Source organism: Dromaius novaehollandiae, chromosome 1 (assembly GCF_036370855.1).
Source record: "Dromaius novaehollandiae isolate bDroNov1 chromosome 1, bDroNov1.hap1, whole genome shotgun sequence".
Classification (NCBI taxonomy): Eukaryota; Metazoa; Chordata; class Aves; order Casuariiformes; family Dromaiidae; genus Dromaius; species Dromaius novaehollandiae.
In genome coordinates, this window is record NC_088098.1 from 182,649,981 (window position 1) to 182,938,338 (window position 288,358).

Here is a 288,358-nt window from a genome sequence, read left to right on the forward strand (position 1 = left end):
AAACAGTGCTAGGATACAGGCCTGCTTCTGCTCTGTTGAATTTGCCATTTTGCCGCTGGCTTCTGCAGTAAAAGGATTTGAGGCCTAGCTGCAGATAAAAGAGATCATTCCTTAGCTAGTATATCTCAACCAGTCCATAATAACCTGTTGGGGTTGGAAAAGTTCAAGCCAAAAGCTGTTGATTTCCCTAGAGCCAATCAAAATGATAGATACAGTGGTGAAAAATCACAGCTGACTGGGTTTAGTCCTCTCATCACTAGCTGCAGATGGCATGTAATTTAGGGATGCCCATTTGGTGAAATTTACCAGTTTCTCCTGAGATTGCATGTATGGGTTTGCATTTAAAAAACAATTGTACCAGGAATAGCATTTTAAGCAACAGATGCAAGTATTGACAGTAAAAGGATGGCCAAAAAGCAGAATATATCCACATAAGAGGATGGAAAAAGCTCGTGTTGTGCTTTGCAGCACTGCATGTGACATTTTAACTTTACAAAAAAGGACAGAAAATAACTATAAAATCAATGTGTACAACACTTGCCACATTTCCTAAATTAGATATGAAATTCTCTCTCTACAGTTTATGGCTTTCAAGCATTTAACATCTTTTTTTCAACTTCATATATCAAAGCCACAATCTCAAATCCCTACAGAGAAAAGAAACGTCTTTAAAAGAATTATGGGTTGCGCTGATCTCTTTGCTTGCTTTAGAATCTATATTTAGCTAAAAGGAAACACACAACCAGATTATTTGCTGTAATCTGTCCTTGATTCGAGAAGATTTTTTTTGTAGGGTTTAAAAATGGGCCAAAACCATTGACCGCTGACCATGTAGATTTTCAGGTTGCTGTGTGGTTAAAATAAAATAAAATAAATAATTAGTTCTCCAAAATTATTATGTCTGTAAAACACCTGTCAGGGTAAGTAGTAATACTGAACTAAGACACATATAGCAACAATTATTCCACATTAAATGTCCACACACACACAGAGATTTGTATAACACTTAGCACCAACATCACTTCAGCAAGGCAGGTACCTGACTTCCATTTCTCTATTTAAGTGCAACTATGTACATTTCCTGGTGTGAGGAATCCATTGCTTGTTTTTTAGTCAACAACATAGGTTGACAAATCTCTCAACTTTAACATTACTTATGAGAAGTAAACATAATTAAGAGATTAGGTTTGAACATGAAGCTTTCACATTGATTAATTCTTCATTGAACACAATTGTATGTTAACTTTTTCCCGGTCTACTGATGTAAATAACCTGAAATACAGCTAGACATATAAATTTTGACATTAGTAAGAAAGTTCTGCTTTTTTGGTTGTTTCTAAATGTTATCAGATGAAAATCGTTAGGATTTGGACTGTTGTTATTTGCTAGGTGCAAAGATGGGCATTGAGTGCTCTGCTACAGATCCACTGAATATGAAATTGGTTCTACAAAAGAAAAGACAGACTGATCTGTGAAATATTGCTGAAAAACACCATTATGTGAAGAGGGACCAGAAATAGGGTGTTCCATATTCTACAATATCTGTGCAAATGAGTTGGTGTCATACATTTCCCATGTAAATACACAAACACACTCACACACATATATATATAACCTAGAGCATTCTACCTTAAGCTAGTACACTGGCAAACTTCTGACAAGTTTAGAGTACTATACAAGCACTATACAAGTTCTGAAGAGTCCTATATGTAGTCACCACGAGCCCACAATGAATATGCAGCTTTTATGTTGTAAAAAAGAAGTGTGTATGAACCTAGAGGCATGAAGAAATGATTTTTATGACTTATTTTTATCTGGAACTAAGCAAAAGCAAATGTTAGAAGATATTATGGTTCAAGTCTCAAAATAGAGCATCTTAGTCTCATACAAAACTGATACTGAGAACACTAACCATTACAGATACTGCAGTATAATCTATATGGTCTGTAAGATCAAGGTAGAAGAGCAAATGTGCTAAGAGAATTTAATATAATTAATTTCATCTTTGGTTTCAGTTAGCTTCCTCTGTTCTCATTACTTCAATAAATAAATAAATAAGAATATATCATGCTATGCTGCTAAACCTTGCTTGCTTGCTTTCTCTTTCTCTCTCTTCTTTTCTCTTTATTTCTCTGCTTTCCTAGATACATTTGGCCAGATCTGCAGCTGGCGAAAGCTGGAGGGCACAACCCAACCAATTTGCAGAGCCTGAGGCTGGGTCACTCAACACAGGTGACTGAAATAAACTCAAGCGTTTAAGGCTGTGCAGGAGTCACAGCTAAGAAAAACTGACAGTGACACACAGGGTAGTCAATCAAAGCGGTCCATAAATACAGGCTTCAGGTTTCAATTTAGATATATTAATAACAGATAATGAGTTCTGTAACTTTACATAGTGTAGGTATCATTATAATTGTTTACCTATACTGTTAGGGTTTTTTTAATAAGCTTTTCAGGAGCTTTTGCAAAAGACCAAATGAACTGAAATACTAATGAACTTCTGAACCCTTGCTAATGGAGAATGTGCTAGGACTGTTGTAAGAGAGAGAAAACAAATTTATAGTCTTGAAGGCACCAATCAGTCTGGGAATTCCTTGCATGTCACATCAAAAGGGGCATACCACAGATAAGGGAGATGAATTCCAAGGCAGCAGAATCTTGAATAAAAATACCTGCTAAAATCCACTACAAACTTAGTTATGTCATGAAATCTGTAATTTCCATGTCCAAAAGGACATGGAATAGTTCATAGTTTACAGAGTAATGTCAGAGGGAGACCTAGCAAGGTAATTGAAGAAATGGAAGGGAAGGAAAGCAGAACACTGAGAACCTCTGTAAACTTTCTTCACAACATCAGGACTAATCCTTGTTGCAACATGAGAAACAGACTTTTGTGCACTACTACTTGTGAAGGGAATAGACTAATGAATCGATAGGCTATGGACTGATCCTTGAGTCAGTAGAAGAACTGGCTTTAGCTCCATTACCTCCTGTACAGTTGCATCAGCTTACTTCAGCTTAGGTTTTGTCCTGTATTCTCTGTTGACCAAATCCAAGCCAGGACCAAGTGCCTAAGGTGGGATATAGATGAAAATTGCATATATATGTCTAAAACTGCGGTCATAGCTCAGCTGCCATCTGACTTCAGAGGTTACCACAATCCATAGCTGCTCCACTGTTAGATGCTAAACTTTCCCAATTATCTAGGCATAGGTTCATCCTGCCTGGCTCCAGATACCTAAATTAGACATCTACTCACCTGAGGTACCCTCTGTATAAATTGTAGACATACAGACAACCATAAAAAACAAGTCAGACACCTAAGCTTTAGATTCTCTACGTACACAGAGTGGAGCGGTTTTGACCTGGCTGAAAAAATAATCTTTACAGATTTTAAACTTTACTGGGGAGCCAGATGTTAGATGTCTTTCCTACCATGTTCCAAAAAAAAGCATCAATTTAGAAGCTTTCTACAGAGCACTTTAGATACATCACACCACAACCAGTTTCCTCCCACAACACACTGACAGAGCCTCAACCTTGCTTTATAATGGCCTAGCTACTAGTACACCTCATTCCCCATAAGACATATGGGTTCACATTTTTTCAAGGTCTTGTAGGATTCTAAAACGATTCTGTCATTTTTCCCCAAAAAAGCCTTTTACTAATGAGATATAGTGTATCTGAAATATTGGGACAGACATTCTCACTGCTGACATTGTTCTGAAAGAAATGCAAGATTCATTGGCACAGAGAGTATTTATTACATGTCACTTGCACTTATGTTATTTCTTTTCATATAATTTTCTTCAACACCAGGCATCAGTAATATGAGGCTCCTTAGCATCTTTTCATTGATTAGATCAATATCAGCATCTAGACTATTGTACCTGTCTGCTAAACGAGGTGAAAGGTATTTTAAAGTTAAAAAAAAAAAAAAAAAAAAAAGTGGAAAATTCTGGATAGTAGATCTAGATAACATGGTTTCTAATATTAAAATTAGAATGAAGGAGAGAACTGAATTGGCTAAAAAATAGAAAACATAAGGGAGAATTTAAAAAAAAAAAGTCATTAAGTTAACAGAGAGGTGCTCCAAGGCTTCACACTAAATTATATGCTTTTTTAATACATTTATCAATGATCTGGAAGAGGGGATTGTGCAGTGGTGTGGAAAGATGACAAAAATTGACAATCAAGACTGGAAGGGACTGTGAGGAACTAGGAAAGGAACACTACCTATTATCCAATTTTCTGATTATTTCCTTCACAGATTGGTTCAAAATTATCTAAAGCATTTGTCATATTATTGCAAAGTTGAATGTGCACCCCTGGAGAGCTCAGATAGCCTCATGGAAAAGGGTAGGAAAACAGAAACTATATCGGTGGTCACAAGAAAATAGGAAGAATGTGCTGCAGCACATTTTCTGTGCCTTGGGGTTAGGTCCCAGACACTACCCAGGGGAACCTCCACTCCTGAGATATTGGAACCTCTGGAAACTAGTCAATGAAAACCTTGTCTTGAAAAGGGTACCAACGTGTTTGGAGGAATAAGGTATGGAATGATTAATAATATGATAAATGCTATAAAGCTTTAGGAACTGTGGTCTTATCTGTTGAGTGCTGTGCAAATTACCACACCTCAGAAAGATTATTCCAGAGTGAAAGGGTATAAAAATGAGCAAATAACATAAAAATTTGAAGAGAACCACGGGCCTGAGCTGGCTTAAACACACATATTCCTTCCCAGCGACTGGGGATGCCCAGCATTATGATGGTGAGCATATAATAGAGAGTAGTGATGGGAATCACATTTGTATTGTGATTGAACTGTATATTGCATTTGCTGTATTTTGCTAAGTGTAACTTACACTTGTATTGTGTTTTCAGTTCATTTCTGTATCACTCTGCTAAATCAAAAATCCCATGCAACATCAAATATCTTCAAATGAGTAAATTTTATATTAAACATTATACCCGCCACACATGGAATATCTGAAAGAACCTGGTCAGAGAGTACTGGACTCCAACACCCTGTGGTACCCATTCCAGTGGAGCATCTCTAGATATCTAACTTTAATATAACCGAACTAGCCTGGAGTTCCTAATTTCTTCCACAAAGTGACCTTAGTCACCTGAAGACCCACTATGGAAAGCAACTAGAACTGCCACTATCTTGGCTGACCTGAGCATCTAGGATATTTCACTCTTTCTCACATAATCCCATTTGGGATGCAGGTATGAAAAATAAGTATAGATAAGTCTTTAAGTTATGTTCTGAGAATACCTGAGATACATTCATAACAATGAGGTCTGTACAAAATGTGGACACTTCCACTTAAAAATTGTCTTCTTTGTAGTAGACTGCTGCTTAACACACTTGTCCAGGAAACAGACAATTTTGGTCCCTATCTCAAGCTGAGGAGAAGGGTTTAAACAGTTCCTACTGTCTGGGAAAGTCTTAATTATTGGACTATTGGCTAGCTTGAGGAGAGCTGCTTTTGTACTCCTGTGAAAGGTAGACCTTTGGCTGCAAATGAATGGAAAGTAAAATTTCTAACTTCTCTGCATTAGAGCAATGTTGAGTAAGAGATGTAGATTGTGACATTGACCTACTTCTGCATTTTACATTACAGCCACTGAATAAAACCCTGGAATTATCTTGGGAAAGCTCAGTCATCCTAGACTATAACATTTCTTGCCTCTCTTCTGAGTACCTGTTTCAAGATCTGTGTGTCTAATCTGCAAAAGTTCTGAACATTCACAGCTTTCATCTGAAGCTAATGGCAGCTGTGCTCTGAACACATAAAACAGAAATATAACACTAAGCACTTTGAATAATCAAATCCTAGCTGTCTCAATTGGTGTTTGACTATACAATTGTGCTGCTGGTGTCCACCTGTAAAATACTATCCCACTTATCTAGCCTGGCAAGGATGAAGATAGGTTGGTTCCATAATATTTGAGACTCTAGTGATGAAACAGTCTGTGATGAAATGAATAATTTTGTTTCCAGAGCAGGGTCTGAAAAGTGTGCAGTAAATAAGACTTTACACCACACATTTTGAATATTGAGGATACTAAATGAGCAGCATCCCCAGCTGGGAATTAAGTGAGTGACAAAGTTCTTTATGTCAATAAAGACATCATCACATGATGAGCTCCAGTTGCAGTAGATGATAGATACAGCTTGCACCTCAGCTTTGGATGTTTAACGATTCAGTTCTTCTTCGATGGGTGTTTTATCAATGAAGAAAAGTGAGTGTCCTTGAAAACATCCAGGGAAAGATTTTTTCCACTTACGTTTAGACACCTACACAAAAAACTGAATTAAAGAAACCTCAGTACTGGCATTTTGTAACTTTGTATTGTTTTATTTTTCATCCTTAATCATGATCCTTCAAAGACAATTTTTTTTCCTGTGACATATTCTGTAGGCAGTTGAACCAGTCTCTAGTAACATCCTGAACTGTGTTCTCTAAATGAAAAGGATTTCACTTACTGCTGTTGAATAGCAAGCATGAATCATAGTCATTGCTAATATCCATCACATAATGCATTAGAATACTTTTTTTTTCTCTAGCTTCATATGCTTATCTCTTGAAGAAATGCAACACATCTTGTAAATATGACCCTCTATGGTTGCTTTTTCTGAATTGTTTACATTTATAGCAAAACATTAAGGTCATATGAAGAATTACAGTGCAGAAAACAACTCGTACCTTGTTTGCTCCTGGCTTTTTCTGTTACTTTCAGGCTAGTTTATGGGTCTGACACTCCACAACTTGTTTATTTTGCAACTCCATTGCATCTTTCATGGCTGTCTCCTTGGATACCACAGTCTTAATTGCAGATTTTAAGGTTAAGCTGCTTCTGTTAAAAGTTGCATCTGTGAGTGCTCATTACTGTTCAGGGTGGGCCATGAATCTCTTTGGATATCACTGTAGTCATCACGAGACTGGCAGTATTCAACTAGTTGCTTTAGCTTTACTCTACTTACTGCAGGACATTCACTTTTTAATCAAAATTAGTTGGGAAAAACAGCAACAGGCTATGATATTGCAGCTATGGGAAAAAGAGGAATCTTCCTCACAGAAAAAAACTAAGTGATGTGTTAAATTTATGCTTTAATTTATAGATAAAGACTGAATATTTTCTTTTGCATTACTGCAAAGAGCTCCAGTTTAGTTATAAGTCTTTCTGATGGGGCCAACTAGTTTACCTTAGACAAAACTTAAATGTGGTTGGGCAGGGACCATTCCCAAAAATCATTGTAGGTGGTACTGAACATTCTGGGTTCCTTTCCTACTCCTCCAAAATCCCAACAATCTCAACATCCCCAAATCCCCTACCCACCAGAGGCATATCCTCAGATTCAGGCAATGAGAACACCAATCTAGTAGGCTGAAAAATACAGCCCTGACATTATTTCAGACACTTCTAACTGGAAAAAAACAAAACAAACAGAAAAACCCTATATACACGTTTTTGTGTATTAGGGCTGAAACACACAGCTTAGAGGAGACACTGAGCCAAGTGTTAAGCTGTAAGGATATGGTAAGTCTGACGAAGAAGGGACTAGCTCTGAACAGCATGAGCACAAGTCACTGTACTTGACCTAGGGACCAGGGAGCATTTCCTTGTGATGTGTGGCTACTACTGCCTTTTAAAACCAGCTGCATTATGCTAAAAAAACTTAACCAAAGTCTAATTTAGTACCATATACTAAGTAAAAAAAAGATGTATGCATTACTACTATTTTGCTTAGGGCAGAAGATCCCTGAGTTTCCTATAGATAGATAGATACATCAAAAAAGAAAAAGAAAAAGAAATACATATATATATATTTAAATAAAACCAGTATCTCACATGAAACATCACAAAAGTCAAGGCCATTTCATTCAAGCAACTTACATGGACATCCTGTGAGAGGAAGAGGCATATTCTGTTATATTCTGCTTAAAGAAATTCAGTAGTCCAAAATAACTTTAGCTCAGGCGAGAGATGATTAAGTTCAGTACTGAAGTCAGGTATACAATATATGTGAAATTCCTACAACTCTCATACATTGTCTCACATGGACACTGGAGTGTCCATAGCAGAAAACTAGAAAGGGCTCATTGAGCTCAACATTCTGAATGCTGCTGTCAGGGCCCTGAGGGCACAGACTGGCCTTACTGGCTCTGACCGACATCACCTGGGGCATCCACCTGCCCGTGCGCAGAAGATCTGTTTCAGCTTGGCCCTGGGCCTTCAGTTCCTGCCTGAGCTATGCCAGAGGAGTTCTGTTCTCTAGAGACTACAGTCATGCTCATTTCTGGCCATGGACTCCACTGATCCAGATCCCAACCCATGGATTCATTTCCCAGCTTGACCTCAGCCCTGCTTCATCACTATGGATGTGCCCTGCAATTGTGAGACCTGATCCTAACGGTGACCTGTGGATTGACTTCCTGACTTGACCTCAGACGTGTTTCATCACCATGATAGTGCCTTATGATCTGGACTCTTGGTTGGACCTGATTATCACCACCTCTGAGCCTGCCCTGCTTGGGTGCTGTGGGATTGGGTGCTGTCTGGGGAGGCCCTGTTGCTGTTATCCCCTGTGGGTCCAGCTCCCCGTACCTTAAAGAGCAGCTGGCACCTTGCTGCTCCCTGACAACTGCAATGAATGATTAGGTGAAGAACACAAGAACTGGGGCAAAGATGAAGTAACATTTTCTTCAACCTATCTTCCCTGTTCTAGGCATTCAGTTGCCTAGGGCTTCCTCAGCTGGATGTTTCATCCAGGCCACTGTCTTTAACAGATGCAGGACCTATCCTTCCTGAATTTTTTCAGTACTTTTCAAGATTTTCCAATCTCTTATGAAAATAAGATTCAATCTCAATTATGGTGTGAAAAAAGCATTTTTGATCATTATAACGCTACTGCCTGATCATCTTTCAGGTGCTCTTTAGATCTTGGGTTATGAAAAAAAGCGAATAAATGTTCCTTATTCACTTACTCTATATTATTTATGATTTTAGAGACTTCTTCCATTTTTTTGCCTGGTTGTCTTTCTTTACCAAATCAGCCTTTCTGGACATTCATCAGTTTACAATGATTGTCGACCACATTTTTCCTGTGTTCTTTTAGAGATGCATTGATACAATTTAACTTTCAAAATCTGTTCATAAAGGGGTTTTCTTCTTGACTCTCATCACTTTGAAGTTGTAGCATTTTCTGAGGTACGAGGATTTCATATATTCATAGGTGTTAAGGCCAGAAAGCATTACTGTAAATCACATAGTTCGACCTTCTGCATAATGCAGAGATTTTCTCTTTCTAGTTTCTCTATAATGTCAATAAATAGCATAAACAAAATACCAGGTCTGTGTATTTTTGATCCTATTTAATAGAAAGGGAATATTTTCATTATCTAAATATGCAAGTTAAAATGTTTTTATTGCAGTTGACCATAAGTTTTTATTTTTAAAGAATAGTGACTGATAACAGTGAATAATCCTAGGACCATTACTACTGTAAATTATAATTTTAATATTGTCTGCTTAATGTTCACTGAATGGTCAGAGTCAAGATGATATAAAACATCATGGACCAAAAGACTTGTTTTGCAAGTCTCCATTCTGAATTTCTAGAAGGTATCTATTTAGGAAAATCTATGCCATTTACATTGTTGCACACTGAATTTCCAGAAGCTAATCCATCTCCCCGAAATTATTTTTAAAATGCCATATTCCTGTCCCCAAAATATTTGCAGTTTGCAGTACCATCTGTCAGAATGGAAGCCTCCATCCTGAAAGAAGACGAAAAGATTCCTTATGGATCTAAGAGTTGAGTAAGAAGTCTAAAGTGAAGGCTCCAGAAGGCAGAATCTATACCTGTTAGAGGCTATGATGAAAAATCACAGTTCAATTGCTGAGAGATACACTCTGAAAACATTAGACAAAATGGTACTGTAACTTATATTTATGGCTACCTGGAGTCTTAGTTTAAAAAAAAAAAAAAAAAAAAAAAAGGTAAATTGTATTGTTGGATATGTTTTTTATTTTATTCATAGTTCACTTCTATCTATAATAAAATACTAGAGGAAATGGGGGTCAAGTTCATCCCATGTGTTATTTTAAGCCACATATGGTGACATACAAAGTAGTTCATATGATTTTTTTGCTGGATTTTTTCCATCAGGAACAAAATTTATCCTACAAGAACCTATTAACTGCATATTTAGTCACATTTCAAACCTAGTCCTAGTCTGGAAGTCATTTAATGAACAAGAAAGGGCCACGGAAGGGGAAAAGTCAGTGAGTGAATAACACCTTATTTCATTGTGCTTCCCTCTATAGCCAAACAGCAAAACACAAAAGAGGGAGGGAAGGAAAGAAATCAAAAATTAGCTAAAACATTTGAAACGCTGAGGAAGATGTGCTTTGTAGATTTTGCGTACAGAAAAAAGAAATTTGATGCTAATGAGGAAGATACACAGCAGTTGTCATCTTCTTAAGCGATTGGACCCGTTGCTTGGGTGCTACATGGGAGCCTAATTGCACAACTAAAGAGGACCTTCTACATAATTAAAACAAATAACACATTTGCAAAATATGCTGCTTTCCCCATCTCTTATTTTGAAAGAAATAACTTATTCCCTAGAAAAAGTCTGTCATTCTGCAGCATTTTTTTCACCATAATGTTAGCACATCTTTTTGACAGTTTATTAAAATTTCAAGCGGAAGTCATGCAGATTAGTTTAAATATATTATTTTGCCTTAACACCAGATTTCTGTTAGAACAGAAGAAATCATTACATTCATTCATCATCATTTGTCTGTGAGGTTCCAGTATGACAAAAATAGTAAACACTTGTGGAATCTACAATAATAGAGAGCAACAGTAAATTACATTTTAAGTGCTCATCAAGGTGAGAACAAGGCACTTCATGCCTCTTTGTACATCCTTGTTAGGAATTTTGCCAAGCTAGAAGAATATGCAGGTTCATAGAAGTTGCTAGCTCTAACCTTCCTATGAGTGTGTTTGTGCTGTACAATTCAGTGATTTTTAGAGATACCTAACCTTGCTCTAAATAAATAAATAAATAAATAAATAAATAAATAAATAAATGTAAATTGCCCTGGATGGAAAATTGTGCTAACATATCTAATCTATACCGTTCTTGTACTCCAACTAGCTCATGTAGAATTCATGTGGATACTGGCTTTCCTTCCTTTAGTGTTCAGGCAGGATGAGATGCTTTATTTAACTGTGGTTTGCTACAAGAAGAGTTCCCGCTCTAAGATGCAGCCTCAGTGTCTTAGCATTGAATATTGCCAATAAAGCAGCTGTTGCTTAGTTTGTCAACAAACGCGTATGCTACATCGCTAGCAGAAACACCCTCATTGAACAACTGGTGCTTTGGAAGTTTCGCTTTCTACCTAGTTCTGCCCCTATGCAATGCAATTCAAGGAGCCGAAAAAGTTTACCTTTGGCACTAACAAGATGCATTAACAAGACACAAGTTTTGGATTATACTCTAGCTGGAACATCATTTTTTGGTCCTGCAAAATTGCAATTATTATTAACCATTTTAGCTACAAAACCTAGTTGATCTTCCTTTGCCAAAATAAAGATTTTCATGTATCCATATGGTAAATGGAATTGCATGTTGTCCCTTTGGGAATGCTGAATACACATTCAAGCTTTGCGAGTGCTCCATTATGCCTGGAACCAGACAATTTTTTTTTTCCCTCTAGTAAAGTCCCGATGGCTCAGATCTTACCTGTCCTTTTGCATGGTATCCAAGATAAGAAAGACATGATCCCACATGCTTGGTCTCCAGTTCCTTCTTTAATGTACGTGGAGTATAAAGAATCAAAGGAAGACATCCTGTTCTGAAGAACTCCAGTTCGTATAGAAATAAGTATCTTTTTTTATCTTCTCTGACTGCTCATCTCTCTATGTATGCTACTGCAGGTGGCTCCAAAGCAATACAGCTGAGTGGGGGCTAAGAGGCAGATGGTAATAATTACTAGAAGACTATCCTTATAAATGAGGCATCCACAGAAGGCATGTACATTAGAATACAATGATTTGTAAAAAATGTGTGCAGAACCCTGTGTTACAGCGAATGCAAATTGCATTTTTGTGCCTCACAGGTCCTGTTTGAGTGTGGCCATATATTATCAGGTGACTTAGATAAATCTTAGGAAAGCATAATAGACAGAGAGATCCACTTTGAGATACTCTGGGTGGAAATTGCTTCTCCTTTCATTCTCTCAGCAAAGGAGACAAACGGCTTTAGAAAAATTTTTGAAAGGTTTTGTCCTATACAGATAAAAGTCCAAGGCCTCCCACATATCTTACTTCTTCTCTTTGGCTTGGTTTGGTAAATTATTAAGTTGGCTGAGTTCTGAAGCTATTGAAGCTAGGAACATCAGGCAGAAATGTTACCACAATATACTGTTGGGGAGGAAAATCTGATATCTTCTCTTCTACTTCTCCCATCATTCTTGATACTGTCTAGAAAACTGACAGACATCAAGCTGGGAGACTAAAGAAAAAAAAAAATAACCATGAGGCAATGCTTTAAGACATCTCAGATAGTACAAGGTAGTCATATAATATATATAATAATATATATTACTATGTTAATATTAACATACATATAAATATAATTAAATCCACAGGTTTCTAAATGTGAGACTTAAAGTCTGGAGGGCATCCTCAGAGCTCCAACATAGCAAGGACACCTTCGGGGTCCAGGATACTGCAGCTGTGTGAGAACAAATTTAAGTTGCTAGCCATCTACTTGATCTAATGAATAGATTGTGGAGAATGATGACTGAATATAAAACAGAGATAGGTATGTTTTATTGTTTCAGGTTTAGAACAAATCTTTATGTCTAATTTTTATTTGTTTTTGTTTCAAGGGAGGAATTGGCAGGATCAGAAAGTTTCTGTTATGAGTTCATTGCTCTCTTTGCTGGTGACGAAACTCTAATGCTGTTGTTCTCAGTCTATAAAGACTGCTTAATGAAAAAGTAATCTGTGACAAAGAGGAAAGGTTGTTATAAGTATGCAGAACAGCAGAAATGAACTCAGCAACTGTTTGTTTGTTGTGAAGGGAGACAAACTGTTAGGAATTGGTACAAGTCTTTTCCACAGAGGTAAAAGAGAGGGAAGACAGATCCAAAGGCTGTTAACAGCCCTGTCAAACAGGACGTTTATTAGATAGTGATTTTGGTGAGAAATGGGTAGAAAATATATTACTTTTTTCAGCCTTCAGATGCATCTGAGATGGTTCAAAAGAGCATGTTGTCAGGACACCGTGGGGGCCGTGGCCGGGCAGGGGCCTGACTGCGGCGGGGCTGGAGGCAGCACCACTGCAGCGTTGCGGGGCAGCGACTGACAGCCCTGGGCTGGGCTGAGATGGGGCCGGGGCTGGGCAGTGAGGTGGACAGGGACTGGCAGGGCTGGCAGGGCTCTCGAGGGCCTGACACTTTAATGATAAAATATCAGGAAAGTTAACTTTTACCTCTGTAAAAGCTTAAGCGTCATCAAAAGCTTAAGAGTTTTAAGCTTCATCTTTGCTGCCTATTCCCTTAAGAAATGTAGAATGAGGAACTTTTAGGTAGTGCTTATAATGATAGTAAAGGCCATGCTTAGGGTCACCCTTAGGACAGAGCTCTTAACTACATATATGATACATCCCCTATTGCAAACCCCAGCTCTACCTGGGAAGTTTTGCTGGGCTTACTTTGCCAACACTCATATTTTGGTCAGGTCCCTTTCATAGCACCCTGGGAATTTCACAGGACCATAGAAATGGTGGCTGGAAGGGATGTCAGAAAGCCATCTAGTCCAACCCCCTCCTTGATGCAGGACTGTCACCAACATTAGGCCAATCAGCCTTGATTTTTTTCTGGCTGAGTCTTGGACACCTCCACAGACAGAGTCCACAACCTCACTGGGCAACCTAACCCAGTGCTGCACTACCCTCCTACAGGATTTTTTTTTTTTTCCTTAATGTGCAATTTGAATTTCCCAAGCTACAGCTTGTGGCCATTGCCACTTATGATATCATCTGGCACTACCATGAAGACTTTGGCTGCATCACCATCATAACTGCTCTTCCGATAGATATAAGTAGAAGCCCTTAGTGTCTTCTTTCTCAGACTAAATCACCGCAGCTCCGCCAGCTCCTCTTCACAAGGCTTATTCTGTGGCCCTGACCATCTTCATAATCCTTCTTGGGATTCTCTCCAGTTTCTTCTCCTCTCTTGAATTGTGGAGCCCAACACTGGATGCAATACTCCTGGTGTAACCTCACTGGTGCCAAGTAGAAGGGAATAATAATGTCCCCTGATCTTCTGGCCACAGTCCTCCCAATATAGCTCATTACATGATTTGCCTTACTCAGGAACAGAGGTCACTGTTATCTTATCTCCAACCTGGTATACACTCTTACCCTCCAGTTCTTTTCCAGTAGTTCCTTCCTAGCCTGTGCTGATGCATGGGATTATTTGTCCCAAGCTGCAGAGCTTTTCACTTCTTCTAACTGAACCTCCTGAGGTTTCTTTTTGCCAAATGTCCAAGTTTATTGCAGTTTCTTTGGACAGAGTTCTGACATTTGTCATGGCAGCGGCTATTCCTCACAGTTTAGTGTCACCTGCAAATTTCCTGAGAGTGCAGGCTGTGCCAAGAGAAGTAGGGTACAGCTTAAGTCCTAGAATAATTTTAGTAGGTGTGATGTGGTCATGGAAAGGACTGCTCTTGCCATTCAAATTCTTAAAGACAGTTTCAAGGTTCTGAATAGTATAGATATATATCGGATTAGATTTTTTAGGCCTTTTTTCTTTGTTTTAATTATAAGAAATTAAAAAGAGGAGGGATCTAGTTCCTTCAGTTAGGAAGAAGTTTGCTGGACTAGACTTCTCTTTATTGATTGGCAATAATTTGAAGCATTGAATTGTGAGTTTGTTTCTTTTTCCTTTTAAAAGTTGTTACTTTACTCATTTATTGCAAAAATATAAAAAAATAAAGATTCTGACTACTACTCTTATTTGAGATGAGTGATCTATACTCATGCTGAGGGTGAAAGCATTCAAAACCAAAAGCGTTTTTGCCTTAATATTACCAGTAGAATTGTTTTAGTGCTGTACAGTGTGTTTGGCAGCCAAAAGCTAAAACTTGTGGAAATTCCCCAAGACTATATATGAGGTGAAAATTGTCTGATCTCAAGTGTTTGACTACATGTATGACCATAATATGAATGAATGGTCAAAGGGAAACTAAAATTTTACAAGATTATAAACTACTGTTTTTCTCCGTTACCAGACTTCCAAGAAATATAGTCCATCCTCAAATACAGAGAAAATGTTCTTCCTCCTGAATACTTCTAGCGCAAGACAGTATGCACCATATAGCAATTCTAGGAAAAGCTGTGATTGCCTTGGAATATCCTGTGAAACTTTTTCATTCGTGTAGCAACTGCACAAATACTAGTTATGATACCTGCATGGTGCTTTCAATCAATAATTTTTACCATTATTAAGTAATGCTGTAGACAAACTGTTTGACTTTTTGTTTTATTTTGTTTTTTTGTGAGGGTTTTTTTGTTTGTTTGTTTTGTTTCCAAATGGGACTAGTACAATTGCACCATTCCTGGAAAGATCTTCAGCTTTTTCCTGAGGATATGAAATCTTTCTTTGGCTAATCCAAACTAAAGTCTGGTCCAAAAAAACTGTGAGTAAATGTAATTTATCTGGAAGAACTGCCATGGGGCCATTAATAATCAATGACATGTTTTTACCTCCAATCCAAAAACAAGAAGCTCACGGCAAGACAAGCTCTCCATGCCTCTCAAATCAGGGTGGCAGTAGAAATGTGACTTTGGACAAGGCCATTTGGAACATCACCTTCAGTTTCTGCTACCTCTCATAGCCACATAGTAGATGTTCAGGATGCCACAGATGACAGAACATTCAGTAACTGTCTACATAAAATCCATGCAAAAAATTTTTCAACTTATCATAGAAAAAGGAGAACAAGAGCAGAGCTCATGCCATGAGCTCTGAAATAGCAAGAAACTTGTCAGGTGAAATAATTTAGATTAATATTGATTAGTTTAATATTGACTTAGAAGAAAAGGACAGTATCACCTGATAAACAATGCAGTTTACTTAGTAGAGCTCTTTATGTTTTCCTTGGAGATGTCCCAAGAATTGACTAGGGTAAGCTCCACTTAGTTGATTGGATCTGGCACAACTACATGCTATAGTAAACTAGCTTTTGTGTACACTGAAAATCCAGGCTATATCTAAGCTGTGTAGCTCTTATGGCCAGTTTACAAATTTTCAATGTTTATCATCAAAGTATACAGTGTCTTAAAATTGAATAATCCTGTATTTTACCTGTCTGGGGAGTGGCAGGGAAGTTATAAATATATCACGTGTAAGAATAATTTACAAATGAAATGAAATAAATAATGTGGAAAAAGACAGAAAAAGTGATCTGCTATGGGGAAGCGTTGATTTAAATCCAGTATTTATATTTGTTTAAAATAAAGATATTCTAAATGCTTATCCAGATCTTACAAGAATTCTTGAATCTGAAAATGTAAGCAGAAAATAATCACAGGGAAAAATAATTTCTAAATGCTTTTTCAATATTTGTAATTTAATGGACTGTCCAAAACCATATTACAGATACACATAAAAAGGGAAAACTTTTAATTAACTAACTCTGTAGTAAAATAGAATTACCCCTTTGTTATAAGGAATACATTTAGGGAAGGTTTGGATCAGAATGCAGTTTATCTGAACTATGTGGCTCAGTTTTAATCCTTTTACTTTCCTGTAAAATCCTTTTTTTAATTTTAATTTCAGCATTCCATTAAAAGATATCCACCTTTTTCATGATGTCATTCTTCTTATTTGCTTAGAAACACAGAAGGGAGTCTATTTCCCATTATTATTTAAAAGAATTTCAAAACCTTGGCTTCCATAGTCACTTTACTGTCACACTCATTCATGTACTACTGTGACTGTCAGGTGCTAGTTTTGATATACAGTTCAAAACAGAAATCAGGCATAATCAAATGGTTTATGCAGCTTTTTCTGTACAACACAATTATAAATGATTTTGAATATTATACAAGAAGAGGTCAATTCACTATGTTAAACCAGGACTAGTAGTTAAAGTGATACAGTACCTATTTATCTAAAATTCTATTAAAACAATATTCCTCCTGCCAGAAAATTTGACTTTGAAAAATCCATAGTTTAAACAACTATCTGAATCATATAACAAGACTCAATTACACCAGGTGGTATTGACTGATATATTTGATAATGCAATAAAGATGCCAACCCTGACAAAATTTGTTAGTTTGATAATAGGGCAAAATGCCATTTTACTGCAAAGTTGGCTAATGAAAAATATTGCTTACAGAACGATGAGACCTGTCAAGTAGATTTATAGTATATGATGTTTGTAAGATCTTAAATATTTCAAAATGATTCAAAGGCTTATGCAATAGGCAATATGACTATTGTCTTTGCAGTATAATGAACACCATAGAAAGAAGAGGAGCAAGCTCTGACATTCAGACTTGCACAGTAGTGAGATATAAGCCTTCTGTGTAGCTAAAACTCTTAAACTTAGTTTGCTGCTCCTTGAGCTTATGTAGGCACTGTTATGACTGGACCACCACCTGGATGTTTTGCAGGCTCCACAGTTCAAAGAGGTTGGGGGGATTAAAGGCTGAGAGTCGGATTCAGTGAATTCAAATCCCAGCAGAAGTTTGGCAGAGGATTGAGTCAGTTCCTGGGATGCCAACATTAATGGCTGATGGCCAGACTCTAATCTGAGATGCATGGCACGTGTCGCCTCCTATCTTGATTAAGCCACATCAGTGGCTTGCACACACAACGTGTAGCAGCAGATTTTCTAAGGCATGTGCTGATTCCAGTGCCATACATCTGAGTTTAAAATCTGGTCTGCAAGGTATGACTATTTCTTTTCTTTTTTTTTTTCAGTTGTTTGATGAAGAAATAAAAAAAAAAAGGTAAAGATTTATTCGCTGAGCTCACCCTGTTTTATCCTTCCGACTTCTTCCTCATCTCCTATTCACCTCCCCTCCTTCCAAAGGATTCAATCTGTACCATGCCAAAGACACAAAGAAATTAAAGTAATAATAGAAGTAGCACAGGAAGATTATTTTTCTTTGTTCTTTCTCCAGTATATGTGGGACATGACAGGATTCTATAAAGTCACAAGTATTTACTCTTTAAGGTAATTCTGCAGTGTTGTAAAACAACATACAAACTGCAGGCTAGAGAGAAATAAGAGAGTCAGCATAGCAAAACTCGATTAGAAAGTTTGATTTGATTATCTGTTCCTTATTTGCATCATACTGCTGTTTCACTCAGAGGTACCTGACTGGAATATTTTCACTGCACTGAACACAGAAGCTAAAGCTATCGGCAGAATACTAGGCTGTGGAAAGAGCAACATTTTATGCTGGAACATTCGAGCACACTAATTGCTGCTCTGAAAATTATACTCCAAGCATTGTCTTGCTTCGTTTTGTCTCTTAGTTTCAATGGAAAATGTCCAGAAAATATGTGGTTGAGCTTGAAGATGAAAAATGGGGAGCTGAGGGACTGAAAGGTACCATACAACTGGATTGATGCAGTGTCTTAATGTACTGGCCTTGAACTATACGAACTTTATGGTGAATGCAGCCAGATTAAGAAGAGTGAGAATCAATCAGTTTCTGATGGCTGTAAAAGTCACAATAAAAGAGAAGATGGTTGTATATTTATTGGCTAAGAGATACACAGAAGACACTCTTCTGCAATAATAATTAAAAAAGCTCAGCTAGAGAGGTTAGCTTGAAAAACAAGGAACAAAAACACCTGACCTTTCTGTTCTTAGAAGAAAGTCCATTAGTTGGATGATTGATTTTGTGCTTAACTTCTTTTATCTTTTTTTTCCCCTTTTTTCACGGCATGTATTTTTCCTTTTGTTCTCTACGTAACATGCAACACCCCAAAGTATTTTTAGTGACTGGAAACTTAGCATAAATTGGGGGTAATGGGGGGAGTAGAAGGCTAATTAAAACTTCTGTAGTATTGAATTTCACTTTCAGTAAGCTACTTTTAATGTTCACCTTCTAGCAGGACAGGTACTGCAAATTATACTGCCTTTAGGTATCTTTTGAATAAAAGGAAGAATCTGTTTATATTATATGTCAAATTTTAAAGTCTTATTCCCATTTCACTGATACATGCCCACCAAAAACAATTCACAAATTGCAAGAAAATGACACTCCCCTACTTCTCGACTGTTGTGACAAAGAACACTCTTTACAGTCACTTGTCCTCCCTTTGCATAAGCCCACGTCTTGCACACTAAGATCATATATAATGTAGATGAGATTGCTAGGGCCAGGAATCTTAATTTATTTATTGTATAAGTGTAATGCCAGCCACCTCCTGTTTTCATTATACCAATCTAATGCCAGCCATTTCCTGTTTTCATTAGACCATTGTAATGCTAGACTCCTACTGTTCTCATTAGTGCAGGACTGTGTAATGGCAACCACCTCATGTTTTCATTATAACAAAACTGTATGGTGCCAGCTGCCACTTATTTTACTTTACAGAATAGCATTTGAATGTAGTCCATACTCTTTCCGAGAGACTATAGGCAGAGATGTCAAGGACCTTAGATCTCTAAGGTTCTGAAGAAAATGTTGGGAAACACCCTTCCTGACTAATTTGTCTCTACAAGAACAACAAGGAAAGTGCGTAAAATATACAGAGAAGACATTAAAGGCTGGAGAAAGTGTTAAACTGTTGTGGAAGACAGCTAAATTCTAGCTACTGTACAGAACCCAGTTTCTGATCCATAATCTGCCTAGGCTTCAAAAAGAAGATAAAGAGATGGCTGTAGTTGTTCAAGGTCTGGATTGGGCTTCTAGAGAACTCTAAGCCAAATTCCCAGCTCCATCACGTATCACATGTGTAGACTGTGACCTATAAATTCTCTGAGTCTTATTGCTCTGGCTGTGACTGATCTGAGGATAATAAGATTTTCTCTCTCCAAAACATTGGAGTGTCTTTTTTTGTTTTGTTTTTGCAAATCCTTTGAAAAAGGAATTATTTCACTACCTAGCTGTCCAATGCTTTAAAAGTAGCTGTGACTCCTTCTCTCAAGGTCTTCACATCCCATTGTAATAACATTAACTAATACTGATTACTTCCTATGACACAAACACCTGGTATTGAGAGAAGATCCTAAAAGTGTAGCTTCACTGAAAGCTGGAAGGTTTCTAAGAGGTGCAGCTAATTTGTGGTTACATTGCACATATAATCTAATCTATGTGGCTATTTTACTATTAGATTTTGTAGGAGGTACCGGAATGAATGAGTATAACTGTAAGAGGAATAAGACTATGAGATGTTGTGAAAATATTTTTGATTTATTAAACATTTTAATCTAAACATTTAGGTTTTTGTTGATATTAAACACTATAGATCTCAAAAAGAAACCTAGTGGCATTGCTCTGTAAACTCTGCGTAACTGCAATGTAGATGACTTGTAATATCATTACAAATAAATATTTAGCTGGGGGGGGGGGGTGGCCCTAGGTCTATAATGTATGAATGAGCTGGATTTTAGTCATGAGGCAGAACCAGCGCATACATCTGCTGTCTCAGTTCTGAAGCCTTGGGACCCTGAAGTGCTTACCATCAGTACCGGAGAAAATGCCAAAGTGAAGGCCTTTATTCTGTACCTGACCAAAATTATCAGTTCTGCACAGTGACTTTAGTTTTAATTATTCATGTGATTCCAGCTTGTCATGTTTTATCTGTTGTATGTTTTAATGATTTATAGCTTCACTGTAGCTTGTGAGGAAAGGAAGAAAGCTCTGTGGACAGGTACCATGAAAATAAAATTTCACTGTTATTATAAATACTGGTACTCATATTCATTTCTGTGGAAGAAAGCAGCTCTTCAAAAATATTTTTGTTCTACTCTTCCTGGCTTGATGGAAAAGTTATGGTTTCATGAAAAGAAAAGTGTTCTTTGTCATTCTCAGGTTGCTGTATTAGTAACATCACTGAATACAGTAATTGACAGATGTGTATAAGTTTTGTTAAAATGATTAAAAGCTCTGCAAATCATAACCTGTCAGTGTTCCCTGGGAAACAAAGACCTTTCCATCTGTTAAGGGACTCTGTAAATGAGTGTAATGAGTCACCTTTAAAATGACAGCTGTTACCCCTAGGATTTGAGCCTTGAAGCAAGTGTAAAAATATGATGAAATACATATAAATCATCGATCAAAAATATCCTTTATTTGTTATTGTTTTGATCACCTTACTGTGGATAGGGAGTAATAGCTTGTGATTTGTCTGTGATCTCTAGCGCTTGGAAGAGGTCCAAGTCAATAGGAAGATAGTTATGTTTAGTGATGTTACAGTTTGATAAGACACTATATCTCTGCATATATCTTTGCACATTCTCTGTCACAGTCTTCACAATGAATAAAATTTTACAAGGATGGTGGCATGTGATAGCAGCACATTTGAAAATTACCTCTTCTGAACTGTGGAAGCCCAATAAAACTGGAAATGAGGGACATGAAAACGAGGTGTGTTTAGGTATAAAAATGGTTCACCTTTTACGCTCTTCTGCTTCAATATTTAAGACGTTTTAGTAAAGGTAAGTGATTTGTTACTCTTTTGCTTGTACCATTGATTCCCCTTTCTGATACATTATGTGAAGTAGGGCAGGTGGAGTCATAACATTTTCTGTGAAATAAAGTGCAAATTCTGCTATGCAAATGGACCATTAAGAACTAAATTAGATCGAACAGCAGTGGTAAATCAACAATTATATTGTGTTTGTGTGCTTTTTAATATAGCAGGATTCCAGCACAAATAAAATCCAACAAGTCGGCAACACATGTTGTGGATGGTAACGCTAGTCACCACTAGAGGAGAAATCCTAGGGCTAATGATGTGCTTTAGTAAATCTGGTATACGCTTTACTGCCACTTTGATGCAGTCTTTAAAGCTGAGGATGCTGAGCAAAGTGCTTTGAGTCGGCTGGTAACACAGTATATTAATTACCACTCATAATAACTTCCGTTTTTACATAATTGTTGCATATTTGTGCGTGTTATGCCAAATAAAATCCTCAGTCTGGACTGGTGATTGTGATTAATATTTATGCTGCAGTTAAAATGTGCATGCTTTTAGCTCCACTGATGAGAAGGCTGTCTGGATTATTTATAAAATGAAACAAAAATAATAATTAAAAATATCCCCACACTGAGCAAACAGGTGGTTCTTTGAATACAGTTCTAACTGAATTTTATCTATCTGCAAAAATGCATTCTGTGCTAACCAACACATGGATTGAACAAAGATTGGTCTTTCTCCAGGCCACCCTTCATGGCTTGGAAATGTGGACTAGCATTTTCTTGCATTTGCTTTACAAATACTTGGGTTGAAGGAAATAAAGCAAATAAGGAGAGCTGGCATCCTCTTACAAGAAGCTATGGGATTCAAGATTTGGCAGCAGCACCTTGTGGCTCCTCACTGTTGAATGTTGTCATTGCCTATGGAAGCTTGGATTGCATCCAGGCAGGAGGTGAGGTGGACAGCACCTTAGAATAGAGGAATTACTAGTTATCAGCAGAGCTGTCTCAGTTTTACGTTCTTGATCCCACATTAAGCTTGGCAAATCTCCAGGAAAGCTTTTTAAACAAGAGCATACGATTCAGATGACCTCCAGTTTTTTTGTAGCTCTCCCACTGTTGCAATACCAAGTTGGGAGCCTGGTATTTCACCGGAACTAAAGAAGTATTAAGGACTGTGAGTCTGCTGAAAACACCATATTCTCTGTCCTCCACTATGTTGATTTTTGCCTCCAACCACAAAGACTTTTGCAGTTGCAGTGCTTTTAAGTTTTAGCAGTTCTGTGAAGATTATTTATAAGTGTTGGAGAATCAACCTTTTAAAAAAGGGAATTTCTTTGGAAATTAAAGCACTGAATGTACTTATTAGCATGCTTTTGTTTTTAGCTGTCTTTCTTGATCTTCCTTTCCTCTATTCTATTTTAGTCTGCTAGAGCTCTTGTATTTAGAAGAGAAGGATTGTATATTCACAGTCATTAAGTGTTACTCAGCTGAGGTATGCATGAAAAGGTGCTCATGAGCAAAGCTCTATTTACCCTTTTTCCTATACATTTCTTCTTTTTTTTTTCCTTTGAGTTCTTTACTTAGAGATTATTTTTAAAAGACTTTCAAAAAAATAAAGCATTCTTTTTCCTTTTAAAGGATTGCTGGGTCTTATGTTTGAGATGCACAAAAATATAAAGTCAACTGAACAAATCCACTTTCTACCCATATTTCATTCCCAAACAAGTCAACTAAACAGCTTCTGCTAAGGTGGCATTGGAACTCTGGGTAGCATACCCGGGAACTTGGTTCACTCACACTGGTTCATGGAGCTACAGAAGTTATTACGGAAGTGTATTACCAATCTCTCCATTTTTTTCCAAAATAAAAAAGCACAATAGAGGACCAGGGACTGGATTGTCCCTTTTTTCTGGAGTTTTCTATTACCAGAGACCTTGAACTTCAATGGTTTTAAGAAGTTTATATTGCAGTCAAAGATACAGGCTTACTAACAGCTGCTAATCTCTCTTCTGAATCTCTTCTAAAATAATGGTACCATAACACTATTAAAATAATTTCACATGCATCTTTTTTCTATTGCATTTACTGTATTCACTTCATGTTTTACCATTCCATATTAAAATATATAGGACAGTGGCTTATATTCTTTTTTTTTTTTCATTTAGGATGAGACACAAGGCAATAGAAAATCAGTCCTATAGCTAATATTTCTTTAAGCGTAGGAACTCAAAGGGTATTCAAAATCAATACAACTTGTCATCTTATCTAGGATAGCCTTTAAACATATACTGATAATGAAATATTTATGATCTATGCTATATTTAGAAGATGCAAAATATACCAGTTACACAGAATATACATATTAACTATTGTGACTCTCTCACATTTTCAGTAAAAAAATTCATTAAGGAAAAAAAATTTTTCAGAAGGATGTTTATTTATTAGGGAAACACCTTGATTTAGAGCTGATATCTATTGAATGTGATATTCCTGTTAACTGGATTGTGTATTGAACTTACAGTAGTAAATGAAGACTTGGTTCATTGAAGGTAAAAAGGGTTTTAAATGGAAAATAAAAATTTTGGGTTTTCTTATATTATATCAACTTAAATATGGCAAAATTTTAAAATAAGTAGAATTTTAAGAAAGAAATGGAGATCTTACCTAAAAATGTTATTATTAATATGTATTAATTATATGGTGTAAAGTGTGAAAAAACTTTGAAGTCATGAAGACTCTCCTCTAGTATCTCTACAGTGTAAGTAAATTTGCAATGTAAAGTATTTTAAATGGAGTTTACTTTACATAGTTGGGGGTAAACTTGTAAGAAAAGGAAGGAGTGGTGATTGTCCTGAAAGGGGTACTTGCAAAAATCATTATAGCATGTAGCAGCACAGAGGATATCTTCTGTGAACTGTGCTGTAAAAGGGTTAAATAAATAGATGCATGGAAAATTTTGCTTTAGACAGTAATAACAGAAATAGATAAATGCTATTTTCTGATGGTCAGACAGATATGGTGTTTCCATTTTAATGTTGATCCCAGCCTAGTAATCCATTTTTATCACTTTCAAATTAAACCACTGAAAGGAGTTCTGCATGTGATTGCCCCTAAAATGCTGGAAAAATTGCAGCTATTACAAAATGTAATTGCAAATTTTTTGAGGAATATTTCTTCTTGCAAACGTATTACAAATATGTTTTCTGAACGGCACTAGCAATCAACTGATTTCCAGATACAACTTAAATGTTGTTTTTTAACTTCAAAAAAGTTGAATGTCAAGGACTGAGGATAACTGACTGATCCCCTAGTTCTCTGATAGCAGGTCAGTAGGTGCACTCTAAGAAGATTTCTATAGATTTAACTTTCAAGGCACTAAAAGTAAAATGTTTTCAGAGATGGAATTTTAATTATTCTATTTCAGTAGGTTAAAATCTAAATATATTGTCCAACAATCTATGTTTCAAGGCCTGTCTACAGCCTCGCTCTTTGCCAAGATAAATCACAGAATGTTTACGGACATTTTAGAGTCTTGTCCAAATAAAAAATAAAACTTTCAGCCTAAACAACCTACAGGAAACGTGCACATGTGAGAACATTGTTTTCATTTTTAAAACTAATAAAGGGTCCCCGAGTTGACTGGCATATATTTATTAAAAAACAAACAAACAAACAAAATAGAAAGATAAATTAAAAACGGATCAGTATCCCAACCACAGAAAAATGCTTTCCCAAAACTTGAACTGAAGATATTTGTGAGCCAGGCACTATTGGGGATCATCAGTACTAAATAAACTGAGATACTGTGCTCTCTTTTCTGAGTCATAACATATGCATTATGAAATATACATCTCAGAAAATTCTAAGATGGGTCATTAATTCCCTGATCCATTTCTACATGCACTACTGATACTAAGGTGACCTTCCACAATTCAAGCTACATATGCAGCAGAGAGCCATCCTTTATTTCTCCTGGAGAAATTTTATTTTTAGGGAAACATAAATAAGCTTCCAGCTGCTTTCATGTCTTAGCCTCAATAAAGGATGAGGATAGGATCTTTATCCCATGAGTGAACACCCTGAAGCAGTTATATGTGATTGGCTTAAAGGAGATCTAAGAATCTGTTTGATAGACTGGCCACTTTCCAAATGAGAAATCAATGTCTCTGTATTCTGGGTAAAGAAAAGCCAGGATGGTTTATGACTAGTTCTACATATACTGTGAAGCCAGCCAAGCTCTGAATTACACACAGTTGAAGACAGCAAGACAGCAACATCCCATGTCCAATGAGGCCTTCAGCAGCATAAGGTACATTCTGGCAGGACTCTGCACAGACAGTGGCTTGCTAAATTTTGGAATTCAGCCTGTAGAAAGACAAATACATGTAGCAGGAAGAAGGGAAGAAAACAATAGGGGTTTTCTGTGTCTAGGATGGTCAGCTAATTAGATGGAGGCTGGTTTTCTTTCTGGCAAAGAGACTTGCAGAAAACACGCAATGGGTAAATGGTAATTCTGCCTGCAGGACTGGCACATATCTTCATAATACCCGCCGTATTCTGAACAATCAAAAACTCAATTTAGTTGTCAAAAGCAATGCCTTTTTTTTTTTTTACTTATAGTTAAAAAAAAGTCCAATGTGGGGACTTTACACTATTTGGTATGCCACTGTTACATCACACAGGAGCAAACAGAAAGGGCCGTGTACTCTGGTATCATGATGCTCAGACAGAACACTTCTTTAAAAAAAAAGAAAGAAGATAAAAAAGGGCTAACAGAAATAGTAAATTATAGCAACATCCTCAAACAACCAGACATAAGAAAGCCATATTTTTCCGCAACATTTTGTCATGTTGTTTACAGCAACATGAATGAAATTATTTACCTCTAATACTCAGGACCCTGAGAAAGATGCATTTTTTAAAACTTTACATCCTTTAGAATATTTTTTCCACTTGTATGCTCAGGCATTGTTTTGATCTTTCATGTTGGGCTGACAGCCTTTGAGAACTTACACCCTCATTTATAATGCTTTTGGTGAACTCACACCAGTGTATTAAACAAAACTATCCCTTATTCAGCTCCATATTTCTGTGAGCAAATAACTGCCTGTAGGGATTCAGCACATCAGCTGCTTAAAAGATAAACCTACCCAGCTTGATGAAAACTCTTCACCACCTTCCTGTTGAGAGAAAACTGTTACACATTTCTAATAAATGAAGCAGGAACTGTCATTTTTTTGGCAAACTGATAAACTAGCTGTAACAGCCGCATTGCCACAAGTTGCTTTTCCAAAGTAATTACCATCAGGCTCCCTGTGGTATGCAGTGTTTAACACATTTCTTCTGTGTTAATGAATGCAAAAGCAGGCAACACCACTATTAGTAATTGCTTTTTATTCGTAGTCCTCATTTTCCAGATAGGTCACATTAAACACAGCCATTAAACAATAGCGGTTGAGATAATCCATACAATGTATGCTGCTTTTGTTTGTTTTTTGTGTCATTCACCAGTCACTTGGTGCAACTTTGAGCCATATGGGGAGACAGGGGCTGATAAATGTGAATTGCCAACCTGTAGCACAATTGGGCCAGAGAAGTCAAAACCTTAATCAGGTTTCATTCAATTACACTTCAAATCAACAAATCTTGATAGCCAAAACTCCCATTTGAATTAATGCACTAATAATCACTGCCTGATGTTAAAAGAATGTAATTAAACAATAATGAGTGGGCGTATATTATGCTAGGCTTCAGACTACTTCTTGACTTCAGCAATTTCCCTTCCATTAGGCAACAAACAGCTTGAAAGTTTGTTTGAATGATGCATCTTGTTCCACTGTGAGCAAATGCTTGACTTCTAGGGGTAACTTTGACTGGGAGACCTGTATGCTCAAATGGCAAATCACAATTCAGGATAATTTCTTTCCTGAGGAGTATGCCAAGAAAGAAAGAAAGAAAAAAGTCTGATTTGACTCCTGATTTGATTGGACAACCGTTTAAGGAACTCCCAGTTATTTGCTGACATTAATAAAAGGTATATAGAATACCTTCCTCCCTACTCACAGTGTACAGTACAATTTTATTAGTTACCTAACATGCTTTCCTGTACCTCAGCCATTCTCTTTATAGTCATGTGATGGATTTTTTTTTTCAGTTTTATAAAATATGTACATAAGGAATGAAAGAAATACCTCATAAACTTCATTGTTCATTGCTGTCTCTGTCTCCAGTGGTGATAGCAGAGATACTGAGAAGTAAAAAAGCTATATTTTACTTCTTTTGTGCATGGTACTTCCTTCCTCCATGATCATATTAATTTTGACTGAACCAGAAAAAGTCACATCTGTTGGTTTATTGGTTCTTTATGTATCAATCCTGAATCGTGAAACATATTTTATAAGCTGGGATATCCTTGCTGGAAGCAGTATGCCAGAGATCTACAACACAGGGCAGTTGTCAACCAAATTAAATAAAAGCAAGATTTCTTAAACTCATCCATAAAGCTGTGAGTCATGAATTCTGAATTACCTTAGAGTGGTAAATAAATAATCACTACTAAATACAGATAATGTGTTAAACAGCTAAAGCTAGTAAATCACTAGTGACAAGAGAGCCTTAAGGTAAATTCCTCTTACACTGGCACAGCCCTTTCTCGGAATGTTGTGTTTTATGTCTTCAGACACATACAATGAATTGTACAATTGGTTACTCAGTGTTAAAATCATTTATAAAATACACAAATCTCCGTCACTTGACTGCATTTAAATACTGGCTTAGATTTTGCTGAATAATGGATCTCACTGGCAGAGCTAAAGACTTGGTGCACAGACACTGAAGTGATGGGCACCACAGAAATATACGTATAAGAGACTGATCAAACAATAAGAAATCCTCTCCACTATGGAATTTCAAGCTACCAAGCTATCAAGCAAAATCAATCCTGGGTCTCCTGGCCGAAAAGAAAAAAAAAAATTGTAGAACACAGACAACACCACATTTTAGATACATAAATTGTCCAAAACATGGAGAGTAGCTTGATAAACATGTACAAGATCCTTTGTTCACACGTAATTGTAGACTTGCTTAACAGCGGGAGCTAAGAGCAAACTTTCAGGATGGAAGTTTCCAACAACCAAAGACAATTCATTGTAGGACTGACTAGTTAAGATCACCCTTTAACAGAAATCCCAACATCAAAACCAACTGTTGGTCAACTTACTTTCTTGAATTGATGAAAAGTATGGCTTTCTGGGATTTGAGATTGCCAACCTGAACTAAATAACCTCTTATATATGTTTGTATAATACAGCTTAAATTTAACATAACCCAGACTCTGTTTTTATACAATGTGTCACAGTGGTATGTCCAACAGAGTAACTGAAATATATAAGGCGCAAATGCTGGGCTAAACATTTTTATTTCTGCTGCTTTTTTGTTCTTTTGTTTCATTTTGAATGTGCGTTGTTGCTATTTCTTAACTTTCATCTGAAAGTAATTTTGAGTTTTTCAAATGCAATAGAAACATCCTTAGAATAAATAATAAAAAAGTAGAAATTATCTCCCAAGTTGTTCTGCAAATAGTTTTCAGAACAACTGAAGATAAAACTATAAACAAGGTCCCAGAAAAAGCACCTCATACCTAGAACTTCAGTAAGCAATTGCACTTCCTAAAGGATCTGATAAAATACTGCTCATGCCACATTGGCAATGACAGGTTTTTCAGCTCTCTGAACTTAGTAGCAAAACTTTGAAAATGGTGGTATCAGTTAAGAAGTCAACCAGATATCCTACATTAAACAGGCTGGCTGCATGTGTTTGGAAAATAACAAGGAGGTTCCAGGTGCTGGTTCAAGTGTAATTGGTGTTATTAAACTTGTGTTTGCAATAAAAGCTTCTACAAGGACTTGCACATAACCATGACTGATGGATGTATTTGTAGGCTGTTCAGTTAGCTCCATCAGCTCACTCAAACACATTTTGAACAGATTATGTACTGCAGTACTTCGTAGACCATACATTAAACAAGAGACTTTGCTCTGAGCCGCTGCTTCCCACAATCCATGGGGAAAAGGAAGCAGGAAAAAACAAAACTCATAGAGTTCGACAGCTACCGAGGCAACACTTGCCATTTACAATATAAGCCCAAATATTTTTGCAACACAACTATATATTAATTTAATAAAATACACAATATAGCTCTTATACACTCAACATTTTGGCTCATATGCACTGAATCTGCAATAAATCAATAAAAATATGTCATTTGATGTAAACACACTGAATCTTCTTACATTTGCACATTTAAATGATCATGTAGTTTGTGTGGATGTCTAAGACATTTTAACTTTCCTGAGCTATTTTAGTGTCCACAAATGAATAAAAAAGTGTTAATAATGTTAATTTATTTTGTGTATTACCCTTCAAGGTAACTTTTTTTTAAAACTTTTATTTTACTTCAGGTTTCTTTAAAACTTATCGCTAACTATTTAAAGTTTGTTGGACACTAAAATGCTAAATAGATATTAAAATCTTTTTTTTTTCTTTTTATCAAGTGAATTAGCTTATGTGTGTGCAGGACAAAATGGACTATATCATTTTACATTTAACCTTAATATGATATGAGGTGCTTTACTAATGATCAGGATATGTTTTGCTGAATAATGATCTGGAATGGGTTTTTTATTTTCTTGTTCTTTTTTCTTTTCATTTCTGTGGCAGATAACTTTATACATAAATGTTTACCACAAATGAATGTTAACGTTTGGTGTCACTTGGACTACTACAAGAACTCTTTTTTTAGGACTTTCAGTAGAAGCCTGTGGTGAGTGCTGGAAATCCACCACAGATCAGAATTATTCAACCCTGTTTTTCTTGGGGTTTATACGTAAACAGTAAAGTCAGCATCAGCTATTGAGGACAGTCTTAAAGTATCAGATGTATTTCAGTTCCACCTTTCTCACACCTTCCTATCAGATTGTCAAAATGGCACTGTCTTTCCTTCTTTCTTTCAGTTCTTAATGTACTTCACTCTGTCCTAATGAAAGTTTGGTCAAAATGAAACCAGTGTTATCTGTCAAAAAGAAAGAGCAGTGAAAAGAACATACTTGTGGGCACTTCAGATGTTCACTAAAAGCCTTAAAGCAGCATTGGTCTTCCTTCATTCCTGTAAATCTGTTACCAGGGGATTTTTATTTTATTTTATTTTTTAATCAGCAGAAGAGGAGCGTAACTGCCAGCCTGTCCTTATTCTCCCCCTCACTTTCTCACAGCCACAGGGTCACTTCCCCGACAGTCCTGTAAGAGCTTGTCGATCTCTCTCACGACTTCCTCAGCATCCACTGACTCCCTGCCTAGATCCCGGGCTGAGCGGTCTAACTGCTCCAGAACAGAGTCCATCTCGCTCGAGTCTCGGCTCACTCGGGAATGTACGTCGGCAAAGGCCCTGGCCATCTGATCTGACGCAATGAAGGGAGGAGCGTCTTTTGACTGTTTACTAGGCGATAGATACTGACTGTCAGTTGACAAGTACTGGCTGCTTGGTTCAGCCAAGGCTCCTGATTTCACTTCACAACCATCCAGTGGTCCTTTTGTTGAGGTGCAAGGCTCGATGCATGTCTTGGTTGGGCTGCTCGATGCTGAGGGAACCTCCTGAAGTAGAGGACTCAGGGCACGTTTGGCTTTTAAGTAAGGTTTAACATTGGCAATGAGAATAGTGTGCTCTCTCTTGTCTTTCCCAAATGTACAAAAAGTCTTTTTCCCGGTGGGATTCACAGTTTCGTAAGTCTCAGTCTCAACATTAGCTTCAACTGTGGGTACAAAGAGATTTGTGCGATAATCTGCACTCTCAGCCTGGCTGGCTGTGGGGAACTGTGGCATCCAACACCTGTCAGAATGACCAAGCACTCTGCATTCGTCTGTGCAGTTAACACATTCTTCTTGTTCTGTAAAACAAAGCAGAAGAAGAAAACCTCTGATTGTAAGTGGATTTCTTTAAACTAAGGAGAGTCTCTGATCAACCTGTGGTGGGCTTACTTGATATCTGGTTTCTTAATTATGGAGAAAAAAGGAGGCTATAATTAAGATGTTTCAGGAGGATTGCATAAACCAGCTAGTTGAGACAATAGATTTATTTAACTCTATTCTCTAGGTATGAAAGCATTCACACAGCCCAAAGGAAGTAAAAAGGGGTCATTAGAGAATCATTCTCAGCGGAATTGAGCTTCATCTGTAAACTAATCTGCTGTAGAAATCTGTTAGACTTTGTTCTGTACAACTCATCCTAGAAAATAGTGAGCAGTACTTAAGGAACTCAAAAGGCATTACCAGGATTAATTTTTCAAGTCAAATAACTCAGCAATGACTGCCTTTCCGGAAATACAAACACTTCATAAAAATCAGCAAGCTGGGTTTTCATTTTTGTCACCGCCATTTCGTCTGTAATTGTTACGTTGTGTGACAGCCACAAAATAAAAAGGTTTTCTTAAAAAGCCTACTTTTCCTGCTGAGAACAGAGAACTAGAATTTTCCATCAGTATGCATTAAATATAAGCTTGTCAAGAAGTGCATATTGCAGTTTTATTAGACATGAGTATGGATCATATGATCAGTTTTTCCCTTTTTTGTTTTGGTGCAAGTAAGTGAAAATGAATTTGCTCAATACATACAATTTGGAAGAATGACAAACCGTGACACACTCTTTGAACTGATAATGCTTTCAGACAGGATTTCTTATTCTTATTTCTTTCAAAGAATATAGTCAAATAAGTTTTTTTTTATTCACTACATTTTTAGAACATAAATTTCAATACTTCCTGTCCTATAGTTCAATTCAAAGACATAAAGAAAACTCTGCTTTAAAAACTTTAGTTTTTAAACTAATGACTCTGTCATTTTACACTAATATAATATGTTTGGACCGCCATTCCTCATTTTATAATTGTATACATGATTCCAACTCAATATCAAGAAGCTGGAAAATTCCAGAAATATCCCTTAAATCTGTGTTTTAGAAATGCTCAAATCTGATGCAACTTATCTTCTCTTCTTCATCTTCTCAATACTTTCTAGTCAATATAGATAGAATAAACCCTTTTATCAACTCTAGGTTGGGTCAACTATAAGCTGATCTTTAACCACTAAGCATTTCAACCCACAAAATGGAAAGATGGGATTTAAATCTTCATTCTACTTGAGGAATTTAGTCTGTAAAAAATGCTTGGAATCTCAATTGGACAAAAAAGTATGAGTATGTATCTATATGTAAGGATGAATGATGCACACACATGTGCACACACACACACACACCCATACACACACATGCACGCGCGTGATGGATCTTAAAAAAAAAACAAATTTGTTGACCTGAAGATAGGACAAATTTTAGGTGATCATAATCTTTCTTAATTAGAAAATAAATTCATAGAAATCTTAAACACAAGATTCATGAGCAGTTACACTGCAGAAATCTGACACAGGAGAAACACTTCTGTTCATCTATCAGAATTAAATAGTGTAAATAGTTTTGACTCTTCACATTTCTATAAAGACATATGAATTAAATGTGAGTTAAATTTAACCAAAATTGTGTTATGTCATGATGACAAGCTAAACTGGGGTGAGATAATTTACTCAGATCTGATATTTGCTAATGATAATGCACACACTCCTGTGAAAAAGTGTTATTTCCTATAAATATTCCCTGCCTTGAAAAGTTCTTAGACTATTAGGAAAAAAAAAAGAAAGAAAACAAGACAGAATCAGGTACTCTGCTACAGGAAAAGGAGAACATAGAATGATTTTTCAGAATGTAAAAGAAAGATAAGTTAAGTAAAGGTAAAATCTGTAGAAGACCTCCAACGAAAAATAAGCTGCATGCTGTTTTTATTGTACAGCACAAAATGCAATAATCATAGTGAAAAGCAAGGAGTAAAAAGATAACCCAAACCCTGAGACTGTAACACAGGGACAGAACTGGGAAGAGTTTAAGGAACAGATTTTGTGGTTTTAAAAAGGAAACAGGACAAGAACATTGGAGAGGAAGGTTCACAGTTTTAGCATGGCATGGGCAACAGTGAATATTAGTCAAGCTTTGATTAAGTTTTGTTATACAGAAAAAAACAAAAAATAAACAAATAAACAAAAAATTCAAAACCCAACCCACAACAAAGCCCGTTCAATGGTAACGCTAGAACTTTAGATATTACCAATGCTCATTATTAATTTATTTCATTCTTTTTCTCTTCCTCCTAATCCTACAGAGTGAATTTGTGGTAACCTCAGCATCTAGCTTTAAAAGAAGACCTATATAGCAATAAGAAATAATAGTTGTCTTGTTTAGAATTTTCTCTAACACATTTCTAAAATTGTTTTCCTGTTACATTACACAGAGAATGCAGGACATTGCAGAGCAAAAGCTTTCTGGCATTTATAAGGGAGTCCCTAAACAATTAATCCATTTCCCAACTAACCGTTTAATCCTTTGCAATCCTTTCGTATCAATTTATGCATATAATTTTGGGCCCTTCCTTTTTAACAAAAGGCAAAAATAATAACTCTGCAAAATGCTGCATTTGTTAGCTTCCATAAAATATTCTGAACCGCAGAATCAGTGGACCAAGACTTCTCTCTGCTGCTTTCTCCACTTCTAATTATTCCACCAAAGCAGGACTCCTTTTTTCTCCTATACTTCTCACGGAAAAAAAAGTAGCACTTCCTGTAACCTTTCTAGCCATATTTAATGTGTCAAGAGCTCATAGTGTACTGGGAGAGCATCAGTAGAGCACCTTTTAGAGGATTTCAGTACATGACAGCCTATTTCCTTAAACCACTAAAAGAACATCTGAGGAAAGGAAATTCTTCCTACCTTTCAAGTACTGCTTCTGTGTCAGATTATCTAAAAATGCATTAAATAAATATTCCTAAATGCATATATAATTTCCAAACTACATAAACATATACTTATAAATATAAAATATACAGCTGTATAATGTAGATAATAGGATTTTTTTCCACTGTCTCTTATTCTAAAAATTGTCAGAACCATATTTGTTTAAAAAAATAATAAATACAAATTATTCCCAGAACTGAGATCAAAATGGCCACACTACAGATGAAAAGAAAAGACCAAAAAAGTTCTCAGCTACTGAAAATACTAGGTAGAATGTTGACTAGAGATTTCACAAGGTACTCAGTACTGTTCCAACAACTGTGCTTTGAGATTTTCAAAACCAATTAGGTTAATTTTGTAACCAAATTATGTTTTAAGATTTGAAATTCTCAGCTTTTACGCATGTGCATACACATACACTGGATGGGAGGATCTCTTATGCAGTGTTTGCATTATTCATTACTGCCAATAAAAATACAAAGTTTGCTGGCAACTCGTTACGTAAAAGAGATATATATCATATATTATATATATATTGCATATCTCCCTTCCCCTTCTCATTTCCTGCATTTGCTAAAGCAGTTTTTATACTTGCATTCATACTCACAGTATTGACTAACTTTCCATTTCTGCTCCGTGGGCATCCTAGCAGTGACTGAATTAAATATGAAGCCAAAAAAGGAGAAGACAGTTTTGTGAGGAAACAAATACAAGATGACCTTGAAGTGAAAACCACCTGCATTGCACGAGCTTTGGCACTCTAGTTTTGAAAATCTGAATCTCTTTACTTCACTCTTTTATGTCACATTATAGGAAAAAGATTTCAAGTATTGATTATCATACATTATAAACTGCTCGCCTCACCATTAGCCTGTAATTTTGACTGCTACAGCTAGCAGACAGTGAAGAAAATTGAACAGGAGCTTTTGTAGTAGCAGCAGAAACTATAAACACAAAGTGAACTATCACCACCAAGGGCCAAATTAGTATTTATGAGAAAATAGAATCAACTTAAAGGTAAATACAAGTGTGTGTGTGTGTGTGTGTGTGTGTGTGTGTATAGGTACATATAGGGGTGTGTGTGTGCGTGTGTATGTGTGCATGTGTGTATATGTCATACACAGCTCTGTACAGCAAGATGTGCCGGTAGAGTGATATGTACCATTGTTCTTTACCTCTACACTTCTCTCCCTCCTGTTGAAAATAAACCCTTGACAGTCCAAAAGTGTGCAATAAACAGAAGCAGCCTGGAGGTTTTCCTAACTCTCTGGAGCTTTAAGGGTAAACAGTCAGAAGTGCTTTATGCACTTTAGGGAGAACATACACTAAAATAGAACTGCTAAATTATCAGCCATAGAAAGAAAAGGAAACAAGCTCTCTGGAAACAACAGTCACCTAGATAGGAAACTTATACTGGAGAGAAATTTAAGATGGTGTAGGAAGAAACTTATGTTGGCAACATATAAATTGCCAAGCAAGGTTTGTATTTTGGTGCAACATATGACATACCTTGTACATTTTATTCTACTTTACCAGAGAAGCTATATTTAACATCTGCCTTCTGTAGCAGGCTTAAAGCAAAAAAATCTTTTATTTTTATTTCCTACCCTTTCCTCATAAATATTTTGAACAAAATTAAATAAAGATACTGATTTCACCCTAACTATAGTGCAGTATAAAGTTAATTAATTAATATTTTAAATAGCTGGCTCCTTTCAGTGGCTAAAGCTGGGATATCATAGTTTGACTCATTAATTATAAGAAATTTGCATAATGATAACAAAGAAGAAATGCAAGATTTTTTTCCTTTTTTCTTTTTAAAAGTGACTCAGTATAACCTAACTGGCTTCACAAGTACAATACTTTTTCACTTTAATTGGATCCTAATTCTTTAAATTACACACACACAAAAAGCTGAAAAGCAGATTAAAAGAGTGAGTAAACAATCCATGTACATGAAACCTCAGCATACAAACACTTTCAAGAAGTATTTCGTGTCCTAAGTTTATAACATGAAAATCACCGTAGTCTGTACTGAAGTACTGTATATAATTTAATAAGGTATGTTCAGGCTTGTGTATAGGTGCAATCAGATTTTGAACATTAAAAAAAAAAAATCATATTCCTTCCTAAACCTGTTTGCACTTAAGCAAAATAGACAAAGTTTGGTCCATTATAATTTATAAGATTTGACCTGGTAAGTGATTGTTCAAGTGTATTCTTTTCTGAGAACTTTCTACTCAGAATATACAAAAAATGTAGTTTTGTACTACTATATGTTCATGGATGAAGGTTAAAAACCACTATGATTAACTAAGTACATAAATAACACTGAATATTTTAAAATGTCAAAAGCCTTTGTTATGTTTTATTGTCCCAGGAGATCTATCTTACTCATTTACTTCTTTTTTCTCTTTAAACAGGTGACACCTAGTTTTTATTACTGCATCAACACCTCAATCTAATAGAGTTTTTTTTTCTTTCTCTCTTCTTTTCTATAAACATGGAAGCTAAAAAATAATCAGTGATTGGCACAGATAGCTCACTGGAATGGCTCAGTGACCAGCAGCTCCAAATGAAAATTACACTGCAGGGCCAAGCCCCAAATGTGTATGTTCCTCTTTTCGAAGCATAGTGATACTCTCCACCCTCACTCTTGAAGTGCTCCAATCCTCACTGCATTACACAGTGAACAGTAATTCACATTTTTTTCTGACCTTTGTCTCACATTACAAAGGAAAAGATCTGCCTTTGAATGCATGCATGGACTTCACACTGACTTCCCTAGGAGAAAGACTCATTTGACCCTTGATTTTGTGAATTCATGTTCATTATTGAAAATATTTCCATTTAAAATTCATTCAATAAAGAAACAAGTTATAAAGTTCTTTGTAGCATATATATCCCTAGTCTAACCACAAACACACTATGTGAAAAACACAGTATTTGTTTTAAACCAATAAAATAAGAAAAGTTTTGTACATTTTAGTGTGTAGAAATACATATGAAAGGCCTGTATTTTGTGTATAAACATGTATAAACAGATGCACAATAAGCTATATCTAATGTCCAAAAGAGATTATAAATAACTCCCTCTTTCAGAACTAGAGTGAGTAATTCTTGTAATATGATCAGAAAACCTCCCAGAACTGATATGAAATGGTGTCTTATTTATGATTCAAGGCAGGCAATTGCCTTTAAAAAATGAAAAGACTGTAAGTAGGTGTTTATTACAGAAGGAAAATAACGGGCTTCTTTGACATGTCCTAAATACTAGGGCTATATGACACTTCTGATGAGAACAATCAGCTAAAGTACTACTTCTGAGGTTGGATTCCTGTTTAATTACAATTGATTTTGAAATAAATAAGCAGAGGTAAACAAATACTTCTATACACGTTTGCTGTTATTAAACAGAGCTGTCTCCAATCTGAGTATTTATATGGGCTTGTCTGTTTAAAGGCTCTTTTCAGTTAGACAAAGCAATTATGTAGCTCAGATTGGCAAAATGACTGGCAGTAAAATAAGAATAGACTGCAACTTTTTTAAACCTCTTGGATCACAAGGTCTTCTTGATATTATAACTATAAGCTATAACTAATCCTTATACAGTTTCCGTCCTGTTTCTGTTTGTTTGCTTGTTTTCTGGATACAATATTAACAGAATATATTTCTAATATTGACATTCTATAAAACACTTCAAAAGCAATAAACAGCTGGTGGGCCCATGGGAATAATTCTAGCTCACAGTTGTCCTGGACCATAAATATTGGAGGGATATTGCAGGATAGCATTAAGCACTACAGAACATTTAACATTTTTCTTATGGAAGTATATTTTAAATTCATGTTTATGATTTACTGGCAATCATATATTTGTATTTAAAGACAGCATAAGAGCAAGAAAACATTTCCCTTACCTGAAAATTTTCCCTCCTCACAGCGGGCTGGTCCACAAATCCCAACGATGGGTCTTTGGCCTCTGCCTTGCTGTTCTGGAGGAAAATCAGACCTGTGAGTCACAGACGGGGATAGGCTCTGCTTCTGAAATTCCCAGCAATGTCAAAACTTCCCCAGCAGGACAAAAAAAAAAAAAAAAAACTTTTCTATCTGTGGTCTAGACACAGTCGTGGCCCTTGAAATTTTTCCCTATGAAATTTTCACTCCCAAAGGTGACTGTATAAACACACAAGTTTATATTTGGCTGTGAACTGAAAAATGTGTTCTTTGACCCATGCATGGAGATGCAGGAGGGAAAGGACACTGCTTCTCAGACAGCCCCAGGCAGAGCCATGGCGCAAGGTGAGCTGCCTCAGAAGATGCTGGTCCTTTTCCACTGCAGCCGCCTAGCAAAATCGCACAGAAGAATGGAGAGGAGAGCAAAACTCTGGGTTCGTTACCCAATTCTGGCTTCATTACCTGCTTTCCTATCAGGCTGTGGCCACTGTGAGCAGTGAGGGACAAGAGTGTTGGTCCAAGTACCAGAAAGCATGTCCCGCTTCCTTCCCAGTAGAGGAGAAAGAGAAGGTGTTGGGAACGAACACCCAGATTTGGCTTCCAAAGTCTGCCTGCGAGTCAGACTACGGAAAGGCTGGGACCTGCTATCATTTGGGCCAGTTGTGTTACGGCTGCCAAAGGACTATAGGACAGCTGTGAAAAGACATTATGGCCTCTGCCTTGTCCATCCTAAAAACTTCCTAGCCCAGGGCTGCGGGGAGCAAGGTGTAGGATCTAGCTGTGCCGGCTCTGCACTCAGTTGAGAAACTTTCACAGAAAAACTTTAGTGGCTTATCTGACAAATTCTTAGTTTTAAACAGTAAATCCTTGTTGTAGAGCCCAAGAACTGTTTCCTGGAAAAGAAGAGAAACAAAACTGCAAAAGTTAATGGAAGAAAACACATTTGCAGATCTGTTAAAAAGGACATTTTTAATGCAGCGTATTCTCCTATTCTTGGTCAAGGCAGTTCCACAGATTTTACAGAGGGATTGTTTCAGGACTGGCCTGTAAAAATGGAATAACTGTTAATCTGAAACTTAACCAAATTTGTGTAATCATTTGCAGATATTGCATGGTATTCATGCTCTTTTCTGCTAACTTACTTCATTGTGAGCTCATCATAATTGTAATAGCAGTAATTTCCATATCTAATGTGCAATATTTAGTAAATACAAGCGCTGTATTTTGCACTGTGGCAAAGTTTAGGAATTCAGTCAGGAACCAGGCCCATTGTGCTGCGTCCTATACAACCGATAATAGATTGCACAGTTACAGGCAAGAGGTAACAAGTGATTATGACAAACAAAAGCAATGAATGAGAAGGAAAGACAACATTAATGAGAATATAATCAGGCTATTGGCATTTCCTGAAAATACCAACGTTAAAAAGGTCCATAATTTAAAGCTATCCCCATCTGTCACACCATCAAACCACCGATGATTAGCTATATGTTATACCACTGAGTCCTCTTCACTGGCTATCAATTATCTCAGTATACAAGTCTTTAATTAGAAGGCACTAAGCTTTTTGCTTTGTAAGCTTCTCTCAAATTTGGAGATGACAACCTGTTTACAGATGTTGACTGATGAGGGTGCCACCGAGAGAAACACAATAGGTTTCTGAAGAAATTTGTTTCTATATCCTTTCGATGGCTCTGCTTATATCCTAACTATCTTGAATGGAAATATATGGAGTTCTGTGTCAGAGCATGATTTTGTCTGATACAGAATCAATGCATTAAAGCTTTTTAAACTCTATGAGTTTTCCTTTATAAAGTCTCACATAAAAGAGCAAAGGCAGTACGGAAACTGAACCATCCTAAATTTGGCTACTTTGGTGAGAGTATTGCTTCCCTCACACTCCTGCCAGCATGCCTGGATTTACATTTAAAATCTCTTTTACCAGACATAATGAGACCATGTCTGTTTTACACTGATAGATGGAAAAGCCCACTGAGTATCATTCTCTGCTTCAAAAGGCTGATGTTGCACAAGGGTCATACACTTTGGACTTCATGGGAGGTAGAAAGCATCTGACAGAATAAATGGAAAAGTGCTTTTCATGATTCTGCTCTCAGAAAAATGCTGGCTATACAGTGGTCCAGGCATCTTAAGGAATCCTCAATTGGACAAATAGATATAAAAATATATTTATGGGAAAAGGGAAAAAAATGATTTAACAATTTCTTTTGGAATCTCACCTATGCCATGATAAGTAGCATATTCATATTATTGCATATTATCGTTTGACTAGATGGTCTCCTAGACTATTTAGCAGATTGCTGGTATTATGTTTTATTACTACCTTCAAAATAGATTTCTAGGGTGGAATTCCCCATAAGTCAATTTATGAAGCACCTACATTCTTTCAGTAATTTGAGTTTCATAATGCTACTTCACTTTCTGCCTGGATGCTGCTCCAATTAGATCAATCAGAAAGAAAAATTAAGGATGCCACTTGGAATCTAATGCTGCAAGTATAAGTAGTTTGGTAAAGAGAACTGTACTTGTAAACTGAGTTGATAAATTTTCAGGTTCTGTATGAACTGTAAATGAATCTCTGAAAGATACCTACTGAAGATGATCTCAGAGTATTCATGTCTTCATTTTCCCAGATACTTCATTGAGAACCTTGAGTTCCACATTGCTTTCTTATATTTTCAGGATCATAATTATGAGACTATAGGTCTTAACAACACTACTACAGAAAATCTCATTTGCTAGTTACTCTTTTTTGCAGCAGCAGCTGAGCTGTTCAACTGAGAGTCACCTTTTTGTCAGTCATCCTTCCATTTGTTACAGCTTAATCTGTTGTACTGATGTCTGAGCACTGTGACAAGACAAAACATACCTTTCAGGAAACTAAGTATTTCAGGGTGTATTTCAGATGGCACTATTATGTAGCCTTTGCTTTCACTAATGGTTTCACTTTTTAAGCCTATTTCCTGTTAGAAGCTACTTTTCTGGTGTCTAGCAACCCATCACCTGAATCATGTTCCTTTAAGAACTCCTATAGTCCTGGACATGGACTTAAGCACAAGCTAGAAATATCACCAAAAAATGAGATGCAGTCAGTGCAATTTCTCTTCACTGTGCCCTCAGTTTATTTACCTGAATGCTATACAAGGCACTAGGTAAGTTAAACAGTGCTCTGACAAAGCAAGTAGAAGTTACAGCTGCTAATTTTTATCTACGGAAGGAACTTCAGAATATGTTGGTTAGTGTCTGTCCTTTAAGAAAATGAAATGAAGAAATGATGGTGAAGATACTACAATACTAGAAATGGGGCAGACATGCTATGAAATGTTGCAAAAGATATTATAGAGTCAGACATGATAGACTTTCTTGGGGTACTCAGAGACCTTTTGATTTATTGGAACTCATCACTGATGATATTTACTTAATTTATAGTTCCATGTATATTTTCCACTGTGATTTCCTTGATTTTGATATTAATGGGTGTCCCCTCCTCCTAGCCCTTTTGTTCTAAAGGAAAGAAAGGGACGAGATGTCTACAGATATTTTTGGCTTGATCCTTAGTATAACAGGTAATGGGAAGCAGAGAAAACTGGGCCCCGATAGCTATTTCATCTTTTCTTTCAGAAACAGCCCCTGAGTTTTCTAATAAAAGGTAGCTTTGCTTTGTTTTTTTGTTTTTTTGTTTTTTTTTTTTTTGGGGGGGGGGGGTATTTGTTTGGGAATTTTTTGAGAAACAGAGTTTCTTTAATTCTCAAGGAGACAAAACCTGTGTGCAGAGCACCATACATGAAAGCAAGGCTCAGTCTGACCTTGCACAAATTCTGTAAGGAATTAAGGTAGGAAAAATTTGTTCTTGTGGGGGAAAAAAATAAAAAAAAACAAACATTTTTTTCCTTTAATCTACCTGTTACTGCACGCATACGGTATGTATCATACTTCTCAGGTATCTAACAAGCAGTTTAGCAGAGCGCTCAACTTATTTGTAAGCTCTCAAGTGACTCTGCAGTTCCAGCTGAAGATGGATACAAGGCAGCTAATTTGCTACCACCAAGGGAAAATGTTATAACATAAAAACATTCCCTCCCTTAGCTTCAAAACTGTTGAGTGCCTAGGGAGCCCAAGTATTTGCAGAGTTGATACTATGCATATGCTTCCACTGTAACTGCTACATGCATACATCTGGCATCTATCTCTGTGTTAAACAGACTTAATTGTCCCTAGTTTTACTATATAAAGAACTCTAACCTGGGTTGTTAATACAAAAGAAATAAATTAAAAGGATGTATGTGATTTTGTAGAATTATTTTTGCATTATTGGCAAGATTTGCAAAGAGCTCTGCACTATGGCTATCAGCAAAATATTTTACTTCTGTCTTCTGAATATCTTTAAATAGAAATTGTGCTCTTTTCTTAGCATGACATTTGGCATTTCGTACAGTCTCTTAATCAGACAGAGCTGTTTTCTCTAGAAATGTTTTATATAGAACTATGTTTCCCATTTCTTCTCTCTTTCTTTTCTTTCCCCCCTCAATTGTTGCTCCTCCCTCTTTTACCCACATCAGACTTCAGAGGACCTAATTATTTGCCAGGCAAAGCAGGATCAATTCTGAAGAGATGTCATAAATGTTTTTAGGTGATATGAGGGGGAACTTTACATGTTAGTGTACTATTCAGCTCACTGTTGTCCGTGAAATCAAGACTCAGGCAAAGTGCTTGATCTGAGATTTCAAATATTTTGAAAATATCAAAGATCATGGCAAATCCTGCTATTTGGTTATATACAGAAGAATGATTCATTAAAAGATAGAGGTAGTTGCATAGAACTAATGCTATGAGAAAAAAAATTGAAGGTCGTTTGAAATTATTTTAACATTTGTGTCAATGCTCTCATTAAAAAAAAAAAACCAGCAAAGTAAAAAATGCCTCTAATTGGGAAAATGTACACAAGTGGGTTCTTCAGGGGGTGGGGAGTGATGATGACACACCTAAAAAAGCTGCTGTGAATTTGACATCTGACATCTCTCACAACAGAAAAAAATGAAATATGCTCAAGGTGTTTCTTTCACTAAGATTTCTTTTTATGAACAAGGCTATAAAGCATCGTCCTACCCAGGCAACTGTACCTGCTTCAGTTTTTTTGAGATTCAGGAAAAAAAGAAAAAAGCATCTCTGAAGAGCCTGATTTCTAAACCTGAGCAGGCACATCTAACTTGCTCAGTTTACCTTAAGTTCAGTTTAAATTATTATTGTGAATAGCGTTGGTGTGCACATTACAGAAAGATACCCTTGAAGTTGAAGAATTGAACTATAGATTCTTTAGGAGACTTGGTCAAACCTGCAGCTCCTACTGCGTACACTGACTCCTGGTGAGCAGGGAAGACAAGCTTGCTGAGAGCCTCTGCTATAGTTTTTCACCCCTTTTGTTTGAGCTTTACTATCGTGCAACAGGGAAACAAGCAAGAGGGAGCTTTAACCTAATCTAGCAGTTAGGGAATTCTGGGAGAGTTCTTGTCAATCAAGAGATTAAAAAGAAACACACAGGAAGTGGACTCAGACTCTGAATATTAGTTTCGTCAGATGCTTAACAGCAGCTATAAGAGAGAGACTAATCTCATTCAAGAAACAGAGATAGCCACATCATCTAATTTCTAGTGATTAAAATTAGTCTTGAATTCTTATTCTATCTTCATAGACGACAGTGAAAGATGGCTTCAAAGAGCCATTCAGAATGCCTATGGTAGGCTCCAGATCTAAAACATCTCCCAGATGGGCCTACCTATCTTCACTTAATATGCAGGGATTTAACGTTGTGAAGTTATCTATTTAGTGTTAGAGACATACCCATCATTCTGGCTTTTCCTATTAGCTGGTTGAAGCTTTTCGGCACACAGCAGATTATCTTTCCTGATTCTAAGGGCCCAGTTTTCCCCAGTTCAAGGGATAGAATTTAGATGTCTAACTCAGCATTGTGAATCCCCTTTTCCACACTGTGCTCCTAATATTCCTACCTATTTGGTAGGAAAAAATTCCCTTTGCAAAGTAGTATCTCAGTGATAACACATATGTACTATCTATCTCTGGGATTTCCACATAATATTCATTCATCATCTAGTCAAATCAAGATTCATGATGCTTTTCCACTGAATTATTTCCCTGCAAAAGTGAAGTAACTTTCTTTCTCCTCTAATACTGTGCTACTGTGCTGATACCAAGCTACTACTATTTTTTTCTCTCTCTCTTTTTTATGATTAAATTTTTTGTCAAAGTGCTGCATTTTGAATGCCTGAAGGAACACACTGGGATCTGCTGCTCTTCACTGAGGCAAATTATAGCTGATCAGCTGCCTCCTTGAGGCTGCAGGTCTGGTTCCAACCGAGTTCTTGTCAGAACCCTAGAAGAGAGTGGCTTTGCTGATGTAGAGGTGCTGCCATCTTTACACAGGCAAGATATCTGGCACAGTATGAAGAAGCTTTGATTTTTATTTTATTTCCAAGAATCTAGCAAGATATATGAAGACCATCTGATCAGCTATACTTTGTGTACAGAACAAGCTGTCCCATGAGGTATGTTCAAGATATCATCCTAACTCCTCCTGGAATTTAGATACAGAGGCAGACGGGAGCCAAAGCCTTTCTCTCCAAGAGACACTCTTCTAACCTTGAACAGTACCTTGCTTTTGCAGCACAGGTTCTGTTGGTTTGCAGGTCCAGCTGAATGCTAAACTCAGTAGAAGAAGCAGCGGGCACTTACAAAGATGCTGAAGTCCAGTCTTCCCTTTTAACACCAGTTCAAACTTACAGATTTTCTGAAAATGGTACCAAAGTATAGATTTAATTTTTGCTTAACTACGAAATTGACAGAAAGGAATCTTTGTGAATCATAGCCCATACTTATTTAACAGATTTTGCATACCTGCCTGCCTGCCTGCCTGCCTGTCCTGAGATTACAGAACTGCTAGCCTTGGCTTTTGGAGTCAGATGTTACGTTATTTGAAATTCCCAAAAGCAAATCATAGTATTATACTTCTATCTTTTCCAAGAACAAAATATTTTATTTTTTATTGGAATAGAGCAGCCTATTTGGGATTCCTACTAATCAACAATTCCATTATTGGAAACAATTTTGAGCTCAAAATTCTTATTTTAAAAGTTCAGTAGGACTGAGATCTTCCATTCATTAAGTCTACGGCTTTCACACATCAACCCAAATATTCCTTCTGTAAATAAATTTTCAGTTTGTTTTAGCAAGTGCTATTTGTTTCAATGATGGTATTTCTAAGAGAGCTAGGCAGGGGTGATAAACAAGGATCTGCATATTGTCAACAACTGTCTTCATAAAATATCAGCCAGAATTCTGCAAAAAGCTGACACACATATTTAGCAATTAATTTCTTTAAAACATAATCAGGTGAAAAACTAGTGATGGCAATCCTGCAGAGTGCATCTGCATTATAAAATGTTCCTGTGATATATCACCAGAGCTACATTCAGACACAGGGCCCTACCGGCCTACACCATATTCAAGTAAATTCAGTTGCGGCTGGATGTTCTAATCTGCCTCCAACATTTTCGGACGCAGTTCATTGCATCTGTGTAACTTCAAAGGAATATTTTGGAGCAGAACAGTAATGCTAATCTCCACAAAATATCCCTGGATATATATTATCAGCTTTAGAGTGTCTTTTGGGTAGAGAAAATCTAAGGATATACTAAAGGGAAAATAATAATAACAAAAATTACATTAAAAAAATAAAATTAGTAAGTAGAAATAAGGGACGATTCCTTACTAGGATAACCAGCCTGTATAGAAAAACAGTGATTATGTAAGTCTCTAATCTTCAGAGTTAGAAAACAGAAGTAAGGTAGAAAACAGAAGAGATGACATATTAAATCTATGTCTACATAAAACATCTTCCTTAAAGTTTCAAAGAACTAGTTCATCAGAAATTAATTTGTTTGCATTTATTTGCAGTCAGTCTCTTTCTTTGAAAAAAAAATCAAATCTAAAATAATGTATTTTAAAATTTTTCTCTGTTTATAAAACAATCACCAAATGCCATCCATGAATATTATAACCTATTTAATTTAAAACGGGAAATCCAAGTGGAGTAAAAATAGAGTATAAAGCATTTCACACAGAGAGGGATACATATATTTCTGTTGATTTTTTATTTTCTACCTTTGGAGAGGAAAATACAGCATTTCTACATGCTTTCAGTGTCACAGTTAACTTGCTGTAACTATGATGACAACATGCATCTTTGATGACATGGATGACTACATCTAAAATTCAAGTCTTCCTTCTAGCAAAAATGTAATCCTGTACAGAAGGTCAATGAAAATCTGCCTATTAAGGCCAACTGGTTGTAAATAGTTACATTTTCAATACAGTTTCAATAGTTACATTACAATAGTTACAAAAGCAACATTTTCTTATTTGGATTTTTTTTTCCTCTCTATGCTTTGCTGTCTGATTTCTACAGGGACATGCATCTATTTACCACACTAAATCCTTTTGTTCATCTTTTGCTTCTAACATGTATTCTTTGTTCTTTTCCTAGAGGTAGACAAACAGAGCTGGCGTTATTGTTAGCAGCCTCTGAAGACACGGTCAATGCAGATGTAGCTAATCCCCTCCTGCTTATTATTGAGCAATCAGTGTCTGCCAATAGGATTTGGGAATCCCAAAAGACAAAGTTTAAAGTGAAGGGTTAAATTCAGCTTGTTTAATGGCATTCTCTGTTCCTGAGATCATTCATCATATTCATGGAAACTGTTCCATGGAGGGCGCTAAGGTTGCCAATTAAATTAAATTAGACTAGATGGACAACCATCTGAGTGAATGAGATCACTGCCATGATCTGAAGTAACTTTATTAATGGTGAGAAGGTATGTTGGTAAAGAGAGTTCTTTTAATCTGTTTTAAAGTCCCACATATTCCTTGTAAAAAGTTCCATTTGGGAGATATCACTTCTGGAGCTACACTCCCTAAGAAGTGATCATATTAAGAGAAACCTGCTGGGGTACTTGACTTAACATTAAAGTGAATTTATCAGCTACTCCCAACTTTTTGAGAGACTAATTGAATTATCAAAGGCTGCAATGGGGATTGCAAAGTCTTCTGAGAATGGATCTGTAATATAGATAAAATTCTTAACTTGTGCCATGTGATTATCTTAAAATACAGTAATAGTCTGGGAGAATAAAACACACCTAAATTCAAGATTTTTTTTGCCTGTCTAAAGCCTCTCTCCATCCACCAAAATCACAGGAAGTTTCAAGAGATTGGAACAGGAAAAGACAAAATTCTTTTAAAAAATCTTGTTTATTTTATGTCCTCTTTCAATTTCTTCAGGTATGCTGGGTGCTCACTGCATAAGACTCATCAAATTTGTTGTTCAACTGTTCACATTATATGTCTTCATCTTTCATCTTTTATGAGATTTTAAAAAGAGTAAATATTTTTCCTCATTTTCAGTGGGATCACACATGACTAAAATCAAGCATGAATGCATTCCTGAATTGGGTCATATAATAGTGGCATTTGTATATATAGAAAAGCTACAGATGTGAACTTCACCTGGTAAATTTTGGGGCAAGGGTGAATTTTCAGTTATAAATATCTAGCAGTTTATCATTTTTAGTTGTTTTCACTTGTGTGAAGTATTTGTAAGTTTGGAATGGTAAAATAAATTGTGGCAAAAGAGAACAGTGGGCTGGAGGCAGGTGAGTTGGGCAAAGGTACAAGGCAAAGGCAATTTATTCCATCCCACTGACAATTTATAACACAGATCACCTTCACATACGTGCATACATGCAGTCATTCACAACGATATTGTTGGATATATTATAGAGAAAACTACCATCCTACAAATGGAAGAAAAATATTTAATTATGCTATTGATATACTGTAATTATAAAAGTACAAAAAAGTCATGTTTATGAGAGTAAAGCTGACACGACTTGCATGACAGAACAAAAGATACAAGACTAGCTTTGACCCTGTAAACCTCTTATGCTGCAATCAAGTGCATCGACAAGAAGCTGGAGGTGTTCACTGCACAAACAAGTGAAAAGAGGTGACTGTAGGTGTGAAGACAGTTCTATATCCATAATACATTCATCCCAAAGCTTAAGGACAGCTGTTAAAATGCTTTCTCTTAACAAGAAGCTTTAGAGACACTTGAGTGAAAGCAGGTAAAGAATCACAAATAGAGGAGAACTTAATAAGATGTTATGAAGCATTACAAAGGAAATGCTTAACATACATTGTAATCTTATTATATCGTGAATATTCATCCTATCCCATGAGTACAACTGGTGACAGTTGTAAGGGGTTAATAATTACATCAAGAATGTCCTGCTTATCTCCTATACACAGAGCAAAATCTGTCGAGTTCTCAAAACTTGCTGGTGTTGTTTGCATTTTCTCTAACTCTTATGGAGACCTCCCAAGTGGCATGCAGAATCTGTGACTCAGTGAAGTCAACCTGGGAGCAGATCAGGAAAAGCTAAGAAGATATTAGTTCTCTCTAATTATTCTTCTGAATACAAATTGTCTGCATAAAGCATTTGAGAAGGGAAAGAAAAAGATAACCCCCCCCCCCGCATTAAATGAATATATATCCTTTCAGAATTTGCAAATCAAATGTCTCATCAGCCACTCAACAGCCTCAGAAGTCAAGTTGTTTTTCCATGATTTTTGGAGTGTCATTTCACCAACAACTTGAAATCCTTTTCCTGACTTTTCATCTACTAGCAAAGGAAATTTGATGATTCTTCAAATCTCTAAATAGTTCTTTGCTCATTCACTGGCCTTCTATCATCTTCATTGCACTAATATTCCTGGTCATGACAGTTTTGCACTTCTTGAGCTTCTTCACAAGACCTTTACTATTCCCATACTGATTTTTGTTAAGTAGACCTATTTCTACTGTACTGTCTGCAAAGGTAATGGGCTTACAATAAAACATAGTTCCATAAGGAATGGAACTAATGAAGGATTATTTCCTGCAAATTTTTGTGTTATTATTGACTAACATGCCTTGGAAGGTACAAAATCTGCTTGAAGCCTTCCCCGTAATTGAGGCATTTATAAAGGCTTTCTTCAGTCAGGAGTCTCAAGTGTCTAATAATCTGTGACCTCAATTTTTCACTTATAATGGACATTTGTATGGTCTGTTACAGCTGTCTATTTCCACCAAATTTATGAAAATTTATTTCTGGGGCCCATGTCCCTCTAAAATTTGGGTAGATAATGGTTCAAAAGTTACTGGTTGATAATCAAGGAAACAGGCAGACACACACATTGCAACTTCATTAAGGTGTTCCTAAACAACTTGAAAATGCATCTACAATATCAGATTAATTTGGTCTTTTTTCCATAACTGTTGTTGACAGATTTTGAGCTGTCTTCATAGGACTTCTTCTTGAATATCTGGAAAGCACTTAGGAGATCATTAATGCTATCATAAATTTCTTTCCTATTTTTTTTCAAATATGAGTTCCTGAGGCTAACCATTGTAAAATATGCTTAGATAAAACCTTGTTGAGAAGCAGCTTATCTTAGCCTAAGCAAAAAGCTTCACTAATGTGTCCAGACTGCTTCTGGTATGAAACTATCTCAGACATTTCCACTCAGCATGCAATACTACTTTGTGTTGTTCCGACAGACAGGTACACACATTTTTACTTAACTAAGGAAATGAAGTGGGACACAGCTCCATATTCTGACACTTAGTGTCTACAAGGAAGGTGTCCGTAAGGTAGATAGGAGTCTAAGTTCCCATTACAGTAAATAGAGATATACTCTACAGAGTCAACAGAATGTTCACCTTCATAGGTGTACGTGTGCAGTTGAGCTGAATCCCACTGCTACAGTTAACTGTATGAATTTGGACCAAAATTCCACTCCCAATGTCTAATTGCAGACGTAGGTTACATCTTTAGACAAAAATATTTGAAAATGCTTAGTTCTCTATGCTACATACAACATTATTAGCCTTCCATACCTAGGGTGGAAATATATTTTGCACAGAATCTTGGCAGCGATTACGAGAAGAGCTGCAGAACTGACATCTAATTGGATTCTTTTTGTTTCTGTACTAGGAAAGACTTATTTTCATTAATCAGTCTCACTACAAAAATCTGCTATTTCTTTCACAGCAGTTCTCAAGATAACTGTTTTGAAATTTCTTGGAAGACATGCTCCAGCTTGTTGTGCCCAGCTGTGTTACATCACACAGCAACACATTTACACATGCTTAATGAAACTCATGTCCTCCAACAGCAGTCAAGAAAGAACTGATTTAAGTTAACCTGATTATATTCCCACCTCTTCCATAAGAGTAATTCATGTATAGATCTCCTTGTGATACTTTCAAAACCAGGCAGATTAGCTTATGTACTCTTACTCTGTGAGCAAAGGTCAAGAAAGGAGAAGTTTCAAGAGATAACAGAACAAAACTAGCCATAAGATGCCAACATATTTCTATCAAATTAAAATATAAAGATCATAGAAGCAAAAATTCAGGCAGTACTTCTGCTGAGAACTGTTTCTCCAGCTCTGAACTGCAAGTTTAGACTTACCATTCTCCAGCTTGCACTATGTTATAAACCTTCGTCCCACAATAATTTAGATGCCACTTATTAGAATATAACTTTTAGGAGCATCCAAGATCAGTTCGCACAAGGAAAGGAAATTTGTAAATATAAACATTCGGGTACAATTTTTGAATGGAAAATATGTCAAGGTAAAACAAAATTTAAACCTATTAACCCAGAACATACCTTTTTCTACATGAGCAGAAAAAAAAAGTCATTTAATAAAGAAAATTTATTAATAGGTCATTCTGAAAAACTCAAAAGCGCAAACAAAATTTTTTTAAGTAAATATATAGGATATATGTAGGCCGAACACATGCAATAAGAGGAAATGTCTGGTATATACCTGCTTTGCTTGAGGGCAAAATCCTTTTAAAACCATCCAAAAAATTCAGTGATTATAGAAAAGGCCGCGTTTACCTTTTAAAAAGAGTTTCGTTCCCTCACTCAATCACAAATCCCTTCAAGCTTAACTTATCACTTTGCTAAATGGTTGTGGTTGAGCTCAGCTGCATAAGGTTTTGTTTTGGTTTTTTTCTCCCCCTTTTTTTTTAACTGGTATTAAGCAAAATTGAAAGAAAATCTTACGTAACACAACAGAAGTTTTATCTCCTGCGAGCTCTAAACAAGAATATATTTTGGCATGGCATTTTTCCTTTCAGGTAGCTTTTTCCAGTTTTGGTTCTGTTAGAAATATATAGCAAAAGCACATAGCTGTAAACAATTCTGTAATATAAAACTAAGAAACAATTTAGCTTTGTGAAAAAAGTGTGAGGAATTTTTAAAGACGTCCAACAAACTGGAGTCTAGCTAAGTCCTACCTTATGTTGTTCCACACCTCTAAGGTACTGATCCAAACAGATGTGGGCATGAATGAAGACAACAGGAAATTTTATCCTGTGCACATCTAGAGGATCTGTCATTCCAGAATATAAATACGACTGTACCAATGAAGAGGAGAAATACCTACTTTCAAAAAGGTGTTAGCTTGCATGAAATTTAAACTATTGCCAAATATGTGAAAAGCTATTTCTTCTGCTTCTTTTTTTCTCTTCCTTGTTTTTTTTTGTTTCTCTTCTTATTTTTCTATTCATTAGTTTATGTTTCTATTCCTCTGTTCCTCCTTCAAAATGTTCAATATAACAGCCTTTTGATACTTGACATAAGGATTTCTGAAGTGTCAATGATTTTACTTTTTCATTAATTAAAGATCCCAAACTAAAAATAAAAAAGAGAATCTCCAAAGCTGGATAAAACATGAATGGCTATCATTTTTGGTTATTTCACTTTACCTATTACAATCAATTCTGTTTTTTTTCCTCATTAAGTGCAGACTTAATAAACCAAAAATTGTACGCTGGCTACAAATAATTACAGTGTATGACTCAGTCATACACACTCACACAGGCAAAATGCAGAAATAATGTTTCAGACTTGATGTTTTTTGGTCAGATATAGAAATTCTAATAATACTGGCAGCCAGGGTTTTCGAAGAAAATCTTTGTCTTTCTCAGCCGATATCTGTGTCTTGCAGTAAAGGAGGTAATAACTAGACAAAGTATTTCATGCACTTGAGCAAAAACTGCCTCTTCAATAAATTTACCCTAGGCAGTAATGAGCTATATTGTGTGGTGCTTAATCTGCTCTAAAAAAAGTAGGAAGAAATTCTTCTGCCCAGCTCTCAGATATTAAGTCCGTACATCTTTCATGTTGACAGTTCAGCTTCAGGCTATAAAATAGAAGAACCTGCTCTACATCTACTGTTTTAAACAACAGCAGAAAACCTAAACCTCCATCAATCTGCTGTCCTCGTTTTATGGCTTATCTGTGGCAAAAATGAATCATAAGAAAGATTTGTTCTGATTCCACAGACAGATCCATCAACTTGCTCGTACTTGTGAACCACGCGTTCCTACAGAGATTGGTAGTAATCACATAGTTGCAGTATTAAACATAGTATAGTGCTGAGCTACTCATATTCCCTTGCAATTACAGTGAGCAGCTGTAATAGGAACGTACATAGAAAATGTACATGCACACACCACACACCCCAAGTCATACAAGCTCACATTTTCATTTCTTTCACATGTTCTGGTGCCTTCTGAATGGCACACCTTATTTTAGAAGCTCTATCAGGACCAAAACAAGTAGAATAAGACAGTGATTTAATTTTGAATATTTCTCAGATTAAATTTCAGTCCAACTCCTTTGAATAGAAAACAAACACAAACCTGCAACTTCTTCATCAGATTACTTGTAAGCCCTTCAAGAAATGCCACAGTCTATCAAATTCAGAGCTGCAGACTTAGAAAAAGAAAAGAACCTACATAGCTTTATAATCTCATGTGCAAAATTTGGACCACAAGAGAAGACAACTAGCAGATGAAGTATTTGCTCACCTGGAAGAAGCAGCTCAACAGACTGAAGTCTACTTGTGATGGTATGTAGGGTGAGGATAACAAAGGAAAGCAAAGTCAGGAATGCTTGAAAAATAAAATATTTTTAGTTAACAAGCAGAAAATTTAAATATTGGGAAAAGGATTCATTTCAGATCTGAATCCCTCCCCCAAAATGGCCTCTGCTTTTATCTTAACCTTGTGAATGGCCGTCTCTGAAACAGTATGGCCGCAGTGCTATAAAAGGACAAAGTACTTTTAGTTGACGACCAGTGGCCAAACCCACAGGGCCTATTCAGGAATAACTCCCATTGATACAAATAATTCACTATGGGTAAGAGGGAGGGGATATAATAGGGTGGTAATGCAAATGATTTAATGTAGTAACTCTGCATGTATTTTACAATCCCTTTTTTGGATAGGTCAGTCTTGACAGCAATTTTATAATGCATTCAAACAAATATTGACTAAGCAGAAAAAAAATTGAGACATTCTTAAAAAATATGACACTTCAATTTGCTTTAAAACATGATGCAAATATGGGAAAGGGGACAGAAAAACATCCTAGTATAGTCTAGTGGCATTTATTTCACAAAGATTGGGAAAAATGCACCCTCTATGCATTATTTAGATATTTATAATGTACAGAAAAAACAGCTAATTACATAAGCTATCAAAACACTTCCCATAGAAAGCGCTCATAGGGTTTCTGACCTGATATCATATTCACTTAATCTGCTTTATGAAACTGCTTGAAGAAAACATTTAGCTGCTTTCTGAAAGACTGACTTGTGGATTATTGGAGCTGTATAATTGTTCAGCTGATCAGATTTAAAAAGAAACACTTTGTTTTACATTAATATTGCAGAAATGGTAAATGAATTTGAGAAATAGATTGCTGTCTAAAAGTCTTGCCAAAAAACTCTAGCTGAGAGCAACCTTAGCCACTTTTTATTTATTTATTTTTATTTTGAACAGTCTCATTTTCTGATTTTCAATCTTTATTCAACATCTCTTGTTTCCCCCTCCTTTTTAACATAATTATGCAGAAATCCAGTGTAAAATAGATTGAGCAGGTAATAACAGGCAGCTTAAACATTTTTTTCACACTGTTGCCCTGCAGATGTTTCTTTCTTTTTCTTTCTTTCTTTCTTTCTTTTTTTTTCCTTTGGCTTCTCGTTTAATTTGTGTACATTTTTTTCCTATTCTTAAAGTGTGCTCTCACAACACATAAAAGCATCTGAAAATATGTCTGGGGATTGCACATGTTTATAAGGCTCTTATTGTTATATGCAGCACACTAAAGGGGAAAGAGTGAAATACACGGTTTGTTCAGTTAAAGCAAAAGAAATTTGACTGAGTCAGTGTCTTACTGCACTCAGTCCGCTGAGGTTTCCAGATCTTTTTAATTCATTCTTTATAAAGGTCCTCGATCTTGCAGTATGCATATATGCACGTTTCTTTTCTCCAAAATAGATTCACTTGGCTTTGACATAAACTCACTATACATTTCAAAGGTAATCATGGCTATATGACAAACACTCCTTATTTTGCAATACTTCATTTCAGAAAGTAGAACTTGACATTCAGCCTAAAAGAGATAGAAAATGTTACACTGACAGATGTTCAAACGGTCCACTAAAGTAGAAGAGTTCTTCCATGCAGAAACAGGTACAACATGCTGTTTCCCCTTGAATTTCCAAAAAGTTCATTATAAAGAGTAAAGGATCCTAATTCACATAGAAAAATTGTTCAGAGTAGTAGGAGCTAACTTAAGAAAAAATTACTAAAATTCTAATTAATTTTCACTTTAATTCACACACAAAAAAAGGAAGAGAAAATTGCATAAGACAATACTGGGCAGAAATAGAATGGATTTCATTTTACCTGTGATACATGTAAACAAACAAAATACAGCAACTTTTATGGAAAATACAGCCTATTGCTATTAGAAGGTTCTACTTTGGGGTTTGTGTAAAAACTTTGACTGGAATTACTCAGTGAATGTTGAAATAGTTTACAAAAGATAAATCCAAAAATGCCTAATAAGGATGAAAGTTTTTTTTCCATGGGCTTAGTAATGAATAATTCTTGAAGTTTGTGTTCTGATTTTAGTTTTTTTTTTCATATTGACATAGGCTGATTTTCATACTCTGTGCACAATATGTGCGGACACCATTTTATATTTTTCATATTTTTCTGGCACACTGTTGTAAAAGTGCTCATTTGAATATTTTTCCAGCTTGACTGCTGTGTTTTCTTACATTTATGTGAGGTATCACTCACATATTATTTTACAGTTGGAGAAGACACTACCCTTTATTAATGAGACACCATATAACAACATGGCTTCCTTGGAGGAAAAATATAGTCTGCTTTCTTTCTTCTCAAAGTAGATGATTAATAGTTAAAAAAGGAAAAAAAAAGAAAAAAAAAAACAAGACACACATAAGTTCTTAGTATATCTATGAAACATTTGTTCTTCAAAAGGGTCACAAAACTGTAGCTCCTATCCTGCAGGCTTTCAAGTAAAAGAAAAAATATGCCAATGCACACACAGAGTATGTTAGACACAGACAAATAAAAGAATGTTTTTTAGCTAAATATGAATAAAAATGCAGAAAGATAAATGCCTTTTATTTGGGCAAAATTACATGTAGGATAGTTACAGATTAACAGATTATTTCATTTTCTTCTTTTTCTTCTCAAAGATGCCTGGTCTTCCCCTGAAGCAGAAGGTTAAAAATCATTTTCAAATGAAAAACACCCTCCAATTTCAAATTCCTCTGTGTGATAAGGTAAGAAAAAGCATTTGATTTTTTTTAAACAGTGTCTAATGCTAGAAGCTGCTTTAATAATGAAAGATTACATGGATAGCTTTTGTAAATGTGCCCCGTAAAGTTAGCCATAAATATGTGCATATAAAACAGAAAAATTTCTTTTGTAATGCAAAATTTTACTTTGGGAAAAAATAAAATTTCCATGAAGGAGTTTTTCAGCATAGGCTTGAAAGAAATCTCTTTATAGTTTCACTTTTAAATTATCAAAGTTGCAAAAAAATCTTTTTGTTCCAAACCATCCTCACCTGCTCCCAGAAAAGGAATCAAAGTGGGAGAGGCAGTTTAGAAGCAGAGAGGAAAATGCTAAAGAATGCTAGAAGAAACTGAAAAGCACTCTGCATCCGGTATATCCTGAAATTACCTTAGAAGATTACTTAGAACTACCTGCCATGTATCAGTGCCTTGCTACTTACTGTGCACTGATATGTGCCAAGAAAATTGGGATTCTTGGAACTGAGCCAGCCAGACTGTAACTTAGAGCAAAGTTTTTTAGCTTATCAGTGTGTAAAAAATTACAACAGCATCTTCAATACAAATACAAAAGCTGTTTTCTAAGAGGTTGATATAACTGTGCTATTGGCTCTGGCAGAGACTTTCTGCCAAATCGTTACAGTTTGTATGATGCTTAGAAGAGGTTATGGGAAGCTAAGTGAGTACAGTGTAATTTGCACTGCAAGAATACAGTATTGCATTATTTTTTTGTTCATACAAATATCTTCAGTTTCAGCATTTAGTGATGGGAATTCTACCAAATAGATTTTTATAGGGAGTTATACAATGGTTTAATTTGCATTTTTATGATATTGGTCACATCACTCAGTGCACTGAATTGAGAAAAGATGCGCATATCTTCTTTAAATGACTAATGTCACCAGAATCTTTTTTTTTTTTTTTTTTTTTTCCAAAGAAGGGTGCCATACACAACACTGCTATTGATAGTGGATGTCATCTTCTTAGGGTTGGTCTGTCTCTTAGCATGCATATTAGAGTAGTTCTGGGGAACTGATTTTGTGATTCGTAAAACTTCACTCCCACAAATAATAACGTATTCATACAACCAGTGTCATCTTTGAATTTGGCTACTGGAAGAAGGGAGGAGGAGTAGATGTGAAACTCTTTCCATCTGGTGTCAAAATAAAATGGCACATACATAAAGATACAGGCTGGAGTATGATTAATCATCTGCTCTTCTTAGACTTTATGTATAAATTCGGAGAACTGTTACTTCTTGTTATGAGAAAAACTCCTTCACTTCATGTTTCACCAAAAACAGATTTTGTAATTGTTGTTAAGTAATGGTTATGCAGTAATGAAGAAGGCATAATTGCTATATATATACATAACATCACTTCCAGGTTCTACCAAGATATGATTGCTGTCAGAAGAAAGTAAAGCCCTCTTTTTTTTTTTCAGGGGGAGAATTTCCTGGTTTTAAAATACGCCATTGCCAAAGCTGACAAGCCTGAATTAGATACACCAGCATCTCTTTGGTTTCTTCCTTTTGCCAGTCTGTTCTATATTTCTGAGATTGCAGTTCACTAGAGGCCTCTAAAAGAAATATTCCAGTCTTATTTTCTTGGATACCCAAATGGTATGCATTGGCAGACTGACATTTTATATGGTGAAATTACTCCTGAATTATCCTCATTTTTTTCATTCTTTTCTGATGTTTCGTGTCAATTCTGTTTTTTTTTCAATATTTACACTATTATTCTACATATTATTATAATATTCTTCCTCATCATGAGATCTGGTTTGTATTCTTATCTCCAGATTTCATCACCTTAGAGTTTGCTGACATTGCTGTCAAAGTCCTCAGAAAATAAGTTTATCTGATGTCTGCGCTTAAATCCGCAGCCTTGTAAATAAACAGTTCTGCAGTCAGCTCTGCATCTATGATGTTACTGTTATAAAATATATATTTATACATACAAAAAAAATCTTTGGATATGATAATTTAATTTGAAATAATTGTGCCTATTTATGGATCATTTTTTATAAAGTATTCAAAAAGGAGTTCATTGATACCTTGTTGATAATGGAAGGGAAAAATCCTGGATTTAGCATTTTGAGAGATTTCAACATAAATACGGACAGATTTCAACACTACTCTTGCCTTTTTAGTTTTTGCATGGGCCATTGCTAACTCAGTCTTCATAACTTTTCTTGCACTGACTTTGGCTTACAAGTCAAGACTGAGAATACTAACATACGGCTCCTCGATTGACCACATTTATTATGGTCATGATCAAATATTTCTCATGTCCCAGAAGAAGAAAGAAACCAATGGATATTGATTCAAAAAAAATCAATAGCTGTCTAAGAAATTCCAAAGTCCACTGCAGGAAAACAGCAGTTGGTCACCAGATAAAGACACAGCAAATCTTTTTGTTATGACTTAGCTGCAGCTACTGACAGTCTAACCTCCAAATAACCTCTTACTTTTCATCAGCTATATATCTACATATCTATATATCTATATAGCTATCTATAAAGAGTCCCCACATTTTTTGGCTAAAATCAAGAGAACTGCTTGGTTTATTCCCATCAGCATTTACCAAGTCTGTCATATCCTACCTCAAGTCACTGATCAAAGTGATGAACTCCATAATCAGTCCAATGACTACAGTATACTGCTGAATTTCACAGTAAATGATGTAAAGAACTTGTTTTTTAAAAACATAGTTCATGCTGTGAATGCTTTCTAAACTGTTTTACTTCAGCAATAATCATCAGCTACTTGTCTACTTGAAGTCTCAAAATTCAGAATAGTTATTCATCAAAGAGGTAGTTCATACCCTGAGAAAATGGTGATCTAATATTCTGAACAATGCCATTTGTAGCATAGGAAAGACAACTGGTGAGAACTGGTACTGATCCTGGGTAGAATAGACAGTGTGTCATTCAAAGTCATTTTTTCTTTCTTTGGAAACACAATCTTCCAATAAATGCTAAGAGGTACACCAGTTCTAACAAACTGACATTCGTTGTCCAATCATCCAACCCCTGAACAAGCTCAGCAAGATGTTGGTTAAAATAAATCTAAGTCAGTTTAATATTCTAGCAAATTCAGTCTGGACACAGATACAGCATAGACTTGACAGTACACTGATGGCTGATCTACAGAGATAGATAAGACATTCATTATTCTTATACTTCTGTATCTCTGCACTATTTAATACTGTCAACCATGAGATCTGTCTGGAATTTTTGATCTAAAGAGAATGTGCTATACTTTTTTTGTCAGAAATGAGCAACGATAGAACCTACCCTCCATGGCTAAACTCCTCACCTGTGGTGAACTACACAATGACCAGTTTACTTTCTGGGCATAGTAAGCATCTATATATCATGATTAGGTAAACTCACATGATATGGACCCAAAAGCCAAGAGCTTGTACGCATCAGACAGTTTTATCTATCTTTCTCTGCAGAAAATGATTCTACCTTCACCAGGAAAAAGATACTTGGACAAGATCAGCTCATGAAGGAATATCAATGAGTTTAGCCAAGCTTAAGCAGGGTAAATGGCACTGAAAGACCCATTAAAGTATTCTGAAGCTCTCACAATTGTAGTGCAGTCTTCATCGTTTGAAACTGTACAGCTATAAAGAACAAAACGGTCTGTGTCCTGGGAAAGTGGCATTACCTAGATATGCAAACTACGAAGTTAGCCCCTCTATACTCCCTACTCAATGGAAAGAGAGAGAGGCTCTTCCAGGAGACAACTGAGGTTAAATTTTAAGTAGAGAAAGCTGTCCTTCTTCTCTGGCTATGAAGAAGATAGGAACAGTGTCACTAAACAGATAAATCCAGGTCCACCAGATAAATCATTTTTTGTGTTCTTAATAACGCAAAGTTCTCACAAAACAGCTCCTACAAGTAATACTGTCCTGTTTTGCTGGTTGCCTACAGAACTCTATCTTAAGCAAGCAGATCTGCCCTCATTCAGTTTTTATTTTAATTCTCAGATGAAATGTCATAGACATCAATGTCGTATTACATAGTTCAATCAGAACCACAAATTCTAACTGGAACTGGAGTCTTCTGGGACAGAGGTTACCAAAAGTGTGTGAATTTAAAATTGAAGCACCCAGTTGTTTTCTCCTTTTGGAGAGCAAATGAGAGATCTTAAGTCAAGAGCTTAACACAACACTGGGAGATACTCATATAATCCTGTGATGAGTATTAACAGGAAGAACAGAAATACCTAACACAGAACAAAAGTGGTGTGGGGAAGGGCTGATTTTTGGAGAACTGCCTGCTCCTTTCACAATGACCTCGTAACATATGTGCAAGGTGTGGTTGTACATTTATAATCCTTTATTTTTTTCACTACACAGTGATTACAGAGATCTCCTCTTTTTCTCTATACCCATTTGACAAGCCTGATTTCTTCAGAAAGAGAGACATGCCTTTTGGCTCCAAATTGAAAAATGTCTGAAAGGCCTGGATGCTTTTAAGTTTTTTTGTTTTGTCTGACAAAGTGAATAAACAATAACTCTAATCATAAAGATGAGGTAATTAACATGAGTGAAACTAGCAACAAATCATTTCACTGGACGGTAGTGCACTGGAATGTGTGCAGCATAAATCTTAATATATAAACAATAAACAGTGAGAGGGATCACAGTGCAGTCACTATGATACTTTTTTTTTTCCTGTTGGACACTTGTTTTGAAGAGTACATTAAAAAAAAAATCTGAAAAAAAAAAAAGATGTTTGTTAGCGCAAAAAGGATTTGGGACCATTAACCTTGGCAGAGCTCTCTTTGGCCTAAGCAATTTTTGTGCTTTCATAACATGACCCACCAACATTCATTCAGAGACTGAGATGAAAATACAACTGTATTTCACTCATGAATTAACACCTATATTTTGCTAAATGTACCCACTTAGTCACTGACATAGGCTCCCTTTTCCAATTCACCTTAAAAGAAAATGCAATTATTCAAATGTGAAAACTCCAGATAAATTTTTTCTTGCTCACATGTTCCAGTAACCTAGACTATGTCCAAGATGATCATGTAATCACCTGCAAATGCACTGCCCTAATCTATAGAAAACTGCCAAAAAGTTGCGAAGTTAGACTTCTAAAACAAGAAAATTATACAGCTGTAAACAAGGACAAAATAGTATACAAAATTCTTACTAGAAACAGAAAAGGAGATTAGAAGCAATGTTTCTGATCAGAGGGAGTCAAATGAATAGAATGACATTAGCTAAAAAAAAAAGAATAAAAAAGAGAACAGTGGGCAAGTAGAGAAAAGATTAAAAAGACATGCCCATGTAAAATAAGGAAGAAAAAAAAAGATGATCAAAAGGTAAAAAGGCTTATTATAAGATCAGAGAAAGAAGCAACATGCCATAATTAAGGTAATAAGAGGCAGTGAGAGGAAGAATCAAATGGAAAGGTGAAAAACAGTACGTGACTAACAGAAATGATCTCAAATACTAAACAAGGAAGATAAAAAAGGTGATGGTGCAAAAAAAAATGCAAGAACACCAAACGGGTGTGAAATGGAAAGAATGTTAAAAGTAAAATGCTGGGAGATAAATGTAACGTAAATGATTGGATCAGAGGACTGTGATAGAAGTCACACAAGTGTTACTAAGAATGATTAAGAGTAATAATAGTGATGATGAAGATGATTGAGCTGATTTGCTTTAAAAAGAAACATCAGGATCTAAGAACTCATCCATTCTGTTAAAATGGAAATGAAAGAAATTCACAAAAAGAACAATTCAAGGCACTTGAAAATACCACTAATATCTGTGCAATCTGACTAAATGTATACTTCCTAATGCATATTTCAGTGCCCATCAACAGTACATACAGTATTACACAGAAATGCATGCATAATAATAATACAAGCCTAAACCATTCAGCTGTATCACAAATAATTATCTGGGACACTAAAAGATCATGGCAAAAGCTAATCTAATAAGTCTTCCATTATCCTTTAATACTTTAAAACTGTGCCGTGAGCTAAACAGTTGTCAAAACTGAATTCTGTTTACACTGAGCTGAGTAACAGTGAAATAAACAGAGATCACTGCCGAGCTCTAATTACAAACACAAATTGTTCCTTCTGTAATCGAGCTGAAAAGGTTAGTCTCCTTCTCCTCCTGCCCGCCGACTCTGTGCTTATTGGAGGTACAAAGGCAGATGAAAGATCATGTGTCATTCGTTGAGCAGATATGAATTGTGGAAGATGATGCATAATGGGAAGGCCCCACCAGATAACGCTGATTAGCTGCTGCCTTGCAGGGATGAGGTCACAGCGAACACAGCAACTACTTTATACCACATATTGTATTTCATTTTAACTCACTTAATGGCATACTCCCTTCTGTCCCGAGCAGAGCGGCTAAGTGTGGTCCACCAGATAAATGCAATCCATAGCTATCCTCCTCCTGAAGGGAGGTGCAGACCACAGAGGTTGTACAGGCAGGCAGGTGGCATCTATTCTCCGCTCCAGACTGAATGCTGTACAGCCTACCGTTCGGCACATTGCACAGGTAATGTTCACAACTGACTGTACTCCACTGCATGCAAATTAGAGATTGCATAAATGTTTGTGGAAAGTTGACAACATATGGATTCAGGAGCTAAGCTACTAATCAGCCTGCATCAAAGACTGATCTCAGATTTCATACTGTGAATTACTGCTCATATGAATGTCTGACATGAAAGGAGGTAGAATAGCTCAGTACTTAGCAGGTTTTTGAGTTTTTACTCATTATTGCTGGTGAAAGATCACGTGCTATTCATTTTGAAACAATAAAGACTTATGATGATAGGCACATTGATGACCAACTCTCCACTTTCCAATAGTCTTGCCAATATTTTTTCTTCTATCACAAACACAGATTAGCTGCTATCTGGCACCAGTATAGATGTTTGTGACAGAACAAAAAATGCTGAGTGCCTATTGACAGCCACAGTTGCCTGAAAACCATCAATTCTCCACAGATATGTAATTTGTTTCTTGAAAGAAATGCTATTATAATGCAACTAAATATAACACAGCTTCTCAGCAGGTATCACTGTGGTGAGAATAGTCCTTCACAGTCAGACTATAAGGATTTGTTCTACACAAACCAGACTCTACTTGTTCACTATCAGAGACAATGCATTTTGTATCATCACTTAAGTTGTTTTGCCTATCTGGCATGATAGTTACAATCTGTATTTTCCAGCTCTGTGCCCCAGGGACCAAAACTATTAAAGTACAAGGAAAGCAAATAGGCTGATAAAAATGCAGTACCAACTCATCTCATAAACAGAACCAGCCACCTTTGATTTCCAACACGCTGCTAGTCCTGTCCAAGGCAGCTGCTAAATTGCTGCTTTAAAACACTGGATGCCAGCATGAAAAACCCTTTTATTTTATGAATAACTGGTGGAACACACACACAGACTAGCTAGGATTGATACTGATTCATTTGAACTAATACACAGCTTTGCATTTAGAACTCAAATCAAGGGAGAAAACTACCGGAAAACTTTGTTACAATGGTAAGGCATACTGTTCCTTTGAATGGCAGATTACAAAAACAAAAAACTGAGAAAAGGTAATTAAATCTGCTTAATTCCCACTTCCTACAAAACTGCATCAGATGTCCTAAAAATGTAAGGCTCATTTGAAACAAATGGAATTGGTCATTAGCAGCTTGTCGAAGATGTTAATCAGCTGGAGATGTGGGAAGAATTTAAGCACAGGTAAGTACTGCCAGTTCTCATGCTTGACTTTTTCTTCTACTGAGGGGAAGAAATTCAGTCTTGCACCCCTATCGGAGCTAGAAGCTTACTCAGAGTGCCGAGTTTCCAGTCATAATTCTTTCATATGACATCTCCTCTGATACCAGAGATGTTAAGTAAGCTCATGCACTATAGAATATGTGCCTCCTCTATCCATACAAATTGCTAAAATATAATTTTAAAGCTTGATGTTAGTGCCTTGGAATTTCTAATTTATTTGACTAAGGGCATTGTATCTTCACTTATATTAGGTTTTCAAAATCTGACTGCTGTAGATGTTAGGATCTTGTATTCAGCACTACTTAAAGTCCTTTTGAATTTCTTTGTAGTACAAGTCTGAACTTTCTGTTGGCAGCTTCACAGTAGTCGTTTATGTTTTACAAGAAAAAGCTATTATTCTTTGACCGCCTCTTTATAATTGTCCAATTTAAGATAAGGCATAAAGTCATTATTCTAAATAGAAATAAAAACTGAAAAGAAATCTGCACCATTTGCTCAGTCCTGAATGATGAATGTATGCATTTGTTTATGTAGTTACTCACAAAATGGGACTTGTAATCTGATCAGGCACGTAATACAAATATAAAACAATAAAAAATAAATAATAGCAACACTTTTTATGCTCTTTTCTTTGAATATTATTTATAATTAAAATGTCTCCTTTAAAATATGATGCAACTTAAATATGTTCAGTTTAAGAGTTTGATGTTTCATATTATACACAATGATAGTTTCAATCTTGCTGTAATTCTGGTTTAGTAATTTGAAAATCTATTCTTCTGCTTAAATCCCAAGACCTAAGTTTTTTGCATACTTATAATGGTTATTCATTCATACTGCACACAAAACAAGTAGCTTACATTAAAAAGATAAAATAAAATAAAATAGCAGGAACACTTATTGCAAATAATTTGGAAATATCATCCAATATCTTATGTATATCTACAAGAACCCTCATTCAAATGACACCACTTTTTGTAAAAGATGTGTAAAAACTTTTTTTTCTCTTTCATTCTTTTGTGGCAGCTGTGAAAATGTACATAAAAAGTTCTGTCATGATATGTTTAATTCCAGAAAACTGTGTAAACTAAATCAGGCTAAAGTAGCTGTCCACTTCTGCATTTGGTTAAAAATAAGATTTTTACCCAGAAGTGAAAAAAGGCTGCCGACGTTTTTGTTTTGTCCAAGAAGCTTTACAAAGTGGATTTTGACCTTCCAGGCTAGTGAATGTCATTTAAAAAGACCTAATGCTGACAAAAGCCAGGTTTTACCAACCTTAGGCTGGTGTTGCACAATATATTAAACTAATTAAGATTAGTAGTGCTAGGCACCCTCTCTAACTGCAATCCCACCCTCTTGCTTTGTGCTACCACTCATTTAATTCTATGGTGAGTTGATTTAAATGGCTAAAAATAACAAAACCTAACTCTTCCACCTACCCCCCACCCCCCAAAAAAGAATATTTTTTTTGGTCACTTTCCCTTCCTGAACTGGTTTACTGCAGGATCAGACGAGTCCTCCCTCCTTGAAAACCCACAGCTGGAGAAAGAGTAATGTCCCATGCTGACAGAACCATGATTATGCTGATTTAGATCAGCCAAAATTGTTGTCAATCCGCACCTTGACAGAAAGCAACTTTCTATCCTCCAAGAGACTGTGATGGTTCATGTGTCATCAGGAGCTAACACTTCTCATGGACACATTTTTATCCTTCTCTTTTAATGTTAAAGGTTTCCTTCTTGTTTTATTCTAGGAGTATGGTCCACCAATCATCAGCACATTAATTCCTTCCCAGGAATCAGCTTTCTTAGGCTCCAACCTGGAGTGCACCAGCCACTTTCATTGCTAAAGAAACCTGGGCACAGAAGAGATTTCTAGGATCTGAATTCTAGACAATGGGGATATGAGTCACCCCACACAACTTGGGACCACAAGTTGCATGCTTGTTGCACACACAAAGACAGTATAGGAAGCTGACTTCTAAAGTAATGTCATCACAAAGGTATCACAAAATCTAAAGGATAAAAAGCAGCTGATTCAAGCTCAGCCAACCGAAAGAAGTAAGTGATGATGGCAGAGAAAAAGAATATTCTGAATATCTAAATCTTTGGAATGTCTTCTCTTTCCAAAAATTATGTACCTTATGCTTACCTGGGTAGTACAAATTCTCAAGATCTCATTAGACGTCCAGATATAGAAGCAGAAATTACTTGTTTTTACCTCAATCTCTCTCAAAAATATTGTCTTTTTTTAGGTTGGATTTGACAGCAGTCATCAGTGTGTGAATCACTCATACTATTGTAATTAACTTTATGTAGAAATCAGAGTAGAGGAAACATTCACAATATGAAGAGAACAAGAAAATTAGTTGTTAGGAAGGAAAGGCCACCACAGGATACCTATCAACAATTCATATTTTCACTGGCTCTCAATTTATTTTCAATGCCAGCTCAAGAACCTGGTCATAATATTTAAGGCTTTTACTGAGCAGGATGCATCTGAGAATAATTCTCTGTCCACTGCACAATGAGACAGCTGTGTCCCTCTAGGCCACTCTCACGAGTGTGAAGCTCTCAAGACTAGAGATAAAATGTTCTCAGTTGATAGCTGTCATTTGATGGAAAAGACACATTACATGAAATAAACAGGAGCTCGAGTCAGATTTCCCTACACTGAGGAAGTAATCAAAGCCAAGCATAATAAGAAAGTAAACAAACGTAAGCTAAACAGCCGTAAATGAAACCTGCCTAATCTGTAAGCTAAGGGCTGGAAAGCAGAGCCTGTCATTAACTCTACCATGGTTACATCAACCCGTACAGTGTGGATCTACTGAAATGCAGATCTTGCCTCTGGCTCCCTATCCATACAACTAATTTATCCTCAAAGGGAAAGATAAGGAGGGTAATGAGAAACAGAGGAACTTGAAGGAGGTGTTGGGTCCCGTACTGGATTTTGTCTCAATAAGCAGTGGTGCATGCAGTTTGGATGTATAGATGTCTAGATGGTTAGGGCTGGTTCTCACAAATTGTGATAAGGGGCACCTGGAAATGCAGCTAAGGGTCAGGCAGGTCTGGACTTTAGTGTAGTGCATTTACTAAAATAAATGTGCTGTACGATTCTTTGTCTTTTAACTAGAAACAATATGTTAACATTTTAACATCCTCGTGTTTTTACAAGAGAACAATAGTCATTTTGTTTCCCTTCATATAACATTACTATCAATTCTTATTTTTCATTTGCCCCAAATTTGCTATCATAGTACACTATTCCACAAAATAGCTGGAAGAGCTACTTTGGAATCGACACCAGTTCTTCTGGATAAAACAAATGGCAGGATATGCTTGAAGAATTACATGGTTGGCAATAGCCACTGAGAATAAAGCACATAATGCTAATTCTCAGCATGCAGCACAGTGGAATTCAAGCTCAGCTGAGCAGAGTTGCAGGTATCCCTGTCTACCTTTGAGCTGTTCCACCTGACAGTGCGGTGTACCATAGCTTTACATTCAGACCTGTTTTGTTCTTTTCAGTAAGGCAACTCTGAATACAGGATTGAAGGAATTGTTCATTTGACTCAGCAAGCAAGCTGTTAAAGGGACACCACTGAGTCAAATATTCCACAGGTTTTGGGTTTTGTTGTAACATCTTTTTACAACAGAAATGTAAAGAAAATTGCTTTTAAGGCTCTAGACGAAGGATTTAAAATAAATACATATTGGAATTGAGTGAGAAAACTATAAAATCTCTCAGATTAACTGAGAGGCTCTTATCCTTTCTAAGAAGTTATGAGTGACATTCTTTGTGGAGCTCAAAATATTGATTCCTTCTTTACGGATTCTTTGGCTACATCTGTATTAGTAAATGTAAAGTGCCACAGAATGGAACTGTCTATACGATTAAACTACTCTGTCTGCAGTGTCTATGGGGTGGGAATGATATGCAGCACACCTTTGGCCTGCGCCAGCTGGTGTTCTGCCAAACTATTCTTGGAGATGATTCAGAAGTTAGCATAGCCAGGAATCGTGGCTACGTGATCATTCTGCTTAGGGTAATTTTCTTCCTGGATTTTACCTTTTCTTTGCGGTCCACTGAGTCAAGTCAGCATCTTCCTAAAAATTCTTTGTGAAACAGAGCCTCGGTAATTACAAAAGCACATGACTTTTCTGTGCTGCAGGGTAAAAGAGATTAATCGCATGTGTGGCCAGATTATGGCACTCGGTTTCAGGGTCAGACAGCTTTTGCAGTTACAGACACTATGGCCTATTTTCACTAAGTAAAGCTTTGAGGGGGTTAATGATAGCATCTGAGCAACTATGAATATTGACATATTTCCAACATGCTGCTTTCACATTTTCTGGCTCTCCCTTTACCAGATCCTGCCACAAAGATGCAGTAAACTCCATGGACCTACAGCAGCTAAGTTAGGAGCCACAGCAGTTGGAATGGATCCCACTGCAGTCCATAATGCAGCAGTGGACAAAGGTGGACTAGCAGCTTAAGGTATTGCTTTGCTAAAATTAACAGTGCACCAGTGAAAAACCAGAGTATGTAATTTTAAGTTTGCATGTATCTTATTCCAAATGAAAGTAAGGGTGTATGAGGCAGGGGGTGAAGGGAGGTGGAGAAACTATCTGGAAAATTAATCCTTATCAATTAAATGGGCAGAGATTTGTTTAATCATATTAAACAATGATGTGTATATTCTTATTCAGAATTAAAATGCTCTTGATTCAGTTTAGTCATATTCACTTTGGAAGCTATTTAGGCTCAGACAAATTAACTGTATTTTAATCCTGAATAAGTATACCTATGCAGAAATTTGAAGTGATTTAACTAATCTACCTGTAACGTTAATTTGGACAAATTTTCATGATTGCTCCTGTGCAGACAAAACCAAAGGCATTAAAAGATGCACTAGAATGAGTGAAAATAGTAATAATAACCGATATTTATATTCCTGAATGGAATTTTGCTGTGATGACCTGCAAAAGAGCTTTAAAAATGTTTTGTCAAGGGTAAGGAAAGTCAAAACGATAACAATGAACAAAGAGGCCTAAGAAACATATTTAGTAAATTGTGTAACAAAGAACAATAATAATCTCATTAAAATATTGGTTTTGATATGTATCATTACTAATGTACCAAGCAAAAACTGACATTATCACTACATGTACTTATGTACTTGTAGTGTACTTCCCCAAAATCCCAGGAAGTATAAGAATAAAAAAAGCAGAAGGAACTGGATATAGGAAATTGGTTATTGTCACTGAAGACTAATAATATAATGTTTTCTCCAGAACAAAACAAAACAAATATTACATTTTTACTTGAACTTTCAGGAGCAGGCATAAATACTGAATCTCATTTTTATAAAAATTCATTGCAAGTAGGCAGACTTGAATCAATGAAATCACAAGTGAAAGGTAAAATTCAAAATGAAAATGAAACAGCTATGGATTTCTCTAGAATTGATTTGGAGTAAATACTTATTTCTGCAGTCTTTCTGTTGTGGCCTAAGAAAAAATTAAAGGTGACATCACATTTCTGCAATATCACATTTCTTCAGAGATTCAGTTTCCAGTTTCTGACTTTGGACACTCAGGCTCATATACTTCTTTGGGTTGAAAATTGTCTTAGATAAGAGAAAGGTATATATTAATTAGTAACTAAAGGAATTTTTGTAATGGATAGAACCTATCCAAGAAGGATAGTCATCGTGTAAGTCAGCAAAGGAAAAAGGCTGGTGACGTTTGAAATGGCTACAAGAGAGATTTTTAAATTAAAAACAGGACAAGTGACAGGCATAGAAAAGCACATAGTCTGAGATAATGTGTCATCTAGAGTAAAGTCACAAAACTACTCTCTAAAAGAAAAAAAAAAGTGGAGTGGAGCCTTAGAACTGAAGTTTACCATGTTTGGAAAGGGAATAGCAAAGAAAACCTTAACAAACAAAATCCCAATCAGTAAGGCACATAAAAATGGGCAACTAAACAAAGACCAAATGGTTGTTTGATTCCGTACATTTTTTAAATCTAGAGAAATAAGACAAGTGAATTGCCGCAGCTGGTCCTAAGTGAGGCAAGTGACGTAGCAGACATCTTACAGAGGCAGTGCAGAGAAACTACCCAGCAGAATGCTGTAATTATAATGGCAAGATACAAATTATATAGGAATGATGAAGTACATTGCACTTAAAGCAACTAGTCAAAGAGTTCACAAGAGGATAAATATCACTTACTTGATTTAGTTTTTAGCATTCAACAGACCAGGTTCAAAATACATTTATCTACATGCTACATTGTAATGCTAGCCATAAAGCACTCAATTTCAAAGTCTTTGCACAAAAGAAAAACGCCAAAAGATTGACTACAGTAACATTTAACTTCAAAAATGGGAACTGCATGAACATGACAAAGCTTTTTAAAAGGAAATTGAAAAGGACAGCTAAAAGACTAAATGCTTGCAGATAGCATGACAAACTGCTTAAAGTTACTATATGAGGAGTTCAGAGTAACAGTATACCACTTATCAAAAACACTTTAAAAGGAGAGAAAAATAGCCAGCATGGTGAAACAGCAGAGTAAAGGAGGCTATTAAAGTAAAAAGATACTCTTAAAAAAGTGAGAGTCATGTACAAATTAGGAAGAGAAAAGCACATAGAATCTAACAAATAAAATGTTAATGTACAGTAGGGCAGGGTGGAAAAGGTTTTGAAAACAATTTGTTCATGACATAATAAGAAATAAGGAGAACTTTCACAACAAAACGAGAAAAAGAAAAGCCTGTCAAAGAATCAGTGAGCTGACAGAAAATCAGCATATAAAGCAACGCTGAAAGAAGATAAGGTCACAAGCAGCCCCTTCCCCCCCCCCGAAATGCACTGGCATTTACAAAGAAGGAGACTAGGGAGATTCCCACGCTGGAGCTATTTTGGGGGTGGAAACGAGTCAGAAAAGCTGTCTGTAACTGAAAGATTAATAGACTCAGTTTTAGAGAAAAAGGCTAAAACAACCAGTAACAAATTAGCAGACCAGATGGAACCCAGATATGAAATCAGAGTGTAACACTGTCACTTAAATTAGCTTTCATAGCAAACAAATGTAACATGGCAAAGGTAAGCAGTAAAAATTGAGAGTGATTGCGAAGAGCATGGATGTCATGCTATTGGCAATACAACAATAAAATGGCACATGAGATTCAGCGTCAATAAATGAAGGTAAAGTACATGGTGTAAAACAATCCCAACTCTATATACACAAGCTATCGACTTTAAAATAGTTATAACCACGAGGAGGACTTAGCATTTTTCTGGACAGTTAAATGAAAATGTCAGCTCAGTGCTCATCAAGGGCTAAAAGACCAGTTAGAATAAGAAGAAATCTTAGGAAGGGAAGCACAAAACATTAAATTCATATTTGCCAGTGTCCAGAATTCTGTATGCAGTTCTGCTCACAACATGTTTTAAAGAATATATTAGAACTAGAAAGATAAAGAAAAGGGCAAGAAGATGATCAAATGTGTGAAAAGGTTTTTGTAAGAAAAGAGATTAAATAGACTAAGATTTTTTAGCTTGGAGAAAACAGAGCAAAAGGAAAATATGAAAAGGTATGTGAATCATGAATGTCACTAAGAAGACTAATAGAAAAAAAATATTTACTGTTTCTCCTAAAGCAAAAACTAGGGACTCACAATGAAATGATCAGATAGCAGGTTTTAACCAACAGAGTTATTTTTTTTAACATGTGCCAAAGTTGTAGAGCTCATTGCACAGGACATTATAGATGCCAAGGGTCCAAAAAGCAACCAGACAAATTCATGGAATAAATACCCATCCAGGTTTGATGCAAATCTGCCTTTTCTACATTTTCGCATTTTCTTCTTTAGACCTCTCATTGCCTCACCTAGGAATGTGGGTTATCCTAAAGTCTTTATTTCCGTGCTGGATAGTGGCAGGAAATTCCAGATGGTGAGTTAGACATTGTATTTAAATATCTCTGTGGGATGAGACAAATCAGTCCAAGGGATTTCACTTGAATTACTTTTAGCTGGTATAAGTGAAATACATACGTATGTATAGTTGTCCTAGACTAGATGGTGAGTGTTACTTTGTTACCTCACAGTAACTTCCACACCTCAGCCCTTACTCTTGCTAGACAGAGTGGATTTTATGCTTTGAAATTCTCACAGATGTATATCTTACATGCTAAACAAAATGTTTAAATCAGTGTGGTAGTCGCTGAATCAGTGCTTACACTGCACGTTCCCGACAGTTTTTATTACTCTTACTCTGATATCCATTATTCTGAATGTCAGGGAACTATTTTAAGTACTAGCTTAGTTCAGCTTAAAAAATATATATATATTAAAATATCTACACCAGAAAGTTAAAAAAAAATGTATTAAGAGTTTATTTTCATAAAATCGAATGCTAATGAACCTAACTGCACAATGTTTCCTAACAAAATGCACTTTACAGTATTTTACAATCTAGTTTAGTGATATAGAAAAAAGGGAGGACACCAGGGCCAGGAGAAGGCCCCAGAAGCATATAGGTAAAAATTTCAGATGTCCAGAGAAAATTTGGATGCCCTTTCAGTAGTTATTTTATATGATCACTAATATTACAAAATTGTTGTTTTAAGCTGAACTTTTTTTTTTCCCTTTTCATGAAAATTTGCCCCAGTAACTATTAACTTCATTGATATATAAAAATGGTACAGAAGACAACATATAAAGATAGAAAAAGCTGTATAAAGCTGTAAATCAAGCAAAGTTAGATACTACTTCATGTTACACCCATTTCTGCCTTCTCATTCTGTAAGCTAGAAGCACTTGGAATATCTTGTGAAGAGTGGAGCTATCTGTAAATAACGAAGCCTAGATTAGTATAATAAGATCTAAATCTGAATCACCTTTCCTATCATTTCTGAAATAGAACTTTGTGGTCACACAAAAAAAAAAAAAAAAAAAAAAAAAAACTATTTAGGGGTAGGAGGGCTTCCATGAAGATCTTGGGTTTCTGGATTATATCTTATTTTTTCATTATAAACTCATTCTCCATCTCTTCTTCTGAAAGAATTATTAAATAGATAACAATTAAAAAGCCAAGCAGAATAGAAACCTGTATTGTGGGCTAAGGAAATACCATCAAAAGAAAGTGGCCAAGTTTCCCAAAGTAAACTGCCTACTTCAAAGAAAAAAAAAGTCCAGATGAGATGTTTACCTATTTATCAGTTGACAAAGCTGAAAAAGCAAACACAAAAGCAAAGACAGTTAAAAGTATCTGACTGATGTGCAACACATCAGATTTACTTTCTGAGACAGTTCTGAGTGGTCCTTACAGAGCTGAATATTTGTTAATAGGGTTACTTCAAAGATGAGAAGGTAAGTGACATATTCTTGACAATCCTGTTCAATTTGCAAAATATGCAGTTCAATTTTTACCTTGCAAGACAGCAGAACATGCTCACTATTAATAACGCTGATGCTGAATAGCATTGTGTGAGACCAGTTCTATATTGTAAAGTATTACCAGCAAAGCTATGTCATCTAGAAGTGTGAAAAAAAATGACAACTCTAGTTCACACAGCTATTTTGGCAGAAAACCCTGACATGCACGTAGCTGTATCAATATATATTTAGCTTAGTTTATCTCTTTCAGAGACAGAGCGTAGAAAGGTTTGAAGGAGACCTCTTTGTGCCAGCATGTACTACATCTCCAGCAGCTGGCTCTGGCAATAGAGTCAAAATGAGAGTGGCAGGTGTCCTTCTAGAGATAAACCTGACCTTACCACAAATAACGACACAGTGATTGTTATATGACAGGATAGACAGGATAGAACCCCAACTATCTTAAATAAATATTTACTTGGATTTAATAAGATTGTTACTGTATGTTTATGAAATGCCAGTTGACTCTTAAACATATTTGCCAAGGATTAACAGCTGTTTAAGAATCCACTGCTATTTAATGAACATACAAGAACTGTCTTAGATTTAATACGTTAGGTTTAATAAGATCATGAATTACTTCAACTCACCAAATGATAAAAATTTACTGAAGATTAACACTGTGTAAGATACAGATATCTTATATAGAAGTTAATCCTTAAATTAATATGTTTTTATTCATCCCTTGGTATTTAATTAACATAAAATTATAAAAGCTTAAATGGTCAGATAAATATGTTAATTTATTTTGACTTTTAGGGGAGGTCCATGTAATCTAAGACCCCTCCTTTTCCTTTTTTTTTTTTTTTTTTTTTTTTTTTTTTTGAGAGTCATTTCAATGAAGTATTTCAGCACGTAGGGCTTTTTAGAACCAAAGTATAGGTTGATCTCAGATTCTAATTTTAAATCTCCAGCATGTTAATCTTTTTGCTTCTGACGTCAGCTGCTTGGCCATAAGAATTCAAGAAAAAAATAAATAAATGGATATTCAACCAAAGCATCAACAGCTATGAGTCTTACACAGTCATCTAATTTTGTGAGTGAAGAAACAGATCTCAGCGTGGAAACACAGCAAAAGGAACAATGGCTGTGAAGAGATCGTATTTCTCAGATGAAGGAGAGAGTCACCACCTCTATATCATATATCCAATGAAATGGAAAAGGTTTGATGAATAAGTTAATGATGCTACTACCAGCATAAACCTGCGCCAGAACCATTAACGCTACAGTGCAAGAAAGAGATACAGAAGGTAAAAAGTTGGGACAAGCAATGGCCATTGTGCAAAAAGCTGGTTCCTGTGAAAACACCAAACTGCAATACACCTTTCGTAACTTTAGACCTCTATTGAACTACATCTGAGCTAGTCACCTTTTACAGACAACAGAGCGAAATAAGCACTTTGAGGGCATGATTCATCTAAAATAGGTCAAATGAATCATGCTCCAGAAGTGCCTATTTCTCTTCCCGTGAATTCCAAAGAGTTCATCAGCCAATTAATGCTAACGAATTAGGGTCAGTAGCTCAGAGGTAGATGGTAGGTGAAATGGTAAGGACAAGGTTTCTGATGGCCTGTGGACTGTTATCTCTTCCAATGGTGACTGAGAATGTAAAGGTTTGGGATGTCAACGCTTTTCATTTCTTCACAAATAAAACCTTGTGAAACAAGTTTTCCAGTTTCCTTGTAATTACAGAGGACTAAATAATCTAGAATAAAATCTGGGCCTTACTTTTAAATCAGTTTTTGAAAGGTAAAATTCTCTCTAACAATTATATAAACTTATATTTTCTGGATTTCATTAGGATTGGAAAGAGGTGTTTTTTTCTTTTTGATGTAAGTTTTTTTTTTTTAACTCTTGTTATGTTTTCCAGAGAAGATTTGAAGAAGATTCTAGAGAAGATTTCTAGAGATCTGGATCTTGCTGATTAATTAACAAAGGCACAAAACCCCTAAATAAAAATACTGTTATCCTGTGTATTTTAACAAAGTGTTTTATTTTTGTTTAGCTACAAAAGCTCATGCAAAAGAATGAGGATATCTGGCACTGGATAAAAAATAAATTAAATGTTTTCTTTAGCTGATTTTATAACAGCAAGTAAAGATTATACCGTATTGATATAAAATGGGCAAAGCAATGCAACTCTGCCTACTCTGATAAGCCTCCACTGCACTCTGGCAGACACATGGATAATATGGGAAGTACTGTTACAGGCTTATCTAATCACACATATTATTTAAGACAAAAAAAAAGAAAAAGAAAAAAACCCTATCATTTGACAGAGGATTAATAAATACAGCATTTACCAAAAGAGAATCAAATTTTCAATGTGAGGAAAGCATCTATATGGTAGTTATCTTTCAACTGTGCTAGTAGAAATTTTAAAGACAATATTCTTCTTTTTAATAACTATCAGCCAAATTCTGTTGTCATGCACACTTGTGGAAAGCTGCAGAAATTCAAAAAAAAAATTACAATCATTTGAAATAACCTCTGACACCACGTCTTTAACAAGATTTTAAAGAAATTTTTAGGCTTTAAATAGTACCTTATTTTGTCTAACTTAAAGAGGTTAAACAACTCCTCAAATCATTTTAGAATAATGAATTAGTGAAGGATGTTTGGACAGTTTTCTAAAACCCAAAGGAAAGTTGGGTTCCTGGTTTTCATTGAACCTGTTGTGAATCTTTTTTCTTGTGCCAAAATAATAGCAGTTCTGACATCTCTTTTATTCTCTACATACTGAGAAAGAATGTGAAAGCACAACAAATGCATAAGATTAAAAGAAAGGCATATAAATAAAACATTACAAATAAAGAATGAATACACAAGCATTTGTATTCAATGCAAAATATGGATATTATCAATAGTTCAATATAAAGAAAAAGTACCCATAAATGAAGTCCACAACTTTTATAACTGTATGTCCATAATTAAGCTATTTAAGCTCTAATTATTTCACAGGCTGTTATCTCCACAAAAAATATCAAGAAGCCAGAAAATTTGAGATATACTTCAGAATAAATCCAAATTATATGAATTCTGTTCTTATCTTCAATTTGAGGCAGTTTTTACTACATGCTTCAAGGTTTTTGAAATTTTATTTAAATTTTATTCTTTTTTAAATTGTTTGGAAGGTTTAATAAATGTTAAAGATAAGTGTTCAGAGTTAATATAATAACTCTTGCTTTGGGGACAGTCACAAATTGTAATATATTTTACCATACATTATCATGTATAATTTCCAGTATAATTCCATCTGAACATAGGTTTTAAGAATGTCTGTATTGGTTTATTCAAAGCCAGAATGCCAAAGAAAAATATTTGATGTAATTTCTGATCATTATTATATAAGTAATGTCAACTTTATATGATTTTTTTTTTAACTTTTATGGTCAGAGTCAGTAGCGTGCCTTGAGTACTTTATGGTACTCTGGAGAAGCAAAAAGCAGCCACAGAATACTGACTAGTTAAGTTGGGTTTACAGCTTTCCTCAAAACAGTGTGCTCTAAAGAGGCTGTAGCCCTCACTGCATTTCTCTTTCTCCACCCTCTTCACTTCATGCATTTCCCCTCAAAAACTCTTCCTATGAACCTCAGTATTTTACCTGAGTACCATCCAGGTATTATTACATGCATAGCCTGTAATATTTTGATTTGAAAAGAAAGAAGAAAAATGCTAAATGGTCCAAGCGAGGGTGACAATCAACTTTTCTGTTTTACGACTAATACCTAAAAGACTTACTTGCTTGACACAAATCTTACAAATATTTTAATAAAAACATTTTAATTTGACATCTGGAAAATATTTGCCTTTGGACAAATGCCAACTATATAAAAATAAATCGTGTTAAGAATTTAACATAAATTGTTTTCATAAAGCGTTTTGCAGTTTTTATCATAGAGAAAATATCAGCCCTTTTTAGGACTACCTAGCCAAAAATGATGCATTTGTTAGGATCACATAATACGATTTGCCACATTACATGTGCAAAATTTCTGCTGTATATAGAATATTCCTTTAAAGGGGTTGTGAAGCTGGTACTTTCTGAAGTGATTATAGAGGTGCAGTATGAATTTTATCTAACTTAGCAAAAAGAGGAAAAAAAGTTATTCCTTCTTTAAATTAGAAAAAGCAATTTTGGATAAATGTGTAGACCAAAGTAGGTTCCTTTTACGTGAACTTTGCTTGTGACAACAAAATATCATAGGGAAAAGGGGAAGAATCCTCAGTTCAAATCAAACTAGCTAAGCACTTCAGATCCATATAGTAGAAAAGAAATACCACATACTAAAACTAATATGGGCACGTAAGTTTTGGGACTCCTGGTATTCAGTAGCGCACATACATTCAGTAGCCATTTCCATTGGCTGCACAGACTACAGATGTGCTGGAGAAATCTTATCACAGCATTGAATAGACTTAATTCCATTTGTGTTTCTGTTTCTCTTGGTTTGCACATTTGACTTAGAGCTTTTAAGGTTATTTGGACTGTTACTATCCAGCAATCATGTGCAACGTGCAGCCTAATTTGCAGTTTTCATATAAAAACTACATTCGTTCAGTTTTCTTATGAAAACTTCATTCGTTTGATCAGGCTAAAATGGGGTCAGATGGTAAAATTCTATATGAAGAATATAATTCAAAACTCTGAGAAATAATTATTAAGTTGAAAAATACTCCAGAAAAATCCATGGTGCACAGTCCTGTTATGTTTAAACAGCTACTGCAACTACACAGTAATATATATTATATATACATGTATGCACATATATATGTACATCATATATTCAGTACTATACATTATTAACTGCATACTAAAAAAAAAAAAAAAACCCTTCATCTTTTAAAATACTGTCTTTAACCAGAATACTGTTGAATACAGTATACATATAATAGATTGCAACAACTTCTGCCTCAGAATTACTATATTTTTCCAAAACAGTCTTTATAATGGAAATAGATGGATTTGTATATAACCCCCAATGAATTGTTCTCAAAGTTGTAGTTTGAAAACAAATGTATAAGTTTTGAAAGCTTTCAATTTTCCACAGTCATGAGATACAGATTTAGATAGATTAAGAATCAGTCTTCAGGATTATCAGTTAATAATGTCTTATTTGTGCATGTGCGTGCACAATATATACACTATAGGAAATATTAAAAGATGAAGGACTATGGAAACTTTACTCACATTAACATCCCCACTGATTTATATGAGATAGTTCACGTACATAAAGCTAGTAGAATTTGGTCCTAAATTTTACAAAGTACATTTACATATCTTAAATTAAGTGTTTTTTCATGCCACAGTATAACTTGGTTATATTGGGCACAGGCTCCTCTCTATTCTACGTTGCAGAGGGCAGCAGATGGAATTAAATGTAGCTTGGCATGCTGTGCGGGGCAGACGTGGAGCACTATTTTTTAGTACCACATAGGCACTAGCAGTTCCATATATATTAGAGAGGAAATACAAAAAAGGGCATGTCACCTTCAGGAAAGGGTAGCAGTCAGGGAACATCTGTTATACATGCAGTGTTCCCTGCAGATAGAACTGAAACATGATGAAATATGAATCAAAAGTTCCCTATGCACTGAGGTGGATTAAGTCCCGTTCATACCATATGAAGGCCACTTGGGGAACACAGGTTATTTAAGTGCAGCAGCTGGAATAGGAGAAAGCAGCAGCAGGAATGGGAAACCAGCTGTTCCCCATTCTGGAAATAAGGATGGGCAGTAGGTGCACAGAGGCTGGTGCACTGAGTGTATATATCACTGATGTACAGGGATGAGACAGAGTTTCACTGAGCAATAATTAGTTAATCATGTTGTAGCTCTGTGTCTAAGCAAAGTCCTCTTAAATGTGAAGTACTAGTATGATATACCATGGATTCTTGTTATGAAGCCCTACATAATCCACATTTCCTGCAATTTTCTAACATGGTTAACTCTTCCCATAAAAGAAGATGTTCACAGAAAAAAGGCTGTAGTAGAGGTCAGTATAAATATTCCCTTTCAGTACATTTTTACTCAGGATTGGACAGTACAGTTCGTCATAACCTTTAATCACAGCATCATAAAACACAGGGCTTGAGTGGCTCCTCTGTCCTCTGGTAGGTTAAAATAAAACTAGATTATAACAGATGGACATGTATTTAACCTGCTCTTAAAAAATTATATGGAAGGGGATTCTACAACTCACATAGGTACCTTGTTCCAGTGTTTAACTATAGCAAAGTTCTTCCTCTTATTTAACCTAAATAGCTCTCCCCGCAAATTAAACAAGTGCTTCATGCTCTACTCACCACACATATATAGAGAAAAAAAGCAACCATCATCCCATTTATAACAAATTTTTATAAACACAAAGACTTTTATTATGTTTCCCCTCAGTCCTTGTTCTTCTAAACAAATATAAATTCTAAACAAACACAGTTCTTTCAAATTTCACCTAGAGAACACGTTTCATAAACCTCTTATCTATTTTTTGCTGTTATCCTACTTCCTTGTTGATTTTGAATTTGTCTAGATCTTCCTTAAAAATATCTCCACGACCTGAGCACAGGGGTTGTGTGACTAATTAGTGTGCTGTAACTCTGGCCCCATTTAAGTTATCCCCCTTTCCTTTCTGTGGAAATGAAGACATACGAGGAAAGTGATACAAGCACAGGACTCTGACAAACGGCTAGGAAAAGGATGGACTGCAGTTTTGTGCACAGAAATTAGAAGGTGCTCCTTGTTCCAGAAAACTAAAATACCGTTAGTATTATTCCAGCTAACGCATTACTAGATGGAGTAATTAACTTCCAACTCTTAAATAAGACACTTCTGTAGTTATGTTTTTTTTCCCAGCTGGACAGAAAACCATTAATAACTAAAATCCAAGTTCAGGTTTTCAACTAACATGCATTAGCTTCACAGTAACTTCATCTGGAGAATATTCCTTCCGTTTGGTTACAAGAATGTGGCTGGAAGAATGTGTCAAAGCTTGACTAATATCTCTATTTAACATACCTATGTATTTTGTTGGCTCGATATCTAGAATATTTTGGTGATACTAAATGTCCCTCTAGTATATGAATATATGCTGTAAAATTTTCATTAACAAAAGTAAGCACAGTCAGAGAAAATCCATTTACAACCCAAAGACATGCAAAAAGCCTGAAACAATGAAAACTATCCATTTTCTGGTTTCCTGATTTCAAAAGTTGTTGATCTTTCTATGCCCCCGCTTTTCTTTCAATTTATAAAAGGAGTCTGAAAAGAACAATTGTTAGCTGAAGATAATGATTTTGACATAGAAGCACCTCATCTTACTGAGAACTGCAAGTTCTTCTCTTGCTCTTCTTGTGGGAATAAAGCAAAATGATAACTTATGGCTTCTAAGACTTCTAAGAACAAACTGCAGTACAAAGACTGAGCTCTGGACCAGGAAAGGCAGTTTCAAAATAGAGAGTACAGAAAGCAAGTACTGAGGCTTAGACCAGTGAAAAGGGAGGGATATTCTGCTTTGTTGCCTCTAAAGCAAAGAATGAAGAAATGCGGACCAACAGCTATAGCATTCAAATGTTACAATTTACACCCACATCCAAGACACAAGTCCTACGGTAACAGACTACTGATCTCGAAGTACATGTTATGCATTAATTTGCAAATAATCATATTAAAGAAATTGCTTCTGAAATTTATTAATACTTATATCAGTCAAGCTTAAACCTTTTCAGGAATTAATAATAAGATATATAGATAGATAGATTATTAGGAATTATATATATATAGATTAATAGGAATTAATAAGAAGATCTATATATATATAGATCTGGTGGTGATGCTTTGTATAGCCTATGAAAATACAAGATACAGGGCAAAAACATAGACAAATTTCAACAACTGATTTAAACTGTAATTATAAAATAAGAAGAAATAGTGGGGGGGAAAAATTAAGTTGCCTTAAAAATGTGGCATACACACCAAATGGTGCAGAGATGAAGCTGAACTGAATGTATATAATCAATTCTTTGTGTCTCAATGACATTTTTGTATGTCCATAGTTAAAGAAAGTTCTTTCTGCATGTTTTGAAAATTAGTTATAGAATTTTTCCCCTAATTTGTGACTAAATGCATTAATTAGATGTGGGATATGCTGTTCACAAAACTTAACAGCTACTAGATACATGATGATAATAATCTGCAAAATGATGAAATATGCACCTGATTAAAAACATGATTTGGCAAAACTCAACTCCAGTTGAAAAGCAGGATGATCAGCAATAACAGGTGGTATTAATAGGCTAAGATACTCTCATGCAAGGTGTATTCACTGGCACATCTGCCAGCATGTTTGCACTCATTTTCTATTTTGTATCAATGAAGACAGATAAGTAAGTTACAGAGGTATTAAGCTAATCCATCCCTTCCTCATTAGGATGCCACTTCACATCCTTTTTTGACTTCTTCTAGGACAAGCACCTGTTTCCTCAGACTTCTCATCCCTCACCTGGATGGTTTTGCTTGAGCTCCCAAGCTGTCAGTATGAGGAGAGCACACCATGGAGGGAACTCTCTCCTCTCTAAGGAATATGCACCAAAACAAACCTGACACTTCGAAGCACATGTGATTATCATTTAACCTGGTATCACAAAGTGTCATTCAAGAATTTAAACTCAATATTGAAATAACTGAAAGCTAAAAAGTGAACCCAAATTAAAATGGTAGACTAGTAAGCAATCTAAAAATAAAATATATAAACAAAAAGATATTCAACACATAGGCACTTCAGAGGAAAAAAAGAAAATTTTAATCCTCTGAGTAAATAAAGTTTCATAGCTGGACAAGTTTAGTCTTTATTTTGTCCAAATCCATCATATAATTTGATCAATACATAACGTATAGCAACAGACATGTCATAAATCACTGGGTATTAAGGTGAGAAAGATTCTGACAATCATCTGTATAACAGGCAATTAAATTGCATTCCTCTGTTTAGCTCATTAACTTCGGTTCAAAGACAGAATATTTTTCTGGTCTCTCGAAAAACGACATCACAGAACTTTGGAGGCCAGAATATTTGTATAGTCTAGCTCAGCCTAACCAAGAAAGTCTGAAGAAAGTCTTAGTTTTTCTAGTCTTACTTAGATGAGCTTTAAAGGAGTGTTTATTGCTACATATATTAGGACCAAGGTGCTTAAAAGATTTGATTTTTTTCTGATTACTCATTTAACTAAGAGTGCAATATATTTATTTAATGGTTAAATAACAATAGAAGTTTCAATATTCTCATTCACTACAGACTTCACAAGAAGGATGAGACCAATAACAGTGCTGCTAATTTTCTTAAATTCAGAATTACTGGTTTATTGAGCAATCTACTCACAGAAGAAAAGTAGGAAGGAACTGCTGATGCTAGCGTAAATGTCATAATGAATTGTTGAATGCACTGGAGTGGACACAAAACTAATATGAGTATGGCCCTTTTCTTCATAAAAGTCTACAATTCTACAGAAGTTTTCAATCATAAATTAAAACTCCCAGTGTTATAAAGACACCAAAAAAACACAAATATCTCCAGGCTTCTGTAACAAATTTGGTCAAGCAGAATGAGTTGACAGAATAGATAAGTTAGTTTAGACCCCTGCTAGTCCTCTTCTAAGATCACACGTGCTTCCATAAAGCACAGAAGTCAAAAAAAGGAGGGAGAAAATACATGGAAAAGAATGAACAAAGGGAAAAAAAAATCTAATTTCTTGTGGGCTTTGTCTGACTGTTTCCAGAATTTACAGCTCCAGAAACAGATACTAAGTCAGAATACGGCAAGGAAATACACTCGCAATATAAGTAAGTTGCTATTGTACTGGGTCCGGATAACACTTAATCAGATGGAACTGAGGAATGAGGTCTGTGCATGCAAGTACTGACATACAACAGCAAGGTAGTGTCTTACCTGACCATATTAGGGGCAACTGAGTTGGAATGAATGATAGTCTTGGACATAAAGCTTCCTAGGAGGAGTCAGAACAAGTGGTGCAGTCTGACAGCTACTCACATTCTGGGCACAGAGAGAGATGAGAGATGGCTTGCCCAAGGGGAAAAAACAATGGGAGGAAGCAGTGTTGAACAAAATATTTCACAGGTTGTGTTGGCTCTGGGGAGACTCCCAGCCTCAATCATTCCCTCAGCAGAGGCCATCACCAACTCTGAGAACTTTGAAAGGACATATTTCTCCCCATTCTTCATGTTTCATTATCTCATTAAACTGATGTGCTTATAAAAGAACCCATCATCCCCAATGGCATGGAAAGCATTGGTGATCCTGTCAGGCAGCAGATATTTATTTGATGAACTTCCTGCACTGATCAGTCTAGACTGGTTCTCACTCTGTTAAACAGAATAGATTTTAATTATTCTAAAGATCTCAAGAATTATGGCAAGAAAATCAATGGATAGTTCAGAAAACTTCTTGGTAAAAAATTGTGATCATTTCTACTCTGTTGTTGAGGATAGTTGATTTCAAGCATCTAATATCATTTGTGCTTAGAAGCTGAAACTATAAACATACAAGTAGTTACTGGAGACTCGCTCTGTGAATGTGTTCTGTGGACGAACTCAAGAGTTAACAATATTCGTAGAGACATTAGAAAGTCGATGCAGTTCTTATTTCTTAGACTGTTGCATGCAGGACTGCGTCAATTGTGATGCACATATATTTTTGTCATGATGAGAAAGAAAGGAGTATTAAATTTTTCAGTGGTATTTAGTATCTCTTATTTTTCCTGAAGTTTCATTCTAACCCTTTTAAACTAGTTATTTATATCTCAGATTAAAACCATGCTCTTCTACAGAAAAACCTGGTGGGGAAGACTGGTGTCTTAGCAGAGTCTCTGACACCAATGCTGAAGAGTTTTCTTTTACTCTTTCCTCCAAGGAGACACCTCTATTTTTTCTTTTATTGTCAGGATCCCTGTTACTGTTAACTAGGCAACAGCACATGCAGAAATGCCCCCTCTATGGGATGCAAGTGTGAATGGTAAGCAAATCTTTCAAAGCAAGACGCCAGCAAAGTGATAAAGCAAAAACTAAACAACAAAGCTACTGAATTCAGCTCTTGGATATTTCTGACAATGACATGAAAATGTAACTTTATGTTAAAGAAGGAAAACAGAGATGGCACAAAACAAAAGAAAAAGGAAGGAATAATCCCTGGGGAAATCTAACACAGACAATGATTTACGAATATCTTCAAAAAAACCCTCCACCTCTGTATACTACAATAAAGTAAACATTCAGGATTCACTAAGAAAAGTATAGAGTGCACATCTCGCTGTTGTACTACTCATTTGTAGATATCATTTATGGCTTACAATATCATTTTCAGCTCTGGATATCTCTTCAAGAAATACAAATTATTGCTGTTACGCTTAAAATATAGCAAAAAATGATTATTCTGCTATCTAAACAGAGTATGAACACTATATGCTATTTCAGGTGGAACAAATAGGAATTTTTAGGTTACCTGACAGAGGTAATCAAAGCTATTAATTCTTGTAATACTTGTAAGAAGTAGGGCAATCTCGAACTGTGCTAACTAGTGATGGGGTTAAAGTCTCAGCAACACAGTAAAAAAGAAAAGAGAGCTAAACAAAATAAATTTAGCTAAAACCATTCTATTGAAAGAGTAGCAGGCATACGGAAGAAGCTGCTTAGTAAGACAGCTGAATCAGATAGCATAAGTAAGCTTAAGAGACAGCTAGATATTTTTTTATGCAGAAAGTGGATTGGAATTTACAGCAGAAGGATATATGGTTGAGATAACTAAAGGGGCACATACTTATTTTAACACAAGACTTCCTGTCCCAATAGCTTTTCAAGTCCCCCCCCACACACCCTCCTTTTCTTTCCATCAAATGCAAGTGTTGAGCTTTCAGAAGCATTTTATAATCATAGCTGATTTGCAATCTTTCCCACTTGTGCTAGTGTTCAAGACCAGAACCAGACAAAACTTGCTATCTGGAAGTTTCTTCCTTACAACCAAACCTTTTAATAGCAGACTTTTTTTTTCAGGAGCAGAGGCTTCACTTTCTACAGTTTTTACTGTTTTAATGCAAATCATAAAATGCATTTGGTTGCCTCCCTTTCCAGGCTGAAATCAGAAGATGCCTTGTCTACAAAAAATTCTTTTTTCAAAAAATTTCCTCATGCAGCTGCTGTCATGCTACAGACACAATTTTTGACTATCACTTAATTTTCAAGTTTTCTAGACTCAAATTGCTCAAAACTGTAGTTATAAATAATGTTAGCATTCTTATTACTGTCATGGGGAGAACTGGATGGGTGACAATAGTTTTGAATTACATAGAGAAGATTTCAAACTCAGACTAAACTCACTTTTTAATTTAGGAATCTGAATTCAAGGTCCTGACTCTGCAGTTACACCCTGATCATTTTTCAAAAATGTCAGAAGATCCACTATCCTCTACTATCACCTTTCTAACAACAAAAGTTGCAGTATTTTAAATACATTTAAACAACAATGAACAATCCTGAAAGTTTGCTACAAAATAATGACTTCCTTTCCTTGAGCACAACCCAGAATGATGGCAGAACCAGAACTTCTGATGTTGCTTCAGGCACTGCTATAGACTATTGTTTCTAGCAATTTGTCCATCTCCTTTTCCTGGAACCTATTTTCTTTCTAAAGAAAATGCAATCCTTTTTCTATCCTAATCACACACATTATGTTTGTAAACCTCCTTCAGCCTGGCTTATGATCCGAGAAAGCAATTTTGTTTATCTGCTTTTAAAAGAGAAAAGTGATGTCGGGCTGCAGATCCCTAACCAGACAAGCAATTGCTGATTCCATTGGGAACACCACATTGCACCACATTCGTTACTGCAATGATCTGTAACCCCATAAGGTGCTCACTGCAGGTTCGGTTTTCATAATATGCCAATGGTCTTCTCACCACACACTTGGGATGGAAGAATTCATAAAAGTAAACAAATGGGTATCATTACCATTTATAATTACATTTGGAAAAAAATAAAGTTTATCTCCCTATACTTATTCAGTAAAAAAATTCACATAAACACTTGCTGCTGCAGTTCAGTGGCTGACAGTACTTAACATTCACAGTTCAATATATGTATAATAAGAATCTGAAGAATTAATATGAGCCAATTGAATCGGTTGTTTTTTGATGAATAAGGACCCCTCATCCGGACATGATGACAAGTGCAAACCTCCAAATAGCTCTTTGCATTATAATGAAAATAAGCAATAGGAATGGTTGACTTGATCTGCTTACTAATGTTTTTAGATCTTGACCAGTACCAGGCTTGATGTCATTGCACAAACTGCAATACTGTGAACTCTGGCTACAGGCCTTTTCTTTAAAAAAACATATCTGTTTTATTTGGAGTAGTAACCAATTATCCTAATCACAGCTTTTAGAATTTTAGAATTCCTTGCTTTCATGCAAGCATGTAGAAATCCAGAGATTTTGTCTTTTTCTTGTGCAAAACTGAGAAACTTAGATCTACAAACAGTTTCTTAAAAAAAGAAAAAAAAGTCCAGTATAGCATCTTTATACAGATCAATGTCCAATTATAAGCAGAGAGTGGCTGTGGCAAAAGGTCAAGAAAAAATAATCTTTCTGGCATTTATTAGTTGGAAAACAAGGTCATATGTGAGGTCAACCCTCCAATATATACAGAATAAATTATGTTGCAGCATTCAAAATATTCTACCCAGCAAAAATTATACTTCAATCGCAACATGATCAGAAAAATGAAGTAGAGCATGCATTTCCTAATGATTGTACTACTGACCAGACCAGGCTAGAGGCAAAATCTAGTTCCACCTAATCAACAATTAATAAAAAGCTTATAAAGTATTTTTGCTTAATTATAAATATAGCTTCTCATTAGGCGGACTGACTTAATAATTTTTAACGGTCTTTAACACCGAATCATCTTCCACACAGCAAATGAAAATAATATCAGATATGCAAAACAGTTCAAAATAATTCAGCGATGCACTTCCCTATGGCTTGCAGTCTAGAAACAAAACACGCAAACACACACAATGCTATAGATTGTTCAGTTTGTCTGCAGCTTTCAAGAAATGTGCTTCTTTTGAAATAAAAGATCTCATAATTAATTAACACATCTGGGAAAAAAATGAATTGGACATAGACTTTGAGAAAATAAACACGCTTATTTGGTAGAATGAATGCTTGTTGAGAGCACTGTCATTGTCCTGATATAAGCCATTTTAACTGTTTTGCAGATGCTTATTTTTGATTCCTTCATAGGGTGTGAATGAAATTATACTGAAAATCAGATTATGTTATTATTTGACACTTCTCACATACTATTAATTGTGAAATCAACATTACAAATTGCCATGAAATGAAAACATCTCCTATCCATTTTTACTGTTGTCTGATATCCCAAGTCTCGTCTCTTTTCCTCTTCTCCAAACTACGTGAAGAATGGAAATGATTGGCACTCTTTTATCTGGTGCAGTCCGGTCTCGTTTGAATTTTCAAATCGAGCTTTGGCAGAAGGACTGTATATAATATATTACAGGCAATGCCAGTGAAGATAAAGTATATTCTAATCATTTTAGAAAAGTACTACTCTCCCCCCCGCCCTTTTTATCTACTTTGGATAAAAAAAAGGATACTTGCAGTTTCATTTCATGTTCTTTCTGAAAGATACTGAACATTCGTTGCTCTGGGCTAGCTGCAAGATTTACTGTTTTCTCTGATAGTATTATCAGAGGGCTCTTCCACCCTGATAAACTGCCACTGTAATACTAATAGGTTTATAATGATTGCTTAAACTTTACACTCTGTAAGCAGGGGAGGCTTCACTCACCTTGTTCAAGTGGCTGGCTTTTAGTTGAAGTAGTTTTCATCTTGAGTGCCTCCCTAACAGACATGTCACAGCAGGAGCCTTTGTTAGTGTCTTGGTCACTGTCAGCCTGATCACTGTCCCCATGCCCGCTGTCCCTCAAGCTGGCTCTTTCTGGATCCTTGAACGTGGAGCTACTGAAATACATATTAAAAAAAAAAAAAAGAGAGAGAGAGAGAAAAAGAAAGATAGAGTTGTATTTATTTGTTCTAAGTTGAATTGTACTCTCTGGCAAAGCAATTTTGACAAGAATGCAAATGGAGAAGCCAAGAAAGTTATTTAATAGGCCTTACCTTTGAACAAACTGCTGCCTGCTGCCCATGTAATTGGGCTCTGCGGGAAAATTGTCTGTCTGTGAAAGAGAAGGAAAAAAATACGTATAGTTGTACACTGGACAAATCTCCTGCAGAGCAACAAGATTTCCTAGAGGAGAAATGATTAATAATTCAAAAATTCCCTTAATCTTCAGATTTGTACATTTTAATTAAATTGGAAAATGCTGGCATGTAATTATGTGCTCAGAACAATTAAATGATTCCGGTCCACAAATTACCTGCTAAAGTAAACAATGAGGCTCCAGTAAGTGGCATTCTCTGTTAGCAACCTGACAGATGACACTGTTTATGTTTTTTCATTAGTTAGATATTAAGACTGATGGTTATTGAAAATGAGAGAAAAAAATTACTTTTGCATATTACAAAAGTGAGTTATTCAATAATACTAATTTTTAATCATAATTACATCATCTGCTGGGATTCTGAGGCCCTTACTGCTGTAATACAATTTCATATATTACTATATTATTTTTGAATTGCAAAAGCAACAACAAAATTAAGAATGTTTGTGGCTTATTAGCTCTTTTTTTAAAATGCTACTGGAAAAGTGTAAGTGTTAAAATATTTGTTTTTTTCTCTCTTTAATTTTCATCAGTATTAATAGCTGTCTCTGAACAAAGTGAACCACACGCAAGCAAGAACATTAAACGATTGTTGCAGACAAGTAGTTTTTAAAAGAAGATACTTCTATTAAGTCTGTCATGAGTACATTTTTAGCAGCATGAGCTAAGTGACTGTAGAGGCAGAAGTATTTACAGCATCCAGACCAACATGGAGTTCTGCCAAAGGGAACTGAATTCCCCTTGTGTCATCAGCTAAAGTTCTTTGGGAGAAAGAGAGACTGAATCTTTCACAAAACTCCATATACTGTACATTCATACACGTCACTTCTTGCAGCTGACCTAGTGACAGAGCTGCTACTGTTTTCTGCATCACTTCATATCACGCCATTGCGCTTCGCAGCAGCCCTGAGCTTTGCAATAGCACCTAGCGTATAAGTAGCAGTAACACAGGCAGCGCTCAATTAATGGAGCAGAAGGTCCAAGGTAAGGTTTAATGTTGCACAACAAGTGTTTACATAAATGATATTTGTTTTCCCTACCACTCCCAACTTCATTTTTTGGCTTTGGTTTGTTTTTTTTATAGGCAGAGAGTAATCAGAAATATTTACTACTAATTGCACGGTTAGACTATGGGAGCTTGGAAAAAATGTATGAAGTTGCATCTGAAATTTAATACTCAGGGCTGGTCGCAAAGGAAAATAGGTAGTTACCTGCCATTCTTAACATATATACAAAATAGACTTGTTTACATACCATGAATAACTTGTGTAATATAGGGAAGGGTCAGAAGATAAATAATTATCTTCTATTCAGCATTTATGAAGTGTATTTACATTGTGCTTTCTTCTTACTGCTGGTTAAATCTTTTGGTACAAAATTATAATTATGTCACACTTCGTGTTTCATTTTGAAGGAGTTTCTAATTTAAGCTGTGGAGTTCATGTCATTGTGTAAGTCATTACAAAAAAAAAGCAACTGATGTTTCATCTGTAAGATTTCTTTTTATGATAAACTGTATGACAGAATTGGATTTTTACTCTTGTTTTCTACATATGGCACAAAAAACCTATGCTTAGGATTCTAAATGACATTTTATCAGATCAAAATTGCACATCATTTTGAAATCTGAGGACTGATGCGTAACCAGAGACTTGGATCTGAGCAGGATTAAAAGGTGAGGACATAAAAAATTCTTAAATAGTGCCTAAGAAAAGCAAACAACACTCTAGATGACAGAAGAAGAGTTCTGGAGATAAGGGTCTTCAAACCCAATATTTTGCCACTGCTTTTCCAAGTCAGCTTTCCAGAAGTATTCGTAATTTCATCTATAGATATGCAAAAATAAATATTTCAGCATTCTTATAATACATGCATTCACTTAAATGTGACACATCATATCACATATTTCAGAGGCACCCCATATTCTTTCCCTGTCTCAAATTATAAACTAGTATCGCTGCTGTATGCAGTGAATCCACAGCATATAAACATACGATCTGTACAACACTCAAAAAACACTGTGCTTTTCAACCCATATAAGCCTGTATGAGCACAGAACTCCTTCTAGTATCTAGGTTCTATTATCTCACTACAGCTGCCCAGGAAAACTAACCCCATGCTTTTACTTACATAAGTAAGAAATCTGCCTCTTCCTAAAACCAGCTACCTCTAGAATCATTGTTTCCATTTTCTGTGTCATTGTCAGGCAAAATGCCTGTCTTTTCATCAGTTTTCTGCCATCTAATTAGGAGACCTAAGTCTGACTTTTGCCCTGGAAATAGCTATAGCACCTCCTTAAAATGTACTTCTCTCCTGTGGTTTGCCAATGACTTCTCTGTCAGCCAGACTGTGGTGAGCGCTGGCCGCACTTTTCATTTCCACCTTGCCATAGCAATAAAAACATATGGCACACCCTGGACTATTAAAGATTTACATTTTAAAATAGAAGTTGTAAGAGAGTCTTCGTTGCAGTTCTAACAATGGGAGCTGCTTCTGAAGATTTCTATATTCTTGGTAATTATTAATGGCCCTTAACTCAATAATAATTTGACCAATTTTCTTCATATTGTATTTTGCAGCAAAACAAACAGTTGGGTGCCATCTTACAGTGAGTTCATTGCTACAAAAGAACAAATGTAAGTACTTGGTAACTATGTACAGCTTCAGAGCTCAGTGTTCTTTCCCTTCTGTTCTAAAAGCATTAAGCCTTCTCCTATGAACTATGAAAATATCATGTTTGTGATCAGCAGTAACCAGGCACTCTGAAATCTAGGCAGCAGAGAGACAATTGCTTCATATATAATAATATCTGTATAAAAATGGGGATAATAAACAAACATTTAATTTTAAGGCTAGGCAGTTTAGAGGACTCCTAGAAAGGCAAGCATCTGATTCTCAATGGATTACAGAGATATATGAATGTCTAACTCCCTTAAACTCTTTTTTTTTTCCTTCCTTTTTTTTTTTTAATCCCAGTTGAAGTGAGAGGTCATATACTTAAATTTTTTACACTTTAACATGTATGGAAGTCATATGACACATTTCAGCTAATGCATTAATTGTATCTCTTTACCCTACATAACTGTAATTCTGCAAAATGAGTGCTGCTTTAAACACCTATCAACAATGAATAAATTCTTTGTTCTCTGAGAATTCAGCCCTTCCCAGGAAATCAGAACCATGTCTCTATGTAGGTCTACAATATGAATGTCTATACTCTACACTAAATTAAGAGAGCTCTTACATGTAACAGATTCACCTATCCAGTTTTAAGGTGGGTTTCAGTTCGCCTACCCATAGCCATCTAAGTTAGTCACCTACTGAAAGCTAATCTGCTAGGTGCCCTTGGTAAGCACTGGAAACATAGGTACCTACAGATGATTCATTATACCTCAGGCATCTATCTTTAGGTATGTGCTGCTCTCTGGAGATGACTTTCTCTGCCCAGTGAATATGGGGGAAATCTTGATGACCAGCAAGATGCTCAATTTAATGGCTAAAATTAAGTGAGATGCACCCTACCATAACTGAATTACATGAGGAACTATCATCATTTGAGAAATACCCAGAAATTACTCAAATGTCAGCACTATTCCCATCCTGAAGAACAAAACAAAGCAACACTGTCCCCAAAGAAAACCCCTAGAAACAGTCCAGCTCTAGAAATCATTGGAATTGATTAGTAAAAGACATATTTTCTGTCTCTGATTCAAGCTTGAGGGCTGGAATGGGAATTAGGTCAACCATGATTAAGAGACAAGTTCTTTAGAAGTAAGAGAACATACTGAAACAAATAGGTCCCTAAAACAAAAGCAAAAGTTGAATAGGAATTATCCACTGCCGTGGTTAGATACTGGAAAAATAGAAGGTCTGCGATGTTAACCTAACAGGCTATACCTCTCCTAGAGAGGAGGCCCCTTTTTGTTTTTGGTTCATTTTCACAGATTAGTGGAACTAGTTCGTTTCCAATGAGAGTATACTGTTAAATCATTAAAAAAACATGCTTTTTCACAGTCCCTATGACAGCCCCCCCCAAAAAGCTTTCCATACATCTGTCTTAATATGTGACTGCAGAGTAAATTTGAAATGTTAAGAACACTGACATACTGCTATGTTGCAGAAAAGTTCATGAGGATTTTAGTACACATGTGGAATACAGCTTGCTTCGAAGGATGGAGCTCATAAAAATGCCATTTTGAAAGAGATTAGAACTCATATAAACTGTTCAAAAGCTAGCAAAATTTTAAAAAGTTACTGCCTTTCAGAAAATATATTACAGCTTAACAATGTTACATTTTTTGTCTAGATGGTGAGGAGGAGGAAATGAAAAATATAGGCAAAGTAAACGTGTACAAAATATGCTTTAACTGGTATGAGGTCTTCAGATGTGACAATATAATTGCTATAGTCTAATAATATGACTTGAAGAACCATGTATTGGTCAATGTTTGCATGAACTACATTTAAAACAGATCCTTCAACTATTGTGCTATTGTGAATTGTCTATAAAACCATTTATTCTATCATACAGGCTAGTGTTTGAATATCAAGAAGACACCAGGGGCTTTGGCAAACCTCTATTTATGAACAGTTATTGTTGAATGTTGTTTGTATATTTGGAATACTGAGTTTTATAAATTCAAAACCAAAGAGCACAAAAGTCTGAAAGTTAACTGACAAGGTTCTAGTAATTAATTTGGGAATGGTTGTGATTTCCAAAGGTTTAATGTGGAGAAAGGCAAATGAAAAATTATGATGAAATCACAGTAACAGAAATAACTCCCTGGTAATATCCATTAGCCTTAAATAATCTCATAATAAAATAAATGGAAGCTGCATAACTGGAAACAGTTTGAACCAATCAGGACAAAGTATTACACAGTGAAGCATAGGGAACAGGGATTTTTTTAGCAATGGTTTGCATTAATCTCTTTCTTTTTTCCCTTTTCTACAAATTCATGTACACAAAGCCTATATGATTACTTTAGTTGATAGGTTTTGATATTTTTAGAGATAGAGAGGAGTTCCACCAGAGTTCTGGAGATACCGCTTTTTTTGTTTATTTGTTTGTTTCCAAAAGAATGTCAGTATTAAAAGTATTAAATCAACACTGTATTAATCAACCTGATTCCAGGGATTCCACCACTCCTCAGTGAGACAAAGGTGGAGAACTTCACACAGCTTCTCCTCCCAGGACTTCCTATATCAAGAAAGCTGTTTGTTAAAATTTAGAAGATCCTAGCTCCTTTTCTTTTTTTTTTTAATCGAAGTCATAGTTACACTGTAATTCTGAAGACTGATAGCCATCTTTAGTTCGTTTCACACAGTTTGAATAAAGTTACAGGAAAATAATAAAATAAACAAATTTCAATTCAATAACTCTCATTTTTGCAGAAAGTAATTCTGAAAATCGACATAACTACAAAAAGAGAGAAAGAGAGAGAAGGAGATGGAGAGAGGGAAACGCAGTATTTCAGTATTCTTGACAAATTATGCCCAGAAATAATTGTCATATTAGGAAAAGATGTATTCTAAAATGTAGAAAAAAAGACTTAAACATTAATCAGATTTATGAATACTAGGCTACTAGAATATTCATAATTTTTTCTCAGAATTACAAGAACAAGTATCACATTTTCAGAAATGATTCAATGCAACTCCATTTTATGTAGCTGTTCATACCTGAAACTATAATAAAGTAAAATGTCTTTTCTGATTCTAACTTCTTTTTAATTAAACATTAAATGGAGAAAATGAAATGAAACATCTCTCTCCTTTATCAGACTGCCACTTAATATCTAACTCAAGCATCTTCTGTGTCTTTTCTTGAAAAGCCTAATTCCAAGTATTCACCCTTCCCCCATGAAACAAAGAACATATATAATGGCAATCACTTTTCAAGACAAAAGAATTGTATTCTGCCAAATCTAGTTTTGAAAGAGCAGACAATTGTCTTGATTTTGTTAGGAACAGTTTGTGTTCAACATAGCACAGTTTTTCACAAAAGACTGCTCAGTATAAGACTGGTAGTGAGTGTATTTACTTAGCCTGAAGAAGTCATTTTTGACTTCACCAGACTTTTTCCATTAAGAAAATTCAACCAATAGCAAAAAAAGAGCCAGACATAAATTACTAATAAAGTATTCTGCCTATTTGGAGAGCAAAATTAAATAGGCTGTTTTATCAAAGCTAGAATGACACTTCTAATATATGCTGTCCACTCTTTTTCTTATGAAACTGTCTTTGAGACATATTTTATATGGCATGTACATATTTGGGAAGTTTCATACTTCCTGCAAAACATGTATTTTTGTGTTACAAGACCCACAGTGTGTTTACATGAATTTCTTACGTGATATATAAAATTTTTCAAAAGCACATTAAAAACGCAGGGCTACAAAAACAGTAAGATACTCAAGGCAGTCACCAGCCTGCTGTACTGTATTGCAGGATGCTTGTGGCTCATGTTTTCTCTCTCTTGCATGGAAACAGGAGGAAAGCAGAACCACAAGGGAAAAAGGTTGTGAGCTGTTCAGTCAAATTTACAGAGCAACATCTGAAAACTGAGACTCAGGAAGCAGAATCTAAGGTTCTTTCCCGCAGCTGCAGGAATGAAGATCCTCCTCAAATAGATGCCTAATCCATGTACTATTTTCTGTTAGGAAGTAATATGATCTGTCACTAAAATTCATTACTGATTTATTACTTAAGTATTCAAGGTATTGCAGTAATATATTTCAGTTGTATTTATACTATTGACTTACTAAAAACAATTATTTTACTTTTTTTTTCCCAAGAGTTTACTCTGCAGCGCGCACAGTACAAAAGAATATAGAATCCTACTCTGTAGGGGTTTACTATAGTGCAAGGGTTAGATGGCATAGAGACCAGTTAAGCTTCCTCTCACTTCACCAATGGTTGCACTGAGCCCGAAGGCTGAAGAAGCTAGAAAGGTCACTATAGGGAGCCATATGTTTTTGTGTGTCCCTGGTAAAAAAAAAAAAAAAAGAAAAAAGAAAAAAAAAATAGGAGGCTTGAAAGATGATCTAAAGATGGGGAGAGATGAAATTGTGACCAGATTCTTTTATATGAAATAAAAGATTGAAGCCTTTCAGGAACAATTCCCTTCCAGCCTAACAAAACTCTTCAACCTCTCTGCTAGAGCAGATGCAGGATGTGTATGTGCAGACTTCTTTCTCTAAAAAACACGGGACTAGGAAAAAGAGTGGAAGCTGAAACCAAACTCCCCTTCTACTGAAAAGAGAATCAAGATTTCCCAGACCAAACTTTAAATGCTGTTTGTTTCACAGTGGAGCCTTTTTATTTAGCAGTTTTCTGAGCCTCAGTTTGGTTTGCACTGGAGAAACATGAAATATAAGTATCTAAAGAAAATGAACACTGTCTGGGAGGGGAATGTGGAATTTAAGAAAACATGTATGTAATTGTAATATGACCTCTTGAGATTAACTACTTTTTGGAAAAGGTATAAGATCAGAACATAGAAAGAGGTGCCAAATATCACACCACATAAAGAGCTCTAGCTGAAAGTACAATAGCTCTGCTTCTACTATCACAGCGTCAATAAATAAACATAATGAAATTCATGACACATTATTGCATTGCTCTGTATTGCCTCTATTCATTTAAAAAAAGATGAACACATTTACAATAATTCACAACTTGTCAAATGCCTGTGAGCACTACAGTTAGACTGGTGTTTTAAGAGGGATTTGTGGAGATCTTACAAGAGAGCTTGATTTGACTTATATCAAAGTAAAGATGGAAGTATGGAAAAACAGAAACAATAACTCCTTCACTTGAACCTACCACTACAGTTGCATCCAATATATTTACACTGTTCACCAATGATATGTACTTACTGAAGCTACACTGTCAATAAAAACCATGTTAAGAACCTTTTGAAAGAGCTTCCCTGTCAATTAGACTGCAGATACATTCTATTGCTCCAGTTTTCCTGTCAATTTAATATACTGGATCATATTAACAGTACTGACTTGTCAATAAGGCAAATCCAGATCCTATTAATGGAGTTATACTGCCAATATAATCGGCTTCCTATTTATCGAGCTCCCCAGTATTTGGGAAAGGCGTGAAATGGGATTATAAGGTTAGGTTACATACATCTGTCTCAGGAATTGCTTCCTACTGTATGAAAAAAACACGTTTCATCACTTTTTTTCCCATTACATAAACTTCATTCAACAGAACAGTATAATAGCTTACCATCTCTAAGAAAACATAGAACCATCCTCATTTATCACATTATTTTTTCTACTTGTTCTAAGTAACCCTGTAATTTTATAAGTCTACTTGTGTGACACATACATAGCAGAAGTGCTAAGGGATGTATACGCTCTATCCCACCACCATGAGATAACATCTGTGCCAGAAAAAATAAAAGAAGTGAAACAAATTTTAGGGACAAAATGCAAAGTACGCCACAATTTCAATGCTTATTTAGTCCTTTAATTGTCCCGTATAATCTTGGTGTAACTGAAGCTTGTAAGTATACTCTTAGTGTAACAGAGACCCTAGAAATAATTAATAAGAGGTAGTAGTTCGTGCATAAAAAAACAGTAAAAGTTCAGCAAGCCTTCTATTTAATAGAAGCCTTAATGAAGTTGAACATTAGTTGCTTTTAACCACATTCAGTATTAAATAACTACTTTGACTGGATTAGCAGAATATACAACAGACCATTAAACCTGATTATATTAAAAAAAAAACTTTTGCTAAAATTAGAAGAAAAAAGAAAAAAAAGTAATTGCATTAAAATGTACTGGGCATTCTCTTATCAAATTAATTCTCTGGGTCTAACTTGAAAATATGGATTTAAAAAACATGGTCCAAAATGACAGTTAAAGGTCAATGAATCATGTTGCTGATTATATTTTCTGGTAGAAGATGGGTGCAATGAAACCTAATGATTGAATTTGAAACACTTTAATGCACCTTTTATCTATGGCTCCCACCATGTTGATTCTACCTTAGTATTCCTAACAGATATTATGCTTACCACCTAACAGACTCAACTACAATTAGCTGACTAGAATGAAATCTGGACCCACTTAGCACAATGTCCAGCTTATTGTAAGATATCATACCATAGTATGGTAGTGTCTAGCTAGTGTTTTTGATAGCAATAGTTGCTTGATTTTTCATTCCAATTTACAAGTTAAATATTAAGTTTAAAAGTTAAGACATAAGAATTAGATGGACACTTAAAAAAAATAAAAAAACTAAAGCCTTGCAATTTAAGGACACGATGGAAGTATATTATAATTTCAAAAATACTTTTTCTCTCTCTTTGTTTATAACCTTTTTCTTTATGAAAACAACCTTATCATTTCTTCTTTTCTTTCATACACACAGGTTCTACCACTCAGTGGTAAGCTCCTGGCAATTTATTTTTAATTTTGAGACATATCTGAAAGCTCTTACTCAGTAGGAATTCCCAGTGAAGCCAGGGAACATTGTAGAACTTGTCCTATTCTTACAACTGCTGTTTTTCTGAGCAACATATCACAAATGTTTTCTGAGCAGAAAAAAAGTATATAAAAGCTGCAATACTAAATGGTGGGGAAGAAGATCGAATGATGGCCTTTTAATGTTGACAACTGTTTTGTACTCATAATATTTAATAAGGGGAAAACAGAGACACTGAATATTTTATATCTGCTAAGTTTGTGTTAACATCTATCCACTGTGTTTACCTTATTCTGTCCAACCCATACTCTCACTAAAGGCAACAATAAAACTTCCACAAGCCATGACCTAAGGTCCATTGAAATCAATGGATGTTTTCAAATTGGTTTCAATAGCCCTTGAATCAGTCTGTTTACTTCAATTACAGGATAGGTGAGTCTTTACGTTGGGTGCTACATGCCCACAGATACATATGTTGTATGCTGTAGAAAGCTGCAAAGGAGCAAGAAAAAGATTACAATAGTGAAATAAAATAAGAAGAAACTCTTAAACATAATATTCATCTATCCCAGCATATGGTATTCTCTATGGATGGCATTTAAACAGATTTATAATGGCAGTGACAGGGAAAGGTGATCAGCTAGGGAGCAAACACTGTATTAACACAAGACTCCAGTTCTGTGTTTTTTTCCTACTGAGTGAAGAAACAGTTAGCAACAAAGATAAAGCAGGACCTGATCCTGAAGCCACACTGCTTGCACGGAAAACACGCTTAAGGAGGGACACTGAAGCTTTCCTCCTAGGTGACAGTCTAGAGAACAGAGGTAAATCTAGATCACCCCTTTTCCTTTAAAGTTGTAAACATACCCCCTTCCTCTTCCTAACATCCTTTCCTAGAAAAGCAATGATTCCTTTCAATTCCTTACCAATTAGAAAGAAAGAGAGAAAAAAAAAGATGCTAGAATCTGTTTATTTCCTCCTGTGTAATTTCTTTTTTATGTCATGCAACTCTTTATTTCAACATTCCCTTAAAAAACTCAACAACCTCAACGAGGTATTCTATAAACATTTTGTGACAGGATACAGAGCCCTACTTTCATGCAAATGCTTTGGAATAATTCTTTCCTCTTAGCATTAGAGAAAGACACACCACTAAATATTCTGCCTAAATAATGCCTGAATTTATGGCAGAACAGTAGATCACCAAACTTTGCAGCCTCACATCCCTATGTAAGGAGACTTTCAACGGCAAAATAGTGATGAGTTGATTTATTACTTGTGACATAAGATAAATAATTTAGGTTTGCACAAATTTAGCAAGAAGTTTTGTTCTTAAATATATTTTAAAACAGCAGCAGTCACGTGCCTCCAATGAGGTACTTCATAAAATGAAAAGTTTGATCTAATACACCAATAATACAGTAACAATGGTCAAGTAAGCTTGGACAGAAAAATAAGATCTTTCTGATATAGGCCTCTGTACAACCACCCCCATCTCTGCCACTTCAGTGGCCTACTGAAAAGATTTCATACAGGACTATATATATTAAGTTGATTTGGAAGATGGAACAAGCAAAGGAAAGAGTTGTCTTTCTCAATAGGATTATCTCATACAGAGCACAATGCACTTATCCAGGGATGTCTACAGGCTCAACAAACTCATAGGTGTTTTATGTGATGGCTTGGACCTGGAAATTCTTAATAGCCTGGGGAAAAACCATAAACAAAACCTGCCCTTCTTATTACAGCTTTCCATTTCAGGATTCTGAAACCAGATTCCACTGTTAAAATAAAGAAGATCCACATAAGAAAGGGTTCTCTGTAAAGAGTCTAGGATGAGGAGAAGTCCTCTCTCTGTTCCAAACCAATGTTGGGTTTGCCAGCATCTAGGACACTGCTACAGGTTTCACCTGTAGCACCTTCAGCAGAGGTGGAGAGACTGAACATGGATGTTCATATTTGACTGAGCAGCTAGTTAGAGTACATTGATTAAGTTATGGGTTTGCCTCTATATTTAATTAACAGGAAGCTCAGTCAGTATGTGAGCAACCTACTCTAAATAAGGCTCACATCACGAAAATCCCAAATGTAGTCAGAGAAAGGAGGAAAAAAAACCACACACACGCACACAAAAAAACCTCTAAGTGTGTGTGGGGAGCGCAACCGGTAAAGCACAAGAAATTTCAAACAAAATCTCATGCAAAGGGAAAAAATAACGTAAGATTGTTCATACTGCTCTTCCTGAATATTCAACCTTATAATGTGTAACACAGACTAATGCTGCTCCCTGCAGGTGAATCCTGAGCCCACATGAAGCCATGCCAACTTCGCTGGGACTCAACATGGAGTGAAATGTTTATCCGCACAAAATGATCTTCAAGACTCGAGTCTTTGCATGCAATTCTTCTATACATACACCCTCAAAACTTTGTTCAGGTAGAAAAATTCATTAGGAGATGAATTAGTTTATTTCCATGGCAAGTTATTTGTTTGTGTACCTTCAGGTCCTCATCTTGACTTTGTGATGTTCCTTCCTAAACAGTCCTTTTGTTTTTGCAAATAAAACAAGAAACATAAAATACTAAGGGCCAAGCATGGCCTTTAGTTTGCACACAGCTTTATTAACTTCACCATAAGATTTTAAAAATGGATAAAGTTAGGTTTGTTGGTTGTTTTTGTTTAAATCTTCTCAGGCATAAAATAATATAAAATGCCCTTCTAAAATACTCAAAGATCAAGACCAAAATCAATCACCCTCCATGAAAACAGAATTAGTATCTTACTCTAGGACCTTGTGTATCAAGCTTCAGTGTTTTCCAAGCTAATGGTGTAGAACCCTATTTCTAAAGATTTATAGCAGAATTGCTGCTTTAATCCTAACCACAGCATAACAAACATTACTAATATAATCATAATCCAAACTACTAACAACCTTAAGAATGTACAAGCAACAGACAGATACTGGCAGGAATTAATCTGCCATTTTCACACATCTGCCCAAGGGAGGTATTGTAATTGCAAAAATGTACTCTTAGACTGCTGAGACTCATAATAATTACGTTTCTTTTTTAATGAAAATAGCCACAGGTAGTAACAAATGGGGTTTTGAGATGGGGAACTGGGCATGCATTCTAACCCAAATTACTATGTAATTGTCTTTATTATAAAATACTATAGAAAACCTATGGCTCAAAATTTAAATCAGAACAAAACCTTTCCTTTAAATAATGTCTTCTTCTCCTCCAGCTATTCAACATGCATGCCTATTTCTTCATTTACTAGTATCAGCAAGACCAGTATGACTGCAAGCAGCTTATCTTTATCTGAAGATCTTTGCCAATACTAGCCAAATTCCTAAAGCTTATGTTTGTTTATAGAGGCAGTTTTCTTTTGCTCTACTTGAATTCAAGTAAAGTAGACTAACAAGTTGGTCAAAATCTGGAAATCTAGCTACTCATTTCTAAGGTCCCTTTGCCAGAATCAAAGCAAAGGAGGATGAAGAAAAGAGGCTCTGTGTCTGTGGTGTACATATATATTAAATGAACTGAAATTGAAGTGCTCTTCAAAATTCTGGAAGTCTGTTTGAAACAAAGGAGCACATGAGAGTCCTTAAAATGAACTATTTTATACTTGTAAGAAACCATTATTTCATTGCAGTCACATTATTGTGATGATGAGATGTATACTATTGAGGAAAGTATATATAATGATGGCCAATTAATAAATAATAAAATAAATCCATCCAGTTACTTCTGTCTCTTCCAATACTCTATTCAGCTAAGCCTGAAAAGAAGCTACAGGTGTTTTAAACAGACATAACACATTTAAAGACTTAGACAAAGTGAAGCCTATGCTTTGAGAGAAATACCATAAAACATTTTGTTTACCTGTCTTTTCACCCTGGAGCTACACAGATGCCTGATATGTTCCTTACCTCGAAGCCAAAGCATGCAAATTACCACGTGCTTTTTAATACCTAATGCTGTTAATAAAAGTGATTGAGTGCTGATTATTCTCACATTTCACATGACTTATACCTCCTCTTCATCATCACTCTCAGTCCTGAAGGCTGATAGTGGGATGCACAGTTTTAAGCAAGATGTATAACTTGCACCATAAAGCAGAAAATGAGGTCCTTCCTTACCTATACTCTTGCCTCAGGAAAACGTGACAACAGAATTTATCTCTAAACTTGAGGCTTTCTAGGTTGTCATATTAAAAAGTGCAGACTGATGGTATCTTCCAAAACACTGTTACACAACTATGTACAGATCATATACAATATATAAAAAAAATTAGACATGCATTGTTATCTCATTGTTAGCTGGCTTTTTTGTTCAGCTAGATAGTTCTTTTGGAACTATGCTGCTTCCACTTCCATGTACCTGCACATATACATTTATATATACACAGTTATATTATCTGAAATATAGTCTAGAAATTTAAATAGTTTCCAAGGCTTCCTGATTGCCATTTTAAAAGAGCTGTTAAATTCATTATTTCCCAAGCACTCTAAATTCCACTATATTCTTATTGTCATTTGATCCACTGAAATGATGAAGACATCAGAAAAGAATACACTTGGTACTTTACAGCTGTGGCTGGATAATCTTGCTCATGATCATCAAAGCAGGATTGTTTTTATGATCTTCAAATCTGTATATCAAATTACACAAGTCTATGCAAAAAAGCAAAAAAAATCTAATATTCAGACATCAGGATTATCTCAATAGAGTACTAGAGAGTGCAGTTTGAGGCTAAGTGAAATGAACAGCTTTTACAGCTTTGCAACGTTTTTAAAGCAAAGGAGAGAAGCAACAGGGAGCAGTTCAGCTAATAAAGACTAACAGATTCTGGGCTGAATTCTGCACATGCTTGTGCATATCAGCAACTCTACTCCTGTAAGTGATCTATTTAATTCAGTGGTTCTGTTGACCTAAATTAAAATATTAACTGAATAAGTGTTTGAAGGATCGTGCCTTGTGAGACATAATACTAATGTAATACAAACTTTATGCATATAAAAGAAAGTTAGTTTCTATAGGCCTTGAAATTACTTATGTACTGATTAAGGAAATGATCCCGCTATTTTTAGATTTGTGGAAAAACTATCATATCTCAATAGCAGTAGAAATGAAGTCCAAGTGCTAAATCTGAGATGCATTATTAAAACAATGTTGTCCTTTTTTCTTTTTTAAGTGACCTTTAAAATTTTATAGAATTTAAATATTGGCATTAAGTATTAATGAAAATTTGTTTTGCCCACTTTAGCTTACTTTTTTTCTTTTATATTCTTTTTTGCTGAATTGTAGCTAAGCAATCTTAACCATAAGCGGTTGCTTAGCAATCAGCAAAGAACTAGACAGAAATGTAGTAAGTAAAGATACTGACTGACATGTTCTGTGTTTGAATCATGGCATTCATTAAAAACAACAGAATGACACCAACAAAAGTTTAAAATGGAACACTTAATAAAAGAATACATATAACTGTCTTTAGGGACAAATTATGCATTTGCAAGGTATAAATTGTGATTCACATGTCAGTTCTCTATAAAAATTCTTTAGCTATTATTAAAAATACATTAAAATCCTTCAAAATTTTGATGAAGCTATTATTTACCTTTTGTTTTTAATTCAATTGTCAAGTGTGCTTCCAATGATTTTAAAAAGAGTATATATCTACAAAGCAAGCAAGAGTTTATAGCTTTGAAGACCTGAAATTGATTTTTAATGCACCAGCTTTCAAACACTACAAAGGCTGCTTTCTGCTGATAAAGACAGTAAACAAGAAATCGTCCTTTAAATGTTCCCTTTAATGTTTTTCTTTAATTAAAAATCAATCAAAAAAAATTGCAACATTAAAAAACTTAAAATTAAGACACTAAAACAATGTTTAAGGTTTTTGACACACAGTATATTCACACTAGAATGAAAAGTTATGATGTTACTTTTGTTTACTTGTGTCATTTTAGACTTTCTTTGCACTGTAAACAGTGTTAATCAAGAAATAAAAATACATAAAAGTAGTTTATCGCCAAACACAGCTATTTTTATTGAGTAGAAATGTTAAAAATAAGATGAATTAAAACTAGATGTTATAAAACTACTGAAGTAAAATGCTTTTTTAATACCGTTAGATTATTTTAATATATTCCTTTCCTCTAATCAGACCAAAGCCTATTTATGTATATTAGTTACATCTAGAGTCTCATTTATTCAACCTGTATTTATCCTTTGATCACAAAGCTTGTTAACTTAAATGGTCTTTTATTGTTATGATTCGTTTTCCCATAATTATGCAGTTTAACTGTCTGATTTTTTTTTTGAATAAATATATGCAAACGCGCCAATCATATTCAACAGTGTTATGCTAGATGCTCAATGAACTGTAAGAGCCATTTCAATACAATAAAACTGCCTGGAAGCATTCCAGGGCAAGGACTGCAAATATCAGTAATCATAGTGTCACTAGAACTAGTACAGTACAGGCAAATATAAGCGTGTCACACAAATATCAATAGATTGTCTGAAACACTGCCTGAAACTAATTTTGCATGTCTATCACTAAAAGAACATACAATGCATCGATCAGAGGTCCCACCCACACAACAGAAATTATGTGTTCGGATCTTGTAGCAGTACTTTTCCTTTTACCTTCGGAGTCCTCTTTTGCCATGCATTGGAGCCTGCAGCACACAGCCACCCAGCATGGAACACAGATACCATTAGCAACTTTTTTTTTGTTATTATTATTATGGGTAAAAGTATTTTACGAACCAGAGGAACTCTGGTCTGATACAGAAGTGGCAAAATCACTCGAAAGATCTAGGGTTAATGTGAAATATCGTATTCACCTGAAGGATTTTACTTATCCAGCCATCCTTTAGCATGCTAAATTGACAGTAGATCAGCATGGGACTGATTATCTTTAGAGCTGAAAGAGGAAATATCCTCTCACTGCATGAAAGTGAGATGCAGATGGATCTTTATGCTGTCCTTCTGTGCAAGTCACGCTAATAACTGGCTGAAACAATTCAATAATGTCTTTTCTTCACATGTACAGAGAGCCCTCAATTTTGAGGAGACATCCCAGACCAAAAAATAGAGGCATCTTCTCATTTTAAGTAAGAGCTGAACTGATCCTACTCTATCCCTTCTGTAAAGGTAACACCGATAACTCATTGAAGCAATTCAGTGAAGAGATGCTTCTCTTGTGACCTTAATAAGCAGCAATTGTACGCAGCAGCCTTTGGGCTTTACCTAGAAATCTGACTGCTTGAGGAGGTTATATAAAGCACTGCTTAATATCCTAATTAACAGGAGCATTCATACGTATTTGCTTGTTCTTGAATGCAGCACTTAATACTATTTTATATAAAATTCTTAATATTTTTAACTCATAGGATTGACATCAATTAATCAGAATCTTCTGTTAAAAAAAAAAGTCTATGGCAAAATAAAAAAATAAAGGTTGCACTAAAAAGACCATGACAGATGTATTACGAGGGCTTAGAACGAACCCAGGCTAAGATTTATGTCAGGCTGTATGCTACTCAGTTACATCCCATCATATCAGCAAAAGCCACACCAACTAGTTAATCTCCCTGTTTCCCCCCTTAAAAACATAAGTGAAACAAAGCCCTTTAATGCTTCTTATTCAAAAAAACTTTTCTCTGAAATGATTTTGTCACTCTCTTCCTAGTAATTTTCTTTCTTGTTTTTGTGTGCGTGCTTAAGAGCCTGCAGTCCCCTGAGTTGTACTTTTTCTTTATATTCTTGAACCCTTTAGCACTAATATCACCACTTCTCTTCTTACAGCTGAAGAAATGGTACAACTGAACGTATAAAGCGCTCAGACTATCTGCTGCAAAAATTTGTCCCAACCATTCCACTCTGACCTCTTGACATCAAAGGATTGCTTCTATACTTTTGAAGATAAAAACAGAGCTGTGTTTCTGCTCTGGTCAACAAATCATTGTTTAAGTTCCTTTGACAGAAAATTTTTACCTGTTGGGAAATAATGGTGCTAGCAGCAAAATGCCTTTTCTTTATATGGGCAGGCACTCCTCAATCTTGAGGAGGTATCTCTAGACCGCTGCCGTGAATCCTATATGCTTTCTTCAGAAAGAAAACAAAAACTCAAATACATACACACTTACTATATAGACTGAATGCCCTGCGTAACAAGACCTAAAACTAATTTGATGAGGCATTTTAACTTTTGCAGGAATATTAAAGGAAAGAGAAATTAAGACGGATTTAAAAAAAAAAAAAAACATAAATGTAAATATTTCCTGGTAAGTTAATATTTCCTGAGGAGGAAGATGATGAAAAGGAAGAAAATTTGCTGCAAACAAATAGGAAATGTCCATTTAAAAACAAATCTCAACTGGCTTACAGCCAAATTTTGTGACTCGGGCAAAAATTCTTTTTTGTGACGTTTTTGTTTCATTAGAGAAGCAAGTTTGTATCTCTGATTTTTTACTTTCAAGTTCTATTTTCAAATAATTCACATGTACCTAATGATGATTTACCATGTAACAGTATTTGCTGAATTTTAAGAATAATGGTGTATTCCGTACACTTTTTAAAATATATGAAAATAATATATTCAGCAAAATGTTCAATGGAGTCTTTGATTTCTCCTTTCAGCTGCACACCTGATCATGTTACTGTTCAAATCATAGCTATAAAATCTTCTAAAATCCAGTCTCCTCAACTCTTGTTTGCAAAGAAGCTGTAAAAAAAAAATCACAAAAGTCTGAAGTCTAAAAATAAAGATCCACTTTATCCCACTATTCTTAGCTGCATTCAGTAAAAATCTTAGTCACAGTTTGGTCTTGAACCATTGAAATCAGTGATGAAGTCAAAATTATGCTCTTGACAGAAACAGAAGTAGGCCTGTACCTTTGTGTCCGTGTGAGGAAGGATAAAAGGAATTTGGCCATTTTATTATACGACTCATCAGAGGATCATCTGTATAAACTGCACTGGTAATCACACAGTCATGTGAATTTTCCCATTTAAGACTTAGCAGTGAAAGTGAGCACCTACATGAGGAAAGTTCAACTTTTAACAGCTGTTGAGAGTTGTGGTTCAGTAAATATTGCATGCCTTGACTCGTGTCTTTTATTTTAACTGTGCTTTCTTCAGCCCTTATACTTCTCCTTTATAGGGCAGCAAACTCTATGGAGACGTTACTATTCTTAATTTATTGCTTATTGAGAATTTGTATTCTAGCAATATCATTTTCTTTCTTATAATACCAGTATTTCCTCCTTCAGCCTCTTAAATTGTCTTTCCCCCTATTATAATTTTTTATTGTTTAATCCTATAGCATACTGAGCATTTGGAGCTCATATGGACCTGTGCATATCAGGAATGATCCTTTTGAAATTAAATTGCTATAAACCATACTGATAAGAAGATCAATACCCAGATCAGAGCAGTTGCAATGCAAAATAGGAGCCCAGTCCTGCTTCCTCTGCCTATTTCAGTAGCCAGGGTGGATACCATAGGGAGCTGTAAATTGTCAGATCTGGTCCTAAAATGCATGTGCTTTGTGTCATGATTTTATGCCAGTGTATCTTGGAAAAAAAAAAAGAAGTAATACTTTGCAAAAAACATAGAAAAGGTCCCATCTTGCAATTTTTACACAGCTGGCCTGTTACTGTCTTCAACAAATAAGTAAACCTAAGGCTTCAGAACTATGTAACACATTTAACACATGTAAAGGAATTATTTTGCAAGACATCTAACCTTATCACACAGATTTGGAAAATTACCATAATGCATCTTAGCCAGATGGTTCCAAAATGTCATCAGATGACAAGTTAATGTCCTTAGATATGGGCCTAGAACATGTAGCTGGTAAATCCAAACTTTGGGGAATTCCAATGTACAAACCCGCGAACCTGCAAATGTGCAGAACTCTCCCATTCTCCTCTCGGTGTGTAACATTAACTTCTACCAGCTCTACTGAGAAAAAGTAACATTCCTCATTTGCAGAAGAAGAGATGGCAAACAAAATTGATACCTCTTTTGAGACAGGAATTTAAAAAAACACTGAGAACAAATGCAACTGCTGTAACTAAAGTTGGTTCTCCTTACACTGCAGCAGCTGTACACTTCTTTCTACAAATCCTGACCACTGAAATTTCTGAACAGAAGTTTCACAAGTCAAACCATGGAACAATACTACATCTAATAAAGAGCAGCATGAATATAGTTTATGCTTTTTATTTCCCCTGAAGACTGTATCCTCTTAGATACTACTAGACACCTCCCGATGAGGCTGCACCTGGGCCTTGGCAGTAATCTGTTGACACATCATAAACATCAGGTGCCTGAAGTACTAAGAATGATCTGTGCTTTACCTTAAAATGCTACAGGACTGCCTACTACTGTAAATGTGGTGATTCCCAGCTTGAGAGCATCTTGTAACGTTTTGTTTCTTTTTGTTGTTGCTTAATAAAAGCTGTGACCACGGTTTCCATTATATTCACTCCTGTCCCATTCCTGGTATATTTACAAATCTCTCCACACTGCATCACAAGCATAATAATAAATAATCTGTAGGATTATCAGTATGACTTACATATGTAGACAGTTTTCTTACACTTTAAAAGATCAATTTCTAGAACCTATTTATTTAAAGAACCTGTTTGTTTTCCTTTATCCATCCATGCTTTTATTTGCTGGAAACTTGAAGAAAAAGAAACGGTGGCTTGTTCTAAAGAAAGACTTTCCTATGTTAACGTGAACTGATTAACACAGAACTTTTTGATAGGAGTGATGTGAACATATATGCATATGTTTATACATGATATAGTGTTTTATGTCTGCTTCTTCAAACACAGAGCAAAATCCTGTTTCTCTTAGTCAGGTGAGTAGGCCAGCTTGATTTAGTCACCAGAATGAGAAGAACAGAAATTGCCTGGTAGTCTTTAAGGTCCAGAATCAATAAAAAAATCTTCTTTCAGTCACATAGAGATTCCATTGTCTTCTGTTTTCTCCCTTTTCCCCAGTAAAAAATGTCTATTTTGGATCTTAAGTGATTCAAAGCTTCCAAAGAATTTTGAGTCTGGCAATGAGGACTACATTGGACGGGTTTACATCTAAATATTTTTTTAACTGAATTGCCCTTTGGAAGTACTGTTTCTGAAATATGCTTAGAATATGATTGCTGAAGTTAGAAATGATGAAACATGCTAACATGTAGTTGTTCTAACTTCTCAGCACATTGTTAAGTACTGTTCTTTGTATACATCAACCTTAAGTGTAGATTAAATCACAAATGGCCTGATTTTCAGAGGCCCTAAGCACTTGCAAGTCTCTTGTATCAATAAATGCTCAAAGCATTCAGTGTCCTGAGCTATTTATCCAAAATTCTATACATATATAGTGTATGCATACTTAAATCACTGAATTACTATACCAAAGAACTTCACTGTTTCATATAAGTGACATATAAAAACATCACAAAGAGCTAAGTGTTATAAAGGGGTGAGTAAAAAACAAGTTGTTAAAACTTGTGACTAAGGTATAACAGAAGTCACTTAAAGAGAAACAAGATTACACTGCTCTTACACATAATCAGGCTGTATTTTATTCAGCTGCTGGTCCTTTTGGGTCAGCCTGAAACCCATTGTCACTAAGTAGCACTTTACTCCACAGGTATTCATTGATTTTAATTGAGCTATCTGTAAGACAAAATACTATTCAGCAGAAATAAGGGAACCATACCCTGGTCTATTGACTTTACTGGTTCTTACTGCAAAGCAGAAAAAGTGTTATGCACTCCTAATAAGAGTGAGAAAATCTAGATCTTACTGAGAAAGCAATTATTTATTTGATTTTAAATATTTATAGAATCAGTTGAATGTGCTAAGTAATACAGCATGTTTTAAATATATATATATATATAAGTTTTAATAAGTGTCCTGCTAGAGAACTCTGCCATTAAATACTTGCTGAGAAAATGAGAGTGAAGGAAAGCAGTTTAGTTGTATGAATTATATAGTGTGGGATTATTGTGGTTCAGTAATATTTCTGAAAAAAAAATAAAGTGAACATTCACTAGAGAACACTTACACAATCGTTTAGCTCTGCCTTACTGAGGTAATGAAGAAAACTGCTTTTTGGAATTGATTAATGAAAGGAGATGACACCACAGCTGTTTGGATTCTATATCTTTTTTTCTACTGGCTATACCTTTGATTCCTAACTGAGCAATTTACTCTTCCAGAAACAGGTTTCCTGGAGCAATTAAGGATATATTAGATCCAGAGAGAGGGCTCATCATTTACTCTTTCTCTATAAGTTTGCAGTTTGAATTTTACATGATCTAGAAGTACAGTACCAGACACAAAGTAGCATCTACGTTCTAAGTGCAAATTTTATATAAAATTTACTTTAGGGATATGGAGATGTAGAATATAAAATGTATTTTAATAATACAAAAGCATAGTGAAGAGGATCCAATATCTCTACCTAACTACTTTACTTCTGGGTCTTTCCTAAGTAGAGCCCAAATACTGTATGTCATATGGTGTATTTGTTCTTTTAATATAATTACAAAATACACTGTTAATAGTATGTTCAAAGGGTTGTTCACTAGTGAAAAATTAGTGTTTCCTAATCTACTGGTTAGACCATCTAAATATCCAAAACATACTGTGTAGATTTGAAGGGAAAGCAAAAAATAAAATATTAGATATGTCAGTACGTGCTAGGAGGAATTATGGTTAACATTTGCTACGGTTGCCATATCGAAAACTCTTATAGAAACCACAACACACCTTTTTAAGGGAGGAAATTCCTCTTTTAGCTTTATATAGATGTCAGGGAAAAAAAATCATGATTGATATTATACAGTGAACACTGTAAAAAAGGAATCATATTTTCCATAGGGATTTTACACTACAATTGAATCTTTACTACTCAGTAGCATCAATACATGAATTAATTGCTTTATATAGACATTACATGGTTGTAGGAAAGTATAATTTTCTATCTTTTACTAACTAGTACACTCATCACTTGGAAGAAAAAAATTGCATTCTGACCACTCCATTTTACAGTAGAAAAGTTGACATTACTTAAACAAGTGTCATTGAAAAATATTTGTCTTTTAAAGCATGAATTATAAATCAAATTATCTTCAGTTGTGCCCTAACCTAAACTCCTTCCTGAAGTGTCACTTTTTGTTAAAATCAATTTCAGATTTTAAGTATTGCTCTACTCACCTAATTGATAGAAACACAAATTCATGATAGGCATAAAATGAAATTGTTTCTGTGACACAACTCAATAAATAGTGGGTCGAGGGTTAGTTCACAGTGACATTGTACAGGCAGCCTTTTTTTTTTTTTTTTTTTTTTGCTTTTGTCATAAATATTCAACTTATGGTCAATCAATTCCTAGAATTTTGGTTACTCAACATGCCAATTACTAGTGGCTACTTCTATTTAGTTTATAAAATTAGATGCAGCTGGTAACTAGCACATTCAATGTCCACAGACTGCACAGTATGGTAACTCAAAGGTATTATGAATTTTCTTTTGGTACACCAAGTGTCTACAGCACAACTTCTTTCTCACTAGCTGCGTACACAAAATGAGTCTGTGTCACTTCTGATACACTCAGCTCATTCCCCTATGACTCAGAACAGCATATTAGGAGAACCACAGGACAAAACAGATATGACATTTCAGATATATTTAATAGTCATTATCCAGAGCCTGCATTCAATCCAAATGTTAAAAATCACTTTGGAACATATCTGTAGTATTTGAACATTAGGATGCATTAATCATGAATACTTTATGTTAAATCAACTGGAGCCAAATTCTGCCCTCACTTTCAGTCTGCAAGTTCACTGCTCTGGAATATATCTTCTGACTTTGCACTTTAAACTATCTGCTAAAAATTAAAATGGTCCAAATTCTGCCATTTCTCACATTCATAAAAGTCAGTAAGACAGTGTGGATATAACTGACTGCAGAATGCAGCCCAGCTGTAATTTCTAAACGAGCTTTGGAAGAAAACAGAGCATGCAAGTCTTTCGCTATAAAGCAATAATCGATATTGATTCAGGCTACTGGAAATCTGACTAGTTGTTGTGCTGTTTTATGACAGGACGTGAGTTGTGTTAACATTTGGGGTAGGAGGGAGTCACCACATACATTTTTTTCTACTTGACTAAGCAAAATTTTCAACGCTGAAGGTTTGGTTGTTTATGGAGAGAGGAGGAGGCAATGGGGCCCCAAAGATACTGTTCTGTGTCAAAAATAAATATTTATGTATATATACTCTGAAGAAGGAAATTAAAAAAAATTTAAAAAACATACATCTCGGAAAGATAGCTCATATTTACATACAGGATTGGAGGGCTATAATACACTGTTGCAATAGATGTCCTCAGTGTGTAGAGTTTCTCCCATGTTCTGTTAGTTACTGCAGATGACATGACTGCTTCAGATATGCCCTCCCCCTTCTCCACCCCAAACCAAAGTAAAGCGAAATGTGTAGATGATCCCAACTCTGTCTGATGATCTTTTGGGGCGTTTTGGGGTATTTTCCCAGATGTATGAAATGCCTGCCTGCACTCTCACACGCACCTCTTTTACACTGCTGTAACTCCATTTATTTCAGGGCAGATTTACTTTTGAGTCACACAGGAAACCCCAGTGTGACTGCAGAAGCACACCCACCAGTATGATCTGCTTCCACGTTTTTTTTTTTTGTTTGTTTGTTTGTTTTTTTTTTTTTTAAGTCCACCTCTCTTAAATGACTTGTGTTGGTCCCTTCACTGGTGCCTTACAGCAGATTTCACTGCAGACAAAACGTAAAGTTAAACCAGCATCTAAAGTGAGGTCCAGGGTATTCTAAAAGTCTCCTACCTGAATTATGGACATCCGGCTCGGGGGAGCCTCGCTGGCGTTAGTCCCTTGCCCTGTGAAGCTGGTGTGGCAGCCCACATGTCCCTGGGGTACAGTCAGGTTGTTGGAGGCGGGCTTCAGGTACATCACCTCAGACCTGGGAGAGCTGAGGGGCAGGCGGGTCTGGTAGTCAAAGTACATGGGTGAGGTGGCCAGGGATGGGCTGCTCACCACGTTCATGACATTGAGGGGGCCCCGGCTGTCCTCGCCCTCACTGGGCACCAGCATAATGTCATTCTTGCTGATCTTCTTCTTCTTGCCCTTGCCCCCTCCACTGCCACTGCCTCCTCCTCCCCCGCCACTGCCTCCCCCTCCTCCCAGCTGAGGGTGGCTATACTCGGCAATGCGACAATTATAGGTGCGGATCTCCTTGTTCTCTCGCTTGCACTTCACGGCAATAGTGATCATGGCAGCCAGCAAGATGATGGAGACAGTGCTCAGGGTCACGATCAGGGGCAGTGACAAGTCCCAGTGTGGTCGCCGATGCTGCTCGCCATTCACTTGCGGCTCGCCAGCCTCGGGCAGGGGCCCAGCCAAAGCCCTGACAATGAGCTTGGCCACTGCAGAGAGGCTGGGCTTGCCATGGTCACTGACTTTTACCACCAGTTCAGCCACAGGGCTGAGTTCCTCCCAGTAGGGGTGCAAGGTGCGTATCTCACCACTAGTTGGGTCCATCTCAAAGAGGTGCTCCTCATTGCCTTCCACAATCTCGTACGTGAGGCGCCCGCTCTCCCCAAAGTCACTGTCCAGGGCGCGGACAGTGCCCACAGGGTAGCCCACACCAGCATTGCGAGGCACCTGCAGCTCGGCGGTGTCATTGATGAGGGCAGGCAGGACGATGAGAGGTGCATTGTCATTGACATCTAGCACAGTGACGCGTACTGTGGCATTGCTCTCGCGGTGGGGTGAACCTGAGTCCTTGGCCAGCACACGAAACTCAAAGTGCTTGGTCTGCTCATAGTTGAAGCTCCTCAGGGCATAGATAGCACCATTTGTGGGGTTGACAGAGACGTAGGTGTAGATGGAGACATCACCAACGTGCCCAGGCAGGATGGAGTAAGAGACTGTCCCATTTTGGCCCAGATCAGGGTCCTGGGCCAAGACAGAGCCCAGGTATTCTCCAGGGATATTGTTTTCAGGCACCTGCAGCACATACAGGTTCTTACTGAAGCGGGGTGGGTTGTCATTCTCGTCAAGGATTCGGACAGAGAAGGACTTAGTGGAGTTGAGCGGGGGGCTGCCCCCATCACGGGCTACGATGGTCACGTTATACTCGTCCTGTGCCTCACGGTCCAGAGGCCGGTCAGTGACCACAGTGTAGAAGTTGTCATAGTTCTCCTCCAGGGCAAAGGGGACAGCACCGGGCCCGCCGCCACCGCCCAGCACCCGGCACTGGAGCTGCCCGTTCTTGCCTGAGTCACGGTCGGTGACCCGCACCAGGGCGATGACAGTGCCTGGCGGGGCGGCCTCGCTCAGCGCTCCCTGGCGAACGGAGACAAAGCCAATGGTGGGTGCATTGTCATTGCGGTCGATGAGGCGGACGGTGACCTTGCAGTGTGCAGGGATAGGATTGGGCCCCAGGTCTCGGGCCTGGACGTCAATCTCAATGAGGCCGTTCTCCTCATAGTCCAGGTTGCCCTTGACGCGGATAAGGCCGCTCTGCGGGTCAATGCTGAAGAGGTCACGGACACGTTCGGGCGCGTAGCCACTAAATGAGTAGAGCACCTCCCCGTTGGTGCCCTCGTCGGCATCAGTGGCATTGAGGTCTATGACGGCAGTGCCCAGTGGCGCGTTCTCCGGCAGCTCCACCACATAGGAAGCAGCCTCAAAGATGGGGCTGTTATCATTGGAGTCAATGAGGCGCACATTGATCTGCACTGTGCCTGAGCGCGGTGGGTCACCACCATCCAGTGCTGTCAGTACCAGGGTGTGGTGACTCTGCTCCTCACGATCCAAAGGCTTCTGGATCACCAGCTCTGGGAACTTTGTGCCGTCTCCACGAGACTTCACATCGAGGGAGAATAGGCCGTAGTCGTCACGGGTGAGCAGGTAGGTACGCAACCCATTGTCCCCGGCATCTGGATCATGGGCGCTGGTGAGGGGGAAGCGTGTGCCCGGCGCAGCATTTTCCGAGATGTCCATGTCCACCTGGTCGGAGGGGAAAGTCGGCGCATTGTCGTTCAGGTCCTGAATCTCCACCTTGATCATGCAGATCTCCTGGTCGTTGGCGAACACCTCGAGCGACAGCTGGCACTTGGCACTGCGCCGGCACAGCGCCTCGCGGTCAATGCGCTGCTTGGTGTAGAGCAGTCCACTCTCGCCGTCCACATCCAGGAGGTGTGGCGCCGAGTTCTCCAGCACCCGGAAGGTGGACTTGGAGCCGCGGCTGCCGGGGCCACTGCCGCCACCACGCTCCGGGGGCAGCAGCCCGCTGCCCGCCGCGCCCGGCTGCAGCCGCGCATCGCGGCCGATGTTCCCAATGACCGTGCCCGCTCCCTGCTCCTCCGGCACTGAGTAATTCAGGTTCTTCAGCGACAGGGCGGGAGCCCAGCAGAGGAAGAAGCAACAAATGGAAAGGTACATCCCCGTGCTGGGGGTGGGGTGGCAGCAGCTGCAGCAGCGACCAGGGCTGCCCCCGTCTTCTCTGCCTCCTGCACTGGGTTTAGTCGTCTTCCTCTCTCTCTCTTTTTTTTTTTTTTTTTTTTTTTTTGCCTTCTCTCTCCCAACCCCTATATTTTAAGTTCCTGAACCTGTTGCTCTAAAACATCTGCAGACACAGGATGAGAGGCAGCAAATGGACCATGTAGCTCGGGGGGGGGGGGGGGGGGGGAGGGGGGGAAGCAGCTTCAGCAGCGTTTCAGCAAGCGCTTTGCCATGCTTACGATCCCTTCGCAGTTACTTCGGCTGTCCAACTTCAGCAGTGGGAGGAGGAGGAGGAGGAGGAGGAGTTCAAAAACCAGAAAAATTGCAAAAAGATCTTGTCCTCCGGGGAGGCGAAGCGTTCCCGATGCTTGAATCTCCGATGTACAAAGGACAATAAAAATAATAATAAAAATATCGGCGACGGTGGTTGTTTCTCTAAAAACGGTCAAAAAGATTTTTTTTAATAGATGTATTTATATATACATGGGAAAAAGGGGTGGCCACAGGGCTGTAAGCAGGGGGAAAAAGCTTATTTGCTACTCATCGCTTGTGATGCGATTGATGGAGTGGAGTGTGGGGGGGGGGGAGCAGGAGGGAGACGGAAGGAGAAGAAAGTCTCAGCTTGTTGTTGAAGCCCTCTTCGTGTGCAGTGAGAGGCAGTGAAATGTCTGATTGCACCGCGGGGTTGTTGGTTTTCAGGGAGTGTTTTGCTGCATTTAGAGATCTAATCTTGCATTGCTTGCGGCAGCGAACTGCATCTCGCTGCCATCGGTATTTCTCCCCTGTCTCGTATGTACTCACTCTTTCCTTCCCGAATCAGAAGACGAGGGAATGGGAATTGCAGTGTAGGAGGGAAAACACAAAACGGGGAAAAAAAAAATAGTGTCCGGATTTGTAGTTTCCTTTCTCTCCCTCTACTACCAGCCTCCCACTCCTGCGTGGAGGGGGAAAAAATAATTAAGAAACCCACCAGCTGATCATCATTATTAGCAGTAAATATATATTTTGAGAGAAATCACAGGCTGTGCTCAGATGCACACTTGGGTTTCTTTAAGACAGGCCAGTAGCCGCCGCCACCACCACATCCTTTCTCTCTGTGTATCTATGCGTGTGTGTGTCTGAGGAGCTGCACTTTTCTCAATGCAGTTTAATTCCAGTTTGCTTCTCTCTCCAGTCGAGAGGAAATCAACAGGCAACCCATGGCTGGACGCACGGATTTAAAAAAAAAAAAGCCAGAGAGCGGGAAGGGGGAGAAAGAAAGGAAGAAAGAAAGAAAAAAGCCACTACACACTCTCTCTTAGTCTCTCGCTAAAAGGGAAACAGTCTCTGCATTCACAGGGCTGCGCTGTCAAGTGCCTCTCTTTTCTTTCTATTCAGCATCTCCTTCCAATGACACTGCCTCCTAGTCCTCTTCATCTAAGGGAGGGGAGAGGAAGAGGAAAAACAATCTTGGTGATGAATAAAGTGGCAGATCTTTTAATCGACTAATTCGCTTCTATTGAAACCTATGCAGTTCCGTGGTTGGCATAACGCATTTTAGCAGTCCCTCTAAGCTTTAGCAGTCTCTCTGGACATATTGGTTTATGTGTGTGTGTACGGGGGGGGAGGGGGGGGGAGTTAGGGTGGTGAAGACCAGCGGCAACGCCAGCCCTGCTACGATCTACCTTTCCCAGTAATATGAGGTATAGGTAAATATTGAGGAGAGGGAACTAATTTTTTTTTCAGGTTCTTTTAACAGCCAGAAATAAATGAATGACACATCCAGAAATGCAGGTGTTTCAATCTGCTAGATGAGTCAGATCCAGCAGAACAAATCACATTCACTACCGCCTCATGTTCCTCCCTTCACAGACATTAGTTGCAGCTTCTTCCTAACGCTTTTCTGACTCACTCTATAGACAGAAAAAAATATCAGATTTAATGTTTTAGAAGGAGGGAAAAAGAATGGGAGAGGGGGGTGTCAGATTCAGCTGCACTTTTACTATACCTCTTTCTCCGGGAGACTGAGGATCAGGAAAACAAGGCTGTTATCCACTCACTGGCACAGAGGCGCGTCTGTCTCCTGCTTTGCTGAGTGTTTTTAACCACCTTTCCTCAGTGCTATGTGTGAAATAATCAAAGATCTTTCATATTAAAAGAAAAAAAAATCATAGGTTCCCAATACATAGCTAGTTCCGAGTCTCAGTTCTGCACTGTTTTTTCTCCTTTGAGTCCAGACCCAAAGTACATAGTTAATTCTGCAATCTGTGCAAGAGGGGCTTTAAAAATTCTTCTTTCTGCCTCATTGATGGGTGGCCCCTTTCAAACAGACGGTCGCCAGTCTTAGCCAGGCAGCGTGCAAAAGAAACGCCAGTCTCCGATAAAGCAAATCCATCTCGCGAGCCGCCCGCAGGTAAGTGGAGATTCAGCGAAAATTCAACAGTTGGAGCCGCGTCTCTCCACCTCCCCCCTTCCTCCTCCTCCTCCCCGTCCCTCCTCACTGCAGCACTTGCCGGCTCCCCGCACCACCGCGCTCGCCCAGCGCCTCTCGCCGACTGACTCTATTCACCTCACGCCGCCGCTTAAACATTGATACTGATTCCCCGCCAGCCAATCCCCGGCGGCGGCTGCGACCGGCCTCCCCGCCGCCCGGCGAATGGGAGGCGGCCGGGGGACGGCGGGGCGGGGCTGGGGCTGGGGCGCCCGGGTGTCATTGATTAGATCGCGGAGACGGGGCCGGCGGCGCGCGCGGTGCTTGTTGCTTGCAAACTGCAGTGCCGCCTCTGCGCGCTGCGGCGCCTCCGCGCCCCCCGCCCTCCCCCCCACCGATTTTTTTTTTTTTTAAGAAATATTAACAAGTCTTCCGCGATCCTCGGTGAAAAAATAAGTAAATGAATAAATAAATACAGGAGGAGACGCTGGGACCGGCACTTCTCCGGGGCGCACGCCTTAGGCGCGCAGCAGCCGGCGCGGGTGGGGAGGCGAGGTGGGGTGGGGGCGGTGCGCGGTGCCCCGCGGGGCCTCCCTCGCCGGCTTGGCGCGGCACCGACACCCGGAGAGCAAACGCAACCCCCCTCCCCCGCCTTTCCCCGCCGCTCTGCCCCCTTCTCCGCGCCCGGCGGGGGCGGGTTTTCCCCGCGCCGCAGCGGGAGCCCCGCGGCGGCGGGACGGCGCGGCCGCGGCCCGGGCGGAGGTCCGAGGGCGGCCAGGTGAGTGCGGTGGCGCCGCGTCCGCGCCTGGCGGGGCCGAGGCGATGCCGCCGGCACAGCGCGAGCGGCGGGGGCGCGAGCGGCGGGAGCCGCGCAGGGCGAGGCGACGACCCGCGGCGGGGCAGCGGCGGGGCGCTCCCGGCGGGGGCTGAGGGGCGGCTCTGCAAAGAAGCAGCTAAAAAGGCTGCTCGTTGGCCTCAGTCAGCGGGGTAGCCTCCCGCCCCTGCCGAGTGACGGTGACCGTAAATATCATTCAACTTAGGGAAAGTCTTGCGAATTCGCGGCTCCAGAGGAGCGCGCTTTCCAGACCCACCTCCAGTCCCGCAGAGCTCCTCGTAGCCTTGAAACGGAGAGTTTGCCGTGCAGAGCGAGTCCGCTAGTAACCATTACCAAACTAATGCTGTGTTAAAACGCGGTATATAAATAAGCTATACATACATTAGCGGCAGCGTAAAATCGCTGCTTTCAGACGTGCCAACTTTCTGTGCGAGAGCGACAGACAGACGAAATACAGAATATGTTTACAAAATGGGCTACGCTCTCTCAGCGAAGGCTTCAGATTGGCTGGTGAAAAATCAGAGTAGTCGGCTAAGTCACTTATTTATAAAAGTCACATCTGAGAGCAGCGCAATTCTCGAAAGGGAACAAACTCCAGAGTAAGCCCCTGAGTCACCAGGACACCTCGCTTCTTTCTAGCCCGAGTCCTGTGCTTTCCTCTCCTTGTTCTGCAGCCCATGCCAGCGTGCAGCATATCTCGGGATGCCCAAATATTCACAAAGTTCTGTAATGGGGGGGAAAAAAGGGGGGTCATTGCAATTATGTAATGGCTCCCTCTAGCGTGCTGCAGATACTGCTGCATTTGGGGTATATTCCGTGTATTTGTGTGCACACGTGCACACACGTATGTTATCTCTACTTTTCTTTAGGAAGGAGCAGGTGGAGCACCAGCAGGATGAAACAATCATTTCGCTAATAGAGTGGCATATACTATGTAATATGTTTCTGACAATTTATGTCTTGATTTTCTCATTAAAAAAAAAAAGAAAGAAAAGCAAGATGTATGTGACGATCTTTCTATTTTAATTTTTCTTTTTTTTTTTTGGAGAAGGCTAATGTCTCCATTGCTTTTTTTCTCCAGTCTACTGACTGGTTTTTTAATTATTTTCTTCTTCCTTTTTTTTTTTTTTTTTTTTGCTTAATATGACTCAGCATTGCACGATAAACACTCTGTCTTCACAGTGAAGTCAATACATTTGTGGGCATTCTGCAGTTTGTAATACAAGTGCTCAGGACTTTCCATTAAGGGGTATACTACATAACCTCTACCCAAGTAATCGGAGTGTTTGATTGTAAAATGTGCCTCTTTTTCATCAAATATCTTGCAGCTTACACCATTCCATTGACACTAATGACATACGTAGAATACATGGAGAAAAAAAATCTTAGTATTAGATCTTTAAATCTATTTCACTATCAGTTGACTGTCAAGAGAAGTCATAAGTGAAATCCTTATCCTTTCCCCATCCCTCTACAAGTCACTGAGATTTTTAATGTTAACTTCAATGCAGCTACTTTCTAGTTTTATTTTCAGATATGGCTGATTATTGGCAATTTCTAATGATTTATTGGAAACAGCATCAGTTTAACCTCTTCAAAAATTGTGGCCCTTAACCTCAGTAGTGATTTAGGTACCTAACAGGAGAAAGCCAGTTAAAAATTATGCCTCCATATGAATATATGCATCTGCCAGGCTGAAGTTTGTTACATCAGACAGTTTATAATAACAAAATGGCATTTACTGATTTTAATCCACCTTTGCAAATAATATTTTTTTAAATTTATTTGATGACTTTACAGTGTATCTAAAATGATTTTTTTCTGTGAAATTTCTAGCACATACTGCATGTTTGATGGTTTAGAGTGGTATCATAATTTGGTCTACATTCATCATGAAATTGCTGTATTTTTCACATGGAAAAGCCACAGATAGAAAGTGCGAATAATGCCAATGACTGCCAATGATACCTACATGTTATACCATATCACTGTGTATTCAGTACATAGCATTTATTTAGTGTGAAAAAAATGAAACAAAAAACAAAAACAAAATAAAAATCCTTATTAATAGTTTTGTGAGAAAGCTGTATTGTGAAGAAGCTAATAAATAGATAAAATGATGGCTGTGAATCCTAAATAATAAAATACACATAAGGAAGGATTTTACTACTCAAGAAAAATATAGTGAATACACTGTGTGGGAGAAGCTCAACAAAGAAGCAAAGACCAGTATAACAGCCCTAACAAATGACTTGAATCCCTTCTATATGAACTGGTCAAATAGTGCTTTGGAATTTGACACTTGAAATATTTGTTTACTGGAAACTGTACTCTGACATCAAGCAAAATAACAGACAGTAACAGGAATTATCTCAAAACAACTTTTCAAAAATGATGATTAATCATGAACATAATAAAATTACATTCAGAATCTTTGGGGGAAATATTCACGCTAAAATGGAGGCAGGACTTTACTATTATGTCCTTAGCAAGGACAGGTAAACCTTTCTACTTTTTGAAAAAGCAAAGAAATAAGAAATATCTTCAATCAAGTGGTGAAATGAAAATCTGTAGTCTCAGCATAAGGGTACTTAAGCATAGCACAGAAGTCCCAGAACAAATATCCCTAAACAAATAAAAGAAAATAGGAAGGCAAAGAGAAGATCAATATAGTTAAATGTCAAAGTTCAATACGTAAGTTATTTGAGCCTAAACTGTATCATTGGGAAAGTCCAAATCCAATCAACTTAAAAAGAAAAGAAAGAAGTGAAATTAGAAAGGCTAAGAAGGGATTTTGAGGAACAAAGAATCTATATATCAAAGAATGAGAATATCTGCTAACAAACAAACATATGCTTTTTCAAATTGGGGAAGTCATAATAGAACCAGTGAGTCGGTTGGCTGACCAGCTGTAAAAGAAAAAGCAAAGAGCATAAGAATATTGAAGAGAAATTAAATTTCTGTGCTACAGTCCTCATAGAAAATGAACAGATTTCCTCAAGTCAACCTTTTTTTTTTTCTTTTAGTAACAAAGATGAGACATGGGTATGTACTGAAGTGTCAACAGAGAGATTCCTAAAGAGCAAAAAGTATCTAACAGTAAATGATTGTTATCAAGAGTTCTTACAGAAACCAAAAATGAAGCAAGTGAACTGTTAAAAATATACAGCCATTAAGAGCAGTTGCTATATGTGAGGATTAGAAGGTACTACAACTGTTTATTTTTCAAAAAGACTAAAAGGATGATCAAGAAATTATAATGTGGCAAGTTTTACTTTTCGTCTAGGAAAATTAGTTGAAGTAACAATTAAAAACAGAAATTATATGGTATCTAGAGGAATGTAAGAGAAGTATTGTCCAGAAACTCAATGTAATCAATAGAAACCTTTCCGCTGATTTGATTCATTCCATAATGACAAAGTAGTACAACTGATGTAAATTAAAAGGGCATTTCTTCAAATTATTAGTATTGTTTCGATGCGTCAACAACTTAATAGCTAAAAATTACTTTTGTGTCAGTTTAAACCTGAGCCCAAAGGAGTGAGACATGTAGAGGAAAAGATAGTTACTGAGAGAGAGAACAAGGAATGAGAGTGCAGTATGTAAAGGCAAAAGAAGGCATGTGTCAGGCGGATGATGTTAGTGGAGTAATTGAGGGGCAGGAACCAAGAATTGAGATAAATAGGAAAAGGGCACTGAAGTGGAGCATGTGGCTATTTAAAAATATGTCAGGGAAAGGGATATGGCAAGCAGGAGATAAGCCTGAGGCTGTTGCTGAAACAGTGGAGAACTACTTCTTTCACCTTGCCGGGAAGCATTGTGTTTACACTTGTACTTTTGTCATTTTGCAAAAGAGAATTTTTATTCATTGAGCTTAGGAGAAAGGATGACTCGTTAGGCCACAGAGAAGTGCCTTAGGACTTGGATTCTCCTGCCTGTTTTCAGGCACGTTACCTAATGGCCGCTTAGCGCAGAATACAGAAGCGTCAAATTATTTTATTACAGTGTGAACAGGAGACACTCTGAGACAGAAGATGATATGTTTCAAACAAACTAAGTGGAAGTTTTCTTAATGATTTAAAAAATAAAGCAATCTGCTCATGAGCAAAGGAACTAATGAAAACTGGTTTCCTACAGGTGTGTTTTTAAAGTTTCCCACTGCAGCTAGCACCAGCTCCCCCCTATGCCTTCAGTGACCATTGCTTTGCAGATGTGAACGGCTGGTTGACCAGGAGATGCTGTCCGGCCAGGCAGCAGCTGCCCAGAGAACAGTACAATGGCTGCTTTTCTTTCTCTCAGTGATGGTATCCATTTATCGCTTATATATACCCACCAGCTGGAATGAAATTTTAAGACTGCAATCACCTTTGGAGTTTCTGTCCCCTTGGTAAATTAGATTGAAATTGGATAATAGGTTGCAAAGTTACTGAGAAGAATGAGCAATAGAGAGACACTCAGGTGATAGGCAAAAGGGTTGGTTGTTTTCTTACACAGCCTAGTTTAAAAAATACTAGAACATTGAAAATAGTTAGAAATAGTAGAACATTTTAACTGTTACATTTTAATTGAACATACTATAACCTGATGTAATCCTGGGGGCACATTACATCATTGTAATATGATCATATGATATGACTTGTTATGTTTTCATAACTGACAAGTTAGGAATATACTGTCTAAATATAAATGTTAGGTTTTGTAATATATAATGGAAAATATGACATATGTTTTGAAATAAAGGATATGTTCTGAAATACTTACACATTTTTCTGAAGTGAACATCCTATGGATTTTTTTTTAACTTGTTAATTTTTGTTTTCATGGGAAATTGCTGTAACTTTTAGCAATATATTTCGGTTTCACTGACATTGTTTACTGATGGAAATCCGTTTTGTGAATTTTTTGTGACAAGTTTGTTAGAAATTAGAGCACATACACCCTTCAATATTATAATGATTTTAATATTTATTTATACAGTTTTAAATTTTATTATTGTTTATAAAATACTTGATCTAGTGGGGGTGCTTAGCTTGTCTGCATTTATTGTAGGTTATTGTCTCTTCTGTAGGTTCTGTCTCTTACTGTATCTAAATGTTCTTTAAAGATGATGTTGTGAGACAAGACAGATGTTTGTCTTCTTGTTCCTCTCTGGGTGGGCTGAACTCTCTGAAAAGGGGGGAGATTGTGCCTTCTATGAGAACAATAGAGAATGCACAAATGAAGAAATTTATGCAAGTGCAGGGTAGGAAAATTAAAAAAAAGAGGAAGAAAGAAAGATAACAGTGAACAAACATGCCAGAAACTTCTGGGAAAACTAGGGAAGAGAGCTGCTATTCAAGTTTCAGAGGCAAAGGAGAGAAAATCTTCTCTTGTGCTTCCAGAGGGGACTGCGTGGAACCTGTGGAAAATCAACAGAGTTGCAGGAGGGAGACCATACCTGAAAAGGTGGACCTGCTGTGTCATGACAACGTGAGCCAGGCCATATTCATCTGCATATTTCAATTCTGTCTCATTTTTGGATGCTTTATTTATTTATTTATTTATAACAAATCTGATCTCTGAGGTTCAGAACTTTTCTGGGATTGCTGACAGTGTTCACTTTAAGGAAAAGGTGGACACATCTCAAAGATCTGGACAACTGACATACACTGTGCAGATGAAACAAATCAGTTGTAACAGATAAAATGAATAACTATCAGCTAACTGGAACAATCTTACCATACTAACAAAAAAAAAAAAATTGAAGATTGAGCAAACACATGACACTAGTGATTTGGAATATTAATTTTGTATATACCAACATCCACAGGCATGCTGAAATTTAACTTGATGGAAAGAAAGAGCTCACAGAGAATACTGTTGTCAGAATGGGTGCAGATGGTAATGAAACCTGTATTTTCATATAAGATTAGGTGCTGACAAGGTGTATGGTGAGACTGTATGGTCTTTTGGGATGCTATTGAAACTTAGGCATGGAGTAGACGCTTCAAATGAAAAGCAGGGGAGCTATCAGAGGAAGAAGAGAAATACTGGTAAAGGGCAAGGTTAGGGAAACCAAAATCGAAGTAAGAGTTCAAGAATAACATATCTGATGGTATGAAAGGTCAGGAAACTCAGGAAGAAAGAAAGAAAAAAAAAAAAAAGGAATGGAATGTGGGCCCAGATAAAAGTCTTGACAAATTCACTTCATGAAAACAGACCAGTGGCAAAAGCACATGCTTGATGGGGCTGTAAGAAAGATGCTGTAGCAGTGGACTTTAAAGTGATGTTCAGTGGGCTTGGTCATGGAAAGTTGAGAGAGTCTTTCTTCCTTTCATTCTCCTTTGCCCTCTCATAATCAAAACAAAAAAAAAAAGCACCCCAAACAAGTTCACTGACTCAACAGAGTCTGAGGAAGCTTGCTGCATTTCACTAATGTTTCTTATATAGGAATGTCCCAATAGCCATTAATAATGCAAATAATAACTCAAAATTCACTGAAGTCTCTGTATCGGGTGTCACTGCATCTTCTTTTAAGAGGAAAATGTCTGCATCTGAGAAGTTATGATGTTATGGAGGGTAGGCTGATATTATTGTTGAGGCAAGCTGAAGCCTTGGCTACCACAGTAGTCATTTGAAAGTTGCTTGACTGTAACATCACAGGCTTCCCATACTTCACACCTTCAATTTGGAGGAGATTTGGGTCATTTATTCAAAACAATTTTCTAAATTTTAACATCAGAGTATTGCTTCTTATGTTCCATTATGGGATGGTAGGTTTTTATTGTCCTCTCTTTTCTAGTATTTCAATATTACAGTTGCTTCAGAGCTAATATTTGCTGGTGGTAGCCAATGAATTGCAGTGGAGTCTAATGTATCACTGTTCCCTGTCAAAGCATATAGTTTGAAGGCTGTTACATCAGTCAGACAGATGAGCAATTTGGTTGTGAAGATGAGACCAACATCTGTGGAAATTATGGAACTGTGCTGCCACCTCCAAGTAGTAGCAGGTAGAGAGAAATGAGGAAGACTCCAAAATAATTCAGACACCACATACTGAGTATTCTTGAGAAAACCACCATGTTAGTATTTTTACAGTTACAACTCAAGTGGCATGGAGATATTACGGTCTTTGAAACTTTTGTTTTCCAAGTACAGTGATTGAAGTAAATGAATAATATCAAGGGGTTATTTCTAAGTGTTTGCTTAGTTTCCTGGAGAGAATAAGCCTGAACTATGAGCACAAAGTAATGCAAGTGCATAGATTTGCAGGAGATAAAGTTCCCACTGTTAAAAAAAAAAAAGAAAAGAAAAAAAAAGAAAAAAAAAGGAATTAAGCTAGCTTGTTGATAGTCAATTATTTCTGTATTTTTGTCATTTTAGTTACTCTAAGTCAGGATTTTTCACCCACCAACAAGATTACAAACTCTCCCTAGGGTTTACAAAATTTCTTATACATTAATACTAAAAATTCTGCGAGATAAATTTGCCTTTGTTAATACTTTTTGCAACCCTTTTGTTTCTGAAGTATTCCCCTATTCAGTTATGCAGTTAAGTAGTTCTACTTTAAACATGACTGATTGCAACACCATAAACAATTCTGTTCTTAACTCTTGGAGAGAAATGGAATCCCATTTACGCTCTCTCGCTGCTATACTACAAGCTTTTTTATATTAAAAAAAAATAGCTAGTGAAGCTCTCTCTGCTCTCCACCTCCAAAAATCCAGGGACAGAACTAGGGATTAAATAAATAAATAATCTACTGAATCAAGTGTCCCATTTGTATGGCTACTTTTTAAAAGAGAGTAACATTTTAAGACTTTCTGTAGCTGAAAATCTTTCTCCACTACTTTACACATCTATTTCAAACTAACCATTCAGTTTTGCTCCTGCTAACCCTTTTCATTTGTGTACTCCTGCGTGAGCTCCAACATAAACAAGACTCGTAAACAGCAGGCTGTAGGTAAGCTTTCAAAATGTTATGTGGCATTTTACCCACATATCTGTCAAGTAAAAGGTTAGAATCTTCACATTGTAAAGAAAAACATACCAATTAGCAGCAATGCAAGACTGTCTGGAGCATGAGGTTTTCAAAGTTTGACATGTCTGTAGGTGCAATACAATCCATTTACTTGCATGAAGCTTCCTTTCATTTTCTGATGGCGAGATGGATCCAGTGAGGACCAAATCTCCAATGAATTTATAAGCACTCACAGGAATTACAAGATCCAATTCTTCGTCTAGTGTGTCTAATATACCTAAATCCAGAAAAAGGGGTGACAGACAATTGCTTAGCATTGTTTGCATGCTGAACCAAGGCCTCCAAACTGGTTTCAGTGGTGTAACCTGCAAATAAGGGCAGGGTTGTCAAGTGCTCCTATCACAAGTGTGCAGGAAAACAAGGGAGACTTGCAGGCTTGCTCCTTGGCATGGGCTACTTGGATTGTAGGTCACAGCAAAAGCAGGAAAGTGATGACAGCAGCTGGCACAGGGCCCCGATGCATGTCCTGACGGGGCATTGGCAGCCAGTGCTGGAGGACATGCAGGGCTTTGGCTTCATCCCCTCAACGCATTGGCCATCTGAGATGAGCTGACCTGACAGTTGGCTAGCGGCACAGAGCAGTATGAGTTACGCCCCCTCCCCCTTAGAGCCAGAGGCAAGCAAGAGAGGAAATTTTGTTTCTAAAAGTTCCCTTCCCTGTTTGCTCCTGGGATGGTGCTGCTATGCATCCTCCTTTCTGCAGGCAAACTGCTATCTTACAATCTTGTCATAAGTGATTAGTCAGAATCCAGTACCAAAAAAAAAAAAAAAAGAAGAGCCCAATTAAAAAAAAAAAACCTCAACAACTACCAAAAAAAAAAAAAGCAAAGGACCAAATGTAATAAGCAAAGTGTAAAATTTCCTTTAAAAGTCCTTTAATATGCTGTAAAAACAAAACCTGATCCTAAAATTAAAACACGAAGTACTGTACCCTCGAGACCACAAAAATGCTTAGTGAATTTATCTGTCTTTATGAAAGACATTTTAAAGAGGCCTGATTTTTCAAAATTGCAAAGCACCCATGTCCTGAAAATTAGGTCCTTTAAGACATTTTATGAAGAGTACCTAAAATCACCTGTCACTGTGAAAATCTTAAGAAAGCACATATTGTTGGAATATTTATATTACAAATTGAGCAAGAAAGAAAATCATAAAAAAAATCCATGCAAATATAAATCTTAAATTGTATTTCTATTGTTAGGCTTTATCTGTGAGGTACCAATATAGCTTTTAGTTTCACAAGGGAAAATGTATTCATGGGTGCTGCCCTGAGGAATTTATAGTGTCAATAAATTAGCATAAATGAATTGCTACAATTTTCTGTTTTATTATAATATCTTAAAACGTTAGCAGATTTAGCATCTTTACATACATTTAGAGATAACATCTGAATTGCAAATAAAACAGTACAAAATACATATTGCATACAGTTTTAATTTAATTTGCACGAACATTAAGTATGTAAGTGGCTAATTTTTGGCATTTGCCTGTTCCACTAAATGTGTCCGCTGTTGTGTAAAGAAGGGGAGTCTACTACACTAAAATGAATAATACTTTGTTTAGGTTTTGGGTTATGTTAGAGATTTTTAATTTCAATCTAACGAATCAGTTACTTTAATAAAACAGGACAGTTATTTTAAATATCTTTATTCAGATTTAGAGACTGTATAATTGATTCTTATCTGTCTTTTAACTTCTGTATGTCCTAATAGCTAGTTTATATTTAACATTCAGTAATTCCTATTAAATCCAAAATAAATACATTTTTGCAAATTATTATTTAAAGCTTGACTGAAGAAGCAAAGATTACTGCCAAAATGCAAGTGTGTTGATCAAATGCTTCTAGGGCACTAACACACGCCATTTCACGCTGGTGAATGATGACCTGACATCAGCTCTATCATCACTTCTTCAGTGGAGAGACAATGCGCCTTCACTGCTGAGGAAACTCCAGCTGACACAGTGCTGCGGTGCATCTCCCCAGTAGCCCTGGCTCCTGGCTGGCATGTGAGAACATGAAGCCTGTCTTACAGTGTATCAGTTAAGTTCAACATCTCACCCTTATCTGAAGGTGCCTAATGATTCAGGGTATTGAAACTACCGAGTCTGAGGTGAAGACTGTGGTTGACAATTCTGCTTTTCTGTCCCAACAGAACATTGTGCCATAAATATAAAGTTTATCTGGAGTAGGAACTGACACCTTTAGTGGACAGACCTGATACAGGAGAATGAACTAGCAAAAGAAACAATGACCATTGTACACCTCGGCAAACTTCTGCTTTAGGTACGAGGCTCTTCTTTTCTTTACCTAGCTTTCTTTAATGCAAATATAGAACAAAATGTACATGAATATAACTTTTGTTTATTAAAGCAAAACAGCAACCTATTGCTCCTATATTTCTTTTTGAAGCAAGAGCAGCAGAACAAAATTAAAATAAATTTATTTGTATTGTTTGGTACGCTAATATAAAGCATTCTCATGCTACAGTGGTGAATGCCCATAAAGATGGACATAAAGAATCCATATAACAGAGAACAGATGACAACACAGGACCATGAAGAAAGATAAAATCACTTCTAATATGTGGTGTCAGGGACCTAAGCTGTATGAAAAATATTAGGTCACTAAAATGTCTGAATTCAGACATTTCTGAGCTCTTATTACACGACAAAATCATACAGAAAACTGAGGAAGAAGTGTATTTTAAATTGCTTTGCTATTTTCTTCTCTAAGAGAAAGTGGCACTCCTGATCATTTTCTTTGTTCTTTAACGGCTCTGTCATGTGAGTATAGAATTCACTTCTTCAGCAGATGTAAACTGGCACTACAGGGTTATGAGTGCAGTCTTGGTTCTGCTCTCTTTGATAACTCACAGAGCTTTACCGAGTGCATACTTGCCAAATTTCCCAGTAGAGACCTATCAAAGTACAGCAAAATTTAAGCCTTCACCTCCATGATCATCTTGTGGTCATTTGGCCCATGTAATGCCAAAATTGCGGAACTCCGAAATTAGTTGAACTCATACAGAGATATATTTAGTTAATTAATTAGCTTTCAATCCAAACTCCTTTTCATTGCTATGCTTTTTTTGACTAATGAGTGAGGAGAATCCTAAATTTGAGCTTGTGACTATTGTTAAGGGGTTTTTTTAATATAAAAAGCTGTTTTGTTTAAAAAATTAATGGGAAAGACTTTCCAAACAGGGGTCATTATTTATGTCTTATAGGTAAACAACAACTGTCTCAAACTGGCTACAGTATCCTGGGAACTGGGCCTAAACCTCTGAAATGCCACTTGTTCTACATTAAATGCATTACGTATGTGTGTGTGTATATATATATGTATAGATATATATACATAAGTATACAAAAAATAGAGGGTAGATTAACAGGAGGATTTTGAAAGATCTCAGAGAGACCACGTTATCTATACTGTCTAGCTTGAAGAGTTTAAAATAAGAAATAATACAAATTTACAGCTAGCAGGCCTAAGCAATACATCACTAAGTGTCCACATTCACAAAGTATATAGCATTTACTAAGAAACAAAGTTAATTTACAAATTAATATGTAATTGCATGATTCTGGTCAAAATACTCTTTTTAATTACGCTTATTTGAAGTAGAAGCTCTCTAACAGATTCTAATATACATGCCCTCTTTTCAGTTAGTGACATAAAAAGAAAAACAACAATAGTTAGTGTCCAGACCTGATCACATACGGAAACAAAGATGATTAATAAACACTTAGCCACATACTAATACCTTGGGGGAATTGCTGTTGTGTATGACTGGCACAAATTTAAAATGAATTAAGTCACTTCATAGTCGTCTATAGTATAATTAAGGCCTCTTACCCTACTGAATTGAAAAACAGAATTCTCACTGGGTTTAACAGGTCTTTTCTGGAATTAAGCACATTTATGCTCTTAAATCAGAATATAAAGATGATAAAAACATTTTTTCCCTTTTGTGGAGTAAATAGCAGGTGTCAAGACTAAGTGTACTGAAAATAGCATTTCTAATGCACCAGGATAATTATCTGGGATATTGACCTGCAGAATATGCAGGAATAGAGATAGACAGGCAGATAGCTAGCCTTTTTAATGCTACAACACTGAAAATCACACAGGGGCAAATTTGGAATTTTTTGGGGGAGGGGAAGAATAATGTGTTGCACACAGCAAGGAAAGTGGGAATCATGAAGTAAGTACTATTAGGACTCTTGTTAGATCATAAATTTTAAGACATATGGGCAGATATCTTTAAAAAAAAAGTCAGAATCTCTTTAAATCACTGTTTCTGCCTACACGACACTTTTTGTAACAGCATAAATGAGAATTCACTTCCAATTATATGTTGTTTGTTTATTTACAGTCAAGTAAACAACTTTGTGTAATTTGCATTGAATAAATGTGTTCAATTCATTAGAAAGGAAAATCTAGGAGACAGATTTTCTAGGACTTAAACATAGGGAATTATGTTTGCCCATCTGAAATCAGATAGAATTTTGCAATTGATTTCCATGGCAGCAAGAACACACACTGTGATACCAAAAATACTTCTTTAGCTTAATATAGGCAAGCACAACAATGATTTAGTTTGCACTCAATAAATTATAAGATTTCTACCATATCAGCCAGAGTAAAACTGTCTCATTAAAAGGTAAAGCGAATTATATAAAATTAAGTATGTAAATATACTAGGCTATCCCAATGAAATATTACTCTAATTTGGTATAGAGATATGCTGAAAAACAAAGAATAGTCTGTTCTAGTGGATTATGAATTGTCTTTCAAATAAGATACTTTCCATCAAAATATTTAGACTTCCTCATTATCAACACTGACTCACTAGCACCACAAAGTGGAGAGTAGAGTCTCTAATATGTTTCTACAAGGATCAGTGCAATCACACCTGACATTAAGAGGTGTGATCAAATTTAACAGGTAAAAAGACGTGTTTTAGTTGCAGATGTCGACACATTTCTAGAATTGTTGCTATATTTCAGAAAAAGAATATTAAATACACTTCTATCAGAATTTTTTTATAGCAGAGAGATGACAAGTTGGTATATATTACAATCTATGCTTCTAAATGTATGTACTCTATATCGCAAATAGTGTGAATACATGTTTGAATTTAGGCAGCTAGTGATCAATGAAACACACTGAGTTCTCAAACAGATTAGTTTCTATATCACTTTATGATGACACATTTTTACCTGTTTTGTTGTTTCATTACCTTGATAAATTAAAGTGTTTTTTCTGCTGTTTTTCCACAGTGGCATCAGAGCCAGAAATGTTAGTCTTTTTTTTTTAATATAGTCATATAACTAATCCATATGTTACAGTTTAAGAGGCATTACTGCTAATTAATCAAATTAATAACATATCAAGAAGTGAACTTTGTGTTGCCGAGCATTGTTTTTATTTCTTCTGTTTAGTTCTCTTGATCTCTAAGCTAAAAGGAATGAATCACATGCCCCACATTCTCTTTAGAAGAAGGAGTAACTGATTTGCCGCTGCAAGTTTTTGCTTCTATTTCCCACTGCTTTTGTCAATAAAACTGAAAGCAGTTGCCCTTAGATGCTTCTGATATTATAATATCATCAGTGGTAAACATTCACAGACATTAATTTAACTGACAATAGATTGTAGATTCTAGTTGCTTAATAGCTAAATCATGGGAATGATTTATAAGATAAAGAAGCTGAAATGCCCCTTGCCTGAGAGAGCTCCTGGGAATAAAGGGTCCTGTTGTGTTGTTGGCCTTTTTCTTTCCCAACTTTTCTTTTTATTTTGAGAGACGAGAGACTGGACTGATGCCAAAATCTTTTTCCCAACATTTGGAAACAATCTAACCCTTCTCTATTGTTTCTTTCTATGATCCCCTTTTTTGTCTTATAGTTTTAAGTGCAGCTGCCTTTTTGCACTAGAAGCTATTTGGTTAAGAAGCAGCATATTTGTTTCAAAATTAACTCTGTCTCAGGCATTTTTTTGAGAAAGCCATAGAACTCATAGCAAGTTGTCAGCAGCCTTGGCTTAATGAGAAGCAAAGGTATGCTCTACTCCATGTTAAAGTCCAAGTTGTGGTTTAAATATGTATTAGCTGGGTGTGATCAATCTTTGAAAGAGAGGAAAGGCTATCTGGTAAGATAGTCATTTTTATCAAGTAATGCTAATCCATTTGTACATATTAACACTATTTCTTTTCCTTTATTTGAACATAAATCTGGAGGAAAGCAGATTTGGAGAGATTTCTGTTGTCTACTTAGTCTAAATTTATTTAAATGCTGCATACTGTGTATGGTTGTTTGCAGTGTGACACAAGATAACAGAGTAGGTTCCATAATTATTATTTCTTCCATGTGATTGCTATACCTGGTGCTTCACAAATGCCTGGTATTTTCAAAATCAAGAGTCTTGTCCTAAAGTACTTATAATAAAATATACACAGAATGCAAAACAAACTGGGCAGAGAAGAAAGGAACTGCAAGAAAATAAATGGTTGCTGAGTAGTACATTTGGCATGTATCTAGGTACTTCATTTTCATCAAAGAAACGCTAGGTTTGTTTCTCTATATCTTTGCTTAGCTCACAGTCCTAGCTAAATGACAAGACTATGAGGTGAAATGTGTGACTGGGCATGGTGCTTATTAATGAATTCTTAGAAGGGATGTGAAAGAGGACAGTAAGGGTGGTTGGCACAATAGAGCAGAGAGGATATTCTAGGCAGTGAAAACAGTTTGGGGAAATAAAATTCATGCATGAGATGAGGATGTACACGATATGCAGGACTGCACCTGAGCCAGGGAAGACTAAAGACCTATCCAACCTAGTTGTAGGCTAAGACAAACTCCTGCAAAGCCTTGAAATTGCAGAGGAGAAATTTGACCTTGTAGCGTAATGAGACAGAAAACCACCTGAGAGACTGAGACATGAGGTGACATGATCATAGTGGTGAACAAGAAAGCCAACCTTGGCTATAGTGTTTGGACTAGAGGAGGGAGATTAGAGGGAAGAAAGTTGCAGTTGCTAAGAGGTCACAGTAAGTGAGAGATAATGAAGGCATGAAGCACAGTTTCAAAGCAGGGATAGGAAAGAAGACTGGATAACTGAAGGTACTGCAGATGGAGAAATGATGTGATTTGGCCAAGGAGCCCAAATCTGGATATTTGAAAGTCCATGATTATGTGAAAAAATGCATGCAGGGCTCCTACCATATTTGTTTATTGTTCTATTGGCATACTGCAGCCAGCTTGCTGTAGTAAAAGTCACAAAGCTATCTAGATCATCTATTATCTTCATCTGTCTCTACACACACATGTATTGATATATATCTATTTTAATATACTGACAGTAGAGCAGTAGTATGGAAATCAGGTGACACAGGTTTATTTTGCTGGCTCTACCACTGATTGGTCCTGTGGGCAGGTCATTTCTGCTTGCTATACTACCATTTCTCTGTCTCTAAAACAGAGAAAACAGTTCTTTGCTCTCTTTGTTTAAAGCCTGTATTTTTATAGAAGGCAAGTCTTTGGACAAGAGGGTAGGTATTGTCTATGGACTTAGAGTTCTCCAGATCTGTTAGAAAATGCCCCCTGGCCGTCCCACACAGACACCTTCACAGCTTACACTGTTATTTGATGTTCCTGTTATACTGTGAGCAATTATGGATGTTGGAATGAGTCTGGATTTGTTTGGGATTGCTAGAAAATTGAAAACAATTGTGCCCAAGAAAGTAGTTTTCAAAGTGAAGGTGTGAAAGCTGAACTGGGTGTGATGCTATCATAATAAAAAATATTAGCAAACCCACTTTGCCTATCAGTTGCCTAGTGTAACTATGTGTCACTTAAAAATGTGTGGCAGCAAAAAAATATATAAAAAAAAGGAGTATTCTTCCTAAGAATACTCCTTTCAGCATTTCAAAGGGCTTTTACAAATATTGGTAAAATAAAACAAGATATGAAATGGACACAATTTTTGGGAATTTTAGCTGGGAAGATCTCACTTATATGTTTGGAGTTTTGTGTAAGTGTTATAATTTTAGTTCAGAAAAACTGTAAATGACTGAGAAGAAAGAAAAAAAAATCTAGCTGGTATATTAGTCATAGGCCTAGGAAAGAAGAGCGCCTCAACAATAAACACTGCCATAGTAATGACTATAACTTTTACTAAATCACAGAGTTAGACTCTGCACTAAAGAGTAAAAAAATGGTGTAAGTCAGTAAAGCATCTTCCTTCCTCTGATGCACTGTTGCTTTAAAATTTTGCATGAAGTGGACTTAATAGCTATTTTGCCACTGACTTCAGTGAGAGCTGGTTTTCTTCACTGTGGCTAACAGTCTTGCTTGTACTGCTGGTGCTGAAGCTAAGATCTCAAGAGGGTAAGGAAGAGTGGAGCGCTCATGCATCACACTGCTGAAGAATGCCGAAGGTGCCAGTGCTTCCCCAGCTGAAATTCTGAGTTAGCCAGAATGACTGTTGTGGTCATTTCTGTGGTTTATTCCTTCTGTATTCCTTCATGTAAGCTATGGGTATAGAAACTTATTTACAGTGGCTGCTGTGTAGGTTAGGTAATTTTTAGAAAATTTTTTAGAGATGAAAAGTGACATTTAAGTCACTAAATACACATCGAAAGAATGGATCAGTAAATCATATGTTTTGTGCCTACTATAGGAAAACACGCTGTTGAAGGACAATGAAATAAATTTCTTAGACAGTAGAAAATTCTTAGAGCAGTATCATCCTAATAGGAATACATAATACCAAAAAAATCTTTTAGCAAGACAGTAAAATTTAAGATACAATTCTAAATTTTTTTGATTAAATTGTTGCCTTTTGCTGCTGAGACAATTAGCAAGTGTCAGTTAGAAGACACAATAGATTATGTACCCAATTACTTTTTCTTTTCAGACATCAGTTTGCAATCACAAGAACGTGTGAGGAGGTTTAATCAAAGATTAGAACTTTTTAATTAAATAGGGCCTTATGTGACTAGTCATTTGACATTAATTACTGTTTTAGTTGGATTCCTTTTGATTTGTAAAAGGCCCTGAGCACTGCAAAAATTATGTCACAGCATAGAAACTGCTGATTATTAAAACAAAAAGTTTTCTTCATCAGCCCATCATGCTCCTATAAAAGAAACATCATTTCAAATGTTAAACAGCTGCCTTAGAAAAGGAGACTGGTGAGTTTTAAAAGCAAAATAGCAGATGGTGCTTCAACCGGCTTCCCTTAGAATGGACAGTCTGAAAGCACTTAATTGTGATGATTGATAAGATCTTCTGTCAATGCTCAGCAAAACTTTCAAGGGGCTAAACAGCTGGCATGAGGTTTATTTGGAGTTTTAACTAGCTGACTACCCTTTGAGGTGTCTTAAAGCTAACTAGCATCACTGATATTAATAGAGGACATGAATCAAAATGGAATGCTGAAGCCAATACTGATGTGAGACTTCAAGTAATATTTTAATTTGTTGGGCTATAGAGAGGAGGATAAATGTTAACAGTGTCCTTGTGCGATAGCTTTAAATTCAAGTGCAATGGTGGCATCAGTGTTTGCAAGTCACTCTTTTGTGAGTTTAGCTTTTTCATACACATACACTTTATTCAGAGTAAAGTGGGTGCAGTGACAATGAAAATCCTTATCTGAATGCCCTGCAGAAAGGAAAAAAAAAGAGAGAGAGAGAGAGAAAGATATAAAGGGAGCAGGAGTAATTCTTAACTCATGTAAAGATTAGGGGTGAACTTCACACAAGCACACACTCAGAATTATTGTGTCCTTTATGGTGAACTTTTAGAGAGTTTTGAGGAGGGAGAATGTCTCACTGAAGGTGAACTGAAGAATGCAAAATCAGTCCCTAACCTGCAGTACTACAGTTCAGTCTCTGCACTCAGTACTTGGATATGTATACCTGCAGCTCCTTTCTTAGCTTATCAAAATGCCAGTGCCAGCCTATTGGGCCTAACACAGAGCTTATTCTTGGGATACAGAGGATGTTCTCATTCAAGGTGGTCAATGCTTGTGTTTTGGAGAAAGTCTGGGGATGTTTGAATTAGTGATAATCAGATTTCTAGCAATGCTTAGTACAGATCTGGACTATACATGGTAATCATACTAGTAATTTAAAAATTGGCAAACCAATTAAAAGCCTGTTTCTCACCCCCAATTAATAAAGTGCACTGAGAGTCTTTTGGGGGCAGAAGTATTGACATGGTGGAATGAAATAATCACACTTGGGATTAGACAATCCCCCAAATTAATACCTGATCTACATACAAGTCAGCTTCTGATCATCAGTACAGGGGGTTAATCTGCAGCTTGAGTAACAGTTAAAGGGAGTAAAGTTACCTGATGTGCAAGTAAAGTCTGGCTTAGACACCGGACTGAATGTCAACAGACCCGGATTCATTTCTAACTGTGACTACATGATTTCCTCCATGATTGTGAAAAAAGTGTCTTCTAATCTCTCTGTAATTCAATTTCCTAACTAAATAAAGAGGTAAATAGCTTATTATTTCACTTTGCAAATGATAAAATCTTTAAAGTAAAAGATATCTGTTACTGGCATTGGTGCAATGCCTGGAAAAAACAGGTGCTTCTAGATACTGATGTTATTTCTAGCATAAATTGTATTCATTCCCATTTTTCTAGTTTAGCCTCAAGCTTGTTAGATTCTGAAAATCACTATGGAAACTGTGGTAGTAAATGTGGTATTTCACAACCAGTTTTCATACCATGTCTAGGTTAAATCTTTTCCTAAAAAGACCTAAATCACATAAATCCACAATATTTCCCATAGGATTGCAACCTTCCCTGAAATGGTCAGCGACATTAACCCTATTCAGATAAAAAGTCTCCATTTCAAATGGAAAGAACTACCATTTGTGTATGAAGGCAAGCATTTCAGGAAACTTTAAATCTAGAAAGAATGGAAGACAGTATGCTTTATAAGCATTGTTTTTCAAGGCAAAAAAAAAAACTGAGAAGAAACACAAAATTAACATAGTATTTTGTATTCTCTGCATCAGTTATTTCCCAAAGAAAGCCTATCAGTTAAAATGATGAATTTTAACCTTTACCAATTCTTCTAGAGAACATTTAATTTATATTCTTCAGGCGCTTTGCTACTTGTTCACCATACTGATGCAAAATTATTGTTTTTGTAATATTTATAAAGATCTAGTTACAAGTTTTCAAGGACATATTTCACATTTCTTTCAAATGCAAACCCTCCAATATAATTTAAGAAAAAAATGAAACAAAATATATAACATATGGTATATTTATATGATTTAATACATTAATATTTAAATACAGTATTCTACCGAATACAGACTGATGGTCAATGGAAAATGCAAAGGTCATGTTATCACAGAATACAAAAAGCTTAAAGACTGGAATACCAATGAATAAAGATTTCTGTATAGAATCTTTTCTTTTTTTCATTGCTCCTATATGCTCCAAAAATACCAGTTTAAAATCAATAGCCTCAAACTTCCTTTATGAAACCAGTCCTGCAAACGCTGTTGGGAGTATTCAATTTGCTAAGTTTCAGTTTCATTATAGGTTCATATTTCAGATTTTCATAATTCATATCTCCAACAATTTCTGTAGCCATGAGGGTCATCTTTCTTCAAGCACTCTAGACTGCCAGGCTCTACTCATGAGAGAGCAGCAATTGTTGCAGAAATTGATATTGTTAGTAGCCCTGCTTGCATGTTGCAGAGTATGATGCCTATCGCTCTGCAGTGCAGAGGGTATGTTAGGCTGATAGGCTGGGGATAAGAAACTACCAGCACACTGAACAAGAAGATGGTGAATAAGAGCACTAAGAAGAAATAGGAAGACCTACGTATTTACTTGCCTGCTGTACAGACCACTTTCCTGGGGTAAGGTTCAAAACCGAATCCTTCAGACAGGTGCCAAATTAGTCTCAGGTTTATTTTTTAAAAGACTTTCAATTGGACAAGTAGAGTCATTTTCTTTTTAATTAGTATCTACATAGTTATGACACTCAGCTGAGATGTGATGTGTTAATATTTAAATCTTTCCTTCGAGTAACAGATTTAAGCCTATATCTACCACCTACTAGGAGACATCCTGAACCACCAGATTATAAAATACCTCAGGATAATCTTTTCATTTTCTCATACTGAAACTATTTTTGCCTGTTTTTCCAAAATACTTATTGAAGTATAGACCAGAGACTGCAACTGCCTGTTTAGAAGAGATAATGCCCTACACATTAGGCCACAGAGACATTGTTGCTTCCTTCCTTTCTTCTTTCCTCTCTCTTTTTCTTTCTTTCTTTCTTGCTCTCACTCTCACTCTCTCATTGATTAGAGATCTAGAAAGCTTGCAGGAAACTTAAACTAAAAGGGATTGTTTAATGTAAGGGAACATATATAAAAAAGTCGTAAGCCTTTAAACACAAAACTTTTGCCGAGAAAGCAAATAATTTCCGGGTCTGTGATGACAGCATGTTTACATACAGGTTTAATTTACAGCAAGCAAGACTCATAACAAGATACTTTATTTATTTATTTATTTATTGAAGCACTGAAGCATGCTGTTTGGGTAACCTCTCACATTAAGGTCTTTAAGGCCAGGTTAGACAAACATCTTCCAAGAAGCACACAGGTCAGGGAATGGACTAGATGGCCTTTTAGCATATGTCTACACTGTTAAACAAAAGAATGTGAGGTAGTAAATTCAAGCACTGGATGTATGTTGCACAGAATTGTTGGTTTATTTGCTTGCTCTGTTTTGAAGAGCTCTGATTAGCTCTCTAGGACAAAACCAGATGGACAGTTTGAGGGATAGTTCCCTTGAAATATCCTCCCAATAGAAGAGTAGTTGGGACTGCATCAGGTTTGACTGGGTACACTTTTGTCCTACAAGGTCTTCAGACACTACCCCAGCAGTCTGTTATCTCCCAAACATTCCCACATGCTCTTAGGTGCACTTCAGGCCGTGCACACATATCCCTACTTTCATGCTATAAAAACATTACTCAGCTAGGCTGCAACACAGCCTTCATATTATTTCAAACACCCTGACATGACCCTTCCCTGATCCTCTCCATCCAAAGTGATAATTATATCTTATGTCTAATGAAAAGCACTTGGAGGAGAAGGTAGCCAAGTGTCTTATGGTGTGGAAGTGGCCAGCTGGCTCTAGAGGGAGCTAATCTCGAGCAGTGTCACACAAACACTGTGTGTGTTTACTTCCAGTGTAGCTTCTTCTGGATGGGGAACTTCCTTAAATGCCACCTTAGCATGTTGTACTGTGTACTTACATGTATTACTAGTAAGCAGATAATGTTTTTTTTCTCCCAGGTAAACTAAGATGGAAATTGTGCATCTGGGTGCCGTGTAAAGCAAAACATTGGCAATGGAAACACAGCGGTTCTGTACTACTTTGTCTTTGAACCAGGGATCTCTCCCTGAACTGATATATTTAGCTATGCATATATAGCTAAAAACCTTTATTTTTCTTGGCACAAACAAGTAAACCAACTCCAAAGAAAAACTAACCTCAATTGTTGGCAAAAGTATTATGTTAGGATGACAGAAATATGGATTTAAGTTGTTTCAGAAATGGAAAGCATTTGAAGTGTTACAACCCCTCCATAAATGGAAGCCTTCATCTTTTTAGTTGTTGTGATGGCTTATTTTTTATTATTATTACTATTCTTTGTTCAAAATTATGTTTATATTCCTTCAAAGTGAGTGGGCTATGTGGACTTCCTCTATAAGGATCTTTGGACCTTTCTTGGAGAGCATTTGAGCAGGCACAGAGATAGGAAGTCCCAGGGACTGCAAAGGGTGAGAGGAGTAGGAGGCAGTGCAGGGGTACAGCAGTGAATTGGGATCCTGAAGGTCTTGGGCAGACTGGAAGCCTGCTCAGAGGGAGCACACAGCCAGGCCTCAGAGGTGACAGAAGAAATGTTCCTACTAACCTCAGACGACTATATTGTTTGCTGCAACTGGGAAGCTACTAGGTTGGCTGAAATAAAGTGTAGAAGCAAGGATCTGCCTTTATGGATGATGGGAGAGCTGGGCTAGGGGAGAATTGTTTATAAATTCTTTATTTTTTTCTGTCCTAATGACTTTGAGTTTTTCCCTTTAAATAAATAAATAAATAAATAAATAAATAAAAGATCCTAGCTAAAAATCTGTTAAAGCCTGGCTTTTCTGACTTTTCTACCTCACAGCTTTGGCTGATTTGGGATCCTGTCACAGCTTTTCTAGGAATTTCCAGTACAGCTGAAGTATTCAGAATGTGTTTCAGGCTTTACTATGGAGTACACTGAGGATTGTCTATTTTATGAATTTTGAATCCAATGATGTCGGCACCTACCTATTTAATGCTGCCAGAAATTTGGTGTTAATATACGTGCCCTCTGGCAATAGCTTAGTTATAGCGGCGATATAACCAGTGGAATCATTAGTCACCTCTTAAGCAACATCAGAGATCTGCAAATATCAATGGCCAAATACCTTTGGATATAGATATCCACAGTGCTGGTTCTAGGCTAAGGACCAGCTCCAAAGGAAAGCTTATGTGTCAGTGTAAGTAAGTTATCTGCTGTATTCCAGGAATGGACTTCATTGTACTGAGTTAGGCACCTAAGAACAGAACAGAAAAATGCCAGAGGACTGTGCAGGGTAATCTCAAGACCAGTAAATTAGAAACAACAAAAAGAGGTGTCTAAACGTCCTCTCCCTTCTGAATTAAGAAACTAACTCTGAGATACAATTAGCTGCCTGGCCAAGGCTGGACTTCAGTCAGGAGCCTGCCTTTCTCATAATAGCTTGGTGGTTAGAGCAATTGCCAAAAAAGTCGGAGATTTTGAACCAAACCTATTTATACTGTAAGAAACTGCACTTAATAGACAAGAGGCAGGCTTGCATTCTGGTGTGTACTCTTGCAGTCATCACAGGTTTTTCATCTAATGACAAGTTAATATAAAATGGATAACAAGCCTGTGCCCGTTATGCCCTGCTGTTGAGTACTCTAAGCATTGTTCAATATTGCTCTGCAAATACTGTACGTAAATGCAGAGTTCCTGCTCAGCATCCACCTTGTGAATTTGCTCGAGGTTCTTCGGAAGCAAAAGTTTAATTTCAGTATGTGCTCATTTTTTTTACTAAAGTTGGATCTATATTAAGTTTAAGAATCTGACTTATAACTAACAGCAAATGATTTGACTATCAATCATTTAAATAGAAAAAGGCATGAATAAATGTTAATGTATATTCTTCTACATTTCATTATTATGCAGCACGAAAAGCTATCTGTGACAGTGACAAAAGTGTACAGATCCATTTTAAGCTTGGCTAACTGACACAAAAAATATCCTGTAAGTAGATAGCCAGCAACTTATTCATCCACATTAGGAATGAACAAGCAAATAAAATAAAAAATCCTCTGCAGAATTAAATAAAAGAAGTCCTCAGTTTGACAGAGAGGATGAAACTGTAAGAATGTTACATTGAACATAGTGATTTTCTACTGCATTTACCTCAGGCAATAGCACAGTGATATTTAAACAAGATAGTAATTATATGAAAGGTGTCAAATAAAAAACATTCAAAATTCAAATTTATAAAAGACTGTGAAAAGAAAGAGATCTGTTAGGTCTCATAACTTATGTAAGTAGCTAACACAAATCTAAAGACAATTCTTTTTCAGGATGTCATAAAAGTTGTGGGTGTAGCAGGTATATCTTTGGTAAAAATGGAGAGTTCTGCAGTGTAGATTTACACTAAAAATTTTGCTACTTTGATGTCTCTCATTACATGTCAAAGTCAGTACACAACAAATCACTTTTTACCTCTAGGGAAACTTTTCGTATTAGTTTTTTGCCAGTCTTATGCAGGGATGGCCAAAGAATCCCTCTTAATGCCTTGTATGGCTTGCATATGTGTCGTGGGCAAAACAGTCTTGACTGGGGGAATTTCACTTAATTTAATTTATTGCCAATTAACAAACTTTTAATCATTGATTTGGGTATTTAGAAAGAAAGAAGACATAAAGTATTGAGCAGATGCTTAGGGAAATGACCTTCCTACCCACTTCCCAGTCTCCTCTCCCCCTCACAGGTCACCCCTGCAACTCCCTGCTACCAAAACCCTGCTGTTTATGCCCAATACCTTGTAAGATAGTTGGATAAAGCTGATTTGGGTGGGGGCGAGGAGGAAGGGGAGCTAGGCATGTGCTAGGTCTCTTCAGAACAGCCTTAAAGGTACTGGAAAACCTTGCAAAAGAAACTTGGCTGAATAGGAGCTTGAGCAGCTCCTGGGGTTAGCCCGTTTCTGCGCAACAGTTTAAGAATCTAAGTTTTGTATTAAGGTTCCTATGTTGATAAGTTAAGTAGCAATGAATAGCCTTAATTCTTTTGTGTCCTGTGTGGGCACATCGGCATTAGTATTTTGATTTGGATTAAGAGTATGTGTTTTAAGTAAATCTTCTGGTCATCTCCCGAAAGCTGTATGTTTTGGTTCATGCTGTGGAGCAGTCCGGAAGCATGTGGTTTGGACACCTTTCAGGTTGCATTAGTCTGGGAGACGTGCCACAGGAGCACACTCCCGGCAATCCAGCTCCTACCGGGCAGTCAGTCCATGGGACTGCAAGACTGCAGCTAGTCTAAAGTATGCCATCTAAAATGCTTACACTGGAGATGATAGATCTTTGGAGCTAACTGTTTCACTCTGCAAATTCACCCCCATGACACTATACTGCTTCTTAATGTATGTGTAGCTTCTAGCCCCTAAGACTGCCATTAAGGGATTTTCAACACATTAGATTTCCAAGTATTGTTTATGGGCTGCTACTGATTTTGTAGCTTTTCCTTCTGGAAAAGAGTGTACATTTTCGTCTCTTCTCAAGCTGCTAAATTGCAGTAAAGTACAGCTGAATATAAACAGAATAGTTCAATAACATCCAGGCAGTGACATATCTTAGCTGCCACCCAATGCACATCATAGTCTTTCCACAAGACAATCTCTACTGTGATTTGGATCATTGTCTGATAACATCTGAAAATACTTCTGTACGTGAAAACAGCAAGGGCTCGTCTCTTAGAAAAAGGTTTTTCTAAGTACGTGTTTCATGAAAGCTTCAAAGTTTAAGTTTGGACAAAAGGTAATTTAGGTTTGATCTAAAGAATACCAGTCTTCTTTTTTGTTAACAACAGTTATACTGAGCATGAAATCAAAGACAGTACTAATAGGAGTAACCAAATCACAATGTCTAATGCAGAAGCAAAGAACTCGAAGAATTTGCAAGGGCAAAGAGAGTGAAGCAGCAGATGAGAAAAAATAAAGAAATGTCCCAGAAAGATGTCCCTGAAATATCTGTCACATGAAACATGATGGCTCAGTACCAGGATTTTTAAATTAATAAAAAAAAAAGAGGAAGCATTCTGAAATTTAAGACTAGAAAACAAAAGCAATTATACTGAAGAATGGGAAAAAAGCGATTGAAGCAATTGCGTATTCCTTATTGTGAAGGAAAGACTAACTTAAAATGAATTACAAATGGGATAAAACACAATATGAGCTTGCCAAAGTATACACTAACAGGCTAATCTCATCTCTTTTTTTGGAGGAGGTGGGAAGGAAATGCAGTGGGTATAATCTATCAACCTTCGGAAGGTGTAGGAAACGCCACATGGAAAATTACCTAATAATAGAGAAGACAGGAATTACTCCAAGGACTGGTAGAATCTGTGGATAAAGAAGGTTCAATGCTTTGTGTTAAAAGGAAAAATAGTAAGAGTCCAGAAAATCATTATGATTTTATGATCTTATTCATACACCACTGATGACATTGGCATAAATATCTTGAACTACAGAGCATTGGAAGGAATGGATGCAATTCAATGGAAAGTTCTCCTAGGAGAAAAAAAAAATGGATAGCATAAGTGACTGGAGTATTGAAGGAGAATGAAATATGATTGTGTCAAGTCCAGTATCATTTTCTTAGAGAGCTATAAACTGGGAGCTAAATCAGCTGGGAGTGAAAGGAGAAGAAAGAACTAGCTGTTGTAGTCTAGCAGGGAACAATACTCCCTCATGAAGCAGCTCCATCAAAAGGCAATTACAACCCTGGTATGTATCAGGTAAGGTGTTTTCAGTAGAAACATTAGAAACACAGAAATAATAATGCCATCATACAAAGAACTCCAAGTGAGTTTGAAATTTCAGCTTGTATTGAAATCCTTCAAACTGCTGGAAATGTTCCGCTATCCTAAGACATGTAAATTTTGTAACATTCCTTGTTCAGAGAAGCAGGTGACATGAAGTCTTGGGAGACATATCAGACAAAGATTTTTTGGGTCTGATTCATTTCTAGCCCTTTACCTCTGAGTTTTTTGCCAGTATTATCTTAGTATCTCCTCCAAAGCTCCTGATGATACAAAACAGACAGGATTGTAGGAGAGACAAGATGTGTAGGAGGAGGTGATGTCCAATAACTGATTAACTCATAACCAGTAAGCTTAAAGGCATACATGCAAGCCCTTCTACAGTGTTGAAATAAAAATACCTACATTAGTTTGAAGGCAACAGCACGGAGTTTAATTTGATGAAGTTATTTAGTTACACCATCTGAGAATAAAAGGTATTTGGAGGGAGTGTGGGGGAGCTGACATTAACAAATGGAAAGTTTTTAAGATCATACATTTCCCACCTTTGAGATAGTGAAAGTGTTTGGCTCCTACTACTTTGGAGGAAGTAGAATTTCCCATGGAAATACGAATGATATCTGTGTGCGGCAGAGCAAAACCAGCACAAAGTTTCTCTCTGTTGGAGAAACCATTGGAGTATTCTTAATGAATGTTTTCGTTTTTTTAGAGGAATGGGGGTTTTCCTCCCATAAACAGGTCTTCCTAGTCCCTGATTTTGATCAACAAGGTTCACAATGGGAATGTGTTAAAAAGAGCCACAGCTTGTAGGCAAGTGGACAAGCAGTAAGACTTTGCTTACTCCTACCACAACAACTTTTAACCCTAGAAGTTAGGTAGCAGCTGGGTAGATAACTGCCCTAAGTGATTTTTGTAGACTGAATATTGCATTTCATGCAAATGATAGACCATTGCTATAAAAGTTTGAAATATTTTTCACTCTTAACACTGTGAATAGATGATGTATTGCTCCTATTCCATTTCTAAACGTGTTTTCCCTTTTACATCTCTTTCTTCTTACATCGTTTTCCCTTTCATCTCTTTTCCTTATCATGCTTTTCTGTAGACCCTGTTTTGCCCTTCTTCCCAGAATTAAAACTTCATGAAGTAGATCAGAGGAGACTAGATTAAGCAAGAACCAGAAATACTGTAGATATTTTCAATTCAAGCAAGTAAACACTTTCCGGCTTTGAAATAATGTGAGCATGTCCTGCTAACAATACATTTTGCCAAGCCTGTAATGGAATAAAATAAAAAGAATAAAAGAAATATTTTGTTTGGACTCAAACAATGTGATCTTTAAGACATTCCACATATTTTCATATATTTTATTTTGTTCTAAAGATTGTCTAATACAATATTTCACAAAAAAAAACCCATAAAATTTTATTCGAAGTTACTAATTACTTTATTCTGATGGATACATGGGGCCTTAATTAAAAATTAGAATCCATTGCAAAGTATACATGCTTATAATGAAAATGCAATTCTCATCCCTTAAAATATGTTTTTGGATAACCACATTTTCCTACTTAAGCTAAACCAAATAGATGCATTTTCTAAAAAAAAAATGCAGAGAAAGCATGGCACTGCTCAATATTGCTGTTGTTCTCTGCTATCCAGCGGTGAAAACAATAATTATTATCAGTTTTCCATGTTCTTAGGGTTGGCATTAATACTAGTTTGCATGAAGAATGCAACCATGCAGAAGTACAGCAGCTCTTTAGAGGAAGAGAGGCTGCCAAAGTCTCCTGTGAGGCTTGCCAAAAAAACAGTCACAGTAGGGTGTCTCTACCAGCTCTCCATCACAGTGTTCATAGGTCCTGCTCTTAGAGACAGTCACCTGCTACTGACTAGAAGTATTCATTGAGGCTGAGGGAGTGACTAAAACACAGACTTAAGCCTTCCAAAACTGCAAAGCTACCAGAGCTCTCATTTTCTCAGGAGTGTCCTGGTACATGGTTAAGTTGGGCTTAGTGCTGTGTTAACACTACCACTCAGCTTTGGAACTGGAGTTCGCTCGTAGCTGGCCAGCTGCAATTTGGGGTAGGTGGATGTACAATTTGTTACATCTGTCAGTGGAGCCATGTCCTCAGGGTCTTTCAGTGTATTTAATAAAATGAATCTTCCATGAAAACTCAGGCCTGTTGATGTTATAATCCTTCTTTTTCATTTTGCATGAGACAAAGGTTAATTGAGCACAAGAATGAAAATGGTATGGTGAACTCAGGTCACTCAGCTGAGAGTAAATAGATAGTTTCCATGAATAAATTCTTGCTCTGGTGCAAAAGAATTCAGACGAAAAGAGTGAGGTACTAATTTTGAGACTCTGCACACCTTTGGGGGTTAGAATCACACAATCAAAGAAAAACAGAGCTTAGAAGGGACCTCTGGAGATCATCTAGTCCAAACACACTGCTCTAGCAGGGGCAGGTAGAGCAGGTTGTACAGGACTGTGTCCCTTTAGATTTTGAATATCTCCAAGGAAGGAGACTTTACAACTTCTCTGGTGCAATCTGTTCCAGTGTTCAGCCATCCTCAGAGGAAAAAAGCTTTTTATTTTGTTCAGATGGAATTTCAGCCGTTTCAGTGTGTGTCCATTGCCCTGTCACTGGGCAGCACTAGAGAAGAGTCTGGCCCTGTCCTCTTTACACCCTCCTTTCAGATATTCATACACATTGATAAGAGCACCCCCTTGGCCTTCTCTTTTCAAGGCTAAACTGTCCCAGCTCTCTCAGTCTCTCCTCATATGAGAGATGTTCCAGTCCCTTAATCATCTTAATGGCCCTTCTCTGAACTTGCTCCAGCCTGTCCATGTCTTTATTGTACTAAGGAGCACAGCACTGGACTCCATACTCCAGACATGGACTCAGCAGGCCTGAGTAGAGGGGAAGGACCACCTCCCTCGACCTGCTGGCAATGCCCAGGGCACCATTGACCTTCTTTATCATAAGGGCACAGTGCTGGCTCATGATCATCCTGTTGTCCACAAGGACCCCACAAGTTCTTCTCTGTTTTCTAGCTGGTTGACTCCCAGCCTGTACTGGTGCATGGGCTTATTCTTCACTAGAAATTCTCGTCATCTTCTTGTCCTTCATGTCTCTGAAAATGACATCCAGGATTAGTTGCTCCATCAGGTTCCTGTGATTGAGATGAGGCTGACTGGATTGTAGTTCTCTGGATCCTCCTCCTTTCAGTTGTTTCTTCCAGTCATCAGGAACCTCCCCTGACTGTCATGACTTTTAAAACGTGATCAGTAGTGATGATCAGCTCCCTCAGCACTCATAGGTGCATCCCATCAGGCCCCATAGACTTGTGTATGTCCAGTCTGTTTACGTGTTCCCTAGCCTGCTCCTTCTCCACTGAGGGTAAGTATTCCCTGCTCCAGATTTCCCTGCTAGTCTCAGGGGTTTGGGATTCCTGAAAGCCAGTCTTATCAGTAAAGACAGAGGTGAAGTACTTCTTTGAGTACTTCTGCCTTTCCTGTGTCCTTTGTCATGATATTCCCTCCCTATTCAACAGCGGTCCCACGTTTTCCCTAACCTTCCTCTTGCTGCTTATGTACTTGCAGAGCCTTTCTTGTTGCCCTTTATGTCTCTTGTCAGATTCAATTCCAGGTGGGCTTTGGCTTTCCTAAGTAGGCACCAAATAGAATGAGTTTGGCTCTTCGTGGAAAAGTGGCAATAAATCGCACTCCCTATCTTTTGAACAGGCTGGCAGTTAAGCCATTCATCTAGCAAGCAGGTTCTAGAAGAGGTCTGACTGTCCTTTGAGTGGGACAGAAATGATATTCTTGGTCTATCCGGGAGTGACTATATATTTCCTGTGACATTTGTTTACAATAACAATGAAATAGTAATAGTCCTGGGAGTAAGGATCTGAATAAACTTCAAATTTCCCTCCTTCTTACTAAATGCCATAACTAGTAGGACAGAGTCACTTGGACTTTTGCTATTTCTTCTAATACCATGACTTCTGCTTCATAGCAGCCCAACTTCAGCGGGCAGGTTGCACGTGACCTTTTTTCATGGCTATGTCATTAGGGCAATGGGCTAATGCTAGTCTAGCTCACCCAGGGCTGGAAATGGGCCTGCAGCACCTGTGAAAAAGAGTTCTAAGCATTAAGCTGATGTGCAAAAAAAAAGGTATTTTTGCCATAGCAACATATTCAGACTTTTTTGAGGAAACAGATAGCTCACTGACTTGGTATCCTCTGATTAAATCTGTTTTTCATCAGAATTTATCTGGGCAATGGGCCTATACCTTCAGTATCCATGTCTGAACACCTATGGGCACTTTCAGCAATAGCAAACTTTTAATCCATACAGAAAGGTACTTTTTAAATTTAGGCATTGTGAGGACTAGGCATTGCTGAAAAGAGATGTCATAGATAATTGTCTGGCCTCTAAGCAAGTTTAGGCTTCTAAATCGCAATTTAGATCGACTTTTAGTGATCCCTAACTTCTCTCAGCTTCATTTTAGGCCTAAATCTTCTGTTGAATCTGGCCCATAAGTTCTTTTTTGGTTCAACTTTACTGTGCTGTGGCCCTCAAAAGATGACTTTTCTCCTTTGAGTTTTGAAAAGATTTTTTTCAAAAGACAGTGTTTCTGCATGGAAAACATCTGTGATGATTTATATATTTCTGTAGTAATCCCCTAATTCATTAGAAGCAGTATCTCCATTCAGAGGATTACTATGTAAATATATGTGCATAAATCTAGGAAAGTTAACTTTTAAAAGGGATAGACACTCTGGTTTTTAGAAGCATTTTTATTTGTAATGTTGTTTCCAGCTGTGATAAATAAAGGGCTGAATTGCAGTGGGAAATGTAAAAATGGAGACCCTGATCCTGCACTGAATTCCAAGTGGGCAGGAGGTTTGCCAACACAGAGTTCATTGCAGGATCAGAGCCCTAAAACCTGAACTTATAAGGGCTGGCTATTTTATTCTGCAGTGTTCAAATGGACTGCTTAAAAAACCTATAAATGCTTCATCTAGACAGCAGGGCACCGTTTCAGGAACTGATTGCCCATTATAGTACTGACAATAAAAAAGGAAAATACCCCAAGGGAGAGGGAGCAGGGCCTTATGACTTTCCCATTGAACTGCATGTGAAACTTATAATTTCCTGCTCCCACTTTGCAGGATGCGTCAGTTTTCAGTGGCCATTGCATTATGCTCCTAAGCTGCTTTCAAAGAAATCTGAAATGAGGGGGCTTATTACAGTGAAAAACCAGACTAAATCATTGCAGAAATCTGAGTCCCACTACAATAAAGATTTCTTTCATACATACAAAAGAATATTGGGTTCTTTCCTTTATATTGGCTTTCTCCTCCCCCAGAATTAATCAGCTAGAAATAATACTTATTTGATTTACATTTTCTGGGCTAGGTTGTGAAGATGTGCTTGTCATACATAGAGGAGAGCATATCTGTTTATGAGACTTTTTAAGGATTTTTTTTTCCCCAGAAATCTTTTTAAAGGCTATCTGTAACAATACTCTAGAAGAAAAAAAAAAAAAAAATCAGGCATGTGTACAGATTCACCCATTATCCCAAGCAATCATCCTTTCCTACATCAGAACCAGGAAACATCCTCCTGCCCACATTGAATCTCCTCTGTAGAACTTCCAGCAGTTTGTGTTAGCAGAGAGCACCTGTCTGGATAATGTGAAGGGATAAGGGAGTATGTTAAACAAGGGCAGAGGGAATTGGGGAGGGATGCAAGAGACACAGAGCTAATTGAAGCAAAGCATTTTATTAATCTAGAGTGCTGTCTCCAGGCATGCCTGAAATCTAAATAATGATACTGAACTTCAATGACCGTATTCTCCATTCCTCGTGCACTCACTACGCCTGTTCGAGTCACTGGAACTTCTAAGTACATTAAAATGTGGAATCATACCGTGAATAAGCTGTAAGAATCAATTAGCAATAAAATCTTATACTGTTTACAAAAAAAAAAAAAAAAAAAAACCCTATTTTCTTTTCAATTCTTTCCTGTCTATTAGTAGTATGAGTAATCTGAGTGTCAAGTTATGTGATTTTGACCCTCTGGAGAGCCATGTAAAACACTGAATTTCCTTTGAGTCTGTATTGTTTTCCAGATGATTTATCCTCATGACCTATCCTGCTGCCATTGGACACTGCGTATGCACAACACTTCAAGGGTTTGTGTGGAATCTGACTGCAAAGTTCAGAAAGGCTTCTCAGGTGGGCTTGGGGATTTGATTTCTGTGTTTTAAAACTATTCTGCTGTTTCAAGGTCTTTGCATATTGGATTATGATAATTTCATTATGCAAACATTAGTTACTTGCTGGTTGCAGAGTACTTTGAAGATGCAGGGTGCTCTGATCATTATATAATTACTGTATGTATTATTGTTATTTCATTTTTATTTTTCAAAACACAAAGAACAGATGACAGTCTTCCTTAAAGGAGTTCACTTACACCGAGACCCTCAGTTCTCTACCTGCCTCTTCAATGCATGCTCATAAGGATGTCATTTTCTAAGACACAGGATACAGTGTGAAATGCTGTTGCGCAAAAAGCACCGTTGTTGTTGCCTTCAGAATGCAAGATCCAAGCCATTTCTCATGTTTGCCTTCCTCTAGCAACATCATCAAAATGGAAATCCTAGCACTCAGGTCTCTGAATTGTGGAGAAAATGTTCCTACCCATTTTCACACATAATTTCATGTGTTAAATTATCTTTCAAAGTGCTATGGGAAAGCCTAAAGTATAAAATGACTAACTGCTTACTTGCATTTAAATATTAAAATTTATATGAAATTTTCTGATTTGATTTTAATTTAAAAATTTCCCTGGCAAATTGTTTCCTAAACCTTTTTTGTCATTAAAGAAGCTTAGTTAGCCTGCTGAGATTGGCTTAAACATTAATAATAATTGGATGGTTGATATTTTATAATGAAAAATGTATTTTATGGAGAAATAGGAGTTCATCCAAATCAGTAGAATCTGTGAGAAAGTGTCTATTTTAATTGATTCCATGATCACAGGATCCAATAGGAAAAAAGTTAGTTTTAAATTTTATTTACTTTGTTTTAAAGGTAACCAAATTAAAACAAAATTTTGTTGAATGAAGGCTGACAAGTTTCGTCTGAAATAGTCATATGGAGATTCTTCCTGTGAAATTTTCTATGAGAAATTTTCATAAGCACTAAGCAAAATCGAGTTTGCTTCTTTACTTAAAGAAAATCTTTTCTTTAAATATTGTCACAGAAAGTAAAAAGCTAAGTCAGCCTCTTTTTCTGAAACTATTTTCTTCAGAGTTCTGCAAATAGCCCGTTATGCAATTACCTATGCCCTTGCACTTGGGGGACTCAGCTCTGAGTAGTTTCAGACCTCTGTGGACTCCTTCAAGTTAGAGGGCAGAGAATCACATCTCCGATCTTCTAATTTCAATGGCCTTTCTACGTGCCATTTCAAAGACTGGAAATTTAAAAAGTTCTTTTCCCTTTGCCCTCTGTCTTCAGAGATAAAAGAGCAGCTATTATTTCACCAGTCAGACACTCCTTAGTGCAAAGCATGCTGGAAAGATATTGGAAACTACTCCTCTACCAAACCCTTCTCAGCAAAGTTTTTTTCAAGGGAGCCAAGATGCTGCTAATGCTAAGTTTCTGAAATATATCTTGAAGCAAAACTTTTAAGACTGGTACAGCATTATTCCTCAGCCTGAGAGGGGATGGGAAAGGGAGAAAAAACAAACAAACAAAATCCCCAACCTCGATATATTATTTTACTATTATTCAAATAGATCAGGCTGATAGTCTTCAAGTACAACCTGATACACTGTCCTTAAGGAGATACGAGTATAATTCATTTTACACACCTAAATCCTCCTATGAAGCCAATGAGTCTGTTCCCACAGATGAAGTTAGGCACAAGCTTAAGTCTTTGCTCCAACAGAGGGTCATTTAATTTAAAAAAAGGCAACTTTTCTTTTTCTAAAGGTAATTTCACTATCACTAATGGGCACTTATTGTTCATCAGCTGGAGGAAAGACGGGAAGGAGGAAGGGAACAAATGATCATCACAGTATAATCTACACAGAAGACAGAAGGAGTACCAGCAGGGGTGAGATGGGGCTAATGCCACACACGGAAGCAGCCAGTGCGTCCAAAGCATCTTGGCAACACTGATATATTACCAGGCTATAGGGAGATTATAGCACAGAGAAAATTTCCTATGAGAGTAAATGGGAGAAGGTTGTGTGCTGGGAAAGAAGCTCCATCAGGGAAATGTTGCCTATGGTAGGAGAAATGCATAAGCAGAACCTGGTGTACTGAAGAGATGCAGTAAAGGTCAGCAGTGGGATTTTTCTGAGAAACCATCTGATTTTTTTCTGGTGTGGTCATGGGTCACCAAAAGATCCTGGGAAAGGAAGGCTGCTGGACAATGGTGTTGTGGGTAGCGGTGGTGTGAAATTTGTCTCCAGGCTGGCAAATTCTTTCGACATCATTCAGGGCCAGATGGGATCTGAATTATATTTAATGCTGTTATTGGACTGAAAGATACATTGCGGAAAAAAAATTATAATCGGCATATAACACTGTTCCATTCCATTGAAATTTCTCTGGTTTTGCTAATGCTTGCTTAATGTGTACTAGCACAGTAGATGTATTGTAGAGTAACCATTACTTCAATTATGAGACATAGCAGAAAGTCACTAAAAGATTTTTAATGATATTTTTATGTTAGTATTTAGATATATAAAGAAGTAATGCTTTTACGTTACTTTTCACACATCAGACTAAATTACAATAAGAAGATAACTAATTAAAGCAGCCTGATGGTCTGTTGATTTTGCTGTGCATTTTTCTATTAGTCTTCCACATTTGAGTTCTGGCCCAGATCTTTTCTTCTCCATATTGCCAGTCGAAAACAATGACCTGGTCACTTTGAGGAGCACAGGAAGAGAAGCTAAATAAGAAAAAAAAAGGGGGGGGGGATGTAAAATACCTTCAGTGATATGTAGGTGCCTTAACCATATCTGGAATTCTATAAACCCCTACACAGCTACTTTTCAGGTTCTTTGGGTAGCTGGGGTGTATATGCTCCGACTGTGCAGTACTGAGCATATTGAGACTGAAGTCGACCCTAGTTGTGATTCAGATGTGAGAATTTTTTCCTACAAAGTCCTTTCAAAATCTTAGTCAAGAGAAGAAAAAGTACAGTATATTCCAGTACCAACCTGGGTAGATTGATCCTTATATACAGATATGTTCCAGTAATTGTCCAGTTAGTACTGAATATGATACAGACGCTGACATCTGGAATTTCTCTACTCACAGCTGAAGATCCTAAGCACTTGGATACAAAACAATATTCTGGTCCAAAACTTTATATTTTGTCTTCTACATTGTATAGAAAAGTGGAGAATGCATCTTTCCAGAAAATTCATTAAAAGATCCAAGAAAATCTTGTGTCTCTTTTCCCCTGCTCTAGTTTGTCAACATGTAAAATATTTAATCTGCTACTCAGATTTTGTGCCATGTCTTTATTAATTACCTTTGAGTTAGTCAAAAATCCTGAAATGAAGTATGCTACAGGAAAAAAAAAAAAAAAAATTAGCAGTTCCCCAACTCAGGCCCTGAAACAGAGAATCTCTGCATATTTCCACAGCATATCGAGACAGTATATAACAGTAAGGTAAGCTGAAACTCTGGAGTATCCATGACTGATTTAATAGTTTACACATTCAATTGTTTAAGTAAAAGGCCAGTTTCCTCAACTTCAGTAGACTTCTTTGCTGTAGAATTATATATACTATTATAGATGGAGTGGACATTACAGATGGAGTAACAGGTTCCTTAATCTACTCATGGCAAAATATATAAAAAAGCCATTAAATTATTAATATTTCAGATTGCTTAAATGTCTTTTCCCATTTATTGATAGAGCTGCTATGAAAGAATATTCTAGATGATGAACTTATTTGTCCTATTTTTGTAAGGAATTCTTGTTTTAAAACAGCTTTAAATTCTAACTATCATTGAACTGATATAAGTCTGCTTAAAATCTATCTTGGATTTGATGGTCTTTGTTAAAGTTTGTCACATCAGTGGTAAATATTTGACATTTTTTCTTTCTTCTTGAACTTTTTATATTTTTATTAGAAAAAAACCCACAAAACTTATTGATGGTCATCTGTAGTTGAAAAATAAGAGCAGAAACTTTTTCTTTCCTTTCATCATGCATATCATCTCAGCACATAGGAACTTATCCCCAGATGATTTTCTAAGGAAAACTGTATGACTTTGTAGATGATTCCATACGACAATTTGTCATGCATTGGTGTTAAGTATTGAACTATTTAATCCAGTTTGTTTTCTCATTCATTTCTTGATTTAATTAGTTTTATTCCTCTTCTATTCTGTTTCCTATCTGCTCTTCATCTTTACTAATTTTTCTTCAGTTTAAAAAAATTGTAAACCACCTGATTTTCCTTACTCTTTCAACTACTCATGAGAAAAGACAAGAGCACAGCCTTTTTAGTAATAGCAGCATTTATGTCTACATTTAAATATTACTATTTATTGTGTCTGCCATAGCTATAGTTGCAAAGTAATCTCCATTAGACATCCCATTTTAAATTCACCAAACTCTCTGACACATTGTGGGCTGCAATTTATTCATAAATAATGGTTGTTAAATGACCATCTCTGGATATGACATGTTGTATGCCAAATCCTGTATGTTACTTAACAAAATCAAGCTTTTATTGCAAATGTAGAGACAAGTAACTTTCCAATAACACTTGGCATGACCTTCAAGTCATAATATTCTTCAGTTCTTGTATGAATTTTCACATAAAACATAGATTCAAACTGACATTGAGAATGACTGTATAATCAAAGAACATCTACTGTAAATTATATATTTCTTTGTAATTATATGTTGTATGACATAGGTTTTCTCTGCAACTGAAGTTCATATAGGGCAATTTGATTTGTGTTGCCACACAAATGTGGAATATATATTTTAATTATAATCCCCCTAACTGGTCCAGCATCTGAACTTACTGCAGTGGAAAGCCAGTCATCTGGGCCATATATGGTAATGAAATTAGTAAGTACACAGCAGGGGTGATTCTTTTACTTTTAAATGTGTATTAAGTAGACACCTACAACTGAGCTATTTGTGTAGGCTTCTTCTGTTGCTGTGGAGAGAAATAGGCACTCTTAGGCTGTGATTCATATCATCCTAAAATGGATGTCTATAGTAGGCCACATAAATTGCATCCTCTACTGATTATTGATCTCCATCGGATATAAAAAATTTGAAAGCAATTCGTTAATATGCACGTCTTATAGACCTCTAAAGTTAGGTGAGACGTCTGCTGACCACTTACTTACGTGCTCTTGGTATAAATATATTATGTTAATGAATTTTTTATTGTTATTCATTTTCAGCTATTGCAATACTTTTATTCTATGTTAAATGTATACCCATTATACTGCGCACATCATAAAGCTACATGGCAGAACCATTTCATCTTTCCATGAAAACTGTTATTTTTATAGTTCAGTCATATTAGTTAGGATTATATATTAGCTTAAATTTTTCATGGTTTGCATTATTTTGTTTTAACAAAACACAAACTATAAAAAGATTTTTTTTCAACATCAAAATATTTTTGGCAATTCAATTAATTTTAAGAAAATATTAATTTCATAAGACAAATGACATCCTGACTTCTGAATTTATAGATGATCTATGACCACAGAAGAGCAAGTATAGATTTAAGATATGTTTTACTAATAGAAAATGACTAGAAAAACGATATTCCAAGTTTCATTTCTATTCAGTAGGGAATCTCTCAATAGAGATTCCAACTGTTTATTAATGATAATCTAGAAGAAGAGCAAACTTGTTTTGAAACATTAAGATAAAATGAAAAATAAGATTTTTTTGAAGTTATCTGGAATGTCTCAATATATTTATTTTTTAAGTAGCCTGCTTTTATCACTTTGATATTAAGACTGTTTTCTTTAGAATCACGCTTACCTTCTTTTTTTTAGCTCATTTGTCTTTCTCTTTTTCTTTGTTTTCCATCTCCACTAGGTTTCACTGAAATGCCAAATCAGAGTGAACAAAAAGAACCATCCTGTTCTGAGAAGCTGAGACAGTATGTGCAGCTGGCATTACAAATGCGGGATCGAAGCTTGTTGCAGAAGGGAAGTTGTTTCTCTGTTTCCTTTAGAAATAGTCAGCAAGCTCACCAGTGGAAATAAAATATCTAAGAGGAAAATGCAATTTGTACCCAACCTTATTCAATTTCAATGCACTTTTCAGTACCTTTCTACTATATTTGTGCCAATATCCTAAGCCATAAAACTTGACAGCTGCTGTTATTTAAATGCAAATCCTTCAATAGGAAATTAATATAAAATTATGTAAAAGAAGAAAGTGATGAAAACTGTACAAAATTAACAGAATTTCAACTAAAGACTAATTTCTCTAAGGACCTTTTTCTTTAACAGATTTCCAGATTTCCAAGTAGGAAGAAATTTGGCATGAGGTATTTGTTTGACATTGGTGTATTTTATTGTGGATATTTAATTAGAGATACATCTCTATTGCCAAGAGAGATTCTAATAATCATATTTGTTGTTTACACAGAAAAATGAAGATATGATTTCTTAAGCACATATTTCAGGGTTGCTTGCTAGTTATTAACCAAGTGCAGTCAAGAAATGTCTGGTAAATGTAAAGTAGATAACATAGGGCATGAAATACATGTATAAATGAGGGAGAAGGGTTTTTATCTTTCCTTTTAGCGGTTCTTTTTGTCACTAGGCTACCCTGTCCTCTAGGCTTGATAAAAATAAGCAAAGTAAAAGAAGTAATAGACTGAAGCCTCAACAGAAAGCAGTAACTTTGACTCTAACTATAGAACAATATTGATATTGATAGTCTATTAATTTGGCTGTAAGAATTTCAGAATGACTGATCAGAGAAGAATTTAGCAAAACTATTAGGCTTTATCTAATCTTTATCTAACAATCAACAAGGAACTAATTTTACACTATGCTAGCACCAAAACCAGTGTGATCTCAGAATGCAGGATTATGTGTATTGAACTATATTGACATCTACTCCAAAATTATGAACAAATTAAATATGTTGGCTTATTCAATTAAAAAAACTTTTATTTTTCTCCTTTTTTTTACATTTTTATTTTATCTTTTATTATTTTCATTTCTACTCACTCTTTAATTTTCCAAATGCCAAAAGTCTTATTTGAAGGTAGAAAAACACTAATTGTGACTGTATACTTATTGTTCCAGACTGATATCATTTGTATTAAGAACATAATTTGCAATTTAAGGATTCTTTATTTGTAGTGTTTTACTGATTTCCAAATTGGTATATAAATAAGACTATTTTTCTAGGGGGATCTAAAATTCACACTGACACTTAAAAGTCTCGGTTTTTTGCTTGTTTGCTTGTTTGTTTTTTTTTTTTCCTAAGCATCAGAAGCAGCAATAATATTTGCTGTGGGCCAGTTCTTCTCCTTAATTATTTTTTCATTCTCTTCCTCCTCTGTTAGTAATGGAAGTGAATGAAACAGATCATTCCTCTAGATATGAAGCAGAGTTTTACTTTGAAATGGAATCTTAGTTCACAATGTCACTAATGACCTATGAATAGAAAAAAGGGCATAGAGGTGGAGGTGGAGGGAAGAGGAGGGGAGAAGAGAGGGGAGGGGAGGGGAGGGGAAGAAGCTAACTTCAGAAAAATTCTGTATCTGAATAATTTGTAGCTTAACTATTACATTATTACAGAACTTTTTTTTGTAATTACATGTTCCATCTTCTTTTTTATTATTATTTTTTAGCACTCTTTAAAAATGGAGAAAATGGTACTGTATTTAACCCAGCTGTAAATTCACTTAAGACAGAAAATGACTTCTGGATGAATTCTGTTTTAGAAAATATTCACTGATAATAATTGAGCACCAGCACAGAAAAATAAATTCTTCCCCACATTAAGGAGGAGACTCAAAAAAAATCAGCAAAAAAAAAAAAAAAAAAAAATTCCTACTGTTACCCTGGAGAGGGCATTTACTTTTCAGGACCTGGTGCTTACACTATCATTTGCACATCCCATTTTATAGAGAGTGCAAACGTTATTGCCCTATAAGGTTACTTGCATTTGCATGCCCATGCTGTATTGTCAAGTGACATTTAGCAGCATTTACTTTATTGGCTGCCATTTCCTCATCTTGCATAATACATTTTTCTTACATTAGAAGCTGAGGCATAGGAAAATTTTAAAGTTTGAGTGCACCTGTGGGATGACAGCATGATAGACATCTGTGAAATAAATGCAGACTTATGGTGAGCAGGTTCAGCTGCAACCCCATAAAATGACATTTTATTATATGGCAGGCTTAAATGGTAGAATGTTGAACAATCACAGAAAAACATTACATCATGTAAAACTGTAGTACAAGGAAAAAAATGACAACAGTGTGCAAAGCTGCAGCTGATCCTGCTTGCCATATGGTATGTCACTCATAGTAATAACACTTATATTCCCTCAGTAAGTGCCCTTAAATATCAGGGAGTGAATGCAGCAGTACACAGATTATAAAAGGAATTTGTAATCATATACATTATGAACTTTGCACTTACAGGAATCATTCTACTCTTACATTAATAGAATAGCCTTTTAAAAATGCATATATCTTAGAATGTTCTCCGTGCTAGATTATTTACAATCTACTTGTGCAAATGTCTAATAGCAAATCTTCCTGAGCCAATATAAAACAAAAATACTGCCATTTTTACACCAATGCAGTTTTCTTATATTTTTCCATTTTTTCAGTGTATTCTTTTCTGTGTGATCCTGATGAGAAGCAAGCTAGTTGAAGCTGTTTCAATTAAAGATGATAATTTACTTTTTATCAGAGGTGTATGAAAAACTGTTTATGAAATGTTCATTATTTCCTGCAGTGCAAAATCTAGAGGGCACTCTATGAAAGTTTCATGCAGCAGCTTTGAGCTACGCAAAGTAAGAACTTTGTCATATCATGCACATAATTAAATTGTGGAACTCATTGCCACAAGAAATTGTAGAAGCCAAAAGTGTAATAAGATTCTTAAAAGTACTGAGGATAGGCCCACCGTCTGTATTGAACACGGAAGTCTGGAGCCTTCATCTCAGGAAGTCCTGTAGGCTCTTATTGCAGGAAGAGCATGCCAGGACTAAGGATGCTGGGATAGGAGTGTTTACACTGGATCTGATGCTGAGTTACTCAGACATTTCCTGTTGTTTCCATGGGACACGGAAATATGGAAAAGCAACAACAACAACAAAAAAAAGATATCCACCAAGGTTTTCATGGCAAGATACAAATGCAAGCTGAACGTGAGGCAAGCATGAATCATTCTTTCATGTAGTTATTCTTCTTAGTATGGGTGAGTTTTAAGAGATAAGCAAGCCACTTTTTATTTTTAGGGGAAATAAGGCATGAATATCGACCTATATACCTGCCCAGTATTATTTTGATATTCATTGTCTAGTTCTAATATCTTCTTGATATATACTGCAGTTCATTTGTGTGCTGGAACCATCCCTGTCTTATGAAATTATGATCAGATGACTGGAAGTTAAATATATTTTTTTACAGTATGTAGTTTCTCAGATCTTCTTCCCTAATATGAAAGGCAGTATTTTTTCATTGGTTACTCTGTGAGAAATCAGCCATTCTTAGTATTTAATGGGTAGCGTTTCTGTCTGTACACTGTCACCTAAGCAAAAATCTTGTTTGTTTATTTGTAAAATTCTTTGGCACCCTTATTGTATAATTGGTGTGGCAAATCAATTAAAATATACCATTGAGAAAAATCCTACAGTGAGAGAAGAAAGACTACTTGAGTATGCAGGCTTCTTCCATTTCTAAATTCTACACCATAGCCATTCGCTAGGTGTCAGTTGACGAGGCAAAAGTGGATTGAGAGTCATGTTCTGAGATCTTACAGGGTAAGAAATGTTCAGCGCACATCTCTTCTGAGGCAGTTCCTATAGCATAATGTCTACTGTATTTTCTTTTGACCTTTTTGGCAGATTGTTTGGGGTTGTTTTGTTTTGTTTTACTTACCAAGCTAGCAGGGTATACAGCCAATAAAAATGGATAAATAAAGTAATAAAACATTTCAGTGTAGGAGATTTGGTAACTCTTCCAACTGTCTTTCCAACAATTTTGACCTTATGCACGAGTCAGGACCTTGTTTTTATCTACTGACTGACAGATCCAGTTTTTAATGAAACTTCTCTTACATTGTAAATGTCCTAATACTACTGCTCACACTTTTCATGTCTCTCCTCACTGTGTGGCTTATGGGAACTTCTCGGTTTCAACTTTCTCCCACAGTTTCTGTGGCCCTGAGAGGTTTCTCTGATCAGTTTCTAGGATTATATTTTTCTCCAAGCTATTTCCTCTGAAATAACAGGTCTCTCCCGCCAGCATTTCTGTCATCAGCAGCAATACACAATGTTGGAAGATGCACTTTTGATTTTTCCTGTTGCCCTTCTCCACAGCCTAGTGCAGTGTCATTTGTTGATTCTTTCTGTTCCTCCTCAGTAATGCACTGACTGAGCTGGAGCAACTGACCTGAAGGTTTCATCATCCAGGATTGCAGACCTGTCTTTTCCGTCATGCTACTTGTATGGTATGAGACGATCAGGGTCAATATCAGTGTTTGGCAGAGTTTTTACATTTCAGGGTACTAGTTTACTATTTCTTCTGCTTGATTTACTGATAGTTTCTTAGGGGTTGACAAGAGTGAGCTTCAAGTGCATTTTCTTCAGTTATAATGTTGGAAGAAAATGTTAGCGAGAGCAAGCAGATTATCTAAACAGAGCCTGATGAGTCTGTGTCCCTGTTCATTGATCTTTCTTAATCCATGTTTGCTTAATTCATTCTAATCCACGACCTTTGCTCCCACTTCAGCTTTGCAGTGCCCCACATTCAGCAGCACATCGTGTCTCGGCACCGTGTCAGTGAGTTAGAACTCAAGAATTTTATCATCCTTAGCCAGTGTTAAAGTGAGCGGGGGCCTGGATGACAGTCAGGTTAACTGGTGCTTCTTTAAAGAAGATTGAAAAAATAACAGCTGTGAAAGGATTATACCTCATTAAGGACAGAGTTCTATCGTTATGTGGAGATACCGATGCTTTCTCATTTTTAAACATGATCTTTGAAATGATAAAATAAATAGAAATTGAATGATGAAATACAGCGAACGGATCAGTGAATGTATTCTAGTGTCATACAGTATTTTCGTGACAACTGGCAACTTAAACTGGTAGGCTACAACAGAGAAATTGAACTAAATGTACTGTGAAAGCTGGGTGTTTTTATGTCATGAAAATATGATTTTTCTCAAAAAGTAGAAAAAAGGGAGATATAACCATACATATGTATTTTTTCTAGTTCTTACCATTTAACATAAAGTAGCTTTTCCATTACAAGGCTTCTCCCCTACCAGGACATAACAGCAAAATACTGAGTGACATCATATAAAAATTTTTCAGTTCACCTTTCACCTTGGAAATCCAGATTTTTTTCATTCCAGAGTATAATTATGGATCAGTATATACAGCCTACTTGAAAACAGAAAAGTTTTCTCTTTTTTTCATTTGATAGGCATGCTCTGTATCTTTTAACGTGCATTTGGGATACACTCCTTGGAATTTTAATTACAAACGATATACTCTTTGCCCAACTTCATTTGCATGTAGAGTATCACATACAAAACGATTGGGCAGCTTTGAGTCTCCCCCATGCTTTAAACATGTGTTAACATATGTATCTTTAAGAACAATCAACTTACTTGGAATGAGAGAGGGCCAGCATAAACTGAAAGGAAGAATTAGAAAAAACATGGGTAGATCTGGAATGAAGGAGAAAGAAAGGTAGATACAAATGTTAAATAAAACTGTTCTGAAAAGTTACATGCAATGACTCTACCAGCCCTGGGGTAGTTCCACAGCCACTTGAACATATAGTACTTTATATAGCAAATAGAAAATGACACTTGCAGGATCTGACCTTGACAGAATCATTTGAGTAATATTTGTAGTATGATTGAACAACTTCCTCATTATTTTATGCACTAAGAGATTTTCGAGAAAGCTCTGTCTGCTTTTTTTTTTTTTTAATATTCTCCCTTTTTATAAATGTGAGGAGGGGAGTATAGGAAATAGCATTGCATTTGAAACTCTTTACCTATGTTCTTGTGTGATCTGCACTATTTGGGTGTATGAGCAGTTTACAGATGTGAATTCATTTATTTTTCCTCTTCTTATGCAGGGAAACCATTCTTGTCGAAAGACAGTAAGTTCACATAGGAAACTGAGGCATGAAGAACAGCATTCAAGAGTCTAAAAAACAAACTGTGTAGAACTGATACGCTTCCATCTCAGAAAAGGGCAAGATGACAAGAACTGAAGTTTTCACCATTTACAGTATATTTTTTATTTAATATCCTGTTATTGCACATGCTCAGGAGATTGACCATCTTGGTTGTACTGAATAGCTAGCATATCTTTTCTGCCCAAGGTTCACCACTAATATTTAGTCTGACAAAGAACACAGCAGTCACACAAAAAGATGATGGATACTTTTGCACTGTATCCTGATGGTTAAAGCACTTTTCCAGAGAGCAAGATACCTGGGTTCAATTGTCATCTTCATCTGGAGTATTCCTACTCCATATCTCTCGGAACAGTCTAATGACCAGTAGGAGATAGATGATGGACACGGGGTCCCTTCCAGTTAAACCTTTTGTGTATTGTATATAAGAATATAAGCATCTTGGGGCCAGAAGGTAAGTAGGGGAGAAGGAACCTGGTCTTTATTTATATGATTCTAGCACCAGTGAGAACAAGCCTGGATTTTAGCTTCTGTTACCTGGACTGCTTGAGCCTTTAATCCATTGAGAACTGATGTAAAATGCACAAAACTCGCAAGATCAGGGTTTGTAATTACTGTCTCTCTCTCAGCTCTATGCTCTGGCCTTTAAACTGCAATATCAAATTTCCTCTTGCTCATTTTCTTCCCACACGACCTTGTGGTCTTGGCTATGTATTGGCCAGATTTCATTAGCTGAGGTAGTGGGCTCTCTTTCCTGATTTGTATCCTCACCTGCTCTATATTCTGACAGGTATATGCCTAACAGGCTTGTATTGCCTGGATTAAACTGATATAAAACTTCTTCTCCCATTTCCTGTTATTGCTGCTGCCTCATCTTTTGACTCTTTTTCCCTTAGGATGACTGCCGTTGCTATGATTTATTATTTGCATGATGTTACAATCCCTTAGATGCAAAGAGAGCAAAGGTGAAAATTGCAGCCATTTAGGTATCCAAGCTATCTGTAGACACCTAAAATGAAGCACTTGAATTAATTAGGACTGGAGTTGCCTTAGGTTTCTCTATGCTTAGTAAAGCAAAGTAGGTCTCTCCAGAGACCATTTCACTCTCTGAAGAGAGTACACGAATCTCCAGAGAGACTGGATACAGTCAACCTACATTATTAAATTAGGTTTGAAATTACAAAATTACAAAAGTTAGGTTTGAAGATTCTTAGACATCTGAATCTAGGTGAGGTGGATTCCACATGGTATAAACCTTCTGGTCATTGCATATTAAAAAAGGCACCATATTTTTTGAGTTTCTTAGAGCTCATTAATGTAATTTGGGTATTAGATAATTTATCTCTCCAGCTTAGTTTTTGATCTTGGTGTACTGACTGTCCCTAGTGCATAAATTTTAGTCATTCCTAGATTCTTTTCTGACCCAAGCACTTCCTTCCTAAGTTAAATCCAAGCATGACTCTGTAGACAGTAAACTCTAAGAACTGCATTCAGTTGTCATTATAGATGATGGGGTGTGGCTCCTCTTGCTCTATACTGTCCTGGGACCTTGCTACACTCCCCAGTGTCCTCTGTCACACCTCAGCATATGTGACATATGGTCACATTTTCATGCCATAGAAACACATTTCAGGTGGGCTGCGATGCAGCTGTCATATTATTTCAGGCACTTTTAATTAGAAGTTCTCTCCTCAACACCCTGTCAATAAATCCAAACACACGAACATACATATGTATGCATTTATATTTATAATGAATAGGCCCTTGTATAAACCATGCATGGCCCATAAAGGATCCAAGGCCAAGTACTGTTCATGCAAATGCAGCTAATCTACCCTACAGGGGACTCAATCTAAGGCTGGCTGCCAAACATCACTCCTTGGGGTAGATGCAGTTAGCAGAGTAGATGTAGTCTGATTTGCTACAAATCGTACCCACAGCTATTCTATTCCAGAAGATACCGTGTGTCATGAGATTGTTCTTTTATCCTTTTCTTTTCCATATTTTGTTTGTTCGTTTGTTTAATATACGTTTTCCATTTTGTCATTTTATTGCAAACTCTTTGGGGTAAGGATTGTTCTTACTATGTAGCTTGTAGAATCCTTTTGCACTTAAGTAAAACCATAAAAAAATGCATTTCTATGTTTCAATTAAATAAGCTGTAAACTAATTTAGTCAGTCCAAAGAAAAATATTTATAATGTATTATGTATTATTTCTTTGGGGAAAAAATGCTTTAAAAGAGAGAAAGTCTAGAAAGAGGGGTTTTTTTTTCAATACCAGAGAAAAATTTGTGCAATAGTTCATTGTGCACAGCCTAATTCACAATTATTTCCTTTAAAAGTTCTTTATTGTGTAGGTCCCTGCATATACAGAACATTAACGCTCTTGAAGTTAGGGAAACCTAGGTTCTTTCTCTTGGATTTTGCTTGAACATATTGGAGATATATCTTAAACTTTCGCATTCTAAAAGATAGAACAAATGAAAGCAAATAATGAAATTGGCAACATGGTTAAAAATATGAAATACCTTTTCTGCCTGCACATCCTTTGGAAAGTATTAACTAATTATATTTAACATGGAATGAGAACATAATTCCCACTGTTTTGACAGGCAACAAATTGCACATTAGTGCCTTGTAAATAATATTATTAAAAACAGTTGTCCTTGTATGTAGTTTCTTCTTTGTAAGCACAAAATTAATTTGAGGCCTCATCATTGTGAAGCCCATAAAACGTGCATTATAATATCAAAGCAGCAGTTTTAAGACACTGGAAAATGAAAATCCTGTACGCCCTGTGCACAGATGGAGAAATTTGGTGCTGCAATAAGAAGATGAAAAGAGACGGTATGTGAAGTCTATGGTAGCACTATGATCCCTTGTGGTAATCAGATTTTCAGTCATGATTAATTTGAGTCAGTCATTCTACTAATAATATTATCTCGGCAATAATCTAAACATAATATTGGTTTCCATTGAGAAATGTAAATTACTGACTGTAAAGAATTTTTTTATATTAGTTGACTAATTAAACTGAATTGTTCACTTTTTTTCCCTTAGAAAAATCAGTGCACACGTGAATTTTAATACTTTGCATTTAAACACATTATCTTTAATCCAAGCACCTTTGGGTGCTTCACAGTACAAATACTAATTTGTACTGTGCTAATGATCCCACAGCAGTCTGATAAGGCACGTTACTAGTTGTTATTTTTTAATGCTGTTTTCAAAATAAAATTTTCATATCTTTATCAGGATATGATAACATGAGCACTTACATGTTTGCAGAGTCCTTTTCAAGTCAACAGGCCACACTTGCTGGTAGCACAAAGATCCAATCCATGAAGTAATGTCACTGAAAGATCGTAACTCATATTAAAAGTAGGACGTCTTTTTTTCATTAATTTCAAAGGGGTCAGGATTTTACTTACAGGACTGTCGCGGCCCGAAAGGAGTCGTTTAGGACAACCTCCCTCCCCTTGGGACCAACGACCAAGTTCGTGATGCCCTTGGACTGAATTAAGGTAAAATGACACCAGCCAACCAGTTTTATGGTTTATTAACACAGAGATAAGGCATGTGGTCAAATAGGATAATTCAATGGCGGTTACTGCAACTAGCTAGACAAGTCTCGTGCCACACGTTTTGAACAGATCTTATCAACATTCAACAAAAGAGAGAGAAAAAGAGAGAAAGAGAGAGAGAGAGAGAAAAAAGATATCACCACCCATGGATCCAGTGGCGTCCCGTTGGTCTTCCTTTGGGAGTCTCGGTGGTGGGGGGGTCCTCTTCACCCTGCGTGCAAGTTTTAGCAATGCGCGTGCAGTAATTACAACTCGAGCAGGGTCCGACCTAGGTTCCCACTGAAAAGTTCGGAGCCAAAATCAAGGCAAACTAAATAAATAAATTGTAATGACACAAGTGCAGTAGTTACAGCTCGAGTTGGGTGCCTCTGAAGAGGAACCCGGAACAAAGAAATCCCTGAGCAATTATAGCTTTTTCAAATTAAGTTTCCCACCCCTCACATGGTAGTTCAGACCAATAGTAGTATTTAGGTCTGGGGTCTCCTGCTCCTTATTGGGTCTCATCACTGTCCCTAGGTAGGCCGTTTACTGTTGCCGTTTCTGCTGACAGGTGTGTCTTCATTCCTCGGGGTCCGCTGTTGTCTCTCAAGGTCTGACAAAGAGGTGGCAATTTCAGCAATTAACACTGTTTCAGCAGTGCACAGGAATGCAAACTGCTGGTAACTCCCTTATCATTCCAGACTGCACTTACTCTGGGGACCTTTCTCACTGAACTAGGGAGTGCTTCAGCAAATTTAGCTACTCATGCCAAGCAAGTTTTATAGAAGTTGTGCTAAACGGCAATAATTTACAGTCCAGGTCCCAAAGTCTCTGCCCAATCGTGGTCTGGTTCGGCGCAGACTCAGTGTGTCCTGGGTGGTCGCAGGGAGACCATTTCGGGGGTTGCAGCACTCAGTCCTGTTTCCGCCGGGGACAGATGGCTTGTTCGGAGTTATGGTTTGCTTGCACCTTATGTACCAAGAAACGTTTAAGGCAAAAGTTCACTCATCTGTCCGCCACGAGGAGTTAACTCAGTAAAGCATGATGGTACCAAATTATCAGATGACATGTATTCTGTAAGCCAATGAGATGCAAAATATACCGATGTAGAAGTTTGATATCTAGGCTTAGTGATTTCCTTAAACCATTCCTAACGTGTTATTTCCTTTAAAAAATCATTATGTGAATAAGTGTATTGCTTCCCTCAAACATAAACCAGAGCAAATGCTGGGCAACTTTTGATCATTAAAGTTAAGATGCAAGAGAGCAATAAGAAAATACTTTTATAGGAATGCTGCAGCAGCGATCTCTGGTGATTACATGGGGCTGTTGTAACCACGCTTCAGAGTCAACGAGGAAAGTCAAATATATCATGACTTCAAGTGTGATTACAGCAAGTGGATACACTGCTACCTCCATGCTCTTTAGTTTCCCTTTGATGTTCTGTCTCTATAAAAAAGAAGGGTTACATTTTACCTTTCTTTAAACAGAAGTAAATTGGAAAGTGAGTTATTTGCATCACTTCTTACCGCAGATTTAAACTCAGATAATTGAACCCAGAATTTGGCCCTAATAGGTAAGGGCAAATCTTAAAAAAATATGTGCTCTCGTTGTTAAAGATACAATAAAATCATATACATGATGATCTTAGAAATGCTGTACTGAGTACTACGTGTTAATCAATCAGCTACATGCATAGACAGAGCACTTCAAATACACGACTGGAAGAAAGGAGCATGCTCACCTGAGACAAAGTCCTTGGATATAGCACATACCTTAGGGTGTTGCTGAAGGCTCTTTCACTGAAATCAGAGATTAGGTGCTTGGTAACTCGAAGGACTGAGTCAATTATGTTAAAAAACAGTGGAACGCTCATAAAGTACATGAAACAGCTGCATGAAATGGCAGTATGCTATTATTACAAGGAAAATAAATGTATCATAATAAATGAAAAGCACAGAGGATTGTTATCAGCAGAACAATGGCTATGTATTGAGCAATCAGAAACACCCACTTGGAAATCCTTAACAAAATACTTAACATTTTATAAATAGACTTTCCAGGGAATTTAGAGATCAATACAACAGTCTAGCCACCTTCCACCTGTCTGGAGCTGCCCTCCAGTAAGAGAAGCAAAAGGAAACAAGTAACTTTAAAGTGGAGCTTAATATGTTTTTGAATTGGCGTATAGGATGCAGGAAATGCCTGCTATAGCAGGATATAGGAATCAATGACCTGGGAGGCCTCTCAGTATTTTACCTTATGCTCCAGAAACTGGTCTTTGTTGCTTTGTCTCCAGTAAACACAGGTTCAGCCCAGAAGACAAGTTTCAACAATATATCCTATTGTTTAGAAGCTGCTTTGGCTAATAGTAGGCCTTCAGGAACAGGATGTTCTATTTAGTCTTAAAGTAATTCTAATATTAACCCTGTATTTCTGGACTAGAATCTGGGCTTTATGGGTGACTATTTGTAAGCAGCAGCAGAAGTGTCTAAAATCAAGAGCTAACACGTAGCAAGGCCTTACAGTCAGTTAGGAATTCAGGGTAGAGCCCCTGCCCAGAGTGTGAAAATGACAGCTGCTCTTCAGTGTGTCTGTGTCGGCTGAGATCAGAGGAAATTTCAACATTTCTTTTTCTGTTAGTCCAAATAACCAACTAGAATTTATACAGTAAAGTCTATTAGGATATCATAAATTCTTGAGTTTAAATCCCTGTTTTCTTCATCCACCAAACCCATACCTGTAAGAAAGCATGGAAATCAATACGAGATGACCACAGCTACTAACTAATATGTGTACACAGAAAGAGCAGATAAAGTCCTCAATCTCAAATGTAGAGTCATGGGAATTCTTCCTCTTCTAGCTAGAGAAGGAGAAAAAACAATCAATATAAATTCTTCTTGGCTATTTTGCAAGTTTCTCATTATGATAATTAGTGATGCATGGACACTGTTAGACTTTGCAGTACATTCTATTTCTTAATGCTCACTACTTATTGTAATGTCCAGTGGCTTTAACAGGAATGCTGAGCCAATGCAGCACAGCTGGGAGGCTGACAGGGCTGCAATAGGAGCAAATGTCACCGCTGGTCTACACATTTCTTTGTGCCCTATGTCTCCTGCAGAGGCTGCGGCTGCTCTTACGGAGTGATGAAACAAGACTATCATCCCTTGTAGGCTCAAGAGCTCTACGCTAGTGATGTTGCAATTAGGAGCTTTGATCTGTCTGTGACTTATTATTGAAAAGGACCTCTAAAAAAAAAAAAAGGGTCCTGTATAGTGCTGAGTACTGCGAAAATAAGAAAAAAAAAGAAGAAAAAAGAAGAAAAAAATCAATTGTCATTCAGAAGCAGTTTAACCACATGTAAATATGACCCTTGCAACATTGCCCAGGTCAGAAAGACTTAGGACAATCTGCTGTGTACAGGCTGATTGCACAAGTTTAAGCTGTCTAAGGGCTGCTTTAACTTATCTTGCCAATTTTTCTAAAACTCTCGGGGGAGAGAATATTGTCTGTCAAAACTGATTCATTCTACTTCCTTTTTTTTTCTTTACCCTTTTTAGGTAGTCATCAAACTCCCTGTCCTTTGCTTTTTAATAAATACTACAGGCATTTTATTGTATTAACTGTCATAGTTGATGTATACAGGATATAGGTTAGAAAAACAACTGTGGATGAAATGTTTGGCTGTGTTTGCTGAAGATTAGAAAGTGGCCTAGCTCTCAGTCTTAGTTAATTGACACTTCTCTTTTGAGCTCTTGTTTCATACTCTAACGTAAGTGTAAGAAGTTAATCCTTTAAGTCTAATTATTCACCTCTCCTTATTGTCAAGGAGGTAGAAGACATCTTCAGAGAAGATTTATCTCATTCCATGATACACATTTTAGATATTTCAGATAAACTGCCCTCAGGAATTTTCTATTTCTTTTCATAGATTTAGGTTCAGTAGGTTACTATGTCTAATGTTACAATGTGTGGGTTAGGTGAAATGAATTAAACAATATAGAGAAGAAAAGAAAAACTGGTGGAAAGTGATCTACATGTTCCACACAATAAGTGACTGAAAATAAAATGCTGTGACTTAAAGGAAAGAGTTGACTAGTTGATGACATCCATAGCAGATGGTTGGCATTTTAATGTAAAAAAATATTAGCTCAAAATACAGGTGTCAATATAGGTGGAATCTGTGCAAATCTTGCTTCAGCATATTGAAATAATAAGTCACTAATAAGAAATGACACATTTATAAAATGATCCATTTAATATATAAAATGAGCCAGAGTAACTAAGAATTTGCAAGTGTGTATAGATTCTTATTTCTAGAATTGTAAGCTGCTAGAATGATAGAGTAAATGCAATGAGTGCATCGATTACACAGCTACTGATGTTACAGTTGTAAACTAAACAAACAAGCAAACATCTGATAGTAGGTAGTTTTAGTTAGGATCTGCTTTCACACAGCTACATGTAATTTATATGTTAGCTTAAAAAGTACTATTTTTATGATCACATGCCTGCATGCTATGTGAATTTGGAACTGATCATTCAAACCCAGAAAAATCTCCTTGGCAGCTGCATTCCATCTGGTAGACTTATCTCAACATATCTGATGAAGAAAAATGATTAATTTTAAATGTACACTATAAAATTGGTTACTTCATCTATGTTGCATAATACTTTAAAAAATGCACTTTTGCACTTTTATCTGATTAGTATGAACGATTTAACAAAAACACCTCAAATGCATAGAAACTGGGGATCATGTAGCCTAACCCAGCTGCCATGCAATTTATAAATACAGAAGCAACTACCCACATCTGTTCTCCTATTTTCCGTTTTTGATTTAAGAGGGAAATTGACCTTACAATCTTCAACGTGACTTCAGGTCATTGTTATTAGTGATGAGAAAATGCTCTGTTCTTCTTTTGACTGAGTCTGGCAAACCTCCCAGATATTTTACAATCACAGTATAAAAGGACTGAAATGCTGTACAATATTTTATTTTTTCAAGTTTAACACTTGTTGTAGTAGCCTGTACAGCTGGCAAATAGAAAACCTTTTTTGCAGGAGTCTGTGTTCTTTTTTTCAGGTAAACTGATGATTCCTCTTTGAAACCTTGTAGTTCTAAATAAATAAGCTACTACTTCTTTCTTTTAGGCAAAGAGGTTAGTAATTTCCATTTAGAGAGGAAGGAAAAGGGAACAATATCAAGAAGAACAAATATTTGTGTGAAATATCGGAGGTGTGTTGTGGCTCATTTCCAAGAAACCATGGTTCCAAAAACACAGACATACAGAACTTTCCACTCTCTCTGTGGGAGGGGAAGGAGAAAATCCAGCTTTTTTTAGCATAATTCCCATTAACTACAGCACTAGTCGTGAACAATTTTGTCTGATTTTTTGATGTCTAAGTTAAAAGAAAAAAAAAACCACAAGGGTTTAAGTACCCCAATAAAACAATTTTATCACAACTTAGCAACATCTAAAGCAACTCTGCAGAAACTTGTTTTACTTCTTCTCATCAATCTGCAGGAATTTGGGACACATACATTAAGTCTTCATGTTAAATATTAGAACTACCAACCTGTAAGAACTGAAATAAGAATTGATCCATGTGTTTATACTCAAATGGGATGGGAGGCTGGTGATCCTGAGAGATATATTTTTGTCTTCACCTTTGGAATCTATTTTGCCTGGTAGTAAAAGACAGATATTGTTCTCCCTCTTCCAACAGCTATTTAATATTCACATACATAATTCTGGATCTGGGACTGGAATTGAAAGTCTCCACTTTTTCAGGGAAACATCACAACTATTAGGCAAGTGTTTAGAAACTTTCTCTTGGGCAAAATGAATGTTTGATGATGCAATAAGAAGGGGAACCATCCTTGTAAGAGGAAAGGTACTCCTTCTTCCATTGAAAAAGGATTATTGCTCCATGGGAAATTTTGATAATTGTAGGTGAAAACGCTAAAATAAATATTGATTCCTTGACAGAGATCAAAAACTTAACAAAAAAGAAGCTGAACTGGCTTTTTTTATTCTTTTTTGCTTGTTTGGTTTGGTTTGTGGGTTTTGTTGTTGTTGTTAAGCAAGCACATTTTCTATACTGATTCTTATTACAAAATCTTGCCGATTTCTTTAGGTAACCACATAAGGCTGCCTCATGTGTCACAATATTCCTTTACTAGTCCCGACAGTAAGAGGGGTGAAGTGTAAAGTATACTGTAAATAATGAGGTAAGAATATTTCTATACCATAGGCAAGTTCTTACGGCCTTCCTTTTAGACAATCCTCTCAAAAAAAAGGAAAAAAAAAAAGGTAAACAGGTAAGTTTTGTAGCGTAAGCTGAAGACTAGCAAACTCAGTGCTGTTAAACTGGGGGGGCAGCAAGATCAAGGACTTTTTGTTGAAAAATATCTGCGGAGGCATCACAACTAGTCATCTCCTATATTTAAAGTGATCTACAGGTGAAGTAAGGAAGTAGAAGAGTTCATGGTGTCATACAGGAACTGAGTCATATGCACTTAGTGGGGGAGAGAGGAATATTTATTGTACAGTTATGTACTGGGAAAGTTTTATTACAAATTTGAAATGTAATGGTAATGCAGTAACATAGCACCTTAAAACTCTAGTATAATGATTTATTTTGCAAAATGAATAAATCACTCTGAATACACTCTGCACAGTACATTTATTATTTTGCCCACCATTAACTGTAAAATTTAATAAATCCTGCTAACATTAAGTAAAGAAAATGTCTGACTTAAACTTAAAAAAGACAGAAAATTCAGAGTTTGGGCTTTTCATTCAATCTTGAACTTGGATCTTTGTGTCTTGATATTGCAGGGGGCTTGGGAGCCCTGAGCAGGCTTATATTACCTTTTACTGTAGAACATGTTAAGAAAGATATGTAAGCCTGTAGCACTGTAATACAGTATGGCCATTGCCAGTTACAGTCATAAGCTTTGTATTGAACTTGCAAGGCCTCAGGACTGAGGCTTGTCAGACACGCTCTGCCTGAAATTTTCTTATCTGCCTGTTGTTTTGTTATATTTGGTTTAGCTGTAACAGCATTTTTTAATTGATCAGGTGCCTGGCTATTTTTTTTATTATTATTATCTTTGTTTATCTTTGTGTGGTGCAACTATAGTTTTATACAGTTATCAGTAACAAGCATTTATTCTATGTAGAATGAGATATTTATGACTCTAATGGCATAGTGTAGAGAAATGAAGGCCTGGTGCCACAACAGAGGCCCTGAGAAGTGAGGACATGGGATGCAGTATCGGGGAGTACAAGTGTGGGGTGATATTGGACGGGACACAGCCTTGGCACCAGGGTCCCCACAGCCATAAACAACTCACTAATAGTCAGTTAAAAGATGCAGGGCTGGAGCTGGACAAAACTGAGTTTAGGGGCAACAAAGAAAAAGAAATAGTATCTAACATATGTAAAGGGCACCGTATATAGTAAATTTGGATGTAATATGGAGTGGCAGACCAACGAAAAAAGAGCAAAAGAGTAAAAGCTTGTTAACGAACATATAAAAATTACCTCAAGTTAATCCCTAGAATGAGGAAGGAGAAACCATCAGCATGAATTTCATATTCTTCCCAGTGAAGGACTCCATAGGCTGATGATTCATTGTAACATCCCCCACCACCACCAGAATAAAATCGCTAATCTTAGGACTTAGAGGAACAACAGAAAGGTGATCAAAAGATGACGAAAAGGTGTAAAAATTAAGAATTGTTTGTATAACAGTTTAAACTGCATTATTATTCTTTCTTTTTTTCTGTTACAATTAGATCTGTTCTAATAATTAGACTGTTAAAATTCCCATTATGTCAGCAATAAATTCTTGGCTCTATATATGTACAAGATGTGTTTCCTCTCTGCCCATAAAGAAGATCTAGAATGTAACAGATACTTAATGACTTTAGTGTAACAGAAGGAGATAAAGCAACAAGTTCTAAAATTCAAAATCAGTATTATTCCATGTGGTCTTCGTTGCCCTACTACTGTTTTGGATAGCTACTTTTGATGTTCAGGTTTGAAGATAATGGCAATAAAATGTTTTAGCTGCTTCCTATTTTTTTTCTAATTCTTCCACTACAAAATAATGGTGGGAAAAAAAAACCATAAAGAGTGTGATGGCATCATATTATTTTTCTCTGTTCATAGATTTCAATTCTTTAGATTTATAACAGGGAGAGCTGGTTGCTCAGGCAACACATTGGATTAGAAATTCAGCATCCTTGATTTTGCAACAAATCTTCTATGTAATCTAGGAATAGTCACAAGTATTTCACTGTCCATCAGTTAAATATGTTAATCTTTATTTTATTCCACCTTTTTTTCCTGCTGGGTTTTCTGTTCAGCCTGAGTTCTTTAGCATGGTAATGTTTTCTTGTTCGTTTTCTGTGCAGCACTGATCAGGAAGGAGATTTAGTCTTGATTTGCTTTAGTAAGTACATGTGAAGAAGAGTTGAGGCCTGGCTGGTTATCATTAGATGTTTTGGTGATGCTGCTCAACAGTGTATTGAGCAACCTCAGTCTGGTATTTTCATTAGTGACTGAAGTTTCTAAAAAGTCAATGTTGGAAGAAAACACCTTTATTTTTAGGAAATCTCTGGTGACAAGGATCTGGTTGGACATGAACTCATGATACAAGACTGCTAATTCAGAAGCAGTGATCTCAGTTAACTGAAATGTGATATAAATTACAGTAAAGGGATATAATAGTGAAGCATACCAAGACTAAGAGATAGATTCTACTAAAAAAAAAAAAAAAAAAAAAAAAAAAAAAAGAGGGGGGGAGAGAGAGAGAGAGAAAGGAAAACAATGCTTATTTCATTAAATACCTTCAAATCAATGAAAATAAATTAAAAAGGATCAATATATTAATAATATTCAATAGGATTTTCACAGAAATTGAGACATAATGAATGCCCATTCTTTATTACCAAAAAGCAAAACAAGTGTAATGTGCTCAAAGGGATGAAGGATCCATTATTAAGTGAATGAGACACTTTGATTAGGGGTCATTAGTTCAATATGCCATAATGGCTCCTAAAGAGCTGTGCTATGCTCTGAGAGTACTTACTAACTTAACAGTTATAATGCATCAATACAGAAGAAAAACGTCAATATCAGAAAATCATATTGGTAGGTGTATAGTTGGTTCAGAATATTTATGTCCTCTTTTCTGTTATTATGTGCATGAAATACCTATATTTTATTCATGGTACCAGTTTTTGCTAATGGTGCCATGATACAATCATTCGCTAAAATTGTTACTGTTTTTCACATTTTTAAAAGTTTACACAAAACACACAAAATCTCAGTTGCCAACTTGCAGAAATCTATTTGGCTCCTTTAAGGTGCAGCTTAATTGGATTTCAGATGGCCATGTGCAGGAAAATGATCCAGAAAATTCCTGCTCACTAATTTAGAAACCCTTCGGAGCCTATACATTTCAATGTCTTAGAGGCTTACATTTTTGGTGAGAGGTTACTTAGACGGTAATGTTGCTACTACTGCAATACACGCCAATTTAATTCTGCAATCTTGTATGTTCTTCCCATGAATGTGGAGCATAGTATACATCTTGAGCTTCATTACTCTTTATTATTGACATTTCCTTTTTAGTCTTTTCTGACCTTTATTTCTACAGTTATTGCACTTAGGTACATACAGACTCACTGAAAAATGCTTGACTGTCTTCCTCTTCCTTTTATGTCCTTTCATGTCCTGTAAATTACCAAATTGCGTATCTGATGCAAACACATTTCCAAGTATGAGCAAACACACATAGCCACATAATTTCAGGATATCAAAAAGATAACATTAGCATTTTTTCCAAACAAAAAGAAGGTAGCAATTGCATGCTGAAGCAGTGAACATTTTTTCATAGGATCATATGATAACTGAGTTTGGCAGGGACCTCGGGAGGTCATTTACTCCAACCTCCTGTTCCAAGCAGGGTCAGCTGTGAGAGTAGACCAGGTCACTCAGGACTTTATCCAGTCAGGTCTTGAAAATCTCCAAGGACAGAGACTGCACAGCCTCTCTGGGCAACCTATTTCACCTCTTGACTATCCTCATCATGAAAAAGTTTTACCTTACATCCAGTCTGAACCGCTCTTGTTTCAACTTATGCCCATTTTCTCTCATCCTCCTACTTTGTACTACTGTGAAGAGCATGACTCTGTCTTCTTCCTCACTGGTAGAATAATGCAACTGTTAGCTCCCCCACAAAGCTGTCTCTTCTCCAGGCTGAACAAGACCAGTTCCCTCAGTCTCTCCTCATGTATCTTTAATGCTATTAACTAAATTTTGAAAGTTTATAAATATGTTTGGTAAACTTTACTTTTAAAGTCATTGTATTAACATGTATTAACAGCCTTAGGCTCAGATTCAACAAATGATTTATGTTGTTACCTGCTGTGAAGGCTCTTACTTTCTAATGTTTGCAGTCAGAAGTTGAAAGTCTAAGTATTTTGTTGGGTCTAGACCTTAGCATTTTCCTTGTTTATTCTCACTTTGTGCCTTGTTATGCAGCTACCTAAATTACCGTTACTTTTACATTACTATCCATGCAATCTTTTTACCAAGAATGTGTCCTTTTTGTTCAAACCAAGTAATGAACTGGCTCCCTCAAACGTGTCTAGCCTCAATCAGCAATACAGGACTTGCTCTCAGCATAATACTTACCCAAAGGGTATCTACGAATTCCTTATTATGTCTCTTCTCTCAGGTCAGTTTCATCCTGTCCTCCTTCAGCAGTTCATCAGTTCCTTACTCTTGTCCCAAAGGAGCCATCATTTCTATACTCTTTTATCATTAATACTTCACCAATTCCATCATCTCTTACCCCTAGGGCTATTTCCCTCAAATCTATCAATTACAGAGTTATCATTCCTTCTGCATTCTACCTACCCAGCTGTCACACCATGATCTAGGTGTTTTCTCGACCCTGGATCTTCTTATACAGCTTTCTCTGGGACAGCTCTTCTACTTAGCAGAAATCAGCAGGAATGGCCTAAGTTGGCCACTACTTAGCAGAAATCAGCAGGATAACCTAAGCTTGCCACTGTTATGACCATAACATTGAAATAAGCATGCCTCACCTCCTATTTCTTTTTGGAGAAAGGGAACATAGTGCTTCCACCTGAGTGTATGATCATCCAGCCTAATGTTAGCCAGACAAGAAAAGGAGATTGTCTGCAACAGCAATGTAAAATTACCCCCTACTTTCTCTTTTCACACATTTGAGCAGAAGGATTCTCTTAGGGAGATACTAGATACTAGCAGCAGGGTAGAAACCTCACTAATAGTGATGGCATCGTCTATGGAAATTGTAGATTTTTAAGGGAGGGAAAAAGTTTTTTTTGGTCTGGGGCTTTTTTTGGTGACTGAGAATTGTCATCAATTGTCAACCATCTGAGGTGGACAGTCTTTGAAGACCCTTATTATAACATCAGTAGTACATCTTCCCTTCTTGCTATTGCAGCTATGTCTTCTCCTTTTTTCCTCCCTGCCTTCCTCCATAGTCCAAAATCTGAGGCTTCTCTTTCAGTTTTCATTTGGTTTTATGATCTCTGTAACTGCCTTCCTACTACTCTATACTGGTTCCTGGTTACCAGACTGAAATTAGACATCTGTGTACCTCAGGTTAACTGTCTCTTGTGTTAGTTTCTTTCCCTCTTCCAGACAAAGATACAATGGGGGCCTTTTGTTCTGTGACACATTTATTTCCCATTTCCCTATCTTAGCAAGGTTTCAGAGCACACAGCACAAGAAAATTACCATATCCATGGAGTCGTATCTTGCCTTCTTGCACAGGTATTTGAGAGCAACTAGGAAGAGACCTGGGATGGGAAGAATTCCAGTTATACCAAACTGGAAAACATACTTTGCACTAGTAAAGACCTAACTTTAAGTCCTCCTCAGAGGAGCGGGGAGGCTGGATTTGCACCAGGGAAGAGTAAGGCAGCACTGCCCATAACAAAGAATGCAGGTTTAACTCACAGACTTCTCAGTTTTTTAAATCTTTTTTTTTTTCAGTTCATTTTTCATTTCATTTCAGACTGCTTAACTTTGTGCATGCTTTTGTCACTGTGACCAAGATTTTTGTCCAGGCTCAGTATGGTACAACTGATACCAGGCCAGTGTGAACTGCTACTGGGTCTACTAAAGAGACACAGCATAGCGGGATGATGTTTGCTTCTGCTGGGATTTAATGGCTATTGGACTTGGCAGCTGCTCTCTGAGACATGGTTCTCACAGGGGATCTCTTCATTTCAACAGCCATAGTATAGGTTTACTCTCTGGTACTGTGTGTCAAACATCTGCTCTCCTCTTATCTTTCCCTTCTAGTTTTCCCCATCTCTGGCATAGCATGCTGTGGGCCAGGAGTCCCTCCCCCCCCAATCTGTTCAGAACAGTGACAGCAGTTCTTTCTTGCTCAAGCCCACTATGATCAGGAGTTTACAGCTATTTCAGGAAACATGGGGAGCTGCTGTGACCTGCCCTTTCTGTCTCTGCCACTATTACATTCCTCTCCAGAATGATCTCTCCCATTGCCTCGAGTGATTCTAAAAGTGCCACAGGCACCATCATGTGGTGCAGGGAAGAGTCAGCTCCGGCATTCATGTGGTACTTATTTTTTTCACCCACATGTTCCCATGGCTGCGTTTTTACTCAGATTCACTTCCATATTTCCTAACATACTTTATTGCTTTGCTCCTATTCTGCCTTCATCCACTACATAACTTATGGAAATTAAGACAATTAGTTGTGTGTTTAGATTTTCATTTTTGAAAGTTCAACATAGAATTTAATATAGTGAGATTGTCAACTAGAACTACTATTCCTTTTCTTTAAGAACCTGTCTGCAGGGTCAAATTAAATTTTATATTACTTGGTCCTTACATTTGTTATTGATATTTCTCTCTCAACTTCTGCACTCTATTTTGAAAAGGAATTTCACCCAATAAACTTTAACCTCTTGAGCAAGCCTCTAATAGGAAATGTGTCTGTGTATTTTATGAGGAGAAAAATGGATTCAGCTGAATGTGCAGATTTTAGTTTCAGGCTTCTCCAGGAATGGTTACAATTGCTTTCATAGGCAGTACTGAGTCTCCTTTTTGCACCATTAAGTCATCAAAAAAACCTGCGAGGAAATAAAATATTGTATTTGCTTGTAATTTATGCGCTTATTTGGGGGGTTTTATAAGTATATGAGAATCCGTTACCTTCAATAGGCAGAATGAACTCTGCCCTCTACAAGGTATGCTTAGGACTAGAATTTGGATGGTTGGCGGTTGTCCAGCAATACCTTTGAAGGCTGGCATCTTTGAAGGCTCAGGCATCTAAGCTTTCATTAAAGCATAACAAACAGACTTTCAGAACTTAAGCACTCTGAGTTTTTACTAGTAAATAAGTGCCTTTACAAAAAAAATCTGAGTAGGAAATTTAGGATACTGAAATGCTGCTCTGCATGGAAAATCCAGTCATACAGTTAGAACTCCAGACACTGGAGGTAGTGGTGAAATGCTGAGCGGATGGAGGAACAGGACATGTGTGCGTAAGTGGGCTGTGCCAAGGGGTTTCTGAAGTATGCTATAGGCCAAGAATTGATTTGATAATAGTTGGGCATCATGCTGGCTTATTGTTTCTTAGTGTCAAACTCCCATCTTGACTGATGTCTTTTGACAGCAGTACCTTCCAATATTTGGCATTGTGACTGCAAGGCGGGCAAGAGAGGGTTGAATACTGGCAGAGAGAGACACTCAAGGATCATAAGGGGTTAAACAGAATAGATTTGATATAGGACTTACACTACAGACTTCACGGGGAGCCCTGGAAACTTCGCTGAGGGGCCACCGATGGGAGGCTGCTGGAGGCATGGATCGAACACACAGGTTAGACACCCAGGCGGGACTCAGCTCATTGTTCCTAAGTGCCCCTTAAATCTACTAGAACTATTTCCTTATCTCATCTGTGCTAACCTTAAGTAGCTACTGTCTGGGCAGCAGCTAGACGTTGTTGACAAAAGGGAATATGCCTGCCTGGTCCTGATGGGATTTGGTCAGTGTATAGTTTCACACACTGGGCCTGCTACCACGTACTCTGCCAGTCACTGACTCCTTGCCAGATCTTCCGCAGGTGTTCTCACTACAGCCATCTATTTTGCTGAAATTTTAGTGCACAGGTATAGATAAATTTCCTCAGATCTAATGTGTTCTCTAAACTCGTAATGAGAAATTTCATAAATTGTCCAGAGCTCCAGAAAGGACCCCAAATATTCTCTTGGAATCCAAATCAGTTGAATCATGCTGAGATAAAAAATTAATGATTCTGTACTATTTGTAAAAAAAATATATATATTCCCCCATTCTTTTCTAGTTTTCTTTTATATTCTGTCTCCCTCCTATATAAGAAACAGATGCAAGATGTTTCAATGACTGCTCAGTTTTGTTGTCTGCCTTTCAAGGGAAAAAACAGATGTCAACTTCTTAATCCCATTCAGACTTTTCAAGTAGAGAAATTACAGTTTAGGAAAGAGTGCAAGACAAATATTCCTCTGCTAACTAACCAGAGTTGGGGTAGAAACAATATTCAGGTAATTACTGCTGTTTTTTGGGTTTTTTTTTTTTTACATCAGGAAAGATGTCATTCAGTATTATGTATTTTAAACTCATGCATTTCTTCCTAGATGAGTGGAAGAGAGAGAAATTTTCAGATACCATCATATTTTGGGGAAGTATTTAAATGAAGATGTAAAGACTGGCCACCTTGATTACAGAGGTGTCCCGATCCAATATCAGGAAGGTTTCGTTACGATCCCAAGGACGAGATTAAGACCCTAAAACCAGTCAAATATCATACAACCTTTTAACTTTATTTTCAACGGAGCGAGGAGAAAAGGTGGGGAAAGGTGAAGGGGAGAAGGGAACAAGGGTAAGGGGAAAAGATAGAGAAAGTTGGAAAAGGAGAAAAGAAACTAGGTAGCACCACTCCAAGTCCAATGATGTTCCACTGACAAGATCTCCAGTCCTCACAAACAAGCCCTGCTCCCATTCACCCACTCTGCAGTTTTTATAGGTTCTTGCCCCGCCTCTGGGAGGTGCTTCCTCACTTCCCATGCAGATTAGCTGTCATGCGCAGTCCGCCCTCTCGGAACCTTCCAGAAACGGGCTGGGGGCATCTGGGGGTCTCCTGCTCATGCGCAGATGGCAAATGAGTACGTGCGGTTCGTGTCAGATGTGCTGTTCCCCTAGAGGTGACCTTCTGCCCTTTTCGCGCCCTTTTTTCCCCATGCAGGTGCACGAGGTTGTTTACCTCGCGGACAGCTCCTGGGGGGGGTGCCGGCGCGGCATTGCCCGATGTGCCTTGGCAGTGGCAGCTCTGCAGCAGCAGCAGCAATGTCGAGACAAAACCGCATTTAGTACCGGTTCTCTACAAGAGGGAAAACATTTTCCAGGTATTTTGGCTTGTGGAAAGTTAGACTTTAATTGTGGGTAAAGATCGATATTAGAAAAATGCCCATTTGATATTAATCATGAGAAAAAGGATTACTGTGTGGTTGAACTCAACCACAGAATTTCAATATACTTTTAAAACTCAATCTTTTAGTCATCTATTTTACTATGGAGGCGGCATAGGGAAATGGTGGATTCACTAACCTAATGGAACTGCTATACAGAATCTTTCACTGTGCTTATCTAGAGACAAGGACTACCTTTGGATTTAACTGGAGTGCTATACAGTGTCTTCAGAGGCCAGCACATAGACATTTTCCCTTTTATCTGAATAGGAGGACACCGGCTTGGTACTTTATATAAACAAAGTCAGTGGGAAGATCTGCCAAGATCTACTGGAGGAAGAATCTCAACAAAGAGTCAGACAATAGGGAAAAGCCTCTCTGCTTTTGCTGGACAGATTGCATATAAAATTCACATAGAGAGACATTGTATAAATAAAGCAAGGGCTCCACATTTACCACAGTAGTTGGTTTGTCTATTGATGTTGTCTCTGTAGCAGTCTCATCCTGACTGTATGCCAAATAGCTCCTGGCAGAGGCTCAGCTCAGTGAGCCTACATTCCTTAGCAGATACAATTCAGCAAATACTTGTAAGAGGCAGAGACAGACTGTGAAGCTGCTGATTCAGAAAGGATCTCACTTCAGAGATGGATGATGATTCTGTAAAGAGAACAAATGAACAGATTCAAACAAGAGAAGGTGGTCTCGTGGAGACCATGCTGACCTTTAGCATAACGGAGAACTATTTAGTCCCAAACAATAATATTATAGTCCCGAAGTGTGTACTGCACCCAAAGTGTGTATTGTAGGTTCCTGTCATAAGAAGGTGCAAGATCTCCAAAAAAACACCTATTCCTAAATCTTAGCTAAGCCATAGGAATGTCACATGTTACAAATCAGATTTCTAAAACTGATGCTTACAAAGTCACATAAGATGGAGCTCTGGTCTCTCTTATCTGTGTAAAATATATGTTAACCTGATAGTATATGGCACATGATATTTTTACCCCCAATCCAGTATTTTTTTAAAGCAGCCAGCTGATGTTTGGCAGTGATGTTAGGCTGTTCTCAGGATGTCAGCTATTGTTTCAGCCAGGTTGTTTCAGGACAGAGAACTTGTCAGACTCAATCCAGAAAAGGAACGTGGATATTTCATTTGAGGAAGTGAAAACATTAAATCAAGCTGCTCGAAAATGATTTGTGGTCCTATTCAAAAGCCTGTCTGAGGCATACATAGAGTCTCCCCCAGAAGAAGGACTTTGAGAGAAAGACATTTGAAAAAGAAGAAACTGGAGAAGAAGAGTAACTGATTATGGAAAAAACAATGATAAAGCCTGGAAGCCAAGGGTTTATGTGGAAAACAGCAAGAATCCATCAGGATTACTGACCGGAAGTGCAGCTGCCATTTGCTGGGTGAATTTAACTTGTAGGAATTTAGAGTGCTGGAGCTGAGTACCTTCTGCCCTAAATATGCTGCAGATTGCCCAAGAGATAGAAGAATAGACTTGCTTATTCTCTGAGTCAGACTTCTTCTGACCCAGTGACCAGATGTCTACTTCTTCATACTTTGGCAATCAGTGGAAGAAATCCCTGTAATAATTTGAGGCTAGCATGCCAGTGCAGAACCGTAATGTCCTGTCAGCTTACCATGTGCAGAAATGGGCACCGATATTCAGTGGAAGACACTGGTGTTAGAGACTTCCAAAAATACTTTTCAGTTCAACAAAAGGACAAATAATGCTGGACCATCTGGTTATTAGACAGGAAGTGAGGTAATAAAAGCTAACAATTTTCCCAATTTGGGCACTTTTTAATTTTAAATGTTTGGAAACATAATTAAATTTTGGAAATTCTTTCTTGTCCTTTTTTCCCCCCTATCTATACCTATTATTCAGATCTCTTAAGTTTACAATTTTCAGAATAACATCAAAATCATATATTTCTGATTATGTTTCCTTGAACTAGTCCTATTGCCTCATTCAAGATGTGTTTTTTGCAGTTGCTCACATTTAGACATTAATCTTCAAGAAAGCTTAAATTAAGTGTGTTCTGAAAAAGACTTTTTTATAGACTTTTGTTATTTCCTCTTTTACATAGTTTGAAAACCTCTATGTGAATGTCACTTAAAAATTGCTTTCACAGTACTTGGAGGACCTCCCCCCACACACACATGCACACAAACACACACGGTGTTTAGATTCTACTGCTGTCAGACTGTGAACAAAGTACAGAGTTAGGAATTGATATCTGTCTGACTATGGCCATCTGATAAGTATAGTTGTAAAAGGTATGACCTGTCATATTTTAGTTGCAATGATAACACAAAACCTAAATGATGATAATTTAAATGTCAACAATATGAAGACCAACTCATAAAAGAAGGAAATGATCCTAATTATACTTTAAAATTATAGACTCACAGAAAACAGATTGAAAAGCACTTTGAGAGGTATAATAGTTTGTTCTTAAGACAGGATACACTATACTTAACTCATTCATGGTAGCTATTTCTCTAACTTGCTCTCAGAAACTTCCATTGACAGAAATTCCACAATATCTCAAAGTGAGCTGTTGCAATGCTGAACTATCCATAGAACAAAAACTTTCTCTAAAGCTTAAACTAAAATTTCACGTTATCCAATTTAGAGACAATACTTTTTGTCCTTGGCACAATGGACAGGGAAAGCAGTTAATCACCTTCTTCAGCAACCTTTTCTATATTTTGTGATTGAAAAATCCTCACATCTCAAGATTTCTCTACACTCTTCTTATCCATTAGTAAGGTAACTAAATGCAGTTCTTTTAACTAGATCAGGATGGAATTCAGCTCCAGACTCTGTAAAGTCTAAATGCGTCTGTCAGCTTTTTGAAATACACAGTTCAAATACAGGTGTCTACATTGAGACATATACCAGAGTCCTGTGATCCCACAATAGGCACTGGAAATGTAGGGACTGATTTAGCTGCCCACACACAGGTGTCTAATGTCATCTGAAGTACCCTAGTGTATCTAAGAGATCCAAATGGGACTGTCAGGTATGACACAAGACCAGTGGGAGACTTGTGCTTGAAAAGGCATCTGGAAGTCACTGAACCAAACCTAACATTGCCAAGAGCTATTCAGTTGACAATGTGTAAATATCTGCTTTAAGGTGAAATAAATAGCCCTCTAGGCTCCATTGGCTGTATTTATTTAAGACACAGTTCCACTACCCACACAGGCATGGAGGGTCATTTGAGATGTCCTAGCATACATGAGACATGCAAATGTGACCACTAGGTATGACAGAAGAGCAACGGGTGACATATGCTTTTTTGGAAGGGCAGCTGGAGGACAGGCATGATACCATAGGGTGTGTCAAACAGTGCTAGATACCCATTGTGGGTAACCGAGCCATAGATCTCTATTGACTGTAACTATTGCTGGACATATATTTAGACACCTACATTTAGTTGTCTGCATTCTATGGATAAACCAGTTCTGGAGCTTGATTCAGTTGTCCACACACAGGCATCTAGCACTATTCAGTATGCCCCAGGGAGTGCCTGGCCTTCAGCTGCGGCAGCAGGAGGGCACTGGTTTCCCAAAAGTGCTCTCTCCTTTCTGACAGTCTCTTGTTGTGTCTCGGATATCGTAAAAGTTTTCGAACAGAGCTCTTAGAAGCTTGTTTTTATGTAGTTGAATTGAATCTCAGTATATAACCAGGATTCCCAGTCTCTTGCCAAATTTTAGGAGGTCTCAGTCACCTAAAATTAGAAGGCCTCTGGATCTCTCAGATTCCCAGATGAAATGTTTGTGAATGTTCCAGTACCTAGACCTTTTCTAATTTGTTTTCCCTCTTTCCTCGTAGCTCATGCCTTGAAGACCACTGTTGATTCTTGTTGCTGTCTTCCAGTTTCCTGTGATTCATCATCATCTTTTTGGAAGGGGGATAATAGCTGAGTAGCTTGAAGAGAGTGCTTCAATACTTCTCTGCAGCACTACGATCTAACCCATTGTTCTCACTGTTGTACTCACACAGTTATTTATATCCACTTTAAAGTGATATTTTGCACTTGTCCTTTTTTGAATTGCATCCTATTTACTTTAGACTATATTTTCATTTGTAAATGATTTTGAATTCTAACCCTGTGCTTCAAAGTGCTTTCAGCTGCTCTAGTTTGGTATCATCTGCAAATTTAATAAATATTGCTTTTACTCCGCTGTCCAGATAATTAATGAAAATATTAAATATTGCCAGTTTGAGAACAGATTTCCGCAGAATGCGACTTGACACAGCTTTCTATTTTGACACCACATTGTGATATCTACTTTTTCAGTATGGATCTTCAGTTAATTCTATATGCAACTCACAACATTTTGATCTAGATAAAATTTCACTCATTTTGTAGTGAGAACATGATGTGAGGCAGTGTCAGATACATTACTTACATCACGGTATATGACAATAAATATTTTTCTACCTATCCAAAAGGTGTGTTACCCTATTACAGATGAAAGTTTCTTTGAAATGACATAATTTGTTCTTGACCAAACTGTGTTAACTGTTATCTACAGTTGCCCTCTTGCTATTATCTGTACACTTAGTCTGTCCCAGTAGTTTTCTGAGCTTGAAAGTATGATGATAGCCATATAATATTCTTCTCACAGAAAAAAAAAAAAAAAAAAAAGCATGTCTCTGTGTTTCTCTTTTTTTAGTCATCTGGAACCTTATCTGTTCTGCACAAATCTCCGAAGAAATCCACTTCCGTTTTTAATTGCTTAGTCAGATCTAAGCACCCTATGTAAGTAGTGCTTACACTAGGTACCCCATTGCAAATTTCACCAGGTCTAGAAAACTTACAAACTAGTAGGATTTCTTAATTTCTTAAAAGTTTGAACTTTACTTGAGGATTTTTAGAATTTTTCTTTTTTGAGGGGAGAGAGGTTTTTTTTTTTTCTGATTTGAATACTGTTATTGCATAAATAGTAAAAAAAAGTTGAATCTAAAATAGGCCTCAAAGAAAAAAAAATCTTTTTAAGACAGATGTTTATACACTTGATCAATAATATTAATATTGCTAACAATTGAATAATGTTTTAAACATAAAACAAAGCTCTTTATATATCACAAGTGAAGTGTTAGGAAATATCTAACTTGCTAAAAATATTCTCTGTAGCAATAGTATAAAATAACAAGCTTGTAAATAATAACACTGCATTCATAACACTAAAGAAATGTTAGAGCTGAGCAGGGCTTACTTTAGTTTTCTATGGAACAAAGAAAATGACAGCACAAGGAGAAACTCAGACAGGAATGCCAAGCTCTAATAAGATGGTTTTATCAGGACAAAGCTGTCTGGTGCCTACCAGATTCTCCTAAAGATGAAATACAAATAAACAAACAACTGCAGATAGCACTACATCATCTAAACAGACTGGAAAACAAACTGTTGTATGGTCTGGACAGTCTGTTATACAGACTTGAGACAGATCATAAACAAAAACAAGCTCCTGTAATTTCAAAGGAAAAGCTGAGCCATGAATATATATGCTTCAGATTTTTAATATGTGGAAAATAAGAAAGAGCTTATTAACTCTTGGTGCAGAAAGCATCTTGATTATAAGGAATCCTTGCTGCTAAGCATGGATATGAGTATAGAGAAAAGAAACTCAAACTTTGAGTTACATGTAAATTCTAGATAACCTGAAAATGCTATCTTTTCGAGTGAATCTTGAGACAATGACACCACAAAAATATTTCCTTCTTTAATTGTATAGGTGATTTTAGTTGAGAAGCAAATTAAGATTTGCATGTTAGATTGGCAGAAACAAATTGCCAAGCCACAACACCTGGATAAACAGCAAGAGGCAGACCACATGCAAGTCCAGTTGGGATGGACATGATGAGCTCGTCAGGCCCCCTCACATGATATTGGCTGTAACTCTATGTAGGTCTCACTTGCTGTAATATTTAAGGACTTAAGTAGACAAAGTACTCAGTACATCTCAAGTTTTTAATCCCTAAAGGGAAAGAGAAGAATGAGATGCGTAATATTATCTCAAATGAAAACTGACATTTCATTTAGCCGGAAAGACCAGCTACAGCGAACTTTGAAAAGAATTGAAAAATTCATCCAACCAATGGTTTCAATGGTAACAAAGTAACAAAGACTTTCTTTTCTTGTACGAAGTGAACACTTAGGTATTCTACAACAAGTGCTTTTGAGAGAGCATCTGTTGGAATTTGAAACTCTATAAATGACTTAAAAGTGTTTCATTAAAAAACTTTCTACTATTTGACCTTTTGGGGAGAGCAGGGTTTAACAAACTAGCAACTGTTAAACACTCATCAGGACATTTTCATCTCAGTGTATTTCTTTATCATATATTCTTTCATTTGAGCCAAAGCATTTATGGGAATAAATCGGTATGGGAAAGTTTTTAAAATGAGATTTTTAGTTTCCGTGCTTTTCCGTCATTTATGATGAGATGATGAGAAACAGAAGTCAGTACATGGGAGAAAGCAAGAGAAATAGGAGTTAAAGCAGAATTGATGGGAGTCCCTTCTGCTTTAAAAATGTGCAATTTCTAACACATTTTTATTTTATGAAGAAGATCAAAATATTTAGTTTTTATTCCAATGTGGACATATACAAATGTCAAATATTACAAGTTTTTGTAAAACAGAATTATTTTTCTCCATTTTTCTTTACTGAGATCAGAAAATTCATCAGACTACTTTTACATAGTTCTGGTCCTATAAAGAACTGTTTTCTAAGACAGAACGCATGTGTTCCAAGAATAAAGTTTTTCAAATAATCCATTATTCACAGAGAAAGAAGCTTAAAATAATAGTATGGTTTATAGAGTACAATGCTTATTACTATTTTCTTATTTGGCTAGGATAACATAAAAATTGATAGTATATCAAGATGAGGATTATCCATCATCTGTAATTTTAGCATGAGGGGATTTCAGTATAAATTAGAAGGCGTTTAGCTTAAAGGACATACCCTTTTGTTGTTGTTGTTGTTTTCCTGTCATATTTTATGTCTGCATATGGAACAAATAAAAACAAAATTAACTGTTTAGTATCAACATATGGGAAGGCAATTTTTATCTAATTGGCATTTCAATAATTCAAAAATTGCTTATGTCTATCTTAGTGATGGTTACACTCTTGGGCTTCTGATTGATACACTATTTGATTGCTAAAGTTTTTGATCGATGTAAATCTGAACTTACTGATTAGCAAAGACTTGTACAAAAGAAGATCATTTTCTACTGGCATTCAAGATCATGTATACTAGATAGAGAGTTAGAATAAATGTAGCACTTTGCAATGTGAATTGGGTTTATTATTTGATTTATTATTCCTTGATACAGTTTAGTATCATAAGGTAAGTATATCAACCTTTGTAGACAATATTTAATAATCTTCACTTAATTTCTGTAATTTCTTATTTATTTCTAAATTGTATTTTGATAAATACCTTAATGTCCATGCTTTATCTAAAAAATGAATGACTGCATAAGGCATGCTACAGTTACCTGATGAATTACATTTATTTAGCCAAAGTATGTATTTTATATTTTATTTAGTCCAATGTTAACATACCTTACAAAGTTTTCACAGTGCCTAGATTTATGTGGTCATCTTTGACTATTGATAAAGTGTAGAATTTTAATCTGTTATTTTAACAGTCTGAAATGTGCATTATACTTTTATCACTGCTTAAGTTCCTTCCAGAAAATCTGATTGAAAGTACAGAGAAAGCAGCCATGAAGAGGAAAGCACAATCAATTTTCTATTCCCTATATTATGACCTGACACATATTAGATCAGTGTCTTTTTGCACAACAGAAAGTCCAGGATAATGAATACCAATTTCATGCGTGTTACACACAGGCAAGTCTTATTGCTCACCTTTTTCCTACAGTTTTCTCAAAAATCGGACTGCATTATGCAGTCTACTTCAGTTGCCAGATTCTTAGTATGAAGTAAAAAAGGCATTTTGTCCAAACCTTTCCTGGTTAGAGTTTAAATTTAGTAATATATTCCTTTGAAAAAATGAACAATTTCTTTTATGGAAGGGAACTCAGGTGTGCAGGCTGGCAAGCAGCTACTCTGCACTCCTACCAGGTCTCTGACTTGCATAATAAGGGGACCAGGACTTTCCAGCCTGCCACAGAGACGCTTACCAAGCAATTTAGATGCAGCATTATTTACTGAGCTCCACATTAAAAGCAGATAGATTTTTTGCTCCATGTATTCTGACTGCATGTTCTCCAGGGCACTGTAAAGAAACCTGAGAAGCAATTCAGGTGCCTAACATAGGTGTCTTGTGTCTTCTCAGGTGCTTTAGAGTATATGAAAAATCCACCCAGGACTGGCAGGTATGATATAGGACTTAACTGTGACTCCTGTCTTTCGGAGATGCGTGATACTTGGCCAGGCAAGATACCTTAGGGCATCTAAAATGACATCAAGCAACTATTTTTAGACACCTGAATCTCCCCATTCATTTAGAATTCTGGATGACATTTTCCCTCTTACATCAATGTTTTTCTCATATAAAAAGTGAGTTTAGATTTTGAAAGGTTTGTCTGATTCTGCTTTTCCTCCTTCTCCCCACCTAAGCTTGTGATGGTATATTTGATTTCTATAGGAATGACGATAGTGCCACATTTGGTCACACTGTGATAACACTGAGATCAGTAGTCACACAAAGTGTTAGTGGAGTTGCATTAACTCTTAGGAAGCATTTACCCATTTTCGTATAAATGTGTCTACTGCCAAATAATTTGAGTGTGTATATGGAAGAAACAGAACTGTCCCCCCAGGAAGGAAATAGAAAATATTTAGTAGGTAAGAGTCTTATTGCTGAGGTAAAATGGCTCCTTCAACAGAAACATTTCCATCCCAAGATTCTGAGTACGTGGCATATAAGTCTGAGCTGAAGCTGCTCTGGGCTAAGCTTTCTCCCCATGGTTTTAAATAGTTTTATATTTATGGATCCATTCAGACAAAGCAATATGCTTTGCACATATATTCTGTTTCTCATGCTTCTCCAGTGCCAGTTTGCCTCAGTATGTTTTCCACATATTTTGTATAGGTGACACAGAATCTTTTACAAGTGCAGTAATTACTGATTTATTTTTCAAAATGAGGCCTTTGAAGTAGTCACCTAAATGCCCATTCCACCTGCACCTTTTGTATAGACCACGAAACTGCCTCTAGGGACCTAATTTTAACTTTTCTACTCTGGTGATTATAATCATTAATGTTTCTTCTGTAACCTCACTGTTACTGAAGCAAAATGTGATAAAGACAGCTTGTTACTTTACAAATGTTTACATACATTGCATGTGGTTGAATTCCCACCTTGGATAATAACAATTGTTTGTCTGACAGCTTTATCCTCTGATCAGATAGGCCTATCTAGTTGGGTATCCCAGAGCAGCGGGACTCAGAAGATCTGATATTTGTGCACGTTTCTGACATTGGTCAGGTTCTGACAGATTATCTTGGCAAGTCATTTCGCCATTCTGTTCTTCGGTTTCTCTCTTTGTAAAAGGAGGGAGAATAGCGCTTTCTGTTGAATGTCTTGATGAAGTGCTAGCTGCTGTTATTCTGCAGTCCAATATCATGTCGAGCAGTGTTAAATGCATCAGCAAAAGGTACCAAGCATTTTCTGAATGATTATATGTGTATGGTCTGTGATACTGAATTTTAAGAAATTGCAAAAAAATAGGTAATGCTATTTTTCTCTTCTGCCCTGAAGGTGGGGAAAATAACTGCTCTCTTAGACGGGAGAGAAAAAGAAAGGCACTTCTTTCTTTCTTAGGGGGAAAAAAAAAACTAATTAACAAGAATGGTTATACAGTATGACAACTTGAAATAGTACCTCAATTAAAAGGATAAATTAACTGGATTTCTGGAATCTAACTTACAATATAATTTAATAAAAAATTGTGTAGAAATCCTACCTTTCAGCATCAGTTCATCTTCTAGATATTAACATGTTATTAATATGACATTTTTTTTGTCACTATTGCTGTCACCATATTTATAAGAAATCCCAGGAAACTGGGGTTTTACAGAGGATGGGAGGTAAAAGATGTGCATAGAACTGAAATCTTGTTATATGGGGCTTCTCCAAGCTACTTTGTGTTTTATGGATTTTTCTATGAATTTTATATAAAAGACTAAATTTAAGACATAAAAGTCAAGCAAACTAAAATTAAAACAATTCCTCTTTTAATAATTTTATGAGCAAAACCCCACATTTTTGAAGGAAAAATGATCTACCTGGTTATTCTCACTATTTTTTTGTAACAGTCTCACCTCTAACTAATTTTAGACATCACTACTGTGAATGGTTGTTCTAGATCACCATCACTGTGCAAAGAAGTGATTCTAGCACTAACTTGCACCTAATGTTTAGCAAAAATTTCCTCTGTAGGACATACAACCAGCTGCATGAAATTACAGTTTATACAGGAAACAAATAATTCCTTCCCGCCTGAAGCATGCTATCAGAGTATACCCTACAACAAGAGATCTGATTAGCCTTATCATTATCAAAACTACCATAGCTGCAAATGTTATTAGTGGGTATAAAATTGTCCTTTTTTTTTTTTTTAGATCAAGTTGAATTATTTTATCCCATGATTTCCTGCAATACTGACTTGATTTGCTGAGAGTATTTGCTGTAGAAGCATCTTTTTAATTGGTTGGATATTTATCTTCTTTTAATTTCATTTTATGGTTTTGTGTTCTTTTAATATACTGTGGGACAGGCCAGACAATGATAACTATTTTCCTCCTTTTTTTCCCTCATGTTATTTATTATATTGATAATCCAGTTTGGTTCCCTTCCAGCATTTCTCTTTTTCTGGATAAATAATTCAAGCCTTTGCCTGTTTTTGCTACATGTAAGCTCTGCCATACAGCTCAACCATCTTTGCTGGCCCTAGCTAGACCTATTCAACCTCCAAATGTGTCTTAATGCCTTTATGTGGCAATCAGTTTAACATAAAAGAGCATAATGATTTCTGAGTGGCTGTTGCAGGCCATTTGGTCAACAGTCTGTGAACTCAAGTATCTCTAAGTAAACCAGGAACAGTTAGGTCATAATAGCTCTGAAATAAAAAAATGAAACATCTGAATTTTAATAACACTCTAATTATATATTTATTCCTTTCAGTAAAACCATTTAGAACTTTAATAATTTTGCTTGATTGCCTGTAATGTCTCTGACAAACTTTTCAACATCTGCTAGTTCCGTAATCTACAAATAATAAATTCAAAAGCAACTACTGACTTAATAACTTCTAAAGCCTCCTTTCTACTGTGCTTTTTGGAGAAGAGAGTCATTCAAGATAATTCACAATAATTCAAGCCATCTTGTAAATGAACAGCAACACACCTTTAATCAAAGGTGAAAAAAAGCTCCCACAAAAACTTGTTTGTTTGGGGGTAAATGAAATCTGTGTATCAGTTGTACCTTTTCTAGCACCTGAAGACCAGATTTATGGATTCTATGATTAGGGTTCTTGGGAGCACATGTTGACTATGTGCAATAGCCAGTGAAAGAAGTAAGTACCTGAAACAGGAATGAGGTAACCTGAGGTCCCTTAACTACCATCAAAGTCATCAGGTTCAGCTGCTGCCTGAGTTTTGTTGATTCCCCTAGGGTTCACTTTGGTGGGACCAAACCAGGACTGGTGTTAATCCCACCTACAGATGTAGGCATGCACGCTGTAGACAGGCATACATAAGCCTCTGTTGTAAGGCTTCTTAAATGTCAATGGGAAGAAATAAACACTTTCAGGATGTGTTTAAATCAATCTATTTTAGATGTCTACTTTAGGATGATATGAATTAGGCCTCAGAAGTGCCTTTTCTTTACAACTGGCTATATAAAATGGAGCTTAGGAAGATGAATTCAGACACAGCTGTCTTCTTTTGGCCAAATGAATCCTATGTGCTCCAGAAAGACATGGCTCACAAAAATTCTCAGTCATATGTGTTTGCCCTGTGCATCTCAGTATAAGGGGCCTATGTTCAGTCAGACAAACTCTGCCCTGTGTGGTCTTTTGACTGAGGGAGCTAATCTGGAAAGAGTCCCCCAGTATGGCTAACATGCACTAACAGATTTGGGCTTCCCATAGAAATTTAGCAGTTTGGCCATTTCTGGAAAAGCAAGAATAACATAATTGTAGTGGTTGCTCCTGTCTTTCATGTAATGGCTTAATATTTTCTTCAGTCAGAATGGCTGTAAAACTGTATCTTCTGACTGCCTGGAGAGTCTCCTGAAAAACAAAATAAAGGGTAGTCTACAATAGAAAGCACTGGAAGGTAAAAGCACTGAAGAGATAAAACTGGTAAAATATGCAAAATTCAAAGTGATCTTACAGATTCATTGCACTAGATAGAAATAGTAAGAAAGAGCAAGAATAGGAAAGCAGAGCCTTAAAGCCTGGTGGAGAAAGAAGTCCTGGGTTTTGGTCTCAGCTACCATGAATGTTAATGCATTTTATATAATGATTTTTAAATGTAAAAATAATAAGCAACTCCTGAGGCAAGATCCAGAAACCAAAGATGGTACTATTTCCTAAACAGACACTTTTTTAGCAGGTCATTCTTATGCTCCTGTCCCTGTGGCACATAGATACCTAACTTCAGGAGAGACTTATGTGCTATACATCCTGAAAGTAATTTCCAGAAAAAAGGTAGGACCTCAGATCCTATCCTTGTTTCCCTCTCCAATGTTTCCTTTTGGCTGTTTGCCAGCTCAGAAGGTGGCTTTTTAGATTGCTCTTCTAATGTCCCTTATGCTTCTGTTTAACAGTACAGGAAGCATAGATGGACTCTAAGCACCCTAAGAATAGATACCAAAATTGAAAAATGTGGCCCTAAACAACAGCTGACCAGAAGAAAAAGTATCATATTCTTGCCCTTCAAAAGTAGTTGCATAAGTGGTTCTCTTGATACTTTTTTTGCGCAAGGTTATTAAAGGAAACTGAAAACACTGTAAAAGAGGAATGATTTTGTTTTCCTGATAAATACTGATAAATCCTGATAAATGTTCAATGATTTCAACTAATTTGCTTAAGCTTTTTTGGGGAAAAAAATCAGCCTTGGGAAAAGGTCTTTGAAGAATTCTTTGTGGTGATTTGTTTCTGCCTTCCCTAGCTTCTGACTTGGTATAGCAGCTTGTGCTAAATGAGAAATATTAAGGTAATAAAGTACTTAATTTAAGTTCTATCACTGCTATAACAGTTATGAGAATAAGAGAGAGAGTCACCTAATGCTGTAATTAATATTACTATTTAGACTGCCTTACATTCCAAGAAATTAAAAAAAAGAAAAAACAAATAAAGTATGTCTATAGAAATAATTACTACTAATTCATAAGATGTGGAACCCCATAGTGAACACAGGTTTGAGGTTGATCTGCTTCCACCTTTTCCTTAAAGAAAGAACCCCAAGGAAGCTCTGATTCTCTAAAGTCTTATTAAGCTGTGAATTAGAATAAAGCAACTTTAAAAATGGAATTTATGCCTTGTGGATGAGACTGATCAAAATAAAATGGTTTACAAAGGAATTCTTGCCATCTGTGACCTTGAAGAGTGGTGCTGTTACCCCGTCTACCAGCTCTGTGCAAATCTCAAGAACAGACTTTTCCTTTACGTCACCTCTAAGACTTTGCTGAGAGGTTTTTTTTCCTGTTCTTTTTGGTAACCACCTCACTTATACTTGATGGTCCATGCTTGGGTATCTTAGTCTTTTTTTGATTCTCCCCGCGCTGCATAATCTTCGCCAAACTGAGTGTGTTCCATTACTCCTTGGGAAGGTGCACCCTCCCTTTCCAGACAGCTTCACCTGACCCGGAGTGTTGCAGTCCAGCAGGGGCTATATCTCTGCTAGTAAGTTAAATCTGTGTGCAACTATTCTCTGAAAATAAGGCTAACTGCCTTGGAAATGCTTGAGTCTAAACTGTTAAGCTCTTACTATCCAAAACTGGGTGACCACATCCAAACTGCTTACTGAGAATGATTCCATGTCCCTGATAACTTCCAAACAGGGACCCAGGAGAAAAGGCCCACGCTACACCATGCTGGCACCTATGTTCTCAATTTAAATGGAAGGGATGATTGAATACCAGTGTTGTCCGAAAAGCGGATTCGTTGCCCGGTGTGCAATGAGCCAATAATTACACACTCAGGAGAGACATTTATTTATTTATTTCAGAGTTGCGCAAGCCTGGGTGCTCGGTGGTCTCCCACAAATCGAGCACACCCCCCCAACTTTTCAGGTAGCATTTATACAAACAAATTGCCAGATTTGCGACTTTCCCTTGTACACTGATTGGTTAGTGATTTCTTCATTCCCTGGGTCCCACCCCTGCTTCTCAAGGTCCTGATCAATTAACACTGCCCCAGCTAGGTCAGTAGACGTTATCTCCCAAGGTCCTGACGAAGAGGACATAATCCAGACCCCTTAATTAACACTGTTTCAACAGTGAGAGGAGGCTTTGCTTCCCAAGGTCCTGGCACCCAAACAGGCCTTATTTCTCAGCCTTGGCATCCTCCCTTCTGGAGAGTGGGGCACAGGAATGCAGACTGCTTGTAACTCCCTTATCTTTCCAGCCTGCACCAGCTCTGAGGCCTTTTCTTAACGAACTAGGAGCGCGGCCTAAGGCTTCAGCAAATTTAGCTACTTATGCTAAGCAAGTGTGCGGCTACTCATGCTAAGCAAATTCTATCTAAGATAGAAATTATCCAAATCTACCTACTTCAAACATTCTTTCTGAGCTTCTCAGGGTTGCCTTGTAACACCAGCACCTGAAGTTCTGTGGTTCTGTTTAATTCATTAGTATAGACACAATTCCTGCTGTTTCTCCCTACTGCTCAGCTCAATCTTTTTTAAAAAAACCCGCAGACATAGTTAACTGTGAGGGAGCATATAAAAGAAATAGCATCTTTCTTAAGGCACCGGAACTTTGCATGGTGCCATGGAGGCTGAGAGACTGGAAATGAGGAACCTCCTTAGGGGGTTATACATTAACGACTGTATTGCCCGGTTTGAAACATGAGTGAATTATTATTTGTGCAAATTTCTATTGAACTAAGAGTTTTGGGAGCCTTTGTTGAAACCAGAGACGTAACAGTCACAGCTACTACTTTCGAAATAAATTCTAATACATACTCTCTTCTTCTTCTCATTGTGAAGATGAGAGGGGAAAGGAGGAGTTAGATGTGCTTTGCTTCTTTATAGTGTGGTTGGTTTCACTGGAGCTAACTTTTCAGTCAAATTCCTGGTCTGTGAAGGCAGATAGTTAAACTACAAGATCCCACACAATGCAGTCACTTACCCTCTTTGAATTTCTCTGCTTCATCTTGAACATCCACACCAGACAGACTAGAAACATGCTCTCAATTTTCATACACTATGGTCAAGAAGATTTTTTTTTATTTGCATGTTTGCTTGGTTTTTTTCCTCCCAGTATGAATGAAGTGGAGAGAATTGAGTCTATCAGAATTATGACCCTTGATTCCAGTAGAAATATGAGTTGGGGAATGGAAAGGGGGCAACTAGACTGAAATAAATTAGACTGACACAGGAGCTCTGGAAAGTGGAAAAAAAATAGTTCCCTAAAAACACTTTCTCTGCCCAGCAGAAACTAGGGAAACAGGAAAAGCATGAACACAAATATCCCACTGATTTACACGTGGTTTATGGTTAAAGCTTTTGTTTTCTTCTGTATATGACTTTGGGAATCTTGGAATGTCCGTATCAGAAGTCCAGTAATGGCAGAGAATTTGGGGTAGGATAAAAATATTCTTAAATATAATACAGTGACAGAAACTGCAGTGCCCTTTACATGTCCTAAATAAAACTCCAACTTTTGTAACTGCAAGTGCTTAATAATAATAACTGTATTAACCATTCAGGTTCTTATCTATTGTAAGATCTTAAATTTGGACAATTTGTTTATGTCTAATTGCGTCACCTAATCATAATAAGCCAGCATTTCCTGTTGAAGAGGTATACAGTATCACCTCAAAATGCACTGGATTCCTGCAGTTTTAATGAATATTTCTAATCCATTGTTAACATTTGAACTTGAGTGTGATTCAGATTTCTTGGCATAATGTGTACCATGCTACTATTGTAAACAAGTATCTCCTTTAACTTCACTAGTGCACGAAGTTAAATGTCAGAAAACCGTATTTGCATTTATACACCGAATAATTACATGCTGATCAGAGCAGCGTAATTAGGGATGCTAATGTAAAATGTTAACCAAGACCCTGAGTATTTGCAGAAAAAAAAATCAATAGAAGCAAACAATAAAGAAGAAACTGAGTGTTTATTTTATGTTGTGTAAAGCAAAGGACTGCAAAAACTTACAAAAGGGCTATGATGCATTTCAATCAGTTATGCAGATTAACTCTTACTGGTAAAAATGGCACATAGCCTCTGTACTGATTTTTTTATTATTACTTTTTGGGATCTCAGGAACACCTGAAGAGCTGCAGATCTTGACTGACTTAATGTATTTAAATTTCCCTTATGGAGAACTGGATTTGAAGTGCTTGGGATTACAATCAAAATGAATTTGATGGTTCAGCTCAGCCTCTAATTTATTACAGTATGAATGTCATCAACTTCATATTACAGTTAAAAGTGTGATCTCTTTCCAAATTTAGAAGTCTGGAACTGAATAGAGTTGCTGAAGTCCATCTTTTTATCCCAGAAAGAATGCAGAGAGAGAATTAATGTCCTTCTTCACACAGAAGAGTCTTTCTGTTTGCTGAGCACCTGCTTTCTTGACACCAGAAGACATTAACTGATAGCTGAAGAAGCAAGCAAAAGGTACTGAGTTAGCTACAAGATATGAATCATAATTCTATGATGGTGGAATGAATTGTTGATATGGAAAGTGTTAGAAAAAATGTTTCTGCTAGTATAAAGGTTGCTCTTTTTACCCTTTTTATTTTCAGATGTTTTTGGAATCCTGAGGTTGTAACTAGAACCGTGCAAAGTATGAGTGAACCGACAGCTGGAAAAATAGAACAAACTTTGAGACAATAACACAAACTTACTTTAAGAAGTACGTTGGCTTCAGCAGTGTCTATACTTTCCCCTTTTAACATGTCTTTATTATCTTTAAATACAACATTTCCTGGCAGGTCTAATTGTGGAAATAGATAATAAGCTAGTAGTAAAGAACAGCCTTTTAAAGTAAGTTCACTAACATGATTCACATTTTCAACCAGGCAAAAACAGCAGTGTCAGTATAACTGCAATTCAATATAATTCCTATTTTAAATTTTAAATACTCTACAAATAGACAAAACTAATTATCCTTAGAAACTGTATGTCACATAACTACCTAAATATATATTAGAGAAAATTATATTTAGCTCAGAGTTAACGCAGAAAACAAAAGCAAAACTCATCTAATGGAATTCTTTGATATAAGTGATGATTCTCAGCTTTACCTTTGATAAGCTAGACTTTTCTGTTTTGGCATGATGCCAATAACATGCCAATATTCGTATTTCATATAGTATCACATCTACTAAACTGTAAGATTAGTCTACATATTCAGTGACTCAGCTATAAGTGCTATGTAGCTGTTTGCTTTTGCATCAAAATAGGCAGTATGTTATCAGGAATACTAGGTAAATTCATAGATCTATGTACTTGTGCTTTAAGCATTTGATTTGGTTTTAACCTGGAACTCAGACTCAAATACTGTAGATGAAAATCTGTGTGCACTGAAGGTGAAGAAAATGTTTGCAGCAACCCTCACACTGTGAAACTGCTGAACGATGTACAGCTCAAGATATGACTCAGGCTCACTTAAGCAAATCCACCATGAAAGGTCAAAATAACTTAGGGGGGTTAAACATGAATAAAATGTCATTTTACTTGTCTTTCTAATCCTCAAAAAATTGAGATGATGTTTTAGGTTCACTCTTAATGCATTTGCTTATTGCACTGATACAGCAAGGGCCTGATTTGAATATGTATTGTATACGTAGAATTAAATGAGAGTAGAAAGTGCAGAATCACAGGAGAGGGAATTCTGACAGGATCTACCAACGAAGTAAAGACTAGAAATGCCAAAGATCAGACTCATTAGACACATTTATAAACCCAGGTGAGGGCACTTATTTAGTAAATACTTGTATTTTGAAAAGGAGGCAGCAATAAGATGTTGTTATTCCTGCTCTTGGAAAATGGAGAGTGGAACTCCCTACCTGTGAATTTCTCGTTGATGAATACTCTGCTTTGAATGGCTACAGAGCTGATCTTATAGTGGAAGAAAAGAGGAAATGTTTTCCTGTCATGCGGGGACAAACAGTGTACATACCTGAGATTGTGTTAAAGGATCATTCTAGCTGTTGACCTTCTTTCATTTTACTTCTCTAATGACAGAGTACACTGGACTCCAGAAGGCTGTTTGAGTAAGGCACAGCCCTAAGGCTGTGATTGCCATAGCTACAGCTGCAGCTCAATTTGAACCCTGAACATCTGAAGCTACCATTTGGTAAAAGGCAGTAGGATTTCCCAGCATTGGTGGTGCACGTAGAAGCATGTCTCACAGAGTGAATAGCACAAAAGATGATGGGGGGTATTTTCATAGAAATTTTATAGAAACTTCCCTCACCCTAGAAATTTCCTTCATAGTCCTGGAACCTTCCTAACTGTGTCCTTTCTCATACTCTGGGACTTCACAGAATCAAGCAGTAGTGCCAAAGTGTAAGTGGAGCATACCAGAAGAGAGAATGGGGCTGCAATGAGCCATGGGTACATTTGTCCTTTATATACCCATGCTGGCAGATAAGGAAATTGAGATTACAAACTAATTCCCAGGAATCACAGCATCACAGAAGAGCTGAGGTTGAAAGGGATCTCTGGAAATGATCTAGTCCAAACCCCCTGCTCTATCAGGGTCAGCTAGACCCCAATAGCAGGCTGCCCAGGACCGTGTCCAGATGGCTTTTGAATATCTCCAAGGATAGAGACTCCACAAGCTCTCTCAGCAACCTGTCCTAGTGCTCTGTTACCCTCACAGCAGAGAAGTTTTTTCTCATAGAAAGATGGTTCTCATAGTTCAGATGGAACTTCCTGTGTTTCAGTTTGTGCCCGTTGGCTCTTGTCCTATCACTGGGCACCACTGAAAAGAGTCTGTCTTCTTTACACCCTCCATTTAGGTATTTATATGCATTGATAAGATCCCCCCTCAGTCTTCTCTTCTCCAAGCTAAACAATCCCAGCTCTCTCAGCTTTTCCTCACTGGAGAGGTACTCCAATCCATTCATCTTCTTAGTAGGCTTCTGCTGGACTCGCTCCAGTAGCTCCATGTCTCTCTTGTGCTGCGCAGCCTAGCACTGGACACAGTACTCCAGATGCAGCCTCACCAGGGCTGCATAGAGGGGAGGGATCACCCCTCTCGACCTGCTGGCAATGCTCTTCCCACTGCAATCCAGGATACCATTGGCCTTCTTGGCCACAAGGGCACATTGGTGGCTCATGGTCATCCTGTTGTCCCTGAGGACCCCCACGTCCTTCTCTACAGAGCTGCTTTCCAGCAGGTCAGCCCCCAGCCTGTACTGGTGCATGGGGTTATTCCTCCCCAGGGGAAGGACTTTGCACTTCCCTGTGTTGGACTTCATGAAGTTCCTCTCTGCCCACTTCTCCAGACCATTGTGATCCCTCTGAACAGCAGCACAGCCCTCTGGTCTATCAGCCACTCCTCCCAGTTTTGTATCATCAGCAAACTTGCTGAGGGTGCACTCTGTCCCATTATTGAGGTTATTGATGAATAAGTTGAACAGAATTGGACCCAATATTGACTGCTGGGGTACACTGCTAGTTATTGACCTCCAACTAGACTTTGCACCACTGATCACAAGCCTCTGAGCTCTGCCATTCAGCCAGTATTCAGTCCACCTCATTAGCTCATCTAGCTCATGCTTGATCAGCTTGCCTATGAGGATGTTTTGAGAGAGTGTCAAAAGCCTTCCTGAAGTCGAGGTAGATAACATCCACTGCTCTCCTTTCATCTACCCAGCCAGTCATTCCATAATAGAAGGCTATCAGGTTGGTTAAGCATAATTTCTCCTTTCTGAATCCATGCTGACTACTCCTGATCACCATCTTATCCTTCGTGTGTTTAGAAATGGTATCTAGGATTAGCTACTCTGTCACTTTTCCAGAGCTCAAGGTGAGGCTGACTGGCCTGTAGTTCCCTGGGTTCTCCTTCTTGCCCTTTTCAAAGATTGGAGTGACATTTGCTTTCTTTGGAGGGGGAGAAAAAAAAAAAAGAGAAAGAAAAAAAAAAAAAAAGAAAGTGGACAGGGAGATTATCATGCATGGATAATAATCTTGCTGGTATGCATGACCTGCTTTCTTTTACTCTCATAAGAGTTTTCTCTGTTTGGCACATAGACTCAATATGTTCAGGAGAAAGACAGACCAGTAAAAGCACATGAAGAAAAGTATTAATTTCCCTGGATTCCTTAATGGAAGCTTTTAGTTGGGAGAGGTATCTCTATACTGACATTATATTTGAAGGCATCACCAACTGCACTTCTGTCTCAGCTGTTCTGTACAGCCAGATACTGCTATCCTTAATATCAGGCTCTTAATCGTTATACTTTCCAAGGTGAACTTCCAGGCTTCAGCTCCTGATTTTAGGAGAAGCATTAGAAAGATTAATTTGAACTTAACAGCAGCCACAGTAGGCCAGTTTATAGTCTTCATGTCAGTATTTAGCAGTGTTCTTCAGTACTCCTAAAAGCTTTCTTAGCAAGGAGGTCTGAGCTAAATCAGTTAATAAATTAAGCTGGAACATGTCTTTAATAAAAATACACAAACAAACGAAACACACTGTCAGCTAAATCTTTAACCATCGCAGACTTAGCAGTACCTAGTGAGGAAGGTATTACCACCCACCAAGCCTTGCTTTTACAGGAAAGAGGAAGAAAGAGATTTTCTCTCTAGACCTGCTAAAGAAAACTGTTTTGATTGTAGTGGTAGATTTTAAACATGGTTTCCCAGGCAAATCACAGCATTTATGTTATCCTGATATGCTCTCAAAATACAGTCTCCAAACTACGAATTCAAATAACTACATCAGTTAAGAATGTCCTTTCTCAGAGAAACATCAAGAATGATTAAAGCTATCTGGAAACGTTTTGTTTCTTACCCCCGTGTATTTCAGTACAGTTAACAAAATAAAGCAAGCAAAAGAACGTCCAATAACAATAATTGGACACATAAAGAAACACTGAAACAATGAAATTCTGTTCAAGAAGCAAGTCTCTTCATGGTCATTCTGTGCTGAATGTCAGGTTTAAATGAAGGTGAAATAATTGTCAGAATAGTAAAGTTAAGGTGAAATGATCATTCCTCTTACACCTGCTATTATATACCTATACATGGAAATATGATCTCCTCCTCCATATTATTTCAGAAATTGATTTTGCTACATATATGTCTCATGGTGTACACCCAGGTAATAGCCTATACAATCTGATAAAACAAAAAAAAACCAAAGTTGAGTCTTTATGTAAACATATAAAATCAATATGTAAATACATAAAATCAATGCAAAACTGTTATTTCTAAGGATGTTCTCTGGAGTTACTGGCTTATTGATGGTATTGCCTGGAAGGCTTTAGGCTCAGATGGATTTGTGGTTGCCATAGCTTTTTATATACAGAAGGAGAAAGCCACTGTAGCCTCTTAGAGAGGAAACTAGAATACAATGATGTGATTTTTAAGGTTTCAAGAGCAGGTTTGAATGACATGGGAACTTTTCAGTGCTTCTGTAAACCCAAGAACCACATCATACCTATCTCTCCCTTCTCCTTACTAGTGTACATACCCCAAAACCTAGAATGTTTTCCTAGTGTATGACACATCCACATTTGTGTCTGCCCTCACAACACACACATCTCTGATTCAAAGTTGTGCTTTTTGGAATCAAAAACAAACCATGATCCAGTTAAGTGTTCTTGTGGAAAGTATGTAAGATAAGGAAAAACACTCTCATGTTCTGAATTGGTTTCTATGAAAACATTTTCTGACAGACTCATTTTGAATTGATTTTTTTTTTCCCCTCCATGTAGTTGCACTGCAGAATCTTCTGGACTGTGTCATGCATTTTTTCTTCCAAACTGTGCTTTAGTGTACCATCACTACATTGTTCACAGACTTTCAGTGAAAGCAGCCAAATCTTTCTAAGATCTGTGATTCAGATTTTCCATGTGAGTAAAAACTGTACCTTTACACAACAGGTCAATGCAAAATATAAGCAAAAGGTAATTGGAGAGGCTGCTTAACAGACTCACTGGTGTGCCACATTGGTTCCTCAAGTTGTAATTCTCACACTTTTAAATAATATTTGTATATATCAATGATGATCACATGATTATTGACATTGTTAGCTCAAGTTTCCATCTCACTCATTACTGTAATGACATTCTATACTAATTTCATATGTAGGGATATCTCAAATGTCCAGTTAGTATCTCCTAGTGTTGTCAGACTGCATGTTTTGCAGTAAAAAACTGTTGCCTTCTTGTGAAATTAACTTTTTTTTCTAACATTGCTAGTAAAAAGAAAAAAAAAATTCTCTTGAAACCTGATATTTTGTAAAAGACCTTCACATGACCATCATATTCACAGCATTTTAAGTGGCAAAACTCTGTACTGTGAGAAGATACATTTAAATGAGAAAAAAGGTATTAGTTTTGATAAGCCTTCAAGGGAGTTCACTTTAGAACAAACTCATGCACAACCATACTGATTACCTGTCCAAAGTTCTTCTGTCTCTCAAGAGCATGATGCATGGTAATTTTTCTGTGTTGTATGCTACACAGTAAAATACTCATTCTTCTTAACACATAATTAGTTCTCTTGGGGCTTATACAAATTGCAGTTCTCATACTCTTGTGGCTGGCACAAAGTAAATTTGAGAATTGAAAGCCTTAGGATCATGTCAGTCTCTATAAACTGCCCACCTGTGATAAATCTAGATCTGCCCTTTGAATGCTGTACTGAGCTATGTAAAATTAAATAAATAAATCATCCTGCTCTGGGACCCAAGCTCCAAAGATGTATTAACCATGTGTTAGAAGATAAAACATGCAAGGCATTGCAAATTCATTTTGTACAAATATGTCCTTATTTCAGACGCTAGCCCTGAGTTTGGAGCTGGAAACTGAGAAACTGGAAATTCTGACCTCCTGGGAGGATCACAGGAGGGTAAATGAGCAGAAGGTTCTTATTTATGCTATTCACCTTGAACAGGGAGACTTGTACTGGTGTCACTAGCTCAACAGGTGTAAGAAATTCAAGCAATTACAGAGCCGATACCAGAGGATTGGTGAAAGGTGCTCATGAGAACTGTAATTATATACAAATTTTATAATAATAGTGTTTTATTGGATATATAAACCTGCTGTATGTACTACATTTAATAACTTCATGGACACCTTTTAATCACTACCCAGTCAGTCCAAAGAATATGAAATGGTGTCAGGACCATCAAAACAGAGGAACAAGAAGAAGGCGACTGTAAGTACTGAAAAGGTGCTGTTAGTTTTGAGACTTATTCCTCAAGTAGAATGACTTTGTTCTTTCATCCCAGTGAGTGCCCCTTCTTGACTAGGTCTAAAAATTCAATGCAAAATTTCCTGACTGAAGGTCTGTGGATTCAGAGGTATCACAGTAGGCTATAGTATCTTTCTTTGCAAAATAACTATCTCAAACCAGACCTCAGAAAGTAGTGAAATACTTTGGCTGCTGTTGGTCTATGTGAAGTGAGGGTGGTGATATATATCTGTTGAACTCATGAACAGAAACATTGCAGCTATTGCTATCTGACATATCCTCTGCAAATCTCAGCCAAGTAATTTAGAAAAGGTAGACTCAAATGTTGAACTATTATCTTTATAGTGAGCTTAATTTAATGTGATTTAATTATTTGAAATTTAGATGCCTCATATAAGATAGTTGTGTTGGCTTCCCTTTTTATATAGTAGAGAGAGACAGACACCTGAATTTGCAAATGAATCCCAGCTGATGAATACCCAAGATGCCTACAAGAGGTGAAATGAATTGCTTTGCATTGATAAATGTGGCTGTCCATTGACTGTAGAAAGAGTCTAGAAACATAGTTTGGGCAAGGTACTTGATTTTGAAAGAAATGAATTTAGATGGGATGGATCCTCTCCTGAGTGATGATTCCTCCAAATGCATGAAACTCAGCAGATGGATGGTGGGACAAGAGTTGAACCTCTATGAGTACTGTGGTTTTGTGCGTATAAAGAGAGGACATCACAAGGCAGGATATTGTCACTTTATTAAGCACCCCATTTGCTTTTGAAAATATGCATTTCTCACTGCCTCGTTCCTAAAATCTATCAGTTAACCAATAATTGAAAAAAAAAAAAAAACCCTTCCATGGATATTTCTTGCCTATCACACGTTATCACTACTGGGACCTGTGACATACTAAGGGAACTGACCCAATCTATTGGATATTAAAATAGCATTTATGCTGGAAAATGTGTGTAGGAAGTATCTTTTGCTCACTTCTTTATTAAAAATTCAGTCATTTAAAAAATCATAGGAAAAGCCTGTTCATCAGCTGTTAGCACCTTTTTCTTTTAAGAAAAGAAATCATGCATAAAAAGTGAAGGGGCAGAAGACAGAAGAATTTTATTGGAAACTCACTGCTTTCTGCTTCCTGGGATTCCTACAGAAATATAAGAGGTAGTTGTAGGTGTTCAAAGGCTCCCTTTCTTAACAGCAGTGAGCAGATGATTTGTTGCAGTGCGGCAAATGGATTTATGTGTACCTATCTTTTGGACTCTCGTCCAGAAGTAAATTACATTCCATGATTTCTTTGCCCACGTGGTCCCGTTACATTGCAGGTTTATTTTCTGGGGGGAGCAAAAGCGGTGTGTATTTGGAGGGGAGGGAGCAATTTGTCTTTCATTAACTGAGCTGGAAAGGGTCTTGGGACATTATGGAGTTAGCTTTAGAGTCCTGAAACAAATCCTGAAAGTAGCCTTCTTTTAAAGATGTGCTTGAAAGTTTTGTTGTTTTCATATTTAAAGTGTAAAGCCCAGTGACTGCATAAGTCATAGAATTTTAAAACTATCATCTCTTCGTGTGTGTGCATCTATGTGAAGGCTGTTTAGTGTGTAGATACAAAAGTGAGAGGAAGACCTTATTGGAATTGTGAGATTAAGAGATGGTGGAACTGTGAAGTTAACCCAAGGCAAAATTATTTGGCTTCCCTCAAAATGATTTGTAAATTAGTAAATAAAACTGAAAATAATTTCAGAACAGAAGCAAAATAGTATTAAATAACAAAAAAAAAAAAAAAAAGGAAGGGGCAAAACAACAAAATATGATGTGATTGAGTGGGAAAAGCCAAACCACCTATAGCAGATGACTAAAATAACGAACATAAGGAGCTGTGTCTGTGGATAGGAAGGAAAGCAGAAGAAAAGGATAGGAATACAATTAGACAAGGACTAAGTCTGTTAGAACTCAGCCCTAACTTCTGACTAGGATTTGAAAGGATATTTCTAAACATCTTGTGAAATAGGTAAGAAGTTTCCCACGTCATTAGCCTGAAGCCAATGGCATTTCAGATCTTTTCATTGATTTCAGTAGAGTTTGAATCACATCCTTAAAGGCAATACACTTTAGTCTAGATATGTCTGGTATACTCTATGATTCTCTAAAGCATATTCTCAAAACATCTTCTGCTAAATTTTCCACTTTATTTTCTTATTGCATATATTTGAATGGCCTGGACACAATTTATTTGTCCTAATGTAGGCATTTAAAAATTAGACACCTAAATCTGAGCTGGTCACCTCAGGCTTCCTTTATAATCAAGTACAAATCAGTATATTGAGATGGCCATTCATTTCATCCAGAGATAAGCATTTAAGATAAGTCAGATGAATTGCCCTCCAGAGTTGCCTATTTTCTTCCATTAACTATAAGAGGAGACTAGAGTTAATAGCTCAAAGTTACGTATAAAGCTCAGTCAGATATATCCCACCCCTTTTGTTTTATTAGATGTAAATTTTTGGTTTTTTTTTAACTAAACATATTTCTGCTTTTAAGTGAAAGGATCATTGATTTTGAGCCTCATTTTTTACATTTAATTTTGCCTATTTTCTTCCCATCTGCTATCTTTTAGACATCTTTTGCTAATTATTTTTCATTTTGGATTTCTACTTGTTTCTTACTCTTGTGATTTAAAATCATTTACATTGGAAGAGAAACTTCACGTAATAGTTACAACATTTGAGCCCCAGAGGTGTAGTGAAGGCAAAGAAAATCAGGAGTCTAATAAAAAATATAGAGATGAAGGATCTTAAATTAAAAATCCCTGAGGAATAATGTTAATTTAACTTCAAAAATTCCAATACAAGCTCATAAGAAATAAGTATTCTTTTCTAAATCCTGCTCTGAGGCAAACAGACATTTTAAACTGACAGCTATTAACTCTGAGTCCGTTGTGGGTACACTGAGCTTATAACTCAAGTGAAGTATCCCAGATTATGGAATACCTGGATGAGGCTAAGATCTCATGTGTAGGCTGAAGCAACCACTATGTGATGTGGCTTTCTAAGCTTTCTTACACTGGCTTAAGAAAGGCCCAAATTCTGCCTTTTCACTAGAGACCATTTATGTAGCTTTTAACACCCTCCCACTGTGATCCCTCCCTGCTCCTTTTAATAAATTATATTCAACAGATCCTTCTATTTAACTGAAAATGTTGGTTCGTAGGCAATAGTGAATGCATCAGCTTTCCAGGTTCCAAAGATATCTTATAATGCATCTGTTCTCAGGAAGATCTCCCCCATCTCCATCTCCAGCGTTCCTTCATGTAGGAGTTATAAAGAAAGGAGGAAAAAGCCATTCAGCTATGTTATACTTTCTGCAAGTGCGTTCTACTTTGTACTTTCAGCACTCTCAACAAGGAATTGAAAAAACATATTGCAACTACTACACACCACAGACTTATTTCCTCACTTTTTTCAACAACTTGCTCATTTTAAGTTTCTATTTAATAAGATGAGTGTCCAATACAGGAATAAGTTATATGTCATTGCTATGCCTATTGAATAGATATTTTTTTGCACTCCCACCTGTGAAGGCCAGTTCACAGACACTCATGTTTTCCATTCTGTTAGTCTCTAAACTTTTGGCTATAAATTTAAGTGGAAGAACATCTGGAGTTTATAGCTCTCAAGATAAAACTCTCATGCTGTTAAATTTCTGAGGTAAAGAACCATTTTCTGCTTCTGGGGGTGTAAAATTCAGGCAAGGCTGTCACAAGATGTTTGTCATTTTACAGAGAAGAAAAAAATACTGCTCTGCTCTTCATATAAGAGTAGAAGTTGGACACCCTGGTTCCTACTCCTTTAATTCTGCAGTCCTGAGTCTCAGCCCGTGTTGCTGATGCTAATCCTGGACTCATATCTGAAGAGCTGGAGAGATCACTGGGCAGAAGTCACAAGCTATGCAGTAAGTCACATGCTGAGAAATAGCAGGGATGAGCAGATGCTGTTTGGTCACTGTGGGTTGCATACAGAGATGTGTCACGTGAAATTTGCGTGTAGAAGATTAATCAGCAGAAGTACTCAGATCACCTGAGTTTAGCCCCATAACATTTGAAAGGTTGATGCTGTCTCCATTCCCTAAAAAGGTATCTCAGAAATCAGTTTAAAAGAAACCAAGACAAATAGAGAAAAATCCAGAATTATCTACCAGGTTCAACACAAACAGGGAGAAAGGAAGGGCAATTACACTGTTTTCTCTCAACTGTTACTTTCTTATTGCTAGGCAGACTACCAGGAGCTGTATGATACACTCCGAGATCATTATACTATCCACAACTGCGTCAGATATGGCTAATTAATCTGTTCTGCAGTGTACATAAAAGGGAAGGGAGGAACATAGCTACCAGTACTGTATTTACTAACTAGCAACAGAGAGTATAGGACTGTGCAGGGGTTAACATCAGTCCATTCTTCCCCCCAAGTATCTACTTCTGATCTTCTTCTTCCACTCATAACACAATCCTCTACCATGTTTTAAGTTCAGCCATAAAGGTAATACTAACTGTGAGGGCAAATGAGGCAAGGAATGGATTTAAACTTCAACCTACTTCACCCTCTTGCAAAAAGTACCCAAAACTCATTTGACTTATGCTGGTTAAATTTATTTTTGGCACATGTATAAATCTACTTTGCACAGAAAGAAAATGTAACAAAAGGGCAAAAAGTAAAAGGCAATGCTGAGTATAGTTCTGCTGAAGCCTGGTTTGGGATACGAGGATGAGAGCTGTGCTCACAATTTCAAAGGGAGGAGTGTACACCTGTTTCAGGGAAATACTAACTTGCAGCTGCATTGTACTTCATTTCAATGGAATCCTGCTGATCTGATTAAAAGGTGCTGTTCCACAGCCACATTATCTCATTCACTGTGAAAGGGAAAGCAGCAGACTTGATCAAAACATGCCTCCCCATGGCTGCATTCTCAGAGCCACTTTCAGTGTAGAAGCGGATGACGTGAATGAGAATTGCTCTTTGCTAGGATTGTTAAATGAGTATCTGACAAAGAAAAATGCTTCTTACCTCTTCTTTGTTCTCCAGTCTTATGGAAAGAACCAGTAATCCTGACAGCTCTCAATGATGTCCTTCCATTCTCCCTTCTCTCAGTTGCGTTTCTGTGACTGTTCTGCCTGTGTGGGGCATAGTATTTTGTTAGACATTCTTGTTGCTTGCCAGAAGCAAGTAGTACGGTTGATCATAATGAGCTCACAGAAAGCAGTTTGCAAATATTTTCATGAAGAGAGATGGCAAATTCATTTTGTTATTATTAACAGATCATGTTTGTCATTGAATTTTTATTATTTAAACCTTTTATATAGAAATAGTCTTGGTTTATGTATAGACATAACCTTGTTTTTTGTCTAAAAGTGGTTGTGAACTATGCCAATAGTCTCAAATCAAGGGTGAAGAATGAGTTCATTGAAATTTAACTACTGTCTCTGAAAAATTTTGAGCCACTTAATTAGAGAAGTCCATCATCTTGCTGCACTGGGGTACAAGTTTAGAATGCTTAAATGCTACATGTACTACAATCTCCGAACACTACAAGCACAGAAAACGCTGTCTTTAATTCTCTTATGGCAAATGGACTCTTCTGTTATAGGTGTGTGGTAGAAGGCCTAGTCCAAAGATCTTATAACTAAGATCCTGGCTGCTGTGAGCAGGCCATCTGAAAAATCTCACAACACTTTTCATTGCCACTGGGATTTATGTTGTTATACCACTAAACACTTTCTCTCTTTAGCAGGGGATAACACACTGTGTGCCAACTGCCTGCCTATTCAGGATCTCCTTCTGCTTTGAGATCCTTCCGGCAAAGACATACAGTCTAAATATTAATTACTTATTGAAAAATGTGTGCAAAACACTAGGTCTTAGCAGCTTCTCAAAACAGGTGGTAACACTACTAATGCAAAACTAAGAAATTGTTTAGTTAACTCTGTCATAATTTGTTTGTTAGAATGCAAATTGGTCTGTCAATTTTGTTTTCTGGACTTTCAGGACTTCTTTATGTAGCCTACTACACTTAAAGTAGGAAGAACAGTGACTCAGAGAAGGAAAAATTGGTGATTCTAGTGGATGTCTGAAACTTTCACCCTTTCATCTTCCATGATGAAGACAAACATTACAATATCAGATTTGGCATTCAACCTGTGCCAGCTGAGTGGAAGTGGCCAATGCAGAGTGTGCTCCAGATATTTGTCCTGGAAATGTAAGGCAATGGAATAATGATGAGCAAAATAAGGGTCAAAGATGTGTGAAGAAGATGGAGGTTGGCTGGCTGCGGTGCACGGAGCCCAAAGCGATTCTTGATTTGGAGCTTTCAAGTTCAGTCACCTATTGGGAAAGTGATTAACAGGAGGCTGTTCACAAGAATACAGCTGAGCTGTGGCAGAAGATGTGTTGAGTGCTTGGCATTCAAGGGGAGAGAGCTGCACACCAGCTGTGAATGCTCTAACAAAATCTATGGACATTTGTTTCATGGGACTCAGAGCACGTCAGTGTGGAAAATGTTACCACAGATCTAACTAACACCAGCCAATATCCTACTTACTTAAAACAGTACTAACCAATGTCCTGGTTGCCTGAGTATACAGCTTATACACCTGCACTTCTCTTGGGTATTTTCATTCTCTGAAAAGTTGGAAATAACTGTTGGCCACTTTTCATTGGAATGTTTCTCCAGTTATTGCATCTGATGCTTGACTTGGACTTTGACATTTAAATGTAGGTTTATTTTGATACATTGCTGAAATTCTCATCCTTTGGGGGACCAATGTAAGATTTTCAGGATTTTTTTCACAGAAGATCAATGATCTCAACATCAAACTTATGTTTAAATAATTTTACAATAGTTCTTAAGGTAGCTTCAAGACTGTGTTAGCATTCTAAGCTTAAGTAAATTAGTGTTAGCTTTGCATGCACTTCCATCTATTTCTCTGCAATAAGCAAAAAACCCTCATTGACTTTTGAGTTCTTGATTTATGACATATGAATATTCGGGTTATTTTTAAAAGATACTGAGTAAAAGGTGTAAATGGATTTAGGTTTGGGGGCATATTACTTATACAATCAATCTCTATTGAAATTGATTATATAGTCAATGGACTGTTAGAGAGTCCTCAGTAATGAGTAGCTTGCAGCTACGGTTTATACTCAAACTTCCTGGACCAAGCATGTAGATCAGGGTTGGTCAGTATTGTCTCTGCTCACTCTGTTGTCTGAAACAACTTGTGTGCTAAAATGTTTGATTGGCTTGAGAAGGCAAAAAATAGGATAATCTTCCATACTTCTAAAGTTGATAATGAACTTAATGTCCTTAGAAACCCTGATAATTCTCATGATTAATTCCATACAACATCACTTTCAGTGACATTTTCCATTTACTCATTTATGCTCAAGTTCTTAATGATTTGAACTAACATAAAAATAAACTTAAAATTGATCAAATATGGCAAAATCCATTTAGTTCTTCCTCAGAACTGCTAAATGGATGTAGCATTTTGTGGGTAGATTGGCATACTGAAAGCTATACTGTTTCCCAAGGAGACAGAGAAAGAGAGAGAGAGAGAGTGCTGACTTCACTTGTTTTAGAAGCAATGGAAAATCTTTTAGAAGATAATGATGAACTATAATGATAGATAAGAGAGCAAGATACGAATTATCAAGGTGGCTTTCAATTCAGGCTGCTTTGTAGACTTCATCAACACAGCTGGCATGAACAGGGCAGGTAAAAGGTGAACACAGATTCTCAGTGCTATCCTTTATCTTGGAAAAATCTATTGCCACTATCACAAAAAGATCACTTTTGTGCATGAGGAGCACCGACTCATTTAAAGACCTGATACATAGAATGAATGACAGACTTTCTATATATACATGGTGACACATTTGGGGTGATTTCATTTATACTCCTGGGGGACCTGAGTTTGTTCTGCGAGGAACGGAGAGCGCTACAGAGGAATAGCTGGGCTAGATTTGGGCTGAAATACAGAAGTGTGGAAGCAGCAGAGTTGCTCCACAGAATGACCCTAACAGGATTACTGCAGGTAGATGGTGTGATAGGAGAAGATTTATTTAGTAGAAGGAGAGTTTTTCTGATCCCAGTCAAAAAAACAGCTTCCTTCTGTGGTATATTTATCCATCAACAGCATATGGCTGCATGTAAAGCACCTCTAATAAAAAAGACTGCCGGTTTGCCACAAAAAGAACTTGTAACCTCCCATTCCACCCTTCCCAATAGTATCTGTATGTTCAAGCTTTTTGGACCCTGGATCAGTCTCCTCACTGTGATGACACTAGTCAGTTCTTGCTGTAGTACAAAGGCGGTAGTGCCAGAATTCCTTCCTGACTTTCTCGGGTCCAGACACATAAGATTTTTCAATCTGTTCATGAGAACGCTGAACTAGATGACATTTCTATTAATAAAGAAAAAAAACAAAGAAAAGTATTGTTGTCTTCCCCTAGTCTTTGTCTGATCTTAATCCTCAAAAGTAGGAGGTTATATCATGGACTTTGGAAGAAAGAGTGTCATTAAAGGGTGTCCTCTTACCACCTACCTCCCACAGCTTACTGATACTCTCTCAGCATGTGTGTTCCTTTCTAAGTATTCTTTTTTATTTGCCTTTTGCTGAACTAATATCTTAGCGATTCAACAATCTTTCAAATTAACTTGTCCAAACAGTTAAGATAGTTAGATTAAAATTTACCAGGCTACTCAAATTTACTTGATACATTAGCTAGCTAAAGATTTTATATTGTATACACTGTGTTAGCTTCTAACTTAGGAAGGTCATTTGAACCTCAAAGAAACGCTGAATTGTTTATTGATTTCTTAATTATTCAGTGCTTGTGGTTACTTCTTTATGTTCCTCTATGTTATCTTTTTTTCACCTGAAAGTTTGATAAAACAAAATATTAATAAACAAATAAATCTTTAGCCACACAAAGGGCAAGACGGTGATCTTGAAATCTTGCTTTAGAAATGTTTAATCTGTAAAATCTTGACTGAGAGAATCTTTCCTCATTCGAGTGACATACTTTAATTTTATATATGTGTGTATATATATGTATATATTATATATAAAATGTGTGTATGCGTATGTAAATGCATAGATATATGTATGTATGCATTTGTATGTATCAGGACTAATCTCTAGGGTGTGCAAGCAGTGGAAAAGCAGTTGTGAGGCAGACATTAGAGTTTCACTTATGCACAGATCTGAAGGGTCCAGTCTGGTTTGTTACTTTTTATGCAGCAATATGCATGAGTAGTTACAGATATTAAAGAAAACAAGATACTTTTTCAGAAAATTTTCCAATCCAAGTATGACTTTATATTCCTGAGCAGTCTTGTATTTCCTATACTCTATTGAACTAATTTTACTGAAGCATCTTTTATACAACTGCTGAAAACTTAAGAATATTATCCTAGGTATGCTTAGTCCAGTTAGGAGTGTCCATTTGCTTTGGTAAGCACAGATACTAATTTTTACCTCTTGATTACATTTAAGTTATGAAGACTTCAGTGACTTGCAGTCTCAAACACATAAGAATTGCAATAGTGGATGTTTACCATTTTTTTTTTGTATTATTAGCACTATTAATGGAATTGTCTGTACAAACTCATTTGACAGTTTTTCTTCTATTTTTTTTCCTTTTCACTGTTTCATTATTACACTAGATAAAGCTGATCAAATAAAAATCAGCAAGTGGTTTATTTGAATTTAACTAACAATAGTCCAGTGATGTTGTTTTCATTTGAATCTCTAAGTTCTGCTTGCTTGGCTATTTTAAGTTCTAAATATCATCATACTTTAAAAAAAAAAAAGTGTTGTTTTCCCACATGATCACTTTTGACAGACATTTTTGCCTGCTGATATAAACAAGATGAATCAGACTGTGTCTTCAACAATTCATGTCTCTTATGGAATGATAACATGAAATGATATTTTCTGATCATTTGACCTAGTAAAATGCAAAAGACCATTCATTTAGATAACTTCATCGTGTTGACTAATCTGCTGAATAATAATTCTTATGAAAATAAGAAATCATTTGCATAGGCATGATCCAAATAGCACGGCAAAAAGTGCACCTCCTTTGCAGTGTCCCTTCTATTCCATTTCTGGGCTACCATAGAGAATAGCCTGCCAGTAGTACTTTACTGCCAAATTATGTGCAGTTGTAGTTTTGTGATATGGACATATGTCTGCTAAGGACTAATTTGAAACCATTAGACTTATTTCACTTGTGACCTAAGCCAGATTTAAACCCAGGCCTTATGCAGGTGACAGGCAAGTATATTAACTTACAGTATTATGAAGCTTGCTCCAAGGCAGGAAGATTGCAATAACATTAAAAAAAATCTGTTAACATTGAAATATGAATAATTTACAAAACAAGAATCCTCAGCTAATAGTCTCTCTGTTCATACTGAATACTGTTGTGACTTGTAGGCTATATTACAGAAATGTGCTTTATCTGGGGCTACTTGTGTAGCAACTTGTATTGTAGATTATAGCTTTTACAGAATGCACCAGCATGATATTGTCAGAGTCTCTAGGCATACCAAAGCCTATACTTTTGAAATGGTTGTGACTGATTATTAGCCATCAGAGATTTGATCCTGCAAAGCTTTCTATCTGAAATTTCAATGGGGAACTAGTCCACAGAGGTCTGATCATATGTTTCATTCAAGCTCATGTTTTAAGGCAGGTATTTAACTAAAGGCATTATGACACCCAGCTGTTCGCTACCCCCAAAATCAGGCTTGGAATTCAAGGTTAATTAGACACCTAAGTTTCACAAGGCCTGTACAACATTGCCTATACAGTGCTTATACACTTGCTAACCTGTTAAATAGTAGAGCATACTGGTCTATATGGATATAGGCATCTCTCTCAGGACTCCAGATGCTTATCTCCGTGATACTAATTCAGACTGAAAAAAGCTTTCTGAACTTAGATTCCTCAAAAGTGATTAGGAAATTCATCTTGGAAAGATATCACGTCAGTCAAGTCTCTGTTATTGGAATTTTTCTTTTTCTTTTTATTAACTGTCTGCTATAAAATGCATAAATGATGCTTCTACATTAGTGTTTTAACTCATATCAGGAAAGCTTTTGAATCTCTGCACTTGGAACTACTGAAGAGTAGTTAATGGATATTAAGTCTATGGGACCAGACTAGATCCTGTCTGAAGTAAAATATTATAGTTTGAGCAACTATTTTGCTCTATAGGCCCACTTCTATTTGTCCACACTGCTTGCAAACATCGGTACAGGCAAAGAAGACTGGGAAAAGGATGAAATCTTAGGTCTCTGCTCCCAGCTAAATGTGCTAAAAAATTGGGCTGCAGAGGCAGGATCCCTTTTGCTGGCTGTACTTCTGGTTCTAGGATCCTACTTTTTGACTGAATAGTTTCACTTTCAACAAGAACCTGGAAATTCAACAGGAACTGGGAATTCTTCTACTCAGAGTGTTTTGTAAGCTGTCAGTTAGGCGCTATGTTGTAAAATTGCAAATTCAAACCTGCTGTGTAAGAAGTGGACCTAGACAGTTGGTTTGTAACCTCCTAGGAAAGAACTCTAACCTAATATATTATTATATTAAAAAAAATCCCTGATATTATGTACTTTTCATTTTCTGATGGTCAAGGAACTTTTCTCTGAACCACGATATCTAGACAAGATTTTTTGAACTCTTTTTTAACAAAATGTATACCTGTATATGTTCAAATAACAATACCTCCTGAATCATGTAACACAGATTAACGTGAATATCAGTTTAGCTGTTTAAATGTGTTGGTTGTTATCGTTAGTTTTTCTTACCTAAAACAACACTTAATATTATTTTAATTAATAATTAATACTAATATTAATATTAATATTAATATCAATAACAAGACAATATGAAGGACCTTTACCTTTGTGAATGGGAAAAACTAAGAAAGATATGACTGTCTGCTCTCTCGGCCAAACTCTGAGCCCCAGAAGAAATCACTGATTTTAAACCATCTTTCAGTATAAGGTCTGTTTGTGAAACTGACTTACATTTTATCTGTGATGCATTCACAGACTTTTTTATTTATCTTTTGCTTTTTTTCCACATACCATAAATGACATGAATGTTCCTTGTACATAGACTTTAATAAAATATTATTTTATTATTAATAAATCAACAATAAGTTATTATTGTTTGATAGAAAGCTGAAATATATTTTGACATTTGTTATAACCCTAGTATAATACTATTCTTTTTTTTTTCCAGGTAAAGTTGTGCTTTTATTGCTGTTTGTCCTATGGAAAAGTTGGAAGGCATTGATGTATGTGGCAACAAAGCCACTGAGTACTTTTTACAATAAACAATTTACTTAACCAGCCTGTTCAGCAACAAAAAGCTGACAAAAAGCTTTACGATAAAAAAAACAAAAACAAAAGAAAACATGCAGTCATAGTGAGGTAAAGGTTTCAAGGTGGGTTACGTAGGGCCTGTAAAGAGTTTCTATTTATTTCTTTATTGTTGATGTCTCCAAGCAACCTGAAACACATTTCTGATTGTCTTTTCTTCAGGTTTTAATTTCCCCTTGAATTTGTACTTGTAATCAGAAGAAGGTAAAGGTATGATTTTATTGGTATAGGTAAAGAATGTGTTTTTATTGAAAAAAAGGAAAAAAACAAAGGAGAAGAAATGAGATAAGATGGTTCGAGAACTTTCTGATGAGAGTGGATCTTTGTACCAGCTCTCACTCCTTGTTTATTACCTGAATGAAGAACATGGCTAACATTAAGCACCCAAACAAACTGCCTGAAAGTAGGCACCCTATGCACAATATAGCCAATGAACACAGAAAACGTGTCACTTGCAGAGATGATTCAGGCCATCATGATCTCCTTTTTCTTGCCACTGTCTGTAGAAGGAATCTTCATTCCTGTTACGGTCAGCAAACTGTATATATGTGAGTAAAGCGAAGAAATTATTGTTAGTATAACATAAACCTTAAGTCTAATTCAAGGATCATCATTAGTCATCTAGTTATCACAGAAAAATAAAGAATAATAGTGCAGTTAGAGCACTCATATACAGAAAAAGTTGGTATGACAGTAATGCAACACACACACTTCTTACCCTTTCCCTGGTGTTGTGCTTACCATTCAACGGCCTGCTGGGTCCTAAAGTCAGTGGTTTCACTCTGGTGTTATCTGGGGGGATGTTACAGTAAGTTGTCAGCATCTGGAGTCCTCTGCCAAGAGGAATATGATATTCATGTGAATGCTCTCTTCTTCCTCACTGTACAGATCCATTTGGGGTCATTTTTATGTCTGCTAGCATGCTGTTACATCTTTACTCTTTCTTCATTGGTCTGCAGTTCCATGTTACATGTAAATTTACTATATATAGTACCATTTATGTATTTTAGAAACTATTTCTCCATTTTCTTTCTTGCCCCTAAGTCCACTTTTGTCCAGATCTAGGTCTGCATTTTTTTAACTGACAAAGCCATAGGGTCTCCAGGGTTTCTCTTGTCATCCCAAGCCTGCACTTGCACACATTACATCCTGTGTCTCCACTTCTCAAGGGCTCTGCTATCACAGAATCACAGAATGTTTGGGGTTGGAAGGGGCTCCAGGAGTTCATTTAGTCCAACCCTCCTGTTCAAACAGAACAGGACATGTCACTAAGAACATGTTGCACAGGACCTTGTCCAGATGGCTTTTGAATATCTCCAGGGATGGAGACTCCACAACCTCTCTGGACATTCCAGTGTTCAACCACCCTCACTGTAAAGATATGTTTTCTTGTGCCTCTCTGGAATTTCCTGCATTTAAGTTTCTGCCCATTTCCTCTCATCCTGTCACTGGGCATCAGTGAGAAAAGTCTGGCCTAGTCCTCTTTACATCCTCCCATCAAGTGTTTGTAAACATTGATAAGATGAGTTCCTGAGCCTTCTGTTCTCCAGGCTAAACGGCCCAGCTGTCTCAGCTCCAGTGCCTTAATCATCTTTGAAGCCTTCACTGGACTCACTCCAGTAGCTCCATGTCTCTCTTATGAGGAGCCCAGCACTGGACCCTGCACTCCAGATGTGGACTCACCAGGGCTGCATAGAGGGGAAGGATCACCTCCACCTGCTGACAAAACTGCCTAATGCAGTCCAGGATATCACTGACCTTCTTTGCCATGAGGGCACATTGGTGGCTTATGGTTATCCTGTTAACCATGAGGACTCCTAAGTCCTTCTCTACAGAACTGCTTTCTAGCTTGTTGGCTCACAACCTATACTGGTGTATGAGGTTATTCCTCCCCAGGGGAAGGACTTTGCACTTCCTTTGCTGGACTTCATGAAGTTCCTCTCTGCCCACTTCTCCAGACCATTGTGATCCCTTCGAGCAACAGCACAGCCCTCTGGTCTATCAGCCACTCCTCCCAGTTTTGTATCATCAGCAAACTTGCTGAGGGTGCATTCGGTCCCATCATCTAGCTCATTAATGAAGATATTAAACACTATTGGTCCCAGTATCGACCCCATCAAATTAGTGACTGGCCTCCAGCTGGACTTTGTGCCACTGAGCCTGGCAGTTCAGCCAGTTTTCAGTCCACCTTCCTGACCACTTATCTGGCCTGTACTTCCTCAGCTTGTCTGTGAGGATGTTATGGGAGATGGTGTTAAAAGCCTTCTGAAGTCAAGGTGAACAACATCCACTGCTCTCTCCTCATCCACTGAGCCAGTCATCTCATCATAGAAGGCTATCAGATTGGTTAAGCATCATTTCCCCTTTGAAAATCCATGCTGACTACTCCCAGTCGCCTACCTGTCCTTTAAGTGTCTGGAAATAGTATCCAGGATTAGTTCCTCCATTACTTTCCCAGGGATTGAGGGAAGGCTAACAGGCCTGTAGTTCCCCATATCCTCCTTCTTGCCTTTCTTAAAGATAAGGGGTGACATTCACCTTCTTCCAGGCCTCAGAAATATCTCCTCACTGCCATGACCTTTCAAAGATAATAAAGAGTGGCTTCAAAATGTCATGGGCCAGCTCTGTCAGTATTTAAGGATGCATCTTGTCAGGGACCATGGGCTTGTGTATGTCCAGTTTGTTAAAGTGTTCCCTAACCTGATCCTCTTCCACTCTAAGGACTTCCACAGTAAGTCTTCATTGCTCCAGACTACCCTTCTGCTCTCAGGGGCTTGGGATTCCTGAGAGCTGGTCTTAAGAGTAAAGACTGAGGCCAAGAAGGCATTCAGTACCTTAGCCTTTTGTGTGTCCTTTGTTACCATGTCCCTGCCCCATTTAGGAGCAGGCCCATATTTTCCCTGGACTTCCTTTTGCTTCTTATGTACTTTTAGAAGCCTTTCTTGTTGCCAGTTTCTATTCAAGGTGGGCTTTAGCTCTCCTAACCCCATCCTTCCATGACACTGTCTATATATTCCTCCTGTGTCATCTGTCCCTGTTTCCACCCCCTGTACACTTCCTTTTTACATTTGAGTTTAGTCAGGAGCTCTTTGCTCATCCATGCAGGCCTTCTGACACTTTTGCTTGATTTTCTGCTTGCTGGGATGGACCATTCTTGAATGTAGAGGAGGTGATCCTTGAATATCAGCCAGCTCTCTTGGACCCCCTTTCCCTCCAGGGCTGTATCCCATGGGACTCTTCTAAGCAGGTCGCTGAACAGGACAGTCTGCTCCCCTGAAGTCCAGGGCTGTGATCCTGCTTTTTGCCCTGGTCCCTGCTCACAGGAGCCTGAACTCCACCATCTTATGGCTGCCAAGGCTGCCTAACTCTTACATCCTCAACCAGTACTTCCTTGTTTGCAAGTATGAGGACCAGCAGAGCACCTCTCCTCTTGATCATTTGTGTTAGAACATTAGGAAGTTATCAAGGCACTCCAGAAACCTCGTGTTTTGCTTGTGCCCTGCAGTGTTGTCCCTCCAGCATATATCAGGGTGGCTGAAGTCCCCCATGAGGACCAGGGACTGCAAACGTGAAGATTCTTCCAGCTGTCTGAAGAAGGCTTCTTCTACTTCTTCCTGATCAGTCAGTCTATAGCAGACAACCACTACAACGTCACCCATGTTGGTCTGCCTGCTAATCCTGCCCCTTAAGCTCTCAGCTGACCCCTCACCCATCTCCAGGCAGTGCTCCATGCATTTCCACTGCTCTCTCACATAAAGGACAACTTCCTCTCCTTGCCTTCCCAGGCTGTCCTTCCAAAGAGCCTGTATTCATCCATTGCAGCATTCCAGCTGTGTGAGCTATTCCACCATGTCTCCGTGATCCCAATGAGATTGTAGCCCTGTAACTGAACACAGACTTTAATTCCTCCAGCTTGTTCCCCATGCTGCACGCATTAGTGTACAAGCACTTCAGAGAGGGACCCTGGCATGTCAGCTTCCTAGAAAGGGCACGAGAGCTTTCCCCATAACACGGACTTCTGGACACCTCCTTATTTTCACGCACATGCTTGGGGTGATTCCACTTCCTCCCTGTTCTGTTGATTAAGAGGTTACTTCTGTTTACGTCACTACAGTCCCTTTGGTTTCCAGCCTCGTCCACCACTTCCTTACCTGATCGTTGCTCATTCTCTCCAGCCCCTATCGTTCCTACCAGGAATATTCCTACGGTAGTACTAGGCCTGTATTTTTTCCACAGTATATCACTGTGTTAGAGTTTGTAAATATCTTGTTCTACATAGAATAACTGCTTGTTACTGATACCGTATAAAAATATGATTGCACTGCACAAAAATAAACAAAAAATTCAACAAATTAGCCATAGACACCTTATCAATTAGAAGTTGCTGTCACAGCTAAACCAAGTAAAACCAAGCTACAGGTAATCAAGAAAATTTCGGAGAGAGTAGGCCTGACAAGCCTCAATCCTGAGGTCTCATAAATACAGTACAAAGCTTGTGGCCTGTTACTAACAATGACAATGCTGTATATTACAGGGCTATACGCTTGTGTAACTCTGTTGCTTTAATTAGCTACCTAAAATTAAATCTGGGCTATTGAATTTTGGGGATTCTTCTGGAGAGAATCTGGTTGGATAGTCTTCAGAGGCTAAAATATTTCATTTATTCTGATACAGCATTTGGATTAGTTAAGGAACAATGTTTAAATTTAAGAGATAGCAGGAAGATACACCAGGAGATACCTCCTTGGTGCAGAGTATAAAGCAATTCTCTTTCTACGTATTGCATGTATAATACATTCATAAACAGCTTGAGGTCTACTCATAAATACTCATTTTGCATGTGTTTAATATTTCCTTAACACTACCACTTAGAATAAACACATTTCACTTTTCTTTTTTTATGTCCATTCTTTATGAGTTAAAAACAAAACAAAACAAACAAAAAAATCCCCAAAACAAAATAAAAAAAAAAAAACAAAAAAGACACTGAGACAGAAGAAACCAGTCAGTGGAATACACCATTACAAGACTGTGTTATCGATATGACAATATCGACCTGGCCCTGAGTAACTTTTAGGAATTTATCAGAGTTTATTTTGAAGGAAGTAAAAGATGTTGAGTTTATCTTCTAGACCTAAAGACCAGGTCTGGTCACATTTCAATTATAAAGACTGGCAAGAGTCAGTAGTGACATCTGAGGCTTAGTTTAGGATTGCGATTGTCAAAGTGCATGTCCGGAACATTAAATACAGCTCCTAGATTGCCAAAATAAGACTCAGCTGTATTCTGATCTTTACGCATAATGTACTGTGGACAGGTCACTGAGATGGAGAGAAAAAGTAGCTATATGTTACATGGACTGTCTTCATATTCTGCAGATGATGATGGATGAGTTTGGCAAATGGGAACAGCCAGAACCTGTGCTCAGTTGTATTACATGTCCTTCCAATAAAATGAATAATAAGAGTTTTGGATACTGTGGCTTTAGAGTGGCATTAGAGTACTGGTAAGAAATTAATTTCTAAGACTATTGTATGATGGCTTGCAGCTCTTTACAACAGAGATAAAGCCAGAATCTGCTAGAGATAAAGCCAGAATCTGGGACCTTGTTTCTAACAGCTGCACTTTAAGAAGATGAAAGTGACACACAGCATTCTGCTTATTGTAATGAAGGACTGCATAGAGCAAATGGGACGTTCCACTTTGAAGCAAGTAGCATCCACAGCTTCTTACCTTATTGCTTCTCCAGGATGCTATAGATCTGTTCTTATGTGGCATTGCAAAGAACTGAAGGTTCATTATATTTTTCACATAAATGTCAAAAATAACATACAGCAGAATCAAACTCTACCCATAATTTCAGTGCCAGAACTCTTGAGGAAGGTAAAACATGGATCCCCTTTGTATTTGGTGTTTGAATAATGACATCTACTACCTTTTTTTGCCAGAACAGTTCTATGGTTTTTTTTAATATATTTGAATTAACTTTTTTCTTTTTTTTTTCTTTTAATCTTAGGGGTAAAATAAGCCATTTCTTTTCCTAATGAAGATATTAGGCTTCTAACTCTTCTATGAAGAAGTTATTCTTTCTAAAATGGAGATAAGGACTGAACACTGGAACAAGTAAACTGGTGTGTTTGAGGACATGCAAGCCTCATAGAAGAAGAATGATAACCCCATTAATGAGACTGAGGGGAAAAAAAAGAGGCTAAATAAAATATATTTGCTAAATGTTTAAATTGGAAGCTTCAATATGAGTGTGGCATTTTCTTAACCTGCTGTATTGTTTAAAGAAAAGACGAATTCCACACTAGACAGGTTTGAAAACTGATTAGCACTGATTTTTTTTTTTTCCAGTTCATGTAGCTAAGTATGTTTGCATTAAGCAGGCACTGTACCTAATTACTACTAGAGAGGGGCAGGAATAGTTTGACTCCTTCTGAGTGTTTGTACAGCCTGAATTAAACCAAAAATGCTTTCATAGAGATGGATGAAAGCTCTACTACTTCCATTATTATCAACATATATATACCCAAGATAAGAAGACTATACTAGTTTATAAATGATTTCCAAATTAAAACTAATTGGGATTGATAGTATGTGCCCAAAGTTACAGCAAGTGCCCTTTTAACTGGCTGTTTAAAGATATACACACATCTTCACTTCTTATTCATCAAGAGGTTTAAATGTGCATAAATGATTTGTCTAAACTGACAGGTTGTGCAACTATGTGATCCAAAAGTAAATCTGAAATCTCAGCTATTTACTCTAACTTTCAATTATATGAATTGCTATAGCCATAGCATCAAGAAATGTAACATTGTAAGCAGAGAGAGGGAAAAATCTCTCTTCTAAGGAAGTTGAGAAAATCCTTTAACAAGTGTCATAGCACAAAAGGTAATATACAGGACTAGAAGAGAGTGGATCTGGCTGTGACACTGACACGCTATGCCACCATGGGCATGTTTCATAAACTTCTGTAAATTAAATTCAGAAGAGGGCTTTGGAGTATATACAGTAGCATTAAGTTTTTAGACATTTAACCCTAAAGTTGTAACACTGAAAATCCTTAAGACTATGTTACCTCTATGTTCTCTGGTATCTTGAAACTATACATTTTTCTGCCTATATCTTCTTATGAATCTGATCTACTAGGCCTTCTCAGAGTGTATCCATCATGAATTAAGATGACCCTGATCCCTTCAAAATACAGTTGTTGCTGCTCTTTTTTTCCCCTAAATACATACAGAAAAAGGATGGATGGGATGGTGATAAGGTATCCCTTTTTTTGCCTTTGTAATGGTTATTCACTCCGCTGCCAAAGAGAATTAAAGCTCATATTAAAATTAAATTAAATACCACCTAGTGAGGCAGTTAGCTTATGTACTCTTTCATGAAGGGGCATTGTCCATGCTATTTATTGCAAAACACTGTGAAAAAATGAAAAAGAAAAGAAAAGTTTTATTTGTTAAATATGAGTATTGATCAGATAATCAGTGATGTTCAGACTTAAAATGTTCATTGTGATAGTCAAAGATAGCCTTCCAAATGCAATGAATGGTATGACTGTCTTGAATTTGCTTTTCAGACAGTTTAAAAGCTCAGAGATACAACAATGCTTTTTCTTCCTTCATATTTTCAAATGAATATTGTGGCTATGACATTCTAGAGCAGAGTTTTGTATAGGAAATGAATTGCAAAAGAAATTCCACAGACACACAATATTCAGGAGTCTCAGATTATAATAAAACAATTTTATATTTGAATCATGACATTGAGTCTCCTATTTTTCCACAGTCATCTGATTATCATCAGACTTTGTCCACCTATCAGTCCCAAAATAGCATCCTCCTACTGTTCTCCCTTAATTTTGCAATGTCAGGTTCTACTTGAGGAAGTGGCTTAGCTTGTTTCTTGAAAATGCAAGTTTTATCAGGAATTCAGGCTTACAATTAGTCAACATTTTAACTAATTCTTTCTATTGGAAAATTTTGTTTTCTCCCAAATCAGAACTATCTCTATAAAGATATTATCATCTGAAATATATTTTAGGTTCAGAATAAAAAGAAAAATGTCCCACAGAATAACCACAATCTTGAGATACAAGAAACCTACTTTTAAATTTGTTGCAAACATTACAGCTTCCTCATCTCAGATGAGAGCCTAATTACTAGTATCTTTCAAAGAATATTAATTTACAGAGTAAAGCATTTACAGAATATTATGTAGTTTAGCTGTACACTTTCAATGCTTTCTTATACTTCATTATGCAAAATTTAGAAAGTCTTATTTTTATTTTAATGCAAAATGAAACAAAACTCTGAAACCTTGAAATTATTATGCAAAATGGAAGGCTTCTTTTCCAGTTAATCTAATCAGGAATAAGGAAGAAGCAAGCTTAAAGTTCATGTGAGTGAATGAGGAAAATTCTAGTGAAAAGATATCTAATGATATCTAGTTTATCTCTCATTTTCTTCATGCCTGATAACATACTAGTGTTATTTTATTTGGCATCATTAAAATGTCTCAGTGATGAAGGGGGGAAAAAAAACTTTAACAGAAAAGCATGATTTAGAAAAAATCAGCAAAAATAGAATTATTTTTATTGTCCACTGATCCAATACATATCTTAAGTTGGAATGCCTTAAAAAAATGAGAGGACATCTAATAAAAGTTCCCAATACATTAGGTCTTGGAGAATATGACCCCTTTTATGCAGACAAAAAACTGTATTAAAGAGCTATGCTGGATATAATGACACTTTAAAAGAGTTAGATCCTGATATAATCTAAATGCACTACCAGTTACAGACAGATGCATCCTGACTCTCAATTTTTCAGAGCTAATTGAAATACTGACATGGTGTTTAGGATGACAACTTCAATTTCCTTTCCTACTCTTGACTCCTACCAGTTGGCCATGGCAACATTGCAATACTACATGAAAAGCTATCAGTAATCTCAAAGCTAGAATTTCCATTTTCTGAAAAGTAAAGGCAAGGAAAGAGCAGTATTTTGCAAGGGCTTATACTATACTCTGATTATTGGCACCACAAATATTTCTATTTAATTCTCGTTTTATTTAGTCATAGTGAGTGCACTTTGCTAACATTGCTGCCTATGAAGATGAAATACCATGACAATACTTCACAAATAAATGCTGATACATAACATCCAAACCATGTGGAACATTTATATTTACAAAAATACCACAAAATAGTTTTGACTAGACTTTCTTCCAATACATATTTTATAAGAGTCATAATATCTTACATATCCTACACAGATATTTATAAATAACCTAAAGAGAAAACAACTCTCTATCTCAGTATTTCTGTGATTCTCAGATGTCTTATCTTTAGGTTGCTGTAACTTAGCTTTATTTTTACAGGTGTTGAATATTCTGACCTCACTGAATTCTCTTACTTTAATGAAAAAAGCCAACACTCAGAAAAGGTGGACATCAAATTTCTATTCTTGATTTTCTGAAGTGTTTAAATTCATGGTAAATAATGAAAAAAAAACTAAAGCATATGTCAGGTATTACAAATTCAACAACTGTGAACAATGTAATGTATTAGACATTTGTTAGCACCCACTAACAAATTCTTATTTCAATTCAAGTCTTAAATTCCTTCTGATATCAGAGGTGTTTTATAAAGTCATAGTAATATAAACCAGATGAGGCATTTAGATACTAATGCTAATGCATCTGAAACACTGAAGAAGGCACAGAAAGTCATACAAAGCATCAATAGAAAGAAAAAAGTAAGAGTTGTTTTAGAATTAAGCAGTCCATTATTTTGTCTTGTCCCCCAGCTTTAGCACAGTTTGGGACACAATAAGTAAAACAACAACAACAACAACAACAAAGGAGAATATGCTGTCCTTAAGAAGAATGAAAATTATACAAAAACATAAAATGTCATATGATACTTTCAAAAATTTGCTTTTTGTTGTCATTTCAAGTTAAATTTTTGGACGGCATATACTTCCTGAGAAAAAATCTTACAAACTTGACAATTGCCTTTCACTGCCACTCAGCCATCAGCAGGTGGGTTTCAAACCTTAGTATGCTTACTGCACAATATACATTTATAAATTCAGTTTTCTTCCAAGTAAAAGGTACCTGCAATTCACGTGAAGAAAAATGGTGATTCAGTATGCATACTTACATGGAAGGAATACATAAATCTTAATCTGAGTCATAATCCATAAATATTAATCTTTTTTTTTCCACAGAAAGAATACTGAATCTCAGTTTTTCTTAACTGTATAAAAACAGATGGGGTATAGAACTTATGAAACTGTTCATTTAGAGAGATGATTTCTTTTCATATCAGTTGGTTTCTGATGTTATTTTATGAAAATCTTTCTTCATAACCGCATTGATTATGAAATAAGCTATTGAAAGTTAAATTCAGAACTTTGGAAAAATGAAATTGCCTTTAGTGAATCACCACAGTGTTTGTTTCATTAAAGTAACCTAGATCTAACAGTTCTGTTAATCAATATTTGTTTTATGCTCTCACACATGTATTGTACATTATTTCATTAGAATGTTTTAATTATCAGCAATTCTACTTCTGATATAAAAATAATCTTCATTCATTTAAAAATCATATACTGTTATTTCCATACATCCTCCATTATATAGTCTATATATTTTCCAAACATAGGCTGTAATATTTGAACAAAATAGTTTTAAAATCCTAAAGAAAAAAGTAAGGAAACAGACCAACTTTCTCAAACACATGTGTAACTGGATTTCTCATTTCTCAAGTAAGAAATTCATCAAATTTTAAAACCCCAGTGTTTGGGCAAAAGCGTAGGTGTTACTGTCCAATTCTCACCTACTTATTTCACAGAAAACTTAACTTTAATAAATGAATAAATAATTCCCTAGTTCTTCTCTAGTGAGCGTAAAGGAATGCTGAAAAGTTTTAACTTTTTTTTCCCAATATTGGGAAAACAGAATACAAAAAGGTGGAAAATGTTTCACATTCATTTTATAGCTCTTCTTACATTTTGATTGCCATGGTATTTATCTCTGTTTCCAGAAAATTGGTTTAGAAGAGAATCCAGATGAAGATACTTTCATTTCATCCCTCCAGACTATTATCCTGACACCTTTAGGAAATACATGAGTTTGAAGATGCATCAAGGTATTTTGCTCTGTAGTTTCCTATTGCCAGCAAATTTTATGTAATAAAAAAACATATGTAAACTTGGACATTCTAGGGAAACAAAAAGGGAGCTGAGATAGGTAGAAGGAATGAGCTTGTTAATGAGTGATATTCATGGATTCCTTTGAATGAATGTCAACTACTATCCAGTTCACTTGCAGTGAATCAGATATGCACCAGCTGCCTTAAACTGGTTTATCAACAGATATATTGAACTATGAACAGGTCAGTTTTTAATAAGTTTGTCAGGGCTTCCTTTTTGATTTAGTGCTATTTATACTTTTTGCCAAAGAACTAAAGCTATCATTCCCAATTTTTTTGGCTACAGACCCTGTTAACACTCCTTGTGGGCTATGATGCACTCTTCACATCCAGCCCTAAATAATCAATATTAAAAAGGAGACATAGTTCTACAGAGCATTCATCATGTCACTGTGGTTCATGAATAATCTTCAGATCTACTGTCTGGGATCTGTTAATATGAACTCTAAAGCCTTAAGCTGGTGAACTATAAAGAGGTGCAAAAATTGCTTACACAGTAAGTGACAGAGAGTGCAGGTTATTGTTACAGCGAGATAGGAATTGTTTGCTTTGATGGTTGTAATTCAACAAAACATGTCTTAATACAGCCAGATGCAGGGAATTCATCAGTGCATCAAGAATGCAGACCAATTATTTCCCTCTGTAGATGCTCATAAAGCAATCCCATGGCAAAAAGGTTCATGCACATATAAGGAGCAGATCAAACAGAAATAAAGAAGGGATTTTGGTGCTGTATTCTACATGAGTAAGGTAACTCTTGCAAAATTGTTTCCATTCCTAATGTCCACACTTGGAGGCAGTTCAAAGAGCAACTATAAAAGTAATCTTGAGGTTGGAAAACAAACTGAGTTTTACAGAGTTCAATTTATTCACCTTATCAAAGAAAAGATTGAGCAGTGACTTGAAAGAAAAAAGCTTGTTTTGAGGTAGGAAGTCTAGTCTTCACAGCAGTAGCATAAAAAGAACCAATGACTTCAGCACTGTGATATTCACTGTTGTGTTTGGTAAAGTCTGTGTGTCCAACTTTAACAGTGAAAAGCCCAATGTTATTAAAATGAGAGGAAGTTGCACTCCTATAATGGGATCTGAAATAGCCAACTTGTGGGATGCTTAATCAAACCAACAGGAAATGCCAAATATATCTGATACTCTGTTGTATGGACGTAAAAAACTGCCTGAGAGATGCAGCAAAGTACCTCTGTGAAGCTAGTATTCAAAGCCTGGAGCCTTTTTCTGTGCCATGCCACCTTTTGCATGATTGCTTACTAGTAGAGCAATTGCCCAGGAGAATCATCACATTGTGGAGGTTTAAAACTTACAGATTTTACATCTCAGCGATATGCCTTAGCCATCATATCCGTAGAACTGGCAAGGTACCTTCTGCATTTTACTTTAGACAATCACTTGATAACAAGGGTAGAAATAACGAAAAATACACAGACTGCCTGATTTCCCCCTAGCTGAGCACTCTAATCTCTCATTTACAGGCTGCTTTTTGCCTCAGCTTCTTCTGGGTCTCCTATCTAGCCCCTCTTGCAAAAAGGTGAGAGCTGCAATATTCCAACCCTGTTAGGCTTGATTTGAGCACACCAATTTATTTTGTCTGTTCAAAGGAACTAAGCATAAGAATGCCTACCTTTTGTGTCTCAAACTGATTCTTATTATTTCAGAAAAAGCACTTAACCTACTGCATGCCTACAGTATCAAAATGTTAGCTGAATTAGGAACCTCTGGCCAAAAACCCTTAGGCTGTTGTAGAATTTCAAGTGCCTCAGTGTGTTAGACAGGATTTTCCTGGATTGCTCTTTCAATTTAAGGCTCCTAATGCTGCTTCAAAGGCACTTTATTCTCCTTCAAGCCTTTGTTAAAACGGGGCCTTATAAACTTTCATCTGTTTTCAGGAGAAATCCTACAGCCATGTGTATAAGAAGCAGCTTTGCAAAGCTATAATTGCCCTTTTTGACATTTGAATTTGTGCATCTGTGAATCCTCCTGTTTGTCCCATACCTCCATAGGGCTTAGAGATAACATGATTTCTTGCATTGCCCTTAAAATGCTCATTAAACTAGAGCTTTGCATTCAGAAAACTATAATCTCCTCTAATCAGTATCCTGTCATTGCATAAGCACTAGGTCACTGTGGTCTCTTTCCTAGTCTTTGCTGGCAGCTCACAACAACGTAGTCTCCTGCACACAGACATGCTTCGTTCTGATTAAATCCTGTATATGTATCTGGCTGAAAGGCAAGTTAGACTAGATGATGGTCTGCTCGTATTTAAATACTGCAGAACACGCTGCTAGCTGTGCTTTTGCCTGTCTGTTGTACAAGAAAGAATTAAAAAAGAAAGAACTCCTTGTAGCTCCAGGTGCTTGCAATGCACCCACTTAACGCAGATGGCAGAAGGCCTGCCTGTCACACTGGTTTATGAGTGGAACTTCCTTTGCCAAGCAAACTAGAATTTTAGCTAAAATCCTTCTGTTTTGTCTTTCTTTCTTTTTTCTTTTTTTTTTCCACCCTGCCCACAAAAGATAGGATATTTGCTTTCCTATATCTGATTTATAAAGCGTAGACTCTTCCTAATGTAGAATACAGGTAAAAGACAGTCATCAATGAGAATGTGTTTCTCTTCAGTCTTAAAATATATCATCAATTATATGCCTAAGAATTGGCACCAAATTTTTACAGGATTTGGCCTATGTCAGAATTTAAAAGAAGGTTAGGTAAGCTCAGAATTCCAGAAATCCAGCTTTTACTGTTGCAAGAAAACATGTCATATAATGCCTTAATAAATTCCTATACTAATCAACCAAGCTGGACTGCTCCAACACTTTTTAGAGAAGATTTTTTTTAAGTAGTACTGCTCACTTAACTGAAAAGTTGCTGGTATCTCTGGGACTTTAATTTAGTGTTGCATAAAAACTCAGAGACTTACTCTGATTCCTTTCTGTGAATTCTTTTTAATCACACTGCATTTGCATTGCACTATGACTCTGAAGATTTGCCTATATTTCCACTAACAGTTTATCAAGAAGAAGGTAAAATTGAGAGTTGTTTTAGCTTCTTAGTGATGATGGTACTCCCTTTCCTATGAATAGGTCTACTTTGTCCTTATCTTCTCTCTGAACAGAGATTAGAATAGGGAAAGAAATTAGACCAGAGATTACTTACATTGAAAATCAACAGAACATTTTAAGATACACCTTTCCTTTGGTAGACTATGGCAAATGTGAGTATCTGTTTATACTTATTAATGAACTCATGTATATTTACCAAGTTGTAACTTGATTTATTATCTCTATCTAATGCATTTTTAAAAAATGGGACCAGCCCTTTGTCCTGCTGATGCTATAGCCTAAACTACCAAAGATGTATCTACAAATACTCAGCACATATGTCATGGACCTCAGTGAATGTGGCAGTCAGCTAACAGAGAGCAGCATTCCTGTCAACTCTGTGGCTCTTTATTGTCCAGTATACTTTTGATATATTGCTCCAGGAATGCTAATAGGAAATACACAGTCTGCATAATGGCCGCCAGATTGCAAGAAGTAAATGTAACTGTTGTTTTGTGGATTATTTTTTTCCTGTGACTGGTTACATGAATGCTTAGACTCAGGGACAGAGTAGGAGGTAGCCTTGGAACTGGACAGAGTAGGATAAATTATCCTACTAGTTTAAGATATGCCTATGGGCAGACTCTTTCCTTGGAAGCTAAAAAAGATATCAGCTGATGCAATGAAGAAGTCACAGGACTGGGCACTAACGTTTGCCAGAAGAGTTGAAGAAGTAGACAGGGGATTGCCCATCATCTGCATAAACAGCAAATATGAGAAGCTAAATAGCCTGTTTCAAAACAGATCACTGAAATTAACTGAACTGAACTTGAACTGAAATTAAGGGAGAGGCCGAATTTCAAATTAAAACCTTGTTTCATTTATGCCATTAAATATATATATATATTTAATAAGTGGGTTTTGGGAGGATTTTCCTGTTTGTTTGCTTTGTTTTTTTCCAGCTAAATCTCCAAAGAGCCCTCTAATCTAGAGTTTCAAGTAGAAGCTTTTTTCACAGAGATTTTCTGGTGGGTACAAAAATGCTTAGTATCTCATAAAATATAGCTTTGTAAATCCATTCCCTGTGGTGTGTATCCTCTGCAAGAATAATGTCTGGGCTACAACTTAAAAATGATCACCAATCAGTAGCTTGGCATACTGTCCTAAAATTTGCATCGTACTTCTTACTTGGCAGTACATCTGCTACTAAAAGAAAACAGTTTTACCTTCTACTTGAGGTCATGTTTGCTGGAGCAACTTTTCCAAAAACTACTACCATGCATGCCTTTAATCCTGTCTATGTGATCAGTAATCTTTTTCCTTTAGGTCAAACCCTCAGCTGAGGTCAGGTGGCCCGTTTCAACTAGGATCAGTGAAACCATTCTAACTTACGCTGGATGGGAGAGTCTAGCTCTTCTCATTTGTAAGGACTAGTTTCTTAACTGGTTCTTCTGACATTTTCATCTCAAAATTGAAGAAGGGCTACTTTCCTGTAATTAATCTACACATAGGTTTATTTGTCCTCTGTCTGACAAGACGATTTACAGTCATGATCATTATGTACATTGGTAAATTATCTGGCTATTGTAGGATCAATGGCTGTAAATATAACAGAAGAATAGCAAACAATTTATGTTCTAAAAAGAGGAAACTGCTCAGTTTTGATAGTTTATCAACAAAGCTATAATCATTCAATTTAATATTAGAAACAATGAAAGCTATAATTGTTTTTGAAAGGTGGAATTTATAGGTAGATTTGTCTACAGATTTTTTAAAGATTTAGAAATGTTGAGTAATTAAAATATATTTCCCCTTGCCTCCTCCCCCCCTAAATAAATGGCAATGTTTAAATGGAATTAAAAAGCTGTACTGAAAATTTTCTTCCAAGCTAAAGTGTATACAGGATTAATATTCTGAAAGCAAACAAAATCATAATTTTCTGAGAGTGTCTTACCACTGGTAGGTATCTTTGCTTGTCACAAAAATGTAATGATGTTCTTTATTCATTTTACACAGACTTTCTATAGTACTTCTGTTTAAATTAAAACCCCACATTGTCTTTCTCATCTGCACCATTTTCATTCCTTGTTGTATATTCATACCTACTGTCCTGAAGCTAAGATATTGAAAAGGATAAATTTGGCTTGATAGCACTATGTATAACGATACTACTGTATGTTGCTAGGATACCATTTGGTGGTCAACTGTCTCTAGTGCAGCTGCTATTACTTGCCAGGCTGACAGACACGTAAGCTTTTATCCCCCTTAATGCTTGGACTACAGAAAGTTTTCCCTTCATTCTCTCCATTGTGATTTTTTTTTGGGGGGGGGGGAAGTAAGCTTATATTTGGAGAGTGAGAGAAAGAGATGTTATTATTTCATTTTATTTTCAGTCAATCTAAATAACAGATACGTTATCCCAATGGATTTAAAAAGAAACACAGAAACAACTGCAAACGTAGTCTTTGTAAGTTTTATAATTTTTGGTGGTGATCTAATACAGGACTTAGTCCAGCGCCATTTAGAGCTAGTGAGACTCTTTCACTGATCTATTCTGTCTCCAGGGGTACCCTTTGGCTTTCCCCCTGAGTATCTCAAAGGCTAAAATCACGAGATGCAATAAGTTGAGCTATGAAGCCTTGTTCTGCAGCTGGGAGGGGTCTAGGAGGTCATGTCGTCTGGGGATGCATGCAGAGACTCAACTGGATTTATCCCCGCCAAAATGCTTTTTCCTCAGGAAAATTAGTAGCTACTTTTCTTTAGGCAGAATTGCTTATGAAACGTTCACTTTCAGTGAGAATTACTGAGTGCTGAACACTTCTGGAATTTAGTCAGCTTACCTCAGTGACAAAATATGTTTACTATTAGATATCATTGCTTGGGGGGGGGGGAACAAACAAACAAACAAAAACAAGCGAACACAAATCTCCACTTGTAGCTTGCTTTGCCTTCCTGATTTGATTCCCACTCCTCCTATCATTCACAAGCTCAAGATAATAGTGCATTATTATGGGAAAGTAAAGAAGCCACCATGTACCGCAGATTTGAACCTTGGTTTTCGTATGCTTAAGATGTAAAGAACCCTGGTACCAACAGGTAACTTTAGACGTCCCTTTTTGGAAAAGAAAAAAAAAAAAGAAAAGAAAAAAAAGCCTGCCTTGTAACTTACTTTGGTTTCCTAACTTGATTTAAATCAATAGAAATTCTAAATGAATTTCAGGCTGAGTGGGACCTGAATGTCCAGTCTTAAATGCAGTAATAAGAACTTAGTGAATATATATTTACCTATGCAGAACCTTTCTTCATGTAATAGCTGTCCAATATTAGGAAAAACAATTATATTCACAGCATGTAAGTCTCACTGCTAAGTGGTTTTTATATAAAGACATATCATTATCAAACCTTCTGTAAGAATGGTCACGTACATTGGGATGCATCTCAACACACTTTAGATACTGACATCTGTGCTACTTACCTTATGTACCTGATTAGCGTCAGTGCAAAAGGCAGCATAGCTCTAGCATGTGATTTAGCTGATATATTTTAGACATCTAGTTGTAGAATGAGATGCATCTCATATGTTTCTCTCCAAAGATTATATAAGGAGCTTGAGGTTTTTGACATCTATGTTTAGTCAGATTAATATTAATCCTTCTTGTAAGTTAGTATCGTCGAACTTCAGCATCTAAAAAAAAATGACATTTAGTCTAAGGTAGTTGTCTAGTTTATCTCTGCATCCAAACAAAAGAGAAAACCATCTCCAGAGAATAGCTTACTATCACCGTTCTGGCTATACAATACTCCTAGAAATGGGTGAAATTCCCTTTAGAGATGCCTAACTTTTTACTTGACTATAGTGGGAGGCTATGTTATAGTCTAGACTAAGTATCAAACTTTCAGAAGCCAGTGGTTAGGTGATATGAATACCACCTTTAGTAGTTTCTGTTATAAAACAGCTTATCCTGTATACAACAAAAGCAATGAGCCACAAGCAACCATTAGCAAATTGTATAGAGGACACATAGTATTTGGGATAGCAGATGGACATCAGGTAACAGCTGATTAGGAAGTTATTCCCTAATGTATTGAAATATATCTGGACAGAAGGTGGACAAGCAGTATCGCAGCACATGTGAACTCAGTGAAAAATTCTGGCCACATGATGCTGCTGACCAATCTCTGGCATTCCTCACTCCACATGCCTTTATGCCCAACACTGAATTCATGATTACTAACATCTGCACATGATACTGGCAGTATATCATAGTTTTCTGGCAGCTATGGATGCCAGTGAAAGACTGTAACACTTTGCTTAAACCATGGACAGTTGTGCGTAGTGAGGTTCATCCAGTCTACTCTGAGAGCTTGCTGGGCAAAATAGCTCTAAAAAAGAAAATTAACCTCTAGCTGGTTACCTTAAAATTATACAGTGTTCCACAGATTTTTCTTATAACCCTTCAGGTGCCAGTACACAGCACTGAAGAGTTTAAATGCCAAACTAAATTCTAGTGGTAATAAAGGCACTAAACAGTAAAATTTGTGCAAACTGTAATTCCCAGCCATTCTGTGCAGCTGCTCTTTCTGTACCATCTTCTGCCTAGTTCTCCAAGGGAGAGATCGAAAACAAGTTTTGGTGGTATAATCCAGCTGCCTTCAACCTCTGCAGCACACACACAGTTATAAATCTGCCTTATTTGGCTACTGTTCACAAGCTCATGGTAACGTGTTACCATTAGGAAAACACAAAGAAGGTGTTGTGCACCAGTAGGTATAAAGTGTCTTCATACTTTTAAGGTGCAATGAACCCCACTACAAACAGGTAAATCGGGGAAGTTTGAGGAGTCACTGATGTAAAAACACTCAAAAAAATTCTTCAAATCAAATGGTAATGCAGTGAACACAGCCTCCTATCTTGTCAGGGAGACTGAGCACTCTGAGTTTTAGTGCTGCTGTGAAATTTTTACTTGGCACTTTCTTTTGACCCAACTGGGTTTTTGATTGAATGAATACTTTCATAACAAATGCCAGCTTTTCTTAAAAACAAAGTGTGTTTTTCTCTAAAATTGACTCACCAGTCATCAGTGCTTTCAGGGTTTTGTGGAATTTTTTTAGGTAGAACTGCTTGTTTTTTCATGAAAAATTAAAAATTTTGCACTTAAAATTTAAAAATAGACAAAAAAAATCCATGGCAACAGAAGAAGAGAAAAAAAAAAATCTGAACAGTTCTGATTGGTACTCTGTCTGGTTTTGACCCTTCACTTTGTGGTGGAGTATAGCACTTTGACTCAGCAGCACTGAGTTGGAGGCATTGCTGAAGTGTGAAGTTCTGGGACTGTTAACTGCTTAGGTCAGCTCTGACTTTGAAGAGAAGACCAGAGCACAGAGGCAGGGAACAAGGAAAATATCTTATGGACTTCTCCTGCCTGCATTTTCTACAAAAGTGATTTTTACATCTATTGTTGCCTTTACTAAGTGAATTAGGATTTTTACCGCTGCCACTGCAAACATGCAAAAAGTCATCAATTCCTACTTCCAGTTGAATGCTAATTACAGCACCATGGGAGATGTTGATAAACATCTGTTAAATGGACAACAGTGGGTCCTGTGTGTTATATAGTTCAGAGATGGCTGACCTTCTGTTCCAAAGACCTTAATACCAAAAAAATCTTCCAATAGCAGAAAGGCACACACATCCTACGGCAGAGTATTCAAGAGCAGTTCACAGACAGAAGATAGCCATGCGCCTTAGACAGTTATTTATGCAACATTTTATTAGGGACTGGGACTAGGATGAGCAGACAGCTGGGTCCTGAGAGACCTGCTGATGTTGGATTCAACAGCCAGCGCTGGCTCATTTCCTCACTTCTGGTGCTGATCCAGAAGGCTTTCCACCAGGAGAGCTTGCCCGCAGTCATTCACATCACAGTTTTTGCAACAGATCCACACTTGAACTGTTCAGATGCCACAGGTTTGCCCATCTGGTACAGTTAAACCTATGGCTGTCACTCCTATGCTAAACACAGCAATGACTTTCTCCACCCTTGACATCCTGCTGAGCTGGCTGTGTGTGATAATGTAATATATGCTCATAGCAAGGGAATATGGATTCTGGCGAAAATATTGGTACTCTTCTTGAATCTGTCTCTGCTTAATGCTCATTATTCAGCTTTATTACCACTACTGGCCCCTGGATTGCATTGCTACTGATGTTTATTTTATAATCTATCATAACTACTATCACTTACCATTTCTGGTGTTACACACTTGACAGTTGGTACCACTATACTGTGGACAAACATCCTTTTTGAGATTCAGCTGTACTAACAGAAAAGATTACTATTGCCAATTTAGCCCTTCTGCCCTTTTTCCTTCTGCCTGAGATTATTCTCTCCATTAGATTTCCTTGCAGAAGTGCTCTTACAAGTACTCCCTAATTTGCATCAGTCAAAAATGAACTGGAATAAAGAAGATCTGCTACTTGCACTGAAGTTATCCAATTCATTTTGTTGGCAGTATCTTCAGAATCGGGCACTGAGAGGAGGCAGCCTATAACAAAGGAATGCGGTGGTGATCCACTCCGAGGGAGCTGTGGGTCATAGCCTACACACAAATTTCACACAGAATGTCTGTCCAGTCAGTGTTAAATCAAACCGTATGTGTGATTTCATGTCCTCCAACACTTTTCTTTGCATCATCACTATAGATACCTCTGAACCGATACATTTTCTAGGACATATTTAATGCACAAGTCCTGACTTAGACAGCGGCTTGTTGTCTATGGGAAGGCAATGCTGCTTCTGTATCAAAACACAGTCTACCTTGAAATCCATTTCTGGCTGGCATTTTGCACACCTTATGTCTGTTCTTTATAAGACCTGAATATGTTGACACACAGTATGCAGCAATATCTCCAGATAGATTTGAATACCTCTGACAGGAGTATGGGTATAATTCTAATTAAGTGTTATCTGATTTTCTCACAAGAAAAAATGCTTGTGTTACCTCTTCAGCATGTTTACATGGCATTGCTTGTGGAGTTGTTTGTTCACAATAATTCTTTGAACTTCTTCTTGAAAACCTATGGCTGCAGAGCTCATTTGCCAATACCAAGGCTATTGTGTCTCCTATTCTTTCTGTTGGGAATGTCAGGAATGGGCATGGCTGATTGATTGACTCAGATGAAAAAAAACTACTGCTGAAATTATTTCTTTTCTTACAATGCAACAAAAATATCATTTTCTATTTTTCTTTCTATTTTTTTTTGCATAATTATAAACCATAAAATGTATCTGGAACGTGGATTTGCAAAACAGTTTGTATCTTCTTACCTGTACATTCTCTCTCGTCTTCATCAAATCAAGAATTTAGCTGTCTCACACTGCTGTTGTTATTATGCTAAGTGTGTCTGTATTTACCTAGATTAAGGTTTACTGTATTAGGCAAGCATGAGCATATAGTTGTCGTTATTGCACACATTTCCATATAATACTGTTAGGTTGCTGAGATTTCTGTAATATCAGGTTAAGCACAAACATAAATATTGAATGAATACAAACAATCTTCAGCAAGCCTTTCACTTTCTTATAGTACTGTTCAGTTTTAGGAACCATCAATGCAAACTCTTCTTGAGATCTTATTAATAATTGCTCAAGATTAATTTAGAGGTGCAAACAGCAATACAAGGGCCACTGACAGCCAGCAGTTATTTACATAGTAAAATGAGCATGTGTGCTTCTTGTTTAGCCTTAAAATAATTGGCTCATTAACCTTAACGGTATTGTTAACCTGATCATATTATTAAGGTCGAATGTAAAAAACAGATGAGTATTTGGGTTTTATATTAATTGATGCATAGGTGCGTGCATGTTCACAATATGATTACAAATTCTTCAGAAACAAGATTTCAGAGGGTAGACAGTGACAGCAAAGCCTAGAGAGAGGAGAGTTGATAGACTTTTATTTTCTATTTATTGGTGAATTTTAGTACTCATTAAAAGTCAAATAAAAATATAAAATTTAACTAACAAATCCTGTAAGAAAGCTTTTGTCACTGTATGAATGGAATAATTAGATCCTTTGCAAACTAGATTTAAAACAATTGAGTTAAATGCTAGAAAAAAATATTTATGTTAATTATTATTTAAGCAGCTTTTTTCTAGACCTGCTCCAAAAATCTCATATAATTGCTGAGGAGACATCATGAGGATATTTGGAAAGAGTTTGCTCTATAGCTTGCTCTAGAGATTTGCTTGAGTTAATTCTGTCATGTAATAGATCTGAGGGGGAAAATAAAGGAAATTCTAATCTTCACAGAAAGGACTTAGATACAGTGATTATTTTGGCTATTTCCAAGCACTTGGAGGAATAGGAGTTTAGCTACCTTTGGAAAGAAGTTAGTGCACTTCCTTCAGTAGCACTGTGATATATTTGTCAGAAAACTTCAGTATGAATGAACCAGAGACAATTTTATTTAAAGGTCAGGCTGAACTAGGAGTCTCAGACCAGCACAGACAGAGCAGTGCTTTTTTCAGCACCCACATAAACACCAGCATCCTCACATACACATGAACAAAGGCAGCCCAGTCCTCTTCGTTCTGTGCAGCTGACCAGGTCTGAAGTTAACCTTGACTCACAAGCCCACCTACATTCTTGAGATCCCTCAAGTATTAGCATGGCTTTTAAGGCTGTCTTATCTACTATCTATTCCCAGACCTGGGGACCCTTACCCAGTCACCAGCTCAGACCTTGTGTCCTGTTAGGTGTGGGTGACTCCTACTCGCTGGCTGCTCCAGCTTGACGATCACTAGCGGCTCACTGCCCGATGCCTATCCACACAAAAAAACAGAGAGCAAGGTCACACAGAAAATAGTTAGGAGAATTTAACAAGATAAAACAGATTGCAGTGATGGGGCAGGGTTTGGCCAGCAAGCATGCTGACCAGCAACACATTTACATGTGATCGCCCTCTTATTCCCCCTCCTCTCCATCTTTCCATGCTCGTAGGGGATCGTTTTGATCGCTGGCTTTCCCCGGTTTTGGCCCTTCTCCTAAAGATCCCAGATAAGTTGTGCACATTTCCACAGTCTTCTTAAACCACCCCATGATAAGTTTTACACAATCCCATAAGCTCCCTAATATACCCCTCAATAAGTTTGCTCTTCTCCATGAGACCCATGATAGTCTCATTACTGCCCCTTCTTATCAGTTACAAAGTTCTAGTTGAACCACTCAGTGGCCTGTCGATCAGCAGCCAAAGAGAGCTGATCTTTGTAATTTTCTTCATTATCTCCTGTTCCTTAGGTTTTGTGTATCTGGGTGTTTAATTTCTTACTTTTCCTGTCTCTTGTCTCATTCTGTTTTGTTTTGTTTTGTTTTATGTTGAATCACTCTTTTTCAGGTACCCTCACAAACCAAATGTCCTTACATTCCAGATATCCACATATCCTTATGTTCCACATATGCTTATAGACATCAAGCTCGATCTTGTTCCTGAGTTTTTAGAAAATATTTCTGCCAGTATTATTAGAAGAACTTGATGAAATGTTAGGGAATCCATGAGGACACCACAACAATTGGAAATTGCACTCTGCTTGCACCATTGCAGGCTCACACAGCCTGCTTACATTTGAACAGGGCAGGGTTGCGCAAACTGAGCAGCTGGTTTGGTTTGCCAATATACAACCTTGGAGAAGCTATATATAGAATAATTCACTATGTCCTCCAGGCAGGCACAAATGCAACAGGGTCAAGGCAGAGTGAGGAGCCAGAAGGAGCTAAGGAAACACCTGTAAGACTGCCATGGGTCAAGGCCAAAAAATCTATTTGCCTTTATATGAATAAGGGACAAAAACCTGGCAAACCTTTCTCCCAAGCTTGGGGAAATAGGAAGAGAGAGAAAGAATCACTTTCCTAACAATGTTTCCATAGGGAAGCCATCTAGGGATTCATCCAGGAATCTAGAGGTTCACCTCACCAGGGCTTTGTGAAGTCCATATTCTGGAGTGATACAAGGAGAGAAGGTGGCTATGAGAGGGAACATTACTTTCTGCTAAATTGATGGATATATGAGTGGTAATTAGTATTGTTTGGAGTACTTAGTTCCAGGCAACCATCAGGGTAGACAAATTGAAAGCTGAAAGTTGCCACTAAACAGTTCTTCTCATAACAACAAGTTTGAAAGAGCTGCCCCAGCTCTTTCATTTAATTTGAGACTTCAGGACTGGCCCTTCATTGTACACATGATAGGACAAGGTGTCATTGGCTTATCTGGAGCTAAATTTATACTGAATTACAGGAGTACCAGGTTGGAGTCACTCTGGAAATCTTGTCAGTGTCAAAAATGTGTGAAGTTGGATGATGATTAGTCTCCTCCAAACAATGACTGCTAAACTAACTGATCAGAAATAATATACGGCAAATAAATAATTCATTCATTCATTTTATTAAAAAAAAATATATAGCATCTTATTTTTATACAAGAGATTTTTTTGTGAACAGCTAGCTAATGTGCATGCAGCTTTCCTTTTCACCTCCGTTTTAATGAATTAGTTACAAAATAAATGTCACTTCTCAAGATCGCCAAGAGACAAAAATTGTACCTTGCAAAAAAAAAATCAGATTTCATAACTTGATATCTCCCTCATTGGAATGTGAACCCTAATCATTTTAATTATTGTTATATTTTATGGGGAAGCAAAACAAAACAAAATCAGGCATCACCCAAGAATATTTAATTACATGGTGTTAAATAATTCATTTAGAAAGCAGAACTATAAATGAAAGTACCAGATCAGAACAGGACAGACAGAATGGAAAAGATGAATTTATATTTTCCATTGCTCACATTGGTGCCCTAAATACTAGGTAATTCTATATGGGGTTTCCATTTATGAAAGTTTTTAAAGGAAAGATATGTTTATAAGTCATCTTTGCCTTGAAGCCGGGTGTGAGGAGGCCAGAAATTGCTATGAATAAATAAATTACAGTGGTCTTCCTTGGTATTTCACAGACTTGCATAGGAAAAACCCATGTACAAAGTGCACTCCAGCAGGTTTTTGGATCAACATGGTAATACTATGGGTAATTTGTTCACAGCTCTGACAAAGTACCATACTTTCTCCTAGCATAAGAGCTTCTAACATGTTTAAGGTGTTATATCTCTTATGCTAGAATTTTTATCTTCATCACCTTACTAATTCCAATTTTGCATGCTGTCAATGCTGGGACAAGTTTTCTGCTAAACTGTTCATTTTTCTTGTTGGTTATTACAGTCAATATAGTTTTAATTATTGTCTATAGCTTGTCTGAAACACTGGATCACTGTATCTTATTCCGTGTGTGCCTTTCCTAAAATATTTGCAATGTGTTCCCTGTTTTAAACCTCTTTGGAGAAGGCACATTGGCAGAGAACAGAAAGGTGAAGAAAATTACTATGAAGTAGAGAAATAGAGAAGAATTAATTACAGCACCATAATTAGTCAAATCCTTGAACAGGCTTGAAAGAGGGAAGTGAAAAGTGCATTGTCTGTGGATCTTTAATATTTATGCTATAAGACATCAGCACACTATCAGATACTATGCATTACATGTAAAAACTAGCATAAAAAGAAGATAGGACACACACATTCAAAATTCACATTTCCAGCTTTCTGAGGGAATTTCTAAGCTCTTCTGGCTATAATATGCTTGGAATTAACATGACTTTTACATCTTACATTAAACTTTTAGTTACTTTAAAAAGGAGGAAAACTGTAGAGTTAGGTTCTCTATGAGTCTACATCCCTCAGTCATAGATGCTGAAATTGTGTAATTAACTTTCATTATTGAGCTCCAATATCGAATCTTATGAACCTTCAAAGACACATGGTGCAGAACAGAAGGTAAATTTACATCAATTAATTGTTTTATGAAAACCTGATAAAGATGCACTCTCCTTGAACCACACAGATTAATGAACCTAAATATAACACGTGCATATATCTGTGTATATAGTGCTATGCTAGAGGATATTAATGGCTGCCATCAATCACAAACCTGGTTGCAGTTGATGGGTGAACTAACTTTTCTTCACTGAGTCTAAATGAAAGAACAGTGTAAAGTTTCTTCTGGGTAGGAATAGTGAAAAAAACAGAAGCCAGGAATTAAAAATAAATAAATAAATTAATTAAACTTCATCTGAACTAATGTTATCAATCTAGCAGTTGGGCATATTGTCTAGATTAGTTGCTCAGCTTTGTCTATAAATGGTATGAAATCTCTCCTTCTTCTCTGCTATCTCAGTCAGCTATGTTAGGATAAGAGCTATGCTCTGGAGACACCTGTTTTTCTCTATTGTCTACAGGCTGAGATTCATAGCTACAGGTGAGATTCACCAAGCCTGAGATAGTCATCCTCAGTTCTATGAATAGTTAGGTCAATTTGGACACTATGAATAAGAAGATTTCAGCAGAGATAACAATGATGTAATGAATTCTCCTTTTAATTAAAATAACATGACAATAATATATCACTATCTTTGTGCCTGTTATTATGATAATCTAAGAACTGACAGCTTTTATCTATTGCATGAGTCAATATATGAGAAATTTTTGGAAATTAGCTTCCCTCAGCAGTATTGCTGCTTTTTCCCCAGGTCTTTCCACTAAAAGCTGGGAAGGCTCCATCAAAATGAGAGAGAAATGATGAAGCAGGAAGTGCCTAATCATTCTGCAGCACGTGGACCTGCCACCACAATGTAATTCTATCTCTTCCTCCTTCATTCAGTCCTCTACTATAATGACCATGTCCTAAGTTTAGATGGTATCAGGAGATTTTTGGCCAGACTCCAGTTGTTGGTTACCTACTTTTAACAACAACTAGTACAGAGAGATTTGGTACTTTTAAAAATATTTATATATGTCATATTATCCTAAACATATGCATAAATGTGTATATATATATATATATATATATTTATATGCATATATTTGTATTTTAAAAAATCATCTTTTCTTTACAACAAAGCACAAAGAAGTGTGGTAAAATAAGTGTTTAAGGCACTCAAGTAGGACACTAAATTCCTGACTAGGATGATAAATTCGTGACTTCAGAGACTTCTGTTGCATTCCTGACTGTAAGATTAAGTTTTTAACTGTTTCCCATCTCATAGTGAAGTTTAGCTTGTTTATTCATCCCATAATTCTTTGGGTACCACAGACTGAATCTTATTATTCCTTGAATTTAAGTTTAGAAGTCCACGTATCTACATCTGTTTCTGAGTTAGTCATTCTGACGGAGAGAAATAAGCAGCTCAGAGGTAGATGTTCACTGAGCAAATACTTACATTTGATTATATGACCCTGATTTCACTTGAAAATCTTAAGCTCAAACTATCAAAATTATCAAAAAAAAAAAAATCAGCTAACAGTCATGCTGGAAAATTTTCCTTCACTGATGGGAGTAAGTGAAGAATATTGTAATGCACATAGGTCCTTAGATATTTGGAAACAACAAACACCACAGCTAAGAGGCAACAGCAAAATGCCAGCAGAAAGAGCCCAGTGGTTTACCAGTAATCAGGAATATACTTAATTAGGTAAAAATAATTTGCTAGGATTACAGAGTTTGCTAATTCTGTATGGATAATAACTTGAATCTTTATAACCAAACATCAGTGACAGTTATTCCTAAATCCCTAAATATGTCTCCTGAAGTAACCAACTGGGTAAAGGTACTGCAGTAACTGTGTTTCAGATAATCTGTCTATCTAGTTGATCATTTTCCACAAATGGAAATAAAATATTTCTCTGTTAGTCACACTGTCCAAAAGTTAGTCCAATAATGTGACATTAGACATCTTTCTGTGTTATTGTTCTATTTTGCATCCAATGAAATGAATTCTAGTTGGCCAGTGAAATGAACTGTGCAGAATTAATGCATTTTTACAGTGGAAGTTATTGGGCTCATTTTTCCCTGTACTAAATAAGTTTGCACGTTTCTACAAAATCCTACAAAATCACCTTTTCGTAAAATATTAGTTTCTAAATTTCTTTTTCTGTACAAGCTTAAGATTTGGATTCTGACTGACATGATAGAGTTCCTGTATGACTTTCAACATTTACTCTCTATTCCAGGTAAAATAACATTTTCTCACAGTTTCCTGTATGTTTGCAGATGTCTTCTTTTTTGGAGGGCAATTATTCTATGCAAAAATGCATGAGATGTATCAGTAGTTGTGACCTCTCTGTCATTGGCCCTTGCTGATAAATTTCTCAAATGAACTCTGTCAATGGCTTGGGACTGAGGGAAGCTAAACTTTGTGGAAGGAAATCTATCACACTATAACTCTATCAATCTATAACTGCGCTTAGAGCTCGCTTACTACAAGACATGAAAAATAAATGGTTTTAATGTGAAGCATATTTTTTCACCTACAGAATGACTTAGGGCATAATGAACTGCATTCAGGATTCTTCAGTTATTTTAGTCAATGTTTTATGCATTTGTTTGCATTCTCTGCCAAAATATAGTCCTATGTTTTCAGGAATTTACATTTGCTTTTAGTCAGAAAGTAACATTTAGAAATGTAATGCATTTTAGAAATGCAGTGTATTTCATACCTTCTCGCTTAAGTCCTAGAACTTCTATTGTGTCTTTGTCCACAACAGAAAGTAAGTCTTAAACTACCAGGACAATCACCTGATGTTTCACAGTTCAGTATAATATGCCTAGGACTCAGCCTCAGAGGATCTGGTGATTGAAACAGTGACAGAATGGGATTATTACTTACCAGAAATAAAATTAATGGATAAGTACAGGAAGGACTGGAATTGAACTTCTTTACCTCCCAAAAGTCCAAAACGAATTGCAGAGAAAATAGAGGAAGCACCATAGTCTTTTTAATACACCCCAAAGCCCCCTACCTCAAATAAATAAAGTAATAGCCATAGGAAAACACAATGGAGTGGTAAATTGCCTCTAATCAGACAGCTGACTTGAACAGATACTGGCACTGAAGACACACAGTGAAGATTAAAATGTCAGACATTTTTTTCCATACAACAATTAAGAAGGCCAACAATGAATGGGTATTAGGAAGTTGAAATAGCAACTGTTTCAGATCAGAATCTTTGTTACAGGAAAAGGAACAAAAATTAAAAAAAAGCAACATAACATTCTACAGTTATTCAGAACAGTAATTTCAGGCATTCAGCTTCAAATATCCTTTGGCATTTATTAAAAATTCATTAATCATTCAATCCATACCTCACTGCAATAAAAATTTATATAAATCCTACAGTGTCACTGAAATACATTTCATTAGTGTCGATATATGTTCATGTCTATATATGTATATATCTGCAGAATCCCTCAAAATTTGTGAATTTAGCTCTGCAATTTAACTTTTTTAGTTAAACTTCACCTAAAGCCTTTAGGAGTCTTTTCATTTAACAGTACTTCTCAAGCAACAGCTTACTTCTTTCAATTCTAAAGATATTGTCAAAACCATAATTTTCTTTTATAATAGATCCGAATGACTACTGGAAATAAATATATGTGACGTTTTGTTTGATTTAAAAATACCACATTCATCTGATCAAACAGTATAGTAATAATATTCACAAAATTTGACATTAAAATGCATACATATTTGTTGGAACCAGATTGTAATCTATATCCGATATCTGATCCAAAATGCAGAGTGCAAACGTTAGTTACAGAAATAAGTCAAGTAGTACATAAAAATTGTATTATGTGATACTAATGAACATCATTTCCAAGTTAGAATATAAAATGTTTAATGCATTTTCTATGAGCTGTTGTTGTTAGAAATGCATTTATGAAGGTCAGTGAGGGGAAGATCATCCTGGATAATTTGTTGATAATTAACTGGTTTTTCACCTTTAATACTTAGGAACAAGCAGAAGTAGTTCTTACCTTGGGGATAGTGGAATCTGGCATGCACTGGAGAAACAAAAAAAAACTAGTTGTGCAACTGTTGTCAACTTTGTGTTCTTACAAAACAATTGTGGCAAGAGGATAGAAAGTGATAGTAACCCAGAGATAACCACTCACTGACATGGGAAAGTCACAGAGATCAGCCTTAGGTTGCATGACTGGTGAGGCCATTGGCAGCTCATGCAGTCTTATTTCAAAAAACCAATAAACAGTTAAAACAATAGCCCCTTGTGGGGGAACACAGCAATGGACATGCAACATTTTGTAGAAGGCTGAGCCCAAGCTGGCTACATGTAGGGACCTGGTTGTCATCCAGGACAACCGGGTGTCTTGTTCCCCAGGGTTCAATGGTGAACTGGAGCAGAGGAGCTGGGGCTTTGATCAGCATCAGTGTGAAGTGTCTGTGTGTGTCTGTGTGCTTCTCAGAACACAAATCTTAGAAAGCAAGATTACTGTCCACCCACTATACCCATCCTGCTTAGCAAGTAAATGTTAGATTATACCTTGGCTCTGTTCTCACAGCCACACCACCCACACTCCCCTGGGACAAGCAATTTACAAGGTAATGGCCATTTTTTTCTGTTCTCCAACCCATGGCAGCTAGAATATTCTTGTCTTGTTAGTACTATTTTGATAATGAATATCCAATATTTTTCTTGGTTTTGTATAGTATTGTTCTCTTAAGCCTTCACTATGTTGTATGTGTACCTATCCTTCCCCCTGCCCCAACACCCACACATACCCACATGCAGAAAAAGTCTACTGCAAAATTTTCGGTTGAAATTGCCACCAGCTAAAAATCATTAGAATTGCCACTGGTAATAAGATCCAATATATCACTAACTCTGTTAATTCCTTTATGCTTAGTAATATGAAAGTGAAGACATCTCTCTTCAATATCCCTTTCTCTCACCCCCTTAGTTTCTTTACCTGGTGCCTCTGGTGATACTTTTTAAATTCCTGCTTTTATTATTGTTCTACACATCAAGTGAGGCAGACCACATAATGTAGAAACTCTTTATAATGGTTTGTCATAAACCTAGTACATGTTTTATGAAAAGATGCAAAAACAAGATTGCACTCACTTGCGTTTTACTGGTGCCACAACAATAAACTCATACCACAAATACCAAATAGCAGGCTAATGTTAATGATATAGCAAAATTCTATTTTTCACCATTTTCCTGAAGTTATTAATCCGAGTCTGATAAGACTTTATCTAAGTTTCAGTGAATACAATTGAACTTTGATGCATACAGCTGAAAATATTTGTATAAAAGCTTTTTCTCTTTTTTCTTCTAACGTGTAATATTTTGTTTCTGCTTAAAATTCTACATGGAAGTTTTGAACATTACTTGAGCTTGACTGTGTTTTTTAAAGTTCATTACCACCTCCTTAGTAACCATTACTGGTCAGTTATGTAGCATTGGTTTGCCCAATATGCTGAAGAAGGTGGCTGAAACCTGAAAATGCATGAATACCATAAGAACATAAAAAGATAGATCAAAAGTCCATCTCAGTATCCCATCTCTGGCAGAGCCCAAGAACAGATTTGCAGGTAAGAACACAAAAGGGGAAGCATCCAAGTGACTGAAGTGGTACAAGTAACTGGCCCATTTTTGTTTGGTAATTTTTCTAATTCCTTTATATAAAAAAGAAAAAAAAAGAAAAAGAAAGGAGAAAAAGAGAAAAGAAAAAGAAAAAAAGGAAAAAAGGAAAAAGGAAAAAGGAAAAAAGGAAAAAGGAAAAAAGGAAAAAAAGGTACATTTAGAAATTCAGTGGATCAGACAAAAATTGTCTAACTTTTCCATGTGAATGAGTTAATTTATGTATTTACACACACACACATTCACATGCAAGCATACCCATACACATGGAGTTTGTTGAATTATTTCTGAAAATTTTTGATTAAAAATTACCTTTAGCTAAGCCTCAGGTTTTCATCATTTTTTAAAATACTGTTTCTTTAGTGGAGAAAAAAACAGCTGAAACACTAGGAAATATTTTCATTTTTACTTTTTCCCATGTTTTCTCTCTTTTGAAAAAATAAATACTTAAATATTATCTTTTCAAATATGTAAAGAAACACGTTTGTTTTTTGTTTACTGCTAACTATAATTTTTCCTGGAAACTAGTTGCAAGTGTAAAGTGTTTGGGAATAGCGTGACATACTATGAAAAAATACAATGATGTTCATCAAAATGAAATCTTGTAGAAACTCTTCTTTTCTTCACATTATTTAATATCTAGAATGCACATACCAAAATTCAATTTGACATCAAAATGCCCAGCACTCACTTGTTTAGCAAAGCTGGTAAGAAGGAAAATATTATGCCAATTCTTTAAGGACAGAAGTGCCTCCCCCTCCACTTACAGGTTGAAGCTGCAGTCACATAATTGGGCCTCAGATACCTGAGCAATTGCCGCTATCTCCCTCTAATCACCATACCCCAAAGTTAAGAACTGTTAAAGGTCTTGCTTTCAGTCCCAAATTGTTTTTCTCTCAGAAAGCTTCATTGTGGCACCCTAGTAATTTGCTTCCTTTTATCTGCTGGTGCGTAAGTGTGTTAACAGTCTAGGTCAGCATGCAGAGAACTAGCCCCTTTCTCAGGCTTTTTCTTCTGGATGATTTGGGGATATCTTATAGTACTTTAAAAATGCAATTCACTGCATTCTATTTACCTCAATATTGTATAATTACTTTATTATTATCTTCCACTGTGTGCACACAAGAGGATTCTCTCACTTGATACACTTTTTTGCTAATATTACTGAAAAAACACAGAGAAACTCAAGAGATCTGGAGTCGTAGTCTCTTTGGGTTCTCATCTGGATTCTGTCTCAGCTGGAACTCTTCCCTTTTCACGAGGATGGATTTGACTGACAACAATGGTAAAAAAATCAGATAGACAGATACATAGACAGACAAATAATCATCTTGTCTGATAGATTCCTACCAAGATGGTATGTCTTCTTCTCATCTAGAGCTTATGCCATTGATAGTTGCATCCATTATATGCATGTATATGTCGCCATGTTGTGAAGAGACTTCATTCTTCTTCAACATCAGTTCATGTTTCATACAAGAACTTAGTAGTCTTTCTTTTTTTTTTTTTTCTTCAGAAGAATGCAAACATCTGTGTCACTTGTTAGCAGGAAAGCTGGACATTCAGCATTCTGAAAAAATGGAGGCTGGAGAGAGAAATTTTCAAAAAGCATCTATAACTATCTGTGGGTTTCATCTCACTGAAAGTAGCCATCTAAAAGTTGGGCATAGCTTATTAAATATCTCTATAATCAAAGGAGAAAAATGAGTGCTGTAGTAGGCAATCCCATATCCAAGTTCCTCCTTCACATAGAGGTCCACCTTTCTTTTTTCTCTTCCCTGCCTGTCCTTCCTGAAGAACATGCATCTATCCATTGCAGCACTCCAGGCATGCAAACTGTCCCACAATGTCTCAGTTATCCCAATAATGTCGTAGCTTTGTGAACACACGTGGATTTCTAGTTCCTAATGCTTGTTTCTCAGGCTGCATACGCTTTAGCTGGACTTCCTTTTGCCCTGTTTTTATCATTCCTGAGGTCTTTCTTGTTCCCATTACCCTGCACCATTTGCTTTCCAGCCCTGTTGACTGCTAGCACACTTAATTATGAATTGCAATTATTAATTCTGACTTACCACACTTAAATGTGAGTCTTTCCTTACGAGGGAGATTGTTCTTAGTTTAAAGCCCTCCACACCAGCTTGGCCAGCCTCTTAGCAAAGATGTTCTTGCTCTTACTTTGTCAGGTGGATCCCATCTCTGTCTAACAGTCCTCAGTCCTCAAAGTGGGTCCCATGGTTGTAAAAGCCAAATTCCTGTCAACACAATCAGCTGCACAACCAGATGTTGACCCACAGGTGCAAAAAGTAACATGATTGTATGACTTAAGTGTGACAAGACTCAAAATCAGCTAGGGCTTTGAGGTAGATCTGTTTAGATTTTCTCTTCTCCAGAGAAGATGGAATGACTTTCAAACTTAATTTTAGTTTAGGTTTAAGTAGACTAAAACCTAGAATATTTAAGTTTCTGAATAAAGAAACCCTACAGCTATACGTGGAATAATAAAAAACAGTGTCAGAGAGATTTCCTGTGCACTGGAACCTCATTGCCTGTGCTATTAAATTGTTAGAATGGTCCCCAGCATGCTTTGGCGCAGGATGATAAGTAGTGTCCCTGCCAGATCCTAGGAAGGTTTGGGATTTAGCACAAGCCAGACATAATTCGCAATAGGCAGTATGCATTCAGCCACCCTGTTTTGGAAGCTAAGAGGGTTTAACAGTACAGTCATGGGCCATTCCCTTCTGAAAAATAGTTCAGGGAACATTTTGTTTGCTACTTTAAATGTAGTCAACATTATTAGGAAAAGTATTCTAGAAGTAAAAAATAAATATATTACAAACTACTTTTCTTCTCACAACTGTGCCCTTGCAGACAGGTTCTTGCTTTCGGTCCAGCCAGTGAAACTCATTTTCTTTTAAATTATGAGAAAATCTACTCACTCCTTTCTAACTCCTAGGAAATTCGTTCCAGCTTCTGGCTGCATACATCCCCAGAACAGTTTCTCACTCCATGCAGAAACTGTAAATTTTCAAATATTTCTGTGAGTCTTTTAAACTTTCTCGTCCTGTGCATACTCAGTTATTCTTATCTATACACCCCCTTTTTTTTGGAAGGTTCCATGTGTCCCAGTCATTTCTTGAAGAAGTGTAATCTAAGAACAGACAAACAAGATAGCATTCCTTGCATAGGGCATTACGCCCAAGCTAATTAGCTGAATTCTCAGCAGGGCTAATTAGCTTGGGCGGAGCTCCATGGTGAGGGACTATGTTGTCTTCAGTTCCAGGGCAACAGTGTTTGTGCCAACAGGCACTCTGCACAATTCTCCATTAGGCAATGCAAAATCCTTTGAAAAGTCTATCATTAGTAATCTGAGTTGAGGCAACCATTTTGAAAAACTTGGCTATTATGTATTTTCTAACCTAATTATAATACCTAACTTTAGCTACTGCTTTTTTCTCTAGACATATATTTTCCCCTTTAATTTCATTAGTCATTTTAGAATCCAGTTTGTATGAAAGTTGAAGTACAAAATGTGCTGGCAGGGCATTGAAGCAGGTGCATAGTCACCATGTTCTATCATGTATAACTTTATAAAGACTAGAGGCAGTGAAGACTTTGTTAAAATGATTATCTGTAATCCTAGACATTAAAAGGGCTCAGTAGGGCCATTTTTTTTCTATTGAAGAAGAATATTGTTAGAAACTAATCCAATTTATAGATGGGTCATTTGTGGCTCATCCGCATAACTGCAGGTCTAGATTTTCATGACAGATGGATGAGCTGACATTCTTGGTAGGAAGTGCGCTCCCTGCAAATACATTCGTATACATACATGGTATTTTGCTTCTATGAAGTTGTGAACGTCTGTTTGGATGGCATTCTGCCTACTCAGAAGTCAGCACAGAAGTCAAGCAATGGTAGGTTTATGTGGACAGTTGGCATCACCCTACATATGTCACATTTTGCAGGAATTTTTCATTCTGTGCCAGAATTACATATTGGCACCACATGCCTCTTTACACCTAATTACATGAATTGACACTTACATGACAAAGCAGAAATGGTTGATCTGAGAAGGAGGGAAAGAAAGGTTGAATTTTATGGTTGCTTTTACAAATGCAAGTAATATGTTTTCAGACTTGTTGGAATGTCAATATACACAAAAAGTCATGACCTTTCCACTCTTTCATGTTCAAGTCATTTTCCTGGAAAGTGATGCTCATCAGTGCCCTCTGTTTTGGCACAGATACGGTGATGAGCCTAAGTCCTTCTACTAAGAAGTTTGTATTATGTGCTTGTTGACCTTTGATGAGGGGAAATCAACAGAGAAAATTACTCCATTTCTTTTAAATACAGCATTAGAAATGCAGCTTCTCGTGTAAAATCCACTAGTAGTAAAATGCAGAGGGGGAAAAAAATCATACTGAAATCTAGTGCACAGATAAGTGGTCTGAGACTTCGACATGTATGATCATTCTTTTCTACAGCTCTTTCCTGTCTGGTCCATATATGGGCCAACGGATAACATGAGAGGGCTTAAAAGCAATCAAACACCTTCTAGGGCACCTTCAGCACCCTTTTCTACAGAAATACCTCTACTCTTATTGGTACAGGAACAGGTCAGCATCGTTAGTATGTCCTTCCTCCTTTTCTCTACCTTCTTTTTTTTTTTTTTTTTCCCTTTCTTGTCCCTTTCCAGTCTTGGCAGGGTGCTTCTACCATTTGCTTGTGCTGGCTGTGGTGTCTGAAAGACCATGATCCAGTGAAACTGGCTAACTTTGCAGAAAACTGAACCAAAAAATAAGAAGTGGATAGCTTTTGTTTTGGATTAGTGAATGCTGGATCTGACAAGCGTCCAGACTGCAGCAAGGAAGGAGGAGGGCAGAGGAGGAGGGACCGCTACACATTCTAGCATCAATGACTTTTAGATTAGGCGAGCATCTCAGAATCATAACTTCAGGTACTTTCCTGTAGACCAATGATACCTTTGGCTTTTTGTTTTGGTAGGTATCTGACTTTGGGGAACTGATTACGTTTGATTGGGACTGTTACTCAAGTTAGTAAGCTTCCCACTTTTTAGTGAGGACACGTGCTAGAAAACTCCAAAGCCTCTCTCAATCAGGTCACTTTCTCCCTTCAAGTCTATAAAGGTGGACAAATTATTTCACGTTTACTAGAAGAAGACTACAGATAATGTTAGGTTCTCAACAGAAGATTTTTAGGACATAATTTGCTGGCAACAGAGACAGAAATGACTTAAATAACTTAAACGTTTCTGCTTAAGTATGCTTAAACTGGCTCAGATGTTCATATTTGTATCACTTCAGCTAACCCTGCAATGAAGACATAAGTCTACTTAGTTTATGTGAAATCATCAGCATCAGCATCATCTCAGTGATCTATTTGCTCAAAACTTGTTCTCTTTCAACTTTCTTTAATTATTTGACCCCTCCACTCCTCCTGAAGTCATCAAAGGAAAGTGAATAGGAGCGAGGAACATTGTTTTACACATATGCTTTACTAGTTTATAGGATGAATTGACGACATGAGAGAAAAAAATAGCATCCTACAAAATGAGGGCACAGCAAATGCATAATCTTGATGCACACAGCTCCTCCTAAAAGCATTCTGCAATACTTGGGTATGCTTTCCAAAATGGTGTTACTCAGTCTTTGAGGTAAAGGTGTAACTATATTATGAAATCAAGCACTTAATAAGGGTTGCAAGCAATGAAAATATGACTTTATTTCAGAGATATAGAGAAAAGTTAATATTGCACTTCTAAAAAAATTGCCTGCAAAACAGCAGCTGTTTTTTGAGAAGACACTGTTCCTCATCCCCCCAAATTATTCATGTGACCATCATCTGTTGAACAGTTTCTGAAACTTTGACTTATCCAGTCTAACCATAGGCACCAATCTCTGTGCCCTAATGGGGAGTTTAATCTAAATAGTAGTTCAGACTTTCTTGATAGCTGATAAAGAAAATGAAGCACTTCCATTCAGTGATTCAGATAAAAAAATCACCTTCTATAGGTGCCTCTCTTTCTATTCAGTGCCTGTATAGGAGTCCTGGGTTTCTTATTTTGGTGCTGTAGTGGAATTAGATGAGATAAATGTGGGTATGTTTCTGGGTTCATTCTTAGTTCAGTTCAGTATAAGTAAATTGAGTTTGCCTAAATGACTTGCACTGCTTCCTTAAAACAATCTGGTTTATTTGGCCTGAAATGGGCCAGCAGTAGTCGTACATCCAGTTATCACATCTCAAGTGAGGAGTTATAACTAATAGCTATGGAGCTGTAATCTGTTGAATGGCTCCCGCTGTTCTGCAAGCCAACATCTGGCTACATCCCAAATTAAAAAAAAAAAAACAAAAACAAAAAAAAACCAAGAAACATTCTAAGTTTTTCCCTTAAGCAATTATTTTGGGGCATTGTTTTTGTAAGATTTAGTAATATATAATGTAAGAGGACATTATTTTTGTAAGATGCTTAATCATATTTGCTGCATAAGTTCAAAAGTCTAAGAAAACAGAATTAAATATGTATGATTTTGTATAACTGATTTTGGGATAGCATTATGAGGTGAGCTGGCATATACGTGATAAAGAATAGACTACACACTCATGCTTACAAAAGATTTTCTTTGTATATATTTCATTACAATAAGCATTTATTTAAAAATATTTTTTTATAAATTGCATTACTAATAGCTTTGCCTAAAACTTATGCAAAAGTACAAAGGAAAGAAAAGAACACCCAAACATGTTAAATGTTTGTAAAAATAGGTAGGTAGGTTTGGAGCTTCTGAAGATTTTAATTACCCACTTTTGTGAGAAACATTGTTGGTAGAAATATAGCTCTTTAAATTGAAGATTTAGAATTGTCTCTATGCAAAGTCTGAGTGTCTAACGCTAGAATGACAGATTGTGAAAAACCAAAAAGTTGTTGTGTGGGAGAAATATGTGTATTATAACTCTTAACTGTGTGGGAGGTCAGATCAGGAAACTAGATAGGGTAAAGATGAATGGTGTAATAAGGTGTGCTGATGAAATATAAGCTGCATATTACAATGGTTCATATTGGTTCCTACGGCTCTTCCTGTGAACTCCTGGGAAGTTCATTGGCATTTGCATATATGGCGAGGTTCACATGAGCGAGGTTCAAATACGAAAGAAAGTGTAATAATCCTTGATATCAAAAATAGAGATTTCCAGTTTCTAACTGGTGTTACCCTTCCTAGACACAACAGCGGTTTCAGTGGAATTAGTTATGTCCTGTTCTGCCCTCAGAGCATCAAGCTGGCATTTCTTTTATGAATATCACTTGGAAATATGTTCCTCTTGTGACCTCCCACTTGGTGTTGCAAGTGTCCCAGAAATCTTCTAAAGTGAAGTGAGTGAACTACTGCAAGGCCTAGAGGGTAGTGAGAGCCATGACATTTTAAGGGGCAAGCAATTTTTTTTAGAGTAAATTCTGGACATGACAGAAGTTTCTGGGCTAGAATTAAGGAGTCCAGCCTATTGACAAGTCCAGCTGCATTTTTCTAGGACTCATGATTGATAAATGGTGGGTTAAGAGAGAAGAGAAAAGGGTGTTCAAAGCTATTGAAATACCACCACCTAAATATTCATTGGAACATTTGCTGTTTCTTGGTATGATAATATATTGAAGCAATTCATATGTAACCTTTCCCCCCAAAAGGTCATGCTCTTTAAATTCTAAAACCGAATATGCACTAAAAAATTGTGCTGCTTCACTATTCTCCCCATATAGTTCATATAGTTATACGAGATCTATATGTGAGGGAATCTGTTTTACCTAGATAATTATCCCCAGCTCTGGTGACATTCTGCATAACTGTATGGCAAAAACATCACTGCCTTTTGAAAATAGCTGATATTGATACAAAGTCTATACACAGATGCACTTTTCTCATTACCTGAGGATGAGGGGAATCTTACAGCATATTCCAAATTTCTTTCAGACGACTATCAACAAATACTAATTTGCAACCAGTATTTTTGTCTTTAGAGTTCATGATGTGAGTCTGTTTGTGAATTATCAAGGTTAAGGAGGCTGAACAGATTGCAAAGTTCACTCATAGATTCATTAACACATAGGTAGGTTTTAGAAATGGTTCTGTTCTGTAATTCATTCAAATCCAAGTAGTCTGCCTCCAAACAAGTCTTAGCCGGCCTCTCTTCAAGCTTCATAGTTAGTCATGAGGATGTTGTGTATGGCTGTTTGAGGTCATGGCTGAGCACACCATCCCCATCAGCAGCAAGGTAATAGCTACTTCGTTAGAGCAAGGTGATAAGCTGGAGCAACAGACAATCATGGACTTCATGACTTATGATATTTTTCACTATTGAACTTCTCTAGACTTTTTGAAATATTAGAAGCAGTTCAAGCTCTTGTAATGGCTTTGTTTTCTGTTTCACAAGTCTCATTTGAATATACTATCGCTCTTCCAAATGAGAGCAGTAATAACCTCATTTTGCTTACCTTCCAAGCTAATGAAGAACAGAACATTCAGAAAAATAGAGAATTCATATCAACATTATCCCAGATAATATTGCTTCAGAAGGAGCTATTACGTCTCAGTATGGTCTCAATATATTGTGAAATCCATACCTAATATATATGTACAATAAGAAATACAAGTATGAGATGCATCTCATCTAATTTTAACCATAAAAAACCCTTAAACATCAAGTTTAGTAACTTGGTGTCCCTCTGTAGTGGGTGTACAGAGAAAGAAGCACCTCTCTTGAAAACTAAGTGACCACAGGTATATATCGACAAAGTGAACATCTAGATGTCTAAAAGTACTCATAGATATTCTGAAAGTAAGAGAGATGAAAGTCTTTCCTTCCAGTTATTCATGTATCTGTCTTATTAAGGGTGGAGAAGCTTGCAGTCTACAGGTACCCATCTCTCTTGCTTGACTATAAAAATAGATGAAGGCGACTAGCTTAGACTGGATGGATAACTTTCAGAAAGCAAAAATTGTGACAAATGAATTGTTCCATAAAGATTTCTACAGCAGACAGACACTGCAAGTTTTTAGTTGAATACTAAATTTCTTTAATTCATAACTTCCAAAACACAACTTTTTGTTTTTTGTTGTTGTTTGTTTGTTTTTTACAAACTTCTTCATTGCATTCAAGAGCAACTCTGAAGCTAATGTGAGATCTTGACAAAGTTTGGCTTAGAAAACTTTTCTTCAGTGATTTCAATAGGTGTAGACAGCCCTCGGTTTGGACAAAGTTATTCAAGAAATATAATTGTTTTACCTGAAATGTAGAATTTCAGACAAATCTATGGAACTTAAAAATCACTTTGCCGTCTGTATGCCTTCATAATACCAGGTTTCTGATGCTTGAAAAACCCATCTTCATCAGCTATGTATCTGAGAAAAGATGAAATACCTTTTTATGAAACAGTATTGGCTTTCCTCACTTTAAAATTCCTTTTCATTCCTACCAGATGTTCTTTCCAGGTTTCACAGAAACAAATGAAGTCATGTAAGTTCTGAAGTTATCTTCACATCTCAAAACTGAGAATGGATCATTTACTACTTACTGAAACATCCTTAGGGCACTCATGAGTAACAAAGGCATTCCCTGGAACTGAAACTTCGTGGGTTTCACAGAAGAAATCCTTTCTTGATCTGCAAGTGTTATTTTAGTCTGGTGACATCAAAATGCCAGAACAAAATTACTGAAATATTTTGTTCCTGATACTTTAGCTAGTCAATCAGCTAAGAGTGGAAATGGATAACTGCCTTCAATTTACTGAAGAATTCTGTAGTCAACACACATCATTTACTTGCCATTAAATATATGTATATTTTTAAATTATGAATAATTGTTATGTGGCTTGCTTAACTGGATCAGCTTTTAGAACATCTTTTTTTATTATTATTATTTTCTATCCTATGTATTTAGATGATTCTTCAAAGAAACACTCTAGGGGCACAGCCTAACCTTGCATTCAACATTTTCCTCAATCTTATTTTTATTTTTAGAGATCAGAATGGCAATCAAATGCCAAATCAACTGTTTTAATCTCTTCTTTTTTGTTTCCAATAGGTGCTTTTCCCTTACACTGTTTTTAAGTGCCTCACATATGAAGGTCCAAAAATCACCAGCAATGCTGGACACCATCTGGTGATCTTATTTCTCCTTACTTATACAACCTATACAGTCAAAATGGTCGTTTTTATCCAGAACTCCAGTTTTAGTCTAGGTTGAAAGAGAAGTCCCAGATGGGTCATTGCTACTTCTGACAATGCGGCAGGCTCACTGTGGCAGTGTCTTTCCATACATTATTCTTAGTTATAAGAGAGCAATTCATTTCAGTCACATACTAGTCATAGCAAACATATTTATGACCGTAAAAATCTACACTTCCTCCTACCCTCTCACTAGAAGTGTCTGAATACCATTGAAGATTAAGTCTTTTTCTTTATCATAACATAGGGTTTTGAAATACCTTTCAGTGAACCTCACTGTCAACATAACATTACAAATATTATTTATCACAGCAAATGATCATTAATTGGCCAGAAAAACAATTCAATGTGAGATGGATTTTTTCTGTTTTCTGTACTACCTAGCTGATGATTACCAGTAACCTATAAAGTTTTTTCAGTACATATTTTCTTCCTTTCAGTGCTGCTTATTTTCCGCAGATCAAACTTGCTTCATATCATGAGTTCAACACAATCATGCTTTTCAAGTGTCAGTGTCCCCAAGCACGTAAATGAATACTGAGCAGTTCTGTTAGTTGTCAACTGCTTTAGCAACTTCTAATTTCTTTCTGGCTTTTGGCTTCCGTATGATTGGGTAATTGGCTCTTCGGTGACCTTGGCTTCCACTTTATTTGCAAATGCCATCTGACTTAGTAACCATTCATAAAAATGTCCCTTTCACCTGACTTAGGCTGTCTAAATGAGCTAGTTTAGGCATTGAAAGCAGTCTACTCACAGCAGCGTAGGATTCCCTGCACTCTAATTTCTTTTGTTTTCCTTCTCCCTCAGAAGCTTGTTTACAGCCAGGTCGTATAGTGCTCTATCCTGTCTCAGCATAGACATACTTTTTGCTCTATTTCTTTTAAAATGGGTTAGGGTGGAAGACAAGGGCACTAAAGAAGGCTATGGAATTAGTGCTATAGTGAAGCAGAGGGTGAGAGTGAAAATACAACTCTGAAGATAATCTTGTTTACCCTATCCCAATAAATTTCTTAGTTCAGTAAGTTCGTTGTTAGAAGAAAACAATTCTCTACCAGTCTTATATCATATGTGGCTTACCTGGAAGAGACAAAATGATATGCAAGTGTTTCCTTTATTTATTTTGTATTAGGGAAAAGCAGGGACCTGATGAAAAAGAAGTAGAACAGAAGTCTCTCTGGGCTCTAGTCTGCAACATAATGTCTCTGGTTGCTGGAATCACCAGCTCTTCAGGTCTCTGAAGCTTCATAGTTATAAATCTTTTTCTTTAGACCCAGGAGCCTGGTTTAAAATCCTAGGAGCTTAGAAATGTTACTTTAATGCTGTTCCCTCAACAGTGCTGAGAGGAAAATGATCTTTCTTACTCTGTTTATTGCAGGCCATATTCCAAAACCCCCATTTACCTCTGGCAATCAAGTAATTGAGTCAATGTTAAAAGTTCATTATTTAGTCCTACATTCAGAGTGGCCGAGAGAGAATATTTAAGGTATATCAGATTTTCAATAGCCATAAAATACTCCATTGAAAGAATATTCTGATCTATACTGCCAGTACATGCTAAACGTTTTGAGGTTCAGTCTAATAATTGCAATTCAGAATGATTAAAGGACACTGGAGTAACAGTGCAAGTTATCTTTATTTCATACAGGAAACAGATACTTTTTATAATGAAAATAATAGTGTAGAGGAGCATAGTAGTTTCACCTTATTGTAATCACATTATGAATATAGTGGGAAAGATTCTTGTGCAACAGGATGGCTATATACAACATGTTATATACTGCAGCAGGCAGTATTAATAGAGGGGATAGATTCTTCTCCAGGAAGCCATGTCTGTGACAGTATAATGCCTCAGCTTTATGCAACAAAATTTTCTAACTGACTGGGAAAAGTAAACATTTTCAGAAGCAGTTTGTATACTAAGAGATTCCTGTTTTTTTGCATCAGCCTAATAGGGGCTGTCAATTTAATTAAAAGCTGGAAAATATTTACCACAAAATAGTCTTGCAAGAGAACAATCCAAAAATTTTTGTCTTGTTAAAAGATCTCCACAGTTAGTCTTTATTCTTCTTGAAAAATATAGCTTTTCATTTAATCTGCTGAAGAATCTGGTACACTTGTAATATTTTAAGTTTTATGTTTCATAGGTAGAACATACACAAATTATTTTAATGCTATCTTTTTACCTTGGAGAGCACCAGGATAAAAATGGATGTAAAACTACTAAGCCATATAAGGTGTATTTCTCCTTTTGTGCTTCAAAAATTTGGGATGTGTTTTATTTACATGACAGGTGATGGGAAACGTTCAATTTCCTCAATTCTGTCTGGACCTCAAGGGGAGCAAAGGTAAAATTAAGTGATAAGAAACCCCAAATAATCAATACTAAAGGACAAAAAGATATTAATATGACAACCTTTGCTACTAATTACCACTTTAATGCAGATTATATTTCTAGGATCAGAAAAGGATAGTGGTGGTCATAGAATGTAACAAGATATCTTCTGATAGTGATCAAGTGACAAACTCCAGTCTGATGTTCATGAGAGCAGATAACAGGATTTTTATTTATTCATCTTTATATGTCCCTTACATTTGATATTTTTTAGCTACTTACAAGTAATTACAATATACAGGTTTCAGAAGAATAAATTTTACTCCTTTTTTGATTAGGGAACTGAGGCAGAGAAGCTGTTTTTTCACCGACTGTAACCATTGATATCTGCACTAGTAAATTCAGAGTGCAAAATATCACTGAACCAGAATTCTTATTCACTTATGTTGGTGATCAGATTTGCAATAGTATTAATAATAAAATCTGGCTGAGGGTAGTTCAATAAGCTGGCTGTGGCATCAAGGGCAGCATCAGAATGTGAATCCTGTGCTCATGTGACCTCTATAAAAGTGCTATAACTAGTGGCTGTATACACAACATATTACCATGAGGAACCACGTAACCATGAAGTAGGATGATTGTTTTTTGACACTCAAGCTTGTATAGGAAACAACAAGAAGCTACTGCAATGCTAAGGTGTGAACTAACATTTGCTATTCATCACAGGCCCAGTTTGTGGATACAATATTTAAATGTCACTGAAATGGTTTTCTTTCTGCTGGATAGAATCTGTCAACAACAAATGACTGGAAACTAAAGTTTCCAGTATCTTGCTCTTTTATTCAGTAATTTCAATGGGTATAGACATGCATGAGCCAGAACAAGATTACCATTCTGACTGGCAGCATTTTACATGCTATTTGCAAGGAAGTAAATGATTATAACAAGGTGCAAGGCATTAGAGAATCTTGCCCATGTGTATTATTCCTATCTCTTTTTCACTGTGTGCACTCTTACATGTCTGACATTTAGGTGGTTAGAATATTCCATTTCAATACAGCTTTCAACAACTGCAATATGTACTCTGTGAAATTTTCACAAGTTAGAGCTCTGTGGGTAGTTTGTTTCTTAGAAAGAAACTGTTTTACTTATGTAACTGAAATCTGTAAGTCACAAATAAGCTATTATAATAATTACTTCATAAAAATATTTATTAATTAATTTTTATCCTCATCCTGCTTTTATTTTACTATAATATTGGCTTATTAATACATTGTGAAAGTAAAACCCATTATTTATTTTCAGTAAAGACTTATGAAATGTATGTGTAGTAGAGAAAGTAGCTTTTTTCTTAGGAGAAATATTCATCATCAAATGAAGTTCTTCCTCATTCATCTTTTGCAGCTACTAGGCAGCTAGTTAGCTTTAAATAATAGAAGGAAAAGATGAAATTCATTTTGAATATTTGAGATACTCTTGCTTTTGAACAGAAGAAGACATACACAGATGGTGACAGAAAGATGAAGAACCAACTGAGACAGTGATATTTATAAGAATACCTAGAAATTTCCATTGGTGTAAAGAAAAAAGAGAAGAAAAAAAGAAATAAGTTACGCGTTTTGTTTCAATTTCAATATTAGTGGTGTGTGGAAGATGGATTTTCTTTGGTTACGCATGATAATTTTCTGATGGTTAAAATCCTTTTCTAGATCCATGTACAATGGAAACAGAAACGCCTGAATGGGGAAGAAAGTGACCAAAGAAATATGTAAATTTTGAATTTTCATCTGAGTTCAACCGTAGCTCTGATAACATTCTCATTCATAGGCATTCTTATCCAGAGAATCTCATATCAGTGAAGACTGAGAGATATGTTGGAAAAAATAAGTTAAAAGGAGATAAAAGTGCTCCGCTTTTAGCTTTGCTACATGCCACAGGAAATCCAATGGCATGGTGTTTTTTATCCGAAAAATTCAGAACACACTAGCCAAGACTGTCCATTCTAATTATATTTCTGGAGAACAATACGAATCCAATGACAGTACTAATGTCAGCTGAGGATAAAACAGAATAGCTTCTATAAGTGAGGCATTCAATACTGATTATTTTTGTGTGAAGAAATATCGTTTACAGGAAGAAAAGTTATCTATTCTCCAAATGGACAAGGTCATACCTTATCATGATGGATCTATGACCAATTACTTTGAACTCAAGAAGCTGTTCTTCTTCAGGACTGCAGAAGTAAACCTCAAGATCTGTCAAAAGCCTGATAGGGAACTATGTACAATTTAGTAAAAGTGCATGTATAAAAGACAAAATAATTTGGTAAGTTTACACCTTCACAAAGGTGTTATTTGCAACCTAAGTTTTATATCCCTATAAAGACATACTTTTTTAAAGTATGGGATGCTTTCAAATAGATTTCATTTTTATATGGTGTATGAATGTTCTACCTTTTTTTTCCTATAGTAAGTGAATAATTGTTCATTCTTAACAGACTAGAAGAACAAAATGTATCTGAGTAGTCCTCTTGTTATGTAGTGTCTAAAAAAAGTTATATTTACCATAGAAATTGTTCTGCTGACAACAAAAAAAAGAGACATTTTCTCTAAGTTCCTAAAAGCTCTAATATGACATTGAGACCAGGTGAGTGCTGTACCACTGCAAGCAGGAAAAAAAGATGGTCCCCGACAATAAGGCTGAAAGTATAAATTTAAGATAGGAAGCAGAAACAACAAATGGAAGGTAGGTAGCCTGAAGAAAAAAAGAGACAGTAAGTGTTTTTGTGAAAGAGTATGGAAGAAAGAAGTCTTGATAGAACAGCAAAATGGCTTGATTACAGTTAGCCACAAGAGTATATCCTTTGTGTCAAAAGAGGTGAACAAGCATTCCAGGTGATCTGTATTAAGGAAAGCTTCGTATACATAAGCTTAGAAGCCCCTGAATACATTAGCTAAAGCTATAAGCAAAAGGTGTGATTCACAAGACTGATATGTAAACAGTTATAACACATACGTAGGCTATAGAATTCATTTTCATCATGAACTACTAACTAAACTTTAGCTATTTTAGGATGTTTTATTGTTGTGAGTTTTAACGGTAATGACATAAATTAAGTGATTTACCCATTGAAAATAACCTTAAAAATCAAGAGAGGTGCAAGGCTAAATAAATAAGAAATTATTCCGATATTAATGAGCATGAGGCCGAGAGAATGTTCAGATAACAAAGCGTAAAATAGGCCTCTCACTGTGAAGAGAAATCCTGGGAAAGTAACTGTATAATTACAATACGGTCTTTTCTCTCTTCTCTTCCACAAAGGTATCAGTAAGGGATGTCCATGATGGTCATTTGCATTACTTTTTCTCTTTTTTTCAGTCCATAAATATTTTATTTTTTGTCTAGAACAATCAAAATATATTGATATGTATTAAAGATAGTGTTCTTTGGCTGGAATGACTCGGGTTCCTCAGGCTTGTTCCAGAGCTTAATATATGATTGAGCTACTAGAAGCTGAACTAACACGTATGCATTTCAGGAAACTGGTTGCTTAATAGTATAAATGCAAACTGCAGATTGGATGACCAACCTGAAGGAGTATAATAAGGTAGTTGGTGAGGAGTTATGCGAAGTTCATCACTGAACAATGTTCAGGATAGAATTTAAGCCCAATAGTGAAAACATTACAATTAATGAAGACTATAATGTTCATTAGACTGGAGTCTGTAACTGATGGGTTTTTTTTTAATTTTTAAGTCACAGGTGGTTTATTTATCTAATTTTAGGTTAGAAATTGCATTCAATTCTGAACTGGGAATCCTATCACACCAGTGTTGTGGAACGTTAGATACTGTAATTTTCAAAAAGATGATAATTGCATTCTTTTTTTGGCTCACATAAATCTTAACCGTACGTGAACAAAATAGGGAAAGTGGGCAGGCTTTGCATATGGGAAAGACTGACATTTTATTTACCTTCCATATATTTACACAATGAATTTTGCCAGATCAAAATTCAACACAGAAGCAACCATGGGTTTTGCACTTACAACATGAAATCTGTTTCTGCTTAGATATTCTCAATTAAAAAAAATAGTGCTTAAGACTCACACATGTATGGCATACACAAAAATAGTTTCAATAAAACAGGATTCAGGCAGGTAAATTCTCAAAAGAAGGATAGTTTATCTAAACTTAAAACACAGAAAAAATCACATCTGTTCTCCTTCACTGATATATGTGAAAACAATAACATTAATTTATAAGACAACATTTAACAGAGATAAATAAGTCTTTGCTGATTTCCAGGCACATGCCCTAAACATATTTCCTGTTGATAGAAGGGAAAGGGGGAGAAGGAGAAAGCGGGTATATTTAGCAATATTCAAACTTTCTTTTGTAGGCACCATTGACAAAATTTGTCTCTGCCTTGACTAGCTTGATTAAGCTAGTCTTTGGGAGCTTGACTTCTAATGATATAGCTACATTCAGCAAGTGTCCTTTACCCCTTCCTCATTTAACAATACCCAAATTAAAATTACAGATTAATATATATAATCGTGTAGCACACTAAATGCTTTTTTAGAGCTGTTCCAGACCCATATTTATATACTAAGATTACACAGGTTAATTAACAATAGGGATTTAAAAGTTACATAACCACATTTTTATTTCATATTGAAATATTCTAGAGAGGTTAAATTTCATGTGGGTTAAGACTTCTTGTAGAAGTTCTTTCTTTTTTTTTAATGTTTTTGGACAATAATTCCTGTCTTATCTCCCAGGCAGGATTCACTTCACCTAACATTAGCCATCTACTATATAGATCTACACAAAAGGTAGTTATCTATCTATGACATTTTTTTAATTGTCATAGAGAAATAGGTGCCTTTATGTGCAATGCATCTCACCATAATGTAGAAAATAAGTGCCTATATCTCTTCATTAAAGATCTCTAGATAACTCACACAGATGCAGATTATGTGTAGACAATATGAATTCTCCAGATCTTTTTTCATCAGAATATACCCAGGCTAGAGTGGAAGATTGGACTTACCGTATTTTTTATGGTATGTGAAAGGTAGCTCATATTCTGCAAATATTGCTGGCAGGAAAGGAAACACAACAGCTGCACTGAAAACTATTTTTTCTCTGACAGAAGAGAAATGTGAAATGATATTTGCTTCATCTATTTGTTATTAAGGAAATCAATTTAGATGTTCAGATTACATTTCAACAATTCAAATGAATACCCATATCAGTTTTGTATTCCAAAAGGATGTAGCTTCTTTGGAGTTAGTAGCCCTAAGAATTTTGCTGTTCAGGTGAAAATTAGGGACTTCGTTCCATGAAGACATGATATTTGTATAAGTCCATTGTTAAGAACCTCATTTGCTTAAGACTGTCTACAATACTTAATATTAAGCAGCATGATGGTCAGTATTTCCAAAACTGGAGTGAAAGGGGGAGGAAAAATAAAATATTTTATGTCAGATGAAATAACATATTTACAGGACTGATTGCATTTCCATTATGATGTTTATTTATTTGAAGGTTAATGCACAAATACATAAAGCTAAAACTTTGCTTAAAGCAAAACAAAGCAAACAACAACAAAACCTAGTGTTGCTGACAGAAAGTTTAATATATGTGGTAAAACTGTTAGTACTAAGATGTACCAAATAGTCAAATTCTCCTTGCATCAGAGAGGGATTCATATGGGTGTTAGCTAGAATCTAGCTTCCAGTGAGTAGTATACCTTAAAATGGCATCTCTAATGTTTGCTGCTTTAGAGGTTACTGATGAAGTACTCTTTTCCATTACAGATGAAACATGGTACTTGTCTGTTTTTTGACTTTTCAAATCTTATTACACAGATCCAGAATGATCTGTTTGCAGTACATTTCTATACAACTTAGTCATATTCTGAAAAAAAACAAGGACTGAGAAAATGTGCCACTGCTCACTGTAATTTCTTTTTTTTTTTTTTTTTACTCTTTTAGGTGAACAAGTCAATATTACAGAAATGGAACTGATTTAGCTCCTCTATTTTATACCAGTTTTAGTAAATTCAGTAGTCTGAAGAAAGAGTTATTCCAAATTTGGCCTCTGGAAATACAAATATCTCTGAAAATACAAGGCAAAAGAACAACAACAAAAAACTGAGTATATTGATCACCGTTTCGAGTTATCAAACCCTCCTTTCTCCTCACAGACCAACATTTCCTCTGGGTTGCTTTTCCATTCTGTGCTTTCCTTTGTTGTGGTGAATGTGTTGAGCCAACCTGTTAACTATATATAGTACTGCCTTTTTGTAAGAGTGCCCTGGTGCTGTTTCAGTGACTGACCCTGAGTAGGTTTCCAGAATAATTAATGGCAAACATAAGGACAGATAGACTGCTGAACCAAGATATCTAACTAAGTCTCTGAAATATTAAGAAATAGGTGTCTGGCTGTCCTAGGAGGTTGATTCAGAGGTTAACAGCAAACTAAACAGTGCCAGAGACAGTTCTTCAACCATTAGACCAACTGATATAATCTGGTCATGTCCAAATTATTCCAGTCTTTTTTCTCCAAAACAGGAGTGGGGCTATGGAGGAGGAAGAGCTGCGTGCAGACTTCCTGCTTGGAACGGCCCCTGCCCATGCGGACCGGCCAACCATCCTGGGAACAATTTGGGAAGGGGCAAACTGGCCCAAGCCAAAACCATTCCAGGGACAGATCTAACACTTTAATGGCAGAGGTGATGAACTTTCTGTATGTCCTGAGTGCCTGTGACTCTGCCATGGCTCCATTTTAATTTACTCATATAGAAGCACCAAGAGGAGCCCCCCTCCTCCATCAATGGAGATAACTGGGTGTCACAGAAGGACTCTAAAACTTTTTTAAAAAAAGGCTCATTACATTCACTCTTGACTATATAAGAAGCTCTGGTGAGTCTGTGCTTCCAAAGAAGCAAAACAAAACAGCTGCTTACAGCCAGCAGGTAGAGAACACAAAATGTCTCGGTTTGTTTTTTTTCAGGAGGCAAAACTCCCATGCTGGAGCAAAACACCATAAGCAACGGATTGTAAAGTAGCCCACTTGTCCACCCTGTGAAAGCAGGGCATAGTGGAAACTAGAATGAAAGATTTATGAGGTCCCAAAGAGAAAGAATAATCAAGAGGAAAGCAAATTCAGTGGTGAGAGAGGGATATCCCTGAGGAGAGGTAATCCTATATTTTGATCTCTGTTTCCAGTGCTGTCTTCAATATACAGAAAAACAAATACAAGCTGTTGAGAATGACTAGACACAGCGGATACTTTTTGGGTTGTGCAGCTTTCTGTCAGAAATGCAATTTAGCTGAAATTTTAACAGCTACAGGAATATATCAGTTTCAGCAAAACTTTCTGACAGAACTTCAGTGTGGAAAAGAGTCTAAATACTTTGCTCTGAGAAACAAAAACATTCTGATAGTGATGTTTTTATTTTCTTTTTTACACTGAAAGGAAAACAGGGAGAGAAGAAAAAGTTATAAGTGTTTGACATAAATAAAGAGGACCGAGTTTAGCAAATGTGTGTATTTTTTTGCATTTGAAGAAAAATGAAAGGGCCAATGAGGAAAGAAGAGGATAAATTATGATAGAAATATGTAGAGAGAGTGTAAAATAAGGGATATGAACATTCATGCCCACAGAATATTGTGGGCCTTAATTTTAAGGAGATGTCAATCAAGTTTTTTCCTATGCATGTGAAAATGTATTTATAAAAATCCTTGTATGCATTTTGGAGAAATAAAATGCATATTTCTGGAATGTACTTGAATAGTACCCATGTGAGTAAATATATCTTAATGCTGAACTATGGATACCTAACTGAAGAAGTAATTTTGCCTAGATCTACTTGGCAAGAACTAGCATATGGGCTCCTAATCCTCCATAAGCTGTTAAGTTTGTACTTACTAAACTTAAAGGTTGTCCTATGACATTTTAACAATATTCATGGTTTGCGACTGCACATTTTAGCATTCTAAGGGATTTTTCCTTTTGGTAATACGTTGCTAATTTTCAAGCAAATGGTATACATTGGTTTTTCCTCTATATAGGTGTGCTTTATGGCAGACCATTCGAATTAAGCATAACAGCAAACAGAAGCCATTCTCTGGAGCGCTGTTTGATAACAACTCTTATGAATCCTATTTCTCCTGGGGAACATCATTACAATGCAGCACACTTCCACGTTTGATCTACTCTAGAGAAAACTTGGAATTTTGAAACCATTAGTTTTATCCCATGCACATCTGTTCAAACCCCTACTCTTCTCCCAGGACAAAGAATGTCTCATGTTTATGATATTCAGGTATTTGAAAACTTTGTTAGAAAATTATCCCCCTTATTAAGATAGTAGGAAAGCAAAGAAGAGGGGTAAGAAGACACTGAATGTATTCAACAACAGAAACCTCGAGGTAGGCAATACTTTTGCTAGAAAGTGAAGTCCATTTTTATTAAAATTCATATAAATTTAATATATATACATTAAATAAAAATATAGTTATAATTATATATAATTATATATCATTATAATTATGTATACACGTATATGTGTGCATATATATCCATACCTGTATATATGCTTATATTTCACTGGACTGGCAGACACTAAGTTACTTTAGCATAGAGAGGAACACAGCCATTCTTCCAGAGGTGCTTTGCATGTTGAATTAGAAATGTATGTTTGAATTCCAGTTGAATTACAAGTGCATGTTATTTTGAATCATTGGGACAAGATTCTGCCATTAATTGAAATATTTAGATCCTGGCACACCAAGACTTTACTCAAGTGCTTAGGTTTACTTACACGTGTGATGGGTACTTGATATCCTGAGTTATTGAAATATATTGACAGTCCAATGGTCTTTTATGTGCTTAAGTCATTCTTTAAGTTCTTTCACAGATCTGAACTCCTTCACATTTTCTCTTTTTATCTGTGTACTTTGAAACTTATCTATCTGATAAATATCTGATTGCCTTCTTTTGAAAATATATTATGTTAAAATATTTGGAACTAGAAATCAGCATTCATTTGTTAATAAGATAAACGTTGAAGTTCATGTCCCGAATGTAAAGCATATTGCTGAAGAATTAGTAGCCTCCTTTCTCTTTCATTTTGATGAAAAGCAAATAGGCTAGAAAGAGTTGATGAGTATCAGTATATAGAGACCAAAAGACTGCTGGATGAAGGTGCAGAAGTGTTTCTGTAAGTTAATATTTGGAAGTCTGGTGTAGGCTTCTGAATGGGTACCTTAACCCTGCCACAAAAAAGCACTGCTGCAGCAGCAGTCTTGATGCTAGACCGTTCTCTGTTTCCAGTTGACAATACCGCTTTGCAGTTGTCCCAAGTAGTCCTGTTAGATACGTGGCAGTGTGATCACCTTGGACTGAGGCAGTTTCAAATGTCACAAGCCTGGAAGAGCTGAGCAAAGTAACTCGTATATGTGGTTACATTTTAGAGATTTCTCCTCCCATTGTTGCACTCTAAAGATACCTAGCAATAAGAAAAGTTTACTTTGTAGGAATTTGAATAATAATGCAGATGTCTCAAAAACATCTTAGATTTTCTGGTAGTCTATTTTGAAGCATCTCACTGACCTTTAACCTTTTACAAGTTAAACATCTGTCCCAGAGATTCACTGTTTATTGAGAATGTAAGTTTCTTTGACACTGATTTTAGGATGGGACAAAATACCTTCTTAGTGTATTTACCTTTTCCATTGACTATAGAGGAAACCTGGCTGGAAGCTGAAGCTAGACAGATTCAAACTAGAATGATGAACCTGAGTGTTGCAAAACTCAGTTAAACTAGAGATAGGTGTGTTCCATCGTCATTCAGTATTTCTGTAGGATCAAGTGTCTTTAAAATATGGCCACCTAAAATGGAATTATGGGCCTGATGAAAAGACTACACGCAAATGTGTATGACCTGTTTTATGCAGGAAGTCTGATGACATTATTTTAATACTCATATCTGACCTTAAAAGATTAAGACTTATTCAAAAAAAAAAAAAAAAAAAAAAAAAAAAAGCTTTTATTTTAGACAACAAGAATAGTGGTCAAATAGTCACAGTGAATATTACTCTCTATACCCAAAACTTACTGACATTTCACAGTGCTTGCATTCCTCATTTCATCTATCAAACAGATCTGCAAGGTTATAATCTCCAAAATGTGTCCATATTCTGCTCTGTAAGTAAGTGGCAGCTTTTTTACTGTTTGAACCTGGACCATTTAAATTCATCTTCTTTTTCTTTACAAAACAAAAGTAATATATGAAATTTCATAGTGATTTTACATCAGATTGTGATCCTTTAATATGAAATCTATAAAACAACAACACAAAATATTATATATCATTCTAATGACCCAGAAAGTGAGGAAATAATTGGAAATATTTGTTTTAAATATTTGGGTTTTGTCATCTGATAATGCAGGGTTTTGATATATATTCTAGAGTATTACAAATTACTGTTATTAACTTTCATTCCCAACACTTATGTTATAGTCCACATGTTAAACTTTCATATAAGCTCTTTTCCCTCATGCTTTTTCTCTTCACACTTGGAAATGAATATTTATGAACTATATTTGTTCTAACTTAAGTTCCATCTTAAAACTGATCGTGTTGCCTTCACAACATCTGGAATGACTCTGTACGTATCTCAGTTCTGCTATTTGGCAGTCTCTTCTTGTTTCTTTGCACTTCTGGGTCCATATGACTATGGAACATATGTGTTATGTTATCTCTACACTTATACATAGATCTTAAAATGGAAGAAATGCTTTTTTTTATTATTATTCTCTGCTTGCATTTAGTAAGTGTAGCCTGTTCTGTGACTAGAGTGCTACAAAATTGCAATAATATATATCAGGAATAATTATGGTAAATGAATTATCACTGTTAAAAGCACCAAATTGGCACATTGTTCATTCTAAGCAGAGGGAATTAATTCAAGTTAGTAACACAAAGAAGATTTTGTGACCAGGGCCAAAGACTTGCCAAAGAAAAGAAAAAAAATACATATATATAGCTACTCAATAATTACCACTTGCCCTTTAAAAGAAGATAAAAAAAAAAAAAAATTAAATGTTAGTCTCTACCATTCCCCTCATAAGGAATGGGAAGTCTTGGAGGTGAATATTTTTTAAAACTAAATGTTCTTTCTAGATAAATAAGACTTGAACACTTGTGACATTCTAGCTTTCATACTGAGTACTCAGAGCCTCTGCAAAATAAAAAAGGCTGAACAATTTGCACCAGTTGTCTCCAAGACAACTCTGCTTTAAGTCAAGGCCAGCACTAAGCAATGCCATTTGGCCTCAGGGCCGGAGATTAAGCCCTGATCTCCATTAGTCCAGAGGTATAGATATAGCCTTTGAAATTCTGGCCAGCTCCACAAAGCTGCTGGTAATCTTCCTTCTAGATAAATTAAATGCACAGGTCCAAATTTGAAAGTGATCATTGTAAGCCACTATCAAAACACCTTTTAATAAACTGACAGATGAAATATGAAATGGTACTGATGACATCAGCAGCAACACTCAAGTTAAAATCTAGATCTATTTTCTTGGAACATACCTCACATTTCTTCTCAGAGGTATCTGTCATGAAATTTGCAAAAATATTTGGAGAACAATTAGGCTGTTGCTTCCATTGCCTGTAATTCTGAAGAATATTTCCTCAGTGTTCCCTTTTCTACCTTCCAGTTTCCAGCTGGCTTGAGTAAGAGCTGATAAGAGCTGAGATGTTTGGCTCCTAACACAGAAATATTTCTGTCCTTAGCAGCTCTTCTGAAAAGATCCAAAGTTGCCAGATTCTAAACTGCAGTTTGATTTGGTACTCCCATTGAGACCAGCTAAATGAAAATCATCACTCAAGGCCAAGATGATCTTTTAGAGAGAAATATTCAGGTACTGTGGCATCAGTCAAATCATTAAATGACTCAAGATTCTAGTTATCTTTCTCATAACAACATTAACCAGAAAGGAAGAAATAAAACTGAAGTTATTTAGATTACTAGTGGGTCTGATTTCTTCTTCAACAGAACTGTTAAAACTTAGGAAAACCTTCAAATTTGGAGCCTGTCACTCAGTTTGCAAGGAATACATGTGAAACTAAAAGTACTTTTGCATATAAAAATTGTTTTAACTCAACTAGCAAAAGGAAAACCCATGATACATTTACGCAAAAATAGAAAATGTAGTGTTCTGATTCTGAAGTCAGCAACCAAAAAAAACCCCCATGGAATTCAAAGAAGCTAGTATTTCAGCTGCAGATAGTGTGAGCTTTCCAGGTAACCCTGAGAATTTCAAGGTTTTGTTGCAGATTCTGATAGATCTTGATCTTCTTGTTTCTTTTGCTTGGAGGTGGACCATCCTTCATCATTGTCTTTGAAATATTATGAATACATGTCTATTTTCTAGCTATGCTGATCGGAATATATCAGAGGTTGTTATCTAGCATCCATAGTCCTGCTTGAGTCCTTACATAGCTAATCTGAAAATACTCTCATTGCATCTGAATTTGCTCTGTACTCTCAAATAGCTAACAGAAGAATTTCATGATTTTTTTTACGTATACAGAAACAAGATTTCTTAAATAAAATCCTTTTCTGTCAATTCTCTCATAAAAGACTGAGAATGTTGTGAGTAATACTAATGCATCTTGTGACATTAATCGTATGAAAATGAATCTGAACTATGCAAGCCTCTCTTTGGTCAGCAAAATAAAATGTTTATTATCAATGTATATCCTTCCAGATTACTTACATTATCTCATATTGAATACACTTAGGCAGTGTATTTGTGAAAAAATAGACAGTAATGAGGAAAAGATTAGCATTTACAGGTTTGAAAGAGTTCTATATCTCATTATCCTTTGTATAATTATCTGTATTTTTTTGGAATATTTTTGAGGAACTTCAAAATTGTCATAATTCTTTAAAACTGAAAAGTAAAACTAACATGTCTTAACTGTGGTTCCACATAATATCTGCAAAATATGTTTTTGTGGATGTGGAAAATGTAGCATATCCATTGTATAGAATTCATCTGACAACTATATTTTACATACAGACAACTATATCTGAGCCTGGCACCCCAAGTTTCTTTTGTAGTGAATGGAGAAAAAGAGGAACTTTGAGAGATTAAGTAATGTTATTTATTCTACTGAACACATAAATAAACTATGTTCTGTCATTTTTCTCTTCTGACTGACTACAGAAAGTAGGATGACTAGTTCAGATACAGACATGTATAATGTAGGTATTTTAAATTTAGGTGAGAATAATTGCATCCCTTGTAGTCAGAAAGCTGAAATGATGGCCGAGATTCTCCCTGGATGCACCATTTGTAACAGAGACTTGTCCTTACTGGTGTGTTTTAGTAGTATGAAAAATAAGATACGGTAGAAGCAATTGAAAATCTGATGTCTATACTACCAATCCATGGTAGCAGGCTGCTCTTGTGGTTTCTACTTGCTGTATATACTTTCACATTAAATTCTAACCATCAGTGAATGCTGAAATGGGAAATGAGAGACCAGCCACCGCCTCAGAATTCCTGGAAAAGATCTGGATCTTTATAGGATAGATATAAGTTTCTACTCTTTCTTAACCTCTGGTTTTGAGTCTTCACTCACTGTAATGCATGATAAATTAAACTTTTTGATATGGAACAGAAGGTGTCCACTGAGCTGACTGTCTCCTAATGTGGGTAACTGGGATAAAAATCCAGTCTGCTTCCATCTCCATCTGCAGTACCTGCTAATGCTGCCGCTGTCCCTAGTTTTTGTTAGGGACAAAATAAACAAACAAAAAATTCTGGCACAAGTCCATTTTACTGCTTCCTTTTGTGTAATTGACAAAATGTTTCATGCCAAACAGGTTCTGATTTTTTTTTCAGTTTGTTTGTAACTAAAATCCATTTCCTATGTTCAAAATATCCATTCATGAATTAAGTTTCCATTGGATTTGAATACTAATCAAATACATCAAAGCTATCTGTAAAATAATATTTTACTTGCTTATGTTCTGAATTTGATCATCTCAAACTGCTGGAATAGAAATATTTCTTTTTTAGATGAAAATAAGAACAAAGATTCTGGCTATATGGACTCATTTCAGGAATAAGTGCAAAAGAGGATTTTTCAACCTCTGAAGACATATCAGTTTTTAAAAACACTTTAACTTCATATTTTATACTTGATGCAGAATCCCTTGAAGTCAATTAAAACATTGAATCAGATAGTAAGAACTCAGGGCAACATATTTAAGCCTGCAGCTTACATTTTTTAAGTGCTTAAGTACAGCTATAGGTCATGAACATTAGGCCCTTAGATTAGAATATTCTAGCCGTACATTTTTATCATTAATGCGAAATAATTTCTAAAAAACATATCATATATAATTCTAAAAAACTTCTGATCTCAGAAAGATGTGGATTTCAACTTTGTGGGCGAAGTGGCCATTTGGGATCCACAGTATTTGCTTTGAATTTTAGGCAGCTGTTCACATACAGAATTAATTTGTATATACCATTAACATAAAGATCACATTTTAGGCTGCATATTTAAGAACACTCGAATTGCTGTGACTTTAGAATTTGTCACTGAACAACAACTTAAAGCTTCTGAGCTTGTTTGTGTATACAGATGCATAATGCTGGTTGGTTGTGAAGGAAGCATGCCTATAGTCTTCTGAGGTGTGTGCTAGGATACTAGATGCTTCAAAGGAACTTGTAGAGGCACACTTTAGCATTAGTATGTATTTCCATTGGTCAAGGATATATACATATATGTGTGTATATATATAAATATATACACATACACACACACATAGGTATGTGCATATGTGTGTTTCAGTACACACCATGGCTGCCCTGATGATCGGATCACTTCCTTTCCAGTTTGCACTACAGGCTCTCAGCAGGCTTTCCTTCTGTGAAAATCCTGTATGTACTGAAGGTATACAGGACACAGGACATACCATAACCACAGCTTTTGGAGAAAGTATACTTTCTTTGCTGTATAGCTATAGCTATTGACTTGACTTGAATATGCCCCTATGTTGATATTAAGATATGAAGTAGTTGCTTTTGCAGGATCAAGTGCCGTGTTCATCTGGATGCTTAAAGGTTACGTGAGATCAAGGAAAGGCCTGAGAAATTTATGAACGAGAAACTCAGTGAGAATCATTAAATACATAGGCTAATATTTACATCAGCAACTATTACATTACAATGGGATTGGACTAGCAGATTGAAACCAGGGATACAGGACTTGGTACAACTGTTCTTACAATTCTAAATGATTATTTCAATTGCTTATCAGAAGGAAAAGACCAGGCAGAACAACTTTTGAAGCAGAAAACTAGAGACATTACTCATTCCTAATCTTCCTGTATTTTGCTGTCTTAGACACTTTTCCCCTTAAAGTCTTAAAAGCACTTAATATATTCCATTGACTGCATAGAGAGCTTAAGTATTTACTATTCTAGAACTACTGAAAGAAAGAGCTGTAATGTAGGTCCAAGTTACATACCTGATTGAATCTGATCCCAGGCTCCTACAGAGGGTAAGATGGGCAGCTCACAGAACAGCTTTTGTTCTCTGTCATGAACATGAAATTAAGTAATGACATTTACAATAAGAAGGAGGGATAGGGCTGACAAGGTGCCAGAATAGTAGACCTGAGAGATAGCAAAAGGAGTGTTACTTTTAAGCCTGTGAACACTTCTGTTTTTTTTCAGCTTACGCTGGAACATAATGACAGATGTGAGGTAACTTGCAAATACCAGTAGTTATCAAGGGTAAGGAGAAGCTATTGATACAGAGAGCATTCATGGGTAAGCAGCAATGTGGACAAATGATCTCTCACTATAAAAGCAGGAGAGCATAACAACCTATACTTTCCAATTCTGAGGCCAGTCTAGAACAATCACGGGAAAAAAAAAAATCCCAACCCATTATCAGATGTAAGATTGGACATTTTCTTGATTTTGAACCTTAGATACATTCTGAAAGATGGGAGAGGTGTTCAGCTCAGCCAAGGTCTTGCTATTTCTTAGAGAGGAAATATTCTCATTTTGGGAGGCATTCTTTGAAGTAACTCTGAAAAAAGAAGGTAAGATTGGAGGAAAAAACTTCACATTTCACAGAACAGGAAGCCTTGTCTGGGTGAAGTGTGCTGCCATGGAGCACTGACGATACAGAAAAGGACTTTGATTACAAAGGACATCTCTTTCTATTACACGAACAATGATTTTGACCCGAAGATTTGCTTGTTGTTTGACATCATTGAAGAGTTGATGTTCTTGTATTTGTTTTATGTTTTATATTTAATATGTCACTTAATATATTTTCTGATTAAACCTGAATGGAATGCATGAATTTATTTTATGTGTATTGCAATGCTTTCTGGCCACTTATAGCACTTAGCAGTATTAGTTGCATGCACTATTACTAAATTTGCCCTTTAACTTCATGTTGTGAAAAAATGAGCAACTGGCAAGACTGCTCTTTTTCCTCACAAAATGAAGAACAATCTGTTTTGACACTTTAGTTTGCAAATTTAGCATGGGTGTCCTCTGCCATCGCCATTGTTGGGGTTCAGGATTATAAACAGCATGTTCTTCCAAATTTAGTCCTGGAGGGGATTTATAACTAACTATTTTTAGGACTCCCCCAATGGAAAGAAAAGACTTACTATTAATTTTAATTAATCAAAAAATTCTAATCTGAGCCTCCTGTGTCTTTAAGGCTAGCTTGGTGGCTGATTCTCTGTTTTGGATCACAAGCAGAAACATTCAGAGTCTGACCATCCTGATGCAAACCCCTAAGTTTATTCTGATGGGAAGTCTTTACAGTTTAGTGTCAGCATTTGGATTTTACCAGGTGCCGTAACCTGGCTTAATTCTCCTTCTCTTTCTCTCTCTCTCTTTTTCTCTTTAAAAAGCAGTGTCAAGTAGCAGTGCTATGTATAGCTGCAGGTTATATGTTCTGATATAAGAGAATTGAGATATGATAGCATAAAAGATTATATAGCATACTGTGCCAATGAAAGGATATTGAGGGGAGAAGCCTGTCCTTTTGCTTGACATGCCTCTCATAAAGTATATTTTTATTGTAAAAGCTAGTTGAAACTTCATGATTTTTTGCCTACACTATAGTATATCCTTTTATTACAGCCTATCTTTTTAGATAGATACAGATTTCAATTGACTACTGATAGTCATTTATGGGCATTTGAGACACCGCATACCTGGCATCATGTGTGGCTCACAGACATGATAAAGGACACGTGAGCTTCTGTAGTGGCACCTGGGCGCTAGGCAGGGTAGATTAGGGCATTTCAAGTGGAACTCGCATCTGTGAGCAACTGAACAGATACCTAGCTGTCTATCTGAAATCACGTGGGAGAGAAAAATTTGCAGCTTCCTTAAAAAGCATAGTATGACCATCTTTTCAGGTGTTATGCAGAAGTCTTCATATGAAAAGCAAAAAAAGCAAATAAAAAAAAAATAATTCCATCAGGTCATCTGCTTGGATATTTGAAGTGTATATGTGTTAAAGTGTGAATATATCAAAGTCTATCCATGGGGGTCAGGAGATGGGTTGTGGGAGAAATAAAAAATCTATTTTTTAGTTAGTAAAATTTATCAAGATAGACATCATTAAGATGATTCTTCAAACCTTAATTTCAAAATGAGTTTAGCTACAATCAAGTCCTGTTTTTTTCTTTCTTTTGGGAAGGGGGGGGGGCTAGTCATGCATGGATGCATCCGATTTGCAAATGTACACTTCTAATTGGTTTTACATAGCTCCTGGGTTAGGCAAAGGTCTGAGAATGTAGAATACTCATTAAACTGTTATTTGACATTCCTTCTTCAGAAGAAAAGGAGGAGGATGCAACAGAAAATTTCAACCTCTGTTACTAAATAACAGTGAAAATACTGGAAAACATCTTATAAAAATAATTGGAACAGTATGTTCACGGTTAAAACAGAAAGGAAGTAGAAAAGTACAAAACAAAAATGGTTAAATGCTAAAAAAAAATCTATTTTTACTTGTGGCTACGCTTGGACACCAAGGATTTTATTTTTATTAGTCATTTTCATTTGCATAGTTCTTTTTACCTGTGTATTTTTACATGGTTAGGTACCATCCTCTTTGGGAAATATGAGTCCAGGGACAAGCTGATACAGTAAACCTTGGAAGACCAAACCTTCATAAATATCAGCAAGGCTCAAGATTTATGTTTGCCTCTTATTAAACACTTAGCAGAAGAATGCTGTGGGACTGTAAACTTTTTGCTGGTGGCACCTTTTCATTTATATCAGCAACAGCTCTGCTGTTGTTTGTTTGGTACTTTCCATAAGTTGGCACCAACTGACGGTGAAGCAAAGACCCATCCAATTCTATTTGTTCATCTTCTGTCAATCTGCAGAAGAAACCTTAACTGGATTATCAGTCAGAGAGCTGTAGAATCACAGGTCACAGATGAACCATCCCATTTCATGCCAATCCATCCTACATGCAATGCATTTGTAGTATTCCTGTAATGCAGACTTATGCTATGTAAACCATCAGATTTAATTAGGTTACCATGTTTTCATAGCCAGTATCTTAAGAACAAACACAGCTAGAACAAGCTGATAGTTTTTATTCCTAGTTGTTCTAAAGCAGCATAATGTAAAACAGTAATTGACCCATCTGAACTTAAAAAAGAAAAAGAAAAAAAGCCATAAGATAGCAGCCTGAATGTTTCAGAATCCCAGAATAGTCTGTAGAGCCTGTCTTCTCTTTGGTTAGCGTTTCTCCTTTGCAGCTTGCGGGGGTCTTCCCCTGAAGTAACATCAGACCTAGTTATGTATACCAAAGGATGAAACATTCAGTAAAGACCCCTCTTAGTTATTCATTCCTTTAACCCTGAGGCTGCGGAATTTCATTTATGTTCAATATGTTTAATATTAAACTAATCAAAGACATGTTTTACCTGTCATAAACCATTTACCTGTTAAAAACTTTCCTTTGGTGTTCTTCTCCTAAGGTTCAAAATCTGGAATATTACCTATATACCTATTGACAAAATTTCATTATCAGAAGTGCAGCTGTTCATGACATTTTGTAAGGAAAAGCATATAAATATAAAATTAGTTGTCATTTTAGGTCTATTACTGGAATGCTAAGATTTCAGGAGATGCAGTAGAAATCAAGGGTACATTTTACTCATAGCAGAGCAGCACACAACACTTCTCTAGGATGGCCACTGACTGTATGAACACAGTTAATTGCAGCTATAGTTGGCTATGTATTAAATTACATGACTGAATTTAGTTGTGTCATTCAATAAATTCATATTTAATGTTAGCTTCACGTTATGTGTATAATCAAGGGGATTGGACAATCACCTTAATATGCATTTTTATTTGGTTGTGTATTTCTGAATTGGGAGCAAAGGTAGGTTTACACTCTTTTGTCATGAAGCCAACTGACTTGTATCTCAGATAACATTGATCATTTATTTGTTATTTCTCTCATCATCTACGCTAGGAAGTACTAGAAAATTTTAGTTTTATTTTCATAGTTTTCCTCTGGCTCTGAATTGTCTTCATATGCATTCCAGAGAGTTACTGTGTTTTTTTCTAGACATTATCATCTGAGACAATGTGCAAGTGCATTTGAAAAACTGGCTTAAGAATTACATCTATTACTAAGAACAGGAAATAGTTTTCTCTTTGTCTCTTTGACAGGAATTTCTGGAAGCTAAGACTACTGGGGATTTTTAAAGTTTAATCTCAGTTTGTGTGCTCTCTTGAAAATTGTAGGCATGACTAGACTTTCTCAAATAAAGGTATTTGTACATTCAAAACGATGATTATGCTTACACAGAGAAATATAATAGCAAGAGCACAACTGCCATTATTATTTAAAAGCTGCTTTTGAAAAAGAAGGGAGGCAATCCCACATAAAAGTCATGCCTTACCATCTCTGTGTGAAGTGTGCATATTATCAAACACACATTGGTTAAATAATTGTAATTGATCAGTTAAATATATTAGGATTTGTACTGAATTTCATATAGTTTAGGCTACAGTAAATGCTCAAAATCTATATCTAATTAGATTTTGTTAATCAAAATTGAATTTAAAGGTAAGAAATTCTAGAAAGCCAAGTGAAGATAGCTTGATAATAGCATTTTTTCCTAATATTGACACATATGGGGCACAAGTATATTATTGTTGGTATTGTGATATTGTCTAACATCTGAAGCCCAAGATTTAGCATGAAAAGGACATGTGCACATAGCAAAAAGATGATACAAAGAATTTTGTGTCCTGAACCCACATGTTCTAAATTTTACAAACTTAATCTTGAAGAAAAAAAAAATCACATCCTTGATTATCTCTAAAAATAATTCCTTTGAGTATGAGTGTCAATGTCCTAAAAGACTGAAATATGGTCGTAAAGTATGTCCTCAGTTCTTTTGGGAAATCAATATATTAATTCAGTTTCACATAGCAGGATTTATCAACCATATAAAGCAGGCAAAAGTGCTATGCTCAGAAAAGGTAAGGTTGATTTCATTGCAGAAGTAAGGCATCTAGTATAAGCTAATTTTCTAAGCTCCCTTAGAATCAGTAGTCAGATATGGGCTACCTCTATGTTATCTCGTAGGGTACTTCTAATTTGGGGGGCTAGATGCACACCTGAACACAGTCCTATCTGATCTCAAGAGCAAGATCTCACTGTTCATCCCTTTAACACCCTGACATCCTAGCAGGCGAACGTAGTTATATCACAGTTAGTTCCAGACAGTCATTCATCTGGTCTATGATAGGATGCAATCAATCACTCTCAGAATATGCCTCTCTCTCTCCATTCAATGTTGGAGGGGTTGAGAGTGTTAGCTTAAACTAGATGCCTAATTTCAGTCTGGCCAAAGCTAGGTAATCACCTAAAAAACTACAGAAACATGACCTGAAGGGAGCTCAAACACACATCTGATCATTCTTTTAAATAACTGAATGAGAAGCATTTGGATAGAATTAAAAAACACCTTAACTGCTCTATCATTTTTTTTCCAGTACTGTAAAACATCCAATGAAAGTGATCTCATTATCTTCCTTGGGAAGTCATTTTTGTGCACAAAATCTTACAGTTTGAAAATTTCCAAGTTTTAATTTACAGTTTCTTCACTAAAAATTAAGCCAATTTGCCTTCCCTCCAGTGATCATGAAGCAGAATGGAACCAATGGGGAAAAAAATGCTTCATTGCAAACTGCTTTCATGTATTTCTCTCCATCTTATTTTTTCTTGACTAAACAAGTCTATTTCTTTCAAATTTTCCTCATATGCAATTTTTCTATAGAGCACAGCATTCTTGTGGCTGCCCCCTGGGTTTTCTTCACTATGCCTTCATCTTTCTTAAAGTGTCTTGCCTGAAACTGGAAACAGTACTCTGGTTGAAGTCTTCATCTGTGCTGAATAGAGAAGAACGGTTAATTCATATATCTCATTTACAATTTTTATTTTTTTAATGTAGAGAAAAAAAAAAAAAGATTTAATATGTACTAGGATGTAGCATACAGCATGGTAATATGCAAAATGCCAAGTCATCTAGGATGGGTTTCAACTGAGGTTTAAATTACAGGCTTATTTAAAGCTGACTAAACATAAGTGTCCAGTGCCCTCTCGGAGGCCCTCTTGGATGCCCTAGGCCTTTCATGTGGCCTTCAGCTCTTTGTCTAGAAAGTCACAGTGTCCCAGTAAGTACCATGTCCTATTTGGCAGCCGCACAAAAATGTCCTGGATAGCTCATAGCATCTTGAATACCAATGTGTGATATTTGAATTAAGCCCAGTCTGCAATGTTTTTGACCATATGAAGAAGTTTAGTGTAGGGTGAGATGAATTAATCTCTGGACTGTATTGTCGGCACTGTCTGATCCATAGGGCTTAATCACTTAGCTCATCTGGGGTTTAATGACTAATCTAACTTTAACTAATCACTTAGTTCAGATGCAGACCCCTACACTGCAGACCCCAACAGTATAGATAAATTGTTCCCCTTAGGAATATATATTTTTTTTCTTACTGATGAAGCACAGACAGATATTGCTTAGAGAAATTGTTTAAATGTATTAGTGGAGACTTTTAAGAACTAGTTAAACAAACTTCAGTAGGGATGACTCTTGAATCGAGTTTTTTCTAGTTCAATTTTAAACAGTTATAATATGTTATTCTGAAGACTTCTTGTCTGTTAAAAAGAAAACATTAATACTGACAGGCACAGAATTTTACTAAACTCTTTTTTTTTTCATTTTCCATACTTCAGATATCAATTTTAAATTTTCTAGGGCCCTTTGATAATGCAAGTTCATTTGTATTTTGTTCTGTGTTGCTGGAAAAGCAGTAGACAGCAAACCATCCAGCTAAGAAAAGAATATCATCTAGGAACAGTGAAACATCAGAATTTTTTATGTTTTCAATGGATAATTTTCTAAAAGTTCTTCCTAAGTTTACTACATATGATGCAATTATTTTCAGTTTTTCACTTCTGCACAGCTTGTTCTGCAAATGTCAGTAGAAAATACATAAGATTTTACTCATCCCGAAGTCTTCTTTGGATGGATATTGTCAAATTAATTTTTATATAGATTTCTGTGTATTTCTCAGCTTCTTTTTTCTTCTGAAAATTTAAATGCATTTCTGAAGGTAATGGGCACACTGTCATGGCCCGAAAGGAGTCATTTAGGATGACCTCCCTCCCCTTGAGACCAACGACCAAGTTTGTGATGCTCTTGGACTGAATTAAGGTGAAATGACATCAGCCAACCAGTTTTACAATTTATTAACACAAAAGACAAGGCATTTGATTAAATATGATAATTTGATGGTGATAACTTCAACTAGATAAGCAGTTCCTATTCCACACATTTTGAACAGATCTTATCAACATTCACCAAAAGAGAGGAGAGAGAGAGAGAGAGAAAGAGATATCACCACCTGTGGATCCAGCGACTTCCCATTGGTCCTCTTCACCCTGGGTGTCTTGGCGGTGGGGGGGTCCCACTTGCTGGTAGGTGGGTCCCCTTTTTATACAGTCCAAGTCTCAAAGTCTTTGCCTGATTCCAAGAAACTTCATGCATATGTATTGGGGGGGGGAGACGAGGTGTGGTCTGGTTCAGCACAGGCTCGGTGTGTTCCAGGTGGTCACAGTGAGACCATTTTGGAGGTTGCAGCAGACAAGACCTCCCCCTTGGTAGCACCCAAGAAATGTTTAAGGCAAAAGTTCACTCATCTATTCGCCACACACACTGCATAGAGGACCAAGACTGTATCTGCCAAAGGGAAAAACAATTATCATAAAATGTAATCATTATATCACAGGAATCTAAAGTTCATTAAAGAATAGCACAATATATATCTAATGAGAAATCCCAGATGCCAATGAGACAGTGAAGTTCTGCTGCTTGTAGACTAGGTGAAACATTTTCTGAAAGCTAGATGAGGGGGTGTGCATATAGAGAGTCTCTTTTTGCCCAAAGGTTTGGAAAATACAGAGGAGTCAATTATTTTACTGCTGTATATCATATCTGCTTATGGAGTCCAAATGCCATTGATGCCACTGCCTCCTTGGTCTGAGTGGAGAGAAATATTTCTACCGGGTGCTACAGAATCAGGACAATATTCTCTCCATTCAGATAACAGGTATATGCAGCCCACGCCTGCCTGTTCTCAAGGTATCCTTTTGGTGAGCATAGCACAAACTGCTGCATTTGGATCTCCGCTTGAAGACGAGAGAAGCTGTTTCTTATCACCTCTGCAGAGGTTCTTAAGCATAAATTATTCTATCTCAGACAAGAAAATTATATTAAAGAGTACTCAGACAGCGTGGTCCTTAGATACTAGAGTGATAAGGACTATATGGATTTTGAATGAATAGATATAAAAAAAAATTTAATTCTGGTCACCACTTAAAGGTTGCTTCATGGGTAGGGAAGACATTTATTTCCCCTTTTCAGAGAGTGAAAGTAAACCAGTGATTCTCAATTAAATTTTGAGACTGAAACAACTCTACTCGATTAAATCAAAGGAAATTTTGAAAACTGAGGGTGGGTGTAAGGTTTTCAGCAAGCACTAAGTTAATGTAGGGAGCTGAAACTAGCCTCCACAACTTTATATGATTTTCTGTACTAGCAGACATTTCACAGCCACAGTTGGTCTGTATTATTTATTTGAAAGAGAAGGTAAATTTAAATCCAAGGAAAACTGGGTATAAGAAATACACCAGGCAGAAAAATTGCAGAAAAAAAACAGAGGCAAAGAAAAAGTGTCTAGAACCAGAGCCTTTGATGCCCTTTCACTCAACCCTGACTCATATGTTCTTATTTTCTGCCTGGGATTTTATTCTTGCATTTACATTTGTCAGAAATGACAGATGACATAGTATGTCAGGTCTCCATAATCCCCTTTGTTGCAATATCTCTTGTAACTTACACAAAAGTGCTTTGTGGAGAGATGCTAAGACAGAAATACTCCACACGTTTCTGTAGGAGAAGAAGAAGAAGAAAAAAAAGCTGCCAAATAGCATTTCTGCTTTCTGTTACTAATTTGCTAAAAAAAAAAAAAATGCAACTAGAACGAAACAACAATCACCATTTTCAAGAAAAATACACTATTTTTTTCCCTAAGATCCCAAGGCCTTATCCGTACTAGGAAAAAAGTGTGTTTCAGTATTAAAGATTTTTTTTTGTTTCCTTTAATCTAGACATTTCCTAAATCATCTATAAACTACACTGATTTTTTATGAGACTTAGCATAGGTTTATTTTGATAAATAAGAGTTCCAGAGAGAAAGCTTGGGCACTAGAATCTGATTTTCTACTCTACTTATTTGTTCTT

The 288,358-nt window shown here is 36.6% G+C and overlaps 1 protein-coding gene and 2 long non-coding RNA genes across 7 annotated transcripts; 2 read left to right on the plus strand and 1 right to left on the minus strand.

The window, feature by feature from the left end:
• Positions 1 to 27,087: 27,087 nt before the first annotated feature.
• Positions 27,088 to 118,525, minus strand: PCDH17 (protocadherin 17). 5 transcript variants are annotated; one of them, XM_026101150.2, is made up of 6 exons: positions 117,954 to 118,525; positions 113,285 to 116,401; positions 88,829 to 88,887; positions 88,500 to 88,672; positions 38,516 to 38,590; positions 27,088 to 31,651 (listed from the first exon to the last, which is right to left on the minus strand). In XM_026101150.2, the coding sequence occupies exons 2-6, from the start codon at positions 115,904 to 115,906 to the stop codon at positions 30,966 to 30,968; spliced, it is 3,615 nt and encodes a 1,204-aa protein (XP_025956935.1). In that variant the 5' UTR covers positions 115,907 to 116,401; positions 117,954 to 118,525; the 3' UTR covers positions 27,088 to 30,965. The 5 variants fall into 5 exon arrangements, with proteins under 5 accessions (XP_025956935.1, XP_064360866.1, XP_025956936.1 ...); XM_064504796.1 differs by having other exon boundaries at positions 113,285 to 117,858; XM_026101151.2 differs by having other exon boundaries at positions 88,500 to 88,669; positions 113,285 to 118,525.
• Positions 90,518 to 107,979, plus strand: LOC112983804 (uncharacterized). Its single transcript, XR_003259342.2, has 4 exons — positions 90,518 to 90,607; positions 91,512 to 91,568; positions 100,673 to 100,815; positions 106,200 to 107,979. It is a non-coding gene; the product is annotated as an uncharacterized LOC112983804 (long non-coding RNA).
• A 10,866-nt stretch (positions 118,526 to 129,391) lies between the features above and the next one.
• LOC135330264 (uncharacterized) lies at positions 129,392 to 157,712 on the plus strand. The gene is made up of 3 exons (XR_010392171.1): positions 129,392 to 129,515; positions 151,540 to 151,645; positions 157,521 to 157,712. It is a non-coding gene; the product is annotated as an uncharacterized LOC135330264 (long non-coding RNA).
• The last annotated feature ends 130,646 nt before the right edge of the window (positions 157,713 to 288,358 follow it).

What these genes read in the sequence shown, in the direction of transcription:
- PCDH17 (XM_026101150.2), bottom strand. Translation starts at nt 115,906, where the DNA reads ATGTACCTTTCCATTTGTTGCTTCTTCCTCTGCTGGGCTCCCGCCCTG. An exon ending in GCCGGATGTCCATAATTCAG is followed by an intron (nt 88,888 to 113,284) that starts GTAGGAGACTTT and finishes TCTCTTTCACAG; the next exon opens with ACAGACAATTTTCCCGCAGA. An exon ending in AGGCAGCAGTTTGTTCAAAG is followed by an intron (nt 88,673 to 88,828) that starts GTAAGGCCTATT and finishes TATGTATTTCAG; the next exon opens with TAGCTCCACGTTCAAGGATC.